This window comes from Mytilus galloprovincialis, chromosome 6 (assembly GCF_965363235.1).
Source record: "Mytilus galloprovincialis chromosome 6, xbMytGall1.hap1.1, whole genome shotgun sequence".
Taxonomy (NCBI): Eukaryota; Metazoa; Mollusca; class Bivalvia; order Mytilida; family Mytilidae; genus Mytilus; species Mytilus galloprovincialis.
Window position 1 is genome coordinate 51,802,774 of NC_134843.1, and position 288,358 is coordinate 52,091,131.

The 288,358-nt window shown below is 31.9% G+C and overlaps 7 protein-coding genes, 3 long non-coding RNA genes and 1 pseudogene across 23 annotated transcripts; 5 read left to right on the forward strand and 6 right to left on the reverse strand.

Annotated features, from left to right (window-relative positions):
- Positions 1-38,031: 38,031 nt before the first annotated feature.
- Positions 38,032-71,234, reverse strand: LOC143079839 (uncharacterized). The gene is made up of 10 exons (XM_076255468.1): positions 71,119-71,234; positions 56,077-56,196; positions 55,501-55,620; positions 52,253-52,372; positions 51,637-51,756; positions 49,239-49,358; positions 48,362-48,481; positions 46,182-46,301; positions 41,506-41,616; positions 38,032-39,684 (listed from the first exon to the last, which is right to left on the reverse strand). Exons 1-10 carry the CDS (start codon positions 71,216-71,218, stop codon positions 38,477-38,479), a joined length of 2,259 nt encoding a protein of 752 aa, XP_076111583.1. The 5' UTR covers positions 71,219-71,234; the 3' UTR covers positions 38,032-38,476.
- On the forward strand, positions 61,303-66,098 carry LOC143079832 (uncharacterized). Of its 3 annotated transcripts, none has more exons than XR_012979497.1 (3): positions 61,303-61,480; positions 64,972-65,072; positions 65,827-66,098. It is a non-coding gene; the product is annotated as an uncharacterized LOC143079832 (long non-coding RNA). The 3 variants fall into 3 exon arrangements; XR_012979496.1 differs by lacking the exon at positions 61,303-61,480 and adding an exon at positions 61,969-62,137; XR_012979498.1 differs by lacking the exon at positions 61,303-61,480 and adding an exon at positions 62,206-62,464.
- Positions 71,235-77,522: 6,288 nt separating the features above from the next.
- Positions 77,523-79,913, reverse strand: LOC143078182 (uncharacterized; annotated as a pseudogene).
- Positions 79,914-88,755: 8,842 nt separating this feature from the next.
- On the reverse strand, positions 88,756-141,231 carry LOC143079843 (b(0,+)-type amino acid transporter 1-like). The gene is made up of 13 exons (XM_076255475.1): positions 141,108-141,231; positions 133,773-133,916; positions 132,461-132,562; positions 130,867-131,106; positions 130,256-130,381; positions 128,360-128,459; positions 127,124-127,168; positions 126,497-126,620; positions 124,710-124,813; positions 123,775-123,871; positions 122,807-122,956; positions 121,367-121,535; positions 88,756-89,739 (listed from the first exon to the last, which is right to left on the reverse strand). Exons 1-13 carry the CDS (start codon positions 141,127-141,129, stop codon positions 89,666-89,668), a joined length of 1,497 nt encoding a protein of 498 aa, XP_076111590.1. The 5' UTR covers positions 141,130-141,231; the 3' UTR covers positions 88,756-89,665.
- LOC143079840 (uncharacterized) lies at positions 92,395-93,274 on the reverse strand. Its single transcript, XR_012979499.1, has 2 exons — positions 93,060-93,274; positions 92,395-92,713 (listed from the first exon to the last, which is right to left on the reverse strand). It is a non-coding gene; the product is annotated as an uncharacterized LOC143079840 (long non-coding RNA).
- On the forward strand, positions 114,598-118,779 carry LOC143079841 (uncharacterized). Of its 2 annotated transcripts, none has more exons than XM_076255470.1 (4): positions 114,598-115,323; positions 116,582-116,762; positions 117,509-117,634; positions 118,620-118,779. In XM_076255470.1, exons 1-4 carry the CDS (start codon positions 114,855-114,857, stop codon positions 118,723-118,725), a joined length of 882 nt encoding a protein of 293 aa, XP_076111585.1. In that variant the 5' UTR covers positions 114,598-114,854; the 3' UTR covers positions 118,726-118,779. The 2 variants fall into 2 exon arrangements, with proteins under 2 accessions (XP_076111585.1, XP_076111586.1); XM_076255471.1 differs by lacking the exon at positions 114,598-115,323 and adding an exon at positions 115,519-115,750 and having other exon boundaries at positions 118,620-118,778.
- Positions 140,318-164,987, reverse strand: LOC143079842 (b(0,+)-type amino acid transporter 1-like). 3 transcript variants are annotated; one of them, XM_076255472.1, is made up of 13 exons: positions 164,829-164,987; positions 156,708-156,866; positions 155,580-155,681; positions 154,128-154,367; positions 151,728-151,853; positions 151,150-151,249; positions 149,749-149,793; positions 148,794-148,917; positions 148,209-148,312; positions 146,968-147,064; positions 145,420-145,569; positions 144,504-144,672; positions 140,318-143,252 (listed from the first exon to the last, which is right to left on the reverse strand). In XM_076255472.1, the coding sequence occupies exons 1-13, from the start codon at positions 164,848-164,850 to the stop codon at positions 143,182-143,184; spliced, it is 1,509 nt and encodes a 502-aa protein (XP_076111587.1). In that variant the 5' UTR covers positions 164,851-164,987; the 3' UTR covers positions 140,318-143,181. The 3 variants fall into 3 exon arrangements, with proteins under 3 accessions (XP_076111587.1, XP_076111588.1, XP_076111589.1); XM_076255473.1 differs by lacking the exon at positions 164,829-164,987 and adding an exon at positions 161,292-161,424; XM_076255474.1 differs by lacking the exons at positions 155,580-155,681; positions 156,708-156,866; positions 164,829-164,987 and adding an exon at positions 155,490-155,546.
- LOC143079845 (uncharacterized) lies at positions 164,311-173,207 on the forward strand. Its single transcript, XR_012979500.1, has 2 exons — positions 164,311-164,534; positions 173,093-173,207. It is a non-coding gene; the product is annotated as an uncharacterized LOC143079845 (long non-coding RNA).
- A 938-nt stretch (positions 173,208-174,145) lies between these two features.
- On the forward strand, positions 174,146-202,893 carry LOC143079846 (protein unc-93 homolog A-like). 4 transcript variants are annotated; one of them, XM_076255478.1, is made up of 6 exons: positions 174,203-174,271; positions 192,188-192,391; positions 192,695-193,864; positions 195,316-195,451; positions 196,996-197,127; positions 200,815-202,893. In XM_076255478.1, the coding sequence occupies exons 3-6, from the start codon at positions 192,749-192,751 to the stop codon at positions 201,039-201,041; spliced, it is 1,611 nt and encodes a 536-aa protein (XP_076111593.1). In that variant the 5' UTR covers positions 174,203-174,271; positions 192,188-192,391; positions 192,695-192,748; the 3' UTR covers positions 201,042-202,893. The 4 variants fall into 4 exon arrangements, with proteins under 4 accessions (XP_076111591.1, XP_076111593.1, XP_076111597.1 ...); XM_076255476.1 differs by lacking the exon at positions 192,188-192,391 and having other exon boundaries at positions 174,146-174,271; XM_076255482.1 differs by lacking the exons at positions 174,203-174,271; positions 192,188-192,391 and adding an exon at positions 189,450-189,527.
- Positions 202,894-207,600: 4,707 nt separating this feature from the next.
- LOC143079847 (uncharacterized) lies at positions 207,601-231,902 on the reverse strand. Of its 6 annotated transcripts, XM_076255483.1 has the most exons (11): positions 231,593-231,902; positions 230,382-230,506; positions 227,245-227,410; positions 220,290-220,388; positions 219,675-220,052; positions 218,883-218,934; positions 217,953-217,979; positions 214,432-214,545; positions 210,598-210,618; positions 209,838-209,849; positions 207,601-207,995 (listed from the first exon to the last, which is right to left on the reverse strand). In XM_076255483.1, the coding sequence occupies exons 1-11, from the start codon at positions 231,813-231,815 to the stop codon at positions 207,740-207,742; spliced, it is 1,473 nt and encodes a 490-aa protein (XP_076111598.1). In that variant the 5' UTR covers positions 231,816-231,902; the 3' UTR covers positions 207,601-207,739. The 6 variants fall into 6 exon arrangements, with proteins under 6 accessions (XP_076111598.1, XP_076111600.1, XP_076111599.1 ...); XM_076255485.1 differs by lacking the exon at positions 217,953-217,979; XM_076255484.1 differs by lacking the exon at positions 210,598-210,618.
- Positions 231,903-232,045: 143 nt separating this feature from the next.
- On the forward strand, positions 232,046-246,543 carry LOC143079857 (NADH dehydrogenase [ubiquinone] flavoprotein 2, mitochondrial-like). Its single transcript, XM_076255492.1, has 9 exons — positions 232,046-232,158; positions 234,940-234,996; positions 236,016-236,078; positions 236,945-237,032; positions 237,736-237,835; positions 242,247-242,350; positions 243,179-243,288; positions 243,863-243,939; positions 246,362-246,543. The coding sequence occupies exons 1-9, from the start codon at positions 232,114-232,116 to the stop codon at positions 246,462-246,464; spliced, it is 747 nt and encodes a 248-aa protein (XP_076111607.1). The 5' UTR covers positions 232,046-232,113; the 3' UTR covers positions 246,465-246,543.
- Positions 246,544-288,358: the final 41,815 nt, after the last annotated feature.

Here is a 288,358-nt window from a genome sequence, read left to right on the forward strand (position 1 = left end):
ATTTGCACCTCGACCTTTGTTGCTCAAACTTGACTTTTAAAACGACTCCCCATGCATCTAACAAAGTTTAAGGCAATCATTTAAATTGCTTAATAACAAAAATACTGAACTACGAGGTAAATCAAAAACAAAAAGTCAAAATGGCTAAATCAAAAGCTCAAACACATCGAACGAATGGATTACAACTTTAACATTCCGGACTTGGTACAGGTATTTCCCTATGTACAAAATGCTGTATGACAGACTCATCAAATTCCATTATATTGACAACGATGTGTGAACAAAACAAACAGACACAATAGGTAAAAATATCAAAAATAGGGATTCAGCAGTCAACATTGAGTGTTATAATCTTAATCACTATAAAACAATTAAAAGAAGCACAAACAGACATATAGACAAAGCAAATAAGAAAAATGAAAGCCTAAATACAAATATGTATTATAGCACAATAATACAATGACAGGATGTATAAGGACAGAGCCACGTCATATGTATCAATGAAAAACCAAAATACATATATATGTTGTGTACAAGTTATCATTTTGTACAAATTATAATTTGTACAAAAATATTGTACAAATTATAATTTGTATTTTGACTTTGTACAAATTGTAATTTGTACAAAAAGTGCTTGTACAAATTACAATTTGTACAAAAATGGACAAAAATTCACTTATAACTTGTACAATTATTTATCATATGGATTTTGGTGAAAAAAGCATCGATACACATTATTGAAATGCTATTAAATGACCACACAGTACACCTAAGTTACAAAATCAAACATTATTTCTTTATCATTCGTTTGAGCAGTTGATCTAGTGATTTATGGAATCAGGTATTACAAACCATCTTTTTACTCCCAAATCGATGACGACCTGTTTTACTGGCATTTTAACTGCTTCACATAGCGAACGTTGAAGCTCAAGAACCGTTGCTGTGAATAAACATGTGTATTTCACTGCTTCAGTTGGACTTTTAGACAAATAAATATCCAAGAAAGAAAGCGAGATTAAACACCCCATTTGGTTAAGGAATATGACTATACTAAAGTCAGGAATATGTCAGTTGTTTTTCTGCCGTTTTTTTATCAATGTTTTTTTCAACAAGGATCTTTGTTTTATAAATATCAAACTTAACGGAAATCAGTTGAGACAATCTAAGCTTGAAAAAACAACGTTAAACATATGCAGAACAGACAGACAGACTTTTGTGTTATAGTTGGTGTAGTATTATAAAATCATCAGACCCAATGGCATTGAACCATCAATCTTTTCACAAACAAAAGTGAAGCTGAACAAGTCATATAAATCCAATCTTTTGAGGTACCAATTACAAATATAAACTATAACTTGTTTAAAGAAAGATTTGATTGTTTTCATGGAATTTTTGAAATAACGAATAAGTGGCAACATATCTTCTGAGATCCTTTTCACGATCATCAAAATGCTATGCACGATCTTTCACGATACAAAATATCAAATTTTACAACTATAATCGTTTTTGCAAACTTTCTAAATAAAACAAAAATCCTCAAAATAACGATAAGAACTCATCAAGCAGTACTATTGAATGATCTCTTTTTTTTTTTAAAGAAAAAGTAGTTTATGTATTAAAAATTTGTATAAAAATCCTATTTGTTTACTTTTTTCTCTCAAAAATTTCGAAGATCAATCTGCCTTTTGTAGTTGTGAAAAAACGGTGTATTTTGTTAATTAAGTTTAGTGTGTGGTCAGTTAATTACAATTCTATCGTGTGAATCAATGCATTTTTCACCAAAATTCATATTTAAAACTGTTGTACAAGTTATAAGTGAATTTTGGTCAAATTTTGTACAAATTGTAATTTGTACAGGCACGTTTTGTACAAATTATAATTTGTACAAAGTCAAAATACAAATTATAATTTGTACAATATTTTTGTACAAATTATAATTTGTACAAAATGATAACTTGTACACAACATATATAAAGCACATTAGGAAAATTAAAGACAAGAACACAAAACATATACTAAAACAATAGCACAATGACGGGATGTATTAGTATAGAGTCACGTCATATGCATAGAAGAAACACAAAAAAGCATATACAACGCACATCAGCATAAATGAAAGACAAGAAAACAAAAATTATCTTAGAAACAATAACACAAGACGGGATGCACAAGTACAAAGCCAGGTCAAATGAACATCACCAAAAATCGACCAAACAGTAACAGTTATATTAATTAACACAAATTAAATAATACTATAACACGTGTTTAAAATGATAAAATGATGTCAGTACCCATGATCTATACTTTAAGACCATTGTGTATTATTTTTGAAGTTATCACAGAGTATTATAAACAAGGTCTTGTTTCTTCAGATGAACTTTTTATAGAACAAGTACGACACGTTCTTTGACATACCCCTGGTTAATCAAATTTCTGTTCAGACACTGGTGAGTCTAAGTAGGAGGTGCAAGCTCTTGGATACCGAATAAAAATCACAAAAATACTGAACTCCAAGAGTTGAAATTCAAAACGGATAGTCACTAATCAAATAATCAAACGAATGGACAACAACTGCCAACAGCTAAATTGAAAACATAAAACAAGCACAATAATGATAAACAGTAATGTATAACACATTGACAAGTAATTGTAACAGGGACAGACACAAAACAAATTTTTGTTTACCAATTTCGCGTGACTGTGTAACCCCCATTTGTATTGTATCTAGACCATACATCATACATGCAGTACACAATAAAATCTTTCACAGTACTGCTTCCAACATAAGACCATCAACTGTAAAAAAAAAAAACCAAGAAAACCCAAGCAGAATTAAACTGTCAATTAACACACAGATGGTTTAGATTTATGGACCCCTATCGCATATGACTTTCCATTCTCTCTTCATTGCTTAAACAATTATTCTATAAAATACAAAAACCTTTGGAATAAGCATGAAATATATCTCACTAGATTTGAACATCAAATTACAATAATGCAAGCTTTACAAATTAATTGTCGTCCAGTGAAGTTATTGTTTTGTCCTTTAATAACCAACTATGTTCAGTTAAAAAAGTAATAAAAAAAAATACAGAACTTCAACAGAAATTTAAAACGGAAAAAATGTTCTCCAACTTGCAAGTATGATTTTAAAAACCATTTCTTTCCATAATATCCTTTTTATAGCTACTATTACTGAGTACATCGGTAATGGCATGATTTAAAACTAAAATATATTTGACAAGTTTGTTTAGGATCGACAGATCGCTCCTAAACTAATTAAGTTATTCTTTGCATATTTTGCTTTGAAATTTTGGACTTAGAGCGTTCCGATTAATCTTGAAAATGCGCCTTTGATGCATGATTTAGATTTTTTTTTCATTTTTAATATCTTTAGAATCTTTTATCCCCCTAATATTTCGTTATAGTTTGTAAGCAAAAAATGTATTGGGGAAGGAATAGAAAAACGATTAATGTTCCTCAACAGTATTCTACAAATAGGAAGAACAGAAAATAGAGATAAAAACAATATCATTGTAAAACTTGTCACGGTTGTAGAACATATCGGAACGCCTTAGGTTTTAAAAGCCATCCCAGCTGGATATCCATACCCATCATAGCCGGTATGATTTCCATAAACCCACAATCCAAAACGTGTCTTCTCTCTATGTGTGATGTGATGTGGTCCACTAGATATTGGGATGCTGAAACTACTGTAGTGATGTTCATCTTCAGAAATACTGAAAATATTTTTTAAATTCATGAAATTACTGTCAAGAACAAATCCATCGACTGCATCTGTCGGCACGTTAATACTGATGTAACTTTCAAATAATGTTGGAACCATGAAATCGTAATCATACAGGTACTGGTTAATACCAGGAATCGTCATCATTAAGGCGTCCCCCTTGCCACCTGATAGCTCGTGTGGGTAAATATGTACCAGCACATCACTTTCAGATGAAACATAAGAAATAGTTGTATGGAAATAATTCAGAAAGTCTCTGGATTTTAATACATTTCTGGTGCGATTATTACCATTCTTCAATGTTACGTTTGTATCATTTACAGCAAGCACACGAACTGTGTTTTCAGGTCGATATTTTAGATATGGGATGACGTAAACATTATCCATTTGATTTGTAGGTAATACCATTTCGGTAAATGGCTGACAGTCTCCCTTGTCTATGATACGATTGCATCTGTTTCCACTAACGACAACAATTAGCTTAGATGAAATGATTATTGTTCCAGTAAGGTCTGAAGAGTGCAAAATTTGAAGTGCTGTATACTTATTAAGAACTAATGTTAATGTTTGATTGTTAGAATACTGTATATTGTCATATGAAACTGATCCATCTTTCATTTTAAAATTTATTTCTATAACTGTATTTGAATGCACTGATGATAAAGCAAAAACACTCTGGGAAATACTTGATGGATATACCGTGAACGATGGAATGACATAATTTACGGATGCAAATCTAGTAGGAAGAACAAAAAATCCTTCGGAATAACTGCGTACGAATAAAAATCCATAAAGTGTGATCGGGACATTTGAGTATATTTCTGCTCCCGCTTGATGTACGCCATTGGTCATTAATACATTAGAATTAAGGACATAGGTATTATCTGCTAAATTCAAAGGTACTGATGTATTTTTATTATCAGCGAAATAGAAAATAGATAATTCCCCTCTTCTGTTTACTGTTGGTAATATTCTTGGTGATGGAGTGTTGTATGCTTCGTGAAATATCACAATAAAATGTTTTGCTCGTCCATCAGTAATAAGTTTTGAAATGCTAAGTTTGTATGTTTGATTTCCACTGTCATGCAAGTACTTGTACTTAGACATGAGGGATACAAAACAATACGCTAAATTAGTATACTTTAGATTCAACAAAAAATGTTTGATAGAATATACATTGATATTATTAAGTTGTTTAATATTTTACTGTTCGTGTAGAGTGAGTATAATTAACAAATACTCAGACAAGTAAGTCATACAATATGATATGCATGTGTAAAGTTCATAAATGAAGCAACAAATGGAATGCAACGATTAATTTCATTGACAGCGTGCATTTATACCTGCAAAGTGAAAGAATAATATTTTTTATCTTTGGGCGTAGAACGTGTTTTCATTTAATCAAAATTAAAATAAAAGGTAACAAGATAAAAATGTATTCAAACATTCTAATACCAGTTTCGTTAATATCTTAGAATGTTACACTCATGACGTTTTAGTATGTTATATATCAAATATGAGAATTTGAGTCAAATTGGTGATCATGAATTGGATAGTTTGTGACCCTTTATACTACTGAAGTAAAACAGGTAATAATTATTGGAATTAAAAATCGAAGACTAAAATAACTTGTGTTTTAGATAATATGAAAAAAAAAGTTTTTTTATGACGACCTTGTAAAACAATTGTTGAAATTATGTATGATTACAAATAGATATGGCTATATAATAGGATGTATATGACACGAGTAAACTTGTCAATTTCCCATGATGGATAACAATTCTCTTTTTTCTCTATGAGTGGTAACAAAACGAAAATAATTGATGAACGTTATCATTATGACAGCGATCCTTCGGTAAAAACTTAAAGTACAAGAAGAGTCCCTAGTAAAATGTCTTTATATTCACCAAGATTATATTGAGTTGTATAAACTTCAATTTTTTTTAACAGAAAAATAAATTACTTTTCTATTCCAAATTCATGTATTTAGTTTTGATGTAAATTTGTTATTTTCATCTGATATTGTCAAATGTCTTAACGTGTGTAGTTTTAAATCTTATTTTCTTCTGTTGTGTTCGTGTGTTATGGTAAAGATAATAAATCATCCAGTATTTATTAATATTCAGTTTGAATCAAAGAAATTTATACGATATATTTGGTTTACAGTTTGATTCAGAAGAAACACAGACATAGCTAGATAATACAATTAATTATCTAATTACTACCACAATTTGATATTAATTAGTCTTGGAATTTTCTTTTGTTTTTAATAAACGGTATATCAGCCTTACGAATCTTATCTTGAATCCAATCCTAATTCTGTCTTATTTTTGGGATATCTTTTTAGAAATTCAAATGCGACGTCATTTTTAGCGTTGACGGCTTTGGCTTACTCGGCTGTGTATTTTTATGTGCGGGTTTAGGTTATTTAATGTAATGTATCCGTTTTTATTCTGTAGTCATTCACCACTTCGGTTTTATCATGCATATCTATTATTTAGTCATTTTATAAAATTTACTGTTTGCAAAAGTATGAATTATTTTTGATAATAAGGATGTTCTTATCCCAGGCAGAAATTGGTCGCAACTTTTTGGAATTTTTTATCCTCAGTGCTCTTCAACTTTGAACTTGTTTTGGCTTTCGAATCGTTTTCATCTGAGGTCTTGTGTGGACGACACACACGTCTGGAATATTACATTTTAAATCTGGTACATGTACCTTTTGTTAGCTATTATTCGTGTGTTTCTCTGTCCTATATGTTCTCCCATTTATTTGTATTGCAGTCCTTTCATGTAATGTTGTCATTTTAATGTTATATATAACATTGTCATAAAAGCGGGAGTTTTGCATGCCACAAAACCAGGTTCAACCCATCATTTGTTTCTTAAAAGAGGGACGAAAGATACCAAAGGGACAGTCAAACTCATAAATCTAAAACAAACTGACAACGCAAAATGACCTGTACCCAGAAAAATGGCCATTGTTATATTCTAGTTCGTTTCTATGTGTGTTACATTTTAATGTTGTGTTTCTGTTCTGTAGTAGTTCTCCTCTTATATTTGATGCGATTTCCTAAGTTTTAGTTTGTTACTCAAATTTGTTTTTTTTTTCTCAATAGATTGATGAATTTCGAACAGCGTTATACTACTGTTGCCTATATTTGTATTTTACTGTTTCTCCTTTAATATAATTGTTATTTAAAAAGTAAAATGACAAAAACACTGAACTCCGAAAAAAATATAAAATAGAAAAGTTCCTAGTCATATGGCAAAATCAAAAACTCAAACACATCAAACGAATGGATAACAACTTTCTTATTCCTGACTTGGTAAAGGCATTTTCTTAACTGTTACAATCCCATCAGTACACCCTGATTAAATTTGATTCAATGAAAAGTACAACTGAATTAGTATAGAAGATACCATTTAGTCCAAAAGTATTTTGTCGTAATATAATATATAGAGCGAAAAAAGGCGTAACTGGCAATGATGGATTGCTGACTTTGAAGCAAAAGTATCGTGTTGTTTAAGTTAAAACTGCTAGTTCCATAATTTGGTTCGCTCAATGCGTTCGTTGAAATTTAGCTAGCTTTAAAACCAGGTTTAATCCACCATGTTCTACATTAGTAAATTTCTGTACTAAGTCAAGACTATTACAGTTGTTTTCCTTTCGTTTGATGTGTTTGTGCTTTTGATTTTAACATTTTGAAAGGGACTTTCCGTTTTGAATTTTCCTCGCAGTTCGGTATTTTTTGTTATTTTACTTTTTACCTTCCATTAGAACGTTGGAGAGTTCAGTAAGATATAACTTTGAACATTATTATAGCCCCTTCCTCTTCAAAATATGTTTTTAATCATGATTTGCTATTACCTAGCTAGGCTCGTGTTAAATAAAGGAAACATATATACTCTTTCACGCATTACATTATATGAAGTATAACCTGTCACTTTCGTGGTCAAAATTTTATTATTTTGGAGTATATGTAGCACGTGTAATACATTTTTGAACAATTCTGGATAGTGTACTGCAACCAAATGTTACTAAGATGGCCTCTAAAAAATATGTTGAATAGTTCAGTGAAATTTGACGTCAAATTTACAATTGAAAGGAGCTTAAACATTTTTGTAATGAAATATCTTGAATTACTCAAACACCCATCAAACAAATACAGTCAACTATTGTTTTCATTGATAGCATGTTGAATTGGCCATAGTGTACGACATAAGCCAACACATTATTAACATAGAGACTCCATATAAACACCAACATCTGTAATACCTTGAAGCTTATAACGGCGTAATACTCTTTTTACAAAATGGACAATAGCTGAAATGTGCTCACGGAAATTTACTATTTAAATTTACTGCCATAATGTAAAGTAGCTCCACTAAGCACGCTACAGTAAGGAATAACTTGTGAACTAGCACATATAACATTGTGCAGATCGTGACGGTCGGTACAAAGCAGGTCTAATAGTCAAACAACATTAACATGTTCTCACTCTGAGTTTCCATAAATTTTTGCCGCTGGACGCTTAGTAGCTCTCCATCATCGTCTTGATAAAAAGTAAAACAACCAAAATTCTGAACTCTAAAGAAAATTTAAAGCGAATTACTCTAATTAAAAGGACATATCAAATGCTCAAACACATCAAAGGAATGGGGAACAAAATTACACATTCCTCACTTATTACAGGCATTTCCGTATGTAGAAAGAAACTATTGTTTAACTCTTACCTGCATATTGACAATTGTTGCCAAGATAACCGTCTGCACATGTACATGCATGTTTGTTTTCATGGCTGGTACATGTTCCACCGTTCATACACCGCTCAAAAGCACAAATATCTTCAAAAAATATAAACAAAATAGTTTGTTGAGAGCTTTCTCTAACTGTTTGACGACATAACATGTGTACTGTAATTGCACAAACTGTAGGTTTTTCTAGCTTAATTTGTTTCATATTTTGTCATAACGGGTGAATATACAGATTGCCATACAGTATATGTTTTGTCCATAGTGATGACCCTACGCTTGCTCACCTATAGTCCCTTTTATCTATGAACTATAGTTTCATTCACAATAGTAACAATTCCAATCTCCTTACTTTAACATCAAAATAACATTATTTAACTTGTTTGATTTCTAAGGGTATATTTCAAAAGGATTTGTGTTTTTTCAGGTAAAAAAACGAAAATAGAGAAAACTGAGTGTTTTTGAAAAAAAAAAACGAAAGAAAAGAAAAACAATATAACATGTGAGATAAAACCGCATTCTTATAAAGTGTTAGTTATGTGTACTACATTTCAGTTTTTACGGAAACATTATAACAACACGGTTCTTTTCAAACGTTGTACTTTTGCTTGAAATATTTCACATTTTGTAATGTTAGGACCTTTTTTGCTGGTTGCGATATTTACTGTACGAATTTATATAATTGTTTACAGTCGTACAGTTAAATCCTCGTATTATGAGGTCTGTTTGATGAATTTCTAATTGGTGACCACAAAAGATAACTTGTCATGTGTTATAAAAGATAGAGTTATACAAATATATTTTTTGCGTGTTATTTGATTAGGGACTTTCCTTTTTGAATTTTCCTGCATTTTTGTGATTTTACTTTCTTTTGTGCTTCGTAGTATTGGAGGCATGTTTTATTGAATGAATTAGTCTTTAACATGGTTAACACATTTAAAATATTGCACTGGATTTGTTGTTGTTGTGGTTATTCTATTGAATATCATGTGATGGGCAAACAATTTAGAAATATCTTCGTATTCGTTAGTCCCATATTGTCATTCGTAAGTAGATATGTTATGAATGGTTTACCCCACAGGAAACAATGACAATCTGAATAACTACATTGTGCCGATAAATAGGCAAACATATTATCATTATATGGTCGCCATTTAATTATTGATGTTTGCATTATACAATGTTTTAAGACAGACAGCTAGATACCAGAAACATACTATGTATACACATGCCAGAGTCTGAGCTTGATTTGCTATAGGATATAAAAACTAAACTGACGAAAAAAGGTCATTTATTCAAAATCATAAAATGCAAAAAATACATTTTGCAAATAAAACATTTGACATAAAAGTTCATATTTAATATGAAATAATAATACATAATTAATACGAAATTACATCAACTAATATCATATCAATTGAATAAATGACAAAGAATAGCAAAGGTGGGGAGAAAAATCTACCCCATAAATAAACATATATACATATCTGCTTCAAAAGATAACATAAGGGAGGTATGAGGGTGGGAATTTTGAACAAATTGTTTGATAAGAATCACAAGTTAACACATCAAATGCTGATGATAAAAGGAAGTGACCATAATGCACATACACGTGAACTCGTGCTGACCCGCAAGATCATTGACCAATAAGAAAGATGAAATCCAATCATGCATTGGTCATAAGTGAAATTTCTCTGCACGTGGAAACAGGTTATCTAATTTCTACAATTTATAGTTTAATTAAGTAGGACACTCTGACCCTTTGACCAGACTAGAGACATCATACATTCAGAGTATTAATAGCTCACTCTTTTATTTAAGTCGGTTAGTAATAACATAGATGTAATACATCTATGTTAGTAAACCAATTAAAACAGAATTATCTTCACTGCTGTCATAAATTATTTTATTCCGCTTAATTTTCAATTAGCAAATAAAATTGGTTATACTGAGTTTAAAGTTTTAAATTTTAAAGACAAAGTTATTTAGACACAAATTCCCAATAAGAATACCTTTTGCACATGCTGTTTCTGACCAATATTCAGTTTCCCGACATTGACAGGTTCCTCTTATACAATGCAGTGTGTCTTGGCATTGGACAGTTTCGTGACATTGGAGAGTCATATTTTTTTCTAAAAAAACAAAGGTTGGAAAATCGGAGGAGAGATTAGATTCTAAGCAGCGACAATAGATAAGGCAAATAATGTTTTGTTGCACTATTACGTCTCGCATGTACACCTCTTTTTGTATTATTTCTGTTACACTTTGAAAAAGTAATCAAATTGTTTGAATATCAGATAAAAATCCCCTTTAGTTTATCTTGTCTCGGCATGCGTATTTAATTCGTTAGAATACAACATAAAAGTAAATATAACAGTTGACATTTTTTCAAATTGTAATCATATTCCTGTTCTTTCATCTAAATAAAAAAAAAAAAATTTCATAATATAGTTTTATTTTATATGCGGTACAGTTGTGAATGATTGATTACAGATAATTTAGCATTTTGTAGTTGGCGTATGCTCAATAATAGTTTCAGATCTCTCGACAAATATATCTCAACATCTTGCTCTCTTGTATAAACAGAATAAATATATAAAAAGGCGACTGTACCCAAAAATTTAAGTATTAACTTATTAATGGCACCACATACATTAATTGTCGAGTTACGTTGCTCGGGGAAATTTCTTTTTATAATTTGGGTCAAAACAATGATTTGATGTTATCATCTTTGGGCCTTACTTCTTTCACAGAAGTGTCCATTCCAAAAGTCAGCTTCCCAGCAAACACACTGATTATTTCTGCATCGTAGTGTTGTTTTACATTCAAATGATGAATTACAAAAGGAATTCTCATTTTTTTCTGAAACAACAAAAAGGGACATATTCAATAAAACGTTTATAAATACTGGATTTGCAATATTTATTGTAGTATTATGTCATTATTTGTAATTGCGTAAACCAATACATGTATATGGAATATTACTATCATTATATTCTCTAATTCTTTATGTGTTTCAGTGTTATTTGTTTTTTTATTTCATTTTTTTATAACTTATTGACTTTCCATAAACAATCAAACTTTATTTCTTTGGTTTGGTCTTTCAGAATCTTAATTTGATCATAATAAAAATGATACTTGTTACAAAATATGTTTACCGATGTATTTCTGTTTGTGATGCAGCATTCATTGATTATTAAGTTATTAATTTTTGTCTAAAAAATCAAAATACAAAACGTGGAGTATGGACGCAAAACGCGATCAACTTCCTGGAAGGATAAATCACTCAACCAAAGCCTTTATTTTTTTGGAATTGTCTGGTACAAATATGGTATGACTCTTTTTACAAGTGTGAGAATATAAAAATTACAAGATTAATACAATCGATTATTTAACTGTAAACATACGAAATACAATAAAGGTATACTTATAGAACATGTAGATCCTGTCCAGTAGTCTGATGATGCACACTGACATACACTCTTAGCACAATGTAAATTTGCCCAGCATTCCTCCTCTTGCATACATGCATCGTTAATACTTTTTTCTAAAATCAAAAGTTTGGAATTGGCGCGTGTCAATATCAGTGTATAAAAAGTCCATTTATTGAGACGAACATAGTGATGAAAATAACAGGAAAAAAATCTATGTGTATTCATGATTGAAAGATATAAAAAGTAGCATATTATGCTATTGTCAGAATATCTGAAATTAACGTTCTATCAATAAGAAATTACATATAACCATGTTTTAAGTTATATAGGTAAAGACATTTTCTATCACAGCTTATATATGTTAGACTATCCTTACGAAACAATATCATGATTTATAAATATACATTTGTACATTTTTAATATGTTTACATTTGTAATACAGATTAATTGATTTTCAGCATGTCATTTGATGTTTGGTATTAATGTAAAACAATATTCGCGTTGTTTTAATACTGATTATTAGCATCAATAACTTTCAGATTATTTGTCATACTGTATAATACAATTAAAATACATATACGATATATACGAATACTAGTTTATTATGTATGTCCAAACTGATTTCATGTCGTAAAACATAGCATTTTACAGTATAATAACTTATTCCGCTGACTAGATGTGACAGACAATTTGGATTGTGGAAACCTCTTATATTGCAAGGAATTCTGACAACTGTACAATGAGTGAAATCCCTTTAAAGTTTCTTCAAACAAACTCCGAGCATGACTTCGTACATGAATACAGAAGAAATACACAGGCAAGTTAAGTATTTTGATAATGGTATTAAGCTTTGAGTTAGAATATTGATTTTCTATTTTGAATAGTAACATCTAATGATTTGACATATTAGTAACAAGCTAATATGTTAACTTAGTACAAGTTCTATCTGACTATATTCAACTTGTTATGACGTAATAACGAATGTAAGAATACAGTTTTGATCAATTGAAGTAGAATGAAAGACAACCCAGACAATGACAGGCACACGAACAGCGGACCGAAGAAGGGAGCCTTAGACGAAATATGAATCTCAATTTAACGCATTTCCAAGTTGGTGTACTAATAATAACAGTTCAGCTATTAGGACATTTTTATGACACATATCAAAATAAAGACATCTTTTATTATAACTGCTTTGAAAATGGGAGTTATTGTGAATAAACAATACACCAGAGAATACTTTATAACCATTTGAATCTAAAACATAATTCAAAATATTTGCGATATCGTTTTGTGAGTCAGTTCTTAATATCAGTTGATTTTGTAGTCAAGCGTACAAATACATTACAAAGCTACAATGCAAGTCGAACAAGGCATGTGTATTAGCACTAAACTGAATATCTTACTTGTAGAACACTTGAAATTGTCCCAGAAATCAGATTCGGAACATTGACAAGATGAATCTCTACATTCAAGATTTTCTGCACATTCTATGGATGAACTACATTTGTGTCCAACAAATTTTTCTGAAATCAAAGACAAGCATCTTTTAGAATAATTTTGATACGATATAAAACAATGTAAAAGAAAAGATAATGTATTTTATGGAATAATTGAACTAGGACAGTCTATTATAATATTGTGAAGGCAACATGCAATTACACCACTTGATTCAATATTCTATATTATCTTAGTAGGAATATATCTTCTAAGACACAGTGTTATAAGTGTTTTAAGAAGACATAGAAGCAAAAGAGAAGCTTATGTATTGTCTATCACCACTCTGTTCACCTTAAACACACACAACGCCTGATAAACACGTAAACTATTTTCAATTATTTAACTAGTGTTTATCAACTGTATATTCTAATAAGAGTCAACAATGCCTTATAGGGTGTCGAAAAAATTTCCGATTTTCGCAAAGATCAATAAAATGTACTGAATTGGCAAAAGAAAAATCGTCATTTTCCCTCTGTAACAAAGAATCCATCAACATGATCAATAGCAGCTACCAAACATTGATTTTGTTCCTTCTTTTGTTTATATTCTACATTTCTGACCATAAATTCAGAGATATTTATACTAAACTACCACTATAATTCACTTGAATGATTACAAATCGACCATTATATTATCGACTATTTCTACCAAATATTTGAAATCTAGCTCTAAAAGTGGAATAAATTTAGGGGAAATATCAACATCGAAGATAAAATTTAAATAGATATCATACCAAGTATACACTGGTTTCCATTCCAAAAGAAATTGGCAGGACATTGACATACTCTTTCTCCGCACAGAAGTTTATCACCACATTCATTTGAATTTGTACAAGTATCGTTGACTGTCTTTTCTGTAAAACAATTTGATCAAATAGATATTCCAATCCAAATTTATCAATTTGTTAAACATTTAAAAACTCTAATTACCATAATTGATTATGGTTATGATGGAACCATCACATATGTTTCATTGTTTATTTAAGTAGCGTCGATGGTTTTGTGTTTGCCTATATTTACAATTAGGGAGCTACGTTATAAACAGTCTCGAAAAAAAGCTTGTTAAGACATGTAAGGGATGACACACTTATCTAAAATTTAAAAATTATTTTATGAAAATATATTACATTTACATCGTTAACTTAAGCTTGACATTTGAACATTGGCAGTATTTGTCGTCCTGCAGTTCAAACTTAACTAGATTTGGGTGTGGTTTATTCACACATGTCTCCATAGTAACACTTGATGAAATGATTTTGGGTATAACAGCGGAATTAGATCATTGACAGAGCATTAAATGAAGCTTTTCTTCATTATGGTGATAACGAATCAGACAATACCTGGTACTGTATTGGCTTTTTTTTTTAAACAAATGTATCAGGAAGGAAAGCTGCTTTCATAATGACATACACGTAGTAACATGACCAACGTACAATGCATTCTGTTACAATTTTTGTAGTTTACTTTTATAAAAGGTTCTTTCCGATCTCTCAATTAAAGGTCAAGATATCATTTTTTTTCAGTTTTCAGTTTCTGTTAGTATGCAGAAACTTGAAGGCATATAATCTGGAATATTGATACTTGTTTTTAGTTTGCGGTAATTGAATTTGTTTTACCCTGTCATATACAAAAAAAATTGACTATTGCATTGGACCATAATATATAGATTCTACCACTGCATCTCGTGTAATACAATATTTATCCACTTGAGACAGTTAAATTTTCAAATTTAAAACGCGAGGCTCGCCGAGCGTTTTAAATATTTAAAATTTAACTGTCGAGAGTGGATAAATATCGTATTACACGAGATGCAGTGGTAGAATCTGTTTCTCTAATGATTTTCAAACAATATGCAGGCAAACGTTTTCCTTCTTTTCGAATGATCTGAAAAAAAGATGTGGTCTTTCTATGTGACGTCATCAGGCATGGTCGCCTTTTTTCATTCCGTCACAATAGGAAATTCAGAGGAAAGCAAGAAAATTCCACGACATAATCGGATTATAAATAATGAAGAACTGAGATCAAACAAACCACACGTTTTTTTATACAATGAGTGCAGAAAGGGATAAATTGACTAAGAATTATAGAAACTGTAACATACCCTTTTGAAGATGTTTAAGCATGACATGACAGTAAATACTTACTATCTACACAAGAATTCCCATTCCAGTTGTGAAGTTTAGCACATTGACAAGCACCATATATACAGAACAATGTTGTCTCGCATTCTGTTGTATGCTTACATTTTGAATTCAAAGTCTTTACTAGAAATATGAAAATACATATAAAATAAATATAAATAGTTTAGACATGTAATTATTAAATACCAAATGGAAAGTAAACTTTATTGGCAATACTGATGATTCTTATTTAAAACAATATGCGCTTTTCATCCTACAATTGCGCAAAGTATTTAACCAGAAAATAGATATTTTTTTTTTTTTTGGTCAAATTAGCTGACAAAAGACAATACAAATCAAAACCAAGAGTAAACAAAGACTCACAAAACCAAATGACATTTACATCAACAGTTATAAATAATAATTAAAAAACAACACGAACTCAAAAGTTGCTTTAGAAATAAAAACTTAATGTTCAAATATTTCAATTTGTAAGATTTAAAATTTGTGCTTGCGTTCCACACAAAGACAATAACCAGTTTAAAAACAAATTGGGAATTATCATGAATTATTTCTTTACATTCATGTAGTAATAATTCTAAATCAGATGCTCGGTATTGAAGCGGTTAAATGCAAATGGATGTTCCCAAGTTTCTTGTTCCTTAAAAAAATTGTAATTACATATACATATTTTTAGCAGCAATGTAAAAATTACAACTATATATATGTAGGACTGTCTACTTTATAAGCTTTTGTTTTATTACCGTCAATGCAGTCTGTGCCATTCCAGATTTGGTTTTCGCAACACTGGCATTGTCCATCGAAACAGACGAGCTTCCCACTACATTGGTATGAAGTATCACAAGACGAGTTGACAGTCAGTCCTTTATAAACAAAAAAGCAAATTACGATTTTAGTTAAATTGAAATAACAAGATGTGGTATGAGTCCCAATGAGAAAACTATCGATCAAAATCAAAATGTTTAAAAAGTAAACCGTTTGAGGTCAAAGTGCAGCCTTAAGGAGGCTCACGGTTACAAAAATGTCAGCAAAAAATTAAACAATTGTGTTTTCATTACAAATTTTATGTAGTACACTATTTGTTATTACTTTATGATATGGTAAAAATAAAATCGACTCGGATTGACCACAATGACTTTTAAAATGTTAATCTCATTGAAAAAGCTCCAAATTATCTCACTTTGGTGCAAAAATACAATTTTTTGGCATTGAAATGTAATATCTTTTTTAACTCATTGGTGACCCATATTTTTTATTATTGTTTTCAAAAAAGCTGTTCATAAGCTAAATAATTGTAAAATTTAAGCGATTTCTGTAATTTAGTTTTTTTTTATTTCGATTACTAGTATATCTCTATTTCTCCTATCAGTTTAACAAAAAAGAAGGTCATTAACGAATGTGTATGCCCTTTCGGAGGCAGATTGTGAGCTTAAATGAACGGTGACATCATTTTTTTATATGAATATCACTTTTGCTAAATGAGTTCATATTTGGCACATTGGTTCACCTAAGTAATGTAAATAACCACACAAATATATTTAGGAAAATATTGAACCTATCTGGATTTTTTTAGACGCCATATTTTAACAGATGAAATTGCTCAAAAACGACAAAAATAAGGTTTTTTTGGCATATTTCGCTAGTTTAAATAAAAAAAAGGCAATATTTATAATTTTTGATAGTTGTTCCTAGTAATACATCACTTTTAAGTGTAAGAATGCATAGAAATAACAACATGAACAATGCTGTCTATTAAGTGTATGTATACTCTAACCGTTTCAATGTGTCTCATTTAGCCTCATGTCCGAAATGGCTGATTTTGGTCATCTTTCAGAGCCAAAATACTCCAAGATCAGATTATTATTGTAAAATAACATATCAACTTGCAAAGTACAACTATATATACCCCATCAAAAAAAATTTGAGCTCGGCAAATAATGTTGGTGTCTAGTATATGCCACAACAAAATGGGGTAGCCTGCATATTCACATTTTGTCAATTTTGCCGTCTCATTTGTAACATCTGACATATGATCGGATCTGAACTTATAAATAAGTATAACAACAAATTGAAAAGAATAAATAATGTTTCCTTTAATACATAAAGAAAATAATCATACATAAATACAAATTATTCATTATAAATCTATAGGCTCCAAGGAACCGAAATAGCTTGCATTGACAAATTGTGCACTTAAAATTGACAAAAAAAAACATATTTATAAAAAGAAAAAAATTTAAAAAAAGAAGTTAAACACTTGAGAAAAAGTTCAGACTAAAAGAAATTTCTTCTGACCATTTTTGCAATTTATTCTTATAATATATTGATATATATTCTGTCGAATAATAGCAGAAAAAATGTACAAATTTGTATATTTACACATTTCAGGGACAATAGCTGATAGATGTTATGTCCAGTTTTTCAAAAAATGTTTGGGTACGTGATCTTTTCATGTTGATAGTTTATATATATTTATATTTATGACACTTGTTCTAAAGTTATTAAAATAATGGTTTAAAAAAGAAAACTGTAAACCATGGTAAACAGTTACAATATTGAAATAATTTCTACAGACACTAAGAGATAGAAATTGTTTTATGAGCCTTTGAGTCTAGTATGCTAACAAGCAGACATTTCCAGGTACCTATATCTATGTTCCTGCAATGTGGTCAATACAAACATGAAAATTATAAATGCATCTACAAAAATATCCCACAAGTAGACGAAAGGAACAAATTACCTAGTCTATATATACTAGTGTGAAATTTATAAAAAAAACTTGAATGAAATTGGAAAGCTGTAAAGATTACTGTACCTATGAGGCCCTCCTGGGAAATGACAATTTAAATAAGTCACAAGAATTTTCAAATTTCAATATAGTTGAATGTGGGTTTCTTATACTCGAACGACAAGGTTTTAATATTAAACAAGTATACATTAACTTTCTTGTAAAAGAAAAACCATAAAATTAAAATCTCCATAAATGATGAACTGCTATTTTTTAAGACATTTTCCCATGGAAGATTTAACTGATGTTTTAAATTCTGAAAGTTTCTGTTGCTTGTTTGGTTGGTCGAAATTGTTTCTGTCATAAGTATTATTAGTCTCTCAATCTGATGTTGGCTGCTGTGAAAGTTCAGTTGTTGTTGACAGAAAGGTTAGCAGCAATTCTAGATCTGAAAACCACAACAATACATGAATCAGGCTGTTAATTTTCATATTTTTTCATTTTCTTATTTTGGGTCCTTTTATTGGTGAATATACATTTATATGTAATATGGGAAAAAAAATTGACAATTTTTACTGTAAGTCCAAATTGCAACATATAATACATCTTAATACATTGTTAGATTTAGCATATTAATTTAAAGAACCCAAAAAATGCATTTATTTTAATTTGTTCTAGTCCTAAACAGGCATGAACTATTTGCCATTGAACATTAAAAACCAACAACCAATCAATTACTCCAATAGGTGAAATATCTTCAAAGGTACCAATAAAAATCTCCTCCTATTTGAAAAGGAATGTGTGAACAGTTCATTAGTCATTGTTAGATGTTGAATGACAATAGGAGCCGCCCAACATAATACATAAATTAAATAAGTAAAGTAATTTTCCAAGTTAACAAAGGTCTGTTCAATAAAACTGATGTATAACATGTAGAATTATGTTATTATATTCTTTGTATGATTCCCATATATTATACAAACAGTTAAATTAATATATAACTTAATAGTATCATACCAATATGTTCTTCTATATAGTATTAAGTTTGACCTGGGTATTGTCACTTTCACAAAAAATCATCTTGATTGTGCCTGCTGGCATATAGCCCTTCAAATAAAAAGTGTAAAACTATAAAATTATTCTTCAATTTTGTTTTTCATGAAATAAATATATCAGACAGGAAATTTAGGGTTGTGTACATGAACATGTAGCATCACTGTGCATGTAGTTTAAATTTACTTTTTTTACATTTGAAAAGAGCACTATAAGTAATCTACATACATCTATATGTTCAAATGTAGGGTCCTAAAATAAAACTTTACAACACTTTGCAAGGCTCTTTTTTTAGTCTCCATGGCCTTCAAGAATGAATAGATAGTTAAAAAAAGATTATTCTCTAGATAAAGTTTCTAGGGTTACATGTACAGTATGTTGAATGTAAAACATGTATTTTTATGAGGCTTTTCAACGAGATAATTGTTATTTTAGTAGACAAAGAGCAACTTTTAGTTAGGACTGAAAAATATAACTTAGGGGAAGATAATAAAAACCTGACCTGCTAAATATTGAATATGTTGAAATAAATTTTGATTATTATCATGATTATGGTCTATAAATTCGTTTTTTTAAAGCAGAAAATAAATATATTGTACCCTGGTTTATAGCTTGAAAATTAAAATTCTCTCCCTAGCTGACAAGGACATTACTATTTTGACCCTCCCCCTTGATTTTTTATAATCAAATGGGCCCAAGACAGAACATGTAAATAAGGGATATAGATTATTTGTATGCACTTTGTCATTGGAAATAAATAAGATGTCTTAGAAACTTGTCAGGTGTAAAAGAATATTCAAATGGCCCTTCAAACCCCTTTTTTAATCTAGCTATAAAATGTATCAAATGTTGGTTTCCTAATTTCAAATTGACTATAAGGAACAAATGAAAATTTATTGTAAGATTTGTACCTGTTCCTACTGGAGTAACTCGTCCTGTGGCTGTATACAGCCTGTTATGAAATGGTGAAAATCCTTGATCAGCTTTCAATTGCCTATGCTGGAAGAGGGTTGGACAGGATGTTGACATCTTGCTCGACCATACAAATATAATGTCAATGAATTCCATAAAAGTCCCTGTACTTCAAACATATTATAACATGTCTAAGACAAGATGTTATAACATCCATAGGAAAATAAACCACTCCTCTTTTTATGTAAAATAAGAAGTCCTGTTGTAAATTCTACACCATACTTTTCAGTATTTTTCAGACTTCTGAGATGAATGGTAGTCTGTATCTGTACGAATATATTTGTTTACCAATGCTAGTTTCCAATGCTGGTTTTAATACAACGGTAGAGAGCATGTCTTTGATTTATTTATGGTGCGCCAGACAGTTTTGACACTCTCAGTCTCAATTTTGGTTCAAGCATAAACAACGTTTTCAACCAAGATGGTTCCATTCGCTCACTTTATTTTTACTAAGAATGATTTAGAAAATTTTTGTTTTGCTAGTTCAAATCTAAGAACACCTTTTCCAGTTCAATGACTTGGTTTTTCCCATCAATATTTATCATGTTTATTCACTAAATTATTGTCTCAGGTCTGGTAAATTATTTTCACTTTTGTCAAATTTCTTGGCAGTAGTTATGTTACATATGTTTTGGTCTTTAGTGCATTCAGATATCTTAAATACTTTGTTATGTGTAGATGTATAATGCTAGGATAGCCAACATGCTCCTCCTAGAGTATTAAAGTCACAAATTTCACTGTTAACATTTGTCTGCCAAACCATTACTGGGAGCTGACATGTTACCCAAGGGAGATAAGTCGATGGAAGAGCATTAAAAGATGTACTCCCTGTTTTCAGACAATTTGTTGATTTTTGCACTTGCAGTACAAAAACGTCTTATTTCATTTTTTAGACAAATCGATTTTACTTTTTAAAGTGATTTGAGAAGCCATTTTATTGCTAATTGTGTTTAGAATTTTATTAAAATCGAAATCAAAATGTGTCAATTCCGGACTAAAACCACCATTCTTCCAAGGCATGAATTAACATTTTATAGTCATTTGCCAAGCTTAATATTTTGTTTTAATATTAAAAAAAAATACCCTACAATAAAAACTGATATAAGTTGCAAACATTTCTAGAATGGATCTTGCAAGTTAGAAGCAAAAAAAACCATGTAAATTCATCTATGAAAAATCCCGCCTTTGTGTCCGTGCTCCTGGCAACGTGCCAAATTGCTTAAATTTTCATTTGTATTGACCATAACGTTGTAAAATGGATGGGTCCCAGCTGACATTACTCTAAAAACTCAACTTCCTTATTTATTATGCTTCTGGGTAATTCTTGAAAGGCATAAAACAGTTGGATTTTTCCTTGGTTTCATTATGAATTTACAGAATTATGCAAATGAGGCTGTTACTAAAAACAGATAGGATTCTGGGAAAAAATAAGTGACCAAATTCTTTTATTTTATGTCAAGGATTAAGATGATGTATAAAAATTTGTCAAGTTGTGATTGTCGATTTGGACAATTTTCTGAATATTGCATGGTTTTCTGGCGGATTGGCTCTTAAGGTAGCACAATACAAAGATTTTATAACCCCAACTCCCAAGTTTTAAAATGCTGTAACTTTCTTAATAATGCTTGAAAATTTATAAAAGTGGTAGTTTTGGATAGCTAACAGATTATTCTTTCAAATTAATGCAATGTTAGTATTATGCAACAATTATGTAACCAATTATAATGTTAACTGTGTCTAAAATATTTTTCACCAAATTTCATTTTTCAAATGAAATTAGCTTTATCATAGGGTTTATTTTATTACATGTTGTTCCTATGGCCATTATCTACACAAGGGTGTCTCATATTTCAGATAGAATGTATAGATCAAATTTTACACCTAATTAAACATTATCTTTTTTTATAAGGTTAGGATGTTTACACTAATTAGAGATTTATGAGAGAATGGAATACCATAGGGACAATTTGAGACACTCTTTTGAAGCCCATGATGTGTTGATTAAGATTCCGTTAAATTTTTCTGTATAGTTAAAGAGATGATAGAGCTAAATTCGTTCAAGTGAACTGACAAAGATTTTGCCACTAATTACATAATAATGTATTACATAACGATTGCATAATAAAAATATTGCATTCATTTAAAAGATTAATCTTTTATCTATCTATATATACCGCTTTTATTATTTTTTATGCATTCATAATAAAGTTACAGCATTTTAAAGGTTAGTGATTGGAAGTAAAAAAATCTTTGTATTGTGCTACCTTAAGTATATGATAAAGTTCAGTTATAGAAAAATATAATGAAATATTATATTAGATTTTTTTTTATTGAGACCCACGAGCCCCCTCAAACACGGATCCCTGGCTCTCACTTAAAGCAAACTATCAAGACTAGTTAAACACAATTCAAACTAGAAAACCAACAGTCTAACCTATATAAAACAAGAAGTAAGATACACTCAAGAAGAACATCAACAAACGGCAACCACTGAAACAGGTTCCAGACGCAGGACAGGTGCAAACACGTGCAGTGGGTTAAAACATTTAAACAGGTGCCAACACTTATTTTTACCTTAAATAGTAGTGTCACATTACAACATAGACATGGCTTAACAAAATCAAGAAGTCATATTAACAAAAACAAGTAAACATATACCTTGTACACTGAACGAATAAATTAAATCTACGCTACAATGTCAAAGAGAGATTATATGTTTTAAAGCTCATTTTGTAAATATACTAGTATGCATTAATTTAAATTTTAATTAAGATCATATGCAGAAATAAGGTGGTCATATTGTTGAAATGCATTTTACAAGACAGTTTTCTCACGTTAACATTAAATTTCAAACGACTAATAAAAATCTATCTATCTTGACATTAGTGATATGACTGGGAAAAAATATTCATTTTTTGTAAGAAAGCGAAGAAGCGAAGAAGGTAAAAAAACGAAAATTGTTTGGCCGATAGTTTAAATGAACTTACGTTGTGTAATTAGCTCCGTCTACAAGGGTCCATCCTTATCTGTACCTTCACAGAACTTCAAGAAAGACTTTACATACATTGAAGCTGTGTATCTGCTTTTAGTGGTTTGAGGAATTTACACATATAATACCAGAAATTATCTAATCAACAACCAATAATCAATTTATCAATCAATCAAACAACAAATTACAAAAGATAGTACAAATCTTGAATTATCAACACCTACACACGATTTTAACCGAGGTTCATGAAAATCATGAGACGCATATTGCAAATGTAAACCTCACCAAATTATTTGAGGAATTTTTCCTAATTTTTTAAAACAAGAAATTGAGTAATATCTTAGCAAATGTACAAACGACGAAATTTGTTCGTTGTATTCAACTATTACAGTTTGTAACCAATACATGCATATATTGAAGTTGTCAATTTACACAATTGGTAGGGTTGTGCATTTTCTTTCATGGTGGTCCCGAAGATGTTTCCGTTTTAAACTTTTCCATATATTTGAATTCTCCCTTGTGTAAAAGACACATTATGTACAACCCGGTTATTTAACTCATTCATTGTGATCTATTATCATATTGTGCAGTTTTATCAATATGATAATTATTGAAAGCTAAAGGGTTCTATGTACATTTGCATAATTTCTGAATGAATTCAACTACATCGTAATGATTAACGCATTATTTCTATATAAGCAAATTAATAATGTTGATACAAATACCTTGAATTACATGTTTTGTTACATTTAATTCTTTGATTATATACACTAGTCACCCGTAGCCAGGGGGAATATCATGAATTTAACCAGTAAACGATTTTTTCTCTAAGGGCGCCATCCGATGTAAAATTACCTTATAAGGTTGATATCTTTTATATACACCGCATATCTTTATTATTACGAACTCAAAATAGAAGGGGCTTTAAATCCATTGAAAAATACATGATAAAGAAGCTCTAGCAAGTGTCTAACTGTAGTTTTGTAGGAACAGATTGTCTAAAAGCTGGACGTCAGTGAATTTTAATGTGTCCTTATACGCGTCGTCTACGTAACGAAAGACACTATTTGTAAAATACTAATGGTGTCATATAAAGGCTGTTTTTGTATTGAGCATATGCTATTTACTTGATCAACTAAATCGGTTCTCCACTCGAGTCAATACAACATGTAAGCTAATTATAGGCAACAGTAGTATACCGCTGTTCGAAAGTCATTTATCGATTGGGAGAAAACAAAACGGGGTACAAACTTAAACTGAGGTAAACACATATATAGCTATATAAAACTATAAGAGAAAAACATGGAAACAACAGACACACTGAAATGCAACCTAAAAAACGACAATGAAACACAAACAGGAACGAACTTTAAGATAACAACTGCCATTTTTCTGACTTGCTTCAGGACATTTTAAGAAAAAAATAGTGGGTTGAACCTGATTTTGTTGCTAGCCAAAAATCGCGATTTTATGGCTATGTTGATTTTATGGCTATGTTAAATTTTACGGACGACATCATGAGTTGGTTGACCGTTATGGAATAACCGTTTCACAAAAGATATCGGATATGTTCCTTACTTGGTAACTCTAATCTCCTTCCCTTTCATGAATGTGACCTACCGAATTAGACTATTAACCGGATTTGTTATCACATAAAAATTATGCAACATGACGGGTTCCACATGTGGAGCAGGATCTTCTTATCTGCTGAGCACCTTGGATCAACCCTAGATTTTGTGGGTTTCGTGTTGCTTATTCTTTAGTTTTCTATGTTGTGTCGTGTAAACTTTTGTTTGTCTGTTTGTCTTTTTTTCTTTTTTGGCCATGTCGTTGTCAGTTTATTTTCGATTTATGAGTTTGACCTTCCCTTTGGTATCTTCCATCCCTCTTTTAAATATTACACTAAAACGACAAATAAATACAAGAACATTACGGACAGATAAATATACAAATAAACATTAGGACATTTCCACATGCTAAACCCGACCCAGTACGACTGTGCTTGGCTATTATACAGTATTAATATGAAGACACCCATTTAATAACATTAAAGTATTGTTCATATTTAACCTGTGTTTTGTCTTCTTTAACTTTAAATAAGTTGAATTGATTAAAGAATTTTGTTTTTTAAAATATCATTCCATACAGATGAATTGCTACTTTATTAATTTATTAATCAAAATGTCATGATATGGTAAATTAGTTTGTTTATAACGATTGCACATGTCTATTTGGGTTTTCGCTAGATATCCTGAAATATATGTACACTGCGTATTTAGTCAGCTTGTAAATGCAGCTGGGAACACTGGAAGAACTTATAAAAAGTGCATTCAATGCATTTTCAAATAGCATTTCCTGCAGTTTCTTTTTAAAAAGATTTTTGATGATTGGACGCTAATAAACATTTTTAATTCCGCAACATTCTATACATGTCTGTATCAAAAGTCAGCAGCCTGCAATTTAATGGCTGTGGTTTTTTGTGTGTATAATATTTATACATTTTATATTTCGGGTTGCAAACATATTTCATCCAGTCACTCTCTGTATTTGGCTGTCCGAAGTCTAGGCCATTAGTTTTCATTTTTACATGTTATCAACTATGTGTGTGTTAACGATGAAAGTCTTCATTTATTCAATATTAGATGTATGTTTCATTATAATACGTTATTCTGATTGGCTAACTGCACATGCGTTATTCCTTAAGCAATTGCATTACCCAATAAAACTTATCATTTATGATAACACGAGGTCCCATAATAAAGTGCACAAGTGAATTAAATTAAAAAAGGATAAAATTTGTGTTTTCATAATCCTAGCTAACAAATGTAATTATAAGTATTGAATGCTTCTTTTGTAACTTCATAGAGTTGTAAAAGCGTTGACGGTGCACACATTTTTAGAATGAAGCGCTTCCGCGCACCATACAAAATGTGCTTCGGTCATTGCTACACCCCAATGAAGTTACAAAAAGAAGCATTCAATTCTTAAATGCATTCCATATGATATTTATAGAAGGGTTTAAAATATCATAGTAGCGATAAATATTTAGAAAATCAACATTACATTATTTATACTCGTGAAAAAAGACAGCATCAGTGTAAATTCTGTTTTTTTTTAATGAAATTGAACACTCCTAATTTGTAAAAATTTGTAATGTGTATAACTATCTTGTTCGTTTTGTAAAATTTCCTTAAGAATTTGGAAAAAACGGTATAGCCATAAACCTAATCTTAACTGTTTATACATGTATTAACAATTTTGACTAAACATATTTCGTCTTAAAGGTATATGAATATTTTGTTATTCATATATTATAACACACTAAATCTTGAATTATGTCTTTTTCTATAATACGAAAAATTATTGTTTTCCTGTTATATTTTAGATATATGTTTTATGTTCAATAAAATTGATAAAATTGTTTACAGAGCTAGTAAATAGATAAAATGTCTTACCTTTTCCTGAAATACTGTCCGTATTATTTAGCCTAGAACTATTTGTCATTGTCTTGCAATACACTAGTGTCATTAAGAGGAGATAAAACACAAACACAGCAAAGGACGATAACATTTTGTTATTGAAATAAGATGCGGCCAAAACTCACTTTGAACGTTTAAATAGCAACGAAAAGAAAAAAAATCTTTTACGTAATACAATCAACAGGAGGTTTCAAATGTTTCATAATATATTTCACATTTTAATCATTTTCCCTAATGATAAAAATAGACATATATCGTCTGCTTTCTTTGAAGTTTCAAAAATGTTAATATCAAGACAATTAAATGTTGCATTTTTTAAAGAGCACAGAAGTATGTTTTTACAAATTGTGCCAAGAAATTACTTTGAAATCAATATAAACGTTCATTTAACATTACACACTTGATTTTAAAGTAGTGGTAATTGACGCAAATGCGTACCTGACATCTTATTAATACCAAGATTTTAGTAAAACCGCCAGATCTACTAACATATTTTGACAGATATCGTATGTATATATATATTAAGTAATTCTTCTTTTACATTATCGAGACAGCAAAAAAACATTACAGGCATATATCATCGTAAACGAAATAGGTCGATGACGCTATGAATCAAATCATAATATCTGATCACTATTAACCAAACAACCAAAAAAAAAAGATCTATTGCTGACAACATTTGAGAATACTAACATAGGACAGTCAAACAAAACTTTCGGGGTTTAACATTTGTGAATATAGGTTAATGTATTTCAATACACTCGATGTGTTGGAATAAGGTTATTGTAGAAACAGTTTAATTTGGTATTGTGATGTTAAATTTAGATTTGACAAAAACAACACTATATTTCTAAAAGAAAAAATGGAAATCAATCATGCTTAAGATTTGTGTCATAGATTTGGCTATTTAGTTAACGACATTTTTTGATAAATATACATTCTTGGTTTACAAATATTTGGCTTTGAGCGTTGGTGAAAGGAGCTTGTGAGGCATACCATTTTTTACGTGCTGGTGTTTCTTTTACAGCACCTCTGCTTGTGAACAACTGGTCCCCGAGGGTCCCCCGATGGTCCCCGAAGGTCCCCGAGGGTATTTTAAGCCAACATATGTTCGCTAATTTCGCGTGTTGATAAATAACGGAAATTGTTGCGTTTATGTAAAACTACATAAAGTTAATTTCAAAATCGACAAATTAAAATGGCGCGAAAAAGCCAAGAAAGGCTTTCGGCGAAAATAGATTTGTTTACAGTATCTTAAACTCAGTAGTGACCTTCCAGAAATAACGCATTTATGAATTTTTAATTAGGGTATAAAACCACTAATTCATAGCCCCATTGATTTCTATGTTAAATTCTGCAATTCCAAGCATTAATCATGTTAATGACTACTCTGTTTTAAGTTCAAATAAAGTTGCAATTTATGTCTAAACTATACCTTATACTGACTCGAAAAATTTAACATACCTTTATTTGCATATTAGAGAGTACTGGTTTTCGGATTTTAGATACTACAAAAACAGGGACTTCTGATCTGAAAAACAGGGCAAATGTGCCCTCCTATTATTATTCTTTATTCTTTTTAATTTGTCAAAGAAAATCTTTCAACGAGGGTTCTTCCGCGATCCAAACTTCCAAGGCTTATATTTGATACCATAACTACCCAAATATTTCACTTTCTGACAAAGATACAGCTATATATATATGCGTAGGAAATATTTTTGTTAGGAATATGTTCTACTTCCTTGTACATGTATAATATATGTTCTTTCCGACTGGGTTCGAATTAGTTGTCCTTTATCTTTTTGGGAAACAGAGGTTACAACTCTCTAAGGCAAAGTTGGCCATATCAGTCATTTCAAAAAAATGTACATTTTTCGGTTATTGTCTATTGTCTGTTTTATTTGTAAGTTTGACATATTTTTTCAATTTAACATAAGAGTTTACATATTGTGCAAGATAGTACATGCAAATATTAGTGTGCAAAAAGTTTCATATTTTTTTTATATTCGTTGAAGTATGAAAATTCGCCAATTTCAATGCGTTCATTTTTGATAAATAACATTTGCATTCAAATTATCTGTACATAAAACTGCATTTAAAGGTAAACATAATGATTTTTTTTTTCATTTAGTAACATCATAATTAAAAATAAATAACTTTCCATGTTTCAAATCATGACAACTTTTATTCCACAGTCACTGGAATGTCTGTTCATCAATATTTGTCCTTCCTGTTACTATTTATTTGTTTACGGAATAAAACTAGTTTCTCCCTCAAATAACGGCGGTTTTTTATGGTGACGTCGTAGGCGTTTATACAGGACGTAACGAAATGGTGAAATTTTTTATGTGGGAAGATTTTGGTCATCAGAATCAAAAGATCGGTAGGTATTGATGTATGCGTACCTTTTTATAATGTCTTTAATGTTACCAGTTGATAGATAATTTTTAATTGCATAAGACTAATGAAACGCTTGTTACCGTAACTTAGGCATGGGCCGGAAGTATAAAAACACTACATCAATTATTAGGGAGTGACTATTTTAAAACCAATTTAAGTTGTGTACTAATTTTTCCATCCTGTTACTGTCCTTCCTGTTACAAAGACAGTGGTAACAGGAGGGACAAAAATGGTAACAGGATAGACATATACTTTGTAAGAAAACTCAAAATGCCTCTTACATTATCGCAAATAAATTGTTACACATATTTATTACCGTACGGTATATTAATTCATAAAATGTACATTTGTATTGAGGTATTTCTAGAACAAGTCAAGTGCTACCTTGACTGGTAACAGGATGGACAAAATTATTAATTGTGCAACTATTATTTAGAATTCAGTTGCCGATATTACTGTACAGCTATTATTTAAGCGTGTCACATAGAATACGCATTGTTTCTTTTCAATACTCTTTGAATGCTTTACCCTTTGCGATTTGTACTTAAGTATTTTCTTTAGTACCTGAACCTAATTTGGTTCATTTTGTTCCTTGATGTGTTATTTTGTTCTGCTTGGGTTGTAAAACTATCATTATCATATTTTGCCAACTTTTGTACTGGTTTCTTAGAGACATGATACTTTCTCGTTACAGGCAAATAGAGATATAAACCTTGCCAGACGACAGCAACACTCATGACACAAAAGAATTTCTTTTATTTCAAAAAAGGGGGGTGCACAACATATAAATGTGGGTATATTATACCTCCGGTTGTGGTCTGAACTCCCCTGCCCTATTCATAAAATAACAATGTGAAAATCCCTTCTCCGTCACATATGATATTTCACAGCTACCACTATCATACTTAAATTAGATGATATTAGGAGATACAAACATTAGAACACCACTTTTAGTCTACAGTAGGTGCACATCATGTACGTATGGGTCGACCCATTAATTGATATAAGAATTCTGCCCATTGATTTATTGCCTTCTTAAAGTTGCAGGTCATTGATATATTTGCCATTCCAAATATAGATACGCACACCAGCGGCAAATCTGTGTTTATAATTCATTTTTATAATTTTTAAAATGACATACACCCCCTTTTTTTTTTGGACGCCTCCGTGCTTTTCTTTGCCAAAATCATTGAGAGACGCTGCTACATCTTCCAGAATATTGGCTATCATTCCGAATCCAAATAAAATCAGAACCTCTTCGTGAACTTATGGAGGTGATCCAAAAATCCAAGAATGACAAGCCTTCAGTGTTAAAATGTGTCAGAAACTAGATACATGTATATCAGACTCATTGACAATAAGACAAAATAATTTGAATTTTCGTTCAGTTGTATTGTTGTGTTCTTTAAATTGTCCTCATGTTTTTAAACATATAAAATTAGTTTTGCTTTTTACGCCTATATCTTCAACCTTCTCTAAGACGGTACGATGGGTGGTTATTCTGGTGATTGGTTAGCCTCCAGTGAACACTTAAAGGCATATTCAGGAAGAGAATATGATCAATAAATAAGAACCAACATGCTGAACTTGGTCTTAAAAGTTCACAGAAAGGCATGTCATCTTATGTACTGATTTTTACGACTTGCGGCAACCAAATCTTACTTCATACTAAGCGAGAAAAAAAAAAAAAAAAAAAAAAAAAACACCAATACCAATTTTTCTTTTGTTTTTGTTTTTGTTTTGTTTTGTTTGTTTGACCCGGACAGGGTTGCTACACGTATAAATGGTTCGTGTATAATGTTTAGATACTTATATCTCCCGTTCGTATCCCTATGAAATTCAAAATCCAGTTTTTTGTTATTGATTTTCGTGACCCAAATTATGTTTTGTCTCTACTGTTACCACTTTGTCCTCCCTGTTACTGCCTTTGTTCGTTCCTGTTACCCCAAAAAATGTGTAAAATAATTTTTACAATCAACATAACTGATCTATTGACTAAGTTTCCAGTTAGTATAATTAAAAAGGGACATAATAGTAAATTTTCAATGCCACTGTCTCCACAATATTTTTTTAAGAGTGTTTGAAAAATAAGAAATGTGATGATTTTCCTGAACGTACCGACTATCTGCAGATTTTTTTGGGGGTAATCTACATAAATGATAAATGTAAATGTGATTTCAAATGAACACTGCTATGCAAATGTGAGCCACACTTTTCATTGGATATTTTCTTTTCTATTATCACTTTTGCTATCAGTTAAAAAAAGTAACAGGATGGACAAAATCTGACACAAGCTGGCACACAATTTTAAAATAAAATTTTCTCAGGTGTTGGTAAGATTGCATATTTTAAAAGAATATTACCAAATCAATATGCTATTGGTTTTTTAAATCAATTTGCATTTTTTTTAACTTTTTTTTTGGAAAAGTTCAGATTCCGAATTTGTACTTTATTTTGAAATGACTGATATATTGATTTGGCTATTTTGTTTATGGACTTTTTTGTTATATATCTCTTCAGCTAATTGGTTTTAATTTATCGGTGTCTCAGTTGTGTACGGCTTTTGGCGTTCCTGATGAAGGCAAATCTAGAATCCATTCATGATCTATTTACGTGTTGTGTCCTTTTTTAACAACATTTACCGATGTCCCTGCTCATGGTAACCTAAGTGTATCAATAGCTCAGTAGTTAGCACTTCGGTACTTACCTGATTTAAAAATCGAACTTTCTAAAATAGTCTGTTTTGAAATTATAATAAAATTCTAAGATTTCTAATCCTAACGGCAAAACTGGCCTTAGATTGGTTAAGCCGTTTTTGTTTATATAGATATTCAACTGTTTTTGGTTCTGGTTATTCAGGTTTAAGCGTTCTTGATGAAGATACACTCCAGAAAGATTTCGGACGAATGCAATTATAACGTGACTGATGTTTTCATATTTTCAGCTGTTTTGTTTTGTTCATTTTTGGTTATATAGATTTTAAAAATACAAATATTCGGCGTTCCTGATGAAGATGCATCCATAAAAGCGTTTTGAACGCATAAAATGTATAAAGTTTTGCAACATCTCTTTAAAAGAGGGACGAAAGATACCAAAGGGACAGTCAAACTCATAAATCTAAAACAAACTGACAACGCCATGGCTAAAAATGAAAAAGACAAACAGAAAAACAATAGTTCACACGACACAACATAGAAACTAAAGAATAAACAACACGAACCCCACCAAAAACTAGGGGTGATCTCAGGTGCTCCGGAAGAGATCCTGCTCCACATGTGGCACCCGTCATGTTGGTTATGTGATTACAAATCCGGTAAATAGTCTACTTCGGTAGGTCATATTCATGAAAGGGAAGGGGATTGTAGTTACGACGTAAGGAACATATCCGATATCATTTGTGAAACGGTTATTCCATAACGGTCAACCAACTCGTGATGGCGTCCGTAAAATTTACGAAGGGATGATTTCAACTTCACCATTTGGAACTCTTGGTTTAATAGCTTCCTTGTGAGCAGCAAACCTCTATCAAGAAAATCATGATAGGAAATGCAAGCACGGGAATATCGTATCAATTGGGAGATATATACCCCGTATGCAGGTGCTGCTGGAATGTTGCTACTTAGAAATGGAAAGTTCACAATTGGAAAGCTGAAATCATCTCTTTTGTCGTAAAGTTTTGTTTTCAACCGACCCTCATTGTCAATTTCTAGATGTAAGTCAAAATATGAAGCCGACTTAACCGTATCTGTAGTATCCTTTATCTCTAGTTCGATTGGATAGATGCGTTCCACATAGTCACCAAATTTTGAATTGTTTAGTGAAAGAACATCATCTATATAGCGGAAAGTAGAGTTAAAGGATATTGCTAACTTCTTATCTTTCTTCCTAAGAAGTTCCTGCATGAAGTCAGCCTCATAATAATAAAGAAACAAGTCGGCGAGTAGAGGGGCACAGTTTGTTCCCATTGGAATGCCGACAGTCTGTTGAAAAACACGTCCTCCGAACGTAACAAATATGTTGTCAATTAAGAAACCAAGCATCTGGATAATATCAGTTTCAGAGAACTTTTTGTTTGAATCAGAGTGATTCTTTACAAAGTAGGATTTATCCCTCCCTAAGACAAGATACTTGTCTCTACGTTGGCCATTCTGTTTTATGAAGCAAAGTAATACCAACTCTTTCAATTTGTCTTTTAGTTTGGAATGTGGAATACTTGTGTACAGAGTAGAAAAGTCAAATGTTTTAATACTGTTACAAGATGAAAGAGAGTAAGATTGTATGTACTCTAAAAGATCTTTTGAATTTTTAAGTATCCACATCTGATTCACGCCACCTCTAGAATAGGCAGTTTCACAATAACTTTGAAGCCCGTCTTTGATTGCTGATAAAATAGATGTTAATAATTTAGAAAGAGGTTTCGTGGAGCACTTGGAAGACCCAGCAATATACCGTTGTTTGTAAGGACACTTATGTAGTTTAGGTATCCAATACAGTGATGGAAGATCCAGTTCTTCATCTTTGGTTGAAATTCCAAAGGAACATAGAACAGACCTAAGATTATCCAGGATTTCCTCTTTGGTAAGTGTCGTGAGGGTATATGTTGAGTTTCCAAGTGAATTGTCAATACCTAATTCGTTTATCAAGCAGTTGATGTAGTGACTTTTACACACAAAAACGATGTTATTTGGGGCTTTATCTGCGGGGACAACAACATATTTGTCATGGAGGTCGGATAGGTGTTTTGCAACATTTGGGACTTTAAAGATTGACGTAGCATGGGCATTGATGGACCCATTCAGTTTCTTAATTCTGATTTGTATCAACGACCTCACTGCCTTGATCCATTCGGAAAGAGTGTCTACGTCTTCCTTCTCGCGCTTAGCCCATTGCCTGGCATAATCCTCGACTGAATCCATCAACATTTTAAAGTTGTATTTCCAATTGATGGATTTAGGCTCACGATATTTGGGACCTTTCGATAACACATTTTGTAAAGAAGTGTTATTAACAATGTTAAGGTCACCGGTAATAACGTGGCCAGCAGGATTATATGTGAATTTGGAACTAGCACAAGTGCAATCAGGAGGTTTAGACTTGAAGTCGTCAATATCGAGATCCTGCAAAACGCGTTTGTAATTGAAAATTTAAGGGATCTGTATACGTAGGTCATATATATATAGAAGATTATTTGTTCACTAATTTGAAAGTAGTATCATGTTTTCATACCTAGGGCAAACAGAAAACTACAAAAAGGTTTGAATCCCCCATTAGACATATACAATGTTAATTAGGCATTGATTTGAAATTAATCTTTAAAAGGAAATGGCCTTACTTTAAGACGTAATAAGAACTGAAAATCCGTAATAAGACCAGATATACTAAAATGATTTGATATGGACTAAACGTTTTGATTACGGAATATCTACGGAAACTGTTCATGAGACAGTAGACAAACAATATAAGCACAAGCATTTAATTGACAAGGTATATACAATATATGATTTCATTCTGCATATCGGAAAATTATCATACTCCAGCCGCACAGGAATACAAGTTCACAACCTCTGATGACCAGTCAGACTCAGAAAAAGTTAAAACAAGCAAATATCGGAGTTCAACTAGTTGAATTCTTTGCTGCCATACACGAAACATGATTTAAACTCGATAGCAACAATTGAGGTATTTCAAGTACCATCTTAAATGGAACAATACAAACATAATCAAAGTTGTTCGTTTGCCCGAAATTTATGTATTGTTGACTTTCATTTGTACCTTAGATATCCGTTTGACACATAATTATTTTTCAGTATGTTTTACAGCTCAATGCTTTATTACTACAATTCTTGTAGTATTAATAATATTTTGATGCAAAAATATTCTAAACAGTGGTGCATGAGAAGCAGACAGTCCTCAGATACATATGACACATGTATCAAAATGTCACCAACTACCGTATTTAACATATTTATTTAAATGCGTGTTGAATGAAGTTTATTCACGAATTGAGTAGAAAAAAAAGAGATTCAAATAACGGGAACATATCATTAAATTAATCCCATCCAATTGCAAAGTCTTGCTTTTAATATTCGCATGTTTACAATATTGTCATTTGCGTAATATCATTTATATGAAGAGTCCGCATATGATAGTACATCCACGGACGTTGCGTATACATCAATCGAATGACTGCATAAATAAATAAATACAATACCAATCATCTTTCCTTCATTTGAAAACAATTACATTATAATTTTATAAATACCCTTTAAAAAATTAAGAAGTCGGTGTCCATTTGATAAAATGCATGACGATTAGTTTAATTAGTAGTATGGGGATTCGGAGCATATTTATTTGTACTATTTCAAACATGTTCTAGATGTCAAAATGAGAACTGTTACGAATATGATTATTGGGACTTTGGTAGACTGCCGATATTTTTTAGAGGCCATAAAAGATTGGTTGAATATAGGCCAAAAAAATGGTTTGTACCAAAGTTATATGTTCGCTTCTATTTTCATTATTTATATATAACAAACGTACAAGCAGACTATAAATTAAGATATACCAGCATGCAATTATGAACTTCTCTGATGAAAATTTTCATTTCGTTTGATTTCCAAAGATGACTATAGGTTATAGATATAATGGCACTTTTGTCATATTCTGACCAGCATATTCTGATCAGTAGTCGAACAAGTACTATTAAAACGTAAAAACCGGGTCAAAGTCAAATTGCAGTCGAGTGTTCAAAATAAGATGTCAAAATATGAAAAGGCTCGTGTTCAGGTTATATTTTTGTCTTATGCATGACTGTTTATTATTACTGTCTTTGAATTAAAACTAGCTTTTCAGAAAAGTAAATTAAATTATAAGGGATTTACTTGATGTTGGGTTTATTTGAAAGGGTGAAAAAAGGCCGAACTATATAAATTGCTATCTTAGACTTGCATTACTCATGTGTTACTGGTGGTAATTTTTACAACCTTTGAAAACCAATTATTAGAGCCATTTTTTAGTACAACCTAGAAAATTGGCAAATAATCTATTATTTTACAGAATGAATATATATAGAAGTGTATTCTCTTGAACACAATCTAATTGGTAACGTAAAACAAGCTTAACATTTTATCTAAACCTTTTCTTAATAACCCAAAATCTCTTTTGAAAATGGTAACAGGATAGACAAAATATTGTACCACCGATCAAAAAATGTTTCAAGATATTCTTATATGACATCATTAAGATTGCATCTTTTAATATGTTGTTCTTAAAGTACTGTTTGTTTTGATTTGCTTATGTAGAGGGTTGTTTGAATAAGTATCTTTTAATAAATTTTTCAATTTCAAAATTCGACATTTTTTGAAAATGACCCATAACAAACGTACAAGCAGACTATAAATTAAGATATACCAGCATCCAATTATGAACTTCTCTGATGAAAATTTTCATTTCGTTTGATTTCCAAAGATGACTATAGGTTATAGATATAATGACACTTTTGTCATATTCTGACCAGCATATTCTGATCAGTAGTCGAACAAGTACTATTAAAACGTAAAAACCGGGTCAAAGTCAAATTGCAGTCGAGTGTTCAAAATAAGATGTCAAAATATGAAAAGGCTCGTGTTCAGGTTATATTTTTGTCTTATGCATGACTGTTTATTATTACTGTCCTCGAATTAAAACTAGCTTTTCAATAACTGGGAGTACTCTCAAATCGTACTTGCATGGGTTTTTTCATACATGTACCAGTTAACACAACTTGTAATACAATTTTAATAATTAATGTTTACTTGTTTTTGTATTAAACCTAGTCTCACGATCTTTTATACATTGCATATACTCCTCTGATAAGTGTTTAGTATTACAATTAATTTTCACTTGTCCTCGTTCAAAGAGCAACTAAATTATTCTGTAAAAATATTTTCCTTCATTTAACTACATAACTACAAAATTATGTTATTTCTAGCTAACTGTGTACGTCGTTTTATTAAACACAATTTTGTCCCATGTTATAGTTGTCTTTCTAACATTGTTTGACATGTTGTATTTATATTGTGCCATACATAAAATGCAAGTTAATTTGCTTTGTTAATATTTCTCTTTGATCGAGTTAAGCCATTTCAATTGATACTTTATTCAGTGTCTTTTGGTGTTGTAGTGTTATAGTGCTGTTTCAGTTTAGTGTGAAGATTGACGCCAATTTAAAACGTTTTAACCCGATTCATTTGTGTGTTCCTGTTCTAAGGCAAAAACCTGTTGTTCAGTGGTTGTCGCTTGTTGGTGTGCTTCATAAGTGTTTCTCGTTTCTCGTTTCTTATATAGATTAGACTGTTGATTTCCTTGTTTAAATGCATTTATCGATGTCATTTTTTGGGGCCATTTGTAGCTTGCTGATCGGTGTCAGCCAATGCTCTGTGTTAAAGTCTTTGACCTTTCTTTTTATGGTTAACTTTTTTTTAAACAATTTTCGACTTGAGTTAAGAGGTGTCTCATTGGTACTCATACCACATCTTCTAATATCTATAAAATGGTTGAAAATTTATATTCATATGCAACACTACCTTAATAGTTGCAAGAAACTTATTTTCGTTTTTGTTCTGAAGATGATAACGTAGTGACATTTACCCGGTAGTTGTAATGCCTTAATGTCACCAAATACTGAAACTACTGATGCTTGATACGCGAGAAAAAAATATAGAATATTGGAAGCAGTTGAGCATATTCGTTATTAAGTATTGACGAATTTAATGTTATTCATTCGTAGATAGCATTTAATTAAACATCTAGAATAGTGGTTTATTTTAGGGAAACAAAACATAGTGTTGGCGCTTGACTTCAAAGTCTTATAATTACATCTGCAGTTATATCTATATTGTTTAAGTGACTCTCCAATGCCATGAAGAGCTTATGTTTGCATTGTTGATGCTACAGCAGAGAGTTAGTAGAACTAGTCTATATAAAAAAGGGCACACTAAGGAATGAAATATTCATTGCCAACTCTTTTCCGTCCAGAAACAAATTTAAGCACGCGAACGTTTCAAACTGCAATTGAATGATTAACACTTATTAAATTAGAGGGATTGCTAACATACTACAGTGAAAACAGTATTATTTTTTTTTTAAGAATTAAGAAATTCTTTACTCTATAAAAACTTGTGGAACATACATAACATTTGAATTGTTATTTACAACGTTTATCAATCTTACTGTTATGGCTTAAAATCAATTTGACAGAACAGTTATGTTTGGCCTAATTTAGTAGTTATAGGCATCTTTTATGTTTTGAAAGCCATTCCTGCTGGATATCCATAAGCTTGGTAGCTTGTGAAATTTCCGTAAACCCACAATCCGAATCTTTTTTTCGTTCTGTGTGTAATGTGATGTGGTCCGCTCGATATTGGGATGCTGAAACTACTGAAATGATGATCCTCCTCAGAAATACTAAAAATGTTTTTCAAATTCACGAAATCACCGTCAATTACAAATCCATCGACTGCGTTTGTTTGCACTGTTATGCTAATAAAACTTTCAAAATCTGTAGGAACCATGAAATCATACTCATACAGGTACTGGTTAATACCGGGAATAGTCATCATGAATGCACCTCCATGTCCATTTCGTAGCTGATGCGGGAAAATATGAACCATCATATCATTTTTAGATGACACGCATGAGATAGTTGTATGGAAATAATCCAGAAAGTCTCTAGATTCAAGTATGTTGCTGGTACGAATGTTACCATTCTTCAACACTACTACTGTATCATTTACAGCCATTACGCGAACTGTATTTTGCAATCGATACTTTAAATGTGGAATGATATATACATTATCGAGTTGATCTGAAGGTATTACCATTTCAATAAATGGCTGAGAGCTGCCTAATCCATTTATTAGGTTGTATACATTACCACTTACCACAACCACTGGCTTAGATGCAATGATTCTTGTTCCTGTCAAGTCTGATGTGTGCGATATCTGAAATGCTGTATACTTATTGATTACTAATGTTAATGTTTGATTGTTAGAATATTGCATATTGTCATATTCAATTGTTCCATCCTTTATTTTAAAGTGTATTCCTATAACTGTGTTTGAATACACTGAAGATACTGAAAATACACTTCTATAAGCGGAATTATATGGAGTGAACGAAGGAATTAAATATTCTGTTGATGTAAATCGAGTTGGAATAACAAGAAATCCTTCGGAAAAATGATTACGGGTAAATAAAAACCCAAAGAGGGTAATTGGGACATTGGAATGTATTTCAGTTCCAGCCTGATGTAAACCATTAGTCATTCTCACATTAGAATCAAGGATATAATGATTATTTATTGAATTTAAAGTTACTGAAACATTTTTATTATTTACGAAATAGAAAATTGATAAATGCCCCCTTCCGTTTACTGTTGGTAATATTCTTGGTGATGGGCTGCCGTATGCTTCTTGAAATATCACAATAAAATCCTTCTCTCTTCCATCTGTAAAAGGTTTTAACATTCAAAACTTTAAAATTGTTTATTACATGTAGAATTAAGAAATCAGGAAATTTATATAATGCATTAATATATGTTATATAAGATATGCGAAAATATTTTTTGCGGTGGCTTCATGGTAATAAACATTTCTATTTATTACGACAGACAAACAAGCTGATCAGAAAGATACATCATCTTCTTACAAATATGCATCATGTTTTGTGTTACAATCCTAAATAAAGTCGACGAAGATGGCATGTCATCGGCCACCGAAAGCCAAATTTCTTATGGATTTCAGGTGGTCGAATGTTCTAGGGTTCTGCACACGGTATCGTTGTCGCGCTTTCACAAACGCAAGGGTTCGAATCCCGACTTGAAAAGAACTTAAATTCGCTAACGCAAATTTGAAGATCTAACACATGTAAAAACGTTGGACAAAATTTTAGACAAATATATATTGGAACAGAAATTCGAAAGTTTTACTTGGCGATGTTTGTTTAAAAACATAATATTGATAAGCAGTGACAATGTAAGGGGATAAAGCTTTTTAATGGTTGAATGAACAGATATAATAGTCCAGTGATATTTTTTGTCAAGAAGACTCTAGTTTAGGACTTGAATGCACCCACCTAATATAACAGAGAGATACATTAAAAATCATTTGAAAGCTGTCTTAATTATCTATTTTCCCCTGATCTCCTTTTGTTTCAAATATTCAGCGTTGATCGTTCCTTGTGAAGGTAAATCCAGATTAGAAAAGCACGTCGTACGCATGACATTGATGCCGTGTTGTTTTATTTTGTAAAACAATCATGCGATGCAATTTCCATTCATTTAAGGTCAAAGTTCAAACACAATATCGTTTTCTTGTGCATTTAAGATAAGACATTTCAAAAAAGCAAATGTACCTTGTAGAACATGATACAATATTTTCAAGTGGTACAAAAATCAACACACCAGTTGCAAAAACAAAAATCTACAACTCTTAACAAGTTAAAAAAAGAAAATCAAAAATGGTGATTTTGTTCAATTTCAGAGATATTTGAAAGAGTAATAGACTGAATATTGGTTGAAAGAATGCAAATTGATCTACTTAGTTCTTCCTACGGATGCACACGAACTAAATTCCGAAAGTTTAACAGTTTGGTAAGTTTCTAAGGATTAAATAAGTTAGTATAAGTGTTAAATATATTTTATTATTGACCTTTCAATATAAAACTTGTGAATGTTCATAAATGATACGAACTGTTTCGATCGGTTTTATATTGAATTTGAAATTTATAGAAATATTGCAGGTCTTTCCACATAATATAAGACTAAGACTTTTTGGTAATAAGATAAACAAGGTAAAAAGAAACGCTTATTTATGAGAAAAGCTACATTTAACACCAAGTATAAGTATTCTATTTACTTGCAATCAAAATATAGGCGATTATAAGTTACTTGCAGTCCGGAAAATTTCACTTCCAATGTCATGTGATAGAATTTTTCATATTGATTTAAAAGATACATGGTTGCTATTGCTTTTTTATTTACAATATATGAAACATGGGCAAGTCGACGGTTGCCACACTTACAGCAAGATTTGCGGACTCTTTCGGAGCACCTGAGATTATCCCCAGTGCATGTTTAAATAGGTGGAGAAAGCCTATATGCCGAAGGAACCGACCATACATCGCAATGGCTGATAAGTGTGTCTTAACTTGAATACACTGTGATTTCTTAATCAATTTTTAAAACTTTCAAACTTCGACTGCAATCGTTCAATTTTAGTAACTAGGGATTCATTTTTTGGAAATATGATAATTACGTTATTAGGAATACCTGCATATTGACATTTGTCCCCAAGATAACCTTCAGCACACACACACGTATGTCTGTTGTCAGAAATCTGACAATTTCCACCATTTAAACACTGTTCAATAGCACAAATATCTGTGAAAATTCAAAGACAGATTTGATGTATAAAATTGAGAATGGAAATGGGGAATGTGTCAAAGAGACAACAACCCGACCAAATAAAAAACAACAGCAGAGGGTCACCAACAGGTCTTCAATGTAGCGAGAAATTCCCGCACCCGGAGGCGTCCTTCAGCTGGCCCCTAAACAAATATATACTAGTCTAGTGATAATGAACGCCATACTAATTTCCAAATTGTACACAAGAAACTAAAATTAAAATAATACAAGACTAACAAAGGCCAGAGGCTCCTGACTTGGGACAGGCGCAAAACTGCGGCGGGGTTAAACATGTTTTATGTTTACTTTAGGATATAATACAGCAAACTGTGATAAACGTGTACACTTAAGATATACCGGATTGTAAACTATTATATATACATATAAATAGTTTGACATGTACGATATGCGTGTGTTTGGTGTACATTTAGACGTTTTACTATGCTGATCGCAAAGAGTAACAACCGCAAGATAAATGATTTAATATGAATAAACAGTTTGTTTTTTCAGTCTTTATAAATATATTTTGAGGCGACGAAATTCTCAAATTGTGTGTTTTTCTTTATTGGTTTTTTTTTAAGTAGTTTAAAGTGAGATTTCTTGGGAATGCTTTGAACAGTACACTGTATGTTTTGAATAGCTTTGATTGTATTTTTTTTCTTTGGTACATGTACATAATGATAGAAACAATAAATCAACTCGAAAAATAGTATGCTTCAAATCTGTACTACGGAACATTAAATATAAAAACTAGATGGTCAATTATTGTTTTTGATGCAGTATGTTTTTATTTACACCCTTTCGCTAATTCTTTTTCAATCTTTGAAAATGAAGTTGGGAAACTCGACAAACTTTACGTAAAAGGATGAACCAACACCGGTCTGATAATAAAGATCCACAATTCAGGGTTCTTTATAATCATTGTAATCAACCGGACCATGATCCTTCGTTATCTATGAAAGTACGCATCATCGAGAAAATTTATCACCACACAAATAGTCCTGTACTTAGTACTCCTTTCCGAAAAGATAGAGAAAATTTCTGGATAAGGGAACTAGGTACTGCAATGCCATATGGTTGCAATGATTATGTCAAAAGAGTAGGAAATTTGTCAAGTCCAGCCTGCAGTGATGTTAATGTAATGAGTTTATTTAATACTACCTTACGAAACCGACGTAGTCATGGACAAAAACGTTACCATCGCCCTAATGTAAAAAAGTCTTCCAAATCGAGATCGGCCTCTGGAAGCTTTAATGACCTTCTTTCTCATCTACATCATCCGTTAGGGTTACATTACATTAGAATTATTCTTTTTTCACTGCCGGTTAATTTTCTAAAATGTTTGAGAGATTATGCACTTGACAAAGGAGGCACCAATACATTTTCTCCAATATACAGACTTGTCAGTATAATTTGTGATGTAGCTCTTTTCCGTCTCTTTAAACCAGTAAGATCGGAACCTTTACATGAGGAAAAGAGGAAATTCCTTCCTGTTTACTTTACCAATAGAGGAATTGATGCAATCAACATCAGCAACGTTCTACATAACAAGGAGGTAACATCTAAAATTCCTATTTGTTTTCAAAATCAGTCTGTTCCTATTGTATCCTACTGTTACACCAAAACCATTGCACCCAAAATATTTAACTATAAACAAGCATTACAGGACCTTGATTTAGAACAATACCTTAAAAAACCTCTGACATGTGACTGTTCCCACTCGCCTTACAATTACAGCCCCTCTGGCCATGTTATTACTGGGGATCTAAACATAATTCAACATGAAAATCTCCGTAAGGTGATTTCTCGTGGTCCTAAGTTTAGAGGACCCCAACACATCAATTGGAACCATAACTTCAAAATAATTATAGATTCCATTGAGGACTACGCCAGAGCATGGGCTAAACGAGAAGAAGTTCAACTTGACACTTTGTCAGAATGGGTCAAAACAATCAGGTCTCTGATAAAACGTCGCATTCATAAGTTGAAAAACTGTGTGAATGATCGACCTAAGTCCATTTTTAGTGACAAAGAGGTTGTAAAATGCCTATCATCTTTTCAAGATAAGTATGTTGTTCCTGCGGACAAAGCTTCAAATCATATTGTCTTTATATGTAAATCGTATTACTACGAGTGTCTTATAAAAGAATTAGGAATAAATGAGCACTCAGGTAATCCCACATACAAAAACATATCATTTGACAAGGATGAGATTTTGGCGAATCATAAGTCCTTCATGGTTTATATGAACATTGCATTGAACAACAAATCGGAGGACTTACCTTGTTTGTATTGGATACCTAAACTTCACAAAATTCCGTACAAGCAACGGTACATTGCCGGCTCATCTGCATGTTCTACTAAAGAATTGTCCATTAGATTGACTAAAATTCTGTCAGCAGTTAAAGAGGGTCTTCAGATATACTGTGAAACTGTTTACTCGCGTAGTGGTATTAACCATATGTGGATTCTTAAAAACTCTAAAGAACTTCTGGATAATTTTAAATCTCGGTCTTTTTCTGAAATTAGTTCTATTAAAACTTTTGATTTTTCAACCTTGTATACAACCATTCCACATATGAAATTGAAAAACCATCTAAAAGAAATAATTCACAATGCTTTTCATCATAAAAATGGTAGCATACGCTATAAATTTATCACTTTGGGATACCATAAGGCATATTTTGTTAATAAAGAACAAAAGGATAATACATACTACACAGAGGAACAAGTGATCAGTATGCTGGAATTTCTTATTGACAACATATTTGTTGAATTTGGAGGTAGACTTTTTCAACAAATCGTCGGCATTCCTATGGGAACAAACTGTGCGCCTCTCCTTGCCGACCTCTTCTTATTTTCATATGAATCGGAGTTCCTTCAGACACTTGTCAAAAACAAGAAGATCAAAGAAGCCAGGTTATTTAATTTCACTTTCAGATATATTGATGATGTTCTTTCCATTAACAATCCGAACTTTTCTGATTGGATTCCATTAATATACCCACCAGAACTAGAAATTAAAGAGACTACAGACACGGCTTCATCCGCCTCAATTTTAGACTTATACCTCGAATTTGACATACACAGTCATCTCAGTACCAGAATCTATGACAAACGAGACGATTTTAATTTTGAAATTATCAATTTCCCCCACCTAAGTAGTAATATACAAACTTCACCTGCATATGGAATATACATTTCCCAACTTATTCGGTATTCAAGAGCATGCAGCTCCTATTCAGACTTTGTTAAACATCACCAGTGTCTGAGCAGAAAGTTGATGAACCAGGGATATGTCAAAGAACGTCTCGTCCTTTTTCTAAAAAAGTTCATCGGAAGATACCAAGAACTTGTTGATAAATATTCTATATCAACTTTACAAATAATACAAGATGGTCTTGAAGTATAGATTTTGCGTACTGACGTTGGTTATCATCTTAATAACGTGTTATAGTATTCTTTTATTTGTCTTTATTAATATTACTTTTACTGTTAAGTCAGTTTTTTGAGATATTCATTTGACGTGACTCTGTGCTTTTGTAAAACTTCATACTTTGAACGACAAAATTATTTCATTTATTAATCTTACTTTTACTTATGGATCGTGACATACTTTGAATGACAAAACATTTTATTCATTAATTCTACTTCTTCTGTTAAGTCTGTTTTTTAGGATATACATTTGACGTGAAACTGTACTTATGTATCCCGTCAAACTTTGAACCACATAATTATTTTATTTATTATTATTACTTTTACTGTTAAGTCTGTTTTTTGTTATTTCTACTTTACGTGACTCTTCATTTATGTATGCCGTCATACTTTGAACGACAAAATTATTTTATGTCTACCTGTGCGAATTTCAAACGCGCAATTTTACACCAGTACTGAAAACCTTCCATCCTTTACGGGTAGACTTTAGATAGATAAATAAAATCGTATAAGATAAGCAAAATGAGTATGTTAAATTTGATGTATGCCTTTTTGTGCTTCTTCGTTACATTTGTTGTTTTACAGTGATTAAGATGATAACACAATATTGACTGATGTACCCCTATTTTTGACATTTTTACTCTTTGAGTATGTTTGTTTTGTTCATGCATCGTTGACAATGTAATGGAATTTGATACGACTGTCATACAAGTGAAAGGTTTAGCTAGCTATAAAACCAGGTTCAATCCACCATTTTCTACATTAGAAAATGCCTGTACCAAGTCAGGAATATGACAGTTGTTATCCATTCGTTTGATGTGTTTGGACTTTTGATTTTTGCCTTTTGATTTTGGACTTTCCTTTTTGAATTTTCCTTGGAGTTCAGTATTTTTGTGTTTTTACTTTTGGAAATACAAATTTATTAATGTATAACGAACAGTTTCTTGTTCGATAATCTTTTTTAAGATTGTTTCGGTTAGTGATTGTTTTTTGGGGAATTTTCTTTTTCTCCCTGAACGAGTGATAGTAAATATTGAGCAAAATGTGTTTTTTTTTCGTATAGGATTGTCGTAAAAATAAGCAAAACGTAAACAATGATATATTACTTTTTGCACATGCTGCTTGTGTCCAATATTCCATGAGATCACATTGGCAGGTTCCTCTAATACAATGCAGCGTGTCTTGACACTGGACTGATTCTTGACACTGTGAAGTCATATTTCTTTCTAAAACGACCAATTCCGGTGAGAAAGAATAAATATGAAACAAACAAAAAAACATGTTTAACCCTGTTTCATCTCCTAATATTTGTCAATTCTCTTCTGTACAATGTTTAAGTTATGTATAAACATAAATTTTAAAAATTGAATGAAGTCCCCCTTTTACCTACTACATTGTACATTCAAAAATGTTATCTAAATTTATTGAGGTAACGCAACGTTTAACCGTTCCTCTTGAGAATGAATTCCTTTTTTAAAATTTTGCTATCGAAGGTCGGTGATTTTGTCTTAGCACTCCGGCTACCTCAACAACAACAAATAACCGCCACACACAAAAATTAAGACTGAAAGTGACGATAAGTACAAGTAATAAATGAATCAACGATACAATTAAAAACGTATCACTGAAAAGACTTCAAATAAATTGGTGGTCATCGCGCTACTTCCCTAAAAATTAAACAAGAAGAATTTCTTTGATCTTATAATTTTGCTACCTTTGAATTATATGTGAAATTGAGACTGTAATTGTGGAATGTGTAAATAAAACAACAACAATCTGACCATAGAGCAGGCAACAGCCAAATGCCGCTAATGGGACATGCAAGACTAACAAAGGCTAGAAGCTCCTGACTTGGGACAGAGACGCAAAAATGCGGCGGGGTTAAACGTGTTTTTTTAAGATCTCAACACTCCCCATATAACTCTACCCAATGTATAAAAAAACAAACACACAAAAATACGCACAGTAAAAGTCAGTTGAAGAGAAGCCCAAGTTCGATGGCAAAATAGGTAATAAAAGAAACTTAACAAAATGACAATAATACATACATTAACAAAGGACTACTAGTAGTTACTGACATGCCAGCTCCAGACTTCAATTAAAAATATTGAAATAAAATGTCTTCATCATATGAAAATCACAATCACAGTTCCTTCCATTGGAGATTGATTATTAAACCATCATAAAATATATGAAAATAATATAACCCGTGTCATGCCAACAATTGGGATGGTGTTCTCAAAAGTAACCTAAGATTCGTCCTAAGTCAAAGATTAGACAAATTTTACGATGGACTTAGGATCAGACTAGGACACTCTTAAGTTGTGTCCCGAAGCTATCTCAGGCGCATCTTATGTTAGGACGTCCTCAATTTATCCTATGTACGAAATTTTAAATAGTTTAAGTAATTGTTTGATAAAACATTTATTAAAGACGAAACCAATAAATACAATTATTTATCAAATTTCATAATAACCTGTTTTAAATTATAATGCATGAGTTCAAATGTAGTTTTAAAAAAAATATCAGAAAGGATTGTGATTTAAACTGGAAAACAACTTGTTTTGAAATGAGAATATTGAATGCGTAGTGTCATCGTATCGTAAAACACGCAGTTGAAAGTTTAAAATCATGCACAATTTCTTTATACGAGTTAATAACCGATGGCACGTTTCATTTTATGTTCATCTTCACGTAAAAAAAAATAGAAAAATGCATGCACACAACGTTAGTGTGAAGATGTGATCTTGTTAAGACACATAATTAGGTTTCCTAAAGTTAGGACGAACATTGTGATATATCCTATGTAAAGAGAGCTCCGAGACCACCACTTAGGACAAAGGCATATCATAACTTGGTCTTAGGACACGTCTTAATCCTAAGATAGCTTCGGGAACACCACCCTTGGTTGTTAAATGAATGTGTTTAATTCCGATGCAAAAACCCTATAAGTGAATCAATATTAAAACCAAAATATGCAATCTTTAATGACCTGACAACAGTATCGTCACTATATCCCTTCTCAATATGTACATACTCTTAAAAGTACTCTAATCAGAAATTCATCCTTGCTATACTGTACTTGCCATTTTATCTCTATTGTAATGTGTGTCTTTTATTATTTGTGTTATGTTGTAATCTTTTTCGTTAACACGCGTTAGTTAAATATCAGTATACGTTTCTTGTTTTACATATATATATAAGTCATGCCGTCGCGATAATTTCATTCTAGATATGGCTTGAATTGTGGGTAATGGAATATAATGTTAACTAATATGACTCTTACTTTTCTCGCATAACTGTCCATCCCAGAAGTCCTGTTCACAACAAACACAATGATTTGTTATGCACTGTAGCGTTGCTTTACATTCGAGTGAGGAATTACAGAGGGCATGCTCATCTTTTTCTGAAAGAATATAATAATTATTAATATCTGATGTATAATTAAGCATATCAATTATCAAAAGACGTCCGATTGTTAAGTTTGGTAAATATGTTATCAAACAGAATAATGACTTTTTGTCTAATCTTATTTTTTGTACTTCGTATTAAAACTGATTAATTCACATTATCATATGTTCACTCAATTGAAGATTCGACCAATAAAATAAACTCGATATTATTGTTGAATTTACAATTGTTAGTTTACCCTGTTCGCAGTAAGATGTGTTCGATTCCGATCTTATTTTTTAAGAATTAGTAGTTTTGTTAACGTAAAGTCGTTGGTTGTCTCTCGGTGATCAAGTAACGTCTTCTTATAAAACTGATCACCATGATATAGCCATGGATGCTGAAGTTATACACTAAAATCAAGTAAGCAAATAGTTTAGAGTTTAACGTATTAACCACGTTCCAGTTAATGTAAACATTTCAGTTTTCGGTTTATGCCGAAGTTCTGCATAGAAAAATGTTAACTTGTAATAAATGTTGGCATTGTAATCGAATCTCAATAAACAACGTATAGGTGCTGAACCAAACGTAGTTAGGCTAATGAAGAAACAACTGTTTTTTTTTGTGAAGCTTCATCACAGTAACAGCTTTCTGTTGCTTTTTAGTATAGAGGTTAAATTAGACAAGATGAAGATAATTTAAGCCGTATTTCATTAATAATGTTCTCAGTAGGGCTTTCTAATCTGGACCAAAATATGTCGGATAATACATACTTATGGAGCACGCTGAACCGGTCCAGTAGTCGGATGATGCACACTGACATACACTCCTAGCACAGTATAGAGTAGTATCACATTCCCCTTCTTTCATACATACATTGTTTACAGATTTTCCTAAAACAGAAAACATGCATCATCTTATATATGTTTAAAGTAATGTAATGAGAAGTGTAAAAATATTCAAAACTAGTAAAATTCATAGCAAGAATAGATTAAAAAAGTGGTTCTAGTAGGATGATGTTTCAAATTGACTAAACACACATTTCGGACTTCAATGCCAAATAGGAAATGAAGCAACTGTTAATATTACTAATGCACGTTTTAGTTGCCATATTTGTTTGTTTCATTGTTCTGAATGGTACTCCTTATTCAATCATTCTAAGTTGGTTTTTTTAAGCTTAATTGATGTACATGTTTGTTTTACAGTCTTTTTTATCATTTATTTTGTAAATTATATTTCCAATGCGATTTCTTAACTATTATAAAATTACCGGTGTTAATAACCTTAATAGCACTTTTACATAAATTATGCTCAAAGTTAAGTTGACAAACACATACTTCTTTTTGCTGATAAGCTAATAACAATGACGTACATTTTACTAATGTGAATAGTGAACAAGAATAAACAATTCAAGTAAAGTCAGGGCAAATTAGTACATAAATGTAATCAAACATCTAAATTAAGAAAAAAGATACCATCAGCAAGAAATGAACAACTGATAATGCCATGCCAAAAACAGAAAAAGATCGCAGACAAACAATAGTATATAAAACAAAACATAGAAAACTAACGAACACGAACCCCACCAAGAACCTGAGCTTATCTTAAAGATCAGCTTCCCCGAAAGAAAAGCAGATGCGGCTGAAAAGGTGGTACTAGTAAAAAAAATCTCAAAGCAAAATCTGCGATTTGTTTATTAATGAATTGATATAAGAACCCTATCAAAATAGGAACAATTATCATTTATTTCATGTTTGAATGTTCTAAAATTATTCAAAGTCATATACATATGTATCTGCACTTGCATGAGATTAATTTCTAACCGACGCAGTTCATTTGAAGGAAATTGTATATTTCATAAGGTAGCTCATTTTACTGTACCATGAAAGACATTATTTAAGAAGAATTCTTCTTATCAATAGTTCAGATAAAGCTAATACTTGTCAACAGGTTCAACGTCATAAGTCGGTCAAAAAAGAATTCAAAAGCCAATTATTTGATTATTTGGAAGGACCTATACTGATTTTATTCTGATAATAATTATTTTTTCTTCTGCCACTTTTATTTATTGTATGTAATTTTGTTTAGCAAAATATCGCTTAGAAGTTTGGAATATGATATCGCACAGTTTATATATATGCACCTTTGAAATTGACCCTGTTTAAACGTATATTTTTCTTTGTGTGTGTTATCTGTTTCTGTGTGTGTTAGTTACATTGTAGTGTTGTGTCGTTGTTCTCCTCTTATATGTACGCGTTTCCGTCAGTTTTAGTTTGTTACCCCGATTTTGTTTTTTGTCCATGGATTTATGGAGTTTGAACAGCGGTATACTACTGTTGCCTTTATTTATCTCCCATACACTGGGTTTTTCTATTTATTTTATCTCCTCCGTAACCAAAAATGACAACGACATATTCTTTTTCATATTCGTTTGTTACTTTCTCAGAAATGTTATAGGAATTATTGCCCACGAAATGTTTTATTTTAATGTGAGTATCTGCTAACTGTTGGGAACATATGACCTTGCAAAATGTCGATCGGAAGTAATTTTTGGAGAACCGGAAGTAGTTTTTTGTACTTATTTTAAGGAAAAGTATCTAGAAACCATATATTTTTAAATGGGCATTTATAAACCTATAATAAGAGACCAGAAATGACATTCTTGAAACCGGAAGTAGCAAATAATTCCCTTTTTACAGTCATACATATGAAAGTATTTACAAACTATTTATTTTTGGAATCACTGTGAACATGGTGAATATAGCTATCATTTGAGACCGGAGTTATATTCTCTCAACGGAGAATATGCCATGATCGCCCCTATTTCAGACAAAAGCATATAGAAACCATTTATGTATTGAGTCATTAGGACAAAACATATGATTTGACGCCAAAAGTTTCGAGTAAACCAGATGAAGCTTCTTATCAATTTTTAGAAAAATTATGTGGAAAGATCTTTAGTCCTTCTCTGATTTTTTAAAAAACAAAAAAATTAAGTTTTAAAGGACCATTGTCTACCTTTAACTATACAAATAATTTTAGGATTAAAGTCAAATAAACGTATTTTGACATGACTACTCGTTGATTTTGTCTATTTCTTTTCTTGCTGGTATATTTAATTGTATAAGGCAATGTAAAGATAGAAGGTGGACTTTAAATCGAATATCTCACTTGGGGAACATTTTGAGTTGTCCCAGTATTCTGATTTTGAACATTGACAGAGTGATTCCCTACATTCCAAATTTTCTGCGCATTCGATAAAAGAACTACAAGAGTGTCCATCACCATGTTCTGTAATATAAAATTTGCTGTATTGTCAAACTTCAAAAATCACTGGTTCATTAGCAAAAGGAATAATACAGTGTTGATCAAAATAACAAGATTAATAGCATAATGCAAAGACAACACTTTTCAAATTACTTGCTTGAAATACAATTGTAAGTACCGTAGATTATTGACAGGCTTTTCGTTTTACAAATAACATGGTAATTAATTGGTTGAATGGTTTTACTAAGTCTTTTATTTTCCATGTTGAGTTTTATAAACTGTAGTTTATGTTTTGTTATTTTTCCTGTTTTGCCATCGGATTGTCAGATTTTTTATGAGTTATAGATTAAAATATCCAACTTTGCCTCTCTCGTAGAATGTCAGTAGCTTCAATGTGCATTGTTTTATTCAAAACGCATATAATAAGACATTGAATGCCTTTTTGTACATTAAATATCTTTAAGTTTTGTTTTAAATTTATGTTAGAATCAATGTTAGTCTTGTAATAACCAATACTTACTAAATAAACATTTGCTTCCATTCCAAAATAAATCAATAGGACATTGACATACTCCATCCTCGCACAAAAGTTTTCCTCCACATTCGTTTGAATTTGTACACGTGTCATTAGATTTCTTTTCTGTAAAAATGTATGACGAAATTGTAATTGCAACAAGTATTTCATTGAAATTTTAATTAAATTGGTTCATTAATTGATTGTTAGTTACGTAATATCCAAAGGTAAATATTTCATACATGATAAAGATGAGATCAAATTTACAATATATACAATAGGTTAGTTCTGTAATAGGGGACGTCCGTAATGAAGCTTGGGATGTATAGACTGACCTGGTAAATGTTGGTTAATTGCATGGAAAAAAGAAATGTTGCCTTGCGACAGACCACCTACGGAACACTGAAAGAGATTTTACAATGGTTATTAATGTGCAGAGAGAGAGTGGCACTCTCTACATGAGTCATCGGATTAAATATCCCATTTCTGACCTGACGTTGCTGCATAAGTGTACATATCGCAGTCATACGAACGCGACACTTTGATAAGGGTATTACCGCCGGTCCAAACAGTGATACTTGAGGAGCTGAGAGATTAGATAAGAGGGAAGTGTCGTAAGAACATCTTTTGTTTTCTCACTGTGAACTCACTGTAACGTCAAAGATACAAGAAGAAACTATAAAACGGTTGCAGGATATAAAAAACATTGAATTAAAAAAAAAAAAAACAGTCTAATACTAACCATTAAACGAAAAAAAATATAGTGGCCATCAAACTACCAATCACACTGAATTACAAGCTGTTGGCTTAGAACAGATTCATGTTAATTTTTGTGGGCGTTCAATGAGGCTCCCACAGGGTACCCCCCTCAGGTCGCAAGGTCGCTTTTAAATTCGTCACAAGGTCGCGAGGTCGTTTTTAAGGGAAATATACAGGTCGCAGGTCGTTTTTTTTTCCAACATAGAGGTCGGAAGTCGTTTTTATATTTAAAGGGTCCATTTAATGTGACTTGGGGTGGGTTGTTCTTGTTTTGTTTGAGGCCATCAAGAGATGGCCGTCTGTAAGTGAGAAGTTCCTGCTCTATTGAAGTTCGTGTTGTCAGCTCTAGATTTATTTTTTGTGTGGCATTTAATGATTAATATGTGATGTCTTCGTGCCATTAACCCATATCCGTTCTTTTCCATATTGAGACCAAAAAAATTACTTGAACTTTTTGATTTTTCAGAACAGTAGTTTCAACCAAACATTCGGTATTTCACTAATCCAAACCAATATTCATATTGAGCAAGTTCCCAGAACTCTTACAAAATTACCGGGGATGTAGAGCTGGATTTTTCTACTGATACTTTGAACACGATCTATAGACTGATGGCAACAAGGAAATGTCTTGAATACAGGTGTCCCCCGCTTGGCGCTTATGTCCATTTTCGGTGTGACTCTCCAATTTTTACACAGTTGTTAGTCCATATCATGATAAATTCAAAGTACGGTTCAAATTTTCGACTTACAACTTTTTAGGAAAACCGAAAAACTATATTTACCGCAACAATGTTGTCTGGACATAAAACATGAAACTGATCATCAACTTAACTAGGATACATTTGTTTCTTTGGAGCAACTTAAATCTTTTTTAAGAAACAAAAATGGTCCAAAACTTGACAATTGATAACTTATCTTAGGCTCTAGAAACAAAGAAACGTAGACTTTTAATCGACTATAGATACAAAAAGGGTCACGAATAGTTCAAAATTGATTATTTGAAAATTGCATGTTGATTTAAGATGAAAATCGAACTTAACTTGTACTTTATAGTGCTAATACCACAGTCCCCACTAGGCCACAATCGTACTACGATCTGTAAAAAAATGCAAATTTTGATAATCGTAGCACGATCGTGTAGATCACAGTAAGGTCGTATCACGGTCGTGGTGAGGTCTTCAAGATCGTCATGAGGGTGACCAACTTTGAACATGTTCAAAACAATCGTAGTGTGGTCGTGTCGACATCAGGTCGTAGAAGAAACGTAGTGAGATCGTACTCAGGTCGTAGTAATATTGCAAAGGTTGCCGTACCATCGTAGCGAGACCGTAGCGAAAGCGTGATTTTATTCGGAGAGACAGCTGCACTACGATATCACAGCGACGTTATTACGACCTCACTACAACCATCACGTTCTCACCGCGACCAAACTACGCTTCCACTACGACTATACCACGTTTACACCACGCTGTGCAAGACCATAGTACGATTCTAGCACGCCCTTGCCGTCCTCATCACGCTCTCCTTACGACCTGACTACTTTCATACTACGACCAACATTCTCATTGTTAATTGTACATAAAAATATTATTTATCTCCAGGTTTGTTTTGTTTGTATGTAGTTCTTGTCCCTTTTTTTCTAATGGCTCAACCATATATAGATTATACCGTTCGTGTTTCCGTTTGAATGGTTTAGAACTAGTTATTTGTTGGGACCTTTATAGCCTTTCCGTGTGAGTCAAGGCTCCGTGTTGAAGGCCGTACGTACCTTTGCCTATAATGGTTTACCTTTATAAATTGTTACTTGGATGGAGAAATATCTCAATGGCACTAATAACGCATGTTCCTATATCTATTGACACATCTATGTCATCTTTGCTATCGTTCACTAAAATATCGTCATTTGAGTTTCATGGAACAGCAAAAGGTTGAAATTTAGGTTGGATTGGTCGGTCCGAGATCTCTGCTTGATAAAAATTCGTTACTATCAGAGCTCTTTCTGCCTCTACATCACCCTACCACTACGCCCATGTGTTCGTTAACATTTTGGTGGTATGACTGTATTGTTTCCAAGAAATCTATGTACATGTATTAATCAGAAATAGAAGGAATGGAATGGTGTTGATATGGAACACGATGTTGACGTTATCACAGATAACGTAGTAAGATCGCGGTATGAACGTACAATAATCGCAGTAAAAGCATGGTAAGAACGTACTATAATCGCAGTAAAGGCGTGATAAGAACGTACAATAATCGCAGTAAAAGCGTGGTAAGATCGTGTTGCAATCGGACAACTCGTGGTATGGTCGTAGTGAGAACGTGATGAGCGTAGAAAGATCTTCAATCTCTCCATAACCCAGGGAACCGATGTTACAGTCAAGCGATATAACAAACTGTAAATCAATTAGAAACTTATATAAATTTGCCTACAGCCCTCGTAATCTTTTTATCGAGAATGATGAATTTGTTGTATGACTATAGTTTAAGCTTACTAGTTACACATATATTTCCATTCCAGTAGTTCGTCTGTGCACACTGACAGGTATCATATATGCAAAACAAAGTTGTCTCACATTCTGTAGTTTGCTTACATTTGGATTTAAAAGTTTTCTCTAGAAAAAATATTAAAGTACAAAAACATATGTCAGTAATGACAGTGTAATATACAATCTACTAGTAATTATATCGCAAAACTTATATGTCTCATATTAGTATCTACATTATTATCCTTTTTGTTAGTCGAATTATCGTAGTTATTTCAGTGCATTAATGCAGTCTGCTTATTCCAATGCAGACTAATACAAACCTATGTCTAGAGGGCAAAGTCTAGTTATTTGGTTATACATGTTCATGTTAATATAGAAATAAAATTGATGTGAAATGATAAGCTTGCTAAACATGTTGTTTGTGAGTTTGTACAGGGCAAAATAAAATGAATCATTGAAAATCAAAATTATTTCTATCATTTGATATAATTCAAATGATATAATATGACGTGACAAAAACAAAAACAAATACATACATATCAACAGTCTTTCCATAAACATGTATATTGTATATTGTATTACCTCCATTGCAGTTGGTTCCATTCCAGATGTGGTTTTCGCTACATTGACATTGTTCATTAAAACAAACCAGCTTTCCAATACACTGATGTGTAGTCTCACACGAGGAATTGATAGTCAATCCTTAATAAAAAATAAATGATAGCTATATTTAAAAGCAAGCATAAAAGTATGGCAACATGTCATTATAGAAATAAAGATGCTAAAAAGTTGTTTTGTTTGTGTTGATAAAGAACACAACAAATTCTTAGTTGTAATAAAAATCTTATACAACCACTAGTTTTTATTATTTTTTGTACATTTTAATTGATGTTATTCATGAAATATGATGAATATAAGATATGAGTTATTAGATTGTTGATAGCATTCTTAAAAATTCCTGTATTTCTCCTTTGAATGAAAATAAATGCACCTTTTTAATCAATGCAAATGCCTTCGGAAATTTATTTTATTAAAAAAAAATACAAAGTTGAAATAGTTTTAAAATAAATATGCATAGGCTTATATAAATGTTGAATAAGAAGGCATTTTTTTCTTTGTTAAATTAAAAATTATTATTTCAAGTACTTATTGTACACCAAGATGATTTATTTTTATCAGAAAATATGATAAATTCTAGAGAAAAAATCTTCAATACTGTTTGCATTGTTTATAAATTCATTCACCAATACTACTTCTTTTTTATAAAACTAATAAATGCACTGTTGTTAATAATCAGTTATTTTAATTGACTCTTAGTAAGATATCTTTTATAAAATTTTAATGAAACATGGATAAATATTCATAAAACGGATTTTTTTGTATTCAATAAAAACACGAAAAAAGCAAGTATTTCATCATTTCATTAAAATTTGAAGAATCAATGGATATAGTTGTTTTTGTACATCATGTACATAGGGATATGGTCTAAAAATGGGATGTTTTTGCAGAGAAAATACATTTCATATTATGCTTGCATTTATTAGAATGTCTCACGTGTGTGATTGTATCTTTAGCCTCTTTTTCTCGTATTATTATTTTTTTATTGACAATGATTTACTGAAATTTGCAATACTTTAGTATTTGATTTTTAAAGCAATTTCAGCAAATCGGATAGATATTAGTCTGACTCGATGACGTAGGTTTGATGCGAACGTGATTGTTCTGTATATGATTGATGACTGCTGACTGATCACTAAAATTGTAACCAATAAATTTGGAAGTTCTGTGCTTGTGTTTGTATGTCTTTCGGTCAGTAATAGCAATATTATAATGTAATGCTGTTGTTATTCCGTTCATGCATATTTTATTTTTTAAATTTAGAGCAACATATTAATCGATTAAATCAATTGTTCGAAGAAAGCGATGATAATAGATTATCGTTGGTAATTTCAAAGAAATTGATTTTCTCACTAGAGCCGGTACGGCGATAGTTAGAAAATCGTGCAGCCTTAGTTTTGAGCGATAATTTTTAATATTACTCTGAGATAGGAAATTATCAGTCAGTAAGATCAAAGGAACATTTTGTAAAATAGCGATCACTACAAATCACTACAAAAAATCTGGAGCAGGAAATCACCGACTCAGATGAGTATATGTACGAACTTGATTGTAAAATTTGACAAGTTCGGAAATTTATTAAGTCCTTTGAAAGAAATACTAAAATTTCGCATGATACTTTTGGTCCTTCAACGAGCAGACTTAACCCGTCCGTCAGAGAATGTCATGTTTCAAGTCCCGTCAGAACCGAGATCTTCAAAAACTAATTACCATAGGCTTCCAAAGTTAGACTCACCCTATTTTAATGGAGATATTCTCAAGTGGCAGACATTTTGGGATTGTTTCGAATCATCTATACACTACAACGACACATTAACGCCAATCCAAAAGTTTAATTATCTTAAAGCCCAGCTAGAGGGAAGCGCCGCGCAAACAGTAGAGGGATTCGCTTTGACTAATGGTAACTACGAAACCGCAGTCAACCTTCTCAGAGATCGATTCGGACAACCAGGCGCGTAGCTCCCTATACGCTACCACGCAGTTGCGTGCACATCGATTCGGCACCCAAAATAAAATGGCCAAATAAAAATTTATAGATTGAATGTTAAAGGAAACACCTATGTTGTCACTTTTTAAATTGATGAAATATCATTAAATAACGGCATTTGGTTTCAAAATAAAAGTGTTATTGGAGATTATGACAAAATCGGACAGTAACTTGTATCTTTTACAAGATTTTTTTGTAATACTCAGTCTAAGACACGAGTTTTTGGAGCACATTTTACAGTGTACGGTTCATCAGTTTGGAATGATATGTACCAATCGGCATTAGAATTATCAGAACCCTTCGATATCGTTGAAAATATGCCGAGGCGATGTGGTCGACAGACTACCAGAGCCAATCACCCTGCAAACACGCCAAAACAGTATTGGAAAGTCTCATTATTTTTTGCGTATGTTTAAAACAAATGTACGACCAACAATGAACGACGACAGTTACTAGCATTACTGCATATCCATCGGCATTTCAGTGTGAATATTGACAATTAAAGTAATAGAGAAGTTTGTTTCCGCCTAGACCCGAAGAGCAGATTTTGGACAATTTGAGTAAATTCTGTATCACAAATATGTGTTGTTTATGTATTACTCTATTCAGAAGATTTATTAATAGTTTTACATTCATAATTTTTTTATAAGTCCTATCTACATATAGCTCCTCTTTTAACCGTCCTATGACCGAAAACCGGAAAAGAAAAACATTTTTCTGCATAAAAGGGTCCCAAAATTTTTTCGCATCGCTCCGCTCGGCGGTAGTTGCTTGCACATTGTTTCTTTCTAGCTACGCCCCTGACAACCTAGCAAACTCATACATGGTTACATGAAAGCACTCATGAACTTACCCACACCGACAAATGATGCATTTAGCTTGGGGTCTTCGGAGACAAACTTGAATGATGTGCGCGAGGATTAAAGTCACTTGGTCAAACACCAGAGATGTATGGTTCGCTTTTGGTACCTGTAGTTTTGGACAAGTTACCGATTGACATCAGAAAGAATATTGCACGAGAACACGGAAAAGATAATTTGATATTGGATAATCTACGCAAATCTATAACTAAAGAGATTGAAATACTTGAGGCAGGACAGGAAGTCATGGAATCGGACAGATTGTACGCGACTGCATTTTTTATGGGTACGCAATCACATTCATACAAGAGCAAATTCACAGACACTCATAAGAAGAAAAATACACGTACATGTATTTTCTGTTCAGGTAAGCACTATCCGACGAAATGCTCTGAGGTAACAGACGCAAACGCTAGAAATCAAATTGTAAAACAGAAACAGTTATGCTTTAGCTGTTTTGGGTCACACCGAGTGGCCACATGTAAGTCTACAAAACGATGCAAAAAATGTGACAGAATGCATCATACAAGCATATGTAAAGGTAAAGAGGTAATTCCAGGAGCGACACCGGAGCCTACAATGCAACATTCAGCTATAGAGGTAGTTGAAACACCAAACGAGACTAGAGTAATGTATTCATCACAATAGAGTCATAACATTCTCCTGAAAACAGCAATTGCAGCAGTTATATATAACGATTAAGAAGTAGAATGTAACATATTATTTGACGAGGGAGCACAGCGTACTTTCATAACTCAGAATTTGGCTGATAAACTAGAAATTAAACCAACAGAAATAGTCAGCATTCAACAGTCTGCGTTCGGAGATTTATCTCAGAAAGTTCGTAACTTAGACACTGCAACAATACAACTACAGACCGACACAGGGGAGAAGGTGCGTATTAACACACTCATTGTTCCGGAAATTGCCGTCCCAATTAAAAACAATATTTTCCAAACTACAAGGAGCTTGCCACACTTAAGAGAACTTAAACTTGCACATTTTGTGCAAAGTACAGAACGTTTTGAAATCGACTTACTCATAGGCGCCGACCACTATTGGGACATTATCGAAGACAAAGTAATAAGGGGAAACGGACCCACCGCTGTTCAGTTAAAGATCGGATATCTATTATCAAGACCGATCAATAGAAACATCAACCAGCCGTCAACAGTTCTTGTAAACGTCATTACAGACAAAAACACAGCTATTGAAAACGAGAAAGGCTATTCCACAGAAAGGTTGCCTTGGAAACATGACCATCCAGATGATATTCCTTCAGGTATGACCGTTGCCAAAAGAAGACCAGAAAACCCATCGTAATGGCTCGTACATCAACCAATTTGAGGAAACTCTCTAAGGAAGTAACTTGCTACCTAGACCGCCTGAAAAAACACACCCTCAATTGTTGGAGTCAACAAGCCACATAGATACAGGACAGGAACTTATAACGCTTAAGAAAATTACCGCTGAGTGAAGTTACCGTGTGTGCCAGACGAAACATTCACGAATGGACTAAAAGATAAACTGTAATTGTGTTCAGTCAAGGTTAAGGAATTTGATTATTTTATTTAAGATGGACATTAATTTTAAAGGAGTAGATTCAGTAAGATCCCTTTTTGGCCCCAAAATATAGCAGTTTTAGAAAATTGTGAAAATGTAATCTTTAAGCTATATTTTGGAAAGTAAAATGCTTCTGCTACATAAATATGAGCAGTTTTTGACAATACAATGCACAAATATTGCGTTCTAGCACCATTAAGTCATGCTAAATTACTGAAATCTTCGAAATTTTAGCATTTTGGTTAATTTTTAGACGGTTTCCGTCTAAAATGAAAGTGGCCGCATTCGTGTTCATTCATAATATAGAAATATAAGTTGTATTTGATGATAATACAAAACATATATAAAGGTTGAGGATGAACACGGATGCGGCCACTTTCATTTTTGACAAAAAACATCTGAAAAGTGACGTTTTTTTGGCATATTTGATAGATTTTTTATATCTAAGCTTGAATCAGAGCGTTTTTAATGACTACACCAGTTAAAATGTTTCACATAAACTAATCGAATCAATTGAAATAGACACTTAAGTGTTTAAAAAGTGTCCAAAAACTTTAGTTAGATGAATCTGAAATTTGAGGTCAAAATCGGCCCTTACCGGACTTACTCCTTTATTTATCTATATTGTGAATTTACATTTTTAATTTTCGTTACATATTTCACTTTTGTCGGCCACCAGAAAGTCGGAAAATACGCGAAGTACAAACATTACGATATGGTAACGTTGTTACCATAACGCTATACTGTGTGACGTTATATTGTATATGCATTAGCTATCCAGTAGGACAACCGGAAGCGCCTGAGTAAGGATTTCGCCGCTCAGTGATACGGTTCACTAGACGACGTTGTCAACACGTAATGGCCGCCATTATTTGACGTTGGATTTGGCATTCCATGTTGAAAAGTTGCATTAATGACATTCTTGGATGCTTAATCTTTATGCTGAATAACACAAAAGGTAATGGTTTATACCATATATTTTAGTTAATTACTATCAAATAAGTCGGATCCAAAGAAATGATTTAAGGGAGCTACCATTTGATTTTTATGGGGGGGCTAGGATGAAAAATGTTGTCCTGCCTTTTTTTTTAGTTGTAATCTCTGTCCTGCCTTTTTATTTTTCACTCTACCCGGTCCTGCCTTTTTTTTTTTAGTTTATCCTGACTTTTTTTACATAAATTGTCATCCTGACTTTTTTTTTTTTGCAAGTGTCTCATCCTGCCTTTTTTTTTTACTCAAAACTCCTGTCCTGCCTATTTTTTTCAAATTTCATCCTAGCCCCCCCCATAAAAATCAAATGGTAGCTCCCTAAACGGCAAAAATAAAATCAAACATGAAAATTGAAATCCAATATATCATCATTTCCTTATAATATACTAGTATTGAATCAACTATATACTGGTGAATTACATTCGGATTTCGGTCTAAGGTATCCGCACTTGTCTCCGGAAATATTATACCCACACAAGTTGTCAACATCCGTTTTTAAACTTGTCAAGGTGTTCTTCACGATCTCCATGGAAAATATTCACGCTTTCACTTTTTGCTCAGATAATAGAACATTGTAAATCTCTAACTGAAAATACGGACCAAAATGAATCAAATTCGAAAGCACGTATGATCACGTTTCATGCCGATTGCAAGTTCTCGAAAAAGGGGGGTACACATGTAATTTCAATGCCCCATAAATTGCAAAATATAGGCTACTGTGGCACCACGAATTTTGATGAACGTCTCGGGTTCAACTCAAAAGTGGACCCCATAGGCGGATTAAGGGGGGGGGGGGGCAGGCTCCCCCTTTTTGGGAAAAAATTTGGTTGCTTATATAGGGAATCACTGAAGCATGACTGGAGCCCTCTTAGGTCGGTCAGTGGGCCCCCACCTATGAAAATTTCTGGATCCGCCACTAGACCCACTTATACTGTTGGATGTTTTATACCAGGTATAATATTTAATTTGGAAAAAAAATATTTGTGTCCCTGATTTCATATATATATGTTAGCGGCAATAAGTAAAATTAGGCATTGAGCTTAAATCCTAGGCAATAAGCTAACGCCTAGGCATTAAGTTATTGCCTGAAATTTTCAGGCATTAAGCTTATTGCCTGAAATATGATGATGATTATTCATCCTATTGCCGAGCATAATTTTAGGCAATAAGTAAACTCTGGAATTTATGCATATTGGGTGATTTATTCTTGATATAGAGTCGTTTTTTTTATTATATTTCTAATTTTACATTTATAGATATACATTCATTTGTCAGATCTTCAAATTTAGTAAGTTTATTTAGTAATTTTAGCAGTTGAAAAACAGAATTAACTCGTACTTTTTTCATGTTGTGGTATTACTAAGTATCAAAAAGTAATTGTATCCAATTGATAAAGGGGAGTTTGAACTGGTCAAAAGTAGACCAAATTAAGATATGATTTTTTTTTATCACATCATTTTCCATTTTTTTATTGGATAAGTAAATTGTCTTATTCAACTGTCCGCAATTTGTGATAAAAAAATGATTTTTTAACACAAATTTCTATCAAGTTTTTATATTTCTAAATTATTATTTGATGCATTTTAATATAAATAACATATTTTATTAGGTAATTTATTTCTGGTCTCTAATGCCACATCTTCTTTTTTTATATTTAGGATGACACTGGGCCCTGTACTTTTACATCGTTAAAATCGGTGATATTCGATTTTCTTCTTCTGCTCATTTTCAAACGTATGCTATTTGCAGTAATAAATAAAATAGTTGAAGTACTCATTATTTATATGAGAGATGCATGAGATTTTCCTTTAAACTTTTAAGTATGAAACCGTGACGCTTCGAAATCAGGTCCCTCAAAGCATAAAACGATTTTACCGATTATTTATTTAATTTTAACTATTTACAAATATTTTGTTCAATTCTATTTTTTTTTTACTTATTTTTGTTTCAAAGTTTAGATCTACAATTATAATATAAAAATTATTTATAACCTTTCATATAAAACTTATAATTATTTTCTAATGATTAATCGGTTTATGAATTAAAGTTGTTGGTTGAATTAATTATTAATTAACAGAATACTGTGCGATAAATGTGGTAAATATTTTCTAATAATTAATCGGTTGATGAATTAAAGTTTTTGGTTGAATTTGATACAATATTTCTTTTTTTTTTATTTGCTATTTTCTTTTACGCCAATACTAAGGACACCCCAGCTAATATAATCCTCAGATAGCTTCGATGTGCAGCATGCTAAGAAATGTCGTAAGTCGATCCTAACTATATCATATTTTCTGTCTTAAGAATATCTTATAGGACTAACCTTAGGACAGTGTCGATAAACAGGCCACAGTTATCATAATGTTAGTATGTAACAAATGTATTTTAATTTAAATGAATAAATGTCTTTTATTTACTCGCATTTACATTTTAGGCATTAAGCTTAATGCCTGCACACATTTTTCAGGATTTAAGCTTAAATCCTAGGATTTAAGACTAATGCCTAACAACATTTAGGCAATAGACTTACTGCCTAGGCGTTAGCTTATTGCCTAGGATTTAAGCTTAATGCCTAATTTTATTTATTGCCGCTAACATATATATATGTCATGTACATATGTACACCAAAATGTAAAATTCATAAAAATTAAATCTTTCATAAACATAATACAAAAGGAAAGCGATTACAGGCACAGGCTCCTCTTTCCCATACACAAAAAAAAATAGATAGCCATGCATCCTCTAAATTCATATCTCATATTTTAAAAGAAATTTACACATTGAAATTAACCACTGAATCACCCACCCATTTCAGAGCTTATACATGTACATGTATCTCATGACCAGGAAATATTACAAATTTGATATGCCTGTACAGATTCTTTATATCCCTTATGTTATATTATTCCTATAGGCTATAGTCATATATATTTATACAACTAATCATGCTACTTAGAAATGATAATCCATTGACAATATTAATTTCTTTCAAAAAATGTACTTCAACTTGATTGATATCATAATATTATCAAAATAATGGTGTTATGACAGTGGTGGTTCATGGATTCAAATTAAAACAAGGTTGTGAGTGCCCTGAAAATGTAAAAAAAAATCAGCTTGCATATATTTATGTACACTGTACACTATTATAATACATGTTTTCTTTGCCTGTAACTTTTATGTATTGAGCAGAAATTTATAATAATAGATATATATAAAATTGCGAATGGAAATGGGTTATGTGTCAAAGAAACAGCAACCAAACAAAGAGCAGACAGCAGTCTACAGCCACCAATGGGTCTTCATTGGATCAAGAAAATATGTTTTTTCTTGGTAATTTATTTGGCTAATTTGTATTCATGTGTTGATAACAACAATGCCAAATTAATTAAATTTTGCTTTGAATAATTTAGTATAATAGATTTAGTAATTGTATGTACCTTTGCTTTATATTTACAGGATGGAGAAAGATGTTCACTATGAATCAAAAATTCAAAACAGAGGACTTTTATATATCAACAAAAACAATTGCAGTACATGCACATATACATGTATTTAAGGTATGATATACATACAGCAAGAAAACAGTAATCAAATGGAATGTCAAATTATTTTGTTTAAAATAGAAAACAAGATGACTAGAATATATTAACATGATCATGATGATTAGGGTAAGAAATCCAAATGTGTCGTTTCAGGGTAACACCAGTGGGTTATTTTACAATGCGCTATGATTTCAATCTCACAAATATGGAACAAAACATGATAGACGAATATGAATTAACACTATTTTGATAATGAAATAGACTGAAAATATTTTACATTTAACAGTCAGACAAGAAAATTGCCAATGGAATAAATTTGGAATGGAAGTTAAAATTTATAGTTTATAGGTCCAAGAATCATACACAGACTTTAAGACGAAATGGTAATAGTTTAAAGATTTTATGCTACATATATTATCTATACTGTATAATTTCAAGATAGTTTCATTTGGATTTAAAACTAATTTCAAGAATGAAGGGTTCAGTACTTTAAAATTCATTAATAAAGATTTAAAACAATATAAGGGAATTAACTCTTACATGATGTGCATCATATCCATGAGAATATCAGAAGTGTTTAAATAAACTTGAACATTTTTCAGATACATGTAAGAGAATGACTTAAGCAGACCATACATGTGTATTTGGGTCAATGATGCCCATAACAATGAAATATAATATATTAAAATTATCATTTATCATTTATCATTACTTTTCAATTGAATCAACACACTTAATTTAATAACAAATTTATTTTTTTCATTTTCAGTACACTGTCAGCATGGTCAGAAGAAGAATTTTACTGGAGGATTAAAATTTTGATACCTGGAATCAGCAGTGAATATGAAAATGAAAATGAGATATATTCATGTACAGAATGGTAACCGAAGTGGCTCAATTGTTTATTAGCAGACATTTTTTTTGAACTTATGCAGGATTGAATAAATGAAACTTAAGCTGACTATGGGCTCAATGTGTAGTAAAAAGAGGATTTTGAAATATATGCAAGATTCATCAACATTAAAATGTGCACAAGTGAAATATCACCTTATTTAGTAAAAAAAAAAAGCAGATAATTGACTCAGTTGTTTTCATGAAAAAAAATTTCAAAGCAATATATCACTGTTGTATAATTAATAAGATTCCTCATTTTTGTTGAACCTGCAACTTTTGTTGCAGAAAGCTCTACAAAGAGATAGTGATCTGGCCACTATGGAAGTGGGGTTAGGTAACTACTCAAAAGACTTATATTTTAAAGGGTTGAAGACCTGGATGCTTCATCCTTGGTATATAGATGCCTCATGTTAAGAAGTTTCTCTCAGGCACATGTCCAATGTCCTTGACCTCATATTCATGGTTCAGTGACTTCTTGTAAAGAAAGTTAAGATTTTTTGTAATGTTAAATTCTCTCTCATTATAAGTAATAGGATAACTATATTTGGAATGTCATACATTTGTACCTGGCAAGGTCCTCATGCCCGTCAGACAGTTTTCACTTGTCCTCTTTTCATGGATCAGTGAACAAGGTTAAGTTTTGGTGGTCAAGTCCATATCTCAGATACAACATGTATAAGCAATAGGTCTAGGATAGTTGGTGTATTGAAGGACTGTAAGGTGTAAATGTCCAACTCGCAGGTGTCATCTGACCTTGACCTTATTTTCATGGTTCAGTGGTTATACATGTACATGTAGTTAAGTTTTTGTGTTTTGGTCTGTTTTTCTTATACTGTATACAATAGGTCTACTGTATTTGGTGTATGGAACGATTGTAAGGTGTTCATGTCTAGCTGGCAGGTGTCATCTAACCTTGACCTCATTTTGATGGTTCAGTGGTAAAAGTTAAGTTTTTGATTTTTGGCCTTTTTTTCTAATACTATATGCAATTGGTCAACTATATTTGGTGTATGGAAATATTTTATGATCTACATGTCATTCACACAGGTTTTATTTGAACTTGACCTCATTTTGACAGTTCATTGTCCAATGTTAAGTTTTTTTTTTGTTTTGGTCTGTTTTCTTAAACTATGAGCAATAGGTCAACTATATTTGTTGTATGGAAGATTTGTTTTCTGTACACGACTGCCTGTAACAGTTCATCTGACCTTTATCTCATTTTCATGGTTCATTGGTCAATGTTTAGTTTACTTGTTTAATGTTAAGTTTGTGTGACAGTTGTAATAAAGCTTTATATTTAGGACCATCAACATAATATCAATGATAAGTTAGTAAAGAAAAAGCGAGACATTTCAGCGTGTGCACTCTTGTATTGTATACTTCTGAAAAACGAATATATCATCCCTCTGGACTGAAGTGTTTCCCTTTTATTTTGCATGCGTGTAATTTAAAGAAATCTCACTTTTACCTTTTGGCTAATTCAAGTTTTACCATTCCAGAATTATTTGACTATTTTCATGGTAAATAAGACTTTTACCTTTTACCCATATGTTGTAAAACTCTATTTTCAAGAATTGAATCACAAGGATGAATTTGATCAAATAAGCTCACTTTTGGATACTTATCACATATCACATACTTAAATTGTCTATTAAATTGAAAATGGAAATGGGCAAGGTATTAAAGAGACAACCCTATCAAAGAGCAGAAAACTTGTCTGACAGAGCAGAAACAATAGTGTGCTTAGATTGATTTTTTCACTTTTGCCCTATTATTGAGATTTAGTGAAAGAATTTTAATTGTTTTATCCCTATCAATTTAGGGAGAGGGGAATCAGTATTCAACACTGCATTACTACATGTATATATCCTACCACCAGTTACAAATGTATGATATAAACAACCATGCTTTGAACATAGCCCCTGTGACTGAAAGGGGAAAAGAGATGCACAACATATAAAACATATTCCATATGGCTAGCTACATTATATCATTTAAAATACTTCATTGATTTTTTTAAAGTGGAACAGTTTTTTGTAATAAGTTATTTTACTATAGGTACTACAGTTCCCTTTCAGTTTGCCTGCTTAAGGCTTGATTACAGTTCTAATATGAAAATCAGAAGTTTGAGTATGATTGCCAATGAGACAACTCCTCACCAGATACTAAATGACTTAATATATATTATAGATCTCTGACAGCCTTCAACATTTATTATAGCAGAACCAATAACGTATAGTAAGCTACATGTATATAAAAGACCCCTAAATAACATGACACAAAACTACCTGAAAAGGAATATTCTGTGACTGTGTGCAAAAGTGAAATATGTTTAATTAAAAATAAAAGCATATGATGCAATGGATGCAGATTAATAAATAGTCAATCCAGAAAAAAATCCTACTATAGATCTCCAATGTTATAGTTTATGTGGTTTATCAAAAGAAGTTGGCAACAAACTTTTACATACTTCATTCAAATAATTTACATTAAACAAAATAACAAAAAAAAAAGATGAACATATAGGTCTACTGTTGAATGGATATAAAGGTAAAGCACCTAGGACAGACAAATACTAGTACAAACACACCAGGATTCTCTTCGAATTCCCACCACCTAGAATAGCAAATGGTCGCCCCCTTTTCCCCCTATGCATAGATACATGTATATTATTATATATATATATGTAATACTAATATAGTAGTCATAAATAATCATTTTCCTAAGGAACTGCAGATTTGAAATATGTAAAGTCATGAAGAGGTTGAACCTTCACTGCAAATCAGAAATTGAGAACCATAAGTCCTAAAAATTACGCATGCCTTTGATAAAATTAAAAGAGCAAGCCCCCTCCCCCCCCTTTTGACAAAAAAAGAAACAAAACACATAACGATAACTGTATTAATGAATGAAAGGAAAATTATGAAAGAAATCGATATGACCAAACAGATAAGTTGTTCATTTCAAAAACTCAGCGGCCGGTAACAATATGCACGAAATGAATCTTTTCTCAACTTTATTAAAGTACGATGATCTACGATGTCAACAAGTCAATCTCATGATGTTGATGCAGGCCTTAAACTGTTAGTTTACCAAGTAAAGCCTGGTTTGGTATAACGTTGATATGGTTTCAACATACTGCCTGACTTTCCTGACATTAAGATAAACAAAATTTATACAAAGTCTACAAAGAAGAAAAGATTCCAACTTTTACTGACATTTTACGTTGACATTTTCGGCGCCGGAAATTGACAACGTTTATCTATGTATTGACACAACATCGGATAGGGTCGATTCCGGCATATTCTGTTAAAAAAAATCAGTAGCACTTAAAATTTAATGATGTTTTAAAATATATTCATTTTGTTTCAATGATATTTAGTTGATAATTAATTTAGAGAGATGAATAGCTATCGTGTACTTCAGAAACAAGGGGAAAGGAGGACCACGCCCCCATAGTGGGGACATACAAAATAAAGATGACCGTTCTCCATTTCTACTCGATAGAAGTGCCTAATTTTTTTATAACATCTGTATTATGTACCAAAGATTATAAAATGCAAGTATAAAAAAAATCGAGGCGGAGATTTTTTAGAATCAGCTAATAATTATAGCAGACCAATAAACGTAATAGACAAATAGGCGAAAATGGCGCCTTCTTCAATTTCGAAAAAAAGGCTATAATTTTACAATTTATTGACACATATTGATATTTTTATAGGGGTTACATATATAAGGATTCAGCTATTCTTGATAGTTGAATGAATATTTACTTTAAAAACAGAATCTTTCCCAATTTCTAATTCTACCGGCCATGCTAGGAAAAACTTATAAAAAATTGAGACCCCTACTTTAAAATGGGTACAATTTTTTGCCCTACTTTGGACACCCATTTTCTTTACGGATTTCGATGTGAAAAACTAGCAAAATTACGATGTAAAAAATTCGAGGTAATTGAAGGATAGGCTTTTTTTTTGTACCCCTTTTTAATATCGCTATTTAATTCTATAGTGCAGAAAATCGAAATCCGAAATTCTATGTTCAGATGTGAAAAAATAAGATTTTCTTTAATTTTTTTGTTCAAACATGAAAATAATAAGTAAACTCATATATTTTTTCTTTTATAAATGTGCTTACAATCAACAGCATTTACCGCCGGTACTTTGCTGTAAACGAATGAATATTTTGTACAAAAGCGCGCCATTTTTCAGCTGACGTCGGCCGACGCAAAAAAGTCCAATTTTCGGCATAGGACTACTGAGCGCCACCGAATCACATTTTGGCCAAAAGGGCACATCCGGTTGTCCTACTGATCACGACGATTAAACGTATAGAAAAACACAACTCATGTACACGTATTTTCCGACACCACCGCCATCGAATTACCATGGTGAAGCTATAATCTAGCTACCTTTCAAATGATTTTTATTAATTGTACCATTAAATATCATATTAGTCTTAAAATTGAATGTTAATTTATATTCAAAACATTTTGTTTATACAATTTCTTTGATACCTCAAGGATGCATGTAGGTCGGGTTTTGTCAGATGTTCAGACTATTTTTTTTTCCCAACGATACGTGGAAAAAATTTGTTTGATAGCCCAATTTTCTTTTCATACTAGATTTCATTAGCTAATAAATATATCTTTTTCTGAAATTTGAAAATTTAAGCAGATTCTAGATTTTTTTTCTCGATTTGAGACCCAAATGATCAATAGCAAATTTAAGGTAAAATAACGAGTAAGTCTTTTTCGCCATTTTAAAAAATCAAATACTTTGAAAAAGGAGCTCAACATCTATTATGTTTTTTAGCTTATTTTGTTCCTTACCAACTTATGGTTTTCTGACTTATGAGTTCACTTTTAAATACTATATTGTTTAATTTCACAAATGAAAGGGGTGGTGGAGATTTCATTTATCTCAAATAAAGTAAATACATTGCAATTCTATTTTGGAGCCAAATTTGCTTGAAAATTGAAATTTTTTACTTTTATGTTATTTGAAAGTTCAATATATTATATGATTTAAAATGCAGACTACTAAAATAAAATGTTGAATCTTATTTTAGCCTTTTTTTTTTTGTTTGAATACAACCTGCACAATATTCTAAGTCATCGACGTTTATTTTGCAAACTTATTATCCTTGATTATTGTGTCTGTCTTACCTTTGAATATTCCAGATTCTAAGTCAGTACTATTGACCGTAGAACTAATGGTAAGCGTATTTCCATAGGCTGTTATCCAGATCAAGAAAACCAGCAGCATGTTACACGACGGTAACATTTTGACTATCTGGAGTTAATGCCTGTTACTCAATTCGTAAATAGATTGAACAAGGAAGAAACTAGAGTCCCGTGATTTCAAAACGACACTAAGTAGAAGTACGCTAACACTTTGAAAAGAGGAGGCACATAGAGGGTCTTAGTCGGCATCTAAACTGAATTGTCTGAAATTAGTGACGGGTTTGATAAAAGTAGTAAATAGTAAAACGTTTTTCACATATATCGAACTTGTACAGAGATATAAAAGAAGGAAGAAAGACACGCTTTTTAATAATATTGGAATCAACCATTGCAATGAAACAAATATCCTAAAACGCAATAATTGTATCAGGATGTACTAGTGTCTCGTGATTCAAAAATCACACTTGATAGAAGTGAGTATTCAATTTCGAAGGAGTTCGAGCGTAGGGTGTCTTATTTGAATGAGAATTGAAGTGTTGAGGATTGCATGACTAAGAGATAGAAAAAAATCAGATTTATTCAGTTTCATGTATTTTCATAGTGATTTTATGGTCTGAAGATAAAATAATTTGAATGTGCCTTAATATACATGTACAAATGTAGATAACACATATTACACAGTTAAACACATAAACACAAAACACAATAAGGCGTTCAAGAAAACATAAAAATCTGAAACTAAAAAGAGGTTTTATTAAGATTCATCATTTAGTTGAAATCGAACAGTCAAAACGAATCTTAAATCAGTTAAACGAAAGTAACATTGTTAAGATTTATGAGTGAGTATATGACGCATATGCATACAACCCTTTCAATTGGTGTTAAAAGATATAAGGAGTTTGAATATATAATTTGTCGGTTATTTTGTTCTAATAACAACATAACATTAACAAGCGACTGTGAAGTTTTTGAAGGAAAAATCTGCTTTATTCGTTACTTAGTCAAAAGGATACATTGAGTTGATGCACGGATGTGTTCGATACATTTAACTTCATTGAAACATTTTCTAGAAAATGACATTTTAGATAAATAAAATGAATGAAAACTACGGTTCCTTATTTGTGCACTGTGATTAAAAATCAGTATGTATCATTACTTTCATTTGTTTACAACTCTGTCTCGTATTGTTCTGGTCGTACTATTGCAACTATTCAATTTCATGACTGTATCATGTGTTTGTTTCCATCAGTTTACCATAGTACTATCACATAGTTAGGCTTAAATTAATGGTAAACCCTAGCTTTTAGTGTTTAAATGTCTAACCTTGCCGTTTTAATTTATTGACACAACTGCACGACTCGATTCTCAATTAACAGTGGTAAGATAATCGTTGCAAAGAATCCTGCTAAAACTTTTGTGAAAGACGGTTTTAACTTTGCAGTGTTGTGAGAGTTTATGTTCTATGTTGAAGGCAATTGTAGGGATCTGCAATACAAGTACCGTTCAATTTAGTTTAGTTATATGTCTTGTATTTCTGTCTCTGACCTATGTTTTCTGTATTTGGCATGTGTAGTGCGTCATGGCATAAGACATTGTTACGTGTTCCATGATGAACGTTCGTGCAGGACTAGTACTGCTGTGTGTATTTTAGACATGGAACTCTTGACCAGAGTATGGCCTGTTGACTCTTGATCTATGTACGTTTGGTGTGTCATCATGATACAGTGTGTTCCTTGGTATATAGCTTGACCTCAAAACATAATTTTCAATTGACCTTGCTTCTGAATATGTGGCATGTAGATGTATTGTCATAAGATGATGAGTCTAGTGGCACGAGAAATTGCATGTGAGCTTGACCTTTGCCCTCAATGTACAGCTTGTATAAAAAAAATTAATTAAATGGAGAATTGTCTGATTGGCACTCATACCACATCTTCTTATATCTATATTAGATATATAGATATATCTATACTAGATGTATCAATTCCTTTCTCCTAAAAGTTGCCATCCTAAACACTGTTCCCGTGGTATTCCATTCAGCCAGGCATTGCGAATCAAGAGAATATGCTCTACTGAAAATACGAAAAATGCTAGACTTGGACAACTTCGTAGACATCTAGTTGTTCGTGGATACAATAACAACATCATTGATAGCGCTTTCGAAAGAGCAAACATAACTAGTCGCCAAGAACTTCTTGAGTACAAAGATAAGAATAAAGCAGCTAACAGAACACCCCTTGTACTCACTTACCATCCTGATTTTAAAAATGTGTCATCCATTGTTCAGAAGCATTGGAAAATTATAGAAAATGATTTAAATCTAAAAAAAAGTATTTTCATCACCACCAGACATGGCCTTCAGAAGACCTAAAAACATCCGTGACAAATTAGTGACATCTGTATCAGCAAAGCAGTCTACTCCATCGCCCGGTTGCTACAAACAATATGGTCGAAGGAATTGTTTGTGTTGTAAAGCTGCCAAAACAAGCAGTTCTTTCATCAGCTCCAATACTAAACAAAATTATACAATCTACTTTAATTCTAACTGTAAAACGGAGAACTCAATTTATATATTAACATGTGAAACTTGTGGCATTCAATATGTGGGAGAAACAATGGACACATTTAATATTCGGCTCAATAACCATCGTTCATCGCACAAAACCAACAAAAACTGTCCTCTCACAAAACATCTTCGTTTAACGAAACATCCTTTTGATAATGTTACTTTCCAAATTATAGAAGTCAACACCGAGTGGGACACCACGGCGAGAAGGAGAAGAGAAAACTTTTGGATCCACAAACCCCACACTTTAGAACCTGATAGTCTTAACGAAAAAGACGAGAAAAGATACAGGAAAGACAATTTAAAACAAAGCATCATCCTTTTTATCCCGTAATATTGGTCAATGGACGTTGCTTACTTCAACTACCAATTATGTATTTTCAAGGCAGCTCAATCCAAGTGCAACATATACATTGAGCTGCAAAATGTTCTTATTGTCAAGGCAGTTAAATTCAAGTGCAACATAGACATTGAGCTGCAAAATTTTCTTATTTTCAAGACAGCTAAGTCCAACATATACGTTGAGCTGCAAAAATTTCTAACATCTTCTTCCGATTTCACCTGGATAGATGAACGCTTGATAAAGCTAGTTGGTCTAGCGAAATATTCCGTTTATTTTCATAATTTTGTATTTACATCCTAATAGTGTGTTAAAATTACATTGTTAGGCAATCTATATTAGATGTATAGATATATTTGTTAGTTTTTTGTACCACGATGACCCTTTCCTCAAAATGTGCTTTGTGTTTTTTTTGACAAGGAACTCTTGACCAGACTATGACTTTTTAACTCTTGACCTATGCATATTTGGTGTGTCTCTTGGTATGATTTCCTTGCGTCAAGTCAGGAGTCTCTGGTTTTTGTTAGTCTTGTATGTTTTTAATTGTAAGTTTATTTCTATGTTTTGGAGTTTGAACTAGTAAACATTTTGTTTAGGGGCCATCTGAAGCCCGCCTGTGGGCGAGTGATTTTCTCGTTTTGTTAAAGACCCATTGGTGACCTTCGATTTCATTCTGCTCTTTTGACATGTTCCTGTGACTTTTACATATTTCACATTTCCATTCTCAATTTTTGAGAATGTTTGGTTCAAATTAAAACTAAATCCTTTAATTTCTGTGAAAGAGAAAACATTTACTGCTTCAGTAGGACCACGTGCTGCAAGTTTTGATAGATAAAGCAAACTGTTTCAATCAGTTTACCTTAAATTTCATTTCATGGCCATTGTAGACATGGATAGTCTGTTTTTACATCTTAAAAATTCACACAGAAGGTATACGCATATCAATAAACTGAACTCAGTGCAAAGAACCTTTAAAGTACACTTAGACAGAGAGCTCAATCTAGTGAAACACTTTGTTATGCTGGTCAAATGTAACTTGAATTATCACTGTTTGTTACCAAATTGCACCCAGATCCTGAAAAAAAATGCAAGTTAATTCTAATAGAATTAGAATTCAATTGAAGTAAATACGCTTATTACTGAAATGAATGTAGAATATGTCTATTTGCCACAGATGCCCCTGCTTGTGAACAAAAAAATGAGTAAACTTCCACATGTAGATGCAGGATTCACGTTATTTTGACCGTTTTGTGACCATAAGCATTGAGTATAAGTTTCAAAACATTTGATTGAGGCAAACTAAAGTTAAAGAACGGACACAATAGATTTAGTATTTTTTCTATCTTCAGGTTCCGTGTTGACATTTGTATCATTGGTACTCGTACCACATCTTCTTACATCTATTTAACTCATAAACAATGACGCCACCCAATATCGAACTTATTAGATCTGTGTTATGGGGTAATAAGCATTGCGTGTAAGGTTTATAACATTTGATTGAGTCAAACTTATTTAAGAGAACGGAAACGAAAAATTCAGCATTTTTTTATTTTTAAAGGGACATGATAACTCATGAACGCTACCAAATTTAAAATTTGATTTTGTGTTATGTGGAAATAAGGTTAAGGGGATGGTGGGAATCCCGCTAACATGTTCAACCCCGCCTTTTTCGGTATGTATGTGCGTGTCGCAAGTCAGGAGACTGTAATTCAGTGGTTTTCGTTTGTTTATGTGTTACATATTGTTTTCTGTTCATTTTTTGTACATAAACTTGTCCGTTTCTTTTCTCGTTTGAATATTGTTTTACATTGTCATTTACGTGCCTTTTATAGCTGACTATGCGGTATGGACTTTGCTCATTGTTGAAGGCCGTATATGACCTATTGTTGTTAATTTCTGTGTAGTCTGGTCTCTTGTGGAGAGTTCTCATTGGCACTCATGCAACATTATGTGGAGGGTGGGGATCCCGATAACATGTTTAACCCCGCCTTATTCTGTATGTATGTACCTGTCCCAAGTCAGGAGCCTGTAATTCAGTGATTGCCTTTTGTTTATTTGTGTTACATATTTGTTTTCCGTTCATTTTTTGCACATAAATTGGGCCGTTAATTTTCTCGTTTGAACTGTTTTACATTGTCATGTCGGTGCCTTTTACACATGTAGCTGACTATGCGGAATGGATTTTGCTCATTGTTGAAGGCCGTATGGTGACATATAGTTGTTAATTTCTGTGTCATTTTGTCTCTTGTGGAGAGTTTTCATGGGCACTCATGTCACATATTCTTTTTTATATTGTGTATAAGTTTTGTAGTATTTGGTTGAGGCAAACTAAAGTCAGGAAAACGGAACCCATTTTTGGACGTTCGGGACGGACAGACTATAGGGTAACACTTTATGCCCCTCCACTATGGCGCAAACACAGAAGTTCTGACTATTGTGCTGGTGATACTTATCACACTAGCACTGTCATTAACTCACACACACACACACACACAGACACAAATTTATTATAAAAACATTCAATCTTAATTTTGATTTCTTTATTTTGGGCAGAATAATTAAAGATCATTATATGCACGCCCTTCACAAGGAGTATCAAATTTGACAAATTTATTGTACATATACATTTTTGTAATATTTTATAGCTTATTTTTCAACTAATTAAAGCTTACCAACTTAAATTGACCATCACTTTCTTTTTATATGTCTTTTAACATTCTGTTTTATACAAAACGATTTGTTACATATACTTAACACGTATTTCTATCAAATATGACATTATTACAAAGCCAATTAATTAAAATTCAGTCGTACTTGAAAACAAATGTGCAATCAAATATATATGCAAGTCGTCAACTGGTCAAGTGGCTAGATACACATATCATTGGCCAATTGAACGACATGTCCTAATTGGGTTGTTTTAAAACGTCTATAATTATTAACGGAAATAAGGAATGAGTAAAGAAAAATAAATTAAAACAGAACGACTGAATTAAATAAAAAGATGTTCGATATACTTTATATTTCGGTTTATTTTTAAAATCTATACAATGCTTTATTTTTATCTAGCTTCCTAATCAAAATAATTAAGATGAGAAGATAAATACCTTACAGCTTCCTTTACCGTCTATGCTGAAATGTTTAATGTTATAAAACAATTTTAGCGTCTTTGACCTACTTTAACTTTTTATTCGGATACTCGTGGTAATCTTCTCCAAGTTCAACGGGAACATTCGAATGATCTAGAATAGAACCCAGATGGAACCAAGAAGTTGGGTTGCAAAAACCAAAAAACCCGGATGTTGAATTAGTTACCATGGTTTCGAACCAAAGAACCCGGATAGAACCAAGGTTCAGAACAAAAAAAACAACAGATAGAACCAAGGTTTAGAACCAAAGTGCCCGGATGTAACCTAATTGCATTCAGAATTCTCATGACTTTTTATACCTTCAACGTATTTTCCAAATCATTTATTTATTTAGTATATTTATATATAATTTATAACATAAGCATTTGCAAAAGTTAACTAAATAAGTGAATAGAATATGAATTGGATCCTGGTGTACGCTTCTGGACAAGTCTTTTTGGCAGTCCTTGATACCAAAGATCTACCCATGAATCTATTACGCCTGCTGAAGAATATACGGAGCAATCTTTTGTCATTGGAGGAAGCTGGTAAGTAAAAATATGCATGGCATTAAGATTTGATGTACTACATATTTCAGCACAGTTATAGTTATGCGTGCATGTATTGCAATATTGGGACTTTGTATTCACTCGATCGATAATGATACTTGCTTCGGTTGTGTTGATTTGCGTCTTTGTTTGAATGACACTTGACACCACAATATTTCTACCGTACGTTCTATATTTACGATAACCGTCACATACATTGTTATTATGATTTGCATCTCCACTTATTGGTTTGTACACAATAACAAACCAGTCTCGCCAGTAGAACTTTTGGACAAGAAAATCATAAAGTTTCTTTGAAAAGTGTTCATTTGTCAACGAACTAGTAGGATTCGCCTTAGCAAAATTCAATATATCCTTCTCTGCCTGTTCGTGGTATTTATTTTTTATTGTTTCGTCAAATTTCATCATCCTTGCGGTTACATTATGTAATCGTTGCTTCCATATATTTTCTTGGTATAAATAACTTGCTTTTGGATATTTTATTGACCTATAAGCAAGTTCGTTTGTTACACTGAGTACTAGTAACTTAAAAAGATCTGTCATAAAAGTTTGTGTTAATGGACGATTATGTTCAAAAGTAGTCATTTGCAACTTGTAGAATATCATCTGAAAAACCCACATCAGATCCCATTATTCCATGATACAGGTTTAATGCACATACCCAGCAATTACTTTCCCATGCATGGATGAAAAAGTCTTTCTCACTTTCTTTCGATACTATTGGACTCTGATATATGCTTTTTAAATATATAGAATCGGATTTGATGTTTCGCTCCAAATCCCCAAATTGGAGTTTTAGTCTTGACCAGTCAATTTGTTTTTGTATTGCAGATAACTGAATATCAACGGCATCAAAACGTTTATCCATTTGTGTATAAAGTCTCTTTATTGCTAAAAGTTCCTGCGATTCGTTTGTGCCGAGGAATGAAAGAATGAATCCAACAAACTTGAGAGTACCTGATATAAAGCCAATAGCTGCTGACGCGGCTCCAGTCATAAATGTAGGAAATAAATATAGTTGTGTTGAAGTTATCAACGAATCGGCAAAACTCAAACCGGATTTTATTTCTTTCAGTTCATTATCACTTATAGCTACGGATAAATGAGAAATCAAACCAAAAACTAGAAAGCACAGGTACAGTTTACCATGTTTACAGCAAACGTTCATGTTTGTCCTGTAAAAGAGATCTGTGAATTTATATTAATAGTTTTCAAAGGATACCAAGATTATAATTTAGTACGCCAGACGCGCGTTTCGTCTATAAGACTCATCAGTATCATATCAATTTTATATTTGTCCACATGTCATTTAGTAAGGACTTTTTTTGTTTCTGCATGTTCTGTTTTTGATAATAATTGACTGCGATTCAAATAAGACTACATTGTATAATACTCATTATATTGAAGGGGCACTATTTGTCAAACTCATGCGCATTGATTTGCCTTTAACTCTCATATTTGATTTATAAAAATGTAAAACATTTATCTAAATTATAAATACATTGTAGTCTAGAATATACAATTCACAGACATCGATGAAATGTAGCTTTGTTTCGTGTTTAATTTTAGTCTAATTAACAATCGAGTTGAACTTCAAAGACCTCCGACGGACATATAAGTGATACATGTATAAACATAAATACATATGAATAGATATAAATAGATACTGAACTCGTACAATGGAATATTTTTCTAGGTCTGTTTGATTGTAGTTAATTATCAAAGGTAGTTAATATCATAGATTGAAAATATATGTTGATCATTGTTTTTACCTGTAAACGATTATTTTTTGTGGATCGAACTAGTCAGTTAAATGATTTATCTTTGTTTCACTTTCAATGTTGACATTATTTTCCTTTAAATAACTGAACATGGGCATTCCATGCTTTATTCATCTCTAGCTAAGTGGTTATTTTTAAGTTCAAATGAATACAGATTTATTGAGGTCGAATTATTTAATTGCAAGTGAAAAATTCTATCATCTTTAGATATCAATTTTTCTTACTTTATTTTGACAAAATTGAATCATTGAAAGCTAAAATCGAATGATTATTTCACCATTTTATTTTTATTAATAATTAAACAATAAAAAAAAATCTATATTCTATGTCTATACCCATTGAATTACCGATACAATTGAACTTCGCGACCATTCAATTCAAATATTTAGAAGTCTAAAGAATATGTTATTTTAAAATGAATGCTATTTTTATCACTTTTACAACTCTTTCCAAATTTACATTAAATCCTAAAACATAGCAAATTGATCACAGTGGATTAAAATTATTCGTTGAAAACCAATTATTGTGGTTTTCGTCAATATAGTTGAACCAAGATTTCAAACGTTCAACGAATTACAAATTTTCTATTAGGTAGTATGCAAACTTTGGTAAAACCAAGCAATCACATAACCATTAAAAGACAGATTTTCCGCAATCCACGAAAATTGGTATCCACGAAAAGAAATGAATCCACAGTAAAAAGTTTATGATAGGAATGGCTATTCCCACTTTGATAATTGACGAAGCTATATTTGTTGTTCACTATCATTTCAACTGTATTTGTTTATTTTTTTAATTTACGGAAATACGGAAATTTATCCTGTTGAACTTACTTTAAATAAAGCTAATACTAACAATGACCACTGCCCTTTTCTCGATCTTGATATCTATGTCACGAATGGAAAGCTGAATACTAAAATTTATGATAAAAGGGATGATTTTTCATTTCCTATCGTTAATTATCCGTTTTTAGATGGTGACGTTCCCTTGTCACCATCTTACGGTGTTTATATATCTCAACTTGTACGATTCGCTCGTGTATGTAACAATGTTTTAGATTTTAACGAGAGAAATTTATGTATTACTGAAAAATTATTACACCAGGGTTTTCGATATCACAAACTAGTCAAAACATTTACTAAATTTTATCATCGGTATAAAGACATCATTCGTAAATATAGCTCAATATGCAGACTTCTAATACGTTCAGGTATTTCACATCCAATTTTTTATGGTAATATTCTTTATAAAGCCCAAAGGTGTCAGTATTCACTTCAGAAACTTACAAAACCTTTGAATAGACTTATTAAGAAGGGATATAATTACGATACTGTTGTCAAGTCATTAAAGATTGCATATTTTGGCGTTAATATTGAGTCACTGATAAGGTCTTTGCATCGGAACTAAACACATTTATTCTAAAAACAGTTTTTGGCATGACACGGGTTATGTTCTTCTCATATATGTTATGATGGTATGATACTAAACCCCTAACAGGAAAGATTGTGCCTGATGTTCATATGATGAAATCATAATCTTTCAGTCAGTTTAATTGAAGTCTGGAGCTGGCATGTCAGTTAACTGCTAGTAGTCTGTTGTTATTTATGTATTATTGTCATTTTGTTTATTTTCTTTGGTTACATCTTCTGACATCAGACTCGGATTTCTCTTGAACTGAATTTTAATGTGCGTATTGTTATGCGTTTACTTTACTACATTGGTTAGAGGTAAAGGGGGAGGGTTGAGATCTCACAAACATGTTTAACCCCGCCGCATTTTTGCGCCTGTCCCAAGTCAGGAGCCTCTGGCCTTTGTTAGTCTTGTATTATTTTAATTCTAGTTTCTTGTGTACAATTTGGAAATTAGTATGGCGTTCATTATCACTGGACTAGTATATATTTGTTGAGGGGCCAGCTGAAGGACGCCTCCGGGTGCGGGAATTTCTCGCTACATTGAAGACCTGTTGGTGACCCTCTGCTGTTGTTTTTTATTTGGTCGGGTTGTTGTCTCTTTGACACATTCCCCATTTCCATTTTCAATTTTATTAATAACAATTAGGCTTGTATATGTAGCTGATGATCTAATTCAGTTTATGGTTGGATTCGTGTTGCTTAGTTATTAGTTTTCTATGTTATGTCTTATGTACAACTAGATATCATTGAGATGGGAGCCATCTCTGTGGGCCCCGCTGTGAATAATGTGCATTAAAAAATTGTATCTTTACCATAGGACATGGGTTTGTCAACTGACCTTTGACCTATGAAGTTGTAAATAAATTATGACACACCCTTTGGTGTTGGTTTATAAACATGTCAAGTATAAACTTTGAAATGATAAAGGTTCTCAAGATATAGAGCGGACACGATCTTTACCATAGGACATGGGGTTGTCAACTGAAACCAAAGTTTTTGACCTTGACCTTTGACCTAGGAAGTTGCACATAAATTATGACACACCCTTTGGTGTTGGTTTATATACATGTCAAGTATAAACTTTGAAATGATAACGGTTCTCAAGATATAGAGCGGACACAATCTTTACCATAGGACATGGGGTTGTCAATTGAAACCAAAGTTTTTGACCTTGAACTTTCCCCTAGGCAGTCGTTCATAAATTATGACACACCCTCTGGTGTTGGTTCATATACATGTCAAGTATAAACTTTGAAATGATAACGGTTCTCAAGATATAGAGCGGACACAATCTTTACCATAGGACATGGGGTTGTCAACTGAAACCAAAGTTTTTGACCTTGAACTTTGCCCTAGGCAGTCGTTCATAAATTATGACACACCCTCTGGTGTTGGTTCATATACATGTCAAGTATAAACTTTGAAATCATAACGGTTCTCAAGATATAGAGCGGACACGATCTTCACCACAGGACACAGGGTTGTCAACTGAAACCAAAGTTTTTTTACCTTGACCTTTGACCTAGGAAGTTGTACATACATCATGACACGCCCTCTGGTGGTGGTTAATAAACATGTAAAGTATAAACTTTGAAATCATAACGGTTCTCAAGATATAGAGCGGACACGATCTTCACCACAGGACACAGGGTTGTCAACTGAAACCAAAGTTTTTTTACCTTGACCTTTGACCTAGGAAGTTGTACATACATCATGACACGCCCTCTGGTGGTGGTTAATAAACATGTAAAGTATAAAGTATGAAATCATAATGGTTCTCTAGATATGGAGCGGACACAAAGTGTTACGGACGGACGGACGGACAGACGGACGGACGGACGGACGGACGGACAGTCTGATCACTATAGGGGACCGCCTTTGGCGGGACCCTAATTATTTGTTTGTTTGTCTTTTTATTTTAGCCATGGCATTGTCAGTTTATTTCCAATCTATGAGTTTAACTATCAATCTGGTATCTTTCGTCCTTCTTTCACAGATATACCCATATTATGCCTGTATTAATTTATTGATTATGTTTAAATGTTTTTTACACCATTTAAAAATCTGAACTAAGAAAAGCATCTCAGCAATGAAGTTTACTCTACACTTTATTTGCGTTATCGATCTTACCTTTGGTTGAGCCTGTAAATATATAATGAACTAGAGAACATGTTTGTATTTATATCAACATAGCCGTCTTATATAATTATCTTTTCTAGACGAACACATCATGCACATGCCACCAAACGTGACACTTTGAAAGTTTCTCATTGCACACTTAGTTGTATGGTGTTTTCCCTCAGACAAACGAAAGATAACATTAAGGAAATGATTACTTGACAGACGAGTTCAAACTTTGTAACCATTATATTATGCGCAGCAAGTATACTGCAATCATGTATAATTAATTAAGGAAGAATAATATGACAAGATTAAATACCAATTGTTTTCCATCATTGCATTTCAAAATGATTGACTAGAAGTCACTTCCGGATTACTGAAAGTAACTACTAGCTTTAAAATAAAGGTTTCTTTAGACTGATGCGAATACTTTTTACGGTTTTTATAATACCTTAGTATGTTATTTTTCTGTATAAAATAGACAGAAATGTTAATGCTATTCCACTCCACAGACCATTTGCCAGTCATCAGTTTCAGAGACTATAACCCCGGTAAATAGTTTTATCAACATGTTTTTCGGATTTTTTTTGTAGTAATCTTTCATTCGAAGACACTGACGTCATGGACTAATATGCTTTGATTTGAGCGCTTGGCAATGCGTTAAACTCTGATATCATGAATATGATATGTATATGTCTGTCGTCGTAATTTAGATTAACAATTATGTACCAGTCGCAAATGATTTCAATTATTAAGATTGGTAAAAGTAGCCAAAACATTCATCTTGTGCCTTGTTAAATATTCAATTTTCTTTCAAAATGATATATGTAAATTTTTAGAAAGATGTTTTGTTTCGATACAATAAAACACTTAATAAATAGTTCTGAGTGTAATGCAAGTGTGTCATCCCTTTGATACTCACTATTGCAATCGGCTTCGCGTCGAGAAATAGTTGGAATCTATGTTGGCCGGTTAAGACAATTTCGAGTTTTCGCCTTTCACATTATGTAGGGCGAAAACGCGAAAACGCGAAATCGCGAAGTCGAAAACGCGAAATCGATTTCGCGTTTTCGACTTCGTATTTTCGCGTTTTTGCCTTTTCGACTTCGCGAATTCGCGATTTCGCTTTTTCGCCTTTTTGCGATTTCGCCTTTGCGAGTTTTTACGATATACATATTATTATTACATAACATTTTAAATATAATTGAAATGTCAAAATATGATTTCAAGCAAATTGTATACTCAAAGGCATTTTATACAAATGCATCTGTTTTTTAAATTTGTTCAGTAATCATGGTAATAGTAATAATAATAAATATAATAATAATTATAATTAATAGAGTAACTCATTTGGATTAAACCAATATTAAATAAGGCTCCCTATGTTTAAGTCATTTAAATGATTGTCATATAAATTTCATATCTGTGGTTTACATTAAATATTTTCATAAATAAGACAATTCCTTTAATATATTCTTTGTTTCAAATACTCTAACAAGTCATTATATTTTTATAAGTGTCAAATTTATAAGTTAAGGTTTTTGTTGTTGAAATTATATTTTGTTTATATACATCTACTGTTTACATGTGTATATTAGTAGATTAATTATGTTACAGTCATGTAGTTGATATTATATATAGGGAGCCTTATTTAAAATTGGTTTAATCCAAATGAGTTACTCTATTAATTATAATTATTATTATTACTATTACTGAACAAATTTAAAAAACAGATGCATTTGTATAAAATGCCTTTGAGTATACAATTTGCTTGAAATCATATGTTTGACATTTCAAAATATATTTGTTAATTGACCAGATTCAGTTTCTCTATTTGTTTTGTTAATCTGGTTCTGACATAGGAGGATATTTGTTATTGTCTACCGCATTCAACAGTATATCCCTTGTCCCTTGGTGTCAGAGATGGGTCCAATTACTTTCAATGTAATTGATTAAATTACAATTACTTTGTCATTTGTACGATTAAATTAAATTAATGATTACATCATTTCTGGAAGTCTCTGATTAAATTAATGATTACATTGGCAAAGTAATTATGATTACATCTGATTACAATGAACTAAAAAAATGTTAATGATGTGAATGAATTAACGTTAAACATGTTAAATATAACTATAGCACTTTTTAGAAATGATTCTGTTTTATATATAATAAAATGATAACTTCAAACTTCATTTATTTAATAAACCACCAAAAGTTCACTGCATACATACATGAACATTGTGTTACACTTTATCATCATTGATCTCTGAATTATTTTGACTTCAATTGAATATGACTTTATAAAGAGTTGTCTTCTGACCTCTTCCAAATTATATATGTATTTCAAGGTTCAGTTTGTGGAAGTTAAAATATGGATGAAATATAGTTACCAGATAAAAACTATGTAAAATTTTAATAGAATTGTTTAAACAGATTGTAAACAAAATACATGTACTATACATCAATGAATTTTACATGTCCAGTCCAAGTGCATACCAAATATTTACTTATTTTAAACAAGATATTTGGCCAACTTTTAATTTAGTTTGTGCTAATTAGATACATTTTAACATGTCTGATTAATCTTTTATCATATATCTATATTGTCCTACAGCTATACTCAATTGGAAATTGCAATAAAAACAAGCCTTAATTGGTTTCCTAACTGTCAATTCAGAGTTGACAAAAATCACAATATTAACAAAAGATTATAATGCAGGGTTAAAGAAACATATAATATAACTTAAATATAACAGATTTTTACCAAATATATATATATTTACATCTTAAAATAATGAATATATGAACAATATCTTTTACTATGGCAAGAGACATAAAATCGAATTATATATGTCTCTTCGTAGGCTATTGATGACATTTCAATACTGTAACAGTTTATAATTTACTAAAGTATACAAATCAATTAACATGCTTTATAAAGTAAACCAAACTATTTCAACTTGTTAAATATTCATTAAATAAGAATAACAAAAAGGATCATTTATTGACCATAAACACAGTTCAAGATTTTTTCCATTGTAATCAGAATGTAATCATAAAGTAATCAGGATTACAGGGCATTTTAAAAAGTAATTGATTAAATTAAATTACATGTAATCAGATTTTTGGCTGATTAATAATTACAATTACAACTTGAAAAATTGTAATCAACTACAGCTGATTAACGATTACAATAATACAATTACCCCGAGTCTGCTTGGTGTCTCATGTAGATGAACAAATTTTAATCTTTGAAAATTTGAAATATTAGTCAATGCGTTTAGTAATATATGGGAAACACATTCTACATTTACATGAATTTTCCATAAATCAAGGTTACTTTTTGTTTAAATTAAAAGAACATGCGACAGGTTTATGATATCTTTGCTAAGATCAACCTACGACAGTTTTGAAGCGAGGTCTTGGATCATAAGACATGTCACAAGATATTCTAGTATCTTATAGCAGGTCTTAGGATAGCTTTGCGAAACCGTCCCAAGTTTTATTTGACAAAAGTCTTATCTCCACGATGTATTAAATTTTAAACTTTTTTCACACAAGCTATTTTAAATATTATTTTTGATTTTTGATTCACTACAAGAGCATTAAATGGGACAACATCCCTAATGCGCCTCGAAATGAGGAACTCAAAAGTCACGTGTAAAGAAAAAATCTCTGTGTAGTGATATTGGACATGTTTCTATTTTTTACAAATGACTGAACTTAACCATTTGTGGTGACTAGGAAAGTAGAGGAACATAGAATAAATGTGTTAAAACTATTGAGCTATTTAATGTGTTCAAAGTATTGAATTTTCAAAGAACTTATTGTGTTTAAAAAGGGATATTTTACCACAAGGAGCCGCATCACAAAAGGATGTTCGGGTATGCTAATTTACGGAAAAAGTAATCTCACTTCGTACCCCGAAAATTTAACCACATATGTGAAAATGTCACAGCTTCAAAACGAGCTACAATGTATCATACATATCCAAGTTTACGATATGGACTGATCTACAGGAAAAAACGTTACCATAACCGCCTATGTTAAAACAATTAAAGATTTTGACCCAAATGAAATATTATATATTTAAAGTAACCATGGCGATAATAATGTTTAATTTCATTTATTTTAAAATGTCCAAACTATAACTTCCAGCAAATTGTATATTCAAAGGTATTTTATACAAATGCATCTTTTTTTTAATTTGTTCAGTAATTGTCAACAAAGAATGTAAAGAAATTGTCTATTTTTTGAAAATATTTAAAATACGTCACAGATATGAAATTTATATGACAATCATTTGATTGACTTATACTTTGTACACAGCTACTTTTACATACTATTAGGTACTATTTCTGTACTTAAAATCTGTAGTACTGGAAATTTACTTGTAATATTTAGTACTATTTCGTTACTTTAAAATTATTGTAATATTTGGGTACTTGTATTTTCCAGTACTTGATTTGTACTCAAAATATTGGTACAAAAATGATACCAACAATGATCACAGAATTCCATATTTGAACATCATAACTTCATGAGATTTGAAAAAGACAAACGTTCAAAATGCTGAAAATGTAACCGTGCAACCAAAAATCTGTAGTACTTAAATTAAAGTACAAATCAAGTACTGTAAAATACAAGTACTTAAATATTACAATAATTCGTAAGTAACACAATAGTACTGAATATTAAAAGTAGATTTCCAGTACTACAGATTTGTGGTACATAAATAGTACATAAATAGTACCTATGCAAAAGTAGCTGTGTAGTATTGTCTACAATTATATTTAAAATGTTATGTTATAATAACATGTATATCGTAAAAACGAGAAAAGGCGAAAAGGCGAAATCGCGAAAAGGCGAATCGCGAAAAGGCGAAATCGCGAAAAGGCGAATCGCGAAAAGGCGAAATCGCGAAAAGGCGAAATCGCGAAAAGGCGAAATCGTAATGTCGAAAAGGCGAAAAGGCGAACAGGCGAAGTCGCGTTTCCGCCTTATAGAATTAGAAAGGCGAAAACACGAAAACGCGAAATTGCCTTAACCGGCCACCATAGGAACCTCAGGGACAACTTACTTGTTATTTCACTCATAACCAGTAAATAGGTGTATACTTAGTACATTTGGTACTTCTGCTTTAAATAAAAGGGGTCACTTGCTATTTCCTATTAAGAATATGTTATTTTCGGTTTCTTTAAGATAAAGGTTCATTTGTAAAATTGAAACATATTTCAACTGTTTAAAATTAATCGTATACAAGAGAGACATAATTATATTCAAACTCATAAGTCGAACATATGGATAACGCATGGCAAAAAACAAAAAACAACCAACAATACAACTAGTCAATAAAACAAACAGTCATCAACATATAACACATCAAACTGAAAATAGAGCAAACACAAACCCCACAATAACACGGAGTTGATCTCAGTTGTATCGGAAAAGTGAGCATACACATCTCTCTACTTGTGATTCATGTCGTGTTACCACTTTAGATATCTGCAATTATTGCTCAAAAAATATTTCATGTGATGTTGTGTATTTTTGACAAGAAGACGTGTCTTGCAATTCACAAAAATAAGGCTCATAATGTAATATAGGGAGAAAGTAATGGTATGGATGTCCCTTGTTTTCTTTAATTTTCAAAGCATAAATATGATTAAAAACTATTTGGTTTTAACAGTTTTCTTCTTTTTATATTCAATATATTGTTTACAGCAATTGTTATTACAAATGATATAAATGTAACTACACCTAAATTAAGGATGTACTTAGGTGAGGTTAGGTAAAACTTAAGAAATTAAGAAATTAAAATTGATACACTAAGCTGGTAGAGCATCAATTAAGGATAAAGATAAGCTAAAAATATTGATAGGTCATGGACCTCCTTTTCGAGATATTTGAGATTTAAAATATGGCGGGAAAAGGCTGACTCGGACTTTTACCTTGTATTTCCATTGGTATAATTTGGGTCTCAAAACAAAAGAAAGAAAATTTAGAATCTTCTAAAATTTTGGTAAATGACCTTTCATGAGCTATTAAGTCTTATATGAAAAAATAAATGGGTGTTATGGGGCAAAATATTTTACAGTGTATAGTATGGAAAAACACCAAGGAGTCCGAATACTTGACACAAATTCCAATACTTCACCTAAGTACATCCTTAATACGACTAACATTATATATAATAATATGTACTATAGTACCCTTCGTGAGTCAATCATGTAACTTACAAAAATACAAGAAATGTTCAGCGACTTCAATGGTATATACAAAAACCAATACTACATCATAAGAAATATGAAATATTGAATGTATTGTAAAATTTCATATGTCCATGAAAACACGACGTCATACAAAAGTCGCCTGTCCAAACACCATCTTTAGGTCATAACATCCCAATAACCAAATCATTCGGTCAATAATACCGTTTGAACTATGTATTAACTGTGCCTCTGTTATATGTTCAAATAATACAGCATTATATATAAAATATCTCTGTGCTACATGTAGTACTAACGGTAATAATTTTCGACGGAAATGTATTAATATCATACCGATATACATTTAAGACAAAAATGGATGTACATGTATTTGTTTAGATTATCCAAAATCAGGTTCTTCGTATGGACTTGGCACAACTTCCATAATTTTCTGTAGAAATCTAGTAACGGCGTCTACAAATAAAAAATACATGTCATATATTATTGAAACAACATACTTCGATACAAAAGACTTTATATAATACAAAAGATGTAATTTGATCAATAAACACAACATGTTAATTTAAGGAGGCTCGAGGGTATAAAAATTTCTGAAAAAAATAAACATTTGTTTTTCATTACAAATTTTTTTTATTACCTTTTGTAGTTGTTACTTTATCATATGGTACAAAAAAACATTCAAAACAATTTAAATTTGTGTTGCCCCCAGATGACTTTTAAAATGTAAACATCATTGAAAAAGTTCCAAATCATCTCCCTTTGGTGGAAAAATGCCATTTTTTTGGCTTAAAAATTGAAATATCTCTTTTAACTCATCGGTGACCTATATTTTTTAATATAATTTCGATATATGCTGTACTTAAACTAAATTATTGTAAAATTTGAGCGATTTCTGTAATAAATTTCTTTTTTTATTTCGATATTACCTTTATTTCTCCTATTAGTTCAACAGAAGAAAAAACACTTATACAAAGATGTATGCTTCTTTCGAAGGCAGATTGTGAGCGCAAATGAACAGTGACCCCATTTTTTTATTGTATTTTTCTATTAACTATAAGATAAAGTTCATTTAAAGAAAAATATAGAGAAATCCTATATAAATGATTTAGACCCGCGAACCCCCTTAACCACATATCATGTTGTTTTCTCAAAAGTTTGTTATCTTAGTCGTTTGGAACAACATTTAATTTACTAGAAATACATGTTTCTTTTAAATATGTTTTCCGTATTGCAAACCTGATGTATATATATAACTGTTAGTTAAGTATACCTTAATTTGTTTTAATAGATCTTAGTCGTTACATCAAAGGGGCGAACTCATTTATATAGCAGAACGAAGTATATTTTACCGGACCAGAATTTAGCTCGATGTAAATTGAAATAAAAAGAAAATGTTTCCATGAGACACAGATGCCCCGCATGGACATATAATGTTACAAAGGTGCATAACTCAAGACCGGTAAAAGTAACGACACCAAATTCATGCTTGATCTGTGTTTTCGGAAATAAAAATTATAACGCGTTCTATTTGAAAAAGAGAAAATCTATTTTATTCTCTTTTTAGTGTGGTTTCAAATTCGGTAAACAAAAAGATTGTCAACGTTTATTGTAAAAAACATCTTTATTTGAAGAAGCGAGGCGATTCAGTTGCTAAAAATTAGTGAAAATTTATCCAGAATTACACCTGATGTTAACTTTATATTCATGCAGCAACAAAGAATGATGAAACTCATTGAAATTTTTCCTCATCTATTATCATAATGAATTTAAAAATAAATGAAAATGGGGAAATATCCCCGGAATAAAATGACCTTTAGACTGGGGAAATATCCCCAGAAAAAAGACCTTCAGACTGGGAAAATATCCCCATTTTTCTTCAAATATAATTATAAGTTTGAGAAGTATGTGTAAGTAACTGTAATTAACATCATGAATAAAGTGGGGAAATATCCCCAAATTAAATATGACTTTCAATATGGTGATAAAAGAATACGAAATGGGGAAATTTCCCCATTAAATTACAAGTAGTGGGAAAACATCCATACAGGAAGACAACACATATGTGAACACTTAACAATATTGGGGAAATTTCCCCACATGAAAATAATCTTTAAAACAAGCTGTGTAATTGGTCATTTTCTATGTCGAAGAAATAAAAAATATACATGGAATGGGGAAATGTCCCCATTATGTGTATTTATCCATTTCTACAGCATTTTGCAAAGATTTACTTTCCGTCTAAAAATTTCAATCTTGAATATAAAAATGACGAACATTTATCAGGTGAAGCTTGGAAAAGCAGTGTGATTCTCAATGCACTTTTCGACTGATTTTTTTTTATATTGCAAACAAGTCAAGCTAATGAAAATACTGCTTTAAATTCTTTTTGCAAAGTTGGATAGCGGGCCTTAGATTTGAAGGTCATAATTAACACTAACTAATGTACATGTGCAAGACTTTAAATGACTTTGAAACATTCAAATACGAAATAAAAGATGAATCTTGGTGATTCGCACTGTCCAGTGGGAAATAAATATGCATATTCAGGACAAGAACAAGTTAATGTAACATGAAAAATAACTTTACTTTTCACTTGAACCACACGCAGAGTCGGATTTTCAACAAGCTAATTCATAAAGGAGGAGTAAAAGATACCAGAGGGACATTCAAACTCATAAATCGAAAGTAAACTAACGCCATGGCTACAAAAGAAAAGACAAACAATAGTGAGGAAGAAACGTCAAAGAAATTAAAATCTACAAGCAACACGCATCCCACCAAAAGCTTGGGGTGATCTCGGTAACTCCGAAAGGGAAAAAAATACTGCTTCACATGTGACAACCGTCACGTTGTTCATAAGATAACAGTCCACCGAAACGGACATAGCATTATCACTTCGAGCCAATCAATCCTTTGATCAAACTCCTTCATGCTGCGTGCTAAGCGGAGAAGCAACAAATACAAATTCTAAAGTCTCCGTTTTCATCCAGCTGGGTTCCAAACTACGACCTCTCGCACTCGGGGTGATCACGCTACCACGTATTCGTGTATCCATCAAATTAAAGGAAAGTAAACGAGATAGAAATCAATGTTTTTTTCAAGAGAAAACATAATTACAAACTGTTTAATGTCAGTACAGCACAAGTAGAAAATTTAAACTCTTGAAAATTACATATTAAAGCATGCACATTATTTTGAATGAAACATAATTGTACTGTTGCTGTTGAATCCATATGTTGTTCAACTGCTAGGTAAAATAGCCACAACAAATATGATACCTCATGTATATAACAAATCAAATCAAAAAAGAAAATGAGTTCTATTAGTTCCTGTATTATAGAATAAAATATCTGTTTCTTTTGACATATATAGCCATATACATATGAGCTATATATGGTGCGTCTAGTTGTCATGTTCTTCGTATTTCCTGAAAATACATTAAAAAAAACAACGATTGATTTCGACCTTAAATGTTGTTAGTTGATGATTAAAGAAAAACAAATAAATATTATAAAGTAGTCAATTACCGATTTCGAGTTGAGTTTGCTAATAAAACGTCCAGATGTTTTGCTCAAATGAAAAATATTTAATTTGAAAAGAAGATAAATATTTAGTTTTCTCAGTGATATTAGCAAGCAAAGACAACGCGTTTGACATTTGATCCGTGAAGAGATATTTCCAGTCATTAATTCCACTTTCAATTTTTTCGATAAATATTTTGTCAAAAACTGGCGTGGATACTTTTGGTACACCCTTTTGCAATTCTACTTCACCTTTATCGTTAAACATGAACATTCCACTTGTTGAAATCTTCCAAGGCCCCGCATGATTGGATTTGTAACACAGTTTAATCTTATTAGATACTTCATCCATTGTAAATCTATAATGTAATGGCTTGATATGTTTCCGTACATCAGCAATAAATGGTTGAAGCCAGTTCCTAATATCGTATTGCCAAATTAAGTTGCTTGGTTTTGGTAAGAGATCCAAAAGCTCAGGGATTTTTTCTGCGTCATTTCGACGGAGGGAATCTACTATTTTGCTGAAAACCGGCGTCAATATCCTCATGTGTGTGTCCAACATACAAAAAAGAAAGGTGAACCTGCAAAAAAAAATATTTTCATAAAAAATTCTATCAAATTTTATATTGATTTATATTTTAAAACTGTCCGCATTACGATTCTTGTATGTGCATTCTTTTGCTAATTGTTTTGACATTTCTCTGAAGCAATATTGCGACAGTCATGATAGTGGATGTATGTGGAGTATTTATATATTACACTTGATACATTATTTCAGGGACGGTGTTCCATATCATAAATTCAGTTAGTCTAAAAATACGACGGGTGTCCCTCGAAGAGCTGTTAACCGAGTTTTCCGGTGGTATTGGAGTTACTTTATATTTTTATGTAATGGTTTGTCTTAGTTGTTTTACTGTTGAATATTGAGATGATTTATTTTAATCGACTTTTCATTATGATTCTCCGTCGGTATATTTTCTCGCTTTATTATATCTTATTCATCATGTTCATTTGGATACAGTTATTCATGTTAATACATAATGATACGACCCTTATAAAAATGGTAGGAGGAATCACCGATCAATTCAGTAGGAACAAGAATGTGTCCTCAGTACACGAATGCCCCACTCGCACTTTTATTTTCTATGTTCAGTGGACCGTGACATTGGGATAAAAACTCTAATTTGGCATTATTAACTATTTTATTTTCTCAGTCATAAACGTGTACTAAGTTTGAAGTTGATTGGACTTCAACTTCATCAAAAACTACCTTGACCAAAAACTTTAACCTGAAGCGGGACAGACGGACGAACGTACGGACGAACAGACGAACGGACGAACGGACGCACAGACCAGAAAACATAATGCCCCTCTACTATCGTAGGTGGGGCATAAAAATACGTGTGTCCATTGTCATGATTGTATTCCCTGAATTTTTTTAGATAGGAATTCTATTATCTAACAGTAGTATGATTACTGTGGGCTATAAGATATCAAATGTCTACCTCTTGAAATACTTTCATGTGCACCAGTAACTCGCAAAACGATAAAACATATTTATTTTTGTTTTCCCGCCAGCAGTTGTCCGCTTGAATATACAATACTGGAGGCAACGTTCCACCCTGCAAAAATTATAATTCAAACCTTAAACATGTTATTTTATTTATCTTGCTCATTCATTACTTGATGTGTCAAAACAGGAGTTTGTTGTCCACTAAATAGCTGTAGCTGACTAAAATAATTGCAAGTATATAATACTGCCTTAGCAAGTACAGTATGTCCAATGAACATACACACCAATATGTGTTATTCCTCCCTACCGTGTTACTTTTAGTTGTTTTGTCATCGTAGTTGTAATGTTTTCCCCCTTCTTGATGTGGTATGGTATATGCTATATTTGTAACATAACCGAATTAAACTTCGATATTAATTATGAAAAGACAAAATATTGGTTGAAATCCATGTTGCTTTTTGTATATCAAGATACATTGTATTAAGAATGTCCCAGACACCCGCAGAAGTCGACTTAAACACATACGTATGCATGTAAACACATATAAATTTTTCATAGATTTTATATTCAATTATAATGCAAAATATTCTATAAGAATACTAAACCACCGAGGCTGTACCATTTTAGTAGGCTTGACTTCTAACAGATAACAAAAAAAAAAATGATATTTCTTTTTTTATGTCTCTTCATGATTAACCATGAACTTAAAATGTAGTTCATCCTTAAAGTGGAAAAGTAAAGATAATCGGTTTAATAGATATTACTATCTAGTAATAGCATAATTTAGTCAGTCATAATGTGAATCTTTTCAGTCAATATAATTATGCATGCACAAAACTGATAATCTGTGTATCGCACTATTTCGGATCATTTCTACTGAGGGCTATTTGAAATTTTCTAGTTTGAATTGTTCTATATTTGCATTGTTGTTTTGTAATATTTATAGCTGATTATGGACATTGATTTTACTCATTGTTGAAGGCTGTGTGGTGATCTATAATTGTAATTTTTGGTGGCATTGATCTCTTGTCACATTCCAGCACTCTGCAATGGTGGTTTCTATAAATTTATCATTTATGATTATGAAATACATGCTTTTCTATTTCAAATAAATCAATACAAGTAAAGGCAAAGGCAGAGATAATCGTGTGTAAAATAGCAGAACAAATGTGTCGTCAAATAAAATAATCATTGTAAATGACATTAAAACAATGACATGATTAAACAATTCCTAAATAATTAAATTAACCTATACTGAGCCAAAAAAGTTTAGCAACACTTTTTTTTTAAATTTTTTTTGGTTGTTTCTGGATTTTTCTTTTAATAAACATCATTGATATCGGCAATGGACATTTGAGCGCATTGACAGGACATTTGAGCGAAAAAAAAAGGACGTTTGAGCGCCAAAGTATAGGACATTTGAGCGCCTAAATTTTAGGACATTTGAGCGAAAATAAGAATAAGCGTAGGACATTTGAGCGAAAACAAGTCTTGGATAGAGAATTGTCTTATTGGCAATCATACCACATTTTCTTACGAATATAGTTCATTAAATGAGGAGTTTACCAACAAAAAGATTAAAACATATTTTAATTGTAAAAAACAAAGCACTAAAAACAAAGCACAGTCATAAAACAGGAGTTTACCAACAAAAAGATTAAAACATCTTTTAATTGTAAACAAAGCACTAAAAACAAAGCACTGTCATAAAACATAAAACTCGGCAACGGCATTATTTACAAGTCTGTTCGGGCTTGGAACTTATATCCCAGGCTTCTGACATAAAAATCCCTCGTAATTTCCTGTAATATCCTATGCCCATTGATATAATCCTTAGTATTACCAGTATTTTTAAGCAGTCGTACTTTTTTCCAGGTGATTGATTTTGCGCCATTTTAGCTTTGCGCGTGTAATTGATGTTTTACCTTCTGTACCTGTACTTTTAAGACGAAATTTAATTGGTTTTTGCACTAACGTTCAGAAACACACCATTGGTAAGAAAAACACATAAACGTTTGAAAAAATTGCATGGGGCGTCAACCAGGCCTCTCCGAAAATGACCGTCAGATGGCTCTTGGAATGGTTGATGCTTGCATGAGTGTTACTGACGTAGTGGATCGATTTAATGTGCATAAGTCAACAGTTTATAGACTAAAAAACAGTTATCAACAAATTGCAACAGCACTGGATAGGTCAATATGTCGTAGACCAAAAACAACCATCGTCAAGGGAGGAGCGCTACATTCGCTTTACGTCAACACGGGACAAGTTTTTTGTGGCCACAACAGTAGTGCATTGACTAAGGGCAGCTGCTGGTGTGCCTGCCAATACTTAAGTGATGCCATGAAAGCATGGTCGAGAAATTGATTTTGAATAACACAATACTCAATTCCGCTTTTTGACCCTCTCGCGCTCCATACAAAAAATATTCTAATGAATATGCGTGTTAAACATACATTTTGCTTCTCACATGTCTTAATTCATAAAAACAAATATGTAACCCATAAAAAAACGACAACCACTGAATTACAGGCTCCTGACATGGAACAGGCACATACATACATAATGGGGGGGGGGGGGTAATCATGTTCGCGGGATCATAATCCTCCCCTAACCTGGGACAGTGGTACAACGGTACAACATGAGAATGTATTTTGTGACTTTTCAAAAGTAATCCGTTTTTTCTTCTTTATCCTGTTCACTAGCCCAAATATATTTATTTTATTTTATTAAAGAAAACCGATATGCAATGACTTTGTAAACTATGCTCAACAGCAAAATAAACTGACCATCGCCATTTTTTTTAGTACATGTCTTAGGCAGCAACCATTTCATTTTCGGGGGGGGGGGGGGCAAACAATTGATTTTCCCATAAAACGACAAGACAAGACAAACTATTTTATTTTCTCAGTCATAAACGTGTACAATAGTACTGTAGCCTTTTTTCTCTCTCGAGCCTTTGAATGTTGATTTTAAGAACGAAACCGTATTAAAGAAAATTGTAGTATGTTTTAGTAAAAAAAAATATGGGTTGCTGTTGCTTTTTTTAACGCAATTTGTACTTAATAAAAGTATCTCCCATGCCTATCAATTATGCAATAAAAAAAGTATCACGCAAAAAGTAGAAAATTCTTTTGAGGCCTATTAGGTCTGAGTAAACTATGTTAATTTTCCTTTTATGACAATGCAGAGTGAACGAAGCATCGGCTGCACACATCGATCAATTAGATTAATCAAAGTTTTAATTTTGAATACCATATTATCTTCATAAAATGTCTGTGCCAAAAAAAAAAAATCGTTTTATAACCCCAGCTTCATAGTGCGTGATTTATGACAACTTGCCGCTGGGTGCGTAAATATTAACACCGATGTGAAGTGCCTACTTCTTAAAGCTTTTATATAAACAAAATAATTAATGCATTTGTACATTTTGATTGGAATACATGTAGGTATATTAATATTTCTATCTGTTATTAAAGGATTAACCACGATTATTGAGGGAAATCCTCTCGTTGTGAAAGTAGTTACTATCATGCGTGTTAAGGAATTTTTGATTCTCGGACTATCATTTTTTTCGACATTCGATTTTTATCTCAATATGAACAATTTTGTTTTTAAATCCTGTTATTTTCAATGGGAACCCACAATAATTATTTAAAAAGTTCTTGCCGCCTCCACCTCCACAAAAAATGAATGGTCAATGTCTAATATAAAATCATTAATAAAATGATATCGTAAGATATGCTTTAAGTTTACTCGGGGGTGGAGAGGGGGCACTTACTATGCAATGATTGACAGGAATGGGCCGCTGGAATAGGTTAAAATTTCTTGCTACATGATATATAATAGTTGATAAATTCAAATATCAATTATGGGTTCATATTATCACTTGCTTGATAATATCAGGAGTATCTGAAACAAATCAGATGCCAGTATTTATTTTTAATGCGGTTAAACCACAGTCGACTTGTAAATGCATTAGCTATTTGTCAAACTAATTAATCTCTATTATTCTAATGTAGTATTTCCACTGATGCTAGTCATAGATGCTATAAATCCGATTATTTTGACATTTGCACCTAATTACCATATCCAAAGGTTTGTATACATGAAACACTATACCATTGATCAGTGGCAGATCCAGAATTTTTCACAAGCCGGGGCCCACTGACTGCCTAAGAGGGGGCCCGCTCCGGTCCTGCTTCAGTAATTCCCTATATCATAATCAACCAAATTTAGCATCAGTAGTCAGAGCTCATGTTTTGTCTGTTATTGTGTATATATAAGCCGACCCTAAACAAAATTTACTTACTTAGTACTTACTTTTCTTAATCTTACGTATACATGTATATGGGTTATATTTAGTTTTTAAAGATCATTAAAACCGAATATTTTTTTTTGTTTCGATTTGTTTTGTTGTAATAATTCACTACGTCAATTGATAAAAAGCATAAATATAAATACAAACATGTTTAACCCCGCCGCATTTTTGCGCCTGTCCCAAGTCAGGAGCCTCTGGCCTTTGTTAGTCTTGTATTATTTTAATTTTAGTTTCTTGTGTACAATTTGGAAATTAGTATGGCGTTCATTATCACTGAACTAGCATATATTTGTTTAGGGGCCAGCTGAAGGACGCCTCCGGGTGCGGTAATTTCTCGCTACATTGAAGACCTGTTGGTGACCTTCTGCTGTTGTTTTTTTATTTGGTCGGGTTGTTGTCTCTTTGACACATTCCCCATTTCCATTCTCAATTTTATTTCACATATTTAGACGTTATAATAACCCCTATCTAATAATTTCACTTTGACATTAGTTACATCGTTTATTGATTTGTTATGGCCACTTATATTTCTTATTTGCCGTATTGCTTCACCTATAATAAATCCTCGGAATACATGCTGTGATTGACAGCTACTTTTGTATTTCTGTGTGTATAGATATAATAATTAGTTTCTTTAAAATGTATTTCAAGGTCAAGAATGCCAGGTGTTGTAAATTATCAATTTTTACAGCGGATGAGGGCATTCCGGTGTATTGCTATAGCCTAGATTTCCATTACGTAATATTCGTTTTGGTTTTTTGAACCGATCTATAAACATGATGAAGACATCATCAAGTGCAAACTTATATTCCTTATCGCTTGTTAAAAATCCATTTCTTCAATGAATACTCATCACATACTTTTTAAAAAAAGATAAATTAATAATATTAAAATGTTTTGTTATACGTATAAACATTTAGTGAAAAATCATTCAAAATAAATATGCACACGCATGCGGTAGAATATCTCAAGAACGTTTGCAATCTTAAGCAACGATAACTCAACCATGCACTAGCACTGCACTATTATTAATATAGAAGAATAGAATGATATACAATGAAAATACACGTAACTGTAATATACAAGTATTAATATACTATATAACAATAATAATTTATACCTGAGTAATTATACGGATTTGTATCACGTACTTCAATATAATAGTCATTACGGTGAGGATGAATTCCCTGTCATTAATTTATCTACGCACGAACTTGTCCAAGAAAAAAATTATATCTGCACATAAAACCTCATTTTCAGGTATAGATATGGGTTTTTTTCTGAGACAAGTGCTTCTCGGACCATTCACAAGAACTTGCGGTCATAAGATTTTCAGTATTTCAGTACTTTGGTTTCATTCTTCGAACAGAACCCTGCATAACTGGATAATTTTTGGTCAAGGGAAAACGTTACGTAGCCCTAAGCAATAAACCATACAGGCCTCATTTCGTAGCATATTATGTTGAAGTAGATTTCATATTATAACTTAAATATTTTAGTTAAATACAATGACGATGATGGCGGCCTAAGGCTCTTCGCGGTTTTATTTTGTATTTGTTTTTGTGCAGTAGTGTTGTGTTCAATTGAAATAACATAAATTGTATACTGAGCATGTTTAGTGAAAATGTAAAAAAGAAGATGTGGTATGATTACCAATGACACAACTATCCACAAAATACCAAAATGACACAAACATTAACAACTATAGGTCACCGTACGGCCTTCAACAATGAACAAAGCCCATACCGCATAGTCAGCTATAAAAGGCCCCGATAAGACAATGTAAAACAATTCAAACGAGAAAACTAACGGCCTTATTAATGTCAAAAAATTAATGAAAACAAATATGTAACACATAAACAAACGACAACCACTGAATTACAGGCTCCTGACTTGGGACAGGCACACACATAAATAATGTGGCGGGGTTAAACATGTTAGTCATGTTAGTAACTCCGGAAATAATTATACTGAATCTGATAGTTCATGTAAATCATGAAACAAGACATTGAGGAATTAGCAGATGGGAATTTGTTGGGATAAACTTCAGATTTTGCGGTCATTAGTTATCTCGTACATTACTTAATAACTATCATGCAATCGTTGGTCATTTTATTTTCTCAGGAGGATTGATTACTACACAAATTGTCTGTTCACTACTGCATGGCTATGTAAATATTTCTAAATTAATAAACTATGGCATGAGAAATAAATCATACATGCAGAATACTTGCAGTTTTAATAAGTTAAATATTGTTTCTAGATAAACATTGTAGTCAAATCTATAGAGACAAATAAACTTATGACGCTTGAAAATAAAAAAAAAATCGCATAGGCTCCAACGGAATAGTGATTTCTGCTGTCATTTTGAAAGCGTAATGTTGACTGTAAAATTGAATCCATGCATTTATCTGTAAAATACCGAATTACCAAAAGGATCAAACCATTTCTGTATTTACTATTTCATGACTTTGGAGATTATATTTTATCAAAGTAGCATTATATACCATGGAGTTTACAAAAGTATAATGTTAAAAAAAATTACCTAAACTTACTAAAAACGTATAATGTGTTATTTGTTCTTATTAATTTTGTTCACTATTTCTCCTTTAACAAACTAAAAGCACGAAAAGAGGCTTATGAAGATAGAAATATATATATTGTATTCAAACATTTATTATTCAACAAAAATTTAAAGTCCTGACTCACTAAATTTTGAGGTAAATCATGACTGAAAACTGTAACAATAGCCTTTTATTGAATTATCAATTGTTTAGCAATAAGGTCTTTAAGTTAGTCTAAATATGTATATCAATTAAAAAAAACATTCAGATTGTAGTTTGGTCATGAAACTACGATGGCAGAATGCGAATATGAAAGAAAAAAAAATATGTTGTTCCCTCATGATACTATGTCGTTCCTTCAAGATGATATGTCCTTCCCACAAGATACTATGTCGTTCCTTCAAGATGTTATGTTGTTCCCTCAAGATGCTATGTCGTTCCCTCAAGATACTATGTTGTTCCCTCAAGATATTATGTCGTTCCCTCAAGATACTATGTCGTTCCTTCAAGATGTTATGTTGTTCCCTCAAGATGCTATGTCGTTCCCTCAAGATACTATGTTGTTCCCTCAAGATGTTAGTCGTTCCCTCAAGTTATTATGTCGTTTCCTCAAAATACTATGTTGTTCCCTCAACATAGTTTTAACATTGTATTGATATTGCTATGTTGAGGGAACGAGATAACTATCTTGAGGGAACAACATAGCATCTTGAGGGAACGACATATCATCTTGAGGGGAAAACATCGTTTCTTGAGGGAAAGACATAATATCTTGAGGGAACGACATGATCTCTTGAGGGAACGACATATCATCTTGAGGGAACAAGATGACTATCTTGGGGAAACAACATAACATCTTGAGGGAACGACATATCATCTTTAGGAAACGAGAAATTTATCTTGTGGGAACAACATAGTATCTTGAGGGAACGATTTGAAAGATCGTCGAGTCCAGTTCGTAAAATGTATGCATTTGTTTTTTGAATGAAGTAAAGCGTTTCCAACGAGTTTTTAAATCTAAATTATTTTTAAACAATCTATAGCTCCATTCGATCATATTTTTCATCTCGATATCCCTTAATTTTATTCAATATATATATTTTCAAAATACAGAAAAGAAGATTAAGTTTTGTTGAATCGACCATGAGTATAGTATGTGATATTTTTTTCTCATTGTTAAAGACCTACGGGTAGCCTGTAAATCCTTACGACCGCTTTATTGTAATGCTTTTGCGCCACTTTGCACACAATGCAGTGATTTGTTATGTTAAATCTACGCAAAAAAAAAAAAAACCCAACAACATTTAACTTAGAATAACTATTTTATAACACTAATTTTAAAAAACGTGCATACATAAAAGTAATAGTTATGAAAAAAAAAACATGTCGTCATATATTTATTCTTTACATGTAATATCTTCATCAGTCGTTCTGTTCATTTTTTTTTTAAATACTGTGCCATGTCACACATCAGATCTATACTAATTACTATAAAACATCCCAAAAAGTAATTATGCTGTTTTACCATGATACTATATAGATAAAATTTCTCTGAAAAAAGTTTAATACCGTAAATAATAGTTAGTTTTCTTACGCTTTTGTTTTGTATGTGTTTGATAGCTAGCACAGTATTACATGTATTATGCATCATAGATGGTTGTTTAATGGAAATAGTTTTAAAGTCGAAAATAGTAAACCACTCATATATACACTAGCTTTCATTCATTTTATAACACGGATATCATTTAATATTAAACGTTTCCGGGCAGTTGAAGAATCAAACCACATGGGATCTTTCTTGTGTAGCTGAATAAAGGAGTGGTGTAGTGCATACACCTTTCAGATGATGTAAAATGTAAAACCAATTGACAAGTCGATTACTAGTTATTGTATTGATATATGTCAGAGATAATATAGTTTCTAATAAACGAACGAATCATTGTAAATGTAAAAATACTGATCTTTATCTGCGATGAAAACTCAAGTTAAAGCTTGTAGTAAAAATTATAACAACATTACCACATCTCGCGTCTGAGACAGTAAACATATTATGATACAAACACAAGCTATTTTATCGTAATCATAAATAAACAATTATGTATACTAGTATACAAAAATCTGGAAAACCAGATAGGTTCATTATACATGCACCTAAACTGGCCATTCGTTAAAGAGCGGAACAAATGAATACCATGTAATACTCTATGCTTATTCGTATTTATACATTAATTCATAAAAATCGTTTGTAAGTGAGTAAAACGTTTTTTAAGCGTCTTAGGATGTTTATTCATGTTGTTTTTAGGATTTTTGCAAGATATTCGGAATCCTCTGGGTTTTTTTTTATGTACTTTCCCAAAATATTTTGCCCGCTAACCCCTACTTTTATAAATTTTCATAATGTTATTACACAAAGTTCTATTTAAAAATCTAATAAAATCCTTGTTATTTTTTTTAAAGTTTTTGTAAGAAAAAAGGTGCAAATGTTAAATGTATGAAAAATATAGAGAGAATGATTTTCCGGCCAAATTTTCAATGCCCTTTTTTTTTATATTAGCTCACGGATGATTTTGGCAGTCTAATTGTTTTACCTTTATTCCTCCTTTATTCATAACCATTCTTATTTTTATTTTAACTGTTGCTGTGTGCAAATTAAGGACAACCGATAGACAAATGCAATAACATCAATAATTTAAGACCTCATTAAAGATTAAAACAAAATTAAATTACATTAGACACATTTAAAACTTGACGGTGTCACCGTCAAGTTTTAAATGTGTGGAAATGTGTCCTATCGAATAAATAGAAGAGAAGCAGTGGTGGATCCAAGGTTTGAACCCCCTTTTTTTGGACGATCAATGCATTTGAATTGGGACATGTAGTTGGACCCCCCCCCCTTTTTTTTGTCGTGGGTCATGAACCCCCCTATTTAAAATGGCTGGATCCGCCCATGAGAAGTTTAAATCGGGGTTACATGAACATTACAAACATAAGCTTGGCAGTACTAGTAGAGTTTCGTATCACCATTGCTACATTTCCAATTTAAAAACATTAGCATAATAAATATCTTTATCACGCTTAAGGACTATAGTCAACTTCATGTGCTATATTTGACTTTTTAAGATATACGCATTTAAAAGATGATATATTCTAAATGTACACACGTTTTATGCTCTTAGATAGCAAAATTATTTTGTGATGACTTTAGCCATTATTGAAAGCCCTGTCAGTAACTTTTGCAATTTAGCAATTTTAGACAACATAGACATTCTATCGTCTTTATTCATTGCAATGGGAAAAAAGAAAATGTTCTGTACCGTTGACAGTACTAGAATCACATACTATACATATGTATTCTGCGTGCAGAGGTATCAGGATGCATCTGTCTAGTTATATTTGTAAAATGTTAGGGAGCTACCATTTGATTTTTATGGGGGGGGGGGGGGGGGCTAGGATGAAAAATCTTGTCCTGCCTTTTTATTTTTCACTTTATCCGGTCCTGCTTTTTTTTTCTTAGTTTATCCTGACTTTTTTTACATAAATTGTCATCCTGACTTTTTTGCAAGTGTCTCATCCTGCCTTTTTTTTTTAACTCAAAACTCCTGTCCTGCCTATTTTTTTCAAATTTCATCCTAGCACACCCCCCCCCTTTCCCCCCCATAAAAATCAAATGGAGGATCCCTTATCTAGTATAAGATGCATCTGTCTAGTTCTATTTGTAAAATGTTATCTAGTATACGAATAAATACGTTGCCTTGAAGGATACTTAATAATGGACAGCTATACAGTATAAACTGCTACTTTTTTGTATTTCAAAAACATGCAACTAAACGTTAAGCATGCAATTATCAGTTAATCGATCAACGTTTTTAAATAAAGTTAAACGGTGTTTGTATATTCGCTTATATTATATTTCCTTTATCCTGCAATCAGCCAACTATTGTACAAACAACAGGTACACTAATATTTTTGTTGTTGCTTTATTTCTACTTGTTCAAATTAATGTTCTGTTGTCCGACTTCCATATTGAACGAGCGGTAATGCGGATATTCCTTTTTTTACGTAACAGTTAATTTTTGGGGTCCGCGTTAAGCTACATGTCAAATTCTTTGAAAAATAAGGGACAAGTTTTTTAGATTTTATACAACTAAAATTTCAAGTGAATGGTGTAAATTTCAGGATAAAAATAATATACGTTTATTTTCGGAGAAAACAAATATAAGTACTTGCTACGAGTCTGAGAAAAGCTCGGCGAAGTTAGTTTTTCGTCATGTTTCGAATGCTCATACACATAAGTTGTATATTTTCCGACAATGTTCATATATCATATATCTATCACACTCGGGGAGAAAATAGATACATGCGTGGAATGAAAAATGTGCTGAAAATACACGTTTGCAATATTGGAAATTCCTTTGTGGTTTTAAGGAATGGTAATACTTGTTTTACGCACTTGAACGTAACCTTTATTGCTTTTTTTCATAAAGTGTATATCATATTATGCGTACATTCGCCATGATAACGATTTTAATTTGAAAATAAGTTGAAATAAAATTATACATACCTGTCCCTTTTCTGTCTCATCTTCGCTGACGCTAAATACGGCATCGGATATCATAAGCATTGAAAGAAATAAAAAGAACACATTTTAAATTAGGAAAACCATGGTGGAATTATAAAATCGACGATTATTTCAAAGTACACATCTAGACCGATGTGGGCGTGTCAAATACCGGCTGTTTTCAAGAGAAGGGTCAAATTTTTACTGTGATTGACATGCAGGCTAGGGTGAGAAGTATAAATTAGTGTGAACATATTATTAATTAAACACTCATTGGTAGGATATTCATTATGGCAAGTTGGGACATTGTATCAAACAGTGGTGATTTTTATCTTGTGCTTGGACGTTTCAAATGGGGAAAAATAAAATATATCATACCTGGAGGATTAGGATTTTTTTTAAAAGGTACTGTAGCTTAAGTTAACTTAGTCTTGGCTTATGCCAATGCAGAAAAAAATGAGAACGATTTTTTTTTATAATTTCACATTTTTCTAATTTAAAATTACATTTTTCAATACATTTTGTAGTTTTGATTGACAATTATTTTTAGCGTTTGGGCAATCAAAAGCTGACATCCACTATAATATTATAGCCAAAAGTGATGAAAGTTGCATTAAACACCAACAAGTAATCAATAAATCTTATAATTTCAACAGTTCATTAAAATTCACTTTCAAGAAAGTACATTTTGCTTGGTTTCAGTTATTGTTTTAGAAATGTTAAAGACTTTAAACGTCATTATCCACCAGGGTGCGATAATGACCGGAAATGGTTCAGTACTGGTCATGTGTTAACGAGAAATTTTATTTTTCTTAATTGACGAATTTAACAGGTTTTCTTTTTTAGATCACCTGGCCCAAAGGGCCAAGTGAGCTTTTCCCATCACTTTGCGTCCGTCGTCCGTCGTCGTTAACTTTTACAAAAATCTTCTCCTCTGAAACTTCTGGGCCAAATTAAACCAAACTTGGCGACAATCATCATTGGGGTATCTAGTTTAAAAACGTGTCCGGTGACCCGGCCAACCAACCGAGATGGCCACCATGACGAAAAATAGAACATAGGGGTAAAATGCAGTTTTTGGCTTATAACTCAAAAACCAAAGCATTTAGAGCAAAATTAATCTGTTTATCAGGACAAGATCTATCTGCCCTGAAATTTTCAGATGAATCTGACAATCCTTTGTTGGGTTGCTGCCCCTGAATTGGTAATTTTAAGGAAATTTTGCTGTTTTTGGTTATTATCTTGAATATTATTAGAGATAAAGATAAACTGTAAACTGCAATAATGTTCAGCATAGTAAGATTTACAAATAAGTCAACATGAACGAAATGGTCAATCGACCCCCTAAGGAGTTATTGTCCTTAGAAGTCATTTGTAAATGTTTACTAACATTTTCCACTGAAACTACTAGGCCAAGTTCATTATAGATAGAGATAATTGTAAGCAGCAAGAATGTTCAGTAAAGTAAGATGTACAATCACATTTCCATCACCAAAACACATTTTTGTCATGAATCCATCTGCTTCCTTTGTTTAATATTCACATAGACCAAGGTGAGCGACAAAGGCTCTTTAGAGCCTCTAGTTTCATTTTGTTTCAAAATAGTCTACTATAAAAGATACATTAAAAATAATAATGAAGGCAATATATGCATTACCGAAAAGATCAAATCTAGAAGTTTAGTTATAGCACTATATACATGATATATAATAATGACTTTTGCGTTATAGCCAATTATTTTAACATCTAAAATAGATGTAGCAAGAAATGATCAACAATACGCAATTTGCACATAAGTTACTAATACTCAAATTATCAGTAACAGGATGAGTTTTACCAATATTTTACGTTTTTAAGGAAATGCGAATGCGAAAGCTATCCACCAGAGTTCAAAGCATTAAATTGGTAGTAAGCTAACTTTTCCTATAACCTTGAAAACTACAATAGCTAGAAAAATTTAAAAGGTGAAACAATTTTTAAGAAAAGGAAGATATTAATTCATTTATGTTGTTGTAAAATTGGCATTGATGCAATTGTACTTTTAACTATATTTGACTACAAATATTTGCCTTGAAATGGGTAAATACGTTTGCCCTTAAAATGTCCGATGTAATTGCGTCCTAGATTTTGGCGTCCTAAATACATGATATACATCAATTCGCAAAGCATATATTTTTTTCTAAATATAACTGAACGCGATCAGGTTCAAGGCTTTATGGTTTTTGTTAATACTAATCTTTATTGCAAAATTACACCTATAAGGGTCAAGCAATACATTTCGTTGACTTATTTGAATATTTCAGGTTTTAGGAGTGGATGGAGAGGTTCAAAGTGTTCAGCTTAAAGATTTCGATACACAGAAATCCTTATTTAAAGACCAGTTCAAAGGGACTTTATTTTCAAGATCAACCTTCTTAAAGGCGTGGAATCATATCCGTGGTAAGACTTTTGTTCATGTTGTTAGTCATTGAACATGTAGAAATTAAATGGTAGCTTCCTTAGTAACACAAATAGATAAAAATAAATAGATTATTTAATTCTTGAATTTGACAGCAATACAGGAAAAAATAGAATGACCTGGGATTTAGTAAGCTTAATATATATCTAAGATAGCTACATAGTTTGATAAAAATCCAAGTTGATTTGAAAAAGTTATAAAAAAAATTAAAGATGCCTATCTGAATTTATATAATAATTTTAATTTTTACCTATTGTAAAATTAAATTCTTTCATTTCACAGCAATAAAATAAACTACCTAATAAGCTTGAATTTTGTAAGATCAATATTTAATTTAGTTAGATGGGCTGATTTACACCAGTCAAATCTAAATTTGAAGGTCAAGACTAGTCGAGACAGGTCGAGACTAGTCAAGACAGGTCGAGACAGGTCGAGCATTGGTCAAGACCATTTCAGACTACACAAAGATCATCAAGTACTGAATCAGACTAATTAAGTAAAGTCGAGACCTAGTCGAGTACACTAAAGTACAGTTAAGTACAGTCGAGACAATGTCGAGACTAGTCGAGTAAAATTTGTGCTCGATTTTACTGGTCGAGCACAAAAACTGGTCAATTCAGACTCTGAGCAGTTTGTAGTGTATGCTTACTGCTGATTGTGCGGTTAACCTTTTTAATATGATAAATTGAACCTCAAAATAGGATTTTATTTGTAAAAATGTGACAGTTTTTATCAAAACAAAATATTATTTTGATAGGAAACAGAGATGACAATTGAGCTCGAGTCAAGAACTTTACATGCAAACGAGGTAAGTTGAGGATGAACTTAGGTGAAATTAAATAAAGCAAGAATTTAAGATTGTTACTATTACCCGGAAGAGCATTAGATAAGCCTCAAAATAAGCTAAATACATTGAAATGTCATGGAGCTCATTTCGAGATATTTGATTTTTAAAAGATGGCCGGATAAGGCTGACTCGAACTCTGTGTATATATCTGTCTGACAGGATTTATCTGACCTTCACCTCATCATGCTCATTGTCATCATATTTTAAAATGTCAAGTTTATGCGATACTTGTAGTTAGAGCTTATTCTTTTATAATTTCCACATGAAATCAGTGATTAGTGAATCGGACGAGACGTTTCAGTATGTGTGGTTAGTCAATTAAACAAAACACTGATTACTTTGATTTACAAACTCAATTATTTTCAAAGGAAATGAAGATACCTGAGAATCAGATAAACATCAGATCATTGGAAGTAACAAATGTGAGTATGAAGTATGAGTATGTTTTATTTGTTTCTGCTAGTCCCATGTCGTGGATTATGAAATAATTTACTGAAACTTAGATTACAAAATTGTAATGCCTTGGGCAAAGTGAATCAGTGAAATATATAACATGTGTATGCAATGTAGTTTTAAGCTATCAACCGTTATATTTCTGTCTTCTCCGCAAAATATCAACGAGCACCTAAAACAAAAACATATATTTATATTATTTTTAAGTTCAGATTTGCACGTTGTGTTATAATTCAGCTTTCTTTGGAAAACCGGTTGGGATCCAGTTCGCGGAAAAGGTGGGGAGGGGGTGTAAACCTGGAACATCATGATACATTTGCATTTTTTGTGAACTTCAAAAATAATCTAATAATTATTTCCAGTAATGTGTCATTGCTGGAATGATTTCACACTTAATTGAAATATTTGTTTGTTTTTAACTTGACGTTAAATTGGGCCACATTTGTACATGTTAAATGTCTGTCCCAAATCAGTAATTTAGTGGTCGTTTTGGTTGCTGTTTGTGATCTATGAAGCATTTCTATTTATCGGCCGTTGATATTCACGTTTAAATTTGTATGCCCCACCTACAATAGTAGAGGGGCATTATGTTTTCTGGTCTGTGCCTCCGTTCGTCCGTTCGTTCGTCCGTGCGTCCGTTCGCTTCATTTTAAGTTTAGACCACAATTTCACGGTCCACTGAACATAGAAAATGATAGTGCGAGTGGGGCATCCGTGTACTATGGACACATTCTTGTTTGACATTATGTTAAATCGTATTTTTTAAGCTTACACTACGGCATATGATTGCTTATTGTTGAATATTGTACAGTAAAATATAGCTGCTTACATCCAAATCAATTTACGTCTATGTGATATTGTCACTAGAAATCATACCACATCTTTGTATTCCTATTTAGTTTAAAACATATCATTTTAATAAAATTAAAAGCAGCATTCAAACAGAGGTGAAATTCTAAAGAAGATTACATTGTTTACATTTTTTTCTCAGGATTTCGCAATGAACGAAAAAGTAATGGGCTTCTGGAAACTGGAGAAGAAATGGTATAATGCAACAGTCCTAGAAAAAACTAAATCAGGTAAACCATGATATACATTAAAGAGAGATTACAAAAGAACGATGAGTAATGAGTTGATTGATTGTCAGGTAGTTTTTTTTGTTGTTGTTTAAGGCCACATTGTGCACTCTAGGCTATATCATAGATATAGGAAGATGTTGTATGTGTGCCAATGAGACAAGTCTCCATCCATGAATTTTTTTTATAAAAGTAAACAATTATAAGTCAAGGTATGGCCTTCAACACGGAACTTTGGCTCATACCGAGCAGCAAGCTATAAGGTGTCAGACCACCAATTACTCCCTCAAATTTAGAACGTAAAAGTAGGCCTACTCGGGACAAACAATAGTGCATTTGATGTCATTGTTTACTTAAACTACACAACAAATTTGCAGAAATGAAACTTTTGGTGAAAGAGAAATATATTAAGACCATTTTGAGCCCAAATTTACTTGTCTATGAGTTGAAATTAAAAATTGAGGATTAATGCGCTCCATAGTATACTTATTCAAGATTTCAAGAAAACCAGGGGTTATTTTTAGTGGTACATCCATTCGGAAGGTCTCTTCTTTCTTATATGGCTTTAAAGGTATGTCGAAAATTGGAATGAAGAAAGGTGATACCTGTACGATTCAGGACATACCTGGTTTGTAAGAGGTTAAACTTAAGATAAAAAATTTAGAAATCTATGAAAATTGCAAAATTTGGTTGAACAGATAGGGACTTTTAATTGGTGGTCTGACACCTTTTATAACGGGCCCAAAAAAATTACTAGTGTAAAACAATTCAAACAGGAAAACGAAGAGCGGTCTAATTTATATAAAAATGACCGTTTGCATTTATTGGCTGAGAAAATTGGCGTATCTGGAGAGAACACAGAGCATCACATGTCCAATCAACAGAAACAATGCACATATCATTCGAAGTAAAAGACTCACTAAGGAGTCAACATTTCGATAAAGTCTAGGGAAACATCATATGAAAGGAAAGATGTATATATGTTTGATCTAATTGTTTGATCTAATTGTATATGCATAATTTGTGTTTGGTTTTCTGTCCCTTTGATTGGATGGTCTCTATTTTACAGGTTACAAAGTCGTATTTGCAGACGACAACTTAGTAAGAGTGTTAGGTCTACAGAATCTACGACAAAAGACATCGAGATGAATTCAGCTGAAGGTGTTTTGTTTAACAAAACACTTTCATATATATATGAACTTACAAGAAACTCACAAGTCATCTGATAATGTTCTCAAAACAGGATATAATAAACAATATCAACAACAAAAGGAAGCTGTATTTCCTTGTCCTTGAACAAAAGACATTTAACATCAGTCAAATGATCCTATATATTTATACATGTATACAAGAATGAACAAGGTTATATATGTTATTTAATCTATATTGGGACATTATCATGGTATCTTAATGACAAAAAAAAACAAACATTCACATAATTAGCTTGTTTGGTCTGAATGTGCTTGTAATTTAATATGACAAACTGTATGTAGAATAAGAAGTAATTATCACACCATCAATGAGACAACATCAACGACGAAAATAAATAGATGAAAAAGTATGCAAAAATCATCAACAACAGATAGATGTGCGTAGAATCGCCAAGTGTGTTACAACATTATGCACATAAAGCTGTTCAATATAGTTGCAATATTAAAATATGTAACAATGTGTCATAGAGCACTTTTTATAGTAATTAGTAAACACAATCCTAGCATATTAAAATTTATGATGATGTACTTGTGCAAGTTATTGAGTTTCATCATTAACAGAATTACTTTTATAAATTCACTAAAACATAACCACCGTTTACATACAGGATAGATATTTTCTGAACATCAGCAGCTTCAGGAAAACTATTTGAAATTTGAAAATATCGATATTTGGTATAACAAATTGATTGGAATTGATTTTTAGTAGTGCGGTCGGTAGTGTCTGTTTATTACATTTCAAACAACCATAGATTTAAATTCCTTGTTTGTGTGCGTTTTGTGGTTTTTGTGGTTTCGTAAGAATATAACAATCCCTTGTGTTTTTGTGGGTTCTTGTTGCTTTGTCTTTGGTTTTCTATGTTGTGTTTTTACTATTGTTTGTCTGTTGGTCTTCTTTTTAAACCATGGCGTTGTCCGATTATTTTCGACTTATGAGTTTGAATTTTCTTCTGGTATCATTTGCCTCTCTTTTAAGGAGGTCTGTTCCTAATGATGACGATTTAAAGTAAGCTCCTCGTGTTTAAAAGCAATCTGTATTCAAAACATTCTGCCTTCTTCATACGGATAACCACAAAATATTCAAACATTTTGTCAGGAATCTGATGTTCAGTAGATGTCGTTTGTTGATGTGGTTCATAAGTGTTTCTCGTTTCTCGTTTTTGATATAGATTAGACCTTATGTTTTCCCGTTTTAATGGTTTTACGCTAGTTATTTTGGGCCTTTTATAGCTTGCTGTTCGGTAGGAGCCAAGGCTCCGTGTTGATGACCTTTTTATACCTATAAAGTTGGTTTTTTTTTACAAATTGGGACCTGGATGGAGAGTTGTCTCATTGGTACACATTTGTTTCATAAGTAGTCAACTGTCTAAACACTGTCTAAATTTCACGACTTGGGATGACAGTTTTAGTACATACAATTATTTGATTTGCCGTAAATTTGAATCGTATGAGATTATGGGGAAATTTCCCCAATTTGAAGTCAACAATATCTAATATGAACATGATGAGATTATGGGGAAATTACCCCAATTTGTAGTCAACAATATCTAATATGAACATGATGAGATTATGGGGAAATTTCCCCAATTGATAGTCAACAATATTTTCTATGATTTGAACATAATGAGATTATGGGGAAATTTCCCCATTTGATGGTCAGCAATATTAAAGCTTGTATTTTCCAATTAATAATCTTATCGTGGGAATTTCGGCATTCTGATGTTTTTGGTTGTAGATGTGAATGTGGGGATATTTCCCCATTCTAATGTTATTGGTTTTATATGTGTAGTGTATGTGGGGATTTTCCCCACTGGTACGTTTTTCAATTCAAGAATACTAGTTTTCTTCATTGAGTGGGGAGATTTCCTCAAATTTGATAAAATCATGTAAGCGCATTTCCATTAACTTATAGATTTGTTGACAAAAAGTGTTTATTTCAATTCACATCGTCAACCGAATTTGAAACCACCAAAAAAAGAGAATAAAATAGAAATTCTCTTTTTCAAATAGAATGCGTTTTATATAAAAGTTTCATAACATTTGGCTGAGCTAAATAAAGTTACAAAACTGAAACTAATACTGACGTGCGGACGTTCTGGACAAATATTAATTTCTTTTCAGGGGAGACCATTAATATTTAATATTTAAAGTCCCTCCGCCGCGACGGGGCAGAGCAATTATTTTTTTTTCAATGGTTAGATGTTATATACTAAGGATTCATTATTATTCGTTGGATACCAATTTTCGTGGCTTTCGTGGGTACATTTGAACCACGAAATATAATGTTCAACGAATAACAAATATTTTATAGGCTTATATGCAGACTTCTACAAAACCACGAAATTAGATATCCTCGAACATGCAAGTTTTTCGTAACCCACGAAAATAAATGAATCCACAGTATACATATTCTGTCTATGAAATAAATCGTTAACCAAGAATCGATGGCTTTTTGGTAAAGAACGAAACATTTTCATTGTGATAATGGTAGCATATAGAGAATACACTAGATAAAAAATATCGGGTTTTATTATTCTAATATTGGACACAAGAGTATAGTCAGCAAAATGTATAGTTAATCATACACTTATGATAAAAAGTCATATGATACTTCAAACTTAAAAAAAGTGATTATGTTTTATATAACGTAATAGATACGTTTTACTTTAAATCAATTGTACCAGAACTTTCTTCCAAATAAACTCATCATAGATACCAGGATTGTATTTATGCCAGACGCGCATTTCGTCTACAAAAGACTCATCAGTTACGCTCGAATCCAAAAAAGTTAAGGTATCCGACCCATAATAGACCACGTGACTAAAATTAGTCGAAGTCTACCGAGGTCGATCTTATCTTTTCACCTCGGTATTTTCCGGCGATTTCCATAATTTTATTTTTCACATTTAAAAAATTTGACAAATACAAATATTCTTTCAGTTTCCATTTTAAATTGATTAATTTAGTTGAAATATCTAATTTTAAGTCCGAATATGTGTTTTGGAAGTAACGTAATAATCATATCCAATGTAAACAATAACACAAAATGGCCGACTCGGTCGTCTGTCGCGACAAACGGGGGAGGTTTTCAAAGACACTACAAGAAACAAGTGAACCTGAAGTTGCAGAAAACATTGAAATTGATCACAATTATGGTGTGGGACACTTATGTATAGCCGGAGCAACAGGCTGTGCCGTTTGCTTCCCCGGCATTGACAAACTTCTGGGGAGTACAAAGATAAATACCAGTACCTCCTGGCATTCGGGGAGAAGATTAGTGGAATGGGGAACACTGCTGGACCATCTTAAATTTTGTTCGAGGTGTTATAACGGCCCTCTTATATTAAGCCACGAGACTATAAAAGGAGAGATGAAGTGTGGACTGGGTGGCTATCTTTATATCCAGTGCACATCGTGCCAGGAATTGAACAGGGTTCCATATGGATCAACGCACAAAGAAAACCCAAGTTCCAAGGGCATGCCAAGTTTCTGTGTGAATACTAAGCTTGGGGCAGGTAAGAAACAATTTAGTATGCCTTTCAGTATTTATTTATTATTAATTATTATTTGTATCTATCCTTCATTCCGATTCATCATTTAACATTGTACATGTATCTGGTATGTTCACCCTGATTACATGCTTGCCGTAGGTTGGTACGTCCTAGTTTTTTCCACCCTGAGTTCGGTACTAGTTATTAGTTATATAATGCAAATATTCTGCGATTTTTCAACAAACTTTGAACATGACCAATGAATATTCTGCAATTTAACAACAATGCCAAAAAAAAAATAGGCGAATGGATCTAGGACGAATGTGTAACAGGGCGAACAGACCCAGATTTGTATCTATCAATTTCCGGTTTGATTTTCATGAAACAGAAAAATGGTTGGTTTTCCTTCAATTTCATTGTCATAATATCAAGACAGGATAAATAAATACATGTAAGTTTTAGTCCACTCACCCGCTCACACACGGGTACCCCATACATGTATTTTAAGAGGGATTAAGTGGGTCCTGATCCGAAAATCCTGGGCTTTTAAACACAAGTAAGAGAAATCCTGAGGTCTTGAGATAAAAAAAATTCAATCTGGTCTATAATCCCAAAATAAAAACATTCTACATGATACCAATTTTGAGCTTAAAAACACCTGAAAAAAGCCTCCCTCTTTTCATCAAGACATTGGATGAGAAATCATGATCAGAGAATGTTTTATTCATGAGCAGATTGCTAAAAATAGGACTGAATTATAGTATTTATCATGTTTATAAGCCAAAATCATTTTCAAGATCTCTTTTACTTTAATTTTTTATATGTAAAGTTGTTTTACTCCTACAATAGAAACTTTTTCAATGTAGTTACATGTAAATGTACTTAGTAAGAAATATATGAGAGATATTTATCATTTTTTAAAAGCATTATTCTTGAGACACCATTTTTTATTATTTTCTTACAAATGGTAATATTTGCTTACATGTAGGAAATTTTTCATGATATTTTGGGAAATAAAAGATGTTAGACTCCACAGCTTTTTTTATATATAAAAAAAAGCAAGATGAACGGACAATATTTTTATTTTAATCTGTGAAAATACATTTCATTTATAAAACATTTACAGAGGAATATGATCAGCATATATTAACTCAAATTGATTTTGCTGAGAAAAGCTTTTGTCAAAAGTGTCTGCACTTAAATTAAACATACATGATACATGCATGTACAAGTGTTGTTATAATGTACAATGATGTATATATAATGTTTTACTTTTTTTCAGCAATGATTGATGCCTTAGGTGGTCCTCAGAGGGTAAACAATGTACTGTCCACTTTGAACCTGCCACCTATTTCACATAAGAATTTAAAAGTTATGGAAAGGAGAGCAGGGGAAATGATAGAAGGTTTTGCCAATTTAAGTATGGATCAAAGATGCAGAGAGGCATTTGAAGCTGAAAAGAGGTTAGTTTTCATGTTTACATGTTTTTTTAAGACTTATGATCATGTATGCAGAAAGCATACAAAAAAAAGGAGTTTTTTTTTTTATTTTAAAGAAGGAAGTTTGTACAAATGCATGACCTAATTAACACAAATTAAGAACATGTTAAACACCTTTTTATTGAAGTTCTAAAGTGATGAGTTATAGCACTATTCCTCATAAACAGACATTTTCAATAAAATGAACAACAGTTTTTTTTTGTTTTTTTTGGGGGGGGGGGGGGTCGGGGGGTGATTTTTGTGTGTGATTGTTATTAGGAATCATCAAAATTGTATCATAGAATACTTCATAGCCATATATGGGGAAGGGGGTAGGACCTTTATCGGGAATCCAGGATCTGGTGTTTTTAAGTCGTGATTTCAGGATTGACCTAATTGTTGGGATCTATAAATTCTTTATTTGAATTTAGGGATGTCTGGATTTCAATTTATTTAAAATCGGGAACTCTAATTTCGGGTTTCTAAGCCCGGGATTTTGGGATGAGGACCCCTCCTATCCCCCCCCCTCATATATAGAATATATTTTATGGTTTAAATAGATTTTCATAACATATCTAAATCATTGGTTTTTTTTTTAAAACGCAATATTTGCAAAAAGTTGTGTAAGCTTAAAAATTGGTTAAGAAATTGATATAAATTTATTGCTGTTTGATCTTGGTTCAATTGATGTGAATTTCATTAATAGAAATTGTGTATTGAATATTTTACAGCAATGCTGCAGAGGATGAAAATGGAACTGAGAATATGCTGGAGACTAATACTGATAGTCATACTGACATGACAGATACTAATACTGATAGTCATACTGACATGACAGATACTAATTCAAATAATAGGTATTAGTTACACTGATTTTTTAATTACACAATGTTTATATAAGAAAGGATATGGTAAAACTACACTGTAGATTGACACAAAATCTATAATTTACATAAAATTAGTATTTATTTAAGCATAGGAAAAAATAAAAAATAATGTAGCAGGTAGGGTTGCCAATGAGACAACTCTCCACAAGAGACCAATTGACAAAAAAATTAACAACGTTAGGTCACCGTACAGCCTTCAACAATGAGGAAAGCCCTGTACGCATAGTCAGCTATAAAATTCCCCAAAATGACAATGTAAAACAAGAAAACAAGAAAACTGACGTGCTCATTTATGTACAAAATAATAAAAACCAATATGTAACCCATAAACTAACGACAACCACTGATTAACAGGCCCCTGACTTTGAACAGGCACATCCATACAGAATGTGTGGCTTAAACAATGCTTTCGATGCTGTTTTTCATCTTCAATGATGTACTTATACTGATGATCATGATGAACCAGATCACGTGACAAAACAGAAAATTGAAGCAAATAAAAAGTGCCTTTATTGTTGTTTATCTTGAAAATTACAGTGCAATCTCCAATACAGCCAAATAATGTTGTTTTTAATACTGCCTTGTCAAAAAAGCGTTTTAGGGATGTCATGTTAGACAGAGAAATCATTTCCACCATTTTTTAGTTCACCTGGCAGGCGAAAAACAATCTATTTTTTTTGCAACAAGTCGAAAACATTTTTTTTTTCAATTTTAGCATTACATATAGTGGCCGCTGAGGGTGAAACAAACAAAAACTAGAAACAAACTTTTTTTTCCAAAAAAAAACATAGCCCCCCCCCCCCCCCCCCCCCCCCCGAAAATCAAATGGTTGCTGCCTTAGGGTATCTAGTTTTAAAAAATGTGTCTGGTGACCCAGCACACCAACTGAAATATTGACATGTTGATTGCTGTTCTTTAGTGTGTATCTTTGAATTTGTTTGCTTTTTTTCAACAGAAATGAATCTGTGCCAGCTGTTAATTTTTCTGGAATGACTGTTTGTGCTGACCATGGATGGCAGAAAAGGGGATTTGATAGTTTAACTGGTAATGTATATTTTTAATTATCTTAAAATTATATAATTTTGCCAGACATTGACAGAGAGAGATTTAGTCATGCTACCGTCCATCAATCCATTTTGTACATACTTACTACTTAGCTCTTACAAAATCTTGAAGTCTATTGATTGTCAAGGTCTTAAAGAGCATAAATGTGGTAAACAATATAAATATTGGCTACCATGAATTATCTGTTAAATCATCTAATAGAGATCTTTTTATTTGAAACTATTAGGCCAATTTTAATCAATTCCTTCACATCTAATTTCTATGTTTTGATATAAAATAGCGAAAATTTATATGTCTGTAGGTCATACCTTTTGATCTCAATGTTGAAGTTATTTCTTTATGTACTGCAGATCATAAAGTTAACAAAAACCCACATGTCATAAATTTATTTCCCACAACAGATGAATTGCAGATGAAGCAATTCTTTTAATAAAGATTACTTTAAAAAAATGACCAAAAAAGGGATCATGGTATAATTTATGCTCCTAAAATTACTTGACCTTTGACCTGTTGACCCCTAAAGGTCGAAACCAAGCCTTGATCCTTTGGATATCATTAAATGGTCTTTATTAACAAAGGTCATGAAAATTATGGGACCAATAGGAAGATACACTTTTGAAAATTTAGCAAAAAGGAAGATTATTGTCCTATTTTAGCTCCTAAAATGACCTTGACCTTTGACCTTTTGACCTTAACATGTCATAATTATCAAAGTTAATTATTATTATAAGTTTATATAAAGTATATTGAGTTTTTCTAAAGATTTACATAAATTATACCAAATAACATCAGAACAGTGATACCAATTCTCCATTTAGGATCTGCGACCTTGACATTATAAATGAAAATTCTCGAAATCGGTACGGTAAAAGTTTCTAATTTTTTTTTTTAGGATGCAACAATATGTAAAGTTAATTTAAATGTCAATTTTGAATGCTCTGCTTAAATATTTACTTTTGAACTGGTGAAGATATAAGATTGACAAATTTTAGAATTTCCCCCTTTTTCTATTATTAGTAACAATAACACTATTCTAAAAATAGAAAAGCAATTTTTTTTTTAAATTTTTTTGTTTAAGGTTACAAGGTTACATGTAAAGTCCATTTTGAAAGAAAGATTAGTAAATTATACTATATAGGTTTTTTAAAATTACATACTACTTAAACCCCTTATTTGGAATATGAGGACAAAAAAGGGGGGTCACTGTAACCCAGCTCTGTTGTTAACCTGAAATATTTTGCGGATTTTTATTTCATATTAAGAACTCTTAGATACCCCTACTCACAATCCTTGATAAAAATATAAATTATTTTGCTTGTTGTTTATTGGCTAATTATGGGCCGAATACCTTAATAAAAGGCCAAATAAAGTACGAAGATGTAGAGCATTGAGGACCAAAATTCCGAAAGTTTTTGCCATATGCAACTAAGGTAATCTATTCCTGAGGTAGATTAACAGTATCAGACATCCTTTAACTTATTATAATCTTCAGATTTGTTCTGCTAATAGATCATTGGCTTCTATTTACTAGAATTTGGCGATGTTTCCATGTGAAGCAACGTTCAATAGGAGATCACGTTTGAACTTTGACCACCGCCAAGCCAGGTGCGGGGAAAACCCGTGATGTAAGAATGTAAACAAACTTGCACTGGAAGGTAACAAGTAATAATTGATTCATAAAGAACAAACAAGTAAAACTGCTAGATTCTGCTCACTGATAATAGCCCCGCCCAAATATTTCGGTTAACAGAAAGGCGTTCAGAGATGAATTTGAAAACGAATCGATAGAGCTGTCTTATATATAACCTGAAACCCAATCAGGAAATCTTTATATGATGTAATTCCTGAGAAGTATGCGACGAAAAATATTTATTGGACGGATGGACGGAACAACGGATAGAACATGTAGAAGGATGGATAAACAGAGGTAAAACAGTATACTCCACTATTTCCAAAAGCGGAGGTATAATAAAATACTCCAAATCATTTAACAAATGTTATTGAAAAGTTTGATAAACAAATGGAAATGCATGGGTATTAAAAAAACATAAAACATCCCTTAATCAATTCAATTATTTTGCAGATGTTCTATAATTCTTTGTTGATTGTTAACGAATGTCGCTGTCCGATTAACTTTGTCAACCAACTTGAAAATTAATTAGCTTGCGATCAACAATCACTGAATGAAGCATTATTCTCGATAAAACGTTACAGAATCATCGTATGAAATGGAGAAATAAACAACCCGCAACGAGGACTTAGTTTAGTATATATTCGCATGCATTGGTGCAATACAGACTGAGTCCTCAACATTAAATTACAGGAAACTCGTTTGAAAACGTGGGTCTCATCATTTGGGGCGATGGTAATTTAACAGCATTTTTGTACGCATTAAAATAGTCAGTGTGTGCTTTAAATTTTGAATTTCGAACACCTTAAGTTACTAGTAATAACCACTGAATATAAATATAAGTTAAATCGGAAAAACATATCTATTGTTTGAGCTTTTGATTTTGCCAACTGATTAGGGACCATCCATTTTGAATTTTTCTTGGAGTTCAGTATTTATGTGATTTTACTTTTGTCTAAATCGAAAAGTGTGAAGAAATCGTTTCCATATCTTTAGAAATATCTTACCGAAACGTCCTGTCATCAATTGAAAATGAACCAAGGGGATATAAAACAGCAATCCTCCAACCATGAAAAGGAAAGCGTACAGGAATTCTAACCGTGGATCTTGTATTATTGGTGCTACCACCAAGTATAAAGAGCAGGCAAGGAAAATAACAGGTAACAAAATGAAAATCTGAAATAAAAAATGTTTGTTAATGCGATTTTTGTCGAGCCTGCAACTTTTGTTGCAGAAAGCTCGACATAGGGATAGTGTTTTGGCGGCGGCTACGGCGGAGGCGGTGGTAGCTAACTTCTTAAAAGCTTTATATTTTAGGAGGTGGAAGACCTGGATGCTTCATACTTTGTATATAGATGCCTCATGCTTCCGTCAGTCACATGTCCAATGTCCTTGATCTCATTTTCATGGTTCAGTGACTACTTTAAATAAAAGTTAAGATTTTTTGTAATATGAAATTCTCTCTTATTATAAGTAATAGGATAACTATATTTGGTTTCTGCGTACCTTGCAAGGTCCTCATGCCCGTCATACTGTTTTCACTTGACCTCGACCTTATTTCATAGATCAGTGAACAAGGTTAAGTTTTGGTGGTCAAGTCCATATCTCAGATACTATAAGCAATAGGTCTAGTATATTCGGTGTATGGAAGGACTGTAAGGTGTACATGTCCAACTGACAGGTGTCATCTGACCTTGACCTCTTTTTCATGGTTCAGTGGTTATAGTTAAGTTTTGTGTTTTTGTCTGTTTTTCATATACTGTATGCAATAGGTCTACTATATTTGGTGTATGGAATGATTGTAAGGTGTACATGTCTAGCTGGTATCATCTGTCATCTGACCTTGACCTCATTTTCATGGTTCAGTGGTCAAAGTTAAGTTTTTGAGTTTTGGTCTTTTTATCTAATACTATATGCAATAAGTCAACTATATTTGGTGTATGGAATTATTTTATGATCTATATGTCATATAAAGCTTTTATATTTAGGATTATCAACATAATATCAATGATTAGTAAAGAAGGCGAGACATTTCAGCGTGTGCACTCTTGTGATCTTTAGTAAAACTGACATCAAAACATTTCTAAGTTACAAGGCCTGTATCGTGGAATATATGCATATCAGGACGTAGGGATAGGGCTCTCATTTCAGCTGAAATTATTGATTTTCACTAATCAGTACTTTGCAATTTTAGATGAATCTATCGCAAAACGAGAAAAAAGGGGTTTCAGGGAGCGGGATTTAGATGACACCCCTCTAAATCATATTAAGATTATAAATAATAAGACATAAATTGATAGAATGAGCTTGAATGGAAAATAAGAGTTTCATTGATCTTTAAATGACTGAAATAATTAATTGATGCATTATAATCAAATAGTTGAAGTGATCAAACAATGCAAATGAAAACTCCTCTGTTTTTATCAGAATGTGGTTTGAAAAAATACCTTTATAGGCCTGTGTGCGTCTGGTAGTCTCCATCGTAAGATAAATAGGGAAATTATTGCCAATGCGTAGAACATCCAGGAGGCAAAGCTGAAAAAGTCTATCAAGCTTCCAATGTCACCGGGAATTAGCATAAGAAGTGACACCACAGACTACAATGAAAAAAGAGCAATTAATAAAATACCATGCAAAATAAACTTAATTCCTAAATATTAACTTTGTTCTCGTTTGTTTTACTGACTAGTCCTCATATTTTCGCAAAATTCTTTTTTTTTTCTAATCAAAAACATTCACATCAGGTTACATCGAATCACGTTACAGCATTCTGAATGCATCCATTAGGAAAGTGTATTCGTGTCTAATGAATTCAAGAATTGTTATGTATTGAATTTATAATAGCAAAACAATTTCACTTCAAGAAGAAATTCTATGTATTGAGATACTAGTAGTCATTAACGTTGACATTCTGTACTCAATCTTGTATAACAGATAGTCACAAGTATTATCAATAACAATAAGAAGATGTGGTACACGTTAAATGTCATGTAAGCTGAATGTCATGGATAAGCAAGCACTTCTGATTCGAATCGTTCAGACTTTTACCCTTTTTGAGAAATTACCATGTTTTTTGTTCTTTTTAGTGTTGACTTTCATTACGACAAATGCATTTCACGTTCGGATACCATATATGGAACTTAGATTTCCGAGTACCAAAAAATGGCTCTAGATGATCTGTTTTAATTTTATGTGTAATATTTTCTCCCATTTTGATAACGGTCTTTCTTCGACTAATGTTTTGCCATGGTTTTTTGTCTTCTGTGCGTACTAATTTTTATATGTCGTTGACACGTTATGGATACATACAATGGCAAATAAAAACATGAAGCCTAGTATATCAAGGACAACGGGTCATTCCGGATACCAAGGGAGTTAATTGACAATTCAAACAAACTGAATGAAACAAGCTCACTGTAAATATTAGGCATGGTATCGGCGTGTATCTTTTACAGTTGACATATGACAACACTTCTGGAAACTGATCATCACGTGCAGCTGCATACAGTGTTCTGAAAAAGATTGATAGATTGAGTGATTGGTTTTAAACGCCTCTTTCATCAATATTGTGCAATTTCGTGGCTGTCAGGTTGTATTAGTTGAGGAAGTTGGAGTGCCAACAGGGAACCACCGACCTTCCGTAGAAAGAAGGACAGTTCTAAACCATTTGGATTAAAGTAAAGCGCATCTACTCAGTGCAGGATAAGAACTAACAACATCAGGGTTGAAAGGATACTGATACGGCAGTTTTACTACATAAACCACTCGACCATCGAGGTTATTTCTGAGATAGACAAATCCTCATTACTAATGATCATGTTATAGTGTCAGTTAACTATAATAAAGTAACAGGATATTTCATGTCTTCAGCATTTTATAATATTAAAAGAATCAATTTGGGGATCTTTCAAGAACAAACACAAAGGAGTGGCACTAATAAATATAAAGTCGTCTCCATTAAACACAAAGAGTATAATTATTGAAAATGTTCCGAAATTCCAATTTATAACAGCAACATGAGTGACAAACATGTGCCAAGATTTGTCTAATACGATAATTACACTTTAGAAACCCTTGAAAGATAGATTTGCAATACTATTTGTAAAAATGAGAGAATGCGTGTAATATTATTTGTGAAAGATCAACATCAATCTAACCACAAATGAAAATAAAGATGAATTAATATTATCTTAAAATATGTGTAGTGAATATTGCCTAGACGTCGATGATGTAATTTTGTGACACGCATGCGCATTCTTATATTTTATATAATCTCTGAAATGAATTATTCTTGAAACAATTTTTAGAAGATACAAAGGAGTTTGAAAATTAAGTTTACACATAGCATACCTTACACCTGCAAATAATGCACCGTTGGCAGCACCAAATGTTGAGCACATTACAAAAATGGGCATTATTACACCTGCTGCACCAAGGACATCATCTCCCCAAGTCTATCGATAAAATAAAGAGTTACATTATAATACTGGTAACTTTGATAACTATTTATATCACTGGGTCGATGACACTGCTGGTGGACGTTTCATCCCCGTGGGTATCACCAGCCCAGTAGTAAACACTTCGGTGTTGACATGAGTATCAATTAAATGGTCATTTTTATACATTTCCCAAACTGTAAATTTTTCGAAGAACTAAGTATTTTCTTATCCCAGGAATATATATATTACCTTAGCCGTATTTGGCACAACTTATTAGAATTTTGGTTCCTCCATGCTCTTCAACTTTGTACTTGTTTGGCTTCATAACTGCTTGAATCTGAGCGTCACTGGTGAGTCTTGTGTAGACAAAACGTGTGTCTGGCGTATTAAATTATAATTTTGATTCACACAAACACAGTTAGTTTTAATTGTGATATATCAGTCAAAACCAAGACAACAGCTCAATTTGAAACAAAGAGGGAAGGGGAAAAGAAACGCACAATGAATTACATATTAAAAATGAGTTGAACGAGTAGAAAACATAGAAAACGAATAAAGTTAACAGGAAACCGTTATAGATAAACTTTCTTCACAGTTTAAATTCGTAAGTTTGAAAAGAGTACATATAAACGTTGCAATCCAAAACATAGGTTAACATTAATTATCTTTCAGACAAATATGTTCGAACAATCCTCTCTGAAAAATATTGGCTATTATTTTTCACTGTCATCGCTTGGTACATGCAATGAATAAAAATCGTCGGTGTACAAGTTTTTAAATATCAATGTACGGCAAAGTGATTCCAGTTAAATGAATAAATCCTTGTATTTATTTATTAACTTTAAGACTGAAATATGATTACCTTTTACATGCAAAATAGCAAGTATTATACAGGATCATGAACATGAAAAATACAGGCCTACATTTGTAACATATGTTATTTAACGTCCAAGTTCACACTAAAAAAATCTAGATAATTGCAGACTACGTACTCATACATTTACAAACAGCCAATCTGGTTTTTTGAACGAGAGTTTTAAAAGCGATTTATAACGTTCAACAAATTTAGCATATTTCAAACATGCAATTAGTAATCTGAAGAGGACTACGTACGCTGTTTTGTTGGAAAACATTGACAAAGATTTTTATATTGAGGATTGGTCTTACGAGAAACGGTTAGAATGTTGTTTTTAGAAGAAGGGCCAAAGAGGTCAAAGGGATATTCAAACTTATTCGAGAATAAACAAACAGACAGTGCTATGCCAAAAAAGAAACGACAAAAGAAAACCAAAAGTAAAACATTATAAACAACACAAAGGCTGAGGATTTAATGTTGAAGGTTTTTATGTGTAGTACCATTTCACTTATATTATATTTATAAGCTGTGCCAGTCCACAAACACAGTATTCTGTTAAAAACTTTTTATATCTGTTTCATCAACTTAAAGAAACTCCTATTGTACAAATATTAATACTGCAGCATAAATAGATCATTATAGGCCGTACATTGACCTATAATGGTTTACTTTTATAATTTGTTATTTGGATGGAGAGTTGTCTCATTGGCATTCACACCACATCTTCCTATATCTACTTACTTACTTTCCAAATATTCCATAATTGTACAGAGAAGAAGAAAAACACGAGTAGAAATTTTAAACTTGAAGTTTAGTTTTTAGAAATTGATAAATATACATACAACAGCAACAGCGTCACTATCGAGTAGACCGTCTATTCCAAGTACAACCAAATACGAGATATTAGTCAAAATGTACAATATTGTTACTAGCAGCACACCAACTACATTAGCTCGTGGTAAATTTCTGCAAAGTAAGAAGGTTACTAGTAATTCAAATAAAAATTTAAACACAAAATTACATTATTATGTTTAGTAGGTGTAATGATAGTATTAAGATTTCTCAACAATTACAGATTTGAAAAGTAAGCTAATTTTTGAGTTCTCAGTTCTTTCTCTTTTTCAGTTAAACCAGTGAAATAACCTATTTTTTTACACTTTTGGGTCGCGGTACAATTTAAATACAACAGCAAAAAATCACACACTCTGTCAACGGTAGTGAAATAACACAAGGTACATACAAGATACATACAGCACTAAATGAAAATTCGTTCAAAATCAAACAAAAAGTACAAACGAAAAACAAAACTCATTGTGTTTTCACAGTGCACAGAAAGGTCAGTTACGAAATTCAACAATTTACGTCACTCTATAAAGCAAACTTATTAGGTATTACATGCAGCAATTCTCTTAGTTACTAAAATTGTTCATAACATGGTTAGTAGAGAAACAGTCACTACTAAAACTTACACGTAAGGATTTTTCAATTCCTCTGAAACATAATTCAATGTATTCCTGGAAAGAGAGAACAGATATTCGTAAAACAAATACTTAAACCCTTTGTCTCTGAAATTTGTTTTAGATAAAACACGCAAAAATGACTTAATATTAAATATACATGGTGCATGCCAACGTGTTCGCTTTTAACCAATGTTATTCCCAGAAGTATACAGGATGTAAGATAATATACAAATATAGCCTTTGTATGAGGTCGATACAAGAATACTTATGCTGAGTTCACACGTAGTTCGAATTCGATTAGCATTAACTTATTGGAAGTAGTTTAATTCGCATTCGAAACGTTTTACGTCGAAACGTCAATTTTAATTCGAATGACAATGCGCTTCAAATTCGTTTTACTGTCCAAACGACGTTAAAGTTTACCTCGTATCAACAAAGGCGTATTTCTAATGCGAATTGGATAATTCGAATTAGCCAATTCGAATCAATTCGAATTAAAAAAGGAGAGTGTCTGAACGCGATTAGCGAATTCGATGTAATTTCAAAATTATATAACCTTTAAGCTTATGACTACAAAAAAAGTAGAGGTTAATTGTGATAGGGCTGTTACTAAGTCTATCGCGCACTCGTTTATATTTTGAATGTGTATGTACTACAGTTGTAGGAATTATCCCAGTTCGAACATGTTCATGTGGATTTTATAATGCATTGCACGTGTAAAAAATGCAGATTCTAGCTTAGTCAATATGGACTCCGTTGTGCATTAATCGATCAATCATAATTATCCTTTTATTTCAAATGATGGTCAGTGTACATCGGTTTGATAACTAATAAACGTCCAACTTGTAAATCATGTTAGAGCTAATTTCTAATGCATGTATAGTTAGACTTTGGTTGACTTGCTCGCTTTGTTTTTAAACTGTCTGCTGAAGCATTGTACTTAAGATTGACATCTTTAAACACCATAGACACACATAGTTAAACATGAATATATTAATTCTAGATTTGTATGAATGCTATCACAATTACAGTTGTACAATATACAAACAAAGCAAGTAAGCGCACCAAAGTCCTGATCTACATGCATTAGGAAATCAGCTCTAAATGGATAAAATGCCAAAGTATAAATTTTGAAACGTAAAACATAAAAACAATTAAATATCCTGATCAAAATTACACCAGAAGACAAAAAAAATACACAAGATAACAACAAATTAACCAATCAACTGAAATTGTCAAACTTACCATCCATCATACGCCCATAGCGCGTCATAAAATGCCAAGGCAACACCTGATGCAGTGCCGATTGTCCCATCAAAACCAGATTTCATTGTCGCTGTATGACCTGCATGTGATTAAAACAAGATTTAAATATGTAGGACGGGACGCTAAAGTACGATGGTCACGCTAAAGTGCGATGGTCAACGCTTTTAAAAGTGTGATGCTTCCATACGCTAAAGTGCGATGGTCCGCGAAAGTATAGACGCAAGAAACGTAGTTTGATTATGACGTGAACAGTCGTTTATACAAACTAAAAATGAACATGCCGCAAGATAGACTAGGAATATTTTATTAACAATTTTTACACCAAATGTCCATGTACTAATGGATCTAAACTTTACCGTTCTTTGTTGGCTAAGCACATTGTTTATTTTTTTCGAGTGTTGGAAGAAGGGCATGTATCCTACAGTCGACCATTTTACTATATAAATACAAAACAGTATATGAATACTTATCCTGCTTCTATTGAAGCAAACGGTACATTTGAATCATTGTTTATGTGGCAATTTATGCTGAGTTCACACGTAATTCGAATTCGATTCGCATTAACTTTAGAATTAGTTTAATTCGCATTCAAAACGTTTTACGTCCTAACGTCATTCTAACTCGAATTACAATGCGCGTCAAATTCGCTTTACTGTCCAAACGACGTTACCTTTCAGTTCGTATTAACAAAAGCGTATTTCTAAGGCGAATTGGATAATTCGAATTAACCAATTCGAATCAATTCGAATTAAAAAGAAGAGTGTGTGAACTCGATTCGAATTCAATTCGAATTAAATGTACGTGTGAACGAGGCATTACTTTGAGATTCCTGTTAAAAAATGCCGTCGATTTTAATAAAAAGTTCCGTCAGTAAAATAGAGATACATGTTTTCATGTGTGAATTATAAATTGTCTGCTAAAACATTAGATTGTTCTGTACATTGTAGGAAAATAAAACATCGCTACTCGCTACGAAAAAGGAAAGCTCGGCGAATATTGCCTTTCTCTCGCATTTAGATTTCTTATACAAATAAATGTTGCATATTCCGACAATGAACGAATTTCGTATTTTTAATTTTCAATGAAAAATGTAAGGAAGGTTGTAACATTAGTGTGAACGGCGATCTACACCAATTATCCAAATATTCAATACGCTCCGAATTGTTAAAAATTCATTTTACATGAAATATTTGATATCTTGCAAAACATAAATTACCTTTTTAGCAATTATTTCTTGGTCGGACTTGTTAATTTAGAAACAATCACTTCAGCCTATCGATAAGTGGTAAAGCCTATCACATATGTTATATCTTAGCATAATAGCTTTTGCAAAATCTTTTTTGAATTTCGATGTTTTAATCCCTCGAATCTTACCCTTTGGACCATTGCGATACACCATCGTACTTAATCGAACAACCAACCATCGCACTTTAGCGTGAGACACCATCGTACTTTAGCGTAGACCATCGCACTTAAGCGTGACCATCGCACTTTAGAGTACCATCGCACTCTAGCGTGACCATCGCACTTTAGAGTACCATTGCACTTTAGAGTCCTACAAATATATCATGGAATCTTTGAAAACCAATGAACTTACTTTTTTTACTTTAAACTCGTATCGATCTGATTGAGTGAAGCCCTTTCAGAAAGATTTTTATTGTATAACTGTTACACTATTGTACCAGGTTACGGGACAGACACATATTATGAATGTTACTGACACAAGCCAGGACCCAGTTGCTCAAATCTAATGTTGTCGAATCATATCAAAGAATAACGTATCCGTTATAAAAGTAACAAATTAAAGAAAACGACTATTTGACATATTAAGACTGTGCTATGATTTAAAATGAGCAAATGCATCTATATGCTTACCTTGTCCAAGTCTTACAAGACCTCCAACGATGATAATTGCCAGTGCTATCAGCTTAGCTGCTGTAAAAAATACTTGGACGCTGGCTCCAGCTCTCGTATCATAACAATTTATGATAGTCAAAGTCACTAATCAAAAAGAAAAGATGTATAATACATCTATGTTTATACCATACAAATTACTCGTTAAGGTTACCAATTCCATCGCAACATTTGAAATTCATTTGCTCTTTTTTTATTGCATCTTTTTATATAGCTAAAATATGCATGCTGGATTACGTTATATATATAATATGTATCATTCGTACATCAAAATATTTCAAAACAAACAAATTTTTACCGCAATGATTGTTATACATTATAAACTTAAAATATTCTCAAAAACAATATCATTTTAATTGACCACATGGTGTTTGATAAAGATAAGACTTAGTGAGAGTTTGTGTTCACATTTTGGGTTTAGTTTATTTGTTATTTAAAAGTGTACTGTTGAATAGAATCAATTAAATGTTTTAATTTGCATTTTCGTTTCTTAAAATACTCAAATTCCAATGCTTTCAGCTCGCGAAAATATTGATAACATTAATTTACATTTACTTAAAGAATAAACACACCGATAGCCAATGCTGCAATGACTTTCAGAGGAACTTGAGGCTCTCCGCAGTATGGGAAAAATGTGACGCAGTACGACGCAAACGTCAGTGATATCACAGCAACACTTGATGGTGTCAATACGATAATTTTTGTCCAAGCAAACATGAAAGCCATCAAGCGACCCATAGCTGCGTCAATGTAAGCATATTCCCCTCCTGACTTCTTTACAACACATCCTATTTCAGCATATGACAATGAACCTTAAAAAATATTGGGACACAATTAAGAAAGCGATTTAAATTCAATTTTAGACGTCTTTTTGGTTTGTGTTTGCGTATGTGTTGATGTCAGATTGACGTGTTCCAAGTTACTAAAGATTAAGCTATACTTTTAGGAATTTCGGTCCTTAATGCTCTTCAACTTCGTACTTTATTTGGCCTTTTTCACTTTTTGGGATTCGAGCGTCACTGATGAGTCTTTTCTAGACGAAACGCGCGTCTGGCGTATATACAAAATTTAGTCCTGATATCTATGATGAGTTTATTTAATGTAACCTATCTTTGTTTTGCCATGGCATAATCAGTTTACTTTCGAATTGTGTGTTTGAATGTTCCTTTTTGGTATATCTTGCCAGCTCTTTTCTCAATTCATATGTAAAGATAAAGTATACATAACAACTATTGCTTTGTCTAATAATTCATAAAATGTACTTTTTTATTTGCATGCATTTGTCTGATTGAGCAAATATGGAAGAAAAATAGACCCCTGTATATCATTCGGAATTTTTCACACATATAACGAATCACTTCAGAAACACGCGTTGTGTGAATTAAAACAGAACCTCATACATGTATAGTGTCAAATGGCGAATCGCGATTTGTTGATTGATAGTTCCTACGTATGTTGAATTGGCATGATTCGTAAAATAACAATTTAAAGCTGAACAAAGCTCCTATAGTAACACTTTGCATTTCTGACTTGTTTTGTAGTGTTTTGTGCGTTGTCAATAAAGTTTATTCCAAACAACTAAACTTGATATTTAACTGGGTTTTTTTTTCTTGTTTATTGAAATTGATCAGATATACAAAGATCATAAATGTATTTTCAAATTATTCCTGGAAAATCAAGAGAGCAAATTCCCTGATAAAATAGAATGCATATCAGCTAATATGTTAGCTAAACTATACACGAATTAGAAGTTACTTGTATTGGTACTAAGTATCTTTAAGACATATGCAGATATTGATTGATTGATTTTTGGTGTTAAATGCTACTCTCAGCACTACTAGGTATTTCGTGGCGGTCAGCTTTTATTGATGTAGGAGGCTCAAGTGCCAGTACAGAAAAACGGTAGATAACTTCGGAAGGAAATCGTAGTCAACATATAGATATGACACTGCTTTATACTGGACATATACTCTGAATTGAAGGTTTATCGTACAAACTCAAGAAGCTTTATTGAAGACGACCACCCTACTCAGACACTGTATTTAACTTAGAAATACTATGTGCGTAATGACGAAGCATCAAACAAACCATTTGAAAGTCCGTTGATTGAAACCAACGACTTCACTTTGGACCACCGAGACATATGCTACATAACTTAGTATATACCCAAAAGAGACAGGATTCCTGCAGAGCCCCAAACTATCAAACTTAATCCAACAGATCCAGTTTCTTGTAAGACTCCTTTTGGTGATATAAATATTCCTGAACCTGAAAATTTATAACGTAGAAACAATGTTAGTAATCTCAAGGTGTAATCAAGGGTGTGTGGAATTTTAATATCGGTGTAAAAGTTACGTGTATACCTACAACAAAAATTGAAGATTTTGGACTTCCACTACATATTTTAGAACACTAATGTTGATTTGCCAAGTGTAATTATAAAAGCACTTCCTTGAGGGGGAGGGTTTTGTAATTTTGTTATAATTTTATTTTTTTATTGTATTTTTTGCATTTTAAGTGCAAATTTTTTACTTTGAAAAATTTTGGCCAAATTTCACCCCTGGGTATAAACAGATAAAACTGGTGTGGATGATATATTTAACCAATCAGATTGAAAGTTATTCCTCAATAAGATAGAAACATTTTGTTTTCAGAAATATTAGGCCAAATAAAAATATATGTGTGGTTCCAGTGACCCTACCTTCCCTACTTTTTCGTCTTGAAATTAGCCTACCCTAAAGATTTTATTGTCATTTTTCATTAATATAAAAAAGAAGATGTGGTATGATTGCCAATGAGACAACTATCCACAAAAGACCAAAATGACACAGACATTAACAACTATAGGTCACCGTACGGCCTTCAACAATAAGCATGATGCTCCCATAGACTCAATGTAAAATGTTTTCAGATGTAACTGGAACCACACATACTATTTTATTTGGCCTTAACGTAGCCCTAGATGCAAATGCTTTTCAATGTGATGCATTAAAGTTTTGAACTATAGACGCTTAACTTTAATTGAAATGACATTTGAATGAAACAGAAACCCCCGAATATTCATCGCAAAAAACATAACATCGATAGTGTTGCTGTAGTTACTGGTTATGGTTGCTGTCACAGTTGGATTGGTCTTAATCTGCGAATTGCATTGCATGTTCAATCTACGTGCATTAAAGTCGCACGCATAAAAAAAGTTAAAAATAATTACATATAATATTGAAAATTTGACTTTGGTTATCGTCTATAAACTTTAACATGTGTCCTTTTAAATAAAAACAAGGACAACATAGCCGGATCATAAAGCTTACGCTTCCAGAGTTCCAGAGTGTGTAATCTTTATTTCTTTTAAAGTTTTGTCTCATTTATTTTCGTTGGGTCATTAACTGTCTTCAATTTGTAATTTAAATGTTCCGCCGCCTTTGATCTTCTGATTTTTATTGAAAAATATTACCATTAGAAATAAAATGAAACTAACCTATGACACTCCCAACAATAAATGAGATTCCACTTATTATCCCGACGCTTTTCTTTAACTTTGCCGTATCTTCTACTATGACGACTCTAGGTTCATCTGAGGCAGTCCCATTGATTGGTCTCTTTCGTAATTCAACGTCATCATCTGTAAGAAAAAAAAAAGAAAAAGAATAATATTTTTAGACTAAATAGTTACTCACTCGTCTCAGCTCGACCGATTCCGTACCGTCATAGAAAGTAGCGGATACACACGAGGATTGCCGATTGAATAGTTACTTTTGAACTATGATCGTAGAAAATTATGACAACACTAGTTTATCTCATAGACCAATTAAGAAGACGATCTCATGATAAATATGAACTAGTGTCCATAGTACACGGATGCCCCGCTAGCAATATCATTTTGTATGTTCGGATCAGTGGATCTTGAAATTTGGATCAAAAGCATAAGAATTAGAAAGATCATATTATAGAAAACATGTGTACTCAGTTCTAAGTTGATTGGACTTACAATTCACCAAAAACTACCTTAACTAAAAACCTAGACCTGAAACTGGACAGACGGACGATCAGACGGACGAACGGACGCGCATACCGAAAAACATAATGCTGCTAATTGGGACATAAAAATATAATGAAATATATATGAAAGGAAGTTCCTGTGGTTGTTTTTTTGAGAAACAGGAATATGAGAAAAGAAAATGTTTCTGGATTTTCCTTATGAAAAGTAAAGGAAAATTTATTTTTTGGGGAAATAAATAAATAAATAATTAAGTATTTGAGAAAATTGTACAAGATGTGTACAGTACTTGAGATGTTATAATTGAAATATATGGTTTTCAAGGCGAAATCTTCAATAAATTACTAATGGAAAATCCACAAATGGTACCAAGCATTTAGAAGAAGTTAGAAGTTAGAAAAATGATATTTAGAACCAAACATCAGTGCAATGTGTACATGTCTTTGTAAAATTAATAGACAATTTTTCAAAACATTTAACAATTCCAAGATTTCAAGAATGTGTGGATTTTTGTAAAGAAAATGTTAATTTATGGAATCATATACAATTTTTATTTAGCACTGTATTGATTTTTAAGATTGAAAATATTTTCATATTTTATCGAATAAAATTCCCGGTTCAGAGAGTTTAATTAATATTAGTTTCATCACATATTACGCAACGTATACTACGCGAAATATACATCAAGTAGAGTATTGGTAAGCATGCTCCGAACGGATACATTTGTATGAGCACTGCCCCGGAGATTGTATCGAATGATGCGACATATTTTCTTTTATTCAGTTACGTAATTCCAAGTGTGATGCATTTTATTAAGAATAAAATACCTTATAAAAATATGAAGATATGATTTGAAATTCAATTTGAAAATTTTCCACCAGAGCCGGACCAATTGACATAGAAGAAAGTAACTATAGAGAAAATATACGGTCACAAATATGAACAAATTAAACCTATACCGTATAGTAAGCTTTGATTTGAAATTAACAGAATTGAATTATTTAAAACAAGAAAAACAAGAAAAAACTAAGATATAACTCTCACGGTTTTAAGATTTAATTGTGTTGTATAAACGGAAAAGGGGGGGGTAGGTACTACTGACATAGACGAAAAACAAGTCGAGAAAAATTAATAAATATAGTCCATAGTAATACGTTACAGTTGTTATTTCTCTTCGTTGTTCTTGTTCTATTATAAATTTATTACCTTTTCCAGGTACTTAACTATAACTTATATTTAAGAATTGATATATTATTAAAAATTGTATGAACTTTTATAACTGTATTTTTCTTTCTATCAATATTGAAATTCATGTCAATAGAGTACTTTTGTAGACGACTATATATACGGTGTTGGTTTTTGTTGTCATTTTTGAATGCCGTATGGTTGCCAATACTTGCATACATCGACCTTTTTAAAACTGTGGGAGATAGTTGTCTCATTGGCAATCATGCTTGAGGGTCTGGATGGGGGGGGGGGGTCTGTTATTCTGTAAACATTTGATTTTCACCCTTTTTTTCTCTAATCTTCAAAAAATTAACCCCTTTTTTTCTCTAATCTTCAGCAAATTAACCTCTTTTTACTCTAATCTTCATTTTTTTGCCCGTTATTCTTTAATCTTCATTTTAAGGGCATTATTCTTTAATCATTTAATCCCATCCAAACCCTCATGCTTCTTCTCCTCTTTTTATATATTTAATGACTCTGTTGGGTCTTGTTGTGGTTTAAAATTGATACATGTACAAATGTAGTAAAAGGTGGACTTATAAAACAATAATTGCGAATAATTTTGCCCGATTTCTTGAGTACCTATTCTACAAAATACACATTGGCTACAAAATAAGCAATACAAATAACTTTTGAAAAAGCAAGATGTAACATAATGACCAGACAAAAAAAAAACAAATGTAGTTCACAGAAGTAAAGATCGAAAGTTAGTGTAAGAGATATAAAAAAACATGAAATCACATTTAGGGAAAAGTAAATCATCTACTCCATATTCAGAAATAATGATCAATAGGGCCAAACAAGGATTTGGATAGAATGATGCATTTTTTAAAATTGTATTCTAATTAATTTGATTTCATTTGATTTTACTTGACTTTATTTGTTCGATTTTCTTATTTTAATTTTTTGAAATTGGAAATGTCGAGATAGATTGTTATGTATTTTTACATTTAATTTTAACAACAACAAAAAATGTCAATGTGGCCTTCTTCTAACAGTAACTTTCCGCTATAGCCTTCTTTTTATGATATACATGTACATGTACATATACTTATTAATAATTTTTCTTGTGTGTGAAGTATCGCATTTTTTATGCAAAAGAATGACATTATAATTATTATATTAACTAAAGAGAAGACATTTATTTATTAATAAAACAAAACATTTTAGATATAGCATATCGGTATGATAATAGTTTCAAACACTATTGAATTTTCAAGGACTCGTGGACTTGCATCTTATTGTGGGGTTCGGTGTCTTTTAAACTATCATAATATACCAGTATAACCTAATTCTACAAAAGAATTAAATATCTAAAGAAAAAAGGTGTTATTTACATCCTACAGACATGACAGAGTGAGGTTCAGAATGGAGTTGACAGATTAGAAAATAATGGGTCAAATCTACAGAAAAATGGACCCAAAATATAAAAAGGAGAGAACAAATAGGATTAAAAAAAAACAGAGAATGATAAGGAGACAGTGCTACCACATATAAATGATTGGGTTTAATGTGAACAAAAAAATTGCATTCAAGAATACAGAAATAAAAGGCCTCATCCAGATCCTTAGTACTGTACAGTTCATAAATGTAGGATGTCGACCTTCAGCGATTTAAATGCTGTGTATTGCAACCCCCTGTTAAATGATATATCGAATTAGAATAATTGAAATAGTCTTTTTGTTATATTATGTAATTCTGATATAGATAGCAGTAAACTTATGATACGGACTTTGATTTTGTTGAATTCGATTAGCTAGCTACTCTTCAAGGCTAGAGTTTAAATGTTGAACCTCGTGGACTACGAGTGATTCACTTCTGGTCCCTACCAGACTCAATACAATAACTTATAAACTAAAAGATAAATCCCACGACGTCACGAAGTTGAAATGATTTATATGAATGAACGAATGAATGGTTTATTATAGTACAACCTGTGTATGCAACAAATACAATTTACATTACAGCCAGCCAAATAGGCTTACGATGCACTGCCAATTTGAAACCCAATATATGTTTACAAAATAGATAACAAATAGTTTTAGACAAATTGCTAAGTTTTTAGAAAAAGCAACAGTTAAAGTTAAATTTATAGAATTAATGTTATTAGTTACATGTATGCATGTCCAAATCTAATTTTAGATCAGTTTGTTGTAAACGTAAATAAAATCATGCAATATATATGCGTTGTTCACTAGTGTCGCCATCTCATTAGTTTCATAGTCAGTAACTATTGTACTATTAAATAAATTTATGATGAATTTTGTTTAATTTATTTGCAAGGTGTGAGGGTGTAGATGGGGCATATCCACTTCTATTATTATTAATTCTCTCTTATTTTTAGTCCATTATGTTCTATTTTTTTATATACTTTAGCGATCCTCTATTATTTATTGTTTGTCCATTCTTTTCTATTCGGTTAACCCATCAAGAGGCCTAGTTATTGGACAGAATGTTTCCCTGGGATGAAAGTAGCGACATATTCATTGCCTGTCTTCCTTCTTAAAATGTCGTCTTTCTTTATGTTTTTGGGGTTTAGGCATTTTCCTCTATGGCCCGAGAACACAGTTATTTCGTAGTGCATTTCTTTTAGACAATAAATTCAAATTAAAAAAATCGCACCTGCTCTTTCTCAAAAAGATTTTACAGCGTAGTGCACTACCAGTCAGACAAATAATATCAAAATTATAGAAACTTCTGCCAGCTCTAACTCAAAATATTAAGGGGGTGTAAAATTCAGTTTAACAGCTTCAGACGTGATAAAATTGGACCTTTTTGAACTGCACCAAATCACTACTTAACATAACGATTCAGCACCCATTTTTTTTTAACATGTAATAACATCCCTCTACTTAATATTTCGTGCATTTAATATCAAGAAATAAATTGGGAAAGTGTATCAAATAAAACATGCAATTTATACACTGTTTACACTAGGGACTATATAACGAAAACCAAAGGACGATAACTGTGTCCTTGGACCATATTCAGTTTGTACATCTGAGAAACTTTTCAAACACTTTAATCTTGTCTTGCCAACAATAGGCTTATATTGTTTCATAGGGTCAGAGTAGCTATGTTTTCTTGTTTTGTTTAAATGTGTTTTCGATTTTTTGATATTTCATGGCATTCTTTTTGTGTTGTAATGTTACACTAGTGTCTCAGGTAAGGATAAGGTTGGCGTCTGTTAAAATGTTTTAAACTAGCTACATTTTTATGCTCCTGTCGCAAGTCTATTGTACAGTGGTTGTCGATTGTTGGTTCTTGGTATGTGTCATATGTGTTTCTAGTTCTCGTTTTTTTTTAATATGGATTAGACCGTTGGTTTTCCTGTTTGAATTGTTTTGATGGAAGCCGAGGCCCCGTGTTGAAGGCCGTAAATTGACATATATTTTTTTTTTTTATACTTGTAAACTTTTTATGCATTGTGACTTGGATGGAGAGTTGTTTCATTGGCAGTCATACATGTTCCACCTCTTCTTATTCATACTTATTGAACCTAATCGTTATAATTTGAACAACATTTTATATGTATTTTAATTGCTATCTCATTATTTTAGTTTATTTTTAGTTTAAAGCTATTTATCAAACTACACATTGTTAGGAAGTGAAAGAAAATCGACAAGTACACATGCATATGATTGCCAATGCAACTAAGTTAACAAATATACATGTACACATGCAGTCTAATTGTTCTAATGTGTAAGCACTTAATTAGTCCCTTTTTTCTAGATATAATTTTTTCCCACGTTTTTTTTTTTTTTTTTTGCACTATGATGATATAATAGGTTTGGTATTGTGGTTATCCCACACACATTCCTATATATATATATATTAGTAAAGCAAAGTGGTGAAAGAATCGATTTACGTTTGTTTATTATCAAAAGTTATTTTACAGATTTTACAGAGTTTGATTTCATGGATAAATAATTATAGATATAAAAGCGAAGGACCGGAACATGTACTAGCCTGAAGTCAATGTACTTTTGGTTTCTTAACCTGTTGGATTGTGGTTGACTTCAACCAGTTAACTTTATACATGTTTTATATACACAATGTATATAAAAAATGTTAATATACTGGCTAGTGGTATACATGGTATAGGGGGAGGATTGAGATCTCAGAACACATGATATACCCCGCCGCATTTTTGCGCCTGTTCCAAGTCAGGAGCCTCTGGCCTTTGTTAGTCTTGTATGATTTTAAATTTAAGTTTCTTGTGTATAATTCGGAGTTTGGTATGACGAGCATTGTCACTGAACCAGTGTAGTTATTTGTTTTGGGGCCAGCTGAAGGACTCCTCCGGGTGCGGGAGATACTCGCTGCGTTGCGTTGAAGACCCATTGGCTGACTTCGACTGTTGTCTGCTCTATGGTCGGGTTGTTGTCTTTTTGACACATTCCCCATTTCTATTCTCAATTTTATTCTGTTATTAATATATCAAAGACAATTATGATTATTCATTTGAATGATAATTAATAAGTACTGCTTATACTTGACTTTTTATACTACTGTATGCAATGTATATGTTTGCATTTTGTTTGATTTCTCATGATGAGGGCCTCAGGGAAGATTAGTTACATAGCTAACTGTGTAACCCTCTTAAAATAAGGTATTGTTGTTGTTGTTGTTGTTGTTGTTGTTGTTGTTATTTAGGAATTTTAAACATTTTATTTATATATAACATTGCTTGGAATTATACCTTTTTCGCCATATGTTATATATTCACAACTGAAGTACAGACACTGGCCAAGTCATCATGAGAAGGCTTTTGAATTAGATAGGCGTTCATTCGACACTTGTTCTATAATATTTATTTGAAGTCGTACATGAAATTAAACTTGAACGGCACAAACAGTAGTAATATAGCTATTTTTTTCTTGAAAATATGATGTATTTTCGTTAGCTATATTTTGTCAAGAAATTGTACACACATTGGCGAAACATATCATACTCTGAGGACTTCTATCGAACTCTTTTATCTTTTATATGACACAAATTGGATTCAATGTTATTCGCGGATACCAATTTTCGTGGATGTCAGTGTTCAACAAAATACAAGTAGCATATATAATATGTAAAATATCTATATAAAAGAATTATACACGAAAGTAAATTTTTCGATAAATTTGTCAAAATAGATACACTGTACCAATGAAAATGATTAGAGACACAGTTTATAAGCAGTAACACAAAAAAATCATCAAAGTTGACTAACAAACATATAAAATGACATCGCCCATTTATTATTGTACCTTGACCTTATAATGCTTACTAGTAAGTTCATTAAAACTATATTATACTTCCGTTTTGACTAATATTGTAAGGTATTTTCACATATAGGGGACGGAATGCACTGACTGATAAATTTTTGGTGCATTTGTGCGATTTCATTTCAATTTTTTTTAAATTACAAAATAACACATCATATATGTATCTATAACTGAAAAGAAAGCATATAATGTTACACCTGTCGAGTTTGATGTTAAAAGTTAATTAGCTCATAAGTATCACCTATATATAATTTATATTTATATATCTTTCAATGTTATTTAGTCGTACTAGTATTTTTGAAGGTTTAATTCTTACCTGAATACGATTTATTTTCCATCTTGTATATTTTGTATAAAAAGACTGCATTGACAGAACAGACTTAACGCTAGTATGGGTGTTTACAAATTAACTGGATTTAATTTTAAACTTATAAAAAGAAAACGGGACGTTCTGCTCTAATGAACCGTACAGACTTTATCACTGCATAAATATGTAATAGTATACAAAAGTTATATTGTTATGTAGTCATACTTTAACACTTTTATTACTATTTCGAACAAATAACTAGTGACCATCATTTAAATTTGAGAATACAATATGATAGATCTGAAACACGGATAAAACCTACTAAGATTTACTACAATAGAGAGATTCCCCTAACGGCGATCTTTGAGAACTGGGGACTAGTTTGTTTTGTAGCCTTCATTTCATCAATGTTTATGGGGTATGACGAACACATTAACACAATAATCATCTTAAGTATGTAGTCAGGTCAAGTTTAGGAATTTGTATCTCATATGTTCGGACTCCTTCGTTTCTTTTGATACGATACAGTGTAAAATATTATGTCCTATGTCACGCTCTTGTTTTTTCATAGAAGACTTCAATAGCTCATAATAAAGTCATTACCAAAATTTTAAGCTGATTATAGATATTCTTTTTCTTACGAATTGAGACCCAAATAATGCTATTACTAAACATAAGGTAACCGTAGTATTTCGATACACCCTTTTCCCGCCATTAAAAATCGATATCTCAAAAAGGAATTCTATAGCCTATCACTATCTTTTGCTTATTTTGTTCTAGAGCTTTTCTGACTTCTTGAGCAACACGCAGAATGACTGCGATATAATATCTGTTCCGTTTTAATGCTTCTTGAGCTATCGCTTGTACACAATTCTCCTCATAACAAGGATATTAAATGCAGTAAAGTACAGTACAAGGCCATGGACAGGAATCAGTTATATATTTGTCAGACAATTGATACCCAAATAGACTGATGTTATTTTTTCATATTTAACTATACATTTTTAATAATGTGAATTGCAGATGGGGTATACTATTCTTGTTTTCTTGCAAAAAGAGGGTAACTACGCTGAACAACATATTGTTAAAATTGCACGACATGATATAAACTGGTATCCCTTATTAATCAGGTCCGTAATTGTTTAAATTCAAAAACATTAATGACATACTCATATTAATATAACATTCATTTGTCATATATATGTACATGTATCTCTACAAAAGAGGTTTAACAATATTCCTTTAATTTCATAAATACAAAACTGTGCCAATGTATGTACTGTTTCAGGAAAGCACTTCACTTCAAACGTACATTTATATTTTGTGAACTCGTCTATTTAGTAACATTTTTGAATTTTTGTGAAAAAGAAAAAATTCTAATAAGATAATGGAAGATTCTGCTTATAAAATTATATCATGATAATTTAAAAAAATGTATAAAACAAACAATAAGAAGAAACTATTAAAATTATTAAAATTAAATCAAATAACATCTTTTTGGTCATTGCTAATGTACTGTATTTAAAGGAAATAGCATTTTTATCTTAACAATATCACTGGTTTGTAGTTCATTTGAAAGCATTTTATGTTTCATAATAATACCAAACTAATATTGTTTTACAAAATATGTTTTTATAACCTAAAAACTTATATCTCTGAAATGTTGCATGAAAACAGCTTTTAAATATGTCTGGTGTCGCTACTTTTAGACTGTTTTAATATATTTTAATATATAATAAAGTCTACAATTCAATCTTTCAAAACAATAAATTGAAATGTACAGTAGTACAATGCATACATGTAGCGCGGTGATCATCCTAGACAAAAATGTGGTATAAAAGTAAATATTCTGCATACATTTTTTAGAATGATACAATAATGTATGATAAAAAAAACCAAAGGAAGTGATTGTATCAAACAAGTCAATATTTGGATTATATAGCAGGTGAAAATATGCACTTTCTCCAATTAATGAAAATATTTAGAAATTTTCTTTCGTTCACCTTGATATAATTTTCGAATATATAGTACTATATCGTTCATCCGCATTACTTTTAGTTTCTCTGTCTATTTTTTTCTATTTTCAGTCAAAGTCTGGAACATACGGACTTGGAGCAACTTCCATAAGTTTCTGTAAAAATCGAGTGACTTTGTCTATAAAAGAATAAAATACAAGTTTATATATATGCGATACATATTCCCCATTTCTCAATTTTATTTTATTTTAGTATGTATAGTATTAGAAGTCCATTACTCTGATAGTATATAGTGCGAAAAAATCGACCTACAAATGCTATGAGTAGATCTGAATTCCTCCCCAACCCGGGCTGGAACCTGTACTTTGTTCTGTTAGCATATATGTTGCAACACCACATAGCTTATCCCCTCCTTTATAATCAATGGCTGATTAAAAATCAATTTTTATTTTAGGTATAACAAAAGAAGATGTGGTATGATTGCCAATGAGACAACTCTCCAAAAGAGACCAAAATGACACAGAAATTAACAACTATAGGTCATCGTACGGCGTTCGACAATGAGCAAAGCCCATACCGCATAGTCAGCTATAAAAGGCCCCGAAATGACAATATAAAACAATTCAACAGATGTTTCCTTCTGGTAGATATTGTAAGAGGACGACTAATCACAATACACGAAGTATTTTTTAAGTATAATACTATAGTATTTTCATTATACTCATCTCATTGGTATAATTACTGGATGCTATTTACTTTAGCATACAACAGCTACACATTTTATGTTTAGATATGTGCTTTTTAAAGTTTATACCATAAAATTATTTTGAAAAAAATCAAAGTATCGACAAGCAGGTAGAAAGTATCTGACAGATCTGAAAAGTATTCCCACGTTAGAAATCCTCGCTATGAAACTGATGATCAAATATATAATAATTCTGTTAAATATTTGAGAGAAATAATTGAGGGACGAACGGATGAAGACGGACGAACGGACGGAAAAGCTTAATGCAATAAAGAGCCCTCTTTTCCAATTTAGTAATTTTATGCATTGATATACAGTTATGAATACTAATGGTTCTTCATTCTGTTGATATTCGGGTTTTGACATTGATTTCTAAAAAGTGTTTTAGACTGTTAAAGCTTTCTTATTGAACAGTTGTTATACCACATCGTCTTAACTATACATTGCAATTTTGGTTTTGTAATTTTCTCTTGTTCTTTCGATTACATATCTGTTTATTTCTGATGAACTTATAAATGAATGTAATTTTAATTAAGAATTAAGTGTTATAGATTTGTTGTTCTTTGTGCTTTTTATTTGCTACTTTTTGGTCGTTTAGTTTATGGTTTTGTAGTCACTTATTAGTTTACTAGAAAATTCTGATAATAAGTGTAATGCTATCTTAAATCTGTTTAACATACGTACCAAATCGCCCTGTCATCAATTGGAAATGAACTAATGGAATATAAAACACTAGACCACCGACCATAAAAATAGCAGCATAAAGAAACTCTACTCTTGGATCTTGAATTATTGGTGCAATAACAAGGTAAATAGAACAGACCAAAAATATCATTGGCAGCAATAAAAACACCTAAAAATAAAGTGTACTTTGTCATGAAATAGATTGAGGACTTTTATATACAAGTAACGTGCATGATCCTAAAAATACTGAGCTCCCTGGAAAATTCAAACGGAAAGTCCCTAATCAAATGGCAAAATTTAAATCTCTAACACATCAAACGAATGGATAAAAACTGTCATATTCCTGACTTGGTACAGGCTTTTTCTTATGTAGAAAATGGTGGATTGAACCTGGTTTTATAGCTATCTAAACCTCCAGCTTGTATGACAGTTGCATCAAATTCCATTAAATTGACAACCATGCGTGAACAAAACAAACATACATAATACTAGGTAAATATATCAAAAATAGGGGTACAGCAGTCAACAGCATAGTTATCCTTGATAGGATTATATATATTCTTCACAGTAACAAAGTCTCTTTGACCATGACAATGATATTTAAACAAATAGTTTAACACCAATTTTATATGTTTGTTGTTGGTGAGTAACCAGGTCATAAAAATTCTCGCAATTGCTATAGATAATTGAAAACAAACGTGTTTCCATAGATTTCTAATATTTATTCTTTTATCCTACAAAAATGTGTTTCCTGTTTGCTAAAACAAATATTATCTAAAAAATACCTAAATTGTTGAGCACGTACCCAGAGCTTGGTTCTTAATTACGTCTCTTATAGGTGGAATTTGGTCTCCTTTTGTATAAATGACAACACACTGGACTATAAGGTGTGTAAATATTTAAACATAATACTCACTTTTATTGGTCTATGAGCATCTTTCATTTTCCATCGTAAAATAAACAAACTAACGATGGCCAGTGCATAAAACAGCCATGCGGCAAAACTAAAGAAGTCGATCAATTGTCCAATATCACCGGGAATCAACATTAATAAGGATAAGATTGCCTGCAAAGGTAACGAGTATTGGTAAGTTCTCTCTGCATACCAAAAGTTCAGCTTTCCATTGGGAAAGTTATATAAAAAAAATGCACTAAAGATATCCATCTTTGAGCAGGAGGAGTAAGGTCTATGAATGATTTTACATTCGCACAAATAGCGATACGTATACAGTAGAATGAAATTCAAAACAGTGTGGCTGTGGCCATTGATTGACACATTAAATTCATCCATTGACTGGGACAATTTACGTGAACGTTTGTCTGTAACGACCACTGTTCACGACGTACCTACGATAGACGTTTAAACTGTGGGGTCACCAAAGGTTTCTTAACGCCTTTAATTATAAAATAATTCAAAAAATTAATCAGGAATAACCTTTATGTTTTGATTTATATAATTGATATAAATCAAAACATCGTGTTATTTCTGATTAGTTTTTCGAATTACTTTATTAAGGTGTTGAGAACCTTTGGTGACCCCATAGTTTAGGTGTCTTTAAAAAGTACATAGTGAGCAGTAGTTGTTACATATAAACGTTCACTAAATTGTCCCAGTCAATGGATGAATTTAATGTGTCAATCAATGGCCTCAGCCACACTGTTTTGAATTTCATTCTATTTAAGATATAATATTTGGATAGTTATCATGATGTTATTTAAAGTAATGGTATACACAACCTAGTATATATCCAATTCCCAAGTCTGAATCAAATAGTGAAAGGTCTCCGAAAGGTGATCTTGCATTCCCTCTCTCAGTATGATCCCTCAAAATAAAATTTCAAGTTCATATTTAATATTTATAGGGAATGTGATTTAACGCCCAATTTCAAAATAGCCAAGCTGCGGCTTGTACATACATCCCGCACAATCAAACGGATCCAAGGTACTAGAATAAGAATAAGAATATTTTATTATTCCAATCAAGGGCCCTTGATGGGCAGCATAACATGTACACATAACACAATACATCATGATTTGTAACAGAAAAATATTGTTATAAACTAAAATGAAACATTGAAAAAAAAAGTTCAGACAGATGTTATTATCTTCATTCTATAAAATCATATACATTTAATTCCAGGCAGGATCAGTACTTTAGACGAGAAATATGACACGAAAACCCTCAAACTAAGGAAGAAACATTAAAAAAAGAAAGATAATTTACAATTGAGTTACAGTTGTTTCAGAATCAATTGTGAGCAAATCATCTCTCATTGCAGTCATGTAAATGTTTGTTTTCAAATGGCATATGTTCTTTCTTTCCTTTAGTTCATGTACAAAATTCAGTATGGAAGTCCTAAAGTATCAAAACTCAATATTCACACTGATCTGTGTCCACACTTGCTTAGATATTTATAAATAACTGGAAAAGTGATTGATATTTAGATTTTAGAAATTAACTTACTGTAAATATTAGGCAAGGAATTGGTGTATACCTTCGACAGTTTACATATGACAATATTTCAGGAAATTGTTCATCTCTGGCAGCAGAGTATAGTGTTCTGAAATTTCATGATTAAAAATGTTTTGTGTTTTATGTTGACATACAAGTTCAAAATATAATCATTTTGACAATAACAACCATAGATTGGTGGATATAAGGAAATCATCGAATCTGGTATATCCAACAACTATTTCACTGTATTTCCTATCAGTGATTGAACCTCAATTTATTTTGCCACTGATGTTTTTGATAATTTTTTTTTCAAGAAATTTCTATTAATTTTTGTGAACATACCAAACATGTGGTTTGATTGCGAATGAGACAAATCTTCACAAGAGACCAAATGAGGTCAACATTATTTTATATTTTCGATTCTTCACCAACCAAATTAGCCAACTGTTTGTATGCGCAATAATCCATTTCTCTTGCGGGAATTTACACAAAAGGGTCTAGAAAAAGATATTTCAAATGTCAACTTATGGACCTAGAACAGTAGTTTTTTCCACACACAGAATACATCATTAATCAAATTCTTATTTATCTAAAACAGCCAGTTATTGACTATCATAAATCATGACGTGTTGTTGTCCAATTGACATATTCCCAGTCTCAATTTTCAATCCCATTGATGTATTTTGAAACACTTACTTTCAAGTATGTAATTTTTTTGGATTTCGAAGCATGGAAACGACAGAGAAAATTACACCGAAAACAAAAGACATTATATTAAATTAAAAGAATACGAAAGCCGAAAGTCTACGAAAAAAAATATCATTCGTAATAAAATATTCCCTATAAACTGCTTAACCAGCTACAAATGTTGTTAAAACTGTCCTTTATTTCAGAATTGAAGGCCTCTTTTAGTAACTTCATTGGGGTGTAAAAGCGTTGACCGAAGTACATTTTGTTAAACTGTGCTCACGGTCGAAGCTTTTACAACCCTATGAAGTAACAAAAATGAGCATTCAATAATATTAATTACATTTTTTAGCTATGATTATGAAAACACGATTTCTATCCAGTTTTTCTTTAATTTACCTGTGCACTTTATTTGATTGTGGGACCTTGTGTCATCTTCGTTGTGTAATGAATGTTAATTTCAGAATTACGCGAAATCGCTGTTAGCCAATCAAAATAAGTGTATCATATTGAAACATCATCTAATGCAACTACTAGACGATCTAAATACCGATATAATTTACCTGACCCCTGAAAATAAAGATCCATTTGCAGCACCAAATGTTGAACACAAAACAAATATTGGCATTATAATACCAGCAGATCCAAGTACTTCCTCTCCCCATGTCTGAAATTCGAAATGCTAATAATTAGCGTACACACATATATACATACACGTATCGTTCAAGAAAAGAGTACTTTAATTTAGATAACACTAAATATATATGAACATGTTGGGGAAATTTGTTATTAGTATACTTCTAATTTTTATACATCATCATCTGATATTCTATTGAGATTCGAAGAAATTTTACATTTAATGATCTTTAATGAATTTATGGATGTCTGTTTAGAGTCCAGTGACAAATCCGTGCATATTCAGGACCAGAACCATGCTTTGTACTATAGACCGACAAGTGGGGTTGGATGTGGACTTGCTCGTCATATGGCAAAACCCTATATATATTTACTTTATTGATATGATTTTTACCACGTGTCGTGGCCTTTTTGATGAAATTACTGCCCTTTAATAGTTTAAAAATTATATAAAATTTGAGGATTACAATAATAATTGAATACTAGTAACTCAATTATGATAGCAACATTACCACAGCAACAGCATCAGATTCCAACAAGCCATCTGTTCCCAACACAACCAGATATGAAATATTGGTTAACACATAGAGAACGGTCACTAACAGTACACCAACGATGTTCGCTCGGGGTAGATTTCTACAATCAAGGAAAAATGTGTTTCAAAACAAAAAGTACTCATATGATTTAGAGGTAACAATATTACAATGTTAGCTCGAGATAGATTTCTACAATTAAGGAAAAATGTGTTTCAAAAAGAAAGTATTCATATGATTTTAGAGGCAACCATATTTTACTGATGATCAAAATCTAAATATACAAAACACGCGACAAAAACATGAGCGAATCGTATGAATCTTTAACTTAAACATTTCTCATTAGCTTAGAAACAGATGCATATGTGACAATTCATATTGGTAGAATACCGCCAATACAGATCCGCTGGGTCCATAATTAGTCTATAAACAAAATACTAAGTAGTTCCTTCGCATTTATTATTTATCCTACGTTATTCAACATTTAAAAGTTAATGTTTGTTTTTATTTAAAACTTTTCAGTTTTGTGCAATGCAGCAATACAATGAACATAGAAGAAAAATAACACTTAGTGTTGTTAAACTAAACAAAAAATAATAGTACATATGAATATAATATTATACAAAACGTCATGTACATGATGTAACACTATCTCTATTTCTTATTATTGACTGATCTTCAGAGGCGGATTTAGGGGGCAGGGGGCCCGGGCCCCCCTTTTTGGGAAAAAATTTGGTTGCTTATATAGGGAATCAATGAAGCGTGACAGGAGCGGGCCCCCACTTATGAAAATTTCTGGATCCGCCACTGATCTTTCATACATCTTAACCAAGACTACTGAGTAGGCTATCCCGCTGAGTGTGCACGTGATATTTGTAGAATGTTAAAGAACGATGAATTTTCATTTTATTTTTTTTAATATATTTAGCCTTACACATATGGATTCTTGAGTTCCTCTGTGATGTAATTCAAATTATTCCTACAAAGAGAGATAACTCTAATGTATATAAGAAAAAATAACATTAACACCTACAAAAATGATGACAATTTAATTAAAATATATTTTCTTCCAAAATACACCCATCAAAATCAGTATCTTGTTCCATTACGTTAATTTTGATCATAAAATAAAATTGAGAATGGAAATGGCTGAAATATGTCCAAGAGACAATAACAGCCGAAGGCCACCAATTGGTCTTCAACGCAGCGAGAAAATTTCGCATCCGGAGGTGGTCATCAGCTGGCCACTAAATGAAATAGTGTATTGAATCATTGAAAATGGACGCCACACTAAACTTCAAAAAACATACAAATGAACAAAAACCAAAAAAACATACAAGACTAGCAAAAGCCAGTAGCTCCTAATTTGAGACAGGCGCAAAAATGCGGCGGGGTAAACATGTTTTGTGAGATCTCAACCCTCCACCTATACCTCTAGAATAAAGAAACACACACCAATGTTCATTTCTATATTTTTTTCGGTAACTTTAATATTGTATGTAAGATTTATACATTAAATTACATGAGCTATGTTATATAATAATGTGTATGAATTTAAAGAAACGATTTAGTTGAACGTAATGAAACATTGGTGTTACAGACGACTAACTGTTTTGACCACAACTCCATCCTCTCAACACATAAATGTTATCAACCATTGGTTGTCTCTCTGGTATCAATTTAATTTAACAAAATATGCAAACTCATGTACGAAATAAGGATGCATAATTATACCATATGTGTATATCAATGTTTATAATGCAAGTTTTGAGTGTGTTTATCTCTTTCTAGTTCTTTAAGTAGTAATCAGTTTTTTACACATTAACAGGTCCGAGACCACAATTGTCGTCCCTTGATTTTCGTTGTTCAATATAGTCCCTAGTGTTGACAGTGGGTTACTAGCCATTAATTTGTATACTCCTTCCAAATTTATTTCTCCATGTTTAATGCCTCAAATTGCAAATAGGGGGGTGAAATTACACTGTAAAAAAATTTGGGTCCAGAATTTTAAAGGAAAGTAGTGATTTGGTCCAGCTGAAAAAGGTTGAAAATTAGCACTTCGGAAGCTGTCAAAAGATTTCAAGACGCCCTAAACATAAAATTGTCCATATTTTGAGTTAGAGCCGATGAAGTTTTCTATAATTTTGATATAATTTGTCCCAAAAGTAGTACAACACACTGTAAAAGTTTCTTTGAGAAAGCGCAGGTGGGATTTTTTTAATTTTCATTTATGTTCTAAAAGAAATGCACTACGAAAAAATTGTGTTCTCGGACCAACAACTCTACCATTACAAAGAGAATGCAATTAGTGTTGACACAACATTGGAGTTCTTACCAACCGTCGTAAGCCCATAATGCATCATAAAATGCCAAAGCAACACCGGACGCCGACCCGACAGTTCCATCAAACCCTGTCTTCATTGTAGCTGTATGTCCTACAGTGAACAGAATGTGCAAATACGTTATAATTCAACAGTGATTTGAAACTCGAAGCTGTGATAAAACACACTCAACATGATCACATATTAACCGTGAGACAATAAAGGTAGACCTCTAAAAAATTATCATGTTAGTGTTGTTGCCTGAGTTTTATTCTTCTTGTTTTTTTGTATTTTTGCGATTTGGTTTGTGTGTGTGTGTGGTTTGTTTTGTTTTGGTTTTTTTTTTTGCATTAAGGTTCCATTTTTTCATCTAAATGTCTTTGGTGTTTGCTGATTGTATAATAAGTCACCTTTGTTTAATTTGTTCACAATTCTTTAACCTGGTAGTGAGTTCAGGATTTCGATGTTCTTCCTATTTTTTAAAACAAATATGATGAGGTTTTAATAAAGAAAAAAATATGATGTGGGATTGCCGGAACCTCCTTTCCGCTATACTGATTTTGTTACATCTGACATTATTTTGCATGCTTACCTTGTCCTAGTTTAACAAGTCCTCCTATTACAATAATGACTAGAGCAATAAGCTTAGCAGCTGTGAAGATCACTTGAACGCTGGCGCCTGCTCTTGTATCATAACAATTGATGATGGTTAGCGTCACTGAAAGAATAACGAAATTATTTGTAAAACAAGCTTTCTATATATAAAAAAGCAACATTTACAACGAACTTGTTAAATCGTAAAGCATAATCATGCTTGTCCGTTCTATTTTATTACTGATTAACATTCCCGCATTTAATCTTTAATTTTACTCAACAGAATAAGCCATAAAAATGTAAACAAAAGAAACGAACATTTGGTGTAACTTAACATATAATTTTATTGATTGAAAGATGGTTGCTTATCTCCAGTGGCAAATATTTCATGCATATTCAGGACGAGAACAAATTAACAGACAAATAATGTGTAATACTTAATAGAGTCCAGCAAGGACAATTGGACTGTTACTGGAAAATGAGGGTATAGTGTATAGGGACAGAAATTTTGCCATGCAACAGCGGCCACCCACAGACCGCTCCAAAGAGTTGTTGAATGAGAACATGATTCTTTTGACACAATCATCTTTTACTTTATGGATACTCAAACCTGTGACCTCTGTGTTACAATGCAGCGCGTATAGCTGCTGGGTTAAGTACTTCCTTAGCTCAATCGCTTACGGATGACTAAGTATCTACAACAGTTACTACTGGAAGCAATACCATTATGACCCTTACAACATATACACTAGCTAGAATTCTCTCTAACCGCCGTGAACTTTTTCATTGAACATCAATGTAACCGGAGAGCACGATTCTTCTTACAAAATCATCTTTTTTCCAGCGGGACCTTAACCGACGAACTCTGTGTTACATGATTGCGGGTTTTCCTACTGCGCGAAAGACACACTTCCTAAGCTTATTATTAGTATTTACTAAGAGAAGCAATCCCGTCACATATGCAAACTTTAAGCATAACAAGAACACACAGGCACATTGGAAGGTCGACTATCCATACTTCTATTTATATGGAAATTCGACCTTCCAATGGATAGAAACAAGTGCCTGTGCAAGAACACCATAAACAACGTCGCAATTTTCAAGTATTATTGCACTTGCAAACCACAGATTGGAGACGTTCGACATGTTCCATGGGCATGAACGATGATATATTACTTGTTCACTGGGTTCTTTTCGTATTCTTATGTGCAAACTGTATAAGTTGTATATAATGTGCATGATAAAAAGCACTAAATGTCCTTAGACAAATTTAAAACAAATTATCCTTTAATCTAGAAGTGTAAACATTATATAACATCCCAGTGTAAATACAGTATTGTTATGTTTTATCTATATAACATTACTGAAGTGTTTACATTTCAGACGAGTGTGTACTTGATGTATTGTGTTTTGTCAACATCAATAAATTGTATCCTAACATAATAGAATTATTTGAGGCTGGACATAAAGCATTTAACAACCAATAAATCAATAAGTAAACATATATCTTTGAACAGAGTAGTGAAGTCAAACTCAACTATTTTGCAAGTTTACAAAATATAAAATTGGTAAAATTATTTTTTGTGAATCAGGAAAAATTGAACAAGATTTGTTTTGTTACTCCTACCATTCGTTTGATAGATCTAGAAAATATAAAGCATAACAGTTAAGAAGAAAGTGAACCAAAAAAAAAAACACGAACTGAAGTTTCTAAAATATTAAGACAAAAGATACCCCTCCAACGACTACACATACACTCATTCACAAAAATATGTTATACAAAAGATAAAAAAAAACTATACGGCTATATTGAATCACAATTGACTTCTTTCTTCTTTTGTAACTAAATGGTGTCCTTAAACAAAACTCGCAAAAGTGACCTCCTCCTGCTATTTGACACTTGATATCTTTTAAAATCCACAGAACTTGTATAGCGGTCTAGAATTACAGCTTGTTATTTCAAACATCTTTTGTTTTGCTTCTAGGTCTACCAGTTTACTAAATTAATAATTTTTTTTGTTAGGGAACTTTCATTCAAGTATGAAAAAAGCATTACTATCATTTGATAGAAATATTTTATAGCCTAATAGTTGATTATCTCATAATTATTTAAGATACTTTTTCACAAACCGAGTTTGGCTCTGTTAATATATGTGTACCTCATCTCAAATATGTCTTACTGGTCCCTCTTTTGGTAAGCTAAGGATATTCCTCGACGGAGCGTTAGTAAAACAGAATCGTTGCCATGCAAATTTTATCTTAATTTATAATTTAGATCTCTTTTTAGAATAAGAAAATCATGAGATTGCATTCCAAGAAGAGGGACTTTCTCATGGTAATCACTTCAAGGAATAGTACACAAAATATATGGTTTAAAATTGGTCCTAAAAATACATACCTATTATGGTTGCGGCTATAATCTTAAGCGGCACATCCGGTATTCCACAGTATGGGAAAAATGTAATGAAATATTGAGCAAATGTCAATGTAATGATAGCTACACTCGATGGAGTTAACACTATGATTTTAGTCCAAGCATAGAGAAAAGCTAGCACACGTCCCATAGCCGCTCCTATGTAGGCATATTCTCCTCCAGACTTCCTAATAATGCATCCTAACTCGGCATATGACAACGATCCTAAACAAATAAAGAAAGAATATGTTAAACTTCAATACTTTAATTTTGCTTTCTATTTTCGAAATGATGCTGTTTATATTTTTAATCAAGCCAAAGCTTACAATAGGTGGTATTGAGAATCAAACTTAAATTTTGTTATAAACTAAAAAAGAGAAATATTTGGTTTTCTTTTTTTCAATTTTTAATAAAATTTTTATGCTAAACTTGAAATATAAAAAAAAACAAATTGTTGAAAACGTCATCATTACGCATTTGACTGTCGTGTTTGTATTCATTTCGATTAACTTTGTAAAGAAAAAAACATAACAAAAAAACCCTCATCGACGATAGCAAAATGCAATGTTTTTGCCTGTGGTTGGTTACGACAATTTGTTGTTGTAGAAGACTCTATCTGTGTTGACTGTCTTTAACTGTTTATCTTTAGACTTTAGTATTGGTATGGTTCGTTCCCGTCTGGTTGAAATATAGACAACATCTTCTGTTTTTAAATTGTTTAAAGTGTTGACACAGATTTGTTTTGTCTGATTAACGAATTTTGTATCGATTATGATGCTATTACTGCTGGTACGACACAGATTATGAAGGTTGAAATGTACAGATGGCGCAATCCATGTTCTTGCATACCAGAAATACATATGGGTGTACGACCTATAATATGTATCTGATTTTAAAATAATATACAAAGGTATAACGGGCTCATTTTAAAATAGATCTAAATGGACTTATATTACTGGTTTTTTTAGTATGATATACAATTGGTATTTGCTGAAAACGAACGACAGCGAATAACATATTTGTCTACAAAATATTAAAACGCAATCTTGATAATGTAATATCGACATACATAACTGCATTCTATGGTGGCCATTTAAGGCAATTTTGCGTGTTCGCCATTCATGTTCTAAATCGCGATATCGAGAACATTGAAATATTAATTTTTCTGATTTCGCGTTTTCGACTTAGCGTTTCGCCTTCGCGATATCGCGTTTTCGGACTATACAATATGAATGGCCAAAACGCGAAATGGTCTCAATCGGCCACCATACCATTCTCTTCATTGCGACCTATTTCAAATTTGATTCAATATGCATGTTATAGCTGAATACTTATTAGAATACTCACCAAGTAGGGAAAGCATACCCCCTAGACCCTATACTATTAAACTTGGTCCGACGGAGCAATGTGCATGTAATAGCTGAATAGAATACTTACCAAGTAGGGAAATCATACCCCCTAAACCCCATACTATTAAACTTAGTCCGACGGAGCCAGTCTCTGTTAAAACACCTTTTGGAGAGATGAAGATCCCGGACCCTAAAGAAAGATAATTCTCTTTAATAAATGTCTTTTCTTGTAAGAATTAAATTTCGTACCGAATAAAAAAACATAATTATATACAAAATTCAGTTTTCTAAAATGAATCCTGAGTCTTCCCTATATATATATATATTCAGTACACTATTTAGAAGCTTATTTGTTCATAATTGTGAACATTGAAAAGAGCATAGATGTCGTTCCTTTTTCTAAGACAAGTGCCTGTGATTTTGTATACCAGGTCTTTGGTAATCTCGTTTGATATATTTAACAATGTATCATGCCTTTTATGTGTTTTTTATGTAAAAGCATATGGGTTGACATCTGCATACTTTGATCTGTAGTAGATAGTTGTCACTTTGACAATCATACCACATCTCCTCATTGTTATTATTTATAGAGGCGTCTCTCTCCTTATCTACACTGCTGGTGGACGTTTCGTCCCCGAGGGTATCACCAGCCCAGTAGTCAGCACTTCGGTGTTGACATGAATATCAATGATGTGGTCATTTTTATAAATTTCCTGATACAAAACTTTGAATTTTTCGTAAAACTAAGGATTTTCTTGTCCCAGGAATAGATTACCTTAGCCGTATTTGGCACAACTTTTTGGAATTTCGGATCCTCAATGCTCTTCAACTTTGTACTTTTTTGGCTTTATAACTATTTTGATATGAGCGTCACTGATGAGTGTCATGTAGACGAAACGCACGTGTGATAACTATTTATAAACTTTTCTCGTGAATCTTTATTTTTTTTTATTTTTTTCCCTTTTTCTCAATATGTTTTATATAACGAATGCTTAATATCACATACTCTTAAATTAAAGATATTAAGAACATTTGTTCATATACCGATGAAATACTACGTGTGTAGTCTTAATATACAAATCATAGTAATATATATTACTATACAGTCTTTCACGATAACTTACGAGAGTTAACTTTGTTTTCTATATTTTTTATAAAGTCTTGTCTCAAATTCATATGCATCATTTGTTTTCATGCTTTAATGCACAAAATGTACCTATAACAGTTCCTACGATAAAAGATGTTCCACTTATAAGACCAACGGTTTTCTTAAGAGTTACTGTATTTTCTATCACCACACCACCATCAGCGCCACTTCTATCTACATCTCCATTTATAGGTCGCTTTCGAAGTTCATTCTCGTCATAAGGCTCTCCTAAAAAAAAATCATATTCTGTCATCATATATAATTAAAAAGAAGAGAATATGTAAATATGACAGCAACGCGTTACTTTCCACGAGCTTTTGGATTTAAAAAGACATTGGATACAAGTTTTTTAAGAATTATAGCCAATATACTTTGCGGCATTTGCCTATGAAAACTATATATAAAAACCAAAGAACAAGATCCGAACAATATAATGCCTTTGACAATGAGCAAAACACGTGCCGTATATATATATACTATAAAAGACCAAGGGATGAAAAATATTTGAGACCTACTGCAAAAGTATATCTACTGACACATAATACGTGTTGTTTACGCTGCTTTCTACGTAACTGTAAAAGAATTTAAACCAAAAAAGGAACCTTTGTTGCATAGTCAATTGGTTTATACATTTTGACGGTTAATATCTTGTAAATTTAAATACATATAATAAAGAAAATGATACTTTCTTCATCTTTTCAATTGTATACCAAACTGTTATTTAAAACTTCTGCATGCGTCGTATCAACGATTTAACTATCAAGATGCAAAGATTCAATGAATAAATTCGATAAGTGTCTATAAATTTTGAATTACACGCTTTCACGAAACCTGAGGAAAAGTGTATAGATATTACAACATGGTTTACTCATAACACAACTGTTAACAATATAATGACTGGAGTTGTAAATGTGATTAGTTGTTACTTTTCGGTTTTGGTGAAATTATTGTATAATTTGATCCCCTGTATAATTTCGACTCCATAATGACAGTTTAAGCTACTTCGCGTTTAAAACTACCATATCATTTTCTGATATTTCATAATGGTTTTATTTTTTGTCTGATGTTCCCACGGCATTTCTCGATTGTTTGTAATTTATGACAGCCTACATAAGGTGTTTTGATCAAATATCAGACAAGTGTCTATAAATTATGTAAACAATAAAAACTTGTTCTGCACTACCATAAAGTGATGGTTTTGAAAAGTTATCGAAAGTACGGTATAATTTCTAATCAGATAACTTTGATTTTTTTCTATACATCAACTAGAATAAAAGAAAGCAACATTTTGTATACGCTAAATACCTTCTTTTCCATCTCAAATCAAGTTTGAAAATATGCAAGACCATTTAGAATAAGAACATCCACTTCTAACTATTAATACCAGTCAGTATCTGAACTACTACTTTTCTGTTCCTTTTTAAAGCATTAATAAGTATACAAAGCAACTCTAGGTCATACATTATGATATATACGTCTTTATGAATAACCAAAAACCATAAAGTAAACCAAGTTATAACAAAAATGACAGAATATAATACAAAAAATTCACACAAGAAACCGAACAGCCTGGTTAATATAATAACGTCATATAGGTATAAGTGATGGAGGTTTAAGTGATGGATTCATTTCATGGCGAAGTCAGTGTGACCAGGTAAAGTCTTTCTTTTTATTCTATGGTCGACCATGTTGCAATACTATCCCATGTACCCATGTGAATAGAAATATACAGTCAACGCATTTTGACTGCTCAAATAGAACGAGTGCAGTATAAATAAATATAACCCATTGCAACTCAGAAAAGAGAATAGACTCATACCATTATGTTAAACTGATTTAACCACTATAGGTATCCTGTCATATAAAAACTGGAAGAAGAACATTTTGCTGTTATTTATGTGACTTGCAGGCTGAGGCACTATTAAAATAAAGTCCAAAATTTTGCAGAGCTGCTCAGTATCAGAGGTTTTTTGTGTCCTTTGCGATTCTGGAAACTAATAATTATCTAATCTTTCTGAACATTTTTAAAATATGTAAACCTTTAAAAATTCTATCAGCAGACCAAAAACTGCAATTTGAAAAGACGTTTGTCAATTTTGACATTAGAGTAGCGCCAATCGTCTCACTACATGTTGGAGCAGACACTGCTTATACCAGAGCACCTGATTTAATGCATGGCTTAAAAGGGTTAAACGTTGGTGTAGTCCGGTCATTACTTGTACTAGAACACTGTTTATGGCATGTGTTGTAAATTGTTGCTTTTTGTAATGTTTTTATTCATTTTAAAGTTTGAAAAATCTATTTCTTATTAAAGATTTTTATTGACAATCAGGCAGATTAATACGCAGATTCATGAGTTGTCAGAAGAATGTGGATAAACACTTATTAAGTGACATTTGCATCTTTAAATAAAAGTCGTATAACAATTTGAAAATCTGGTATTGAACGGATACCATGTAATATTGCATTGAATTTGACTTGCATCTAGCATCATCTTTTGTATACTAGTATAATTGACATTTGAATTATATGATCTGATACATGTTAATGACATCATTCGTAAATATAGCTCAACATGCAGACTTCTTATACGTTCAGGTATTTCACATCCAATATTTTATGAAAAATATTCTTTATCAAGCACAAAAATGTCAGTATTCACCTCAAAAGCTAACAAAACCTTTAAATAGACTTATTAAGAAGGGATATAGTTACGATACTGTTGTCAGGTCATTAAAGATTGCATATTTTGACGTTAATATTGATTCACTTATAGGGTCTTTGCATCGGAACTAAACACATTTATTCTTAATAAACAAGTTGTTGGCATGACAGGGGTTATGTTCTTCTCATATATGTTATGATGGTATGATACTAAACCCCTCACGGGGAGGATTGTGCCTGATATTCATATGATGAAGACATAATTTTTCAATCAGTTTAATTGAGGTCCGGAGCTGGCATGTCAGTTAACTGCTAGTAGTCTGATGTTATTTATGTATTATTGTCATTTTTTTTTATTTTCTTTGGTTACATCTTCTGACATCAGACTCGGACTTCTCTTGAACTGAATTTTAATGTGCGTATTGTTATGCGTTTACTTTTCTGCATTGGCTAGAGGTATAGGGGGAGGGTTGAGATCTCACAAACATGCTTAACCCGGCCGCATTTTTGCGCCTGTCCCAAGTCAGGAGCCTCTGGTCTTTGTTAGTCTTGTATCATTTTAACTTTTAGTTTCTTGTGTACAATTTGGAGTTTAGTATGGTGTTCATTATCACTGAACCAGTATAATTTGTTTATGGGCCAGCTGAAGGACGCCTCCGGGTGCGAGAATTTCTCGTTGCATTGAAGACCTATTGGTGACCTTCTGCTGTAGTCTGCTCTATGGTTGGGTTGTCTCTTTGGCACATTCCCCATTTCCATTCTCAATTTTAATACATGTAAATTGTTATTTGGATATTTAATAATGTTTAATTAACATGCAGGTTATTAATGATATGTGTTGTATATATGATATACGACGAAGAGACAGCAACCAAACGAATTGAATAATTAAACAACATCTAAAGTTCAAAATACAGTCGTAAACATTCGACAGGTCAAGTTCTTAATGCCAACATAGACGTTCTAGACTGCAAAACCAAAGATATGAACCGATTGCACCGACAAGAATCCAGCAAACAGCAAACGTATACCCATAGTACCCTAACACATTTAAAAGTCTTTCGTGATCATCGGACTAAAACATTATTATTATTTGAAGTATTCACTAAGTAACGTTTTATGCATAGTATTATCGACTTACGAGTTCTCAGTGAAACAAATCGTATCTTTTGAACCTATTTTTTTGTATATATCTGTTAGTTCGATCTTATGTGGTAACCTAAATGTACTTTGAACTAGAATATGTGTATTTATTGACTTTGCAAATATTTGCCATGTTCAATATTAAAAAGATTTATATATTATATGCCTTTTTTCTTTTTTGTTTGATAGTCACTTATATGTGTAAATTTGGCTACAAATTCCTCATACGTATATTAGTAGCTAGATGACCCCTCCCAGTCATTAATTTGAAATTGATCTTAATTTTTCTCTTTTTTCGGCTTTTATATCAAATTTAGTTTTATATCTTGAATAACCAGTAAATGCAATATGCACTGCAAGTTTTAAAAAAATCGTCATGTAGATCATTTGAAGAATGTAACCACAATTTAAAAAACTAATTTCAAAAGATGTTTAAGGTATTTAATATAATTTGAAAGGAGAACATTATGATTACAGTATAATAAGCAGAGAACGAAGTATGATTACAACCATGTATTCCTATTCAAAAGCATTGATCGTAAAAATAAAGGGGTTCCAACTCCCAGAACACCCCTGGATCCGACTCTGTAAATGAAGAGACAACCACTGAGAAGGTTCCTGACGCGGGCCAGACAAATACACGTGTGCATTGATGTGGCGAAGTGAAACTTTTTTGTTTTTATATCTGAATGCCAACTCTTTTTTTACTAAAAGAATTTTTTACTTTAAAGTATTCCCGATTTAACGTTTTACGCAAATGTTTACTGATAAACGACCTGCTTGCGAAACATATCTTTAAAGTGTAAACCCTTCTTATTAAAGCTCTTTTGCAGATAACCTACTTACATGAACATTGAACTACATGTTCTATATATAACAGCATGTATTGTCGTTGTAAATATTTACAAAGTTGTTAAGATTTCTACATTGTATAGTCCATTTTTGCTTTCCCGCGTATCACTTATTTATTTAAATTCCTCATACAATGTACGTATATTAGTAGCTAGGTGACCTTGCAATAGTCGTATTCAAGTATAGAAGTAAATGACCTTATTATTCTCTTATTTTATTTTTGTGGTTTCGAGATCAATCTATTTTTATATATAAGCAGTTAGTGACCTTATTATACTCGTTTTTATTTTTGCGGTTTCGAGATCAATTTTGTTCTATATTTATTTTCCTTTATTTCTATGGAGGTATTTGATATGCAATGCACGTTTAAAATAGACATATTAAACATAAAAAGGTAGTGAAATTGAACACACATTTGTTAATAAGGCACTTTCCTTCATGTACGTAGTTTTACTTAATAAATATTTACATTCACAAAGGAAGTGATGTACACAGGAATGCTCTCATTTTTCTGACAATCATCAAAATGATATGCGTTAGGTAGTTGGGGCATAGACGTATGGGTTTTATTTTGGCCGGTAAGACACATACTATATCAACCGGCTGTGTAGGGCGGTTAAACACAAATGCACAGTCACGTTTTTGTCTGAAAAAAGTAAATAACAAAAATACTAAACTCCAAGGAAATTTCAAAACAGAAACTTTAAGCCCTTTTAAACACATCTATCCAATGGAAAATAACCGTCATATTCCTGACTTGGTACAGGCATTTCCATATAAAGAAAATGGTGGATTATACATGGTTATATAGCTAGCTAAACCGTCTATGACAGTCGCATATAGTTCTATTGTATTGTCAACAATGTGTAAACATAACAAACAGACATGAAGGTAAAAACGTCAAAATCGGGGTACATTTACATCAGTTAATTGTATTATAATCTTAACCACAACAAAACAAATAACTGTTTCAACATACTAAAAAAGCCTCAACATGACGTATAGAAAAATACATAAGCAAAAATGAGAGACAAGAACTCAATTGTGACATAGCACAATCGTGGGATGTATAAGTACCGATGCACGTCATAAGTATATAATTAAAAATGGATGAACAGTAAACTTTAGGTTAAAAATATTCAACACAAAAAAGGTGCTTTTAAACACGTAATTCAGATCACAAACAACGTCTGTACCTAGAATCTATGTATTGATTTTCAAGACCATCATGTTTCATTTGTGAAGCTGTTAGAAACATTTATCAACATGCTGCTGATATTAACCAATGAACTTTTAAAGAGACAGGACGAGCCTTTCTCTGACATAATCTTGGCTCATCAACTTTTTGCTCAGACACTGGTGACGTTTGATAAACCCGAGTAGCAGTAACAAGCTCTTGAATACCAAATGAGTTGGGAATGTATGTCCCGTATAATAAGGTGAAGTCGGTATGTTCCTGCTAATTTTCAGACGTTTTCAAGAAAATCTAAGAAACAAGTTGATCATTTTGAAAGTGCCCATAGGCGTACATTGCACCCATTGCATCAGAAATTTTAATTTTAGTACAGTATACTATGAAATATTTAACATGAACCTAATCGTATTTTTTTTTTTTAATAATTTGGTTGTTTTAGTAATTTGGTTATTTAGTTGCATGATTTTATAGGCACTGTGCTAGTTTTTCACTGCACGTTTGAAGTTAATATTGTTATCTCTATCTGGTCTAAGTATGTACTTGGGTGAGGTTTTGGAATTCGTGGCAAATGTTCAGACTCCTTGGTGTTTTTCCATACAATACAAGGTAAACTATTTTGCCCCATAACACCCATTTATTTTTTCACGAAAGGTCATTTTCCAAAATTTTAGAAGATTCTTGATTTTCTTTCTTTTGTTTTGAAACCCAAATAATACCAATGCAAATATAGGAAAAAGTCTGAATCCGCCTTTTCCCGCCATATTTCAAATCTCAAATATCTCGAAAAGGAGGTCCATGACCTATGGATATGTTTAGCTTATTTTTTTTATCTTTAACGCATGCTCTACCGGCTAATAGGATCAATTTTAAATTCTTGATTTATTAATTTTCACCTCACCTCACATCCTTAAATAGAAAAATAATTGACCACTTCTAAAAGCGAGATTAGACTGTTTTGCAGTTAAAATTTCAGTTATGTGTCAATATAATTGTGAAATGTTATCACGTTCACCGAAATCAAAAATCACTAAATCTCTTTTTCAGAGCAATTTAAATTTATACATGTATGGATCGTCTTCCACGCCACAATTTTGTGTGCTCAAATTATATTAATATCCTGCCAATTCATAAATTGATAAAAATGTCTCTTCGAATTATTAAAATATTCATTCTGATAGTTTACATAAATAAATGAAGATTTTGACAGCAGAACATCTATAGAAATAACTACAAAAACATCTATTAGCCAACACCCAGTCTTCAGAACACAATAGATAGACGTCTTATAAATTATACCAAGCTTATTATCGTCCCGACACTATAAAAGTTGGAAATAATTCAACAGAAAATTTCAAAAATCTACAAAGAACACCGTACACGTAAATAGATACAAATGAAAACCACTAGCGAGGTTATTGGTTCGAGGAAGGAAGTGAAACAAAGGCGGGTTTACGTTATTGTTTTGTTGGGTTTTTTGTTGTACGGGGGAAGGTTCTCCCAATCCGCTTTTAATCTTAATCAGTAGACCAGCATTAGTGAAAACAAAAAATTCTAACCTACTCACATGATAGTAATGTTGAATACATGATTACATAGCATCGTGTTAGGCAAAAAAATAGATTACTGTAAATTCATAAATTTTCACATGCATTTTGTATTGCCTATGTTGAAAATAGGCAAAAATTTGCTAAACTTTTGCAATTTCAAAATTTAGTGAAATATTGAATGCAAATAATGCTATCCCAATTTGAACCCCACTTTAAATCAAAGAAAGAAGACAAAAATACATCCTATTAGAACTACCCGATCGGTGCTCGTCTTGGGTGGGAAATGTCACCCAGGTCAAACCAAGTACCTGAAAATTGGTACTTGCTGCTTCTTAACTAAACAGACAGCTTTTATGAGCTAGTTAAGATCAAAGACTGGTTGGCGTGGAGTAAGAAGACTGTATGTCAGCTTTGAAGGGTGACATTGGCTGCGGACTGCATCCTTGTAAATTAGCACGTCTAAAATCCTACTCAGCGTGTTGATCTTATACAAAGGTTGGTTCATATTCATAAAGTAACTTGTTCTGCTCCTTAATATGTATTATATTTGCCACTGGTCGTTAAACAGCGTTTTGTCATTCTCATCATTCCATGAGAATTCATGGATGAACAAAATAAGCATGGAGAGTTGTCTCATTGGCACTCAAACCACATATTCTTATATCTGTAATAAAACTTTACTACTGTATATACGACTTGCTTTTATTACAGAGGAAAATAAAACAATCAATTGAGGAATGAATTTAAAATTATTTTCATATTACAAAATAAATTTGTCAAAATGCCTACCTTTGTATCCTGCATTGTCCATTTTTATGAAGGAATAATAAACCGACAACTTTAACTTATTCTAAATGTTTGTCATTGTAAAATAGATCCGATTCACCTCTCAATATTTCGATAGGTGATTCACTTTGGAAGGATGTATATTTGTTTCTTATTCAAATGCATTAACGGTTTACCTGTATAGTGTAGGGAGAGATTGTTATTTTTACTCCCTTGTATAAATCAGTGTATAGACCATAGGAACGTGGAGACACACAGTACAATTAAGTACAATATTTGCATACATCGTTTATGTAAATATCTACACCTGAAACTGTTATTTTTTATTGTATATATGTTGAATATTTTTGGACACAAATCAGTACTATGTACACTTTACAGTAGATTATGAGTTTATATACAAATGCGTTTAAATATTCAATAAACGAAGTGAATGAACCCTCCTTTTCCGAATTTAGTTTGCAAATGCTTTTTTGGTTTGAAATTTCTTTTTCCAAACTTCTTTTTCTGTTGATTTTCGATTTCATATGAGCCTTTTTTCAAAATTAAGTCCCTATGGGTTGACCTGGACAGCGAAATATAACAATCTCTGGACTTCTCCCGTCCGGCAATATAACACTAGTCTGCCTCATTAACGCCTGCATTTGGCAGTGCGAGATGTATAAATACGCAGCCACGTCCAGCAATATAGCACACGACTCATTAACGCAGATGGCCAGATGTAAGGCAAAATATATGTCGCTCACCAACCCAACATCACTAACCAGCGTCTATTTCCCATTGTTCATCACAGTAGACCTACCTTTCACAAACCAGCAATTATTTAAAAAAAAAATTTGTTTTCGTCCAAAATATATTATGAACTATATGCCACTGAACATTGAGCAAATGACAATCAATCAATTAATCAACTAAAATTGAGTTTGACATGCCTTTTTGTATGCAATTGTTTAGTGAAGAGCAGCTACGGAACCGTAACTCTTATGGTCCTTTTTATTTTTTTTTTATTTTGCGGACCCGCAAAAGTAAAAAAATAACATAAGGGCATAAGAGCTACGGTTCCGCAGCTAAGTGAAGAAACGCCTTGAAATTAGTACTTTATCTTTCCATCTTATTTAGTTTCTTGATGGTTTTTTGTAACAGGTGGTAACATGAAAACAAGTTTTTTTTTCAATATTTTATTAATTTAGTTGTTTCATGCTCAAAACCCATTACTATTATTTTGATAGTAGGCCATTAACCAAAAATTTACTCTTATTTGAGTTATCTTCTATCTTTTCGGTGATGTATTTTTCAATGTGTTCCTATTTGCCAGCAAAGCAGATACGGGAATCAGTTGCCATTGAAGGAGTATGTATGGTACGACGTTAAACCTTGTCAAGCTTTCATTTGCAAAAAGCATGTATACACTCGAGAGTGAACAGTCTATTCGTTCTGTAAATAGTAATTTGAAGAGATGTTGCACTGTAAACAAAGATATTGATTTTTAAAATAATTGACTTTTATAGTACATGTAGATCTTCCATACCTACTGCCCTTATTACAGTACTGCAATTAATAAACGTCAATGAATAGTAGCGGAAGACGGATTTTACAACCAGCAGCAATCCAAAATACAAGTTATTTAACCAAAACTTTCAGGTTGCAATACAGTCTCAAATATTGTACGCAAACAATCAAATCCAATTTATTAATCGTTTCTGGTTTTAGATACGCTGAGAATAATCAAAGATCTGACATCAATAAAATAGAAAATCATGTATGTGAAGTTAGCAGCCGGTTCGTTATTCGATATTCGATGTTCAATATCAAACAGGCTGCTAGCAGTCGGTTGGATATTCAAAATTTAGTTGAAAATCATAAAAACAGAAATACTAAATAACATTAAAGTATGATTTTAATAGTAAAGAGGACTGATAAGATGCGTAGGAAATCGTTTCATGACTTCTTCTAACTGCCGTAAATTCTCGTTGTTCTCGAATGTAAACCCTTTTCTAACTGGCTTATTTGCAGGCGCGTAGCAACCCGTACGCAAAAACGCAGTTGCGTACACATCGAAAATTTGACAAAAATAAAAATATGGTAAATCTAGTTAGAATAAAACTTAAGTAATGGAAATAATTATAAAGTGTTACAAAAATATGTTAATAGTGCACTTTGGCCGAGTTCACTTGAAACTCTTCAATCGACTTCATAGATTAGCACGTGAAAGCACTAGAGTTGATATTCGGAACAACTCTAAGTAACTCTAAGGTAATCAAGGCCCCGACCAAGCATAACAAAGTAAAATATTCTCATTGGTTTGACGTCATTCAAGAGTTTCTCGAGTTTAACCCTGGCTCGGTGAGGGTTGGAACCAGGGTACGAGGGGTTAACTCGAGTGGTTCAACTTAAATCGTTTTGTTGAAACCCAAATAAGTAAAGTTAACTCGAGAGTTGCAAGTGAACTCGGCCAAAGTAACTATATTTCGTTCCGGAAACTAGTTTTCTCTTTACATTTTCGGGACCAGCATCGTGACTTGTGCTGCTGATGCAAACAATTAAAATAGCTGAGTCCTCGGGGTTTCAGAATACAATAAGTGCGTCTACTATGCCTCCTTACCCTGAAATCTTTTCTGAAGATTTCAAAATGACTGATGAAATAAAACGTGATGTTTTATTAATAGGGTAATATTTTTGAAACCTATTCACCGGTTTTTTTTTACGATCAACGTGTTTTTTACTTTTTTATTTTATGTTCGGTCGTGCAAGATGGGTGCCTCGTTCATTTAATTATACGTGTCTCGAGATTAAAAGTGCTTATTCTCCATGTGCAAAATTTAAAGTGCTTGTTTTCTTTGCTTTTTTTAAATTAAAAAATCGTTGTTGGAAGTTCATAAAAAGAACTCAGATTTAGTTTTGAAGCTTTTCCTTGTACATTTTGGGACTTCAAAACTAAAGTATTTACATACAAATGTATATATAGTTAAAGGGGCACAATCTAATTAAAAACCGATCTCTCATCGCTCCTGTTTCTGATATGCCACGCGACATATCAGAAACAGGAGCGATGAGAGATCGGTTTTTAATTAGATTGAAAGGGGCACTAGCTACGATATATATAAAAAAATAAAGTATGATTTTTTTTTAGATCAATCATTAATCAAATTGGAATAATGAAATAATAATTTGCTTTTAGCAATCAATTTCCTTTAATTTTGTTGAAATAAGCGATCAAACATAATTTTTGACTGATTCACTTGCAAGTGAAAACGTCATCATCATTCTAACCGGTATTCATGTGAACTTCAAGTTAACCCCTAGCTAGAGATTGACAACGTATGCCTTGTACGTGTACTGGTTATTTAAAGAAAAAGAATGTCAACAATGAAAGTGAAATTACGGTAAATCATTTGATTACTAATTCGATGCACATAAAATCATTCTTATATGGTTAAAAACAATGAGAAACATCTATTTTTAATCTATAAAATCAAATCAAACAGACCTATAAAAATGCAATTGCACGTGTTGGTTTAATCTATTCGTATCTTTATTTTTGTTTACATCGCTTATATGGTCATCTGAGGTCAAATCGATAGTTAATTAGATGGCGTCTGGACTAAAATACACACGAAACGAATCTATATATTATCTACCCCATGCTCTGTAAACTGTTTATTTTAGACTTTTGATAGTTTGGATAAATGTTTTACATTGTTATAAACCAAATATGAGAATTTGAGTCAAATCGGTTACAATGAATTTGACAGCTAGTGCCCCTTTAAAGGTTTCCAAACTATGATGTTATAAACAAGAATTTATACCCGGGAATCTTTAAAATACTTAACATATAATATGCATGTATGTCAGTCTGGACGACAGCGATAGAACACTCTTTCAGTACCATGAGACGACTAAAGAAATACAATGAAATCCATTCGTTTATCTGGGCTTGTTCTATTGAACATATACCACGAAAAACAAATTTCAACAGACACGGTTTTGGATAACTGGATAGTGAGTTGAGACTGATTAAGTAACAATTAAAATATATGGTGGTGGCACTATATTTTTTAATTGTTATACCTAATATATAAATAAGCTCTACCCACTACACATTAGAAGTTTTTTTTCTCTAATTTTTTTTTTCAAATTTAATTATTTTCAAAAGTTGATTTGTTACTCATGAAAATAAGATTTCTGTGAGGTATAATTTTCAGTCCCAGGAAATAGCGAGAATGCAGGATTTTGCACCATTTACTCTAGAGCTTCAGCCCCAAGACCCCTCGCCGTATGACTTCTTTCTTCGGCATTGCGTACACATCATTTTGGCCTACCTACGCCCCTGATTTGTCTTTATGAAATATAGACTTTTGTCAATAAAGGAACTTCAAAGATGTACTTTTATATATTATATTTCTTAAAACAAAAAGTAAAACCGATCACGTCAAGTTAGAAACATTTTGAAATATAAATAGAAATATTTATGTAAAGCCCAAAAAAGAAAAATATACTAGTGAAAAATCTACCCGAGACCGCTTAAATGAGGGTGAGACCCCCCCCCCCCCCTGGTCTTTCAATGTCCACAAAATTCAATTAAATCATAGACTCTGTATATATAAAGGTTGCATCAGTCGGATTTTCTAGAAAAATGTCAATTTCGATATCTACGGAGAGCATATATATAGATAGTCACTTTTTAGCTAAAAATTGTCAAAATTTTAGGACAAAGGGCACAGGGCAATGGTGAGAGCCCCTGATCTCTCAATCTTTCTAATAGTATGCAGACATTTAGTTAAAAGGTAGATACAAACGTGACTAAAAGGAATTAGGGTACACTTCCTGTCTTCAGTGTATACGGAGCGCCCAAAGTGCTAGTTGGATATTCAAAATTTATTGTGAAAATCTACCTGAGACAGCTTAAACGAGGTTGAGACCCCCCTGGTCTTTCAATGTCCACAAAATTCAACTAAATCATAGACTCTGTATATATAAAGGTTGCATCAGTCGGATTTTCTAGAAAAATGTCCTCTTCGATATCTACGGAGAGCATAGAATGTCACTTTGTAGCTAAAAATTGTCAAAATTTTAGTACAAAGGGCGCAGGGCAATGGTGAGAGCCCCCTGATCTCTCAATCTTTCTAATATTATGCAGACATTTAGTTAATAGGTAGATACAAACGTGACTAAAAGGAATTAGGGTACACTTCCTGTCTTCAGTGTGTACGGAGCGCCCAAAGTGCCAGTTGGATATTCATTATTTATAGTGAAAATCTACGTATTTACTATACCAAACTAGATATACCAAACATACTCAATGTTGACTGACCAGCATACCAAATACAAATTGAACTATACTTCAAACTATATAAATCTAAATAATAACTCAACAAATATATATTGCATTTGCCGTACGGACGAACTAGCCGGCGTTTAATATGATATAATCTGACATTATGTGACGATACATATTTATTACAATACATCAATCCAAAATGATAAATTAGACTAACAGATTTGTCTATTTCATAAACAATATAAAAGATTCTATTCTTTTGAATCTTCATCTCCGTTATTTAATAGTGATGAATGCCACCCAGGAAAAACCATAAAAAATAACTTAATTCATGGAAACCTGTGACTCGAGGTAATGCCGACACCACTTCCAGAGAAAGCGTCAAGTCCAGGGCTTAAAAACCAAATACAAAAATTAACAGCCACTGCTTATAACATATTTATATATAAATATATACACTCGTAATTTGTGGTTTACTATCGAACGTCCACGGCTAGAATGAAGACCTTAACACGGACAATACATTTGGCGCCAAACCATAAAAAAACCTTGACCATTGGTCATTCTGAACATGAGACTACACTTAGTCTTGATGAACCGTGCAATACATTATTTTTCTACTATACTACGAAACGCAGAAAAATATACCTAAGACCACTTAAACGAGGATGAGACCCCCCTGGTCTTTCAATGTCCACAAAATTCAACTAAATCATATAGACTCTGTAATTATATATAAAGGTTGTATCCGACGGATTTTTCCAGAAAAATGTCATCTTCGATATCTACGGAGAGCATAGATGGTCACTTTTTAGCTAAAAATTGTCAAAATTTTAGGACAAAGGGCCTCAATCTTTCTAATAGTATGCAGACATTTAGTTAAAAGGTAGATACAAACGTGACTAAAAGGAATTAGGGTACACTTCCTGTCTGCAGTGTATACGGAGCGCCCAAAGTGCTAGTTGGATATTCAAAATTTATAGTGAAAATCTACCTGAGACCGCTCAAACGAGGTTGAGACCCCCCTGGTCTTTCAATGTCCACAAAATTCAACTAAATCATAGACTCTGTATATATAAAGGTTGCATCAGTCGGATTTTCTAGAAAAATGTCAATTTCGATATCTACGGAGAGCATAGATTGTCACTTTGTAGCTAAAAATTGTCAAAATTTTTAGGACAAAGGGAACAGGGCAATGGTGAGAGCCCCCTGATCTCTCAATCTTTCTAATAGTATGCAGACATTTAGTTAAAAGGTAGATACAATCGTGACTAAAAGAAATTTGGGTACACTTCCTGTCTTCAGTGTATACGGAGAGCCCAAAGTGCCAGTTGGATATTCAAAATGTATAGTGAAAATCTACCTGAGACCGCTTAAACAAGGGTGAGACCTTCCTGGTCTTTCAATGTCCACAAAATTCAACTAAATCATAGACTCTGTATATATTAAGGTTGCATCAGACGGATTTTTCAGAAAAATGTCATCTTCGATATCTACGGAGAGCATAGATTGTCACTTTTTAGCTAAAAATTGTCAAAATTTTAGGACAAAGGGCACAGGGCAATGGTGAGAGCCCCCTGATCTCTCAATCTTTCTAATATTATGCAGACATTTAGTTAATAGGTAGATACAAACGTGACTAAAAGGAACAAGTGAAACTGCGAGCTACTGCTCACTGATGATACATACCCCCGCCGCAAGTGGATAATATTAATAGTGTAAAAATATGCAAGTGTTCGGTAAACAGGAAGTTGTTGAGTGATGAATCTGAAAACGCATCACACGGTATAGCTGACTTATATAAATCCTGAAACCAAATTTCAGAAATCCTTGTATTGTAGTTCCTGAGAAAAATGTGACGAAAATTTTCAACTTGGCTGTCATGTGTAAAATCATACAAGTGTTCGGTAAACAGGAAGTTGTCTAGTGATGAATCTGAAAACGCATCACACGGTATGGCTGACATATATAAATGTTGATACCAAATTACAGAAAGGGTGGATGTGTAGTTCCTGAGAAAAATGTGACGAAAGTTTCATGGGACGGACTGACTGACGGACGGACTGACGGACTGACGGACGGACGGACGGACAGACAGAGGTAAAACAGTATACCCCCCTTTTTTAAAGCGGGGGTATAATTAGGGTACACTTCCTGTCTTCAGTGTGTACGGAGCGCCCAAAGTGCCAGTTGGATATTCAAAATTTATAGTGAAAATCTACCCGAGACCGCTTAAATGAGGATGAGACCCCCCTGGTCTTTCAATGTCCACAAAATTCAACTAAATCATAGACTCTGTATATATAAAGGTTGTATCAGTCGGATTTTCTAGAAAAATGTCATCTTCGATATATACGGAGAGCATAGATAGTCTCTTTTTAGCTAAAAATTATCAAAATTTTAGGACAAAGGGCACAGGGCAATGGTGAGAGCCCCTTGATCTCTCAATCTTTCTAATATTATGCAGACATTTAGTTAAAAGGTAGATACAAACGTGACTAAAAGGAATTTGGGTACACTTCCTGGCTTCAGTGTATACGGAGCGCCCAAAGTGCCAGTTGGATATTCAAAATTTATAGTGAAAATCTACCTGAGACCGCTCAAACGAGGTTGAGACCCCCCTGGTCTTTCAATGTCCACAAAATTCAACTAAATCATAGACTCTGTATATATAAAGGTTGCATCAGTCGGATTTTCTAGAAAAATGTCAATTTCGATATCTACGGAGAGCATAGAATGTCACTTTGTAGCTAAAAATTGTCAAAATTTCGGACAAAGGGCACAGGGCAATGGTGAGAGCCCCCTGATCTCTCAATTTTTCTAATAGTAAGCAGACATTTAGTTAAAAGGTAGATACAAACATGACTAAAAGGAATTTGGGTATTTAAATATGATTATAAAAATACGAACTTTAAAACATTTGAATGGCCACGCTTATAACTTTAAGTATTAGTTTATGCTTGTGTTGTAAAATGTTTAAATTTTTCAGATTTCTGTGAAGAGGATTGAGCGTCCTTTAAGCACCTGCCCTTGGTGACTCCTGCATATAAACAACAATACTATTTGCTCATATGCATCAGCCACGAGGAAGGACTTAACTCAAAGTTTTTTTTTTTTTCTATAATGGATGTGATGCTGCTTCTGGTGCATGTTCAATAATCACTAAACATACAGGTTTTGATATGTGACTACATGTATTATTAACTCAATTTATATTTCATATTTTTTGTCAAATGTATATTTCTATTTTTATTTTTGTTTATTGTCTATTGCAATTGTGTGATAAATGTACTGATTATGCCCGTGATGGGTCAACTATTGGAAATAAAATATATCTCATCTTATCTTATCTTATATCGATACCAATAAAGAAAATGGCTCCGAAAGCACAATATTCATAGGTTTAAAATCGATTTTAGAACCAAAGATACATGTATATAACGGATTTAACAAAATAATCTTTAGCGTGTACATTTGTATGCTTTCTGAAATAGAAAAATGCTCGGAAAAGTCAGTCTATATTATTTAACCTAACAAAAGTTCTCATCGATAATTTATAAACACTTCCAGTGATTTGTTGCTGTTAGAACAACTAATATGTACACTTTATGCTGTTTGGAGCAAATACTGTACTATCTGTTCCAGTGGAAATGATATTCCATGATATGTGTTCCGTTTTGGAACTAAATTGAATATTATGAAAGAACTCCTATTTCATGGCATATCTCAGTTGTGTGTCCTAATTTTTTTCTTCTTTAACGTTCGCATACAGTATATCAAACTATCAGAAGAACTGTTTTAATAGGAATGCATTGATTTTCTAGTTTTCTTTTGGATATCGATCAATTTAATTCAATAAATAGACACTGGCCAATAGAGGGCACTGAACTTTACATGCATACACGCTTTGTATATAGTTATTTACATGTTATGATTGTTCATAGATTGAATAAATCTATTATTCAACTTTACACCACTACTTGACTCATTAAATATCGACCTAGACCTAATTAATAAAAACACCAATACCCTTACCACTAGCCAATGAAACAAGCGTGTTGAAAGTTATTTTTAATTATTGATATTTTCTCTGACAAAGCAATGAACAGTAGCATTGATCGGATTCTTCCATATCAGACTGGAGTTGTTGCTACTAAAGACACAAATGGTAAGGTTTAAATTGTTGTAAATTTATGTATTAATAATAAATCATACGTGCTTGACATTTAATTACATGTATAAGCATGTGGTTGACATTTAATTACATGTACATGTATGTGCAATCACGCCGTACGTGGTTTTGTGATTCACAATACACTATTTTCTATATTTAGTAAATATGATTATAATAATCCGACTAAAGTTGTATTGTCAACCAGAACGTACCGGTAGTTTAATTACCTTGGATAGAATGCATATTATGTAATATATTTAAGCATAAAAATTAAAATGGATTCGAACTTTGCACGAAAATGATGCATGTACTAAAACTATCATACTTATTCCATAAATATATAACAGAAATACTTGATTATTCATATACCTTACATTTTCTGCAGTTGTGAATCATTTTGTCGATAAGTCACACATAAAATGCAATTGAACATTAATTACTGTTAAGTAGCTCGAATCTTACGACTAAATTTAGTCATATGTTAAATTGACATGGTCCATAACATGAGAATATTTTTTTCTAACAAGATTTTGAATAGTTAAAGCATAGTCAGTAAGTGTCAATCACGGGTACTGGAGACTTGTAATGTTTTAAGAAGGTAAATATGCATAGGCAGTGGACGAAGGAACTCTCTTTTAAAAACTGGCATTTTGAGAACTAAATTCATGCATCGTTGAGTCAAACATTTGAACATTAATTTCATTAATTATACTCCGACTATAATTATTAAGAAAAAAACATTACAAGTGTTACCTTTAAAACTTTTTAGAGCATGTAAAAGATGTAAGCAGATTCATTTAATAATCAAGCGTCTACGTAATGAATGTTTCGGCAAATACCACGAAAGCCCGACGGTGTGGAAAAAACCTTCCTCTGATGTAAAAAAATATACATTTAATTTTTAAAAAATCAAAAATTACGATATGAAGGTTTGAATGGGGTTTACAGAATAAAGAATTATGCACTAAAAGTGCACCATAAGTTACGAAAAAAAGAAAGAATGAAGAGAAAAAAAGTATTAAAAAAATACAAAACGGAGAATAATGGGGTGCTGAATCATAAGAATCAAGATTAAGGATAAAAATAAGTAAAAAATACAGAAAATTATTTAATGATAAACAACGAAACGATGAACTCCCCTCCAGACACATATATATATCCATAAATCAAAACACAGGAAACATGTGCTTTGGAACAGGATATCGATAAAGTATTTGTCATTGTTTCCACATGACATAAACATGTCTATATCTATTCCAATATTCAATTGTATCAGTATTCCACAGACCTAATCCTTCCGCCCTTGCCTCGCCTATTTTTTCTGGAATATATAAACTCGTATACAATCCATTACGGTTTCTTCTCATACTAAACAGGTTTTTTTTTAATTTTTGTATTGTCTTTTGGATTAACATGGTTTATTTTCTATCAATATCGCCAGACAGCACCTAAATTCTAACTTAGCCTTATTATGTTTAACAGTAGTCAAAATGCAAAAATAAAAAATTACTTCTTCAGAAATCAAAGCTCAAATGAGTCAACACAAAATCAATTCATAAAACAGCAATAAAGACGACGAAACAGATCTGTAACATATATAGCCATTGGTACTCTTACACGTTTTACATTTATAACTATTTTTTCAATTTTATTCGCAGAATGTATTTGATAGATTAATGGGAACTATAAATCTTTCAGTTTGATTTATATACAATTTGTTTTTTAGAACTTGAATCGATGAAGACCTTTTCATTTTGTATAGACATGCATCTTTTGTTTACAACAGTGTTTGTTCTTGAAAAATATGTTATGAATTGATTGCTGTACAAGTATTTTTTATTCATAAAGCTAGACCGGATAGCCGAAACAGTTCAAATCAAAATTATATATCCATAGGAACACTTAATACCCGAGTTGTACAAACAGTACACACATTACTCGCAATATTTTAGAAATGTGATCAGATAAAAGTCCACGTGAAAATCCTACTTCTAAAAGATAAGATAAAGCTACAAAATCATTTTTTATTTGTAATATTGGCCGCTGCACACAAATCCACGTTTAGCTTCAATAAAGTATAATCCACAAAATCAATAATGTTTAGCAAGTTTAATCAGAATTCCTCTGATTTTTTTTTTTTTTTTTTTGTGTGCAAACCATCAGACGATGATCAACAAATCCTTCAATGATCTTTAATGTATATAATTCTAAAAAATTGTCTCGATTTATCGCCTGACAGTTAATGACTCAGAAATAGAATCAATAAATTCAAACTTGCTTCTTTATGCATCTTTTATTTCTTATAGTGCAGGATGTGACTGGTGTAATGATGACTGTGTTTTCTCCTATGTAACCTTTTAAAATTCAAGATGATACATTATTATCCAATCTTTCGATCTGTTTCTGTTTCTGTTCTGTTTTCTTCTCTTTTTTTTTTTGGAAAGTTTGCTATAGCTTGCTATAGCTACTTTCCATAGGCGTCCGCCTAAACCTCCGGTGAGACAGACTATCGCAATGTTCTGCTCCAAGATAATGTAGTACTAGTGTTCGAATTCTGATTCTCGGATATTTTGTGTTACTACTCTTTTGAAAAGATTACAGCTTGAATAAAAAAGGAATTAATGTTCACCGACAATTCAGATGAATTAAACTTCATTTTGAAATAAGTATCACAAACACTACTTTGCGGATCGGCCATTGGCTGAAGAGAAAATCAAAAGAAATCTACGCGAGATAGCGTTTCATTCATGAATATTTCATGAATGAACATTTTCCCGCACTATTTTTTTTACTATGTACGATATTTACAACTGTTTATTATTGAATAAGTAAAGGCAGAGTGTATCGAAAGAGTCCGGTATGCGAGAACAAGTTGAAATTTGACCAAGTCGGATAATTGACAAGTGATAATGGTTTGATTTATTTTAACAATACACAGGTGATAGAAAATATAATAATCGATAATTATATGGCTTATGTCACACGCCAAAGACGGGTAAAGGTTAATGCCGGCTTTTATAGAAAAGTGCATTGTTTTTGTCAAACTGACATCGATCTGAAAGTTTTGATGCCTAAAATCATTTGAAAACTTTTAATTCCGTTATTTAAATACAAGCTGTTTCACTTTCCAATGTGGATATAAGGACCTTCACTCGTTCAGCATGCTCAAGTGGATCAAACTGACAACAGAAAAACATTGTCTTAATGACAATTAGTAGCATAGCATCCGTATAATTTAAAAGCAAACGAGTCATCATCTACTTCTTAGAATATTATAGTTCAGTGTATCAAGACCGAGATCAAGCTAAAGACAAGTGCTGTAGAAATTATTAAAATGCTTTAATAACATTTGTCCATGTACTAGCAAAATTACTTTCTTAGTGCTTAACATTGCAGTGGCGGATCCAGAACTTTTATCCTCACACTTTATTCCTGGGGCAGTATGATTCTTTAAGATTGACCTATAATTAACAATGTGTCGTCCTAGCCACGTGGTCCTAGCACATGTGCAGAGGCAATGATTATTAGTATATCAAATAAATGGCTTAAAACAAAAATCTAAAATGTCATTGCCTCAATAGTAATTACACAGCAGCAACTAAAATGTGTTACAGGGTTATACGCACCTCAGATCAACATTGTATGAATCTTGTGTATATAAACTTTTTATGTCCCACCTACTACGATAGTAGAGGGGAATTATGTTTTCTGGTCTGTGCCTCCGTTCGCCCGTCCGTCTGTTCGTCCGTCCGTCTGTGCGTCCGTTCGTCCGTCTGTGCGTCCGTTCGCTTCAGGTAAAAGTTTTTGGTCAAGTTAGTTTTTGAAGAAGTTGAAGTCTAATCAACTTGAAACTTAGTACACATGTTCCCTATGATATGATCTTTCTAATTTTAATTCCAAATTAAAGTTTTGACCCTAATTTCACGGTCCACTGAACATTGAAAATGATAGTGCGAGTGGGGCATCCGTGTACTTGGGACACATTCTTGTTATTCCTGATGTCATACTACTATTGTTATGCCCCCACTATATTGAGTTTTATCCTTGTTTTTTTCTGTAAGTATGTACGTCCCTTACTTGTATGACTACGTCCATACATCCCAAAATTGATTTCTGTTCTCTTACTTTAGTTTGCCTGAACCAAATTTTATGAAACTTATACTCAATGCTTACAACCACAAAACACAAGTCAAGTTTTAATTTGGTTGGCGTCACTTTTAAGGGGTGCAATTTTCAGGATACCCTATCAAGTATATATACCTTTATATATAAGTTTGACTTATAGCTTTCTTCGGTTATACATTTATCAGGTGAACATAAAAACGGTCTTTAGATTCAGAAGTATAGATATATAAAACAAGAATGTGTCCATAGTACACGCATGCCCCATCTGCACTATCATTTTCTATGTTTAGTGGACCGTGAAAATGGAGTAAAAACTCTAATTTGGCATTTAAATTAGAAAGATTATATCATAGGGAACATCTATCTGTATAATACTAAAATAACGAGGTCCAATTTGTCAGCTGTCATGGGGTAAAAACGACAAATCAAAGAATTCAATTTTATATATATCCAATATAGGACAATGGTGTTGATTAAAAATTACACCACTCCAGACCCTTTTGTTTTCCACATAATTAATATTGCCAATAATTAACAAGTTCAGGGTCGAATTCGATACCAATACCAACAGTATATTTATCTGTTACCTATTACCTTATCTGTACGTTTCTCATCTGACAGGCGCACCACCAAACGGTGTATTTCGTAAATTTACTATATACACGGATCAATTGATTGGACTTCAACATCATCAAAAACTACCTCGACCAAAACCAAAAACTTTAACCTGAATGGGACAGACAGACGAACGGAAGGAAGAACGGACGAACGGACGCAAAGACCAGAAAACATAATGTCCATAAATGGGGTATTAAAAGTGATTTTTGGAAATTGCTGCCGAGACAATGGTTTAGTTTGAAAAATCCAAACTGTGATTAAATACATATATTTGAAAATATACACGTCTATAACCTATTTGAAATAATACACATGTACAGTTGCAAACTTTCCAGAGGTGCTATCCAGCACTTTGATTATTTAAGAAAAGGCCTCTCCATATCCACTCTTCTGTTAAATGTGAATTTAGACAATTTATAAAGCAATCATTATCATCAAGTTTATACTAGGCTTTATTTTATTTAATTTTTTTCATATCAGGTATGCTTGTGTTACACAGTATCTACATTAGTGAGGTTGTACATGTACCAAACACCTTGAATAAAATTAATTTAGGTCGTTTAATTTTCACAAAATTTTGACAAAATATTTACTTTGACCCTCTGACAAATTTATATAAAAGAACAAAAAAAAAAAAAAAAACTTGGACCACACACTTAATTGGAAAAATTTATTGGGTAAACACTAATTTTAATCATAATCATTGAGAATCTTAATATTTCCTTATAATAGAACGTGATTAAAACATTCAGGTGATTTTTGAAGAGTTATCTCCCTGTAGTGTTATATACTTTACCAATTCTATGTCCAATTTTGCATAGGAAAAATTATATTTTAATATTATACTATGAATATGAGTTTAATGGAAGGATACATAGGCCGTGAATAATATTTCATTTTGATAACCCCTTATTTCGAAGTCGCCCTTTTCTAATTGTTCACTTACTAAGTAAAAATTGTCAGATGTAGTTGTGCTTTCAGTATGCTCATGCAACTTGATTTGCAAAATCATTCACCACAGTGTCATACCTTAGAAGGGTGTTTGTCCTTTGTAGTGTTTAATTTCTTGTAGGGTTTAAGCATTCAGTGGGTTTATAAGTATTTTTTCATTAATTAGCACACCATAATTTGTATGTCCATTTTGCCCCTCCCCCCCTTGTTAGCGTGAAATAACTCAAATTCATTTTGGTCCTTTGGTTATTGTGATATACAATGTAGCTTGGTGTCCATTTTTCCCTAAAGTGTTATCGTTATTAAATAGCTTGAGAGTCCTCCCAGTGGCATTACATGGAATCTTTATTTTATTTTCTTTTATTATTTTGTTTTCTCTGTTTTCGCTGATTGTAATTTATTTTGAAGGCTTGATTGGTTTGATGCCAATTCAGGGATATCATCCGTGTTCTGTAGTATTTTTCAAGTGATTTTTATATACCGATAGTCACAAATAACTTCTAAATATCTTATATCAAATGATATAAAATGACAAATGACCGCTGCATTATTGATAATCTCGAAATATATCATAGAATGCCTATACTTACGCAGACATTCTAAGGCTTATTTGATCAGGTGAACTTAGTGGTGGCCTTCGGCTGTTGTCTGCTCTTTTGTCGGGTTGTTGTCTCTTTGACACATTCTTATTTCCATTCTCAATTTTATTAATTTTAAAAGTAATAGTACATATGAATGTTGTGGTAAAATGGTAAATAAAACACATATCATAGGACGATCACCTGACGGGGTTGTCTGAATACGTGTTGTGTCAATAATTTCATACCAAATGCATTCTAGCATACAGTATTAATTTCATCTTTTGTAAAGAATGTATATAAGTTGGTACATTGTGGTACGTCAGGAAAATAAAATATAATGATTACCGAACTCTGGAGGTTATTTGGTATGTTTTAGTAGTGAATATAACTACCAAAACTGAAAAACTGAGCATGCATACGCTGTTGTCTGTTCTATTGTCGGGTTGTTGTCTCTTTGACACATTCCCCATTTCCATTCTCAATCTTACTAGCTATTCCTGTTCTTTATTGTATCCTAATTGAATAGTTTGGTATATCATTGAAGATGAAACTAAAATTTCTTTCTTTCTCCAGTAATAGGTATAATGAACAAAGCTATATCTAATATATAAAACGCAACCCTTCTGTATCAATATAATTAAGTCAGTGTTTTGATGTATCAAGAAAAAATGTAAACAGGGTTATCAGAAGAATCGGTTTTTTTAATGAGGGTCTGTCGTCACAGTCTTCATTTCTAAATGTTTAGGCCATTATCTGTACATTTTTGAAGCTCACTATTTTCCATGATTTAAAAATTTGTGCCAATTGTGTCTTTTTCAATTTTTTGTTTGTTTGTTTCCCTATTACGAGAACCACAACTTCACTCTAGAATATTTTTACCATTCTCTGTACATTTTTGAATCTCACTGATTTCCATGATCTAATATTTTTGTCAATTTGTCTCCTTTCTTTATTGTTTGCATGTTTTCTCTGTTATGAGAACCACAACCAGACCCTTAACTTAAGAGTATTCGTCTTCTAGAAAACAATAGATTTGTAATAGATAAAATATTCATTAGGCTTTTACTCATTTTACGAGGAAACAAAAGCATATCGACAAATGCAAATACAATTTCTATATAACGTGCCTTGTTCTAAGATGATAAAGAGATGTTGCCAACACAAAAAAAAAAATCCTTCAGAACAAAATCTTGTCTTTATTCAAAATGTTGTTGTTTGATCGATTGGCTGCTAACACAGGATAACGTTTTTCTATTGATTTTTCTCAACGTGTCTTACTGTATCTAATTTCAGCCATCACCTTGTCAAGCGCTATAATTTCCAAACATACTTTTGTAGCAGCTGGATTGTGCAAATTGGATTTTTTTTAAGACGAAAAATTCATGTCGCAAAGGGAAATTAATAATTAGAAAATATTAACGGTTTTGTGTGCATCATAAACGAAAACTGTATTTACTGTTTCGATATCGACAGTAATCGAAACCGAAGAAGAGCTTTTCGAGCCCAAAAATAAAAATTCAAAAGGTGAAATATATTCTGAACGTGTGTTACCATATTCAATGCGTAGTAATAAGTACGGCATTATGATATGAAAAATTTGAAGCCAGTAAATGAAAACATTGTTATAATTATAATCAACATTACTCGAGAGAATTGGAATTCTTGTTTTAGAACAAATACATATGACATGTAGTTTATATACTCTATCTAAGCCCTAGTCACACTGTTACGTTTCAAGAGCTACGTTTTACTATGTTTTGAAAGCGTAGCGAAACGGGAATATGCGTAACGAAGCGTATCCATGGTATCGAAACGCAGTGATACTTTGTTCAAAACGTGCTAACTACGTATCAAAACGTATCAATGCGTGGTTGAAACGTGGGTCTACACGTACTATTACGTAGCAAACGTGATAAGTAAAACCTAACTTATAAAAAAACGGGACATTTTTATTCAACACGTAGTTGAAACGTAGCATTTTAAAACGTAGTAACACGTGACAGTGTGACTGGGGCTTACAATTGAAATCCATCACAAAATTTTACCATACTAAATATAATGAGGGCCCTCATGGGGTTTTTGATTATGTGATTACTTGGCCGTTTTTTTAATGATTATTTGATTATTAAGCCAAATATTTCATGATTATTTGATTACCTAGGACTGTATTTTTAGTTTATGATTATTTGATTACTAAAGATAAGCAAATATTTAATGATTATGTGATTATATTGGCAAAAAAATGGTGATTATGTGATTACTAGGACCCCCCCCCCCCCCCATGAGGGGCCTCTATAATAAATGTGGTAGTTGCAAAGTTTAGGTTTTTGAAAAGACTGAAAAGAAGCAGAGCAAACAAATAATCTAATGACGGGTTTGGCAGAGGGAGAGGTTGTATCCTTGTTCCTAATTCTCGTTTCGCCGAGTATGCGTAACACATACTGGTGGTAATGCTATTAGTGTATTCAAATGTAGAAAGACGCCTTCCATATTGAAACTAGCTAATAAGGAGATTTAGTGCTATCCTTGTGTGTCAAAGGTTTATATTGAAATACATAATCTACGGGACATTGGTCTTACTACAAAATATGGGACTTTTGATTTTCATTGTTTATTTTGATGATTATCTAATATGTTTTTTTTTTTTGTATTTTATTTGACATGGAGTATCACTATTTCCTACATTTGTCTATTCTGTGTGATAATGTATAGTTTTGATGTTGTGGCATCGCATACACCAAATGAATATTTCTAATTGCAGTGTCATCATAAACTTAGTGTTAAGAATCCTTTTAAACTGTCTTCCAAAAGTGGGACAAATGATACCAAAGGGACAGTCAAACTCATAAATCGAAAATAAACTGACAACGTTATGGCTAAAAATGAAAAAGACAAACAGACAAAATGCAAACCGTACTACACATGATACAACATAGAAAACTAAAAAATAAACAACACGAACCCCAGCAAAAACTAGGGGTGATCTCAGGTGCTCCGGAAGGGTAAGCAGATCCTGCTCCACATGTGGCACCCGTCGTGTTGCTTATGTAATAACAACTCCGGTAAATAGTCTAACTCGCTAGGTCACATTCATGAAAGGGAAGGAGATTGTAGTTACGACGTAAGGAACATATCGATTCCAAAGGTGATTTCGAAACTCATTTAAAAAATGGTTAAAAATGTATTAATAACGACGGTTCAATACATAAACTATAGAACACAGTATTAACTTAAAATTCCATAAAATCCTAACTTAATTCGGTTGACTTCTATAATTAAACAAAATGTGTTATTAAGCATGTTTACTTTTTTCATAACATAATGGAAATGTAATAGAATTATAGAATTTAATATCCTGGGATTTATATTTCAATCCAAGATAAATAACGGCCTAGCATGCAGGAATGGTTTTGATTTTTATTCCGATAATGAAACACAGTTTATTGCAACATTGATCTGATAATAAATGCATTCCTATGTTACGTAAAACTGCATTTAATATTGCATTTAAAGACACAAATTATCGGCAGCCTTAAGTACCATACTTAAGTGCCAGTCTTTGTAAGAATCAGGCAATTTAGGTAAAAATTAAAACATGATTAGAAAAAACCGACCGACCTAATCATGCTATTTTATACTACACATCATCCTGAGTTAAAAAGTATTAGTCTTTCGTTTGTGTGTGTCTGGTAATATCAAATAACTTGGTTAGAAAATTGGTTAGAATAATAGCAAATTACAGAGTTATCTCCCCTTATTCATTAATTTCTAGTGTATTTCAACCAAATTGTATCTTCTATTACCAGAACAGAAAATGGAAATGAATGTTATTTTTGTGCATAACTACATATTATGAACTGAAATAAATGTCAAATTGGGTGGGTTTGTTTGGTCATGTTTTCACCACTGCCTGATTCTTAGGCAGACTGGCACTTAAAGACACAAATTATCGGCAGCCTTAAGTACCATACTAAACATCAAACAAATACAATATTGCCGTAAAGGGTGATATAACAGGCCGTGCTTAGTTGAAGAACTATAGTTTCAGAATCGAAATTGTCTCGGTTTTATATTGATGTCTTATACAATTTTATATACTTATGTCTAGTTGTAAATATTACATGTGACAAAACCCTTTGGTTGTAATTCCGGTATACGCACATGGTAACAAACGGTTTATTGGTTGTGGGTTGTTTACGTCCAATGGCAAATATTACTTGTAATGAAACAATTTTGATATATTTTAAGATTTCAAGCCTTAAAACTTAATCACTTTAGCTAACATAAATAAGATGTGGAATGAGTGCAAATGAAACAACATTCCATCAAAGTTACAATTAATCACATTTTGTAAAAAGTAAACCATTATAGATCAAGTACGGCTTTTAATACGGAGCATTCGCTCACATCGAACAGCAGCTATAAAGGGCCCCCAAGTGAATTGTGTAAAACAATTCAAACAGGAAAACCAACAGTATAAAATAAATATATAAACAGAAACACTTTGAATTACACCAACAAACGTATATAAAGTGTAGGAGTCTGCTTAAACATTTACAGACAAAAACAAATGAGAGTCTTTACCCAATTTATAGATGTCTTGGAAAAGATATTAACGTCACGGCTTAGCTTTTAAGTATGTAAATACTTTTCTGTCTCGATATCTAGACAACATAATTGATACCTTTTGGGATATATGATTGCTATATTGCTAATTTCGTATGACAGACGCAAAGTTAAGTATTCATGTTGAAATTATTGTATATGGTTAATGTCTTTTTTGACATTTGTCAAGAACATAAAAACCCACCTCGATTGTCTCTTGGTAGCGTGCTTAAAATCGAGTAGGTTATCCGCTTAGTACGTATTTATATATATTTAGAAGAAAAGAAGCAAATTAAGCTCGAAGTCAGAATTATGTATGATCATGTATGGAAATTCCTTGTGATATCAGGTCAACATTTGGAGTATTACAAATACAACTTGTGTATTAGCTTACTAAAACACAAATCCGTTTTAATGGCAATGCGTTGAGAAATGTTACTATGTAAACCATATCTTTCTCAATTCTTTTTAAACGAATATCTGAAATACACTAATGGGAAAAAGCATTGAGAAAATGTTCCTGCTGCCTCTAGATCTGCATATACCTTTAGATCTGCATATACCTCTAGATCTGCATACACTTCTAGATCTGCATATACCTCTAGATCTGCATACACCTCTAGATCTGCATATATCTCTAGATCTGCATATATCTCTAGATCTGCATATACCTCTAGATCTGCATACACCTCTAGATCTGCATATACCTCTAGATCTGCATATACCTCTAGATCTGCATATACCTCTAGTTCTGCATACACCTCTAGATCTGCATACACCTCTAGATCTGCATATACCTCTAGTTGTGCATACACCTCTAGATCTGCATACACCTCTAGATCTGCATATACCTCTAGCTCTACATATACCTCTAGATCTGCATACACCTCTAGATCTGCATATACCTCTAGATCTGCATATACCTCTAGATCTGCATATACCTCTAGATCTGCATACACCTCTAGATCTGCATATACCTCTAGATCTACATATACCTCTAGTTCTGCATACACCTCTAGATCTGCATACACCTCTAGATCTGCATATACCTCTAGATCTGCATATACCTCTAGATCTGCATATACCTCTAGTTTAGAATAATGCTTAAATATGTTTATATACCTAGTGCCTTTGCATAAGACACATTCCTAGACATCTATATTTCCCGCTATTATTTGTTATTTTTATTGGATATATTAACTCAAAAACAAGTGCTAAGACATGTCTTTTTTCATATAATTTAAATGTTTTGTACACTTATATTTTGTGATAATCATGATGTTTATGAAAATTTGGTTATTTCATTTTAAATAGATTAAAGCATGATGCGTGCGTCTCTAAGATAAGCAAGTACATAACTCTAAGGGAAATCGGATGTGCTTCTTATTAAATCTTCATTTCAAGATCGAAAAAACTGTAAATATAACAATTCGTAACAATTTATCATGCTGATACTAGTAGTTAGTTTGATTATTTGAATATAGTCGTAACCAAGTTAAAGGAAAACACAATTCTGCTCGGTTGTTTTTCTACGCTGATTATTTTCAATGAATAAATGAAGCAAGATTGAGTTTTGATATTTCATCCGTAAAACAATGAATAATTAGACGGACATTATAAACGAAAAACACAAGATGTTATCGTATGGAATATGTAATAATTGCATTTCAGATACGAACATTTTTCTTTTGATTAGGAAGCGATTGCGAAATTGTACAAAAACATTGAATTGTGCACTAAATGAAATGTGTCGGTGTTCCGGACCATATGAGTATTTGGACCATACGCGTATGGTCATGGATGGTCGAACCATATGAGAATAATACTCGTTTGGTTATTAACGGGCCGGACCATATGAGTTTTGGACCATATAGGTATTTTTTTTTAAATTACATTATAAAAGTTTCAATAATGCAAAAACTTTATGGTAAAAAAAACAATGATGGTTACAATGTATTATTTTTATAATTCAAATATTACGTTAAAATCAAATAGTGATGCCATAGTTAGTTTTCACCGTTAATTACATTCTTGCATGTAGGATTGGGGTGACATTTACTTCCACACGGTATCATAGTTTTTTTTTGCATTTGCAAGTCTTGGTTGTGCGTGCACGATCTTTTTCATTTATACTTTTTGTTTGCGGGTGAAAAGCTAGCCTTTTAGTAGCTGCGTACAGGGATATCGAGGTCTTCGGCCATTCCGATGTGTCTACGGTGTTTTTAAGAAGCTTTAGATCTCAAATATCGTAGCACGACTGCAATACCCCATACTCACAAGATAACTTGAATAGACTATGTTAATTTCCAATGACTTCTTGTGTAACAGTTCATTAAGAAATTTTTCGATTTTTTTTTAAGTCGACATGTTGCCATTCACTCGTAATAACAAATCGGTAATGACCATCGGTATAAAATGTGTTTATTATAGTTTTGACAAGTAAGTAAAATTAACTGTGTGTAACTTCTAATTTTTATTTAGCTAATCGTTTTATAATAATATTATAATACAATAAGCTATATGATAGCGTCTTTTTAATGAACGGTCATTTCAAATGAAGAGTTTAGAAGTATTAAACGTATACTGTAACAGACCGTTAATTACCCCGACCATACGCGTATGGTCAGACCATATGAGTATATACCCATATGGTCATGACCATACGCGTATGGTCCAGATACTCACATGATCCGGAACATCTATATAAAGGCATGCAAAGCGCTAGCACTGGAAAAGTTAAAAGATCGAGTTGTAGAATCCTAAAAAACATAGCTGTTGCACTTCTAACATTTTTTTTTATATTCGAACTGATTGTTTTATCCATCAGCCTTGTGATTTTGACCCACTAATTGAAACTATTACATCAGACATGCCGAAATTTCAGCCTGGACGTTCGTGCATTGGTTGAAAACCATACAGTAGGCTCTAGTTGTATACATTTACGTCATATGTAATTGGACTTTAGTGGGTAGTTGAGTCATTAGCAACCATACCACATCTACTTATTTTTATAATTAATACATGTGTGTGGACATGTTGATCGAACTAATACACTATTTGATACACCTTTTACGGAATGTGGCATTTAAAGACACGCCTCATAGGCAACATAAATACTAGTACGGTAATAAAATGTGCTGTAATTAAGGATTGTAAATAATCCGATGATACTATAAAAGAGAGGCTGGATTGTTGTCTCCGATAGCTATATTTATTAATTATTTTTGCCTTTTTATTCTCAATTTTTTTTTATATAGTTCATTATTTATATTTTAACAAGCCATAATGATTATTCTCTATTTTTCTCCTTTTGCCCATTATTTTTGTATTCTTCCAAACCCCATTTAGAACCTCTTAAAATAATCTAATAGTGAAAATTGTTTAATTTCCCAATGCCTAGTAGGATAGTCTGATATGAAACAAAGACTTAAATAATCTCTAAACGAAACGCAGCATGTTATGTCATTGATTTGATATTAAAGCCTCGTTATGAATGTGTCAAGCAAAAGCTGCATGATTCGTATCAGTTTATATAAAAAAACGTGATTCAAAACAAAATAGATTTATTGAAGACCCATAATGATTGGTTGTCTTCGACTATTGTCTGCTCTGTGGCCGGGGTGTTGTCTCTTTGACACATTCCCCATTTCCATTCTCAATTTTATTATATCTGTGTGGATGATTATGTTTGCTTAACGTACAGCGACAAATATTTTATAAGATTAAAGACATGAACGGACTGCACGGGTACTGAGCTAATGATACACTTGGGGTCTGATAAGCCACCAGCAACGGTATCAGTGGCGGATTTAGGGGGGGCAGGGGGCCCGCCCGCCCCCCTTTTTGGGAAAAAAATTTGGTTGCTTATATAGGGAATCACTGAAGCGTGACTGGAGCGGGCCCCCTCTTAGGTCAGTCAGTGGGCCCCCACGTATGAAAATTTCTGGATCCGCCACTGGGTATCGACCCAGACTGTGTACTAAGTTTAGTAATTTTTAAGCGAAATTTAACGAATCAAAGTTATTCCTTAAGGATAGTGTTCAAAGATACATGTGTCTGGCAAAATACTTTTGGTTAAGTTCTGAACCAATAAAATTGTAAAATTAGTTAGATTCTACTCAGAATTATGATTATTATGAATATTAAAAATACACCTCGGTCACTAAAGTACTGAAATGTCATTTCTGACATAATAATATAAAATCATGTTGCATGTTACATGAAAAACTGACATATTACATCCAAATGACCATTTAGTATATATGTAGTTGTCGGTAAAATGAGGAACAGGCTTCAAATATACACCTGACTTACATCAATGGATTATCACATGATGTGAAATATATTGTGTGCAAGGTGTTCAAACACGAGTATGTCTAAACACTAAAAACTGGGAAGTTAAAATTTAAATAATTATATAATTTTGGCGGGACATTTTGCGTATTTCTTGAAGGTAAGCGATTTGAAGGCATTAAAGGTACACAAAAGTCATGTACAACAAATTCAATAATAATACTTTATTATATTTTTGTTTTGTTTTGACAGGCTTACAGAATGTGGTTTAGACATCGTTAATGAAATTTTTAGTATTTTAATACTTACTTTATATTTTTTTTAAATCAAAGGGACAAAATATACTTCTTCTTTGACACTATTCTAAAAATTGCAGAAATGCTAAATTGTCTTCGCTTCTCATTTTTCATTTATGGTTACGTAACAAAATGAAAAAATAAATAATTTCCATAGTGCAAATTCTACTTAATGTTTGCATATTGTTTCAATAAATCTTATCAGTATAACACATCTGAAATGCTTCAGGCAGAGATCAAGAGAGCTTTTAAAATCGAAGATTGTTGTACTCTTTTTATTCTATTATCTAGACAATTTTTCGTACAAATACATATAATGTAATGCTCTTTCAGACGTGTCTTTGTCTTCTTTTGTTAAGTTATGTTATTCGAACGTAGTTCTTGCATAACAACATGAAGTATATTTTTAATTCAATTCAGTTGGCTTGGCAATTTTCGAGGTATTGATTAAAGAAACATTTCTTACAAAAGATCGGGAATTGAGAACTGAATATTGTGTGATTAATATTTATCAAGATACATGTTCTTTATTAATATTGATTCCTATATAATATATTAAAATAAATTCATTCATAATTTTTATTGCGATGCGAGTAGCAAATGCATACAATATACACGTGATTGAGAAATTAAGATAAATTGTCATTGGAAGTATTCGTCAAATATCGTGTGACCTTGTCCTAATTTTATAACAACTGTTGCAAAACAAATATACACATGCACTGCAGTTTATGACTGAGATATATTGTAAGTATTGTGCATGTTTTCTTCATATATATGAAAATAATGATAATAACACATGAAATCATAATGAATAAAGTAGAATTATAGTACTAAATAAAGGATACAATTATAACATTATGCCCTGCCAGTACATTTACAGTTCCCAGTGGCGGATCCAGCCATTTTAAAGGGGGGGGGGTCCCCAACCCAGAGTAAAGGGGGGGTTCCAACTATATGCTCCCATTCAAATGCATTGATCGGCCAAAAACAGGGGGGGTTCCAACCACCGGACCCCTGTGAAATGTAACTGCACACATGGTTCCATGTGTGCAGTTACATTTCATATCTTAATATATTGGAACATCGACTAGGATACGACCATATCATATTTTAAGGAAATGTGAGGGGATTTGAAAATGAATTTTCAACGCCTGACAAGAGCTGTAAAACAAATAACCTTAATTGCAGAAGACAGGATAAAAATAAATATTCTGCACCATAAATGTGCAGTAAGCAATTGATTATAAGTGATGATACCGTTTTGCGCGGCTAAGCCGTGAAATGAAAAAAAGCAAGCGAAGTTACAGATGAAATTGAGTCAATACGCAAAAAATACCGCGGTACCTAACACTACAGGGAGATAACTCTGTAAAGTCAACTAAACGTTTTAATTACGTTGTGTTGTAAAAGGAATATAAAGCTTCTCAATGATCAAAATTGGTGTTTGTCAAACTGCTATATAACCAGTGTAATTTTTCTGTCAAAACGGTTGGTTCAAAATTTTAGAAATTTTTATATTTTTGTTAAAGGGTCAAAGTAAATACTTTGACAAAATTTTATAAAAATCAAACGAGCCAAATTAATTTTAGTGAAAGTGTTGGATACCACCTTAAATATAGAACGGTCGTCCTTTATGACCAATACAACACTAATTGTGCATAAGACATAATATATATAGTGACGAGGAACGCTAGATGCATCAAATTGAGCGAACTACTTTAAATAGGATATATGTATGTAACAACTCGGAGATAGGTCCTTGAGTATTATGTATATACTATACTATTTACTATACATACAAAAATATAAATATTAATTAAATTAAACCTGTACAATATGTTTTGTTTAAAAAGGTATAAGCGCAAAGATATCTCCATGGCAGAATTGCTCAACTTCGTACTTTATTTGGCCTTTTTAACTTTTTTGGATTCGAGCGTCACTGATGAATCTTTTGTAGACGAAACGCGCGTCTGGCGTATATACAAAATTTAGTCCTGGTATCTATGATGAGTTTATTTATTAACAGTTATACTGTAGTTAGACAAAACATCGAATTTTGTCTTGAGTTCATTTTAATTGATCTTTGAGTTCAAATTTTAGGTTTTGCAACGTTTCTTTATAGAAATCGGATGGATTTGCGTATATATATTGGTACTAATATTCTTTATTGTTAAAAAAAAATTAATGTTTATGACATAGAAAAATAAAATATCATTTACAGTTTCTTGTCAGATAAATTAACTTTTTTTTAATGTATAAATTATGGCTTTTTTACACAATTACAGCGAACGGCTCTTTCTACTTTTCATGTTTCTCTAACTTTTGAAATTGATTTAGTAATCAGTTCTGCTATTATGCAAAGAAATGTCGGTTTCGTGTAATTAATTCAGCAATGAACATGGAACTATAATTACAACAAAGCTAGATATTTATTTCAGTTCCATGATCCAACACAGAGGGTCATGGCGGATCAATAGAAGATGTTTCCGTTTAAGTGAAAAATATAGCAGATTGGATGAGATTGTCTCTATATTTTGACAGTGATTAGTTTTAATTAAGACCAGTTCGATGGATATTATTGGCTTTTCAATATAATGTTGTTATGAAGTATAATAGTTAACTTCGGACCAACAAGTCAAATAGTAAGCATAAGTTAAGAGATAAAATGTTACATTGTACATCAAATCAATATCAATTTACAAAGACGTTATTTGAAAGAAGAGTTTGGATTTTTTATCACTAGAAGAGATATTTTAGAATGGAACGCTGTATGCCAGTCTATTATAAACTTTAAAACAATTCATGGTACTTAATTACATGTATTATTATTAAGCTAGGGTAACGCAAAAATGAAATATTTGCATATAAACTTTATTGTGGCCAAAATGTGTTTTTCGATTATTTATAAAAAAAATCTGATTTATTTAAGTTTTTATCTTTTGTAGATGTGAGATAGACAATATTAGAATACTAGCTATTCCAGAAACACTCATATTATTATGATGAACGAGGATTCTAAAATGGAGAATGAGCAGAACAGCGAAAACGTATCGCATTCTGAGATGCGTGCGATTCTTTGGGGTCGACAGCTGTCTCGTTCTCAGAGTGATCCCCAGCGAGTAAGTGAATTCACTGAACATGGAACGGGTTTTGGAAAAATGAAAAGACCTACAAGTCTTAGCGACGAGTGGAAAGAACTACAGAAGATAAAAATGAACAAAAATCCCATTACTGAAACATTACTACCGCAAACTCAACATTTCCAAAGTAGACGATCAATTTGGAAAAATTTCTTGTCGTTATGTGGTGGACTTATGTTAGCTTTTATGTCTTTCTTGCCTCTTAGAAATATTCAAAGTAGTATTTACCCTATAGATAATCTGGGGACTATTTGTTTATCTTCAATGTATGCTGCTTTTATCGTTGGATGTACGATCTCACCATGGTTAGTTCAAAATGCCAGACCTAAAGGTTTGATATTATTGGCTGTAGCAAGTCACGTGTTCTATGTTGCAGCTAATTTGTACCCATCATATATGACACTTATTCCTGCCTCGGTTATTTTCGGCTTTTTACAAGCACCGTTGTGGTCTGTTCAAGAGCTACTTATTGGAAGCTATGGTTCCAGTTACTCAGCCATAACTGGAATCAGGGTAGATAAATCCATCAGACAATTTCAAAGCGTATTTGTCATATTTTGCCATTGTGCTCAGATTCTTGGAAACTTAATTGAATCGCTTGTTTTAAATTATGGTACTGTTGAAAATATGCATAGTTTGAATAAAACTCAATACAATCTGAACCATGTTAACTGTACAGAAAACTGCGTAGGCAAGTTTGGATATCATATGAAACGGCCAAATGAAATAGAAAAACCAGTAGACTACTTGGAAATTCTCAAATTTATTTATCTTGCTTTCTCATGCTTGGCCATGATCTTGATTGGTTTTTGTTTACGTAAACCTGACATCATATTGAATAAAAGAAAGATGAGTTTGCTTGAAAAGCTTGGAGATGTTCTCAGCTTCTTTAGAACTAAAAGTTGCGCAATGATAGGACTGTTGATGGTGTTTACTGGTATGCAGCAAGCTGTAGTTATCAGCGATGTCACTATGGTAAGCAACTTAAAATAATACGAGTTGTGGTAAATAATTACAACAAATGACACTATAGAATGTAATCTGCAATTTGACTTTGGTAGCTAACTCGACTTCAACTTCAGCTTTGTTACACATCAAAGTCCATACGGGACATCTGATAACAAGGACGCTGTGGCCATTAGCATAAAAGAGTTGATGGTAGTTAAGCAGTTAAAAAAGTTGTAGAAACAACAATGTCACTATGGTAATGTACTGGTGAATATACAACCACAAGAAGTACTGTTACTAAAAACTTTCGAAATATAGATACACAAATCATGCACGTGACCATAACATATATATACAAAACGAAGTTGTGGTATGATTGCTAATGAGACAGCTATCAACCAAAATGCAAACTAAGGAAATGTAAGAAATCATAAGCAACAGTGTGGCCTTCAACATAAGGGGGGAAACCCATACAGTATAGTCATGTACGGATTCATGCAGCAAACTGTATTTATTCTAAAATGGCTTCACATATAATCATATATCTTCCAATTTAAAACACTGTTATATTATACACGAGATACACTTCTATTTGTAATTTATTTCATATCGGTTGAGAATAAGATTCTCTTATTGGATAAAAAGGGGTCACATGACATTCATTAATCTTCAGTAATAAATTCCATCGGTCATTAACAGAAGAAAACGGACCAGAAAACCGGTCGTTAACGAACTTTTACATGATAATGACCGGTGGGGCGTGGTTTCCGTCTGATAATGACCGTTGGGGCGTGGTTTCCGTCTGATAATGACCGTTGGGGCGTGGTTTCTCTGTTAATGACCGGTGGGGCGTGGTTTCTCTGTTTAGAGAGATGTACCCTTTATAAAACATGTTCCTGTTTTTAATATTATGTTTCAGTTGTTGAATTGTTTATTATATTTTTTCGTTAATTATAAAATTAAAGAGAACTTGATTAAGTATTTATATACTGAAAAGTTGCACTAAAATGAATGGCAGTATTACTACGACTGGTCTTCACTCTTTGCCATAGATATCGTACAACTACTCGAGTTCGCTTTAGGCGTTTTGAATTTATGAGAATTTTCCAAAACATGGTTTCTCAATGAAATAAACGTAATAGTTCTTGAAAAACTGGTCATTATCGTGATACATGGACTGTCCGTAGGACAGTGGTATTGACTGCGACAGCGATAATGACCTCGCCTTCGGCTCAGTCATTATCACTATCTTAGTCAATACCACTGTACTGTGGGCAGTCCATATATCACGATAATGACCAGTTTTTCAAGAACTATTATATAAGTATACATGCATAACGCAATGTAATGTGTCTAACTGAATACGAAGTGACCGTCTACCATGGTTGAAGAAAACAAGGTCAATCGGAATACAATAAACTGTACAGATACTTGATATTGGTACTGTGTATACATTTTACAATTTATTTTTGATACAGGTATATGGTACAGAGAAGCTAGGACTGTCTATAGTAGGATATATGATGATGTGTTATGGGACCTGTCAACTTGCTACTCTTCTATTGCTCGAGAGAATGCAGAGAAGGTTCCGCCCTATTGTTTTCATTCTGAAAGGTTTGTCAATTCTTATTGTGTACACATTGTTTTAGAAACCGAACTTTTGGCTATCAAATATGTGTCTTTGACCGTTCCCAATGAAGGTACAAATCCAGAAAAGCAATTCGGACTCACCCAAATTATAGTGTTATTTTATTCTTTTCTTTCTTTGATTTCAAGGAAAAAGCGAAAATGGAAATTTGAATTTGTAGAGTTGATGTTTTCATCTGTATAATTAATTGGCATCATATAGAATAAAACAGCTGCGTTCCATTCGTCACAAAGTCGTCGGCCCTGAAATGGTTTGACACTACACCTGCTTAGTATTGGTTTACTTGAAGAGTTGTTGTATTGTTAGACACTTCTCATTTTATATTCATGTGGTTTTGTGTTATTTGCTCTATTGATATGCTATCAATACCTCAAGGTATAAATGTACAATTATAAATAAATTACATAATTATGTATCTCATTGATAAAGAGTATTTAACAGAAAATTGACCTTATAGTATGATAACAATACAAGTACTTCATTAACTTATAAGACTATAAGAGGGTGTATGTACGCACTATTCATGTTGCCGACCGTGCAAGGGCTGTATAGCCAGTCAAGGTCGTTAAAAACTTCCATTTGTTGTATTCATGTTTAACCTCTGAAATACCAACTTTCCTCAATAATGAAATTCTATTACTGGAAGCATAGTTCGCAAATTAGCAAATTGTTAAACAGTATACAAATGAGAAAAGGATACATTATGTCACATTGAACTATGTATTTTCATCGCAATATTTGGTTTAAAAATGGGACGGAAGATATTATAGGTATAATTGACATGTTTAAGAAAAACAATAGTCGCAAAGAAAACAAACACTAACATGCCAGGAAGACGACTTACAAGACAAAACTCTAAAGATATAGAAACACAAACATCACTAACATGATTAAATACAGATGATATACGCTCAGGTGCTCTAAAAGGACCAGCATTTGAAAACAAAAATAGTAGATACGTCAGTCGTGTTACTCAAGATATACAAACCGAGTAAAAGGCATCACGCAAACGCAGATTACGCTGATTAAGTTTATAATGACACACATACATTATCAAAAGTGTATATACTATAAAAAAAATCGGTACACAAACAGTTTCTTTTTCATTTAGGACAACAGATAGATAAGACCATCACTTACACATCGCAAAAGCGGATCCAGAACTTTTTCTAAAGGGGGGGGGGGGGGGGCTCCAATCATGCTTCAATGATTCCCTGTATAATCAATCAAATTTTTCCCACGAAAGGGGGGGGGGGGGTGGGCCCCCAAGCCCCCCCTCCCCATGATCCGCCTATGCATCAAACTAAATAATACAAAGAGAAATATTGAAAACTTAAAAATAAAGGTTATCATGGCAGTATTTATTATTTATAGTTCATACGATCGTTAAGTCCTATAAACGGTTTATTCTTTAAAGTTGGAAAATGCAATTAGAACTAGCGTACTCTTGGGTTGCTTTCTGACCGAATAGCCAAATAATAAAAGTAATCTTATCTATATTTTATTGCAGGTTTTCTTATTACACTGGGTCTGCTTATTTTATTGTATATTTGGGAGCCACGTGATAACTCCGTGTTAACTATTTTCGGATTCATGGCACTCTGGGGAGCTACGGATGCTATATGGCAATCCCAAATTCAAAGTAAGTCAATTGGCATAATATGTGTAATGTCTACTTTTTCATCTTTTTTTATTTTGCTGATTACATAATGTTTGGCAGACAGTAATTTATATTCGTCATTGACATTTAGCTAGATAGTCATATATGGAATTTGTTGTTAATACCGACATGTCTTGTATATTTGTTTATTTTGGAATAGATGCTCTCTGTAAATATATTCTGCTTTTAGTATACTTAGCTGTTGTACAAAGATTGAACATAGACATTCCCAGACATCTTCGTTCATACGCATAGTTGCAAGTAGAGTATATCACATCATATTGCATGTGACATACCCATTCTACAGGTCTGGAATATATTTTCATAAGTTATTAAAAAGGAATTGAAGTGAATTTCGTCTGATAATTGGAAGTCGTTTGATTTCCTTTATCTGTTGTTTGGCTGCATAATTATCTTTCTGGATAAAAATAGGTATATGACACGCGTTAATCAGACAGCAAACCTAACAGCACTAAACCAAGAGGTTAATACAAGGTTTCAAAATTAGGAAAGTATCTATATATATGCAAAATGTCATGCTTTAAATCGGCTGTAGTCTTAACAGATGTAAAAATCGCTCGAGGTATTATTCCCTAAGTTAATTCCACGTTATACCCTTTGTCATAATGTATTTGAATCTGTATTGCTTTAATTCACAGTATCCACATGCAACGCACTTTGATGTCCTTACAGTTGTGTGGATAAATTCTATTCAATTTTTACAACTATGAAGTAAGAACGTCTTAAAATGGCAACAACAAAAAATAACCCCGAAAACTGCTAGATTGAAGTATTTATCTTATAAATGTGTAACAATGGCGTCTGTAAATAAAATCTATATTTTTATTGAAAGTAAAGCTAAAGTTTTTGGGAATACAGATGAATCCAGAAAGATCCTTAATTCAGTCCATGAATAACTTCATAGAAAAATGGAGATTGAACCATCCACCGAGAATGAACTTAGGTGCTCTCATATGCCAACATGGCCGAACCAACAAGTGATAATCGATTGGATGTAAACCAATGGCAGTACTTTTGCATACTTCTATGCCTTTCTCTATTTGATTGATGTATTTGATCAAATACATATCCACTAGTTGTAAGGAAAAATGTTTTGATGAACAAATATTTTATCATATCAGCTTAACTATATCATCATCCTTATCCATTTTTTATTATTCAGAAATAATTGAATTGTGTGATCTATCCATATAATAATTGACAAGTTGCCAGTTTAATTAATTGGAAACATATTCTCAGGTTTGAAATATAGATTTTTTTTGTCAAAAATATAAAAGGTTGTGAAAGTCGCTTTCTTTGATATTGAGTGATGTTATATCGACATATATTTGTTCAAGAACACATCGCTTCCATTTGTCTGGCATTTTGAAATGAATAAATCATGTTTCCATTGTCAATCTTGGATTAAGATCATTTTAAGTCTGTTATATATTACAGGATATCAAATAAGTTTAGTTGTGGTCGTAGAAAAGCTGAATTGATTAATGGACTCAAAAGTCTATCGTCGCAATGCATAGGGGAACTTTTCATTAAATGTAAAAATCATTTGAAACAGTCAAATTTGCAATATTATATGTAATTGCTTAGATAGTCAGATTATGCACAGCTTGTTTTGAGTTTTTGTTGTCCAATGTTCTTTAAGATCGTAATATATTTGGTATTCTAACTGTTTTGATTTGAAACGCAAGTTCTGAGTCTTGTGAAGACAAAACGTGCGTTTGTCGTACATTTCAAATCAAAAGACAAAGCCTGGTATCTTTGCAGACTTTCTTTTCATTCGGTTCATGTAGTACGTTTTTTTAGTTTTGCTTTACTATTACAAACTTTTTTTATTGTATGTCTTTTTCTTTTGTAACCAACAAATTATTTTGAGTTTAATGTTCAATGTTATCATGGTTATTGTCTATTAATGTCATGGAAAGTATGTTGGGGTTATTTTGGTGTCCAGTTACTACAGTATTGGAATTGTAATATATATTTAATTGCGTCATGTGTTGTTCATTTCCCTCATATACAACGAATAACAGTTGATGATTATACAATTTGAGTAATCCTGCTCAATAATTAACTTTTCAAAATCCAATTCTAGTTTCAATCAGTGAATAATGCAGTAAAATAACATATTTAGATTGTCTGGTTATATATGACAATGAGACAAATAATTACGCTGTGAGAATTTAATAATACCAAATAATGATTTATTTATACGAAAGATAGTTTGTGAAGTGATTAGACCTATGTTAGATAAAACTTACTTAGCATTTCCTTTTATTTGAAAGCATGTGTACCAAGTTATTTTGAGTATCAGAAGCGCGATATTTTTGTCATTCGTTTATTTTAAACAACAATCGTCTCGCAGTATACAGCTGGAGCATATCACTAGTAGGAATTTTTTAAGGGCATACGATACAGTTACAGGGGAGGTAATGACGTTGCTAACGTAAAATGTTATTTTCGCGACGTCAAACTATGACATATCGGGAAAAGATGCATTTTCCGACTGATTTTTATCATTCAAACTGATTTAATTTGAAAACGAGTGCATGGACCCCTATTTTTTAAAACGGCAATTTGTTTCATTTTGCAAGGAGATTATGTGACCCAAATATTATGAAACTGTAAATAGAGGATTTTTTTTTAATTTTGATAAACATGCAGCAAAAAATGACGTTTGTTCCTCTATTCATGAACATTTGATAAATATGAGTTATTTCTGAATAAAAATAGCATAATTTTTAATGATACTTATAAAATACCGAAATTACCGATTATTTAACAAAAAACCATTTGTGTTTATCTTTTAAAACAAAAAAGTTATGTCTTTCTTTCGAAAAAGAAAATACGGACACAAATCTGAATTTTGAGCAAATATACAAAATTTCGACCTCATTTTACACAAAAAGTAGCACATGAAGGTATATTTTTTATTACATATTTGATTTAATCAGGTAAAAAATAGCCCATATGCAAATTTTCATCAACTTGTAAATACAGGTTCAAAACTGTATCGTATGCCCTTAAACCTTAGAAGTGATTACTTGCTTAAACAAGAATGAGTGTTATTTTCGGCGCCAACACTTATTGTTTAAGTCTTTTTAAGGTTGCATAGTCTGAATGTTCATCTGTGTTGACAATCTTCAAATATTACGTTTTTTTTTCTGCTTCATTTTCTGTGCATTTCGTATCTATCAGAGACCATTTGCATGCTTAAAATTGTATAATGTATATTATACGTTATTGTAGTATTGTCTCTTTGAAAGATGACTTAGTCTACCAAATATTGGTATAACTGTTATTTTGTCAGCAATTACAATTGGTATTTGTATATTTTAATTAGGTTGGATCATGGAAGTTAAATTACTTCCATGATTGGATATTGACTATCTTGGAAATCAAGGTCACAGGCAACGCCTGTTATAACAGTGCGTATAGAAAATTTATCATTTGGAGAGTTTGCTATCAACCAGCATTAGATGCATGTATGTTTTAATTAGGTTGGATGGCCTTTTTCGAAGATCAACGTCACAAACAACACATTTAATAATTAATACCGTGTGTATAAAAGAGGTGCGATTTTGTGAGTTTGCTGTTATACTGTATACTTTGAGTATTTTCTTTTTATTATTACTTTCTACTTTCTAATTGCAGATATTTTGATCACATCTACAACAAAGCGAGAATCAGCAGTTGTGTGTTTCCGAATATGTCAGGGATTTGGTTTGACCGTAGTATTTCTGTCCTCCCTTTGGTTGTCTTTACTTTACAAAGTGTGCATGGTTGGAGCAACTCTTGTTTTTGGAGTTATGGGATATATGCTGCTAGAAGTTACAAACAATCCAGTCACACCTCTAGATCCAGAACCATTTTCACTGTAAAAGTAGTTGTTTCCTAATTGTGTCAAATTTAATCTCATATTATATGAGGCTCTAGGTGGGACTGATACACTAGAGCATAACGGATCAATACAACAGGAATATTTTATTCAAAAACTGAATAGTAAAATTGGCGAACAATTTTAAAGAATAGAGAAAAATAAGCAAACGCAATAAAGAATAGAGAAGAAAAGGCCACAACAATAAATAAAAGAGAAAAAAAGTCCAAAACAATAAAGAAAACAGAATAATGGAGTGCTATAAGATATAGGAGAACAATGGGTAAAAAATATCAAGAAGAGAGAAAACCGACCTGAAAATTTAAAGAATACAGAAATGAAAGACCTCATACACACCCTCTACATGTATTATTAGTTGTAATTATCATCGGCTGTTATATCCAATGTTTAAAACTAAAGTTACTGTGACGACATTGTGATACAATATGTTTAATTATGTGATTATTGTATTTTTCATCATTTCATACATACTAGCTTCTTCTCTGGATCTTTACCTATATATTCGTATGTCGAACAGATCCACCACCAAAAAATGTACCAAAAAAAATGTAAAGTAAACATTTATTTAATTAGCAATGTTGCTTGTTTCTGGGTCATATTTGTTTGTACTGTACTATCTTATATTACACGATTTAATTAATTGCACCAAAATAGTTTAAACCAGTGAAAGAGGTTACTTAAACGTAAATTTAAAGCAACGAACTTATTTGATTCAACTATTTGTTGTATTTCTAATTGTTCATTGTAATCATGTTAAATATTTTATTAGACAGTAGTGCTATGTCATTTTAAATATATGTTTGATATTAATGAAATTTGAAAATATTCCTACATTTATTTTTATGATACTGTTACTTTGTCATATATACATTAATGTTTATTTGTGTCTAGAATAACAAGAAACCAATAAAAATAGTAAAATCAAATGAAAATTAAAATTTATTCCTTATTCAAAACCGACCAAAACGAATTGCTGTATGTATAAGATTTATTTTGAAACTAAAATTATAATGAAGGGGTTTTTCCCCTTTTTTGGTAATAGATTTAATGTTAATAATTTTTTTTTCTAACTACATGAAACACCTTGTATTGATTCATATTTTATGACAAGTAAATGTTAAAGGCTTCAACTGTCTATGTGGTGCTTTTATATTGATTTACATAGTGTTTAATTAGAACGCATATTAAAATATTTATAAGTACATGATAGTATGTCCATTAACTAGTTGTACAGTTTTTGTTGCATTGTTTTCAACAACAAACAGCTACAAAACCATCCTCAATATTCATATACTATATAATAGTCTACATGATAAATATGAATAATTTTAATAATGTATCATGAATTATAAACTCCATTGTCTCAAATTATTACCTTCTTTCCATAATATTCAAAACAAACTTTGTGTAGACTCTGACACAATATGAAACTATTTGAAATATAGTAAAGGCCATCACCTGCAACTGAAGTTATCGACCAACCGTGCAATACCTTCATGGGTAGCCAATGGCGTTACCCCTGTCAACTCAAAATAAAATAATTCAAAGTTTCAAATTTGAGCCTTGCAACTATTGTGTCACATGTACTAACATATAGAATTACTGTAGATATTTATTTGCATAAATGTTTATTAATAAAAGACATAAGATCATTATTAACCAAAAGTGTACAAGCACTTTGAATACTGTCCCTTATTGAAACAAGTTTTGAAATGTCACATTTTTTGCATTCCAGCTTAAATTTTTACATGATTTTTTACTATGATTTTATAATTTTATCTTGTAATTTCTTGTTATCGCTTATAATGTACAAGTGAAATAAAATGTTAGAAGAATTTTGTGTTCTTTTATAAACCGAAATACTTCAAAGCAATATTATTCTATATTTGAGTGTGAATTCACATTACTATAAGACGTGTCACGGTACTTTTCTATCCCAAATTCATGTATTTGGTTTTGATGTTATATTGGTTATTCTCGTAGGATTTTGAATAATGTTTAGTCCGTTGCTGTGTGCGTTACATTTTAATGTTGTGTCGTTGTTCTCCTCTAATATTTAATGCGTTTCCCTCAGTTTTAGTTTGTTACCTCGATTTTGTTTTTTGTCAATAGATTTATGAGTTTTGAACAGCAGTATACTACTGTTGCCTTTATTCTATACGTTTTAAAATTTAACCCAGAAACTTAAAAAAATCAAATACAACAAGAATGTATCCATAGTACACGGATGTCCCAATCACACTATCATTTTCTATGTTCAGTGAACCGTGAAATTGGGGTCAAAACTATAATTTGGCATTAAAGATAGAAGGATCATGTCATAAGGAACATGTGTTCTATGTTTCAAGTTGATAGGACTCCAACTTCATCAAAACTACCTTGACCAAAACTTTAACCTGCAGCGGGACAGACGGACGGACGGGCGGACGAACGAACGAACAAACAGACGAACGGACGCACAGACTAGAACACAAAATAGCAAAAATGTAGACATGAAGAAGAGAAGACAGCCATATAAAAAACTGTCAACTTTCTATTGGACAAAAAAGTTCAAAATTATAATCAAATCAAGACATGATTATCAAACATACATGTTCGTCAACAAATTTAAAGGCAAGTAAAGTAGCTAGGCTTATACGTCAAATATGAGAATAGCGGTAAAGATCAGCTACTCGAGAAGTAAATACATTTAGCTATGCATGTGGTATGTGTTATATTACTTAGAAAATGATTGCATATTAATCAATGTAAACACTATCATATATTACTTAGAAAATGATTGCATATTAATAAATGTAAACCCTATCATAGAGTCGTGGACCAAAGTTGTGGGCAAATAATTTAAGTTATAATCATAAATCAGCAAAAAAGCCTCCATTTTCTTCAAGCAGTTTTTACAAAATGTTTCATTATGAAACAATGTAACCGTTATAAAATTGAGAATGGAAAAGGGGAATGTGTCAAAGAGACAACAACCCGACCAAATAGCAGATAACACACGAAGTCCACCAATGGGTCTTCAATGCAGTGAGAAACTCCCGCACCCGGAGGCATTCTTCAGCTGGCCCCTAAACAAAATGTATACTAGTTCAGTGATAATGGACGTCATACTAAATTCTGAAATATACCGAAGAAATAAAAATAAAACAAGACTAACAAAGGCCAGAGGCTCCTGACTTCGGACAGGCGCAAAAATGCGGCGGGGTTAAACATTTTTTTTTAGATCTCAAGCCTCCCCTTATACCTCTATCCAATGTAGAAAAACGAACACTCAAAAATACGCACAATAAAACTCAGTTCAAAAGAAGTATGAGTCCGATGTCAGAATAGGTAACAAAACAAAATGAAAAAGATAAATAACTTAACGAAGGACAACTAGAAGTGACTAACATGCCAGCTCCAGCCCTCAATTAAACTGATTGAAAAATTATTTCGTCATTATATGCATATAAAGTACAATCCCTGCCATTGGAGGTCTGGTATTATACCATCATAAAATATATGAGAAAAACATAACCTGTATCATGCCAACAACTGGTTTTAGAATAACTGTGTTTACTTCCGAAGCAAAGACCCTATAATGAAAAAATATCAAAGCCAAAATATGCAATCTTTAATGACCTGACCACTGTAACGTAACTAAATCCTTTCTTAATCTTAGTCTGTTTAAAAGTACTAAAGTTTTGCTAGCTTTTGAGGTGAATGCCGACATTTTTGTGCTTTGTAAAGAATATTACTATAAAAAATTGGATGTGAACTAGCTGAACGTATAAGATGTTGAATTAATTTACGAATGATGTTCTTGTGCCTTTTGTTAGCTATTATTCATGTGTTTCTCTGTCCTATATGTTCACCTATCTATTTGTATTGTAGTCCTGAAATGTTATGTTGTCATTTTAATGTTATATTTAACACTGCCATTAAAGCGGGAGGTTTGTTATGCCAGAAAAAACCAGGTTCAACCCACCATTTTATTTCTCCTAAAAAATGTCCTATACCAAGTCAGGAAAATGGCCATTGTTATATTATAGTTCGTTTATGTGTGTGTTACATTTAAACGTTGTGTTTCTGTTGTGTCGTTTGTTTCCTGTTATATTTGAGTGTGAATTTACATTGCTATTAGACGTGTCACGGTACTTTTCCATCCTAAATTCATGTATTTAGTTTTGATGTTATATTTGTTATTCTCAACCGATTTTGTCTAATGCTTAGTTCGTTTCTGTGTGCGTTACATTTTAATATCTTTTATGTTGTGTTTCTTTTGTGTCGTTTTTCTCCTCTCACATTTAATGCGTTTCCCTCAGTTTTAGTTTGTAACCCGGATTTGTTTTTTTTTCTATCGATTTATGAGTTTCGAACAGCGGTTTACTACTGTTGCACTTATTCATGCCAACAACTGGTTTTAGAATAAATATGTTTCATTTCCTATGCAAAAAGCCTAATGAAACAATATCAAAGCCAAAATATGCATTCCTTAATGACCTGACCACAGTAACGTAACTATATTCTTTTTTAATCTAAGTCTGTTTAAAAGTACTAATGTTTTGTTAGCTTTTGAGGTGAATGCCGACATTTTTGTGCTTTGTAAAGAATATTACCATAAAAAATTCATAAGGGTTCCACGGAACCCAGTGTCTCGCCTCTTCAACTTTGAACTTGTTTGGCTTTAAAAATATTTTGATATGAGCATCACTGATGAGTCTTATGTAGACGAAACGCGCGTCTGGCGTACTAAATTATAATCCTGGTACCTTTGATAACTATTTGCTGTTAATCGCAGACTCAACAAAAATGAGGAAAAACATCAATAAAAATTTCCCTCTCGATACTGTCTTTTGATTGAAAGAAGCTTCCAAGTTTAGTAAAAAATCCAGGATAGTTTATGAATCTAATAAATGTTTTATAAACTTTAACTGCAGACTGTATGTAATGTTAACTGGAAGAAAAACTAAGTCCATTTATAAGTAAAATACGGAAAAAGTGACCTTTTTTATTTACAAAATTAACTTCTGAATAATATCTTATGATCAGAAACAAGCTTTTGTCTAAGTTTGGTAGAAATCCAGAATATTTTAAGAACATTATAAAAATTTTAAAAACTTAAACCACAGAGTGAATGTTTTGTTTCTTGCAAAAAAACTAAGTCCATTTAAAAGTAAAATACGGAAAAGTGGAAATTTATTTTTACAAAATTTTCTTCTTGATACTATCTTATGATTATAAACAAGCTTCTGTCCAAGTTTGGTACAAATCAAGGATAGTTTATTAAAGTTATTAAAATTTCAAAAACTTTAACCACAGAGTGAATGTAATGTTTCCTTGCAGAAAAACTAAGTCCATTTTTATAAGTAAAATACGGAAAAAATGAAATTTTATTTTTACAATATTTACTTCTGGATACTTTCTTCTGATGATAAACAAGCTTCTGTCCAAGTTTGGTAGAAATTCAGTATAGTTTAAGAAAGTTATTAAAATTTCAAAAACTTTAACCACAGAGTGAATATTTGTGAACGCCACCGACGACGACGACGACGCCGACGACGGAATGTAGGATCGCTTAGTCTCGCGTTTTCGACAAAAGTCGAAGGCTCGACAAAAATTGGATGTGAAATACCTGAACGTATAAGATGTCTGCATGTTGAATTATATTAACGAATGATGTCCATGTACTGATGATAAAATTTAGTAAATGTTTTAACTAGTTTGTGATATCGAAAACCCTGGTGTACTTTTTTTCCATACACCTAGATAGACAAGTCTTAAATTTGTTTAATCTCAAGCTGTGTTAGGAAATGACAAATTCGGTTGATTGGTATAGAATAAACTTGTCAGTTTTTTGCAGTTCTTTGTTAATAATGTAGATAGAATCAAAACGATATAATAAAATTCATAAATTTATTCAAAAATAAATTAACTAAGCAATGGTACATATAAATAAATCATTTGGAAAACTATATGATAAAAAAAGGCAGTAATGTATGATCTCAATTGCAGCAGTATCAACTTTGAAAATATCACAGAATCTATATGTATATAATAAAATATGTCATTAAATAAGACTATAAAAATAGCTTTAAGCAGATTAAAAGTCAGTTAAAATACAGACATAATACATATTTCAGTCCTCTGAAAAATCATTCACTTAAATAACTTCTCTACACCGAACAATACTACTTTTACAGCATGCAGAAATTAATATACAGATAGATTATAAATGTACAATAATCTAAAATGTGAAGAACTTGTCTACTATTTCATCTAAAACAATACCTTGGAAAACGAAAAAGGAAATGCTAATAGAATAAATTTATAGCATATAATGAACTTTGCATTCTATACCAAGGTGGAATCAATTAGTTTTATTTCTTCAAAAAACTAAATTTAATTTTCATTTAATAGAATTGAAACACACTATCAAGAGTATGAAAGTCTCAGACTCTTAAAAGGACATGTAGAATGAACAAGTAGAAATATAGAAAAAACAATGGTAAATGACGTCTCTTTTTCATGCTGTGACATATTTCTCATATTATTCTTTATTGTTTATGCATATTCCAACTTCCGCTTCATTTCAACCTCAATCAACAGATTGAATTTCGAGTGAATGAAAATGACTGGATTACATATCCGTTTATTTGAAACTTGATACTTGACTGGGACCCTAAAGCTAGCTAGTTCCCATCAATGTCCAACAAGTGCTTTTCTATTTGATCTGTCCATTCCCACTTCTTCCTCTTTTTGGTCTAACCAGTCTTCATACGTCTCACCATCCCTTGTTCTTCCGAGAGAACGCAAATATAGTCTAAAAGCACTAGGTCCTCTTTCAATTCTTCTTACTTCCTCTTGGGGTCTATGGATGTCTGTTTTCTTCTTTTCGAATTCTCGGTTCTCTAGCCATGTTTCGTATGACTGGCTTTTTTCTATCTCCGCACGTTTTCTGAAAAAAGGAAGTATACAATGCAACAGTACCAGAACAATTCCATACGACAACTAGTCATTTAAAATATTCTAAATGTATTTTGAATTAAAAATATACATAAATAAAAAAAAAAACAAAAAACCTGCATTTATCATCACCTAAATTTAAGAAAATACGTGTAATGTAGACAATTAAATGACAAACAAATATCAGAAAATATTAAAATTGGTTATCTTCATATGTCTATTCACTACATGGAGATACATCATTTCATAAAAGATGCCATGAGACTTTTCACTCGATAATAAAAAAGATCTCCAAAAAGAAAACAAAAAAACAATTTCGTTATTGAAAGCAGATTTGAAATCCATCTTAAACACATGATAAACACGCAATTCTATATATAAAAAAAATTCTGGTTCAACAATATAGATGTTTGGGTTAACAGAAATGATATAAGTTTTATAACATGTTTTCGAGTTGATTTGAAGATAGCAAACTCACAGACTAATTTTTATCTAGCTAACAAGATCGTTTGCATGAATATATGTGATAAAAGCTATTCTAAGATATCAGGCGTACTTTCGTGTACGCCATACGTATGTTTTGTCTACAAAAGACGTCATAAGTGATGCTCAAATAAAACAATGTTAAAATGAAAAATCAAGACATGGTTTCTGGTTATAACCCTAATCTATATCCGACAGTGACGTCATAGACTTTAAAATTGACGTTTGAGCATGGCGTGAGAAAACAAGCGTAGCGTTACTTTGTATGTCCGATAAAATAGACATGGACGTTTTAAAGTGACTGATACACTCTGGGATTTTTTTTTCGAATTAAAAGAATGTTAGTTGCAAATTATAAATAAAGGCAACAGTAGTATGCCGCTGTTCAAAAGTCATCAATCGATTTAAAAAAAAAAAACAAATCCGGGTTACAAACCATAACCGAGGGAAACACATCAACCATAAGAAGACAACATCGAAACAATAGAAACACTGAATTGTAACAAAAACAAACTACAACATACACAGAAACGAACTATAAAATACAAATCATCTTTAAGAAGGAAAAATACCTAGTTATGCATGTAAAAATATAATTTCCTTAGAGTACGTTATCCTTTAACTATCAGTATCAACTAAGATATTCAACCCATCTTTTTTTCTTATTATCATTAACACAAATTTAAAAAAAAAAAATTATATCAGTGAAATTTGAATTATAAATTTGCAGATGCTATATTTCATGAGTTCTTAGCTATGTAAGTTTAATTTCAATAAACTCATTTATCAAATAAGTATTTCAAAGAAAAATCATTTTCATCTTAATTACACAACGGCGACAATAACATAAATGAGGATTATGTTATATATTTTCTAATATCCTTGTTAATAATTTTGTAAAATTACATGGTTCTTCCTTTCTTTAAAATTACAATAAAATTAAGCAAGTAAATTTTCAGGGTCCATTAAAGATGATTATACGGTATGAAGGTTACTTATTATTGAAGACCGTATAGTGACCGGTAGTTGTAAATGTTTGTGTCATTTTGGTATCTTGTTGCGAGATTTCTAATTAGCAATCATACCACCACTTCTTATTCCTATATTAAACTTGTCCTTTGCACACCATTCGGTTTGAATTAATTTTATTACATATTGTGTAAACTGTGGTGGTTGGGGTGGAAAGGGGGGGGGGGGGGGGGGGGGTGAATATCAGGATTAAGTGTTATATACACAAAATGAAATAAAAATTGAACCTGTTAGACAAACAAGAAATCAAGTATTTAAATAAGCTTAAAAAAAGAAAACTATGGTTAATAAAAGATGAAGGTGTGAATCTGAATTTACTTACTCATCCAATTTTCTGTGAAGGCATGAAATATAGAAACAAAACATTTAGCATATAAAGTTTTTAAAGCTAACATTTCTTAACGGAGAACTATTGCATCTTTTGATTCTTTTCTTAATTACATATTTTTTCATGTTGCTTTTAAAAAAACTTCACAAATTTAATATTTAGCAGATAACAGTGTTGTTTTTGAAGACTTCTAGACATCAAGGGGCTCATCATTTGCTCATTGAAGATCAAAAATAAAGTTAAGTGGCGATACATTATTTTTATGACCCAACAATCAGAATAGAATCCCTTCAAATCTACAAATTATGTTTGTTTTCGTAAACATTCTGACAGTTCAGATGTAAAAAAGTACAAACAGTAAAATATAAAGGATATAATTTGTTTCAAGCTTTTCAAACGAAAATTTGTGGTTATTAAAGTCATAAATAGAGTTTACTAATCTCTAGATTAAAGACTATTTGTGACAGTTCAATAAAGATTAACGTTCCTGTTTGCAAAGCTGAAAATGCAATATAAATTCTAAGTCTACTTAATATTGAGCAAGGTTATTTTTGATTTAGTTTTATTCTAAAATGACAAATAAACATCACAAAAACTACAGGAATTTATATTAAAACTTCTGCTATAAAATGTTATTCAAGAAGTATGTATAATTTCTTTTGTTTTGATCTATGATAAAACATTTGTATACTTTAAATAATCAAACAATAACATATAATGTAATACAACAGCAAAAATATGAGGCACGACTTACCCGAGACCTTTTATTTTCTCTCTGAAGAAATAGTAAGCTTATCAATTTCAAAGAGGTAACAACTTGAATTGTGATTTAATGCCCACTTATTATAACCAGATGCTCCGCAGGGCGTAGCTTTATACGACCGCAGAGGTTGAACCCTGAACGGTTGGGGCAAGTATGGACACAACATTCAAGCTGGATTCAGCTCTAAATTTGGATTGTGATTAAATAGTTGACACAGCATAGGTTTCTGACACAGAATGAATGTGTTCTAATGAACTTAAATTTTTTGTTTTCTCTTAGAGCAATTCACTATGCTGTTGAATATTAATACTCTCAAAAAAATGTTTGAAGAAATTTTCTTTTTTATTTATGAAATTTCAAATGAGAAAAATTGAACCCAATTTTTTTAATCACATCCCCCTTTCCCTTATTCCAAAACTAATCTCAATTAAAATTTCTAATGGAGTTTGCAACAATAACTACTCATTTAAATACATCATAAAATATTAAGATGTAAAAAAACTGCTTGTTATCACTGAATGGTAAAGATTATTTTAATTTATCAGTTGGTAGTAAAAAGTGAATATACATTGTATATTGTATATAACAAAGATTTAAGTTGATTCTGGACAAAGAAAGATAACTCAAATTAAAAAAAAATCTTGCTATTGCACAATATTTCGCAATTAGATATTTCTTGCTTACTATTCTGGACAAAGAAAGATAACTCTAATTAAAAAAAAAATTTGCTATTTCACAATATTGTGCAATTAGATATTTCTTGCCATTGCGCAATACTGTGCAATTGAAAAGACTTGCTATTGCACAATACTTAATATAATAATTTTAGATCCTGATTTGGACCAACTTGAAAACTGGGCCCATAATAAAAAATCTAAGTACATTTTTGGATTCAGCATATCAAAGAACCCCAAGATTTCAATTTTTGTTAAAATCAGACTAAGTTTAATTTTGGACCCTTTGGACTTTAGTGTAGACCAATTTGAAAACAGGACCAAAAATGAAGAATCAACATACACAGTTAGATTTGGTATATCAAAGAACCCCATTTATTCAATTTTTGATGAAATCAAACAAAGTTTAATTTTGGACCCCGATTTGGACCAACTTGAAAACTGGGCCAATAATCAAGAATCTAAGTACATTTTTAGATTCAGCATATCAAAGAACCTAACTGATTCATTTTTTGTCAAAATCAAACTAAGTTTAATTTTGGACCCTTTGGACCTTAATGTAGACCAATTTGAAAACGGGACCAAAAGTTAAGAATCTACATACACAGTTAGATTCGGCATATCAAAGAACCCCAATTATTCAATTTTGATGAAATCAAACAAAGTTTAATTTTGGACCCTTTGGGCCCCTTATTCTGTTGGGACCAAAACTCCCAAAATCAATACCAACCTTCCTTTTATGGTCATAAACCTTGTGTTTAAATATCAGATTTTTATTTACTTATACTAACGTTATGGTGCGAAAACCAAGAAAAATGCTTATTTGGGTCCCTTTTTGGCCCCTAATTCCTAAACTGTTGGGACGTAACTCCCAAAATCAATACCAACCTTCCTTTTGTAGTCATTAACATTGTGCTTAAATTTCATTGATTTCTATTTACTTAAACTAAAGTTATTGTGCGAAAACCAAGAATAATGCTTATTTGGGCCCTTTTTTGGCCCCTAATTCCTAAACTGTTGAAACCAAAACTCCCAAAATCAATCCCAACCGTTCTTTTGTGGTCATAAACCTTGTGTCAAAATTTCATAGATTTCTATTAACTTAAACTAAAGTTATAGTGCGAAAACCAAGAAAATGCTTATTTGGGTCCTTTTTGGCCCCTAATTCCTAAAATGTTGGGACCAAAACTCCCAAAATCAATACCAACCTTCCTTTTGTGGTCATAAACCTTGTGTTAAAATTTCATAGATTTCCATTCACTTTTACTAAAGTTAGAGTGCGAAAACTAAAAGTATTCGGACGACGACGACGACGACGACGACGCAGACGACGACGCCAACGTGATAGCAATATACGACGAAAAATTTTTCAAATTTTGCGGTCGTATAAAAATGAAGAATCTACATACACAGTTAGATTTGATATATCAAAGAACCCCATTTATTCAATTTTTGATGAAATCAAACAAAGTTTAATTTTGGACCCCGATTTGGACCAACTTGAAAACTGGGCCAATAATCAAGAATCTAAGTACATTTTTAGATTCAGCATATCAAAGAACCTAACTGATTCATTTTTTGTCAAAATCAAACTAAGTTTAATTTTGGACCCTTTGGACCTTAATGTAGACCAATTTGAAAACGGGACCAAAAGTTAAGAATCTACATACAGTCATGACAGTTAGATTCGGCATATTAAAGAACCCCAATTATTCAACTTTGATGAAATCAAACAAAGTTTAATTTTGGACCCTTTGGGCCCCTTATTCTGTTGGGACCAAAACTCCCAAAATCAATACCAACCTTCCTTTTATGGTCATAAACCTTGTGTTTAAATTTTATAGATTTCTATTTACTTATACTAACGTTATGGTGCGAAAACCAAGAAAAATGCTTATTTGGGTCCCTTTTTGGCCCCTAATTCCTAAACTGTTGGGACCTAAACTCCCAAAATCAATACCAACCTTCCTTTTGTAGTCATTAACATTGTGTTTAAATTTCATTGATTTCTATTTACTTAAACTAAAGTTATTGTGCGAAAACCAAGAATAATGCTTATTTGGGCCCTTTTTTGGCCCCTAATTCCTAAACTGTTGAAACCAAAACTCCCAAAATCAATCCCAACCGTTCTTTTGTGGTCATAAACCTTGTGTCAAAATTTCATAGATTTCTATTAACTTAAACTAAAGTTATAGTGCGAAAACCAAGAAAATGCTTATTTGGGTCCTTTTTGGCCCCTAATTCCTAAAATGTTGGGACCAAAACTCCCAAAATCAATACCAACCTTCCTTTTGTGGTCATAAACCTTGTGTTAAAATTTCATAGATTTCCATTCACTTTTACTAAAGTTAGAGTGCGAAAACTAAAAGTATTCGGACGACGACGACGACGACGCAGACGACGACGCCAACGTGATAGCAATATACGACGAAAAATTTTTCAAATTTTGCGGTCGTATAAAAACTCTATTAGTGTTCGTTTAACAAGGACTTGATGAGCAATAAACTTGAAAACGTATCACATGGTAAAGTATGGTCAAAATTATGGAAATAAAAATTAGGGTGATCGGTTCGTTATTCCTGTAATTTCATAAATGACCTTTTTGTATAATAGGATTAAAGAAAAAGGAAACGAGGAAGTTGATGAGAGAGGACCATGAAAACATAACAAGATATCGAATAGCTTGATAACACATTTCCGAACATTTCATACATTATGTGTTAGATGTATATTAAAAATTCAACAAAAAGAGTTAACTTTGTAGTTCCTGTGAAAAACCTAAATTTCATAAGACATGCGGAAATGAATGGACATAAGGGGGTTAAGTAGTTTATACAGGGCATATGCATATCTCGACACGGGAATATGAAATAACATTGTAATAGCAAAATGGTTAAGGAAAAATAGAGAGAAAGAACTGCATGGGCATTCATTTTAACTGAAGTTCTTTATAATATCCCAAACAACCAATTTCGTTTGTCAACTAAACATAACCATGATAACAGTTCACGAATAAGAACATGCAATATTTGTTTTGAACTATACATTTATTTAAAATCTTGTAGTTTATTTCTTTTTTATTATATTTGCTGACTAAAATAAATTCCAACTCCGAAAAAAAAAAAAGATTTTAGAAACTTAAATACATTACCTTTCATTTTCCTCAGACTTTTCTTTTTCTTTCTTTGCCTTTATTACATCTAGTGATTTTTGTTCCCGTGCTTTCTTTTTTCCAATCCATTCATCATAAGAGAAAGGTTGTTTACTACAATTGATGAGAAAATGATAGTGCACCCTTGGAATTTAAAGAACAATTTTAACATTGCGAATACTCAAGATAGCAATATAAACGTAATAGTTAAAACAGTACATTGTATTTAACAAATCGTACACATCTGACGCTATGATTTGTTTGAAATACGTAATTTTATTTTATCAGTTCACTAAATCATACCGTGTTTTCATATTTTAATTTCCAAACAACAGTATGTCTTGGGTATTTAACAAACTGCTTCCTAAAAATGCGTTAAAAAGTTACGTCATGTACGTAGGTGAGATCTAATGTCATTTAAGACGTACACTTGAGCTGTAAAGCTGAGCATTACAAATTAATATTTATTTACGTTTAAACGTCCTCATTGTATTTTACCACAACACGCAATGGGACGTTGTCTCTACTCCACTGTCGCATATTAACAAAATCTTTTTAAGACTGACTGCAAGTTGTGATGCATCATTAGCCTCTAATGCGTGTTTTCTATTCCCTATTCCCTTATGAAGGTTTAACACAATACGATATCAAAAAGTTCTGAAGATGGAAACCCAAGATCTTGACAGCACGATTTACTTTGTCAGTGTGAAATATCTTGCATCTAGTTCTTTATATGTCGGGCGCCCAACTTTTCGAGGGAACAATGTGATGTGCTGAAAGCATGCGTTACTTAAAATCTTAACGTCTGTAAAATGTTATTATCTAAACATAATGATGTAAGATCTAGAGTCTTTGAGATGAAACATCGAGCAAACTTCTTTAAGTACAGAGTGCTAAACTTAATCTCAACTACAAACCCAACGTCTCGAGCGTGTGCACTTTAATATAAAATCATTTACGCATATTTCTCCTGTGACAACGATTTTGGAGATATTATATTACTGAAGGGTCCCAGGTTTTTATCATTCATCAAAGATACCAGTCTTAAAATTGTGTACACCAGACGCGCGGTTCGTTTGCAAAAGGCTTATAATTGCACGACACACAAAAGTTAAATAGCCAAAATGAAGAACGAAGATGAACAGCACTGGGGATCTCAAATTCCGGAAGTTTTCGACAAATACAACTAAAGTAAATATATGTATAAATATTAACCCACATTTTTATATGGACAAATATTTTGGAAATATTATAATACCAAAGCGTTGTTCGTTCATTTCTGAAATGACTTCATTCTGGATCCTTAAGGCAAAATTAAACATATTAACTCGCAATTTACATAACAAGTGTACTATTTTTCAATTCAAAAGGTGAGATTATAATAACAATTCGGTTGTTATAGATATAAAAAGCATAAACTATTTTATATCTTCATATCATAAAAAAAGTCAGAAAAAACATATTCTTTACACAGGTTTTTTAAAAACAGCAATTCAAAATCTAAGCTTATTTAATTGGTTTATTTATTTTTATATCAAACCATTTTTGCAATGATATATAGTTTAAAATATATTAAATGAAATCATAAACGGAAACGTGATGTTAATTAACAAAATGTCTTTTGCTATTAAGACCTAAAAAGTAGAGCTTTTTTTATCAATGAACACAGGACAACAAATCGACAAGCGTACTTGTACATACCTAAACTATCATTTTCTATGTTTAGTGGACCATGAAATTGGGGTCAAAACTATAATTTGGCATTAAAATTAGAAAGATCATATCATGGGGAACATGTGTATTAAGTTTCAAGTTGATTGGACTTCAGCTTCATCAAAAACTACCTCGACCAAAAACTTTAACCGGACGGACGAACGGAGGCACAGACGGACGGACGGACAGACGGACCAACGGAGGCACAGACCAGAAAACATAATGCCCCTCTACTATCGTAGGTGGGTCATAAAAAGAAAGCATTCTACCATGTTCGGATTTTTCCAATGAACAAAAAATTATTGTACTTGTAGTAAAATCAAATCATTCATTTGTGGTTATTGTTCAATGAGAAAAGAATTTAATCAATCAAAATAACATTAAATTACATTCACATGATAAATTTTCTGAAAAGCGATTGCCAGCGTATGAACTATCAAACAAGTGATGCATCTAAGCCGTATGTGTATCTAAATTCAGTAGATACATTTGATCTCACAACATCATTCCTCATTGTTACACATGCCATATTCTGTCAGATTAAAATCACCATTGGAAACATCAACTGATTTTTTCATATATATATTTGTTAGATATGATATACATTGTAGTGACATTTACGCTAGTTATCTCTCTGTGCACCCCTGTCAAGATAAACAAAAACCATGAAAGGGTTTATTCTCTTTAATAATGACATTTGCTATCGCCTCTTAAGAGTTAGATACGGGAGAACTCAATTGAGAGTATGCTTTATAATAAGCTTAAGGTATCACAGTGTATTCACTAAACCCAATAAGGAATTGATAGTATCCTGATCTAAGTTGACAAATCTAAGTACAACAATAATGACACCATGATCTTCTGTATTTCAAAATTGCCATTTTTAAACTTTCAATATTTAAAAAAAATCAACTAATGTATCTAGTTTTTAGATACATGTCCGCATTTATACTTACAGTGTGAGAAACTCTTTTGAAATTGCTAATTAGGGCTACTTTTATGCATTTATACTTTGAAGACATGTTAAGAAATATGGTATAATATTGTAACAAAAGTATTTGACACACATGAGGTTGTAGTATTTTGAAAACGTTAAAATACTATTGAAAGTAGTCATAAAGTGAATCAATTTTGAGAAAGTTTGATAAAGCTCTTTTGAAGTATCATAAAATACGATTCATTCTTTTAATAATCTTAATCCAAATATATAGAATACCATGGAATTTACTAAAAAGACAATCTGGCATACTGAAGTTATGTCAGGAGTAAATAGCTGCAACACATTTGATTGAGGGGAGAATTATGAAAAGGAAATGACAAATTTGTGAAACAAGTTCAGACAATAGAAAGTAGTAACATGTTGTACTAATAGATCTATACGTTTAGGTGTCATTGCAACAGGTAATGGAATGTTCTTCAGTTGGTTACAAAAAAGTTTTCTTCTCATTCTCATCTAAACGATACAATATTGACTACCAGTATCTCATAGATTGACTATGGAAGAAAACATTTTAATTTCAAATTCAATTCAAACAAACGTGCAATAAAAAATTATGTATCCATGTGCATGCTATCATTCATGGTGCTACCATGTGAAATTGCACAATTAAATTACTATGGTGAGCTCCATCTTTCTGGATGATAAGATGTGAAATGGGAAAAGTTTGGTGTTTTGGGAGATTAATATTGCTGTAGAGATCATTAGATTCTGGATTGCAACATGTTAAAAGTATAAACCTAAATTGAAATAATGTGTCATGCAATATTTATAAAACTTCAGAACCAAATTTCCTTTGCATGCTACTTACTTTCTACTGGGTCTAGAATGTCTATGACTGAAATATATCATTCGAAAAAAAAATTACCTTTAAAAAAATGTCAAATTTATTCCATGCAAAATAATACTGGTTTAGTATATACTTCGATTTGTATTTAACTGACGCCAAGGTCAAAGTCCCTTTGTAAACGAACTCATAAAAACTGAAGGCATGAACTTAGTTCATCTTTCATTTTCTATTCTATTCAACACATTTTTTTTAATTGTTTTAAAATTTACTTATCAACTTAATTTGATTCCGCAATGAAAGTATTTCATACCTTTGGAATAGTATATTTGTTAATGACAATAACACTTTTTAAATGTCATTGTCATCAAGAGCGTTTCTGGGTTAATTTTTTTCATGAATGCTAACACTAAAACATTTGATAGCAAGGTGTACATGTACAATGCTAGAAGCTATATATTAACAAAATAGACGTCATTCAATGCCAAATTTCCTAAAGAGAGCTGTAACCTTAGTTCTAAATCATTGCTAAGGTTATCATCGTGGATTTTAAGAAAAGTGAGTTACAAATCATGACAGTATTTAAGTATTCATGAGCTGATGATATCCTTGTGATTGACAACCAACACGCTGTAAATGTGTCTGTTCGTCTATTAAGGTGGTACCCAACACGTTCACTAAAATTGATTTGGCTCGTTTAATTTTCATAAAATTTTGTCAAAGTATTTACTTTAACACTTTAACAAAAATTTAAAATTTTTTAAAAATTTGAACCAACCGTTTTGTCAGAAAAATTACACTGGTTATATAACACATTGACAAACACCAATTTTGATCATTGAGAAGCTTAATATTCCCTTTACAACACATTGTAATTAAAACGTTTAGCTGACTTTACAGATTTATCTCCCTGTAGTGTTAGGTACCACCTTAATACAAACATAAAATACATACCCAGATCTAGGTTTAGTTCTTTCTTCTTTAATAACAGGCAGTCTCAATGAACCTGAAAACGATTTAAAACATAAGATTAAAATTTGAAGATGATAAAGAACTTCCTTAATTTAGATTGATAAATACTGATATACTATGTATAAAATTAGAAACACAACTTTGTTTTAACATATCAGAAGCGAGATGTCAGCTGTTAATATCAGCATACTGAACAGCTGTTTGTGCTTATTTTCATAAAAATTTTCAACTGCGTTTTTTGTTTTGTTTATTATTTATTTTTTGTACATGTAATTGATTCGAAAGTGTTGGTTACTTGATTTTGGCAATAACATTTTACTACCCCTAGAAAAATTATTCAGGTATTGGCTTTCGTTTTCTATTGTGGTTGCTTAATTTTGGCATTTTTTTTTATAATTACCAAGTTGAACATAATTTGTCATTAAATAAGCAAAAAAGGATGATTTTCAACCATGGACAGCTAGCAAAGGTTTCTTGACAATGAATTGAAAATTGTGTTTTTTAAGGTGAATGATCTCCTGAATAAGAACAGGCATTCCCTTATGTAGACAATGATGAATTAAACCTGGTTCTATACTATAAACCTAGCTTAACCTCTCACTTGTATGACAGTGGTATAAATTCTCATTATATTGACAATTATATAAGATATAGTAAATGACTTCATTTTGACACTTACTGCAAAGTTACATGCATTGGATAATTTTAGATATATTTCAGAAACATTTAAAAAGATATCATTGTTAGTTGTATCTATGCTTTAGTTATAGTTACCTTCTTCGCCGTCTTCATCTTCTACAATTTCGTACTCTTCTTCTTGTGGTTCTCCGCTACCATATAATCTTTCCCTGGTTAATTCACGAGGATGTGCTTTGCGTCTAGGGGAATTCATTCTAGTCCCTTCATACTCAGATGGAGGTAGAATGTTTGAAAAATAAAGCTGGCATTGATTTCCCTTTAACCAAACTGGGAAAGCTGAATCGTTAAATTGATGAGCCATTCTTTCAGGTTCTGCACTCTTTTTTGTTTGTTTTGCTCTCTGTTGCCATCGAAACAAAAATAAATGACGTTCACATGTTTTATCTTGGTTGTATTTTGCAGCAATTCCTAAAGCGTCGTTACCATCAACATCTCTTGCTCCGATGTCTGACCCTGTTTGCAAAAGAAATTACAAGCAATGGCTTATGAATGTTAATACAACAACGATCTACACATTTTCAAAGAAAAATATGAAACTTGGGGTTATAATCCTTTAATTCCCTAATCTACAATCAATTTTAAACACATCAATAATCATGACATTAACTTATTAATTGTCAATTGAATTTTATATATGTGAACATTGTACGTCTTTTAGCGCTACTAGTGGCTTTCTTTAAGAACACATACCACTTTCTAAAAGGACGTCGACGATTTTCGATTGACCTTGAGCTGACGCAACATGGAGAGCCGTTCGACCAGCAGGTGTTGTAGCACTCAAACTTGCACCTGTAAGGAAAATGAAAAAATATCATTAGCATTCCAGTTAAAAATATTCATCAATGCAGCTAAAAAGTGAAATGCAAATAAAAAAGTTCTAGTGTATTCTTCTTTTGTGGCCGTTTTAAACTCGTGCAGATTGGTTGCTTCCTAACGTCCGACCGAAAAAGTAAAAAATGACTGTGTTATCGGAAACAGCGTGTGTTCTCACATATAATACTGTAGATTTAGCTACTAGTATTATATTTTGTGATTATGCACACAAATATCTGATTTTAAGGTTGATCAATTGACTAATTTGTGACAAGATAAATTACATTGAGCAAAAGCTGTCCCATCATTACCAGTAAACAAGGGATGAAACAATATTTACAATCAAGAAATACTAGTCCAAGATTCCTTTCAATTCAGCAATTCTATATCAAGACAACCAAGACTGAGTATGGCAACTATAGTTTCAAATTGCAGAATTACATACATGCCTGTCCAATATGAAGGTGATTAAAAGTTATAAAGAAATGGAAAGTTCACACATTGAAAATATGTTATTTTATGTATTTTCAATGGCGTACAAATGTCATGAAATAGCTCAATATTGTGCTGAACGTGGTATTAAACACAAATCAATTAATAAATCAATCAATTTTTTCGTAAAAGTTTAGTGTGAATTCACATTACTATAAGACGTGTCACGGTACTTTTCTATCCCAGATTCATGTATTTGGTTTTGATGTTATATTGGTTATTCGTATCGGATTTTGTCTAATGCTTAGTCCATTGCTGTGTGTGTTACATTTTAATGTTGTGTCGTTGTTCTCCTCTTATATTTAATGCGTTTCCCTCAGTTTTAGTTTTTTACCCCGATTTTGTTTTTTGTCCATATATTTACGATTTTTGAACAGCGGTATACTACTGTTGCCTTTATTTAGTCCTCAACCGAACCCCTTTCAAGTCATTGTAAATAACTCGATGTAAGTCAAAGAGTAAAACTTCTTTGACCATGTCAGATTTCTATTTGTTTGCTGTGTTTGTGTATGAGTTTTGGTTTTGTCTTTTGATGAAGTACTTTCATTTTTGAATTTTCCTCACAGTTCTGTATTTTTGTTATTTTAATTTTTGTTTCAAATACGATGAGATAAATATTCATGTATGGGATATGTGAACAACAAAATCGGCAGACTTTGGATAATATACTGGTAGTGATGAGAAATTGTCTACTAGTAAATAGAGTTCATGTCACAACCCTTTCCTAAATAATCTGTTTAAATGTTTCGACTGATGATTATTTTTGTAAATTGTAATGTATTCAAATGTTTATACACTATTGCATAGGTGGTGGGAGTTGGATTAGACCATTTTCTCTAACATATGTTAAAATTATACCATAGCTTTTGTTGAAAGCCCCGGCATTAACCTCAAGAGACCGAAGGTCGAGTGAGGTTGCCGAGGGTTTCAACAAAAGCTATCATGGTATAATTTACAAACATCGAAAAACTATCCAAAAAATATAAAATATCTGTTTTAACCTATTGCAACTTTCAGTAAAAATATTCCCTTGATAGGGCCATTAAAACCCCGCCCACTTTCTAAAAATCACGGCTTAAAAAGCTGCAAATATCAGTAAGACAAGATTAATCGACAGTAATGGAGCATCAAATATTGTTTCCAACGAAATATGTTTACAGAAAGAATAATATGATCGCTATTACATGTATATATGTATGGGATGAAGAATTACCCTGACAGAAATATGTGAAGATTTGAATATATGAGAAAAGATCCAATTCTTGACAGTGATGATTACAGACCTTAACAGATTGCAGCAAACAGGAAAATAATTTTACAAGGACAGTTTTATGAATGACTGTTTAAAGAATGTTATTTTTCGGACTATAATTATGCTGCATTGGTGATTTTTAGGCATAAACTGCGTAGACGATTCCTAGTTGAAAATGAAAATGTTTTGCTGTTAATAAAAGTGAGTTATTGTTTATCAATCAACATAACATTACGTTGAAAATGTTTATACTTATCTTGTAAGATTGTCAATAAATCCCCCATTTAATTAATATCAAAAGCCAATACCATAATTGATATTTTATTTCTTAGTAGATTAAGAAAATGCTACGTAAATTGGCCTAAAATTTAGGGAGCGCCCGGGTGAAGAAAAGCGCCTGGGGCAGAAAAAACAGCGCCCAGGGAAAAGAACAGGTGCCCGGGGAGATTTTAAAGATATTGTATTGGCATGAGATAACTTTGTGTCGATAAATTAAGTTTAATGTACATTATTTTTTTTCTGATTTCAGACATTCAAGTATTTTGCAAATTCAGATAATAGACATTTGTAATAAAGCACAGAAACAAGTTTGAATGTTTCAATTTTAACAATAATATATGAATACTATTTCAACACAGATAGCACATGGATCGATCACAGTTTATGCTAAAAATTTATAAAATGTAAGACATCAAAAGACATGTTTTTCAAAAACGATTTTAAAAATGAAAAATGCAAAATCAACAGTGGGTACAGTTAAACGATTGTTAAAAATGAAAACGGATGTAGAATAAAGAAATATTAAAATTCCAAAAGCGTACCTTTTGCATTGTCTGAACGAAAAGTTTAATTATTTTCTCTCTATTATTTATATAATTATATTACAAATCTCATCTATGTCAATCGTAATAAAGCTGATGTGTATGTGTTTTCATCTGACTGGTCATGGAAAAAAAACCTTTGCATGAATAATTCACATTTTTGTCTGCGAGGAACATCTCAAAGTCTGCCAATTCACGATCGTAGCATCGTATATACCCCCATTTATATTAAAAGGACAAAACAAGCAAATTGAATGATTATTTTTTTTTTTATTCAGGAAAACATTTATTGTTATAACATTTTGTTATGCTATTCTCCCGGGCGCATTTTCTTTTCTCCGGGCGCTGTTATTTTCTTCCCCGGACGCTTTTTCTTTACCCAGGCGCTCTCGGGCGCTTTCAGTTGGACCGACATTTTAAGCTACGTTTTGGGTAACTCGACGCTACCGAATTATAACGGTCTTCCGTGACATTTTTTTTTAAGTAAAAAAAGTTATATCGAGTCATCAGCTGCAGTCTAATCTTATTTATTTTCATTTTTAACAGGTCGCCTTAAACATTTATTTTCTATTCGGCCTAATAATAAGTTACATTAATTCAACCTTTCCAGGCTTGAACTCTCGTTAATAGAGGGATAGAAAGACACAAAAGATGTCAAAAGTTGACAATTGACAAGAATCTTGTAGAGCTGCAAGGACGCATGTCGGGAGAAGAAATTGAATCTTGCCAACACAGAATTAGAAGATGAATGCCGATAAGTTACAAAACAGCTTTTGCTGGAAAGGCACGAAAGATGCCAGACGGAAAGTCAAACTCATAAATCGAAAATAAACTGACAAAGCCATGGCTAAAAATGAAAAAGACAAACAGACAAAAAATAGTACACATAACACAACATAGAAAACTTAAGAATAAGCAACACGAACCCCATCAAATACTATAGTGGTGATCTCAGGTGCTCTGGAAGAGTAAGCAGATCCTGGCATCCGCCGTGTTGCTCATGTTATAACAAATCTGGTAAATAATCTAATTCGGTAGGTCACATTCATGAAAGGGAAAGGGACTGTACAGGGTTCTCACTAGAAAGTTTTCATGGTGAGTACTGGGACTCATCACTTTTCGAAATGGTGAGTCCCAATAGATTTTGATGAGTCCAGGATGCATGTATTTTTTTTATGTCGTAATATATTGAAATATGACGAAATACAACTTAAATGATGCATGTTGGATTTGTAGTTTTGATTATATCGTTATAAATTATGATCTCTTAATAATTATTGTTCAAAATATATCATTATGTAATTCGTAGTCTTAGCTGTTACGACCTAAGGAACATATCTGATAGCATTTGTGAAACGGTTATTCCATAAATGTCAACCAACTTGTGATGGCGTACGTCAAATTTACAAAGGGATGAATTCAACTTCACCATTTGGAACTCTCGGTTTAATATATCTTCCTTGTGAGCAGCATTTACCCTCTTTCAAGAAAATCATAATAGGAAATGCGTGCACGGGAATATCCTAGTATAAGAAAAATATACCAAAAAAACATAAACTTCACATTGAGCAATATAACATTGCATAAGTGTGTCAAGGTCAGTCATTTGCATTACAGTCTTTCCGTTATATTGTTCAGTTGTGTGATTATCGATAGTGTATGTTCCTATCTATAACATTGCATCAGTGTTTCAAGGTCAGTCATTTGCATCCCAGTCTTTCCGTTAGATTGTTGTGTGACTATCGATATATAGTGTATGTTCCTATCTATAACATTGTATAAGTTTTTCAAGATCAGTCATTTGCATCCCAGTCTTTCCGTTAGATTGTTGTGTGATTATCGATATATAGTGTATGTTCCTATCTATAACATTGTATAAGTGTTTCAAGGTCAGTCATTTGCATCCCAGTCTTTCCGTTAGGTTGTTGTGTGATTATCGATAGTGTATGTTCCTATCTATAACATTGCATAAGTTTTTCAACATCAGTCATTTGCATCCCAGTCTTTCCGTTAGATTGTTGTGTGATTATCGATATATAGTGTATGTTCCTATCTATAACATTGTATAAGTGTTTCAAGGTCAGTCATTTGCATCACAGTCTTTCCGTTAGGTTGTTGTGTGATTATCGATAGTGTATGTTCCTATCTATAACATTGAATAAGTGTTTCAAGGTCAGTCATTTGCATCGCAGTCTTTCCGTTAGGTTGTTGTGTGACTATCGGTAGTGTATGTTCCTATCTATAACATTGCATATAAAGTGTTTCAAGGTCAGTCATTTGCATCACAGTCTTTCCGTTAGGTTGTTGTGTGACTATCGATAGTGTATGTTCCTATCTATAACATTGCATATAAAGTGTTTCAATGTCAGTCATTTGCATCACAGTTTTTCTGTTAGATTGTTGTGTGATTATTGATAGTTTGTGTTCTTATCTATAACATTGCATAAGTGTTTCAAGGTCAGTCATTTTGTAATTAACAGCCTGAGAGCTTGTATAGACAAGAGTGCACACGTTGAAATGTCTAACCTTCTTTACTTACCATTGATATTATATTGGAAGTTCTTAATACAAATCTGTACTACGAGTATAACATAAACTTAAAATAATCCAAGAATTAAAATGAGGTCAAAGGTTGGATGAACCAACTGGAAATTTTATGCATGTACACCTTACAATCATTTTCATACACCAATTATGCTTTAAATACATGTGTATACATGTAGTTGACCTATTGTATATCTAAGAAACAACTTTAATCAGGAAAAGTAAACATTGATAAATGAACCATGAAAATGAGGTCCAGGTCCAATTTGCCCTGCCAGACAGACATGTCAGTGGCGGATCCAATGGGGGGGGGGGGGGGGGGTTCCAGGGGTTGGAACCCCCCCTTTTTTTTGGCCGATCAATGCATTTGAATGGGAGCATATAGTTGGAACCCCCCCTTTACTCTGGGTTGGGAACCCCCTTTTTTAAAATGGCTGGATCCGCGCCTGCATGTATACCTTGCAATCATTACATGTTTTAAAATAATAGCTGACCTTTTGCATATTGTGTTTAAGAAACAAACTTAACCAGGAAAACATAAGATTGACAAATGAACCATGAAAATGTGGTCATGGTCAGATGATAATTACAAGACAGACATATCCACCTTACAATAATTCCATACACCTAATATAGTTGACATATTGCTAATATAAAAGTATTAGAAAAATATACCAAAAAACATAAACTTAACATTGAGCAATGAACCATAAAAATGGGGTCAAGGTCAAATAAAATATATATGCTAGACATTTATACCGTAAAATATTTTCATACACCAAATATTAAGTTGATCGAATTTTAAATTATCATATAGTATTTATAAGGAAAACAGACCAAAACACAAAAAACTTAACTTTAACCACAGAACTTGAAAACGAGGTCAAGGTCAGATCACACCTACCAGTTGGACATGAACACCTTACAATCATTCCATACACCAAATATAGTAGACATATTGCTTATAGTATCTGAGATATGGACTTGACCACAAAAACTTAATCTTGTTCACATAAATGAGGTCAAGGTCAAGTGAAAACTGTCTGACAGGTATGTTGGAGGACCTTGTAATGTACTCACAAAACACATATAGTTTTATTCCTATTACTCATAATAAGAGAGAAATAAAGAATACTAAAAATACTAACTTTTTTTAAGAATTCATGTGCACTGAATCATGAAAATGTGGTCAAAGAAAAGGACATATCACAGACGGAATCAGTTTTTCAAATCTCTCACTTGTATACAGCACTTATCAGTTAAATGCTCTCGAATTTGAAAATCCTATATCAGACCTGGGCTCTCGGTCATAAAACTTTACTCAGTACTCTGAGTACAAAATTGTGCTCGAAACACAAAATCCATTATTTTGATTGGTTGATTCTTGAGTCTGAGTACAAAAATCGTGCTCGAAACTTTTATGACCACAAGGCATGTGTATTTATATATTTTTAATGTTGCCTGAAGTTGGCGGCAGTCTCATCAAAGCTCTTTAAATTTGCATATATTGGAACAATCTTACTTAATTACTGTCACAACTCCATTTTGTTTTACATCCTTTTTATCATGTATAAACTTAATATTTCATTATTTTAGGACAAGAATATTCTAAAACTGTATCATGTAATATTATATAATTACAGATTTGGAGAATTTTACATATGATGCATGTCTTATATGAAATGTATTGCACCAATACAAGAATAAATAAAACTATGCATACCAGCATCTATTAATCTTTTAACCAATTTGTCATGGCCTCTGTGACTAGCTATAAATAAAGCAATGAATGCTCGTTCTTCAATCCATGGACGTCTCTGTTTCTTAGTCATATAATCAGACTGGGGCGTATGGTAGGTAGTGTTTGCTGTTACACCTAAACTGAATACCTACAGAAAGATTTTTAAAGTCTATGTAATTAAAATTACAAAAAAAAAATCACATTGTTAGCTGGCTTAGTGCGCAACAATAGTTTGGTCAACTTTATTGTTCATAATTATAACACATTTTGAACAAATGTAAGTTATAATTTTAATTGTTCTCTACTTTTCAAAGAACAAATTTCAAGCACTAGTTTTATCCATCCCACCCCAGTTTGGCTGTTACTAAAAGAAATTAGCCATTGCTGCCAAACTGATCAGATAAAATGTCCCATTTGCTAAGTTTACAATAGTTTAATAAATAATTTCTTTTCTTCAGATTATATAATTAAATCAGAGCTAAGGAAATAAATGAATAGCATGTATTTTTGGCTGTATTTCAAGATCATTATTGAGAAAAAAATGACTGTAAATCAGCCTTAATCAGGTACCTGAAAAGCATGAAATCGAATAAAAACTAACCAAACAATATAAAATAATATAAAAACAAAATAAGAAACGCATGATTAAACAAAAGAAATTGAACATAAAAAAACATATATTAAACAAGAGACTTACTTGTTTGATCTAAAGGGAGATAAATGAGAAATATCTTTCTGTAAATCAGAGTTAAATGCAATATGGTCAAGACCAGATTTTGACTTTGACTTATCTCAATGTACTACTATGCAGAAATTACTTATCTACTTAGTCACAGTTTGTTAGGAGCTCTTACGATTTGTATGAATAGTATATATAAATGTAGTATGATGTTTGACTCATAGATCTATACCCCTAAGAAGCAAAGGATAACAGTCAAGGGGCTAACTTAAATAAGTTATTAGAGAAAAATAACATACATGTTGTTATTGTGGGCTAAAATATCAAAAAACTGTGATAACATATGTACATTTTATGTTACATTGTTTCCAAGGGACAATTATACAATCTTTATTTTGTTAAATTTTTCTCAAGCTCTATTGATATTATCATTTTCTTTAATATATATATATGTAACACTCTCAAACGTGTCCTTCCCCCCCAAACGTGTCCGATTCCCCCAAACGTGTCTATTCTCCCCAAACGTGTCCATAATATTCAATATTCCCCAAACGTATCCGATTTCATAACCCTCAAACGTGTCTGATAATTGTTATTCGCCAAAACGTGTCCATTATTACACGCCAGAACGTGTCACGTCTTTTAGCGCTAACATAATACATGCATGTCCCGAATCAATAACGTTAACGGCAGTTCTGTGATCGGGAACACAGTTGATGAAGTGGTAATTTATTAGCTAAGTTTGTTCAATGGCATTGATTTGTTCAATGGCATGTGTTAAATGATTAGCATAAACAATATTGCAAATTTATTCTGTGACATATGAATTGACTTTTGACTGAAATTAATTATTGTCCAGTTGAAAGTAATTCATGTTCATTTAGAGAGAACATACATATAATTAGTGTACTGTTGAATTAATCGTTTAATATGTAAATTATTTTGTACTGATAAACTCCGTTGATGCCTTTTATATTATTCCAAATATTGCACTCTTTTTTTTCAGCAGAACTGACTTCCTTTCAGGCTTTCAACAGTTCTGATATTTTAAAAGCTCTTAAAATCATAAACTGGTAATAAGTTTTTTATTATATAAATCATCAGGTTTCGATCACCACTAAATTCGGCCCTTTTATAGCTTACTATGCAGTAAGGGCTTTGCTCATTGTTGAATGTCGTAAGGTGACTTATACTAGTAGCTGTTAATTTCTGTGTCATTTGCAATCATACCACATCTTCTTATTTATACTGTAGATAGGTTCTTTTATCATACCGGGAATTTAAGATTGGACCTAATTTCTAACGGTTATTCGGGATTAACACGTTGGGATTTTAATCTAAAAATAATTGAGAGTTAGTAAAAACCTAGTTTTTATGAATTCAGTAAGAAACGCGAAGAGAATAGCACATTCTCCCTACACGAGGTGTCTGATTTAATATCTTCACGTATTTATGTTATTGACACGAATGATAATTCCAGTAAAAATAATGGACACATTTTGGGGATTTGACACGTTTGAGTGTTTTTTTTTTAATGGACACGTTTCTAAAGGCGTTTATACAAATGACACGCTTTGGCGCTGTTACAACTAGACATGTTTTGCAGTTCAGTGACGTCGATGTGGACACGTTTTGGGGAATGGGACACGTTTGGGAGGAAGGACATGTTTCTGAGTTTTACATTTTTATAAAAAAGAAGATGTGGTATGATATTGCCAATGAGACAACTATCCACAAAAGACCAAAATGACACAGACATTAACAACTATAGGTTACTGTATGGCCTTCAACAATGAGCAAAGCCCATACCGCATAGTGAGCTATAAATATGTATACTAATCTTTGCAAAGATATAACAGCTCATAGTTTACCAATCATGCATTATATATACACCTATGTTATTATGGAAAATATATTCCTGCAATAACCAAAGGGTGTTATTACAGCTTCTCTATATTTCTTTAAAGGCTTTGTTCTGACATGCATATCAATGTATTGCAATTTACAAATAAGTCAACATTATAGATCTACACTGTATGAAAATCATAAGTCGACTTATTATTTATAAAGTTATTGCTCTTTAATGATGATTTTTCACAATTTTTGGAAATTTTGTTTAATATGTTGAAAACTATTATAAAACAGAGTGATAGAAATTGTTAATAACAAAAAATGATCAGTACCACAATTTTTAGACCATGATAAATAAGCTTCATGACCAAAATCAAATCTTCAATTGATTCGAAATTGTACAAATGTATTTTTTGCCCTTTGATGATAATATTTAGAAAACTAAGCAATATTTTTTTAATTATTTTGACTTAAATTGGTCTGTCCCTTGATGATGTAATACTTTGAATTGTCAATCAAATTTTATATGATCAGATGCATAGATAGTCTTGATAAATCAATAACAATGAATTATATGTCTTTTGCTTACCCAGTCTATATCATTGGCAGTAACTGCTTCAATCAGCTCTTTCCATGTTGGCCAAACTCGAAGATGAAGAGTAGCCCCTGGTACAATATCACAACTTCTTATGTCAACACTGTCTTGTAGTTCACCTTATCAACAATAAATGTTCATATAGATATATGATTTATTCCTACATCAGACAATTTTGAAAATTTAATGTAACATTTGTAAATTTGGTTTGATATACATGTATAACTGCTAAATTATTGAACCAATCATAGGTCTTGAAAAATTACTACTACTAGAAGATATGTTATAATATTATTTAAAAAAAAAATTAACTTGATTAAATCTAATAATTACAAAATTAACTTGTTTGTTAAAAAAAAAAAAGAAAATCGGGAAGATTTTGTGAAATATCATTAATTGTACTAATTATAATGAACTCAAAATCTATAACTTTTTTTTTGTCACTTTTTATAATTCTCGCATTTATGAAGAACGCAGAAATCTACTGCCTTCTTTTAGTATCATTGTCATATGAGACTTTGAGTAGTCTAGAAATATATAGGAACTACAATACCAATTTCATTTTTAATAATTCTTTGTCTTTGAATAAATGTTACCTGATGATCGTGTTTCTTTGTTTATATTGAACATGACGTCAAAACTTAAATAACGTCACAAGTACATTGTAAAATCCCTAACATTACAGAACCAAAAGCGGAAATGTTACGGTCATGACGGTATTTCCGTTTTAAAATCAAAATATGTTTGAATTTTAAAAAAAAAATCATACAGACTTGACATGTCCCCTTTCACAGGTAATGCCTGCCTCATATATATTATCATGATTATTAGTCCTCTGATTATAATTTTTTTTTTTATATCAGAATATAAATTATATCAGGACGATTAAATATTTTGAGTAGGCAGGTTTTTTCTAGGTAGGAATGGTTATGGCAAAAAAATTAAAAAATAAAACAAATAGGGTGAACAATACACCTTATTGCTATTTGTCCGCCATTACTGAATATCACACAGGTTCCCGTAAAAATTTTGATGTCATAAAACAAAATATCTGACGCCACAATGGAAAAGTGATTGTTGTATGCGTCAAAAGTTAAAGCGGCCAGGTCAGCCGGGAATAGCGATAAGGTGTATAGTCAATATTTATTGTGAACGTGGAGCATGAAGGTTCTGCTATATAATTTTTGAAAATTTATCAGTATTACCTTCATCCAAATAACTTATTCGTTGCAAATGAACCGGTATGCCAGTGGCAAACTCAACATATTTCTTTAAATCTGCAACTTTCATGTCTGCAGTGATGTTGTACAAAGGAAACACTTCATCCGTAAACAATTTTATTCGCATATTGAACGAAGGATTAGATTTATCTTTATCCCGTCCACCCATTTTATCTCCTGCATCCCGGCGTGTGGCCTTAGGACGCATTGTTGCTTTAAAGAGGCTTTATTTTGGGGAAATTTGTAGACAACAACACAAAGAGCTGGAGGCCGCCATGTTGTTTACTAGTGACCATGGAATTTTATGACCCGCAGAAAGTAATAAAAATAGAACGTTGAATATATTAAAGAAAAAGAAAAAAAATACGGTTGTTTTCTTTTATCTTGGACATGAGTTTGTATTTAGAATTTTAAGAGATACTTAGTTTTTTAAATACATAAACAGATACGGAATGAATCTCATCAACTTCCGGTTTTCAGAAAGACTTTGGTGATCGGCAAACATCATGATTAGATCGCTCTGCAGAAAGCTCCTGACACAAAAATCATTCGTATGCATTACAAAGAGATCTTCTTATATTTTTAGAATCGTGTTACTAAGGGAAATAGGGTCTTGCTCTTCTGATTTTTAGACGTTTTATCTTCTTAAGTTGACCTTTCACAGAAATACATTTCTTATACATGTTAAAATTATGTAAGATGCAGTTAATTAGTTTTGCATGTGCATCTGGAGAAACCTGTTAATTTTTTGCATAGGCAGTGTCTGCGCATATCTGAATGCGGGGAGGTATAGCCTAATTTGACTTCGTAGGCTACGGGTACCAATGACTGATTTGATAATGACTGTCATAGTTATCCGGTACGTTCGCCCTAAGTACATGTTCGCCCTGGGTCCATTTGCCCCGAGTTTGTTCACCCATTGAGTCCGTTCACCCTACTTAAAAAATAATAATATTCAGGGCACTGAAGTTGGATAAACTTATTCAGATATTGATATGGTATATATATATATTCTTGAAATTTATGAAAACATATGGAAATATTTAAAAGTTGATGGCTTTTTTAGGATTACTGTGACTGTGTGAACATAAATGTTTTCATATTCAAAGATATTTTTAAAGATAATTAGCCCAAAAAATATTACTGTGAACTACACTGTTAAGAGTTAATAGAAGAATTATGCTTTCAAAATATATTTGGTTTTCATATATCTTTACATTAGGCCACAATTAAAAATATTTCAGTTTGCCCAAACCCGACCAATGATGACTGGGTGTGGGTAGGTAGGTAGGCAAATTCTTTTTTTTTTTTTTTTATCAGAATTTGCATCAAAATATTAAAAGATCTTAAAACAGTATATCTTTTTTTTCTGTCAAACCTTTGTAGAGACAACCAAAAGCCATGAATTTAAAAACCTCTATAAATAAATTAGTCTACTATATGATTTGTATCCTGAGATGTTTATAACCCTGACAATTGCTAGCTGTGTGAAAGGGCTGGTGGATTTATGAAGTGATTTTCAACAGTTCCATCAACACGATGTTTGTTAAGAAAAAATATCAGCTGATTATGTAATGATTTAATTTGTTTGCAGTTTTTAAATCCTATTTCTATTAAAATAGATTAAATGTCCTAAAATATTTATATGCATTATTATCTACCATCCTTAGTTTGTGTATTTTTTATGTTTTGAAAACAAATTTATATTTTACATTATCACACAGGTAAACTAATTTGGCTATCAATAGATCAAAGCATGTTCTGTAGAATCTCCAAACTAAAAACGTATTTGTTATAATTTTATTTCTTTAAATAATCAAGTTTAAATTTTTGAAAATAATCATTATTGATAAAATATAATTGCATAAAGTTAACGTTTTCTGAAGACTATTTATTTTTAGGTTATGGTTCTAGAGGCTTCCATAACATGTTTTTACTTTTGCACATGTGAAAAAAATATTTCTGACAAAAGTCAGATTTCTCTTGTCAAAAGGGATTTATATTGCAATAAATTATTCAGAAGGAGTTACATTCAGTTAAGATTATATTTCTGATTCTGTATAGCAATTATAGTTTTATCAAATTCTCCCTAACAGCAACGTACTGATCTTGTCTAATGAGACTTGTAAATTTGAACTATTTAAATAAAAGGGCGTCTAATTTACATGATAAAGGAAAATTATAGTTAAAGACAACAATTTATCAAGAAATAATTCCTTTTTATTCAGTAAAAACAAAATCTTCTTGCAAGATTGTAAATTCGCAACTTCCGGATCCATTTCCTGTCAGTATAACATTGAAAATATTCGATTGCACATGATTTTGAACAAATCTACCTGAATATTCTTATCAGATATTCGATAACACGATGAAATTAGCATTGAGCATATAGGTAAGGGTTTGGTAGTACAAACAACTACAGCGTAAAAAAAACTGTGCCACTTCACATGTTTTACTTCTTTACGTTCGTTAAATCAGAAAATAAAAACAGAGAACATCGAATATCGATTAACTGCGTCTCTTATACGCTTTCATATTAATCTTATTCACAGTTACTTTCAAACGCAAAGACGACAAACATTAAGTTTTGTACGATGACGGAGCGGACCCAAAAAAAATACGAAAAAAAAAAATTCTTCAAAAAAACGTCTAAAAAAGAATTTGAGTCGGCAGGTTTATTTTGGGTCGGTCACGTTTGGGCAAACATACAATCTTTTTATTTTGGCCTTATCCACAAGGTTCTGCTATTTCAATATGCGGCAGGTACCTTATATTTATTATAATTAACAAATATATGAACTAATATTGATACATGCAATTTTGATAAAATTAAATTGATTGAAAAATTAAAATGTGTATTACAAATTAATGTATTAAAGATTTAAACTGAATTTTAAGGTCTACTTTTTTTTGTATGTTCATGTCTTTAGAATAGGTTATTTCATTTCTATTAAAATTCTTGTTTTATTATGAAATCCTTTCATATTGTAACATTTTTCTTAATAACTGTTACCATGATTTCTGCTAAACTTCATGAACATGAAAAATGCTAAAAATAATAGGTGTAAATTTTACTTGTTTCTGAAAAGTCAGAGCAGTGCAGAAGGCCATGTCATACCCATGTCATAATTATTTTATATGATTACTACATATACTAGATTTGTTGAAAAATTGAATATGCAAATAGTAATATATATCGAAATCAATGGCACTTTTTTATTTCCAAAAATAAATGTTCTCTTCTTCCTGGAGATTGTTTTAGGAATGGCAAATGTTAGTTTATATGACATTAATTAATAAACATGATAAAATTCTTTTCTTTAAAATTTCAGACTCAAGTCAGACAGTTTCACAGAGCTTCACCATTATGTTCGGGTCAGCTGTTTGTTGTAAGTTGTAAAGCTAGTAATCATTGCCATGAACATGATGAATGTTTCTACATTTGTTGCAACATGTTACATTGTATATGCACATCCATGTAGATTTGATTAAATCTAAAGGAGAAATAATCTCCCACACATGTACATTACCTTTTGGTAGCATGCTATAATTTCTTACCTCAAGCAAAGGACTCAAGAGGTCATGGGTTTAATCTCTTGCTGAAAAAGATTAAGGACTTTGAATTTGGTATTGCTGCTTTACATGTATGACAATTTTGAGCAAAGATTCAAATCTGTTGATATATTAAAAACATATGAAGGAACACTACATTAAACTTGTCAGTTCAGTACTAATGATGTTGGATGCTGCAATTCCCTGGGCGTCGCCTCAATTCACTACACACCTCCTCATGTCATTTTTATGGACCTTGGACAGATAACTTGGCCATTATGAAAATACTTATTTATTATCACTAAAATAAAACATTTCAGTAATGTCTGTCAGCATTATAAACTTCGCTTGCTTTATTTGAAATGCAAGTGATGCAACTCTAAATACACAAAACAAAATTTTTAGCACTTTTTTAGCTTTTTTAATTCTCATTGATTGAAAACTAAAGACTGATAGAATATATCCTGACCAAAACATTGGTATGAACTTATGAAATTAAGATTTAGTGTGTTATTTTGTAATGCCTTATGTCATGTAAAATCAAATCAAATCAATTAATTTTATTGGTGTAAATTCCTATACAGAAATGATACCAGCCGACATTTACAAAATACAAATACAAAAATAAACAAACAAAAAAAAATTTAAAAACTATTATATTTTCTCAATGATAATTAGAGATACATATTTTATATTTACATTGCGTGGAGGTGTTATTCATACAATATTATTAATTCAAGCTATTACAATCAGCTTTAATACTATAAAAGCTCCTAACAACATTATGTTTGCTTTAAATGACTGTTCAAATCATACATATCGCTATATCATATATGTATCATGTATGTATTTCCAGCATAGAGATACACCAGAAAACAATGCTGATACTCCATTTGCCTTTACACCTGAAAATATCAAGGTAAGTAATACAAAAGTTGGAATATAACAAAGGACAGATAATACCATGAACAAGAGAGGGAAAGACAGAAAAATAACATTTAAAAAAAATGTATAGAAATTAAAAATTGATCAATACAATCCCATATATAACAAAAATGGTTTTGGTAAAGACTTAATTGATTAATTCTTTTCCATTAACAGTCCCCTAAAACAAATTTGGAATCAGATTACACATAAGGTCCTACTCAAATTTTGTCTTAGCTTGAAAAAGTAATTATGATATTCAACATTAATTTGTCTTTTCTGAGAAGGTACAACTATATGTACATAATATATAATAGCTTATTATGCAGGGCAATGTACCAGATCATTGTTTTTGAAGTTTGAATTGTATTGAACACATTATTGGATGAGACGGAACATTTTGATTTAAATAAAAGTGTGGATAGCTTTGTTTCATTGATAAAAATATGAATGATACTGAAATTAAGAAGTTCAGTCTAATCAACTATAAGAAAAGTGAGTTGTCTCCCCTACCAAATGACCAATTTTCAATTTATTTTGGACACAATACTTACTTATCAGAACAAACAAAATAGAAGGGCTATTAGGAGTTGATAATTTATTATTTTTTGGAGTTCGATGAGATACACACATTTGAAAAGTTCTAAAACATGCATTTCTCCAACCTTTCTATATAAAGATTAAATGTCTTACCAACAATGGTAATGAAGTAAAATCGTTTAAAAAATTTATTAAATAGTTTTATTTATTTTAAAAGTTATTACAAAATGCATTTTAAATATTGACTGCTAAATAAGTGACATTCAATGCATACTTGAAAACTAAACAAAATGTAATGTTAGTATGTATAATATTTTTCAGAGATGTGAGTTGATTATAAAGAATTACCCAATTGGTCATCAAGCGGCAGCAGTAATTCCAATGCTAGACTTGGCCCAGAGACAACATGGTTTGTATTGGGCTAGAAATTCCTTTTTTATTGTTCCGATTGCCAATTCTACTACACTATTCAAAATATTTAAAATTATTAGTGTGACTTATCTCCCTTACCTCACTATGTGCTTTATTTTGTATATTTATCACTGAAATTTGAACTTTAATTTAAAATTGACATTGATGTATATTTTAAGGTTGATGTTACGTAAAAGTAAAAATAAGTTGTTTAGGAAAACATTTCACAATAAATACAGTTATAAACCTATACACTAGTGCAGGGCTTTTCCAGAAATAATCTTAATGTATATAAGAGAAGGATTTCAGAAAATTATTTTATGATTTTTGTTTCTTTTATAAAGATCAGTCATTTAATTCATTGAAGATACACAGAATAATATCAATTAAAATTTAGGCATATTACAATACAAAAAATGTATAGCAAAGCATTCCTTTATCACACATTTAATACTGGGACAGTATTAATAAAAAAAAATATATAACCATTCTAAATATAAGATATGGTATGATTGCCAATAAGTCAACTCTCCACCAGAGACAATGACATAAAATTTAACAACTATAGGTCACACTACAGCCTTCAACAATCAGCAAAACATAATTATACTGTTCATTTAAAAATAAGTCAATTTACTAATGTAATAAGTCTATTGTTGTGCATGTATCTGTCACCATTTTTACAATTATTTTTTTTTCAGGATGGCTACCAATTTCAGCTATGCATGTGGTTGGTGATATGCTTAAAATGCCAAAAATGAGAGTTTATGAAGTTGCAACATTTTACACAATGTTCAACAGGTAAGAACAATGTTTAGGTACAACTGCAATAACGGACTAAATGTTTTGCCTGTTGTGTAATTATTGGAAGTTATATTTATATATTAAAATCTCAAAAAGCGTCTTAAATCTTAAAAGTAATCTCTGTATTAATTTGTCTCAAATTATTTAAAAAAATACCAAAGTTTATTTTGAAAGTTCAATGATTAAGTCTTCATTATCACAACTCAATTGATCTTTAGAAAAAATAAAGGAAATGGAGGTTGACTGAAATTTTGACTTATTTGCGCCATGATTACATTATACGTTGTATATGGTGCAAAACACTATAAAACAAGCAACTGGTGTCTTTTTTCTCATATGACAAAAAACAACAAAATAAGTGAAGATTAAAAGTTGTTTTTATTTAAAATTCACAAATACAATAATTTACACCTTTTACCTGTTAATTACCTGAAAATGTAGGTAGCCTTATATAAGTTGCTAAAATAATTGCTTTTAAAACATTACAGTCTGTGCTTTCCTGAGAATTTTTTATGCACTAACTTCGTCTGTATCTTTTATAATAAAAAGATACAGCAGTCTGCAAAGCAATATACTGTTCTAATGAATGAACACAAAAAAAAATACAGCAGCAGCAGCGATTTTTCTTTTTTTATGTGTAGGGTGGAAAAGGTTAAGCTCACAATCTGCTTTCAAAAGAAGCATGCATTTTTGTTCAGGTACTTTTTTCTGTTGAACTAATAGGAGAAAAGAAGATAATATCATAATGAAAAAAGAACTAAATTACAGAATTGCTTAACAATAGTTTAGTTTAAGTACAGCTTATTTGAAAAAAGTAATAAGAAATTAAGGTCACAGATGCGTTGAAAAATAAATTTAATGCAAAAAATTGACATTTTTTTTTCATCAAAGGGAGATTATTTGGAGCTTTTTTAATGAAATAAACATTTTAAAAGTCATCTTGGGCCAATATGAATTTTGTACCATATCATAAAGTAACAACTTATAGTGTAATAAATAAAATTTGTAATAAATAAAAATGTTTAAATTTTTGCTGAATTTTTTTATACCCTCGAGCATCCGTTAGTAGAGTTATCTCCCATTGTCCACAGATCTTTTTATAGACTTTCATCAGTTAGACAGTAATGTTTTCCTATTTTAAGGAACTATTTTGTTCTGCTTTGTTCTATTAGAGTATTCAATTGTCTTTTTTTCATATTGTTTTTACATTTCATAAAATTTTGATTTGATGGACATTTAAAATTCATGAATTTTCTGATATTTTCAAAATGTTGCTTATTTGCAATTTGTGAGTGGACACATGTTTGAGGCCTTGTACAAATATTTAACATGTCTTTGTTGAGTTCTGGAGATAAAAGGTTGAAATGTATTTAAGGCATAAATGGCATACATGAAATCAAATTTTACAAGCATACTTTGACTTGAACAAGAACTGGAAAACAGAAAAAAATTATGAAAGCATTGGACACCACATTCTTTTTTCTGCGGAAAATAGAGAAAGAAGGTTGAAGCAAAAATAATTCTGTTACAAAGGAAAAATAAAATTTACATGTTATGGGTGAAAAAAAGAGTTGTCCACCTTTCCCCTACATTTGTACTTGAATAGCCTGAAGGGGAGATAATTTAAAAATTTAAACAAAATTCAAAATTTTGAATGACTAACCTAAAGGCCACAGACCATAGTTAAATTCTCTATTAGTTCTTTATAATGTTTTGTTTCATTAAAAAAATGCACCTAATCTTTTTGTCCAATTTTTTTTGTGTGTAAAGTACAGTTCTAGTCAAAAAATATACCTAACATTCAGAAAGATTGCTCTGCTGTATTTTAAAAATTTAGCCAATACACCTCCATACCCCTATGGACAAGTCGAGAGATATTCCGAAAACTGTAAATCGCCTTTTTGCACCTGGCCTAATCACTTATTCAATATCAAAATCAGTTAAAATAAAACATCCAAAAGTTTATTTCAGCTGTCTTCTTTCATTTCCACCCCAGGAAAACTAAGAAATGTATGAGAAAGGGAAAGAAAAAAGATAAAGAAAAAATACACTATAATTAAAGGAAACTATATTTGTGGACAACGAAAAGTGGGATCATTAATTGTAGTCTTGGGCCAAAAACTTGACCAATTCTTATTAAATTTGGTTATGATTTTAGCTTAGTGTATTATAAGACAGTTTACAAATTTTCAAAGCCCTATAATATGTATTATAGAAAATGTGCCACTTTTTACATCTCAACATTGGTTGCTGAGTTGTGACGTTGAAAAAGAAAAATTTCAACTTACTAATTTTGGCCTCAAAAATCCCCAAAAAACAACAAATTGAACTTTTTAATGTCTCAATGTACAAAATATTATCTATTGAAAGTAATATATAGCATACTTAATGTATCAGACTTAAAAAAAAAATGGTCAAAAATTAATTTTATATGACTCTGTGCCAAAAAAAGGAGGTTTTCAAATGAAGCGAGGCCTTATATGAAATGTAATATTTTCCACTAACAACAATTTTCTTAAGTTGTTAAGTCAAACCAAAACCTTCTGCATATTATAAATGTTCTTTTCATGTAAATATAAGTTTCAAATGGCATAACACATGAGTATGACATGGTCATGATGGTGTTAAGTAACGTCTAGCTTAAAAAAACTAGTTGTCAATTTAGGCCTTTCCCTATACTTCCATATTAAATTGCATATATATATGATATGAGTGATGGAAATATGCTTCTTTTTGCTCAAATCCTTGCTGAGATATGATCAAATATGAAGCCTAGATGTATCAAGACTGTTGCTTTCAACTATATATTTAGACAGTATGGTCTGATGCAAAGTTTATTCACTTTGCTGCTTAAAATAAAACCTGCATGAAATATCAGCCCCATAGGCCAATATTTTAACCACCAGCCATCCAACAGAAAAAAAATAAAGGAAGTCTGTGAAACAGACAAGGTCAAACAACCAGTAATAAGTGCTTTTGATATAGATTAAGTCCAATCTGTTTAAAGGAATACAATTTCTAAGTGCATAGAGCTTCACATCTCACTTGCTTCGTACGGACCGTTAGACTTATACTAACTATTAAAACAGCACATTTTGCTTTCTTTTTATGTTTTTATCTATTTTTCTTTGTGTTCAGAATTCACAAATAGGTAAAACAACTGAAATAAATACCACAAACACAAATAGTTATCAGAAAAAACCTGTCAGAGAAAAAGTAAGGATGCTGTTTTACCAAAAATATGGGGAAAAGTGAAAAAGCTATGTTTTGGGCAATATAAGCTGAAAAGTGACTTTTTTACAAAATTTCTTTCAAATAAAAGTGGAAATCATGTATTCTCATGTAGTTTGACGAATAAGTACCAATAGATCATTCAGGGAAGTTGTCAAAGTACAAACTCAATATTTCCTGTAATTCACCTCTCAGGCCACAGACCACAATTAAATTCTCTATCAGTTCTTTATAATGTTTTGTTTCATTAAAAAAAATGCACCTAATCTTTTTGTCCAATTTTTTGTGTGTGTAAAGTACAGTTTTAGTCCACAAATTTATATCAAACATTCAGAAAGATTGCTCTGCTGTATTTTACAAATTTAGCCAATACACATCCATACCCCTATGGACAAGTCAAGAGATGTTCCAAAAACTGTTAATATCACCTTTTTGCACCTGGCCTAATCACTCATTCAATATCAAAATCAGTTAAAATAAAACATCCAAAAGTTTATTTCAGCTGTCTTCTTTCATTTCCACCCCAAGAAAACTAAGAAATGTATGAGAAAGGGAAAGAAAAAAGATAAAGAGAAAATACACTATAATTAAAGGAAACTATATTTGTGGACAAGGAAAAGTGGGACCATTAATTGTGGTCTTGGGCCTAGACAAGTAAATAATACTTCACAAGTATATAAAACAATACATTTAAGTAATAACCATGACTGATCAGTATCACTCTGATCAACTTTAATTAAACTGATGCAAATAATAAGCATGAAACTTTTTACATTAAAACAATCACTGTTGTTTTTTAAACACCAAATGACATTTTTATGTAGTTTGTTGAGGAAGGACATAGTATATGTTCATTGTGAAATAGTTTACTCTAGAATTGTACCAAAATCACACCAACTGTTTCTGAGGATTATAAAACCTCACATTTATAAGGGTGCAGTTTACACCATAGCTGTTTTGATGAACCATAAAATATGCAAGCTATCAAGATTTTTCTATTTGCTAAAATCTTTTTCATTAAACCATGTAAAACCTGAGACAAAGCTTTTAAATGCAAACAAGTTGTTTTTGAAAATATGGTGCAATGTATATATATTCCATTCTCAATTTTATATTTAACAAAAACTTACAATTGACACTGTGCGTCTTTAATTCAATTATGATATTACAATTTCAGGAACCCTGTTGGTAAATACTTTGTACAGATCTGCACTACCACGCCATGTATGTTAGGAGGTATTGGATCAGATCTTATCTTAGAGGCAATTAAGAAGAATTTAGGTAATTAAGTGCCAATATTATTTATAAATGCTAAAATATGTTTTGTTAGTATTTTTGATGATGCTTTTTTAGAATCTCTTTATGTAAATTTAAAAACAGCTATTAAATTTCAACATTTATAAAACGTTTTGTGAATTCGTTATTATTTGTATATTTTGTAGGGCAGGAAACCACCAATTTAAATGTTCAATGAATTACAAATGATATATAGTACGATATAAAATATTCAGAAATTATTGCCATGTTTTTATTATAGCAAAAATTGTGTTCAGGGTTATAATCACAATAATTTAAACTTGCATTTTGAATTTTTTATATGAATTGAACAGGATTTTTCTCAATATCACAAAAATTAAAATCACATTTTAGTCTAAAATGACAAAATCGCAATAATATCTGAATTTACTGTAACTAATATGTGCTTCCAATCCTTGATACTGCATACTTCATAGAGAATCAGTAAATTGCATACTATGGATACATTTATGTTTTGTTTGTTTGATTTATAAGTGGGGTGAAAGATACCAGAGGGACAGTCAGACTCATAGATTGAAAATAAAATGACAACACCATGGCTAAAAAATAAAAAGACAAACAGACAAATAATAGAACAAAAAACACAACATAGAAAACTTAAGACTAAGCAACACAACCCCACCAAAAATATGGAGGTGATCTCAGAAGCTCCAAAAGGGTAAGCAGATCCTGCTCTGGTCGATCCATATGTGGCACCCGTAGTGTAAATAGACATAAATAATTATATATAACTCATGTAACTATGCTTTATTTTAAAAGCATGTTTAAGAATTAAAATTTTACTGATTTCAGGTATTAATGCTGGAGAAACAAGTAAAGACAATATGTTCACATTGATGGAAGTAGAATGTCTAGGTGCCTGTGTTAATGCTCCCATGGTGCAAATTAATGACAATTATTATGTAAGTTAGATAAGACACAAGTAGAATGTCTAGATGCCTATGTTAATGTTCCCATGGTGCAAATTAATGACAATTATTATGTAAGTTAGATAAGACACTAGTTTAAACATGTTTGGCTTGGTTGGAGGAAGTCACTTAGTCCAAAACTAGTTTAAAATTTGGTGGCAATGCAAAGGTTTGTCAAAGAATGCAACATAAGTTAATAGCAGTGGGAATTATTTATTTTCTTGAAAAATTAAGTGAAGTTTACTGTTTTATTAATTTTCAGGGAAAAACATGATTTAGATAAGCATCTTTCATTTAATAAAACAGCAATTTATTCTTCGCAAAAGTAAACAAATTCAATTTGTATTGTATTTCGGTTACTATGAGAACACAGAATGCCTCTGCTCTGTTGGCCCTATTCCATATTTACTGTTCTGTCTTTTAGAATCAAAGCCGTCTTTTAATTTTATTTAAATATGCCCATTGTTTTAGCATTGAGAAATGATTTAGTGTTTTCTCGTTTCCCTAAGATATACAATTATTTTTTTATTGGTCAGTTTGTTTACATGGTTTTCATATATGTTTTCAGGAAGATTTAACTGTAGATGATATAAATGGTATATTAAATGATATAAAAGCTGGAAAAGTTCCAAAGGCAGGGCCAAGGTATGTCACTAGTAGTAGACAGACTTGGGGTAATTGTAATTGTAATCGTTAATCAGCTGTAATTGATTACAATTTTTCAAGTAATCATTGTAATCATTAATCAGTTAAAAATCTGATTACATGTAATCTAATTTAATCAATTACTTTTCAAAATACCCCGTAATCCTGATTACTTTTTGATTACATTCTGATTGCAATGAAAAAAATCTAAAACTGTGTTTATGGTCAATAAATGAACCCTTTTTTATTCCAATTAAATAAATATGTAACATATTTAAATAGTTTAGTTAACTTTATAAATCATGTTAATTGATTTGTATACTTCAGTAAAAAATAAAGTATTGAAAAGTCATCATTAGCCTAAGAAGAGACATATTTACAATTATAAGTCTATGGCCTTGGTGAAATATATTGTACATATATTCACAATTTAAAGAATAGATGTGCATATATTTATTTGATAATAACTGTTATATTTAAGTTATACTTTTCTTTAACCTTGAATTATAATGTTTTGTTAATATTGTGATTTTTGTCAACTTTGAATTGACAGGTAGGAAACCAATTAAGGTTTGTTTTTATTGCAATTACCAATTGAGTATAGCTGTAGGACAATATAAATGATAATAGATTAATCAGACAAGTGGAAATTTATCTAATTAGCACAAATATTTTGTTTAAATAAGCAAATTTTTGTATGTAATTGGACTGGACGTGTAAAATGCAATGATTTTAATACTTGTTTATGTTTACAATTTGATTACTCAATTCTATTAAAATTTAACATAGTTATTAACTGGTAACTTTATTTCTTCCATATTTTAACTTTCATAAACAGCACCTTGAAATACATATATAAAGTCTGGAAGAGGTCAGTAGGTAAACAGCAAACTCTTTATAAAGCTATATTCAATTAAAGCCAAAATAATTCAGAGATCAATGATGATGTGTAATGGGTCATAAGTTAACTCATAAACAGTGAAACAACATTCATGTATGTATGTAGTGAACTTGTGAAGAAATCATTTTCTAAAATATCAAACAAAACCTTTCTAAAAAAGCTCTATATATATATATATATATTAAACCTTCATTCATTCACATCATTCTAAATGGTTTTTTTTTAAATTCATTGTAATCAGATGTAATCATGATTACTTTGCCAATTTAATCAATAATTTATTCAGACACTTTCAGAAATGATGTAATCATTAATTTAATTTAATCGTACACATGACAAAGTAATTGTAATTTAATCAATTACATTGAAAGTAATCAGACCCATCTCTGGTAGTAGAACACTTTTAACTTGTATGGATTTTGCCATTGCCCCTTGTCAATCTAAGTCAGCTAACTCATGTCTTCTCACTTTCAAATGAATTCTGCTGTAACTTATTTATTTAAGGTTGGTGCAAAATTCTATGGATTGAGGAACACCTTCATTTTCATTGATATTTAGATTTCCTTGTTTTGCCAAAGACTGGCCTATAGAAAAGACAAGCCTATAGAAAATGTATAATGTGTAAATATTCAAATGTGTGGTTCAACTGTTGATCTAACAAATAACTTCAACCAGTAACTTGACCTGGTTACCTGTTGATCTAACAAATATCTAAAAGATTCAATGAGTAGTTGGACTTGGACACCTGTTGACCTAGAAAATATTTTAAAGAATCAATCAGTAACTTGACCTGGGTACTGGTTGATCTGACACATATCTAAATGAATCAATCATTAACTTGACCTGGGTACTGGTTGATCTGACACATATATCTAAATGAATCAATCAGTAACTTGACCTGGGTACCGGTTCATCTGACACATATCTAAATGAATCAATCAGTAACTTGACCTAGGTACCAGTTCATCTGACACATATCTAAATGAATCAATCAGTAACTTGTTCTGGGTACCTGCTGATCTGACAAATATCTAACAGAATCATACAGTAATTCGACCTGTGTATCCACTGATCTAAAATACAATGTATATCTTAAAGAATCAATCAGTATTTCAACCTGGGTATTCACTGATGTAAAATATATCTAAAAGAATGAATCAGTAACTCAACCTGGTTATCTGTTTATCTTACAAATATCTGTCATGTTACCAATCATCAAGGTTCTTCTAATAATTTATGGGATTATGAAATTTCTGCAAGTGAAATTCTCACCATAGGGTGTTACCTGTGGAAATAAAATACACACAGACAGAAGTTACCCTGTTAAAAGCACTTTTATTCAATATTGACTATTCCATTCATGAATAAACAGTATTGTTATGAAACAAAGTGGTTAGCTTCCATTTCAAATGATTGTTTTTGTTATTTTATGATACCTAAACCTTTAAACATTGTATCAATTGGAATATTCAGCCTGAGTTGAATTGAGTAAAATTAAATGGGAGTTCTTTTATTTTACAGAAGTGGCCAGGATAACAGATTTGCTTCAGAACCTAAAGGTGGCCTCACTTGCCTAAATACACCACCAACAGGACCAGGATTTGGTTGCAGAAGTGATTTATAATAGACCTACATGTATAATAAAATAGATTGTTGAATTTGTGTACAGTATTTTTCAAATTAAAATGGTCAGCTGATAAAAACTATGTTTTTATTTGATTAAATGTAGAAAATAATAACATATTGGTAACTTGACAACATTGTTGTTTGTTGATGAGTTTAATTAATTCAAATAGAATGGATGAATATATACAGTCAGTTGTCTTTTGAATAGATAAAGAATTTTTAATTTTGTCTTTTGATAATGTTTTCCAATGGTTATGTGATCTTCAAATTTTGATATGACAAAATACTAAGAGGTTGAGTATGATATTGAAATGTTTCCCTTTTGCTGTAAAGAGCTATTGTCCTTGATTGATGGAAAATAACACTTTATATCAATTTTATGTGATTGCCTTACAACACTAGCTGCAGTTTTTGCTTTTAAGGAGTTATAACCTGATGAGTCTTTTGTAGACGAAACGTGCGTCTGGCTTACTAAATTATAATCCTAGTGCCTTTAACTTATAAAATTATGAAAAACTGAGATGAAAAAATCAGGAAAAAAGGAAATGGTAGGATTTCCAATTAAACTCTCCACTGGAGACCAAACAACTTAAAAAGTACTAGCAGTAGATCACCTGACAGACTTCAACAATAAGCAAAACTCATATCGCTTAGAAAGCTTAAATAGGTCATGAAATTAATTGTGCATATAAATAATTCTATCGAGAAAATAAACTACCTCAACAAAAATCGAAAACGAACATAATATACAGTAAAAAACCAGCATGAACTAAATTACAGCAGAGGCATATGTTTACCTGACAATTAACAGGATTTAGTCACAAACATCACTATTTAAGAAAGCTTTATAACGATTATGTAAAAATAAACACAATATATTTTGTTGATCCTTTTGATGGAAAGCATGATTCAGAGGTTAGTTGACTGACACAAATTGATACAACAATGTCAGGATATAATATATATTGAATGATACCATCACGATTGTCATCACTAAAAGCATTTGTTCTACCTAAGAGCCTTTTATTGACATATACATACTATCTCACGACAGGCAGCACATACTGCTTTTTAAAAATTTTAAAAACAATATTAAGGTTAGTTTAGATATAGGACCACGAATGATTTAGAAGGAAGATAGACACTAATGAACATAATTATATGACCACATTCAGTTAGATGATTTATAATTTTAATTGCTTTGTTTAACATGTTTAATGTGAATATAGTTACATAGAAAAGATATAAATTGCAAATCATATATGTTGCTGTTAACTTATCGGTCAGTATATGCACTTAATAAGGACGACCATTTCAATGACTGATTCATTTTCATGTTAACGATGTTTGATTTGAAGCAATAACAATATATCAAAGATAAATGCATTAACTCAATAAAGACTGACAGAATGGTAGTACTTTATCACATCACAACACAAATTAACGCAACTGTGGATTTTATTAAAATCGTTCTCATTTTCTTCTATTGGACACAATTAAAATACTTGATAATTGGTCAAACATATGATGAAATTTCTAATCTTGAGAGCCAACTTAAAAAATATTCACCTGACCTCAATCCGAGATTAAATCAAAAGGACCCACTTGACGTTTCAATAATGGCGTATATCACTGCTATACTGGATTATAATGAAGTTTCCGGGATACTACAACCAGTAGTCTCTTACGTATTGACTTGGAAGGACGAAATCAGACGATGGAATAGCTCGGAATATGGAAATGTTACATCAATAAGTTTGCCGATTACAAACACTTGGATTCCCCAAATTAGCATTATTAATATGGTACGTCAAAAAAGTATATTTATGTATCATAATGAAGTTGAAATACGGAGATCTCTTGTCAACTATCAGGCAAACGGTTCCGCAGAGTTCCATGTAGGTGGTGTACAGGATTTGACTTGTTCGTCTGATATGACGTATTTCCCATTTGATTCACATGCATGTTCAATTCAACTTTTTCCAGAGAATGCAAATGGCAAAGTTATTCTTAAACCAGAAATGAATACTTTCGATCTTAGGTTCGCAGTATCAAATACCGAATGGAGCTTTACAGCAGATTCTGTAGATGGTGAAGTTGATCCAATGATTTCAATGGTTAGATTTAACATAACATTATCGAGGAATCCGAGTTTTCTATTCTTGAACCTAGTTCTTCCTATTGTACTCCTTAGTTTTGCAAATTTACTGGTGTTTTGTATTCCTGTAGCGTCTGGCGAACGTGGATCACTTGCGTTTACTATACTACTAACTTTTATCGTTTTTATAACTATGGTGACGGAAATACTACCAGCCTGCAAACTAATTTCATATTTCAATATTTTTCTTGAGGTTCAACTCTTTTGCAGCGTTTTGATTGCATTTTGTACAGTATGGAGCATTTCTTTGCATCACAAATTCGCCGAAAATGATACACAAGATATTTTCCTACATTTTTTACTGAAACTGAGTTGTGCATATAATAATTCATGTTATAAACAGCAAAGAAAAAACAAGAAAAACCTAGTTGTGCCTCCCAGAGGGTCAACGGGAAAACATTGCAATGAAACATGTGTCGACAAAACTCCTCAATTTCAAACGGAGCAGGAATTGCACGAAGATATCAAGAGTGTCGATATATATACCAAAGACAACCATCAATACTGTTTAAAATGTATAGATTCAATTTGTTTCGGTATATTCCTTACTATTCTCTGTATACAATTGAGTGTGTATGGTATAAAAGTCTTTTGTAAACCTTGATCAATGGATTTTATGATATCACGGACCAAAATATTTTTTTTTCTTTCAATAGGGAACTATTTTTTAAATAGATATAGACCATCTTTATAGTACTACATGCAGTTCTAAGAAAGCGATATCACAAAAGAGGCGAGAACATAAAACGAACACTTAAACCTCTAAAGTCGAAAAAACGTATATCGCCCTTGTAAGAAAAAAAAAAAAAGAATATGAACGGTTCAACAACATAAAACGAAGAAAACTAAAGATCAGGTATCACGAACTCCATCACTTAATATGTAACCATTTCCCCCCTGATATTGGCTAGTGAGTTTACATAACTACTGAATGTTTATAAACCATCAGTGTATTTCATGATAAATGCAAAATGCAAAAAAAGCAGGCATTTCTAAATTTGTCAATGATTTACTGGGTATTTTTGATGATTACTGTCTACCATCTAAAGTAGGAAGTACACAACTTAATTGTTAAAAAGTAAAATAACAAAATGTATTCCGATGCTGCTGTTACTTCTTGCAACTAGTAATTCAGATTGAGTACATGTTCGAATTAACTAGAGGAATATTGTAAATTTTTGTTTATTCGTCTTTATCTAAAGAAAATTAAAAATGTAAATGTTAACAAATGTTGTAAAATGATTCAAATTAACTTTTTGTTTTCATGATTAAGATAACACAGAATATAATGAAAACTCTAAGAGTTAAGTGTTTCTACAGTCTTATTGTCCGACATATGACGCGCAAACTGACACAATAAAAAGCAAATATTACTTTTCAGCAAATAATTAAAGAATATACCCTTTGAAAGAAAGCAGAGCCATAATAAAGAATTAAAGTTTATAAAGTTCAAGGTCTTCATAACATGCAAGTAAAAACTCATCATTGAAATGTATGAAAACGTTTGTTCAAAGGACAGCATTAATCTGATATATCTTGATATGAGTTCAGAAGTCAGTTCTGGCAGAATATTTGTAGCCAAAACGTCGTACAAAGTACAAAGTCCACAGTAGTACATTCACCGTTTAGAAGATTTGTATTATGTTGGAAGTCCATCTTCTCCTTTTCATATTTCCGAACGGGTGTTTATACTGTTAGAGTACTCATCCTTATGTAAGATGTTGTTTGTGAGTTCAATAACACACCAACAAAGAAAAAATGTAAGGATGGCTAGCGTAAAACTACTACGCGTTCAGTTGGGCATCAAAAGACTCGGCACCATTCCTGGTTCTCTTTTTCTTAGGGTCAGGAGGTGATGCCAAAATGGTTGTTAGAAATCTGGAATCTTATTCTATATAAAACTCCAATATATAATCGGCAAACTTTATGAATTGATCGTCAGATGGAGCATCGGCTATTAATTCAACAAACGATTCCTCCATCATGTCAGTTGGCAAGTCAGCAATCCGAATCTTTGTTTTTTTTTTGTAATTGGCACTCAGACCTAACGACTAATTTTGTCCGCCACCAACTTTGTCCTAAATGAAATCTGCAACAACTGATTGTATCAGTAGGAAACGTTTTAGATTTAAGATCATAAAACTTTGTTCAGTGCTCGGAGCACAACAATCGTGCTCGAAACATAAAATCAAGCATTTTGATTGGTTGAATTTAGAGTATGAGTACAAATAACTGACTCAAAAGTTTTATGACCACAAGGCCAGAACTTTTTCTTTATAAAAAAATAAAATAAATAATTTACCTTTCTTCCTAAGAAGATTCTGTATGAAGTCAGCCTCATGATAATAAAGATACAAGTCGACAAGAAGAGGGGCACAATTGGTTCCCTTAGGAATGCAGACAGTCTGTTGAAAAAATGTCCACCGAACGTAACAAATATTAAGAAATCAAGCATCTTGATAATGTCAGTTTCAGGGTTTTTTTTGTTTGATTAAGAGTGATCCTTTACAAAGTAGGATTGGTCCCTCCCTACAAATTGCGGAAACGTGTACTTTAGATTTACGGAAACGTATTATTGGGACTTTGAAAAGTTAGGAAAATACAATACGCCCGATTCTCTACCGTTCAATATGATTAGTATCAAAGGAGATTAAAGTACGTTTGGTGAAGATTGAAGAATTTGAACTTGAAAATTCTTTTAGATGTCAGACAGACAGTCTTTTGAAATAATGAAAACAATATAAATTATTTATCGAAAACTAAGGGTAAATACAAAAACATGTAATTCGACTTTTATGGAAGAGCTAGGTCGTACTACTCTGCATATTAATAATATTTGCTGAATCAGACAGTTATTTCTACACCGAAAAATTTCATTCTGGTAATTTTACTTCTATATGTTTTAAACGAATACAAAGAGTACTAGAATCAAGAAAATAAAAAGATGTCGGTTGTCTATTTCACTACTTTGCTAATTGTCTTTTGATACTGTCTTCTTGTTATGTATGTATAAGACAGTTGTTTATAATTGGTTTACAATGTATTCATATATCCGTGTACAACACGGAAAAGAAAGAATACAACCTGAACATCATAAAAATGTTTAATAGGAAATGTAAAGGAAAAGTTGTGTAACTCTTTACAGACATGGATGGATTGAAGATCCCGATTTACATCAAAATATAACAATTTTGCTTGTTCTTGCGTTTGTTTGTACTGCACTCCTGTCACGTAGTGTTGACATTTTAAACGTTGACATATACACATGATAAAATGAGAGACTTAACTAGCCATAAAATCAGTTTCAACCCACCATCTTTTCTTAAAGTTTCGAAAACAAGTCAGGAATATGGCAGTTGTTATAAGACAGTCTGTTAATATGTATGTTGGCGTTTACAATTGAGGTAATTCAGTGCTTTTTCTGTTAGTTCGATGTTTTCCTTTAATACATTTTATGGTTGATATGTGCTTTTCTGGGTTTTAGTCTGTTACTCGGATTTGTTTTTGCTAAATCGAAAAAAGGACTGTTTTGTATATACATATTTGTCTGTCTCGAAGGTATCATTTGACTTTGACCTCGTTTTCATGGTTCATTGGTGAATCTTTAGTTTTCATAATCTTGTCTGTTTCTTAGATACTATCAACAATAGGTCAAATGTTTTAGTGTATTTAATGAATTTAAGCTGTACATGCATTTCCTGTTTGGTATATCTGACATTGACCTTATTTTCGTGGATCAAGTTCAGTGTATGTGGTAATTGGAGTAAAGCTTTATAGTTAGGACTATTAACATAAGCTTATGACTTTTTGAATTGGTATTGAAACATTAAAAAGTTAAAAAGTTAAAAGAAATAACAAAACGATTTCCGACAAGACTCACTTGTCTTACTGTTTGTACAAATTGTGACTTTGATTGAGAGTTCTTTCATTGGCGGTCACTCCACATCATTCTTTTTATATCTATTCTACCCCAAGACCGAAAGATGATTGCATTTGATGTGTCGTTTATTCAATTGACGCCCATTTTATGTACTTGTACACTGTCGATTACCTATGACAAATATGCATCAGATTTTTTCAACTGGTGTAATTCCAATTAAATCCTCAATCTCAATATTAAAATTATTCGTCCATTTCTATTAGTATTTTAATATTGATCTGAAACGTTTAAAAGCTTCATATGTATCAATTTATTTCCTTTTTTATCCTACGGTGAACAAAAGCCTGCTAAAGGATATTTACTTAAGGACAGTATTACCACTGTCACCATTAATACCATATGGAGTACTTAATGTCAATTTATTGACATATGTATACTATCTAGAGAAAGGCAACACATACTTCATGTACTTACATATAGATCTTTTCAGTTTTCGGTTGAAAGTCTCTGTCTTGAACTTGATTTTTTTTTCAGATGAAAGATTTTTTTGGTCGCGTTACAACGATTAGATTTTTAGCACAAACAATCGTATTACGGTATTACAATTACCCGGTGTATCCAAACTGTTAATTCTATATCGTCGATGGGCTATCAAAATTTTGTAAATTATCATTTTTTCCTAAGAAAAAACAGGATTTAAAATTTTTGTTGAAAAGAATGCTTCAAAAATGTAGTAAGTGAACTTGAATATTTTTGTAAGTAGCAGTGAAATAAAAAGTATGATGTCTGTAAATTACGTAAAAAGTAAACTTATTTTAACCGAAATAAAGAAATATACATTAGTTGATTCCCGAATCTATAACTAAACACCGTTTAAATTTACATACAACATTTTGGAAGCAAACGTTCACTTTACAAGCAATTGATATTTTGACCTTTGTCTAATGTTTTAATTGGTCCAACTGTATGTTAATTTGGAGTATCAATGACTGCCTTCCGCCACGACGATTTGTGTGAAAAGGTAATTTTGCCAAAAACCCCCTCATATACGACATTTTGGAAGCCCAACGACGATATGAGTTATCTCTCCGTACACTCTTGTTGTCGGTATTCATTCATAACCGTAAACAGCATATCACATGTTTTAAACAATTTTAACCGAAACCATCCGGTAAAATATATAATGAAAGTTATTATCCTTGTCAAATTTAGCTTTCGTGATATGTCGATTTAACTCATCAACTGTTCTACCATATATATTACAGACCTAAACTCTTTAAATTCAAATATTAAAACAATAGAAAAAAACCAAATGACAGAAATACCGGAGGTAACTATTTTTCATATAGAAGGTCTACAAACTTTATATTTTTTTTTTGAATGAGGGAATGGTAGTCTATCTTTCGACACAAAAAGATCTTATAACAATTTTATTGCATATTGCAAGTGTCGCGTTTAGTTTGTTAATCAGTATATGCACTTAAAAGCAATGCGAATATTAACACATATTTGATTTTTGTATAAAGTGATGTTTTGGTTTTGTTTGTGATGTAATAAAAATCTCCTTAAAAACAAACCAATCAGCTTAATAACGAATACTTATAATCAGCGATGCCATTTTATCAGATTACAACACAAGAAAAAACTCAATTGGGGAAGGTGTTAAAATGGATATCATTAAAATTGCTGTAATTTTATTCTACTGCGCATCATTGAGATCCCTGATCTATTGTAAAACATTTAATGACACTTCTAATCTTGCGAGACAACTGAAAAAGATTCCATCTGACGTTCATCCGAGATTAAACCAAGACGAATTCGTTAATATTTCCATATCGGCGTTTATTGCTTCAATATTGGACTATAACGAAGTTTCCGGAACAGTGCAAGCAGTAATATCTTACGTTTTAGTTTGGACGGACGAAATAAGAAGATGGAATAGCTCTGAATATGGGAATGTCCGTTCAATAAATTTACCGATAACTAGCACTTGGATTCCAGAAATAAGCGTGAGTAACATGGTTCGTCAAAAAACCATATTAATGTATCATAATGATATGGAAATAAGAAAAGCATATGTTCACTATAAATCAAACGGCTACGCAGTTTTTCAGTTAGGTGGTGCGCAAGAACTTTCATGTTCGTCAGATGTGAAGTATTTCCCATTTGATTCACACGAGTGTTCCATTCAACTCATTACAACACACGCATTAGACAACGTTATTATTACATCACCAATAAAAACCATGGACTTGTCATACGGTGTGCCAAACCCAAAATGGAGCATAACAGAAAATGTTGTACAAAGCAATATGTATGTCTATACCTCAGAAGTAAGCTTTAACATTACATTATCAAGAAATCCGAGTTTTTTGTTCTTGAACTTAGTTCTTCCTATTGTTCTCCTTAGTTTTGCTAATTTACTTGTATTTTGTATTCCTGCTGCGTCTGGTGAACGTGGTTCATTAGCGTTTACTATTCTACTCACCTTCGTTGTTTTCATAACTCTAGTTACGGACATACTTCCAGCATGCAAACCAATTTCATATTTCAATATCTTTCTTGAAGTTCAACTCTTTTGCAGTGTTTTAATAACATTTTGTGCAGTTTGGAGCATCTCTTTGCACCATAAATTTGTGGAAAATGATTCACAAGAAATTTGTCCACGATTCTTACTGCAAATGAGTTGTGCGTATCGTAATTTATGTTCTAAAAACCAACGGAAAGTCGACAACAAACGCATCCTGCCCCCTAGAGGGTTCACAGAAGAACGTAGCAATGACACATGTTTAGACAAAAGCGATCAGTTGCAAAAGGAGCAGCAACTACATGAAGATAACAAGAATGAAAGTAAATTTACAATGGACATCCATCAATATTGTTTGAAATTTATAGATTCAATTTGCTTTAGTCTATTCCTTATTATTCTGTGTATACAACTAATTGTTCATGGTATTGTTTTCTCGTATCGACCATAATCACAAATTGAATACAAATTTTTGAATTCCCAGACATTTAGCTAATATATGCGAATACATGTATATTTGTTTGATTCATGTATACCAAATGCTGTATCGACTTTTTGTTTTTATTTATATGGATAAATCATTGCAAGACAACATCATGTCAAATTAACGTATACAAACATAATAGAGGAATGTCAAAGTACAAACACTAAAAACGAAATAAAAGTCAATGTTTTAATTTATAAAGAAAAATCTGTGTAATGTTTTTTTTTCTCGAAATAATCTGTATCTATATAGTAAATTGAAAAAAAAATGAAAAAAGATACTTATATATAAGTTTTTAAATATATTACAAATTATAAGTAACAAACTTAGATTAAGTGAAAATTAGCAGGTCTTTTGTGTTGCACTAAAATTTCAACCATAAGAACAGCTTTTATAAGATACAAAATATATTATCTGACCATCACCAAAAAAGAAAGTATAAAGCATAACTTCCTTCATAAATCAGTGACTAGTGCTACAGGTAGGCGATTGATTAATGAATTTTAAACTTTATATTAAGTATATATACAATTTTAAGCTTTTTTAAAACACATTGTATGCATTCTTCTTGTCTTCTATGCTTAAGTTACACATTGTTTGCATTCTTCTTGTCTTTTATGCTTAAGTTACACATTGTATGTATTCTTCTTGTCTTTTATGTGTAAGTTACACATTGTATGCATTATTCTTCTCTTTTATGCTTAAGTTACACATTGTATGCATTCATCTTGTCTTTAATGTGTAAGTTACACATTGTATGTATTCTTCTTGTTTTTTATGCTTAAGTTACGCATTGTTTGAATTCTTCTTGTCTTTTATGCGTAAGTTACACATTGTATGCATTCTTCTTGTTTTTTATACTTAAGTTACTATGTTCCGATTATTTTGTCACAAATAATATCTAATTAGATGATTTACAATGTTCATGTCAATAAAAATGAATTAATTTGAAGGTTGCTTTAATCAACTTTATTTATTCCGTAGAAAAAACAAACATAGTACATGGTGGTGCGTTCGCTACAAGATCGCATGGCAAAGGGGGTTATGTAAATATATATAAGTATAAATTACTCACCAGCGCGAAATTAAGCAAAGATGATACAATTCCTTCTGTAAAAAAATGCGGACGTTCAAATTGCGGCATTTGTCAAAATATTATGGAAGGACAGTCATATGAATTTAAACCAGGAGAGATTTTCACTATTAAAAATTCTTTTACGTGTGCATCGAGCAATTTAATTTATGTCATCAAACGTAATGGGTGTAAAAAAGATTATATTGGATAAACAGGAAACGCTTTACGGAAAAGATTTACTGTTCACGGTCAACAAATCCGACAGAAAGAAATTAGGATGATTAACGTAAGTGAACACATGGATTTATGCGCTAGCAACAAATCACCCACATACTATGTTTTCTTATTTTACCAATGTGACGACCAATTCACCGAAGAAATGAGAATTAATAAAGAAAATATGTTTATACAAAAGTATAAACCAAGCCTAAACAGATAAAACGTTACTTTTGTAAGGGTTACGCCCCTTTAATGCATTGTTACAGACTTATTATCGTGACGTTATGTTACCGTTAGTTACATTCGTCCATGATTATCAGAAAGATGTGAAACCGGTTGGAGATAAATGTAGAGAATTAAAAGACTTTTTAAAAGAGCATTTTGAAATTTAATTTCATTTATATAAGTATATATAAATTATACTAATTTCTCTACAAATGGGTAAAGGTTCAGATGGTGTATATGTGCCAATTCATACTGTAAAAATATGCTTCTAGAACTGATGAAGAGACTTTTTGTTTTAATAAGACCTCCCAGGAATAGCACAGCGGCAGTTTAATGACAACAATTATATTTTAAAAACACCAGTGTTGAATTTTTTGAAAAAGCTGATTACACAACCTTCATCGAAAAAGCTCCATGATTCCTGAATTTTTCAAAATCTTTCCAGTAGCATCAGTCTGTTGTAGTACATATATCTATAAAATACGTCAGAATAATACATGATAACGTTTAAGTAGAAAAACGTTTCGAAGGAGCGTTTGATTGACTCCTTATACTAAGTATACTTATAAAATCATAATACGATCAGATATCAGTATAGATCGAAACTAACTTTGATCAGTATCAGTAAAGTTCATCAGTACAAAATATTTATATGAAACCATACATCTTCATGCACATAATTTATATAATAGAGAGGATAGTTCTCTCTAAAGGAGTACAGTCCTCCTCAAAATATTTATATGTGACCATACGTTTTCATGCAAATTATCCATATACTAGAGAGTAGTATCCTTTAAAGGAGTACAGTCCTCCTCGAAATATTTATATGTGACCGAACGTCTTCATATAAGTTAGCTATATACTAGAGAGTACAGTTATCTTAATAAGCAGTACAGTTCTGCTTAAAAATTATATGTGAGCCATGCGTCGTAATGCAAATTATTCATATACTAGAGAGTACAGTCCTCTCTTTTGGAGTGCAGTCCTCCTTTAAATATCTCAATGAGTAACCCTGTGTCTTCATGCAAATTATTCATATACTAGAGAGTACAGTCCTCTCTTTTGGAGTTCAGTCCTCCTTTAAATATCTCTATGAGTAACCATGTGTCTTTATGAGCATTTTTCATATTTTAGAGAGTACAGTCCTCTCTTTTGAAATGCAGTGCTCCTTTAAAAAGCTATAAGTAGCCATGCGTCTACATGCAAATTCTTCATATACTAAAGAGTGCAGTCTTCTCTAAAGTAGTACAATTCTACTTAAAATATTTATATTATTTATCCATTCGTCATTAAGCAAGTTATTTATATACTAGAGAGTGCAGTCTTTTCTAAAGGAGTACAATTCTCCTTAGAATATTTGTATTATTTAGCCATTCGTCATTATGCAAGTTATTTATATACTGGAGAATACAATCCTCTCAAAAGGTCAACAGTTCTTCTTCAAATATTTATACATGTACAAGCGTCTTCATGCAAAATATCCATCTAAAACTAGAAAGCACAGTCCTTTATTAAGAATTAAAGTTCTCCTTAACATATTTATATGTACATATGTAACCATAAGTTTTCAAACAAATAATCCTTATACCAAATGTCAACATCAGTACGTAACAATGTTTTCATAAAATAAATCATTATATTATAGCGTCAATTCTGAAAGACGGACGAAAGATACCAAAGGGACAATCAAACTCATAAATCTAAAACAAACTAACAACGCCATGGCTAAAAATGAAAAAGACAAATAAACATCAGCACACATGACACAACATAGAAAACTAAAGAATAAACAACACGAACCCACTAAAAAACTAGGGGTGATCTCAGGTGCTCCGGAAGGGTAAGCAGATCCTGCTCCACATGTGGCACCCGTCGTGTTGCTTATGTGATAACAAATCCGGTAAATAGTCTAATTCGGTAGGTCACATTCATGAAAGGGAAGGGGATTGTAGTTACGACGTAAGGAAAATATCCGATATCATTTGTGAAACGATTATTCCATAACGGTCAACCAACTCGTGATGACGTCCATAAAATTTAGGAAGGGATGATTTCAACTTCACCATTTGGAACTCTTGGTTTAATTATTTCCTTGTGAGCAGCAACCCTCTATCAAGAAAATCATGATAGGAAATGCAAGCACGGGAATATCGTATCAATTGGGAACTATTACCCCAAAGGAAGCAAATGTACATTTCGGTACTTACAACGTACCTTTAAAAATTTAGCTTTACAGTAAACAAATAATATGGTTAGTAGTTTTGTTGATAAGATTAACTGGTGATACAAACCAATTCAATTCAAAAGACCAAATGCACATGCAACAACGTCAGGTGTCAGGTAAGGAAAAAATGTAAATTTCAAGTATTTGGTAACTGAATTAATTCTCCAAGAAACCCCAAAATTAGTGAATTAATCCGGATGTATATAAACACGATGTTACCCGATGGTCAAATTTAAGGTGGTACCTAACACTACAGGGAGATAACTCTGTAAAGTCAGCTAAACGTTTTAATTACGTTGTTTTGTAAAAGGAATATTAAGCTTCTCAATGATTAAAATTGGTGTTTGTCAAATTGCTATATAACCAGTGTAATTTTTCTGACAAAACGGTTGGTTCAAATTTTTAAAATTTTTCATATGTTTGTTAAAGTGTCAAAGTAAATACTTTGACAAAATTTTATGAAAATTAAACGAGCCAAACTAATTTAAGTAAAAGTGTTGGGTACCACCTTAAGCCTTCGTTTTTCCATTTTTTTTTATAATATAATGACACAGTGAGGGGGTTCTGATAATTCAAAAATACGTTTGCTTGTTTTTCGGTGATTCTGTAAAGCTGCATGGTCTATTGCTGATCTGATATTTTAAAACTGTCTGTTGTAAGAATACATTTGCTATTTTTCAATGTATCTTTCTAAAAATAAATGGACTTTTAAGCATTTGTGCTGACATGAATTATCATTGATATGGTTATATTTATAAATTAACTGTTTACAAAATTTAGAATTTTTGAAAAACTTAGGCTTTTCTACCTCAGGCATAGATTACCTTAGCTGTATTTGGCAAAACTTTTAGGAATGTTGGTATGGCAAGCCGTTGTGGAATTTATTCCCTATTTATTAAAATTAAAAAATCTTTTATTAATATTAAAAAAATGATTTTTTAATATTAATAAATCGAAATTTTAATATCAAATAATGCGCTGATTTTTTAATATTAATACATGAATATTTAATATTAAAAAATCATTTATTAATATTAAAACAAAATTGGTCCTTAATGCTCTTTAACTTCGTACTTTATTTGGCCTTGTCAACTTTTTTTGGTTCGAGCGTCACTGATGAGTCTTTTGTAGACGAAACGCGCGTCTGGCGTATATACAAAATTTAGTACTGGTATCTATGATGAGTTTCATTAAGTCTGATTTCAACCGAAACAATAGGTTTTGGTTTATTCTGTATCAACATGATCACTTAGAATAAGTAAAGTATAATCAACTTGCTCAATAATTGTCTCAAGGGTTTGGAAACGTCCATGTGGTATCTTGTCTTCTCTAAAGCTGGGCTGAAACGGGACAGTACTAGGCAATGTGTTCTGGCAAGCTGTTGAACGATGCTCTGGGATAGGCGTTGAATGGGTTGACGGAGGCTTGATCCTCGTTATCAGCAATATCAGTGTCCATATACTCTCTAACCATCTACCAACCATGTTTATTTGTTTTCTTTAAGAGGGTCCTATAGTTATATGTAATGAAGTCGGCTTTAAGTTTTTCCTTTTTAATCATATATGATGAAGATGCGTTGTTTTTCTACAGCGATGAATATTTGTTGTGTTGAACTAAAGAATTGAACCAACAGCGTTGAACTCAGTAAATTCACCATACGTAGCTATAGAACCTGCTCATTCAGTTTAAGGGTTACTGTTAAGATGAAAATGGCTTTCTGTATCTGACATATCCAAGATGGCGAATAGTATACCAAACTAAACTAGTCTTTATTATCTTGTAACGAACGTCGCATTGGTCAAACACAACTCAAATCTACCTTATATTTTGACTGCCAAAATCGTCCGTGCAGAAAGGAATCCAATGGGTAATACCCCATCTCATTTAAATATAGAAAGACCGTTATATACAAAACATAGGACCGTAAAGAAATGTATTTAAAGGAATAATGATAAAAACATTATTCTGTAATAAATTCATCCAGTTTATTGAATAAGACTTATCACATCATTTGTACATAAATGAGCAACATGCCGGATGCTTTTTGTAGCACAGGATCTGATTATCCTTCCGGAGTATCTGTGATTACCCCTGTGTTTGATGGTGCTCGTGTTGCTTCATCTTTAGTTCTCTAAGTTGAAGATTTTATTAATCTACCTTTTCTACTGTTGTTTTTTAGCGATGACATTTTCGATTTTGTTTCGTTTTGTTTTGTTTTAAGTTGGAATATCCCTTTGATGTCTTTTACCTCTGTTTTATAGGTTACAAAACAATCAAATAATTCGTTTCATACTTTAATCTGTTTATATGTTTTTTCATCAAATGGTGATTGTTAATCATGTTGTGGATCTTAATTGAACTCGATAAGTTGGTAAAATTTATCATGTATTTGAAGTCCGTTGAGCACGTTCTATCAAAATTAAATTGAACAAAACAATATTAATCAGAATTTTCCTCTTTTGAAAAAGTCAATTATGGGAATTGAAATAAAACAGACATTATATGTATAGTTTTGTTATTGCAAGATGTACACACAAGATCGATACATTGTTGTTTTTGATTGCATGCAGTTTGATATCTTCGTTTAAATGTATCGTCACAATAAGACTTTTTTTTTCTTTTTCAAACGCCTACTTTTTAATTAAATTTTTCGATTCATGGCTCAGCATCACCAGCCCAGTAGTCAACACTTCGGTGTTGAAATGAATATCAATAATGTGGTCATTTTTATAAATTTCCTGTTTACAAAACTGTATTTTTTTCGAAAAACTAAGAATTTTCTTATCCCAGGCATAGATTATCTTAGCGGTATTTGACACAACTTTTTGAAATTTTGGATCCTCAATGCTCTTCAACTTTGTACTTGTTTGGCATTGTAAATATTTTGATATGAGCGTCACTGATGAGTCTTGTGTAGACGAAACGCACGTCTGGCGTACTAAATTATAATACTGATACCTTTGATAACTATCAGCAAAGTCCTGACTATGACTAAAGAATAAGGACAGGTTCTGGTCCGAGAATGCCACCAAATAATATGTTTCTTAAACGATAAAAATAAAACAGGAATAACAAATAACGCCCTCTAAAAAGTCCTCAATACTTTATTTAATGTCTTTATCTACAACATCGCTAGTAACATATAATTTGTTTTCATAAACAGAAGGTTGGCATAAAAAACAGGTATCTTTTCTATGTGACAAAAGTTTGTGTGATATATTGGTGATATAGGCATACATGTATTTGTTATATGTGACAATAAAGTATGTGTAACAGCTGGTTGATATACATGTATGTATTTATGTTTCTGATCTATGTGGCAAAAAAAGTCTGTGTAACAGGTAGGTATTAAAGGTATTTGAAAAGTCATGTATCTGTTCTATGAGGTTTTGTAATAAATGCTTTTTATTAAGCTACTTTTTTATTTTCTCAAAACAAAACAAAAATATCACTTTTCTTCAGAATTCGTTATAATCACATTTTCTCTACAACTCTTCAACTTTCTTCCAGGCTATTTTTTTTAAGATTAAGTGTAAATCAAATTCGTAGCTGTTTTGTTTTAATTATTATCATTATTATTTTCTAGATGTAGTCGACATGAGATAATGCATTGAATTACGTTGAAAGTTGAACAAACAGTCAATGTTGATATGCACTGTCGTGATATGCAAAGAACTATATAGCTTAAAATTATTGATGTCGACATCAAATTGAAAGTTTTCTAAAGTATAAAATTTTGCGCTAAAACTAATTCAGTCAATTGTCATATTCATCATTAAGGATAAATCAGTACATATTATAGTAGTTACTTTTAAGTATTCACAAACAATAGCTCTTGCTTACACATTGATAGATTTGGTCGACAGTAACTAGAAATAGATTGCATTTATTGGCAGTCATATAGCTGATAGAAGTACTACACTCTATAACTTCTTTATGGAAAGCCACAGCTGTCTTATTTGGAACTCTGATATTACGTTGTGTTGTTCTAATAGAGATTTCCAATAAAATGACTTTACTCGACATAACCGACCTAACTCAACGTATTTCGTCGAATTGCATTGAAGCATGACGGAGGGGAGCATACAATGTATGCATGTTTTTTTCTTTGAACACGCATTGTTTCCTGATATAAACTTAATGTTAAAATCAACCCCATCTACTGTTTTTTAATCTTTAAATATTTTGTCATTAAACTTGGAATGACTTTATTGATACACATATTATAATGGAATAAGTAAGTTAGCAACTTGTAATCAAATACGCCCATCATTTCTTGTCATTTCACTTGACCTATATTTTAGTTCTTCTCAAATTATGAATTTTAAAAAGTACCAAGACAAAATTTAGTATTAAAATATTAGAATAATGAATTCCGAAGCGAGAAGGTTGCATTTTTATTGTTTTTACAAGTTTTAACGTTTAAAGTAGATTCCAACACACCCAAATGTAAAAGGTGTACTCGACTAAATTTTTTTTATAGAAATTATTTGATGTGGGCAGAAGTTCATATCATTGATATATTTATCATATACTCATTATAGTCTTTTTCGTTTTTATTTATACTAATGTATGGGACGATATTTTTGTCCATATATACCTAAACGTGCATTCGATGAAACAGGGGTAGAGGGCATTCCCCCCATTGTTCGCTTAAATAATTTTAAAAATCTCATGTTTTCCACAATATCTATACAAATTTTTAGCGTAATATAATCGTCCAAATTATTTTTGCATCGCTCCGCTCGTCAGTATAAATTCAATTATCGGGAACTACATCCTCTTTCAAATATCTTGGATCCGTCAATAATCACAAATTGTATTGCACGAACAAAAACCTGAATGATTGTCGTTTGACTTTGATAAATACTTTTTGAAAACAACAATGTCTGAACATTCGGCATCTCGCATGAGATTTAAAAGTTTAAGACTACATACTGAATTGTTTTTTCCCCGATGATTAGGTAGCTCACTGAACACAGAAATGTGATATTGACATGTAATCTAATGGACACATGAAAACTACATATAATCTGTTATACAGTTATGACCAGAAATGGTCCTACAGACACTCTTTGCTTTTGAAATGACAAAAGGTCTTGCTTTTCTCGACTGTCTTTGAATATTTTATACGTTATTTGTGCTATGTACCAAACAAGGTGATGTATGAATGCCAATGAGATAACATCTTCACATAAGACCAAATGACATATAAATTAACAGCAATAGGTTACCATACCGCCTTCATCAATGAGCAAAGTTCTAACCGCAAAGTCAGCTATACGATGCCACAAAATGACAAATGTAAAACAACTAAAACGAGAAAACTAACTGCCAAATTAATGTTATAAAAATAAGGAAAACACAACAACAAACGATAAGCACTGAATTATAGACTCCTGACTTGGGACATGCACATGCACACTAGGACAATGGTGTAACAGTACAACATAATTGATCAATATTATAAACTGGATAATTATTCTTTATTTGTTAGTTGTAGTTGTTTTTAAGATAGTGTTCAGCAGCTGTGGATACTTTCAGCTCGGTACATGGAGTTTATTTGGAAATACTATAAATTCCTGTTTTATGCTTCGTTTCTGTCTCACGATTCACTATTTTAATTGTGACATGATCATTTGATACACCTTTTTATAAATTTTGATAAATGCATATATCTTTTTATACATGCCCAACACTTAGAGTCGCATTTTCATATGCTAGGTAACAAGAGAGCGTAACCACTAAAATGACACTTGTCTTTCTGCGAGTAAACCAATACCTGCTCCTACTCGCTTATGCATCATGCTTTGTGGAGAAGCCGAAAAATACAGTCTTAAAGTCATAGATCAGGGAGTCCAACAAAAAGATTGAACCCGTATTAGAGGCTATCCTGCTACCAGTCAATCCCATATACAAGTATATAATTATGAATATAAAATGTATTTTCAGTCGTGTAACACCTTCACTGGTGATCTTGTCGCATAGTTGTCACTTTTATATACATACCTCCAAAGCGAGACAAAAACTGAACCTTAAAATTTTCGCTGACGCAATCAATATATGTGAAAGCTTTAGAATCTACTTCTAATTGGATAAGTAACAGTAAAAGAAAATTACCGTAAAGACTGAAGTGACATTATAGTTGTCTCAAACATGTAACAACTATGTAAATTGGCATTCTCATCCACTTTTAATCAGAGATACTAAGGGACAGGATTTTTTTTTAGCCAATAACTATATATAGTTATTAAAAGTATCGGAAGCACATGTCTGTGTTTGTTTATGTTCAACACGTGTTGATGAGCACATGGTTGCATACCTGGTTTGTTATTGTATGATTTGATTGGCTATTGTATGTCGCAATGCAGTTATCCTTCCCGTTTGTACGAGGGTAGGATCGTGATTCTCGTGCAGAATCTCGTTATAAATAATAGGTATTTTTATATAGACAATAACTGTTTAGTGTCTTTAAATATCAGCTGTATTTGTACGAGGCTAGGAAACAAAGTGTATGCAAGCTTTTAGCGAGCTACTACACCTGTTTCGAGCCGAGTACAAATACAGCTGATATTTAAAGACACTAAACAGTTATTGTCTTTATCCTGCAATTAATTCTGTATATTGTTTGTGTTTTGAAAGACACAAACACTAACATATTTAGTATTTATTTTCGATTTGTAATCCCCTGAGGCCCGCGTAGTAATATCAAAATCAAACATTACGCTGAAGACGGGTTCGAAAAAAAGAATCTCGAATGGTCAACAATAATACATCGCTCAAGGTGAATAATTATCTATTTTAACATAACAACTAATTTCATCAGTAAAAACAAATAACAAAACATTGTCAAATTTGAAACAGACGTGTACAAGTTGTCCTACGCTTCAGACTTTACATTCACTAAACATGCATGCTGAAATTGACATGGTGGATTTTGCAACACAATCATACATATTCAAGTTTTGAAATCGACAATTGTCATCGTCATTGGAATGCAACTGGTATACACATTCTGAGGTCACACAGTTTCAAACAATACTCAGTCCGGCAGTAGGCGGAGCTTTAGAGCGATATCTGTATAGTATACAGATACAGCATAGCGATATCTGTAGGGCTGTATCTGTATAGTAGGACACCCAATTGCAGGATAAAACTAGTTATTCGACGTTCTGCCTTTCAGAGTAGCATACCTCCGTTTCGTTATACATACCCCCATCCCACCCCACCCTTTTAATAGATTTTGACAGTTTAATGATGTGACAAGATAAATTGTAATAATAATGTTTTTATTGTGTTTTGTAGATTGTTGTTGATTTTTATTTTTAGTGGGATGGAGTCCCGATACGGATTTTTGTTGTATTGAGGAAACTTGTGTGATTTTCTTGGATGAGTTATTAATCAAAGATCCGAACTGCTTCATATTATATACATGTCTCATGGGCGATCAACCAATTTTTTGCTTTCTTCTTAATTATGTCTCATGTGCAATCAAACCCTCTCTTTACCGTAGTAGTAAGTGTGAAATGTAAAACCGGTTCCTTTTGTTTTCAAAGATAAATATATAATCAACAAAGAATTTGGAATGATATGGCTACAGTATTAAATTTTTTGCGCAGACAACATTAGGCAAGATGAACGTACAAACCGCCGAACCATTATTTTTGGCAAGCCTGTGCTTCACTGGTAGGCAATGAAAGCTACAATCCTCTACGTTAAATGCTAAATAGAGAGATCGTATGAAAAATGAACCCCGATACATAGCAAATATTCCCCTACGAACTCTTTGGTTTCCATTGCAGCTTATTAATTATAAATTTCAAAGAGAACACCTTAAGTTCCAAACTGGGACCAATTCAGGAACCGGTATCTTTCAAAGAAGACCCAATCTTATCTCTGTGAGAACACAGAAGAATATAACTCCAAATATAAGCTAGCGTACAATGTGGGGACATGTTCCATTTTCATCTTGCCATATCCCGCCAGCTATACTGTAACGACTATTTATTTGACATTTACAACAAATTTGAAATGATAAAATACTGAATTAAGTGTTAATGTCATGTAGAAATAGTTAAATATCAAATGTCAATAATCTTGAAAATAAGTCCATTAAACAAGTAGTCGATGCGATAAACTGGTTTCTCATCCACTGACCATAAGGCACTGTCTTTTCAAGCTGAGCTGTTAGTCCAGTGGCAAGTATATCCATTGCATAACTCCTCTGCATAACTGCATCTTTCACAACAAAACCTGAAACAATTCAAAACACAGCAGCATAATTTTTCTTATCTTTATTTTTGGTGGTGGATGGGGAGGGAGGTTGGAATTTTCGTTAGCTATGTTGGCAGTTTTGCACTTGTTTGAATAACGCATGAATGACGTCACGAAATGACGTATTATTGATGTGATTAAATTAAGAATCAATTAGGATTGATTCCGGAAAACGGAGTTAAACTTTTATAAAAACAGTTCATCCTTATATGATAAACTTAATTAATTAAAGATCCGAACTGCTTCATAGTATATACATGTCTCATGGGGCGATCAACCAATTTTTTGCTTTCTTCTTAATCATGTCTCATGTGCAATCAAACCCTCTCTTTACCATAGTAGTATGTGTGAAATGTAAAACCGGTTTCTTTTTTTTTTCAAAGATAAATACATAATCAACAAAGATATGGCTACAGTATTAAAATTTTTGCGCAGACAAGATAAGGCAAGATGAACGTACAAACCGCCGAACCATTATTTTTGGCAAGCCCCCAGGTCTAGACGAAGCTTCTTTATTGGCCCAATATACTATGGATGATCCTATTAACCAAATTGTTTTGACACCTACAATTGATGTATGTATTATTTCAATAAGCTATTGCGGTTTAAAAAGTATAGCCTATAGTTTTAAATGTTCAAACGGATGTATTTGGTGTAAGCATCCGATGTCCAACGACCCCATTTTTTTAATGTTTCGTCATCTACTCCTAGCCTTTTTGCTTCAGTTGCTCCCCTGATTCTGAAAGAATGTGCTCTGAAATGTCCATTGATTTCGGAGAATGACAAACTCTTTTGTAAAATAGACGAAAATTGATAACGAGTGAGACTTGATCCATCAAAATATATGTATAAATTACTCCCGGACGAAGGATATCGAATTTGTAAAAAATGCTTTAGTAAGTGAATGGGACACAGAGATTTGTCGATTTGCTCACTAATAATCAAAGTTAAAGATGAGTGTAGTTGATCTGTTTTGGAACTACGTATACACAGACGAAGCTCTTCTTTGTGGTCAAATTTGACAACTGAAACGTCAGATATTTGTATAACATGTGCCCCTAAATCAGTTTTACTTTCCGTAGCTATCTCACCTACGCGAAGTAAAGCGAAAAAACTTAGACTAAAAGCTGAAGCAAACATGACGGATTCATACGACGAAAAACATGTTGAAGTGACCTGATCAATTTTCGTAATAAATCAATTGGAATTTTAAACCTTCTAATGTTTTCCCTACTAAAAAGGATTTTGTACTATCTGTTAAATCTTGAATCTTATGTTGATAACTTATTCCTGACATATATGTTTAGACAGTAGAGGCTGACAGACCCTTGAATGAAAGGAAGGCAATGTAAAATATTAAATCGCTAAGCGGAGCTGGCCAAATATCATGTAAGTTGTATGCTGATCGAAAATTTTTAAGGATTCGACTGCCGTATTGTATGTTTTCCAGGTTTTTTGTGCCATAGAACTGGTAAGGAGATGATTTAATTCAAATTCTAAAACGTCCAAAGATGGTCTGGAATTGCTGTCCTGTACTGATCTGCTTCTGGGCAAAGGTTTCTGAAACGCTGAAAATCACAACGGGATAATGAATCGGCTATGGTATTAATTTTACCAGGAATGTGTTCTGCTTTTAAAACGATATTATATTTTAATGTGGAAAAAACTAGATTCCTCATAAGGGATATAACTCGATTCAACTTAGAAGTTCTCTTATTTATGATAGTAACAACGGCCTGATTATCCACATAGAAAATGATTCGTTTGTTTTTAAGATGTACTCCCCATATATGAAGTGATATAACAACTGGGAAAAGTTCCAAGTAAGTAATGTCCTTCAATAAATCATGTTCTGCCCATTCTTTTGGCCAACAATTTTGTGCCCATTTCCCCTGAAAGTAAATGCCAAAACCTTTGTTTTGACCCCCGGCACTGTCTGTAAACAGTTCAAGCATATCGTTGGAAGTCCATAAACTATCAATCATGACCGTGACTCCATTATATTGCTCTAAAAAAGAGGTCCAAACTTTAATGTCCTCGCGCATATTACATGATACCCGTACCCTGTGGTGTGGTTTTCTTATGTTACAAGTAGCATCAATCAATCTTCGGCAAAAAGCCCTTCCAGGGGCGATAACTTGGCATGCAAAGTTCAACAAACCTATCAGGGACTGTAACTGGCGCAAGGTTACCTTTTTTGAATGTAGAAACAGCTGCAAAGTTTGTTTTAAATTAGTCAGTTTTTCCCCAGGGAGCCTCATTTCCATTTTCATGATTTTTAAGGTATCAAATTGAATACCTAAAAAGGTCAACATGTCTGTGGGTTGAACGGTTTTGTCTTCGGCTAATGAAACCCTCCAATCTGAACAAATTTTCTTGACCGTTTCAAGTGTTTCCTGACAAGTTGGACTATTTGCTTCACCTCAAAAAGGAAATCGTCTAGGTAATGAAGTATATTTGAATTTCCACTGGTAAGTTCCGTAACCTAATGAAGCGCTGTTGAGAACTTTTCAAAGAGCGAACAGCTGATTGAGGCTCCCTGTGGTAAACAACGGTCAAAATAATATTTACCATCAAAAATGAAACCCAACTGGTCAAAATCAGAATGTTAAACCCTTAATAAACGAAATGCATTCTTAACGTCGGACTTTGAAAGTTTTCCGGCTATTCCTATATTTTGGACCAAACGAACAGCGTCATCAATACCCGAATACTGCACAGAGCAATATTTCTCATCTATAAAGTCATTCACAGAGTTTTGTAGGGGATAGGAAAGATTATGAATTAAACGGTAGTCCCCGTTCTTCTTTTCAACCAAAAATATAGGAAAAATGCGTAGAGTTGGCAAAGGTGGGTGGTCAAAAGGACCGGCCATTCTACCTAGAGTAATCTCTTTATTTATTTTTTCTCTAACAAGATCTGCATTAATAGTCACACTTTTTGAATTGTTTGCATTAAAAGGTAAACGTGAACCGGAATATTGTAATTTAAACCCAAATCGAAGACCATGTATTAGTTCGTTTGCTATTACCTTATACGGATAAAATTTTAAAGATTCTTCTACTTCATTCACACAAATAGGGGAGTATCAAAAAGAGTACAACTCGTAATCCTTACCTCTTTTTGCAGGCCCCAATAGGGTGGTTTCCAGAGCACCTGAAACATTTATGTTCAAATTTACATGCTTCCCCATAAGTACATCTACCGAAGTTGTAACCCTTGCATGATGCCGTGGGTCTTTGTACCTGTTCTGGTTTAGTATTTTGGACATTCTGTGAACCCTAATGACCCCCAAAAGAATTAGTATCTGAATGAGCAAATCTTGGAGGAGTAGAGACGTACATAACCCACAGCTCCATGTCTAGCTCTGCCCAAGACGATTGTGGACATCTTGCCTTGCGAAGGCGGTATTGTTCATCATATATAGCCCAACCTGAGCCATACCCTCTAGATGAAGCTAGTCGAACGTTAAACATGTATTTCAGGAACTCTTGCCCTTTATTGGGCCATTTTTCTACCACTATATCCATAAAGATGATGAATGCAGATGTCCATACGTGCAAATTTGTAATGGTGCTCTGTCTTTGTGGAGTTATAGTTAATAACCCCCCTTTTACTGAAAGATCGCCATTTAACTGGGAGTCTGTGGCTAAATCTTTTGCAGATTTAAGTAAAATATCTAAATCAATATATTCTCCAGCCCAAATCTTTTCCTTAATTTTTACCGGAATATGGGCACCTACAGAGTCAAACACACTTGATGTGTACACTGGTAATTTTCGTTAGCTATGTTGGCAGTTTTTCACTTGTTTGAATCACGCATGCATGACGTCACGAAATGACGTATTATTGATGTGATTAAATTAAGAATCAATTAGGATTGATTCCGGAAAACGGAGTTAAACTTTTATTAAAACAGTTTATCCTTATATGATAAACTTAATTAGATCCAGATGGACGTTTGAATGAATATTGAAATATGAATATATGAAATGGTTTTGATGTTTGAAGAAAAAATAAAGTATTAAAGTGTGATACTCACAAGGAGAGCTCATTCCTATAGTGTACATGTGTTGAGTTTTATTGACTAATTAGTTTATGTTAGGTTAAGCTTAGCGAATTAGAACATAAGTTCTATAAATTGATAGTTTACTATCCATGTAGTGGTCAATGTTTATATGCATATTATTAGTCATCAGTAGGTAATCAAGTACACCTTCAAAATTACAATCTATATATCTAATTGGTGTACAAATTTATTTACATACATTATTATCAATTACAATATTCTTTTTTTCTAATGTTCGTTGACTTTCATTTGAAAGAAAAGTGTATGACAACTATTAAAATTTAATGAAGTACAAGACCTGTATTAACTATTTTTTTTATAAATATACACAACCCGTTGACGTACGTTTTCCCTATTGAAAAAAAAACAAATCAGAGATTGTAAATTAAGGAGATTAAATAAACAGAACGTTTGAAATGATGCTTAATAAAGTATGGTGCAATCCCAGTTGTCAGAGTCACATTCTGATTAACACTTTGAGTTATTTTTTTCTGAAATTGTTAAAAAAATCTATCCAAGTAATAATAAATACCTACAGAAATTAAATATTATAAAACATTGAAAAAACGAAAAATAAGAAGGCACACCAATCTGATAACGACAAACGCAAGCAATACAAATATCAAATAATAAAATTCATTAAATTTTTCAAACTATATCGGAAAAACAAAGTCATGGTCAAAACAATGAAAGACAACTCAAATGAATCGTATGATAGGTAACGATACGCATATATACGTGGTCTTATGACACTGAAGTTAAGGCGGGAATCTCAATAATCACGTGATATATAAGAATCATTATTTATTTCGTTTTTCATCATCTTAGAAATATTTGTTATTGATAAAATTTCTTATGAATGGGTTTCATTGTTTAGGAGTACTTAGTTAAGACTTTAGAAACGCATTTAACAAAATTATTTTGTTAGCAATAATCGGTCCCGTTACGTGCGTACGTCGAGTTAGGTACGTATGTCATTTTATTGGAAATCTCTATTATTACTTACTGATAGTTTGCCTTTACATAATATGGTTTTGACATTACGTAATGATGTTTTGATATAACTCAATATGGAATAGTCATTACATAATGATATTTCGATATTACATGATATGGTTTCGTATTGACTTGATATAGTTTTGTCATTACTTACTCGATGTGGTTTCACCATTATTTAATGTGGTTATTTCATTACGTAATGTGGTTTTAACATTACTTCTTGTAATGTGTATGTGACATACCGTAATGTAGTTGTTTCATTGCATGATGTGGTTTTGTTATTTCGTAATGATCATTTGTCAATTCTTTATATGGCTTTAACATTACGTAATGATCTTTCAAAACTTGGACGATTTCACACTACATGATGTGTTTGTTTCATTATTTGATGTGGTCATGTAATGACCAAATCCATCGTAATGATGAGTTGTCAATTCTTTATATGACTTTAACATTACGTAATGATGTTTCAAAATTTGACGATTTTACACTACATGATGTGTTTGTTTCATTATTTAATGTGGTCATGTCATTCTTTGATATGGATATCCCATTACTACTACGCGGTAAAACCACGTGACCATTTTGGAAAAAAATATGTTCTATTTTTAGACCGATTTTCATATGTCGTTTGTGTAATGCGCTTTCGATGAGTACCGCTATTCATTAAGTTAATTTCAAATTAAAGTTCATGTTGCTGTTCATAGTTATTTGATATGAAAAAAGGGGAACGACAGACAAAGTTAAAATAAAAGTACTTACATTTACAGTAATTCAGACATAAGGGGGACATCCCAAAACCATCTGGTCCTGCCGTTTTTTCCTTAGTTCCAAAATGGAAGCTGTAAATTTATAAACACATTAAAGATTCTTATTATTCCTATGTCTCGCCTGATAATTCTGCTGTCAGTGTAAAGTCGTAATGTTGACTGAATGTACATTAACCGATACACTTAACGGTACAAAAATGTTTTTTTTCTGTATATGCTTTTATCTTGATATTTAAGAATAACTCCTTTACAAGTTTTATAACAATTCATGGAGGTTTACAAATTTGTCATGTCAAAATAGTTTAATTTGGTAATATTTAATGCATTAAAAAAACCTTGTATAGGAATAAAGAAATGTGGTATGATTGCTTATGAGACAACTCTTAACCACATACCAAGTTTCGAGTTGAACTTCGAGTTTGAGTCACATTTAAAGATAGAGTTCCGAATTACAGTTCGACTTCAACTTTGAATTTGAGTCACCTTTTGATGTACAGTTCGAGGTAAACCCTTATATGAGTCTCATTTAGATTACGATTAAGAGTTGAAATTCGAGTTATCTAATATGAGTTCTATTTTTCATTGATCGAGGATCAAGGGCTTTTGCTTGAGCTTCCAAAAAGAGGGTTCAGGGGTAGTTATAGTTATATTTTGTCTTAGTCCGTTGCTATGTGTGTTACATTTGAATGTTGTGTCGTTGTTCTCCTCTTATATTTAATGCGTTTCACTCAGTTTAAGTTTGTTTCCCCGATTTTGTTTTTTGTCCATAGATTTACGATTTTTGAACAGCGGTATACTACTGTTGCCTTTATTTATAGGTATGTGTACAAAAGATAACCAAATTTACAGCATACAAAACACAACATAGAAATTGGAATTAAGTTAGATGTAGTGTGATTCATTTGTGATTGTCAATGAGAAAATTATCCACAATAGTTAAAATGCAAGCAATCATAGGCAATCGAACAGCCTTCAACACAGTGTATAGTCGAGCACATAAGACCACCACGTGAAAATGTGAAGCATTTCAAACGAGAAAACAAACGGTCTAATTTATACCTGAACAATCAACGGAAAACAAATATGACACACATGAAACAACGGCAACCATTGAACTACAGGCTCCTGACTTGGGCAGGTATATAAAGAGAGTGCACGCGGCGCAGTTTAATATGTATGTAAGCGCTAAACCCTAACCTAATTTAATGTATAATAGCACAGTATAAGAAGAAAATGTAAAGCGATTTTGAATGGCTCAACTCAATAGATCAGTATGTCTGGGTAACATAAATCCATCAGCGTGATCTCGGGTACTTTGGAAGGGTAAGCGGATTCTGCTCAACTTGTGGCACTCGTCGTGTTATTCGTGAATGTACAAACCCAGTGATTTGGTTTTAGTTGGTAGTTTACATTCGAGGAAAAGATGAGGGGATTGTGGTTACGACAACTGGAACCTCTCAGTCGTCACCTTTGAAACAGATATATTAAAAAGTTTTTTTTTCAATTAGTGCGTGGTATATCAGAAACTGCAATTATTAAAAATAAGAGTTTAATATTCATATCTTCAAATGAACATACACGCTAAACAATAACCCGGAAAATTCTTATTTTATAGAAGTGATGCTTTGTCGCTTAGTTCCCCCATTTCCCTTTACCTTTAGTGCGAGTTGATTTAAAGTGTCACATTTGTTGAGAATACAGTACAACTCTTTTGATTTGTGTCGTACCCACGACATTAATGTAACGACAGTGATATACAACAAACCTATATGTTGTTGTCGGTAGTATCGGGTGCGTCTTCATCATTTAGATCGTTAGTTTTCTAGTTTGAATTTTTATATTTTTCATTTCGAGACCTTTTTAAGCTTACTATGTAGTATGAGTTTTGCTCATTCTTAAAGACCATACAGTGACACATATATGTTAACTTCTACGTCATTTGGTATGTGGTATGTGGTTGAGAGTTGTCTCGTTATCAATCATACCAATTTGTTTTTATTTCTATATAAGTTTTTTGTTTTGCATTGAATATTGCCGAATTAAAATATTTTGACATGATAAATTTGTAAACCTCCATGAATTGTTAAAAAACTGGCATTAGAGTTATTCTTTAGGATCAAGATAAAGCAGGGTTCCTTGGAATCATTTACGACTTTATTATAATACTGCTTCCATTTGAGAACTTAGGAAAAACCAGCAAGTGGTTTTGGGATATCCCCCTTATGTCCGAATTAATGTAAATGTTTTATTACTTTTTTCTTAAATTTGTCTGTCGTTCCCCTTTTTCATATCAAATAACTATGAACAACAACTTGAACTTTAATTTGAACTTTAACTAAATGGATAGCGGGCTCAATCAAAGCGCATTACTTAAACGACATATGGAAATCGGTTTAAAAATAGAACTTATTTTTTCTCCAAAATGGTCACGTGGTTTTACCTCATAGTAGTAATCGGGTTAACCACATCAAAGAATGACATGACCACATCAAATAATGACACGAACACATCATGTAGTGTAAAATCGTCAAATTTTGAAACATCATTACGTAATTTTAAAGCCATATAAAGAATTGACAAATCATCATTACGAAATAAGAAAACCCCATCATGTAACGAAACAACTACATTACGATATGTCACATACACATCAAGAAAGTTAAAACCACATCGAATAATGACAGAACCATATTAAGTAATGACAAAACTATATCAAGTCAATACGACACCATATCATGTAATATCGAAATATCATATGTAATGACTATTCCATATTGAGTTATATCAAAACATCATTACGTAATGTCAACACCATATTATGTAAAGACAAACTATCACTAAATAATAATAGAACAACATAACGTAATATCAGAGTTCCACATAAGACAGCTGTGGCGTTCCATACTTTTTTAATACATTTTTTTCAGTATCATCAATTCATTATGATCTGTAGCATACTTTAAAAATCAATAGTTGCTATTATACCTGGATTACTTTGTCAACACATTTAAGTAATATAATGTTTAACACACTATATTTATTAAGATTTTTATACTTCAATCGATATTTGTGGTTGTGTACAATAAATAAACCTTCCAATGTTACATACTTAAGGATAACATCCCTATTGTCAACAATTGAACCATTCGAAAAACTTTTTTGCATTGACATATTCATATCATCTATCATTGGTCTATAGAAAGGCATTACATACTTTGTATTGATGATACGGTTTTATAAAACCTCTGAACAAAGAGATTCATATTTTCATCTAAAAGTGTGTATGTTGAAATAAATAACGAATTTCTCACACTCAATCACATTTTTGTATTTGGGAAAAAAGGAATGAAAATAATTTGAACATTTTACAAGGCAAAAACAAACAAAATGTCAACAAATGATCAACGTTTGAAGAATGCTGTCGTGTAAAAAAACAATCAAATGGTATATCGATGTGCTTGCTTGTAAAGTTTTGTTTTATTCTGTATCTGCTTCTAGATAGCTCAAATCACTTCCAATATACTAAATTTTAAAAGCAATCTAGTTTCATATAGACATTTATTATTTTTCCGATTGTCGTTTTATTAAAAAAAAGTCTTTTCATTGATAAATAATAATATCAACCTTTCTACGACAATCAAAGGGACTATGCTGATCACATCACTTACATACTTAATTATGAAAATAGTTGACGAAATATTTGATTAAATAGTTCCCCTTTTCTTAAACCTTGCACAATGTAGGTCCTTCATCTATAGTCAGACTTTTGTTGATATGTATTATCTTAAAGGACAACTTATAAAAAAAAACTCGTTTATGTTTCCTTAAAGACGTTCATTACTGCAATACTGTACTACAATGCAGTTTCCAGGATATTGTAAGCAGTTATGTTTGCATGTTGATGCAGACCACCATTGTCTTATGTAAGTTATAATTAAAGTTGATTTCTGATTTGTGATTTTTCAGTCATGCCGACTAACAAATTTTATATCGTTATGTTAGTAGTACAGATATGGTGTATAATCCGGCTTATAACATAACTTGATTGGAACTCTGCGAAACTGTTTGAGTGATATATGACAAATAATTTCCTTATTTCCATTCCATTATTAATATATAAATATATTCTTATGACACAGCATAACTTGATTGGAACTCTGCGAAACTGTTTGAGTGATATATGACAAATAATTTCCTTATTTCCATTCCATTATTAATATATAAATATATTCTTATGACACAGCATAACTTGATTGGAACTCTGCGAAACTGTTTGAGTGATATTTGACAAATAATTTCCTTATTTCCATTCCATTATTAATATATAAATATATTCTTATGACACAGCATAACTTGATTGGAACTCTGCGAAACTGTTTGAGTGATATTTGACAAATAATTTCCTTATTTCCATTCCATTATTAATATATAAATATATTCTTATGACACAGCATAACTTGATTGGAACTCTGCGAAACTGTTTGATTGATATTTGACAAATAATTTCCTTATTTCCATTCCATTATTAATATATAAATATATTCTTATGACACAGCATAACTTGATTGGAACTCTGCGAAACTGTTTGAGTGATATTTGACAAATAATTTCCTTATTTCCATTCCATTATTAATATATAAATATATTCTTATGACACAGCATAACTTGTTTGGAACTCTGCGAAACTGTTTGAGTGATATTTGACAAATAATTTCCTTATTTCCATTCCATTATTAATATATAAATATATTCTTATGACACAGCATAACTTGATTGGAACTCTGCGAAACTGTTTGAGTGATATTTGACAAATAATTTCCTTATTTCCATTCCATTATTAATATATAAATATATTCTTATGACACAGCATAACTTGATTGGAACTCTGCGAAACTATTTGAGTGATATTTGACCAATAATTTCCTTATTTCCATTCCATTATTCATATATAAATATTCTTATGACACACCATAAGTTGATTGGAACTCTGCAAAACTGTTTGATTGATATTTGACAAATAATTTCCTTATTTCCATTCCATTATTAATATATGAATATATTCTTATGGCACACCATAACTTGATTGGAACTCTGCGAAACTGTTTGAGTTATATTTGAGTTCTGATTTTAGGAATCCAATTGATTGTAATCAGTAAATTACTGGACATTTATGTGCATATTCTGAGTTATTACATCATCTGATGGTGTTGTTAATAAATACAGCATGCCAGGCCCTTTTTCTATCAACATAAATAATGTTATAAGTGATTAATAAATTCCTGGTCGCATCCGATACCGATACCAATAGTATATGTCTTAAGTAGTTCTGTTTGTTGTTGTCTCTTACCTTCTGTAAATTTTCCTCTATTCCGAGAAACTGGAATGTTCTATATCAATATCACCCTATAGTACAGGGTTTTTTAACAAGTCTGTTTTCTTCTACCTCAATTCCAACATTAGTTTTTTTTTTTTTAATTAGTTAAAATAAAAGTTTATGGTAAGTCTATTGTAGTAAGAAACCCAAGACGTGTGGACAAGTTAAAAAAAGAAAGATTTTGAGGCTAAAAAAGTCATAGGTACTTAAATTAAGTCTCAGAGCCGCGTTATTGCGTGTGTGGTCTAGTTATGATATATTGTAAATGATATGTGGAATTATAGTCATTGTATGCTTTATGCTTAAGAAATAATTCATGGAAGTCATATATTTGTTGGAAATTTACACATGGCCTTGGCCGTGATATTCGAGTTTTATCCTGCGCGTTAGCCAGGGTAAAAATTAACGAATATCACGGCCCAGGCCATGCGTAAATTTACAACAAATTTATGGCTCCAATGAATTATTTCGATTCTAATAGGGAATATACGGTCGTTAATCATTTGTTAATAAACCGAAGCGATGGTGGGTATGCCGTTTGTGTGGCTGTTCTTTTTTACTCCCTGTTGTAGATAAAGCTCAAACATTCTAATAAATCTTTAGCTTACATGGATTATTTAGTGAATAACCGCTAAAAATATATTTTTATTCTTTTAAATCTCAAACCCAATTTTTGCCATTTTTAATTTCCATGTTTTTCTCGTCAGCTACCGTCAAATCCAAAGTTGACATTTCATGACTAAGGAGCCACCATGTTTACTTGCTGAAATAAGTAAATAACGCAATAGAATAAGAAATAAAACAAAACCCTCGAGACAAAACCTACCTCAAAAATCCATTTTAGTTCAATATTATCCGAATTTCGATGGATCACGTAACGGAAACCTTCAACTCTACCGTTTTCATGTGTATGACGTCATGTTTTGAAATGACTTAAATGTGCCAAAAAACGTTAAAAAAATTTCGCGGAATTTTATATTATTTTGGTTTTATTGATTTTTCTGAGGTCTTATGCATTAATTCTTTTTATTATGCATCCGAATAAGAATAAAATTTCTTTAGTGTTTTTTTAATTGCAATTATTAAAACAATAAAATCGGCAAAGCATTTGCAAATAGGTTCCAATACATGTGTGTTCACGTGGGAGGTATATTGTAACATGCATTATTATGTATATATCTGAGTCTTCGCTAAGTATAGATATATCGAGAATTTTATCACGGTGTTGTTTACAAAGCGAAAAAAGCACGTCATATTAGAATAAGCAATTATAAATGTTTGTTATACTATATTAAGTTTAGTTTGTCTTAAATGAAAGCAGTTGATTAAGACGTTTCACTCGATTTATTTCACTTGACTGGGCGGAATTTAACTAATTTGCCTATAATAAACCAGTCTATCTATAGATAGGTGTTAAGGATAAACTCATTAATGAAGTGTCCAGTAATATTTTTGTAAAGTCCTTTGATGACACTAACAGGTGATTAGAAATCAGTAATATTCATAACGGCAATCATCCTTATCACACTTATCTTCAAATAGACTGACCTTATGCTAATTAAAACGTAAGCTCCGCCCGATCACTTGAAATAACATTGGTAATACATGCATTTCGAATTCAGCAAACTAATTATTTGGACCAATAACTTAAAAAGGGGAAAAAAGACTTGTGATAGTCACATGCATACGGAATATGGCGGGGTTAAACATGTGAACGGGATCACAGCTCTCCCATAACCTGGGATAGTGATGAAACAGCACAACATAAGAGCAAATTTTAAAAATGTGTTGAAAAAGGTTTGATTCGTCAGGATACAAATAGAAATGCATCTAACAAAAACATAAAGTTAACCTGGCCAGGTACAACTGACCCCCAACAACAAAAGACACTTATTAGATGTAGAAAGATGTGGTATGAGTGCCAATGAGACAACAATTTTTTAAAACTAAACCACAATAAGTCAAAGTACGGTCTTAAACACGGAGCCTTGGCTCACATCGAACAGAAAGCCATAAAGGGCCCAAAAAATGACTAGTGTAGAACAATTAAAATGGGAAAACCAACGGTCTAATCTATTTGAAAAACGAGACATACATAAATTGCAAGGACCCATTGCATTCTAGAAGCGGTTAAGGGCAACAGTAATGTATTCCTACACAAGAAATGTTATGCTGGGTTTTAACTTCTATTTGTTTAATAGTAGACAAAAAGTCCCAGAGTCATCAGAATAAAAAATGAGATCGGCTGTCCTTGGTTCTATTTTCGTTTGTTGCCCCTTGATACTGTTTCTTGTTAATGCAACCATCAAGCATACTAACATATATAGCCATGCAGTCGTTAAAGATGGTTTTAAAATAAGGAAAAAAAGGAAACAATGACATTAGGTAAGTCTAATTGTAAGTTTAAAAAACATTGATTTGCGACTATTTACAGAAATTAGATAATATGGTATGGAAATGGTTGAAATTGTGAATGGGTAAATCGTAAACAATAATATGGACCTTTTAACAAACAAAATTAGATTTTTTAACTGTTTGTACGTTTCCTATAATGACCGGTAGACGATTGCGTTATTTTATGCGTTTAATGACAATACGGTCAATCTATGGACATCTGATGTTTATTTCATTCCGGTTACTTATAACAAAAGTGAATTGATTCGGTATTATTTCAATTATATTCTGAGTATTAATACCATTATGTGGTCACACCTTTTAGTATTCTAATTTTTGACCCGATAATGAACTCATCATAGATACCAGAATTAAAATTCTATATTTACGCCAGATAAGTTAATGCGTGCATATGCATCATTGTTATCCTTATTTATTAAACCTCCTGGAATTAAAATTATCGATGAAATATATTTACTAAAGAATGCTATTACAACTGTCATCACTCAAACCAATGAATTACTTAATGGCAATTTATTGACATATGCACACTATTTAAAGAAAGGCAGCACATATTTAGGACTTTCCACTTTTCGATTGAAAGACTTGTTCAATTTTTGTTATGAATATCCTTTGAAAGTGTTTCTATGCTATTTATCTTAAGTTTTTGCGACATTTCATTTTTTTTCCCTATTTTTGTAAACTTCGTTACTTATGTGGCGTTTACAAATTTGTTTATTCGACCGTCAGGAATATTTCTTTGCAAAGAAACGCGAGTTTGGTGTATTACACTTTTTATCCTGAAATTAATGGCAAACCTAACTTATAAATTGTAACAACTTATATCATTGTATTGCAGACCGCATGTGTTGCGTTTCATTTCTCATTCAGTATACACACTTAGAGTGTGGGAATTTTTTAACTTATGTTTGATTTAGAATTCAACGATTTTTATGGTTTGTTATTAAGCAAACTATCTTCAAAGTGAAATTAACAAACTGTATAACGACTACGATAGTAATTAACCGTTATTAAGTCGCAACACAAAGAAGCAGGGCTGTGGATGGTGTTGAAAATGGATTTTGTAAAAAATGTTTTTATTGTATTTTACATTGCACAATTTAAATCCATGATCTATTGTCAAACATTTGATAAGATTTCCGATCTGAAGAGACAACTGCAAAAATTTGAACCTGACCTTCATCCTAGATTAAATCAAAACGAAATTGTTAATGTTTCAATATTTGCGTTTCTTTCTTCAATACTGGACTATGATGAAGTTTCTGGGACATTACAAGTTGTAACATCTTACATGCTGACGTGGATGGACGAACTAAGACAATGGAACAGCTCTGAATATGGAAATGTCACGTCAGTAAATTTACCGATTACGAGCACTTGGATTCCAAAAATTAACGTTGCTAATATGGTTCGTCATAATAGTATATTTATGTATCATAATGAAATGGAGATAAGGAAATCATATGTCAACTATAAATCAGACGGTATCGCAGTTTACCAAGTAAGTGGTGTACAAGAGCTGTCCTGCTCGTCTAATGTAAAATATTTCCCTCTTGATTCACATGCATGTTCAATTCAACTTACTACAACACAAGTATTCGATTACACTATTCTTAAACCGGTAATGAAAACGATTGATTTGACATACGGTGTATCAAACCCCAAATGGAGCATAACAGAAAACTTCGTTGAAAGCGATGTTACTGAGTATACATCGAAGATTAGTTTTAACATAACATTATCCAGAAATCCGAGTTTTTTATTCTTGAACTTAGTTGTTCCTATTGTTCTCCTTAGTTTTGCTAATTTACTGGTGTTTTGTATTCCTGCTGCGTCTGGTGAACGTGGTTCATTGGCGTTTACTATTCTACTCGCCTTCGTTGTTTTCATAACTCTAGTTACGGACATACTTCCAGCATGCAAACCAATTTCATATTTCAATATCTTTCTTGAAGTTCAACTCTTTTGCAGTGTTTTAATAACATTTTTTGCAGTTTGGAGCATCACTTTGCATCACAAGTTTGCTGAAAATGATTCACAAGAATTTTTTCCACGATTGTTACTGCAAATGAGTTGTGCGTATCGTAATTCGTGTTCTAAACATCATCGAAAAGACAAGAAAAACCAAGTTGTGCCTTCAAAAAGGGTCATAAATGTAGCAGAAAAATGCAATAAAACATGTGTAGACAAAAACGTGTATTTGCAAAAGGACACGGACCTGCATGAAGATATTAAGAGTGACAATAACTGTACAAAGGACAACCATCAATACTGTTTACAATATATTGACTTAATTTGTTTTAGACTTTTCCTTTTTATTCTGTGTATACAATTGATTGTTTATTGTATTATTTTCTCATATAAACCTTGAAAAAAAAAATATGTTCCCACAAAACGATAAAATGTTTTACATAATCAGATATTCAGCGAAATTGTCATAGATATACCATTAAACTACTATTCTCCTGACTCAAAAAATATAAAAAAAGATTATATCGGAAAATATATAATGAAAGTAAATTTCATTGAAATGAAACATTGAATCAAATTAGTTAATACAAACATACTTATATAAAAAGGAATACGAAAGTATACGTAATTTCACCAATCATAGATTACAAATTGATCTTAAAGTACTGATTAAAAAAGTTAGAAACCTGAAAATGTCAAGAGATATTAGTTTATGTCAGTTCTGCAATCCGATGAAAATTATAAAGATTTCACTTGATTTGTTCCGGATCCTCAACTATTAGGACAGTTTTTTTTTTATATTGAAAACTAATTTAAGGTCATACAAAATGACGTGAAATGTTGTTCAATAATGTTCACTGACAATCAACCAAAACGAATGAAGAAAAGGGGACTGTTTTTTTTTAATTTAACTCATAGCATTAATTACATGCATTACTCATGTTTATGATTGAAGCTTGTTTGATTGCATTTTATTTATTTGTCTTTCCTTTGATACCTATTTACTTTACAAGGTTATGTTAATTTTTATCACATATCACAGCTGTTCTGTTGATTTAATTTTCAGTAAAATCAAACTAATATGAAAATTGCATCAATTCTCTTAAAAAAAATACAGGACGAAAGACTTTTGCTGTAGTAAATTTATTCAGTTTGGTGGCGTTCGTGTTGATCACTTTAATTTTAAGTTTTTTATAATGTGTTTTTTTTTTTTGTTGTCTTTGCATCGTCATTTGTTTTTTTGTCATGACATTGCCAGGTTGTTTTGACTTTTGATTTTGAATTTCCATTGAGTGTTTTACCCCTGTTTTACATATCATAAAACTCCGAAATCATATCAATTATGTTTTTTTTTCTCTCTTTCAAATGTCGTTTGTAAATTATCTTTTTATTAACTGATAAAAATGTAGGTTAACAACTTAAATATTTTTTTAAATTTGTATCTCTTTACGTCGGTCATTATATTGAAAAGTTCATCATACAATTGTTTGCATATATGATCACTCTCGATTTTTCATATGAATCGTTTTGCAGTTTTTCATTATCATTCATCGCATACGAGTCCTTTGTGGAATTATTTAGTACTGGTTAACTACGAATTAAAACCTCAAACGAATTGACATTTTGCTATAGGTTTGTACGCAGACATTAATAAAACCAAATCAAATAACTCGAAATGAAAATTGATGAAATTGTTCGATGAAAACAATGATAATAAATATTGCATTCGTTTCTTTTGTTTTTATGTCAACATGTAGCTGTAAGAAGTTTTTATTCTATCACTTACAACAATCTGATATAGTATTTGTGTAAATAGTATTAATTTAGTACTGCTTAAAGTATATCTCAAAATCAATGTTTTTATCAACATATGTACGGAATCTGATGATTTACACAATAAACATTTAATAAGATGTTTTATACATCAATCGTAAGTCTTGTTCATAAAATAAAACTCTCAATTTAGTTTATTGAAGAATGATATCCCTATTATCGTCACTTGAACCATCTCAATTACTTAATGGTTTTGTATTGACTTAATCATACAATCTATTGATAGGCAGCAAATAATTCGAGTTTGCTAGGATTTTATGGAACCTTTGAACTGATTAAAAAGGAAAGTATTTTAGTTAGAATAAATAAAGACTTCTTCACAATGAATGGCATTTAAAATATTAAACAAGACATATAATAGATAGAATTAATCCGTTATTACATTTTACATTTTTGAAGTCAAAAGTCCACATGTCCATTAACAGTCAACGTTTGTAGAATGCGGTTGTGGGAAACACAAATCTGATTGGATGTGCTGTGTTACTTTGGTTGTAGGTGAAAATGTCAATAATTGCGGTACAGCAGTCACCATTACGTTATAATCTAAATCACTATAAATATAAACAAATATGTCAACAAAGAAAAACAAAAATGCATAACGACGAAGCTTTTGAGCAAAACAGAAAGACAATAATACAAAAAGCACAATAACACAATGACTGGATGTACAAAAACCGAGCCACGTCTGATAGATATTACAGAAAAGAAATAAACAGTAAACACTATAATTTCCAGACAAATAAAAAACACTACAACACGTTAACATGATGACAAACAAGGTCGGCACTCAGCTATACTGCAAGACCATCATGTATTATTTGTAAAATAATACAGAATATTTATGAACGAGGTATTGGTTTATTCCGATGAATCTTTTTTTTTTTTTTTTAAAAAAGAACATAACTTCATGACATAAACCTGTATATCAACTTTTTTGCTCCGACACTGGTGACGTTTTAAAAAGTCTGAGTAGCAGCTGCACGCTCTTGAATACAGAATGAGTTGGAAAATAAATATTCAATATGCTGGTGAAATCGGTATATTGCGAATACGATGTGGGGAATTGGCAATTTCAAAATTAAAATCGTTTCGTTTGTCATGAATTCTTGTACTTGGATGACCGCTAATGTCAAATTCGAGATTTAAGTCTACAAACCGAGACAGACGAAGTCATGTGTGTTGTTTCTTTAATATTCTAGATCTGGTGGATGTATATTGATGGAACATAGTCAGAAAAATTTCGATTGTTAATAGAAAGAACATCAGCAATATCATGAATATATCTGAATATGAAATTAAATCTGGCTTCTTTGATCTTCTTGTTTTTTTTAAAGAGTCTGAAGAAACTCTGACTCATTCAAAAATAAGTTGATGTCGGCAAGGAGGGCGCACAGTTTGTTCCCATAGGAAAGCCGACAATTTGTTGAAAAAGTCTACCTCCGTGTTTAACAAGCATATTGTCAGTAAGAATCTCCTGCATACTCAACACTTGTTTCTCTGTGTATCATGTTTACCTTTTTGTTCCACAGAACATGCCGTACGGTAACCCCCCCCCCCCCCAACAAAATTTATAGCGGAAATTTTTTCGACGATTTTTCAATTTCACATGGGGAATGGTGGTATTCGGGATTGAACAAAATCTAAAGTAGAACCATTTTCAGAGAAGGATCGCGATTGGAATATATCCAGAAGTTTTTTTTTTTTATTTAGAGTCAACAAATGATTCATAACACTACGCGAGTAAACATATTCAAAGTATATTTGAAGACACTCCTTTACTACGGACACATCTTTTTGTCAATCGAATGGACAATTTCTTCGTCGAACATGGAGATGAGCCGTTGTTTGTATGGAATTTGGTGAAGATAAGATGTCAAATGCAATCAAGGTAAATTCTCCAATGAAATGTTCATTGACGCCATGAAGGACTTCTGATTCGCCAAAATCTCATTCTTCTCAAAGGATTAATTTTAGTATGTGAGATTACAAGAGTGCTCATTAATTCTTAATTCCTTTACCAGATACCCGTAGTAGTACGATTCACATACACTGACCATAGTATTTGAAGCTTTGTCGGCAAGAGTTTTTTAAACCCGTAAAGTTACCAAATTAACTGGTCTTATGTTTACAAAAGGAACAATTTATGATTGTCGGCATAATAGATAAACTAGCATTTCCATATCTCAATTTTCAAGGAACTATTGCAATAAAACATTGAAATGAATTATGTAGGATTTGCTTGAAGAAATTCGTAGTGTTCATAGACACATACTATTATAACTATTGCACAGTGTGTTTATCGAATTAATTTACCAGATTTTTAATTTATAATATATAATTTTATATTAAAGGGAATTATATATTATGTGATAGAAATCCATTCCTGTTGTTAAGTCATGTATATTTGTAAAAGGTTTACATATTTGATTATAGTCGCCGTCACGTAAAATTGGCACCATGTTTTTTGTCAAAATTTTCTTAAATATCGACCGCGTTTACTAAAGATCATGTTTTTCAATTAGCGGAACTAAGATCCTGTCCAAATATCCACTACTGTTCTACCTTTTATTGTGTTTGCACTGTATAATCCTGACCTTCATATAATGCAAGATTAGTTTGTAAGGTGGAATCCGACATTGTTATTACCGGAAGTGCTGTCGTGGAGTTCCACGTGCTCTCCATTTTCTTATGTCTCTCGGAGCTTTTCGTCATCTTTACGTAAAAAGCGCGGGAAATTGTATCATCAATGACAATGATAGTACCGGTGAGTAACGAATGTTATCGAAAAAAGGATCCTCATGCAAACCAAGATGGCGGTTTTACAATGTAAATAATCTTAAAAAATGTGAAGGTCAGGATTATACAGTGCAAACACAATAAAAGGTAGGACAGTAGTGGATATTTGGACAGGATTTTACTTCCGCTAAATGAAAAACATCATCTTGAGTAAACGCGGCTGATATTTAATTTTTTTTTAACAAAAACATAGTGCCAATTTTACGTGACGGCGACTATACTGATATTCCAAAAGCCCCAACAATATTGAAGGTGAGTTTAACATGTTTAAAAAAGGCTTTTCTGATATTTTATAAAAGCAGTAAAACATGTAAAACGGCTACTGATTTTATAATTTGCTACACATTTCAAAGATTTTACAAAATCCCTGCTTTCACAAATAAAATGTAAACATATTTACGCTCGGTATGACCGTAAGTTACCCTTAATTGTCAAGTTATAAACATTTACGTCTTCATAACGAAATATATTTTGTAGATGTATCAAATAATTGTAAGAAAGATTTACATTTTACATGTTTACATTTTAGTTTATAGCTTTATTGAAATTAGAATGTTCAGTTAGTCTTTGAAATTTTTGCGGGGTTGCAGCGTTTAATT

Bases quoted from the DNA above. Each gene is read 5' to 3' on its own strand.
- LOC143079846 (XM_076255476.1), top strand. From the start codon at position 192,749: ATGATGAACGAGGATTCTAAAATGGAGAATGAGCAGAACAGCGAAAAC. The intron at 193,865-195,315 runs GTAAGCAACTTA...TTTTTGATACAG, and splicing joins TTATCAGCGATGTCACTATG to GTATATGGTACAGAGAAGCT. The intron at 197,128-200,814 runs GTAAGTCAATTG...TTCTAATTGCAG, and splicing joins ATGGCAATCCCAAATTCAAA to ATATTTTGATCACATCTACA.
- LOC143079842 (XM_076255472.1), bottom strand. From the start codon at position 164,850: ATGGACAATGCAGGATACAAAG. The intron at 151,854-154,127 runs GTATGTATTTTT...TTATTCTTTCAG, and splicing joins TATAGCCGCAACCATAATAG to TGACGCTAACCATCATCAAT. The intron at 143,253-144,503 runs GTACGTATGTTA...ATTCTTTTATAG, and splicing joins ATTGATGACAGGGCGATTTG to ACAAAGTCACTCGATTTTTA.
- LOC143079857 (XM_076255492.1), top strand. From the start codon at position 232,114: ATGATTAGATCGCTCTGCAGAAAGCTCCTGACACAAAAATCATTC. The intron at 237,033-237,735 runs GTTTGTATTGGG...TTTTTTTTTCAG, and splicing joins CTTGGCCCAGAGACAACATG to GATGGCTACCAATTTCAGCT. The intron at 237,836-242,246 runs GTAAGAACAATG...TTACAATTTCAG, and splicing joins TTTTACACAATGTTCAACAG to GAACCCTGTTGGTAAATACT.
- LOC143079841 (XM_076255470.1), top strand. From the start codon at position 114,855: ATGGCCGACTCGGTCGTCTGTCGCGACAAACGGGGGAGGTTTTCAAAG. The intron at 116,763-117,508 runs GTTAGTTTTCAT...AATATTTTACAG, and splicing joins GCATTTGAAGCTGAAAAGAG to CAATGCTGCAGAGGATGAAA. The intron at 117,635-118,619 runs GTATTAGTTACA...TTTTTTCAACAG, and splicing joins GATACTAATTCAAATAATAG to AAATGAATCTGTGCCAGCTG.
- LOC143079847 (XM_076255483.1), bottom strand. From the start codon at position 231,815: ATGCGTCCTAAGGCCACACGCCGGGATGCAGGAGATAAAATGGGTGGA. The intron at 220,389-227,244 runs GTATGCATAGTT...TTTTCCTTACAG, and splicing joins TAAAAGATTAATAGATGCTG to GTGCAAGTTTGAGTGCTACA. The intron at 217,980-218,882 runs GTATGTATTTTA...GATATATTTCAG, and splicing joins AGAACTAAACCTAGATCTGG to TCATAGACATTCTAGACCCA.
- LOC143079843 (XM_076255475.1), bottom strand. From the start codon at position 141,129: ATGGAAAATAAATCGTATTCAG. The intron at 132,563-133,772 runs GTTAGTTTCATT...ATAAATTTTCAG, and splicing joins TATTGTTGGGAGTGTCATAG to GTTCAGGAATATTTATATCA. The intron at 124,814-126,496 runs GTATGTATATTT...TTTTATCGATAG, and splicing joins ATAGTGACGCTGTTGCTGTT to ACTTGGGGAGATGATGTCCT.
- LOC143079839 (XM_076255468.1), bottom strand. From the start codon at position 71,218: ATGCTGCTGGTTTTCTTGATCTGGATAACAGCCTATGGAAATACGCTT. The intron at 56,197-71,118 runs GTAAGACAGACA...TTTTTTATTAAG, and splicing joins AGAATCTGGAATATTCAAAG to GATTGACTATCAATTCCTCG. The intron at 39,685-41,505 runs GTATTCCTAATA...AACCTTTTACAG, and splicing joins GGACAAATGTCAATATGCAG to ATGGAAGAGAGAAGGATTTT.